The 265,909-nt window shown below is 30.6% G+C and overlaps 2 protein-coding genes across 3 annotated transcripts; one reads left to right on the plus strand and one right to left on the minus strand.

Annotated features, from left to right (window-relative positions):
* The first annotated feature begins 10,572 nt into the window (after nt 1-10,572).
* psq (pipsqueak) lies at nt 10,573-215,729 on the plus strand. Its single transcript, XM_065514071.1, has 11 exons — nt 10,573-10,666; nt 19,115-19,480; nt 36,345-36,742; nt 36,901-37,065; nt 203,487-204,335; nt 204,469-204,607; nt 208,956-209,444; nt 212,843-213,400; nt 213,528-213,630; nt 213,710-213,890; nt 214,702-215,729. The coding sequence occupies exons 3-11, from the start codon at nt 36,596-36,598 to the stop codon at nt 215,026-215,028; spliced, it is 2,958 nt and encodes a 985-aa protein (XP_065370143.1). The 5' UTR covers nt 10,573-10,666; nt 19,115-19,480; nt 36,345-36,595; the 3' UTR covers nt 215,029-215,729.
* Nucleotides 215,730-222,107: 6,378 nt separating this feature from the next.
* On the minus strand, nt 222,108-257,153 carry Orai (orai). 2 transcript variants are annotated; one of them, XM_065510512.1, is made up of 3 exons: nt 256,397-257,153; nt 229,362-229,508; nt 222,108-223,038 (listed from the first exon to the last, which is right to left on the minus strand). In XM_065510512.1, exons 1-3 carry the CDS (start codon nt 256,880-256,882, stop codon nt 222,499-222,501), a joined length of 1,173 nt encoding a protein of 390 aa, XP_065366584.1. In that variant the 5' UTR covers nt 256,883-257,153; the 3' UTR covers nt 222,108-222,498. The 2 variants fall into 2 exon arrangements, with proteins under 2 accessions (XP_065366584.1, XP_065366583.1); XM_065510511.1 differs by lacking the exon at nt 256,397-257,153 and having other exon boundaries at nt 229,362-230,510.
* Nucleotides 257,154-265,909: the final 8,756 nt, after the last annotated feature.

Genomic DNA, 265,909 nt, shown 5'->3' on the forward strand with positions numbered 1-265,909 from the left:
GTATTCCATTGCTATTTCGACTTGTTTAAATGTTCTTACGTGCAGTATCATTTGCCCAGCGGCTAACAGTTCGATACCAAATTTCCAATTTTTTTCCACCTATCGGGTGAGCCAAGATCGCTTTGAAAATTAATTTAAAAAAAGACAAATCGGTCGATTATGGATGGCAACCGAACTTCAGTTGAGTTGTCAGTTGCCTAAATGGTATTACAGATGGCAACCGGCAGCTATCATTTATGTTGCCAAATTGCCAACCAGAAATTTGTGGTTGACTTCTGGCAACGCAAATGAAGTTCGGTTACCATCCATAATCGACACATAAATTACAAAAAAGATATTGTATAAAATTGTGTCATTATACCCTTCACCATGAGTGGCAAGGGTATATATAAGTTTGTTATTCCGTTTGTAATTTCCACATTTTTCATTTGCGACCCCATAAAGTATATATATTCTGGATCGTTATAGATAACGGAATCGATGTCCGTCTGTCCGTCTGTGTGTTGAAATCAACTTTCCGAAGCCCCCAAATAACTTACATACACGATTCATACATCAATATCTCCGAAATTCTTCCGGCTCGAGAAAATCGGTCCACAAATGGCTGAGATATAAGGAAAAAACTAGGACAACCTCGATTTTTGACCTATTTATACCCTTCACCATGAGTGGCAAGGGTATATATAAGTTTTATTACTAAGTCATTAATATAGACAATATGGATATCTAATGATAGATATTTCAAAGACCTTTGCAACGACGTATATATGACCATAGTAAGTTGGACATACAATGGGTCAAAATCGGAAAAAAATAATTTTTAACCCGAATTTTTTTTCATCAAAAATTTTTTTTTTGTTATAAATTATTTTTCCAAAAAAAATAATTAAAGAAATTTAAAAAAAAAATTTGAAAAAACTTTTTTTTTAAAAAAAATTAAAAAACAATTTGGAAAAAAAAAATTTTTTACAAAAATTTTAAAACATTAAAAAAAAAATTTTGATTTTGTTTAAATAAAAATATTTTTAAGTATAATTTGGTGAAGTGTATATAAGATTCGGCACAGCCGAATATAGCTCTCTTACTTGTTTTATTTAAAAAAGAAATAAAACACAAAAAATTAGTTAAAATATTTGAAGATCATTTGTTACTATAAAATTAAGTACATTTTTCTTCATAATTGGACTGATAGTAAGTTTTCTCAAATTGACTTTTAGTAGTAAATTTCCACTAAAGTTAATATTATTTTTATACCCTTCACCATGAGTGGCAAGGGTATATATAAGTTTGTAACTCCGTTTGTAATTTCTATATTTTTCATTTGCTACCCCACAAAGTATATATGTATATTCTGGATTGTTTTAGATAGCGAAGTCGATATAGCCATGTCCGTCTGTATTTTGAAATCAACTTTCCGTAACCCCTAAATAACTTAAATACATGATTCATACACCAATATATCGGGAATTCTTCCGGCTCGGTGGCTATTTAAAATCGACAAAATCGGCCCACAAATGGCTGAGATGTAAGGAAAAAACCGGGACAACATCGATTTTTGGCCTATTTTTGATCTATATTTGGATAACTAAGTCATTAATATAGACAATATGGATATCTAATGATACATATTTCAAAGTCCATTGCAACGATTATATAGTAAATTGGACCTACAATGGGTCAAAATCGGGAAAAATATTTAACCAGAATTTTTTTTCATCAAAAATTTTTTTTGTCATTAATAATTTTTCCAAAAAAAAATTCTGAAAAAACTTTTTTAAAAAAAAACAAGTAAGAGTGCTATATTCGGCTTTGCCGAATCTTATATACCCTTCACCAAATTATACTTCAAAATTTTAAATATTTTTAGGTAAACAAAATTTAATTTTTTTTCCAGTTGTTTTTTGAATTATTTGAAAAAAAAAATTTTTCGATTGTTATTTTAAATTTAATTTTTTTTTTTTTTAAATTTAAAATTTTTTTTTTTAAATTTAAAAATTTTTTTTTTTTTAAATTTAAAATTTTTTTTTTTTTAAAATTTTAAAAATTTTTTTTTTGTTTTTTCAATTTTTTTAAAAAAAAAAAAAAAATTCGGGTTCAAAATTTTTTCTCCCGATTTTGACCCATTGTAGGTCCAACTTACTATATTCTTATATACGTCGTTGCAAATGTCTTTGAAATATCTATCATTAGATATCCATATTGTATTATATTAATGTCTTAGTAATCCAGATATAGGTAAAAAATAGGTCAAAAATAGAGGTTGTCTTGGTTTTTTCCTCATATCTCAGCCATTTGTGGACCGATTTTGCTGATTTTAAATAGCAAAATTCTCGAAAGCATGTCTGACCGAATTATTGAAGATTTGGATCCCGAAGATATCTGGGGTCTTCAGAAAACTGATTTCAACAGACAGACAGACGGACAGACAGACAGACAGACAGACAGACAGACGGACATGGCTTAATCGACTCCGCTATCTATAAGGATCCAGAATATATATACTTTATAGGGTCGGAAATGAAAAATGTAGAAATTACAAACGGAATGACAAACTTATATATACCCTTCTCACGAAGCTGAAGGGTATAATTAAAAAACAATTTTGAAAAGAAAAAATTTAAAAAAAAATTTTTATAAAAAAATTTCGAAAAAAAAATTAAATTTTGTTTACCTAAAAATTATTTTTAAGTATAATTTGGAGAAGGGTATCTAAGATTCGGCACAGCCGATTATAGCTCTCTTACTTGTTTTCATTAAAAAATTTTTTGTCATAAATTCTTTTTACAAAAAAAAAAAAATTAAGAAACAATTTCGAAAAAAAATTAAATTTTGTTTACCTAAAAATATTTATTTTAAAGCATAATTTGGTGAAGGGTATATAAGATTCGGCACGAATATAGTTCTCTTACTTGTTCTGTATACATTTTGGTCGAGCTAGTCGTGGCTTATATCTCTATAACTTAAAATTATTTTCCAATAATATCTCTTAACTTAACCAAGAATGTTAAACATTTCAATTTTATGTTTAAAATACATCTCTGGTTGAGCCTAAACTAAGTTTATAAGTTTATCAGTTTAAAAAGCTATAATACATAAGCTATTAACAACTTATTTTCTTAATTCATTCCATATTCAGCGCATCACTCTCTAGTTTACCATAAATAGTTAATTAACTATTCCCTAACAATATTGTTAATTAGTTAAACTGGTCACCCTTTATTTTGAGCATGTACGAGTGTTTTTTAAATAAAAATTGTTTCTCTGTTTTGTTTTTCAATTTATGCATAATGCATAATTTAAATATAATAAATGCAAACGTACGCGAATAATAATTAAATATTGTTTAACAATTGTCGTATGTATACAATTTAATTTTGTTTTGTTTTCTATGAACCAACTACAAATAAATTACTATAATTAATACAGATATTCTCGATCACGCATAAGAAGTAAGTAAAACATACAATTATGTGGTATAGTTTTTGTTAAAACAAATTAATTATATTGATATAAGGATGTATTCGAAATAGTAACATTATAAAATTCAGTTTTACAACTTTAGGTATGTTCACATTGTTGAAATGTTGAACGAAAAAATCATAACCATAGATCGGAAACTCTTCTGTCAAAGACCTAACTCAGTTGTCAAAAACCTACCATTAAAAATATCGATATTTCTGTTTCCTTACTCTATATCAAATAAGAAAGAATTGAAAATAGTGGTTACGTTTTTTTCGCCAAATATTTGAACGTACATTTAGCTCGTTGTCTCGTGAGTCACTAGCAGAATTGAAATTGTATTAAATGCAAAATTTTTATTTTACAAAAACATTTAACACGCGCACTGATCATAAATAATACATTGTTATACATACGATTACAAAGTTTTATGTAGTATTTGTTGTTGCGGTTTAAATTTTGTAGTTGTTATGGTTAGTAGAAAAACTCAGATTAAGTCATAATTTAGAGGGTAATATATATTTAAATATTTAAAAAAACGTATGTGTATTGCATTGAGAACAGGCAAAGTAGTTTAACGTTTAAAAAATTTGGAATATACACAGTAGAAGGAAAAAAACTGCAGTGATTCTCAAATTTGTTTATTACATCATTTAGTTCCCGATTCAGCAACACGACGGGAAAGCAATTTTGACATATTTTGAAGGGTACATAGTACATATCTGTCATTTATTTATCCCTTAGTTATTGAACATTGTAGTGTAAATAACAAGGTTTTTTTGCTTCGAAAATGTCGAATTTTGTACCAACAAATCGTCATAAGCGGGAAGTTTTGCTTTACTTCTTTAATTTGAACAAGTAAGAGAGCTATATTCGGCTGCGTCGAATCTTATACACACTTCACCAAATTATATTTCAAAATAAAAATTTTAAATATTTTTAGGTAAATATTTTTAACGAAAAAAACTTTTGGTGAAAAAAAAAAATTCGGGTTAAAAATATTTTTCCGGTTTTTAGATAAACAAAATTTATTTTTTTTAATTTTTTGGAAAATTTTTTAAATTCAAAATTTTTTTTTTTTAATTTTTTTTTTTAAATTTAAATTTTTTTTTAGCAAAAAAAAAACTTTTGGTGAAAAAAAAAATTCTGGTTAAAAAATATTTTTTCCGATTTTGACCCATTGTAGGTACAACTTACTATGATCTTATATAGTACATCGTTGCAATGGACTTTGAAATATCTATCATTATATATCCATATTGTCTATATTAATGACTTAGTAATCCAGATAAAAAAATAGACAAAGATCGCCCAGGTCAGCCAAAAAAGTTTGAAGACCAAGAATTGGAGGCATTACTCCATGAAGATTGTTGTAAAACTCAACAAGGGCTGGCAGCAATTTCAAAACATTTGCGAGCAGCAGGATTCATCCAAAAGCAGGAAAATTGGATACCATACGAATTGAAGCCAAGAGACCTTGAAAGATGATTTTGCATGTACGAAATGATACTTGAATGCTATAAAAGAAAATTATTTTTGCGATGAAAAATGGAGCCATTACGATAAACCGAAGCTAAAGAGATCGTATGTGGTTGGCCATGCTACCAGACGAATTGACATCAAAGCCAAATATCCATGGCGCTAGGGTAATGCTCTGTATTTGGGTGGGAGCTAAAGGATCATATCTATTATGAGCTGCTGAAATCTGGCCAGACTATCACAGGAAACCTTTACCGAACCCAACTGATTCGTTTAAAGCTAGGATTGCCCGAAAAACTCCCAGAATATGTAGCCATGCATGAAACCGTAATATTCCATCATGACAGCACTCAACCACATGTTGCAATGCCTATTAAAAACTATATAGAATGAAGTTGTTGTGGAGCAATTTTTGGTTTTCTAGGTCTCCTCGTATTGTAATTGTTTTTTAAGGTCGGACGGAAATATTATATGAATTTTTTTTTTCATATAACACGCATTTTGAACACAAATCATTTCTGATCAACAAAGAATATTTTCTCGAAATCGTGATTTTAACCGATAGACGGACATCATCTTAGAACTTTGAAAGGACCCAGAATATAAAGAGTATTTTATTCTGCTCTTCCTATCTTTAAATTTAAATAAAAGAAAGTGTGTGTGAGATAAGTATCATCGAAAGGCCGACCGATGCCATTATGTTTGGAATATAACATCGAACAAATGTCCTACGCAACTTCAATGGATGACGCGATTCGGAAATGTTCAATTTTCCATTGCTCTGGCTTATAAATCCTGCTGAATTTGACCGATAGCATCGGTTTCGTTGGCTTTAAGCACCCCTGCGGTTTTTGGCTTATTCGCATAGAACTGCGACCCCAGAGGAAAAAATCTAACCATGTAAAATCGCACGATTTCGATGCCCAGTTCACATCAGCTCCAATTGAAATTACCTTGCCTTCAAATCGCTCGTGCAGAATATCCAATGTGACATAAGCTGCGTGGCACGTATCGCCGTCCTGTTGAAAGCATATCATCCAATTCAGGCCAAAAGAAGTTGGTAATCATAGACCTATAACGCTCGCCTTGGACTTTCTGGATCTCGTGTGGATTGTTATAAACCTACATTCCACAATTTTGTTTGTTGACGTACCCATTCATCCAGAAATGGGCCTCAACGTAAAATGGACGAAGCCCGCGCAACGTTGCCCGAACAGAAAGAACACCCATTTTTTTATCATTTGCACGTGTTGTTGAACGCTACATCCGTTTATGATGATTTGGCAAAACATAATGACTAAATGACAGCCAATTCAACAGAAGTAGCTTCAACAATAGGAGCGCTATCAACTGTCAAAGTTCGGAAGTTTCTATTGGTAGAACCTCCCAGAATATACAACATACATATTGTTACGTTTTAACCTTTTCAAAACGCTGGTTTATTTCCTTTAAATAAACGGGATACTTTTGATTGCAAATAAAAGCCGTTTAGTAGTTTAAAAATTGTAACAACTCTTTATTTATTCAAAATGTACAACAACCATAGAATTAAATAGCCACTCAATGTTTTTTATACACGTTTATAAATTCGCAGAAATACAGACACACTTTATAATGTAGCGTATCTGATAAACTCACTAACGACTGCAACCTCTGCCACTATTTATAACACTGCCATCTGCACTCTAGATTGCTCTTTAACTGTCAAAGTTCGAATATTCTAGATCTTACTAATACATACGCCATCTGTGGTGTACTTTCTACAATGTTCTTTAACTGAATATTCGAATTCGAATATACGGTCGCAGCAAACAGCGTTGCCAACTTACGATCAATGGTCAACTGAAAGCTTTTATTTCAATGTTAATAATGCCCACAGATATGTTACAGTTTGCTATTACAGCACTGTTATTTGAAAGCATTAGGCTACTTTTAAATCAGCCGTTAAAATCATTATATTTGAATTCAAGTACAATTTGGTAACAATATATAAGTTATATTGGTTCTATATTTTTAGAAACAATAACTTGTGTAATCATCTCCACTGTACCTCACTTAATAACCAATATTAATTTTAAATATTGTATGTATTATATTATACCTACATACATCTCTATCTCACTGACATCTTATATTTTGACAAACGATCAAAATTCAAATGCAAAATTTTAATAACCAAATAAAACACAAATACAATTATGCATCCAGCAATTTGTATTATGTAAGTAAATAAGATAATTTATTGAAAATATCAAATAACTGGTTTTTGAAATATTAGTACTTACGACTAGGTACTATTTATTTTAATAATGTACTTAATGAAGCTATAATTATACTAGTATTTAAATTTATACATACAAGTAAATACTAACATAAATACACATAGAATTTATAAGTAAATATGTTAGTAATTAAATTAGTCATTTTGAAAAAAAAAATATAACAACAATTTTTTTATTTTTTAGTGGTAAATTTAAGAATGATTGATGTTTTAATTTAATCATTATATTTAAATATTAAACAAATGAACAATTTTTTTCCAAGAGATCAGAGATGACAGAATATTTGTAAAAAGTTTTAATGGAAATTTCAGTTTTTGAGGATTTTAAGTTAATTTAATTAATTTGCAAAACATTAAATCGATTAAAAATCGATATCATTAATTATTACACTAAAATCTACAACTTTGCGAAACGCAACCCAAATATTTCAAATCAGCATTACTTTTTAACCATTTCAATTCGATGACCAACCTTGATTTTAGTAGTTGAAGCAAAAAGTCGATTTATCGACCGACTTTTGTTTCGACCTTTTTCTATTTTTAAAAAGTCAACGTTTCGACTTTTGCTAGAAAAGTCGACTTTTCAACCACTTTTATTGTAAAAAATATATGTATGCTTGCTAGATTTATTGATGACAGAAATTAATTTTATATAATTTTTACAACAAAAATTAGCTAGAAAGTCGTCTTTTTTGGTATAACGTAATCAACTTTTTTCAACCAAAAAGTGGATTTCGAACTTTTTCAGCTAAAAATCGATTGTTCGAACAATCAACCAGGAGTCGAATTACTGCATTCGTGATCGAATGAACTATTGTATCAAGAAATGATTTCGATATCGAAATTATAATAAAATGTTTTAAATTACTTGCTCGATATCGAATGCCATAATCTCAAATAAGAAAATTATAATTAGTTTTACTCGATATTGAATGCGGTAATTCGGACCCAGCATTTAGGAATGCTTTTAAATTCCTAAAGTCAATTATTGTATTATAAAATGTAAAAAAAAAATTTCAAAATCTCTTAATTTACTGTCCAATATTTTGTTTATTTAATTTGTAGTTATATTACTAAACATTAATTTCATTTTACCGATTTCAAAAATATAACTATTCCCGCAACCTGCCATGATGATTTCCCAACGTTTTACAACACTATTAGCAAATGCAATATAACTTATCGAATACAACCACCGGAAAACGCAGTGTTGATCTTTCGTAACACTAGGGCTCAAAAAAACGTAACACACACGAAAACAATATAACAAATAGGGTATTCAAAACTAATACAGCGTTCACAGTGAGCAAAACTGACAATTGATATTTAAAGTTGACGAAATGTTTAATACATATTTTAAATTTGTAGAAAATTAGTGAAGTAATATTGTGAAAAACTCATACGCATGTTAATATAATACAAAGTTATAATCAAGTGAGTTTAAAGTTATATGAAAAGTTTTCCTATTATAATTTTTTATGACTTAAAAATGCGGAATTTTTTTTAAATGTTTAGCTTTTATTTTGAAACATTTGTACAATACAAATTTATTCGAAGTATTGATTGACCATTCTTAGCTATGAACTTTTCCCATCTTTGTTGCCATATGGATTCAGTGCCAAAGGAACTCCTCAATTTTTAGGCCAAGAACGAATCAAGAGAATATCGGATACTATGTTCCAATGTTTAGACTTTTTCGGCCAGTGCTCGCTTCAAACGAATCAGTTGCGTTTTTGCTTTGTTGTAATGGATCCATTTTTCATCGCAAGTAATGATTCGGTGCAAAAATGAGTTTCTTTTATAGCGTTTAAGCATCATTTCGGACATGCAAAATCGTCTTTCAATGTCTCTCGGCTTCAATTCGTAAGATACCCAATTTCTCCGCTTTTGGATGAATCCTGCTGCTTGCAAACGAAATTGCGAAATTGAAATTGCTGATTAATTAGCTCCCAATGATTTTGCAAACTCTTATTTGAGTTTTACAACAATATTCTAGGAGTAATACCTCCTAGAATCAAACTCTTTGTCTTCCGTGTCAAAATCGCCAATTCTAAACCGAAGATTTAATATCTCGCTCGTGGAACAAATTCACCATAAGCTTTGGAAAGCAATCGGTGTGCTTCAGCGGTACTTTTTTCAAATTAAAGAGTAAAGCAAAACTTCCCGCATATGACGATTCGTTGATAGATTTTTTGGCATATTTCACATGCCCAAATTGTACTGATATCTGGGTTTTCCATCGCTTGTAGAGAACTGAAGACTTTATCAAAAAAATCAAGCAGTCAATGAACATACATACATATATTTTATAGACATTTTTTTCAAATGTGTAATTACTTGGGTGACTTTAGTTTGTATAATTCTAATTTCCTGGAGATTTTGCATTCCCGGGAAATATTAAAACAATCTGTTCATTCTGTGGAATTTTTTACTAAGTCCCCTTTTACAATGTAGAAATTGAAAGGCTGACAGACGAAGTTTGTGGGCAAGGGGTTCAAGGGATAGAGTGTGTATTACACAGGTTTAGGTTAGTTCAAAAGAGAATGAGAAAAATGTCTGCCTTTCAATTTCTGCATTGTAAAAGGGGACTAATAGATTAAGCAATAAATCAGTAAATCGGTAAAAATTCAATAATGTTTATACATTCATGAAACGATCTAACAAGTCCAACTAAATTGAATGTGGAAAAAGTGGGTAATTCTTTTCGAAAGAGAACTTTTTCAAATCAGAATGATTCAAAACCAATTTAAACTAATGGCATTATTGTCATTATTTTCCATAAATATGAATAATATCCATACAAGTTTTAATTTTAAGCATTTCAACAATTCCTTGAAGAACTTGAAATTTCTATTATGTTAAGTGGACATAATAGAAATTTGAATTTTCCTGTTTTAAATAAACATCTTTCTGATTTGTCACACAGACCTGTTTGCTAGTATCTAATAAAAATATGACTATTTATTCGATATGAATATGAATTATTCGATTGGCAATAAATCACAACAGAAAAGAAGCTATAACATTAAAAATCTTTTAAAGAAATTCCCCAAAAAAATTTCCCGGGATTTTCTAAAAAATATTCCCGAGAAATTTATTCGTTGCTATGCGAAGATAAGTCAATTGGTTATTTCATACATTCAAAGTAATCTGTTATATAATTTGTCACTTTAGTGTATCTACCACAACTACCGTTACAATTCAACACTAAACACAAACTTTTAGCATCTGGCAATGCCACTCAGTCAGTCCGTCTAATTGGAAATGTCAAAAAGCAACATGAAATAAAATCGAAATGAAACACAAAACGGAAATCATGATTACTGCATGAACACGATAAAGAATTGGAAATAATTCGTTTCAGTCGCAAAAGAAAATCCCAATAAAAATCAACCACACAGTGTAAAAGCGGAGAATTACTCGAAATAAAACGAGGAGTGTGAAATTGTAAGAATATCAAGAAATTAAAAAAAAAACACACACAAGAATAATACCGAAAAAAATGCAAATAAAAGAAGAACACCAATTAAGCAAAAAAGCGGCAAATTTTCAACAGAAATTTTAACAAAATTCAGATAATATTAATTATAATAATTTAAAGAAAAAATTTTAAGCCGCCATTTGCTTTTGTGCTTTAGATTTTTTTTTATATATTGTCTACGAAACACACACAAACCAAAAAGTGTTTTTTTATATAAAGAAAAAAAAATTGAATTGTATTGTTGCTTCGTTTCATGCTGGTGTTTCATCGTCGTTTGTCGTCGTTGCCCACCGTTTTTTATTGTGTTTTGTTGTGATGTGTATGTCTGTCGTGTGTTCTAAAAATTTATCAGCCGTTTCGTTTAGGTGCCTTCGTTTATTACCGTTTCTGGTTGCTTTTTTTAATTTAATACGTATTTTTCTTTTTTGGTTGTTTAATAGTGTTTTTTTTTTTATTAAGAAACTAAAATTCTAATTATTTGCTTTACATTTTTTGGGATTTTTCGGGTTTATATAAGAAAATTGGTATAAAAACAAAAGTTGCAAAGAATTTTTTTTGCAAAAAAAAAAGAAACGAAATGGAGAAGTGGCAACGTAGTTAAATTTGATTCTCTATCAACTTTAATTGTAGTTGCCAGATTAGTTAAATCGTTAAATTTTAAGTTTAAACTTCAAGTGAAATTTCAATTGGTAAATGTTTGGGTTTGTTATAGTATATAATAAATAAATATAAAAATACGTTAAATATTTGCACTTTCATTTTGCATAACACTGTTGCTATGAGTGTGTGTGGTGTGTAGCTGCAGTACATATAAAAATGCATACGTCTGTACGAGGGCAGGTGTTAAAAGTTTTTTAATTCATTAATGATAACATTGTTAAAGTTGGTATGAAAAAATTCAAAATCCTTTCATTTTCCTCAAAACCTCGTGTTTTTAGTCAAATTTCAGCATAAATCAAGATCATGCCAACACACAGTGATATAAAAAAAAATTGGGAAATAAATCTATAACTTCTAGACGCCCAATTTGAATGAAATTTGACATGCGTTGCAAGTTTTTTGGAGTTTAAGGTTTGATTTTGGACCTCATGAGCCCACCAGGTGTCTCCAAGTAGAACACCTCGGTTATGTTTAATTTTTAAAACGATCCTATTTCTTCGTTTTATTCAGATTTCAAATTATATCTTATAGCTTAGGAGAATTGTCATTTGAAACTTAAATTTTCAACATTTTTATCCACCCTACTCCAGTTTTTTTGATAATAGTGGGTCCAAATTTTCGCCGATTTTCTGGACTCAAAACATGTACAGTAGCCCAATAAATTCTACATACAGGAATTCAAATTAAATTTCTTTCGTTGAAAGCTGTATTTGTAAATTAAAAGTAGTGAAATATATTTGTTAAAAAAAATAAATTCACATTAAAAAAAATTAAAACAACATCACTTAAGTCGGGTTTAGCAACATTTCCTATCACTTCCAAAATTTCACCGTTATACAATTTTTTGATTCTGAGTCAAATAACGAAAATTTATTTTGGTTTTTTTGGCTTTAATGTTCAAAATATTATGAAACTTAATAGTCCCGCCCACCTAAAAGAAGGCGTGTACTATATGTCAAAGAAAATTGTTTAAAAATCAAGACAGTAAAAAGTTATATGCATTTGAATTTAAAAAAGGCGATTTTTCGTTAGTTTTTTGTAAAAAAAGTACTTTTTCTCTTTTTAAAGTACCTATCTAAAAAACTTTTAAGAAGATTTATAAGGAATTTATTGTTTTTAAAAAATTAAAACTACACAAAATGTTTTAAATTAAAATTTTTGATACCCAGAGGACCAGGTCCATTCAAAAATTGTTTTTTAATGTAAAATTCAACTGTATAGCAAAAATTGTCAAATCGCTTATCTAAATATATTAACCCATTTTAGATGGGCCTATATATTCTTAATTAGTTTGTTAAAAAAAATTTCATTAAAATATATTCATAAATAAAAATTTAATTTCAATTTGCATCTTCTCAAAAATTCAATAAACATTTTTTAATTATCAAAAGTTATGTTAATTTTTGAAAATAACAAATAACATACATGATTCATACATCAAAATATCCGCTATAGACCCGGCTAGGTTGCTATTTATCGAGAATCGGCCCACAAATGGCTGAGATATTAGGATAAACCAGGACAACCTCGATTTTTTACCAATTTTTGATCTATATATGGATTAATAAGTCATTAATATAGACAATATGGATATCTAATGACATAATTATATTTCAAAGACTTTGCAACGGTGTATATAAGGCCATAGGAATTCGGACCTAAAATGGGTCAAAATCGGAAAAAATATTTTTCAGCCCGAATTTTTTTTATCATAAAAAAAAATTAATTTTTAAAGTTTTGCCATTAATAAATTAGATAAAAAAGTTTTTTAAATTTTGTTCACCAAAAAATATTTAAAAATTTTATTTTGAAGTGTAATTTGGTGAAGAGTATGTAAGTTTCGATACAGCCTAATATAGCTCTCTTGTTTCCATTAATTTTGTTTAATTTTCGTTGAATTTTAATTTATTCATCTTTAACCAGCTATTTATTATTTCATGCATTAATTTGATTTGACGCTGTATTTCAGTTTCATTCATTAAAAATTTTCGAATAGTTCGCGTAGGGATATTATTTATGTCAATAATAATAAATAAAAGATGATCGATTCTTTTGGAACCCCATATTCATTATTTATTTCGTTCGATTTAATATTTGATTTCGTTATTTGTTTTCTATTAGTTACGATTCAAACTATTTCTGTTCTCCATTTTGTATTACGTATTTGTAAAGAGTTTTGTAATATAATGTTGCTATTAAATTTATCAAAGGTTTATAAAACAAATTTTGTATGGAAACTGTTAAATCTGACTATCCGTTTACAAAGTTAAACATTTATTTCCATTATTTCTTTAAATCCCCAATGGTGTGCCACCTTGTTAAGTTAATTTCCTAATGAATTGGTGCTAATTATATTTTGGAATTCAATAAATTATGAATATTAAAACAAACAATATAAATATTTCATAGACTTTTACGTTTGCCCTCGTATATGCCACATACCACACTCACTCTATATACGAAAATAACTTTGCATGCAATTAAGTGCCAAAGACCCCACTCACTCACACTATCTATGCATTCATTTATAATACTTGTGTAACCCACTTTACTTTTCGTAATTTTGCAATTTTTTCTCTATTTATTGTTAAATTAAAAAATAGTTTTTTTTTAGTTTTGCTTACATTTTACAAATTGTATTACGAAAAAAAAAAAATAAAAAAACATGCTCCTGCTATATTTATTGCACTCAATGTGCTTTGTAGACAATTATTTAAATAAATTCAATTTGATTTTGTTTGTACTCCCCTTTATTACCCCCTTTGCTTAAAAATTATTATTGTAGATATTTAATTTTGTTTTCACCAATTCACCCCTGTGCCAATTTATTTTTATTTTGCAAATAACATTTTCTTAATTTATTTTAAATTGCCAATTTATAGAAAACTATCTACTACTGTATTTGTTTATTTTTATTTTCTCTATTTTAAACACCCACCCACCAACACTGTTCATCAATACATACTTTTTTTTGTTGTCTTCTTGTCCGTCTATCTGTCTGTCGGTCTTTTATTCTTGATTATTATTTTTATTATTATGTTCTTTGCTTTACTTTGGCTACTAAAAGAGAAATTATGCAAAAAAAAAACTTGTCTTCATATGGGCCTATCACAATAAAACTAAAAAAGAAGCAGCAGAAAAAAACACCAACAACTTTAAGAAGCTACCATACAAAAGAAAAAACAATAGAATTTAGTGAGACGAAAAAGGAGTAGAAAAAAAGCACAGCTAAAGTCCAAAAATAGCAAAACGACCAGAAAATTCTCTTTTCGTAGTTCTTTTTCATTCAACAATTTGTTTTAGTGTGAGAAAGAAAGAAATATATGTATACTTAGCAACTGCAATGATGCCAGATTCTTTAAGTTATCTAAAACTATAACACTATGTGGTAACTTTCAAGTGTAGAAACATTTTACGTTTTGTGTGTTTTTAAAAAATGATTTTTTCTGAAGTTTAAAAATTTGTAAATTCAATTTTTTTAAGCCTGATAGAACACAGAAAAAATAAATTCATAATTGGAATGAATTTTGTAATAAATATTATTAATCGAACATGACTTTTTTCTCAAACTGTTTTCATTCAGAATAAGAACACGTTCATAAATATTATAAAATTGTACATGACAGAAATGTTTGCTTTTTTTACGTAAATTGTATCCTATTTTATAATAAATTGCAATTTAAATGTATTATCTAATGAATTATTTCAAAAAATTTTGCATAATAGCCATATATTGGCCAATATTTTAAGATTGAATTATAAATATCTAAAACTAAATATCATTAATCATAGTAAAACATCCATAAGCATTATTCTCTTCACAAAATTTTGTGAATTTCGCGCATAATTTCTCATTTTGTAGCTGAACATCATAAAAAATAAAAAATTTTCTAATTAAAATTTCAAACATTTTTGAACAACATAAAAATATAAATGAAATTGAAATAATATTTTTCAATCTTTCTAGATTTTTTTGAAAACATAAAATATGAAAAAATCATACTATTTAAGGAATTATTTATAACTGAAATCAAGTCATAACATATACATACAGTGTTGCCACTTCATGTGTAATTACACATATTGTGTGTAATTTCAACTTGGATGTGTAGCCCATGTGTAATTGAATGAATGTGTAATTCATGTGTAATTTTAAATTCCAATTATATCCAAAATAAGTATATTGTCAATGTATGCCTTCAATCATTTTTGGTATTGTTCAGATTTCAAAACCGACTGAAAATAAATATGTACGTTTATATGAAGGAAAGTAGCTATATCCTCTATTTTAGTTGATAAATAACAAATCTAGTATCGCTAAATGTATTCATATTTATTATATTTTACTATAATTTATATATATATCATTTAATTATATGTATGAAGATATGAATCAAGTTTGAACTAAATTAACATTAAGGTTTGCATAAAAATACGTTAAATAATTTGGAGATTATTGCTATGTTGTTCGCAATATTTTAAAAATATAAACGTTACAAAAATTATACATTTCTTTACCTACAAGATTTTACCGGTAAAGTGTTCATTTACTTTTTTCTATTTTTCTCTCTCGCTATAATTTATAACAAATAGTAAAAAATATTTAACTTTCACCCATGTTCTGGAAAACGCAGCGTTTTCAAATCGCTTTTCATTTCACCATGTTCTGAAAACCGTGCGATTTGTTATTGGTTTCAGTATACACTAGCAGTTTCAAAAATAATTTGAAAATTTTGTATATAAAACAAAAACAAATTTTTTAAATTTTGTTTTTGCTATCCATATAAATATCACTTAGGTGACGTGATTTACAAAATTAGGTGCTTAATATAAATTAGGAAAAAATTCAAATTCGAAGGCAAACAGTGTGCTATTTTTTTAAATATTGTTAAATTTTTAATAGAAATGTAACAATTTAAAATGGAACAATCTTCGAATGAACATTGGTTAATATCTATTTGTTAAAATCGTATTTGGGATTGACATATTTGACTGATCTCAAGAATTCATTAAATTAGAAAAGTTCACTAAAAAATAAGTAAGAGAGCTATATTCGGCTGTGCCGAATCTTATATCTTATCACCTAATTATAATTAAAAATATTTTTTTTTTAAATTAGTTTTTTAATTTTTTTAAAAAAAGTTTTTCCCATTTTTTTTCAAAAAAGAATTTGCGACAAAAAAAAATTAGTTTGATGAAAAAAAAATCGGATTAAAAAATATTTTTCCCGATTTTGACCCATTGTAGGTCCAACTTACTATAGCCTTATATACATCGTTGCAATGACTTTGAAATATCTATTATTAGATATCCATATTGTCTATATTAGTGACTCAGTTATCCAGATATAGATAAAAAATAGGCCAAAAATCGAGGTTTTCCCAGTTTTTTCCTAATATCTCAGCCATTCATGGCGAAGGGAGATTGCTGACTTTGCTTTAATAATTTCATATATCCAATTCCTGGATAAATTAAAATCTGCGCAAGTGAAAATTGTCCATAATTGACACTAAGTGATCGTATTTGGTCCAAACATCCCATAGTCCAAACCTTTTGCATTCATGTATCTTGTATTCACAATATGACCACCTTTAGACAATTTCTCCTATTGCAATCACGAAAATTACATGTGTAATTTTTTCTCGTATGTGTAATTTAGGAATGAGGCATGTGTAGTTTATAATTTTATTGGTGGCAACACTGTATACATATGTTGAAACTTTTTTCTGTGAACTTAAAATTTTATAAAATAACACAAAAAAGTAAATTTAAATCAAACAAAACAAAGTGATTGCAGTACGACATTTCATAAGTTCTACCGGGCTTAAAATAACACCCTTTACTATGAAATAATAGGAATTGACTGAAGCCAAAATTTAAATTCAATTCAAAATGTATTTTTTAAAATTCAAAACCATAGATATACATTGATTTATAACCATGATAAATACATATAGATCGGAAATTCTTCTGTCAAAGCCCTAACTCAGCTGTCAAAATCCCAGGTGCTGAGCATGTATTAATAAAAAAATCTACGTGGAAACAAAGACAACACTCGTATATGTGATGATTTTGAGTAATTTTATTGTTTGAGACATGTGGCAAAATTGTCATGATTGAATATTACGGTTTCATGTCTGGAAGCAGTTCAGATTTCAGCAACTCATAATAGATAGGACCCTTTTGGTCCCGCCAAATACAGAGCATTGCCTTAGCGCCATGGATATTTGGATTTAGTATCCATTCGGCTGGTTGGCCAGGCTTGACGAAAGATCTTTTACGCTTCGGGTTATTGTAATGGATCCAATTTTAATCGGAAGTAATGATTCGGTGCAAAAATGATTTTCTTTTAAAGTGTTCAAACAGCATTTCAGATATACAAATCGTCTTTCAAGGTCTCTCAGAGCGAAATATTGGGAATAAAAATATGTACTATTTTATAAATCTGACCTCAAGCTCAATTAATTATAATTACAATTTTATTAATGAAAAAGGTCGAAAAATCGAACTAAAAATTTAATTTTGAGAAATGATGGTTAGTTCCTTCGTTCAGCCAGAGAAAAGGCTTATGCTAAAGGTCAAACATTTTAGGAAATTTATTTCAGAAAAAATAAAAACACAAGAAAAATAACTTTTTATTTATTTATAAATGTGAATAAAATATTTTTTATTGCTATCAGATTTTTGATAATCATACAAATTTCAATTTAATTTTTTAACATAATTTCAAAGGAATTAGAGATTAATGTGAAAGTCCCTAATGTAGGACAAACCAATTTTACTTGGTCTAGTAAATATTATTATTTTGTCTACTACATATTTTACCCGAGTAAAATAATTAAAACATTTGCCAAAAACAAAATCACAAGTTTATATTATATTTCATTGATAAAATATCAATTAAACTCCCAACAAAAAACCAATCTGGCAATACCAATTGAAATCAATAATGTACAATAGAATGACAGAAAGAGATAACAGCACACAACATACGCACAAATGAAAAAGCAAACAGAAAGAGAAAAAACTGGCGCGAACTGAACGAAGAAAACGACAAAAAACACAACGAAAATGGCGATACCGACAAACAACGAAGAACTACGAATAGAATGACGAAGTGAAAAAAATCCATTTTCTAATAATTATTCGAAATTACGCTTTGCCAGTGAAATTCCTTCATGTCTGTGTCAAGTAAATTGAATAAAAAAAGGAAAAATAATTAAAAACCCAACAAAAAAGCCAAATTGAAAAGTAATTGTGGAAAAACAAATCAAATTGAAAAGCAACAATTTTCACAAAGCCCAATCTAAAATTGTGGTAAAGAAAAACTAGTGTGTTGTGCAAAGATTAATGGAAAAAAGCAAAAAAAAAAAAACATAATTAAAAAGTATATACAAGACCTTGAGTGGAAAAAAAATAAAAATTTAAGAAAAAAATCTCAATCAGAAAACTAAACTTAAAAGTGGAGTGGAATAAACAACAAAAATACAGAAAAAATCAAAGACAACGTAGTGAAAAATACAAAAAGTGATTGTCTTAAAATAAAACTATAAGAAAAACAACGAATAAAATAAAATTTTAAAATAAATTGTTTAACAAAAAACAGTGAAGTGATAATTACTTTCGCAAACAAAGTATAAAAAAAATAAACCACAAATTCGCAGTGCGAAAAATTCATTGAATTTTCTTGAATGAAAACTTAAAAAAAAAATTATAAAAAATATAACCGTAAATGAATTCTTATTATTTAATAGTATTTTATCTATTTTGTGACGTCAAATGAGCAGCAACAATTTGAATTGAATCAATCAAACTGATATAAGTTTTTTGCATCTTAATATTGTTCCCTCTCTTTTCGAATTGTTTTATTTTTTCTGAAAAGAAAAAAAGCCAAGACATAACACTCAAACAAACAAACATAAAAATACATATTTGATTTCAATGCTGGTTCCTTTTTGGCAAATTATGCAAAAATCATCAAATTCAATAACAAAAACAACAAGAAAAACTACGTCAGTGACAATTTTATGCAGCATTGCTGAATTATATTCAACTTAAATTTAAATTTTGTCATTTAAATTGTAGTTGTATCCCAAAAAAAATTTGTTTAAATAAACAAGGTAAGATTTATTAATATCTTATCAATATTTATTTGATTTTTCTTGTTTATAAAATTATAGATTTTTTGTTTATGCTGAAATTTATTTCATTTTAATTGACAAGTGAGGTTAACAATCTATTAATTGATCGAGAAATATGTATTTGATGATGGAAATATACCCAGCAGTTAAGCCAGTAGTCAATGTATCCGTTATGTACAGTAACTATCACTGACTGACTCCAATTTATATACTTGCGATAATTTTACACCTATGTGATCCTTGTAGTGCAGAGAGAAGTCATTTGGTTACTTTAATATCCCAGGTAATCTAGCGTGAAGTTAATTGTCGCTTAAGTTTCTCTAAATAATGTCGTAGAGTGTAGTCACTTAAAACTTTTGTTTTGCACTGCACTTTCGAAAGTAGCTATTTTACCCACCAGAAGTAACCTATTGGAGAGTTATAGGAGGAAAGTTTACAAGCAATCTGTTATTGGAATGTCTATGAGATGTCTTTTTAAATGTCTATAGCTGTTAAAGTAACCAGTTATTTAGCTAGTAAGGTAATTGACTCTATGTAACCGGTATGTGAATCCAATGCATTGACTACTTTGGACCAGTTATCAGACAGTCTCATTCTAATCCAAAATCCCTGCTTAGGACATACACGTATTGAAATAACTAGTCATGAGCTAATTGTGTAACTAGTTTTCACTCTAAATGAGAGGAAAAAGCGCTAGTTCAGGAAAGTATTCTAGAACTTCCGAGATAAAAGAACTGCTCATCTTTTAAGATCTAGAACGAATCAAGACAATTTCGGATACACTCTTCTGAAGAAGAAAAAGCGTACTGCATCGATCGAAACAAACAGTAGTAGGACGGGGCAAGGTCAGTATAATAAGCGGTTGAGGAAAAACTTCCCAACCAATTCTTTCTAAAAAGTTTTTAACAAGTATTGCTACATGTGGTTTCATGTCTCGTCGCTTATTCTCAGTTGCTTTCGGTACAGGTTCTATGTGATGGTCTGGCCATATTTCAGCACGTTGAAACCGATGGAACACACTCAACATAAGCTTTGATAAGCAATCGGTGTGCTTCAAATTAAAGAAGTAAATTAAAGAAGATTGTTGTCAAACTCAACTTGAGCTTGCAAAATCAATGGGAGCTACTCATTCAGCAGTTTCAAAACGTAAGCCAGCAGCAGGATTCATCAAAAAGTTGGGAAATGGGTAAAATACAAATTAAATACGAGAGACATTGAAAGATGACTTTGTGTGAAATGCTGCTTCAACGATATAAAAGAATCAATCGGCCACATGTTACAATACCTACCTCTTGAAAATTGTTCAGTGGTTCGGAAGTTTTGCCTCACCCGATTTATAGTCCAGACCTTGCCCGTACGACTACTATTAATCGATCTGAGATACGCTTTATTTTGGAAAAGTATATCCGAAATTAGTTTGATTAGTTCTTGGCAGTTCTTATGGCTCGGAATTCATATGTTCCCAGAAAGATGGGAAAAAATCATAGCTAACAATGGCCAATACATCGAATAAATTTATACGTATTGTAAAAATGTTACACAAACTTTATAAAAAGAAATTTCACGATAAAAATGATTTTCAACTTTTAAGACTGACAAACTGACGGACATAGCTAGATCGTGTGTATGCTTAATATTCGATATCTGGTTGAGGGTAAAAAAACTCAAAAACAATATTTTTTTTAAATAAATTATAGTCCACGTGCTAAATATGCACGATTCAGAAATAAATATTTTTTCTAAAAACTTGTAAACTAAGCAAAAGCTTACATTTCAAGCTTTCTGTATGAAAAATCTTGATATGGTACTATAAATATTATTCATATTCATATTAGTACTTAATATTTGTTATCATTTACTCAAGTTTTATTTATATTTTTCCCCTATTATTTTTGCAGGCAAATATAAATATGTGCACAATTTATAAAAAGTTTAATAACATCGCATTCTATTAAACACATACATTTCAAACCGACAGAAACTGTTTTTTTCAAACCGAAACTCAAACCTAATATTCGGCCAAAAAAATCATTATTCGGTCTAATCCAAAAACAAACCAAGACTTTTCAAATGTTCTATTAATTTGCACAAAAAAAATTATTTTAATTTAATTGCTCATTTTTTTTTCAACTCAAGTTTCGGTATTCAGACAAATTTTGACAGAATACCGAATACTGGTATAGCTACGTTTCCGCATACACCTTAATCGGCACCGAAAACGTAATTCCATACATTTGATACGAAAACAACTTCAAGTAGGTTGTTTTCAGTGCTGTAGTAACGAAATTATTTTAATTATTTTTTTATTTCAAATTAAAAGCAAATCAAAATGATTCTATTTAATTTCCAATTGACAACTTAAAAAATAATTTCGTTTCTGTTTTATGCCGCAATTGTGAATTGTTTTACTGAAACGAAAACAATTCAGAAACGAGAGGGTGGCGAACACCAACGATTTTCAGTTTTCGTTATCGGCGCCGATTACGGTGTATGCGGAAACCCAGCTTATTACACCGATTTTTGCCATAATCCAAAACCGAATATTAGGTCTGACTCCAATAATTTCTTTATGTTCACAATGTATGAAAATGTTGGCGCTAAAAAATCTCACAAATACACACACCTCACATTGTTAATGTAGCTTTGTTGTTGTTGCTGTTTGAGTTGAAAACATCTACAACAACAACAGCACAATATAGTTTTTGCTGGCTGGTTCTTTATTAGGGTAAACTTGATTGAGGTTATTGTTGCCACGTGAATTGCTTCTAAAATCGTCAAAATTACTTCTTATAATTGTCAAAAAACAGTTAAAATTAACCCTTTAATGCATATTGTTGCCAATTGTCTACATTCCAGTTCCACTAAATTTTAGACGAATATAAGCTTGATACTAATTCAGATTCTAATTCCGAAAAATCTAATAGAGTACGAAAAGATACAGCTAAAAAAAATCTAAATCAAACTAAAGCTAAAGGAAATATAATAAATAAAAATCAACTAAATATTTGATACTTTATAGAAAAATAAAAGTAAAAATCATGCATTTAAGGGTTAAGGTAGGCTGACGTTACCGATAAGCCACTAAAAAAAACCTTTCAGCTCAACTATCGTTAATTTTAAATAATAAAAATATAAATTTTTTGATTTAAATACTTGAGTTTATTGAAATCTACATGCCGAAATAATTCGAATTAGTGTTTCCGTTACCTTTATACAGTTTTGAATCGATTGTTGTTGTTGTAACAGCAGTTATTGCTGAGTTGACAGCCCTGAGCCGAGTTATCACGGGTCACATACCAGTGCCTAGATTCCATTTTAACCAAGGTAGCCAACCTTGGTTAAAATGGAATCTTAAACAATTCGCCAAAATTAAAGGAAAATGTATCAGGGATATGAAGGAGATATTCTTCGATTGCTGACCTAAGCTTATGGTTTAACGTGCGAGAGATGGTTTGTTCGGTTCAGAAGTGGTGATTTTGACATGGAAGATAAATATCGCCCAGACCAGCCAAAAAAGTTTGAAGACCAAGAATTGGAGGCATTACTCCATGAAGATTATTGGAAAACTTAACAAGATATTGCAAAATCATTGGGACCTACGCAAGCAGCAATTGGGTACCATACGAATAGAAGCCGAAAGACCTTGAAAGACGATTTTGCATGTCCGAAATGATGCTTAAAAGCTATAAAAGAAAATAATTTTTACACCGCATCATTATTTGCGATGAGAAATTGATTCATTACGATAACCCGAGAGATCATATGTGAAGCCCGGCATCGATACCAAAGACAAACATCCATGGCGCTAAGGTAATGCTCTGTATTTGGTGGGAGCTGCTCGGGTTGTCATAGAATCCAATCATTGTCGGAATCGGGTTTCAAAACGACACAAAAAGTGCATTGGTCTCGTGAAATCGAAATTTATCGGTTTTGCATTCGATCTAGAATTAAATTCTTTATCGATTAAACAAAATATTACATAGGATTTCATAAGTCAAGTATAAAATTTTAAAAAAAATCCCGCATTTTTAAGTCAAATAATGAAGGAGTATAACGAAACTTCGGAATTGTCTGATGTTTTTCAGAACTGCATCGGAATTGTCCACTTTATTATTTACAGCTCGCTTGTAACTTCTCAATCCAAACATGCAATGGTATTCCCCTTTGTCAAATTGTGAATAAAACATTTTAGGTTATAAAAATCTTACGTTACAAAATTATGATAAGTTTTCAAATCTGGCATCGACAGTTGATGCACTTAGCCATGTTTGTTCTTTCATTTGCTTTTCATTTTCGTTGGAGTTTTAATATATATGTTTTGTATTTTAATTTTTCTTTTTTTTTTGCTTTTAATACAAACAATTCTTTTATTCAAAGGAAGATGAAATGTGGAGACTGTAGTATGGTTTGCAAAGGGGAGGCATAGAGGTTGAAATAAAAATTTACTTACATTGCTAGCTGAAAAATAATTTTTTCAAAACTAAGTAATTCAAAAAATTGTTGTCCAAAGTATCGTTCGAAATAAGGGTATATCGTACGTGACATAAAACGAAAGTGATTTTGAGGTGAATGTAAAAAAAATTCGAAAATTTGTATATCATGAGAGTCGTTTTAATTAGTGAAAGAAATATCTAAGTTTTAATAAACTTATAATTAAATTTAGAGATGTTTTATTATTTCAAAAAACTATGAAAATTAAAATCGATTTCGTTGAAAATTTTGGGACAAAGGAAAAAGTACCTAAAAACAATATTCAGAAATTAGTACACAGTTGATGAATAACGCTCTAGTTTATATTACTAAAATCCGAAAATAAAAAGATATTTTGTTGTTAATTACGACCTTTAGTTGGTTTTTCATGGAGTTTACAAGATCTTCAGTTTTATATTTAGTTTTTGTTATTGTTGTTGCTGGGTTGACAGCCTTTGTCCGAGTGAACTGGTCATTCCGGTGCGTAGAACCGGCTGTCGTGGGAATGGTTTTATATTTAGTAATTCCCCCCGCCTCTTCCGTTAAAGAGAGTTCGTCCATAGATGAAATTCTTCGTTTTTCAATATTTAACTGCTTAGGCACTTTATACACTAGCCACTCCTTAACATTTCAGGCGGTTATGTTTTTTCGGCTTTGCAGAAAATTTATTAAAACAATAATTTTAATAATTTTTTTGAAAAATAAATGTTTTTTATTTTAAGGCAAAAAAAATTTTGAATTTTTTTTCCAAAAATTTTTTTTATAACTTTTTTTAAATTTAAATTTTTGAAAAACATTTTTTTTTTAATTTTTGAAAAAAAATGTTCGTGAAAAATTATTTTTCCCGATTTTCGACCCATTGTCGTTCCGAATTTCTATGACGTTATATACGTCGTTGGAAAGGTCTTTAAAATGTCTATCATTTGATTCCCATATTTGGGGGATTCAAACGGTCTCCTATTAGATCGTATTGTCATAAAATATTTTTTTAGTTTAAAGAAATTTTTGTTGGGTTTCAAACAAAAAATAAAACTTTTTGAACTATGTTTATTATTTTGTCATAAAATAACACTTTTTTTGTTTGCAGCACAACAAGAATTTGTTTAAACTAAAAAATATTTTACGACATTATGACAATACGACCTAATAGAAGACTGTTTCAATCCCCCAACTATTTATGTTAATGAAATAGTAATCGAGATAGGTATAGGCAGACAATCGAGGTAGACACACGGATATCGCTAATCCGCTATTTATAACGATCCTTGATATACCTATATATTTTATGTGGACGCAAATGAAAAATGTATAAATTACAAAGAAAAACAAACCCTAGCCACTCATGGTCAAGGGTATAAAAATTATAAAATTTAAAATCTACTTTAAATGAATTTAAAAATACTTTGGAATCTAATGTTTTTCAATCAACAATTACCCATTTCATAAATTATTTAACGATACTTTATACATATCGCTCATTTGCTGCAACAACGTCATAACTCAAAATCCGGGTGTTTTGAACAGAGTAATACAAAATATGCGCCGTTCTTTAGACTTTCATATAGTTTTATCAGTTTTAAAAAAAGTCAATTATTTTTTGTATGAGAGTGTTTTTTTTTGTTGTAAACGTCAAAATTAAAATTCATGTTTTCTCGTATATTTGACTAGTAAAAATTTGGTTTAAATACAGATTAGAAGGTTTTATTTCTGAAATCGCATGATTCGTTGAAAATTTATTTAAGAAATTGTAAAATGTCATAAAACATTCAAATCCGTTTTTCTCGAAACGACTTTTTTTGAATTATGACGTTGTTGCAGCAAATGAGCGATATAATTAAAATATTCTAATTTATTATTATTAACATCTATAGGTTGTTAAACATTTTGTATATTTATTCATTGTTAAATAAATTCTAAATACCTATAGATATTCTATTAAATTCTATTATTGGTTATTCGTGGAAATTATAAAAATTAATCGATCACTCAAATAATAAAAAAAATGTTTGAACTTTAATTCGATTGAAAAAATCTCAAATGATTGACAACCCCAATTATGTATCACTCACTATATTTATAACCGATATTTTTGCAATATCTAGAAACAATCCAAAACATTAATATATTGATTAAATTCTAAGAAATCAAATTCATAAATGATTAAAAATGATGCAAAATTACACTGTAATTTTTCCTAAAAGTCCAATTGCATTATATACTACCTATATAAAGGCATTACTGGCGAGTACGTTAATTTTTTTCCCTTTTAATTTGCTGTTTTTCTACATTTTGTGTTTTTGCAAGATTTTCTTCCATCTATTAAACACTGTTGCTTGTCATTATTTGTTGTCTTTTTCACATTAACACTAACAATAAAGTTCTTTGATTACATTTTTACTCTCTGTTTCCCTTTCCATAATCTTTTATTCCATTATATTGTTTTTGTTTTAATATTCTTTATGGCTGAAAAAAAAGCAAACAAAACAAAAAATGCAAAAAAAGAAAATGAGAAATAAAAAAAAAAAATAAAAACAATAATTTGCAATTCTTTTTTAAACTTAAATGACAAATAAGGTGCACTTAAGAAAATGAAAATACAAATGACGATGAATATAAAATGTTTAGAAAGTGATTGAAGAGAGAGACAGAGCAATAATAGCAAGAGAAGGGAAGCTATAAGACAATTAGATGTTTAACCTTTTATTTATTCTTTTTTTTTTTTGTATGTAATCAGAAAATAACATTTTAATGAACATGCCTTTTTAGAAGAAATGCAATACTAAAAGAAGCTAAAAAGAAAAATAATGGTCATCAGCCACATGTTATTGTTTAAGTTGGCTGTCAGTCAGTCTCCCTCTTCTTGCTTTTATTGTGTTTGTTGTTGTTGCTGTAATTCATACCAAAAAAAGTGTTGTTGTTGTTGTTATTATTAAAGACAAACAACAACAGTATCAAAATAATATCCCTTGTACGAGGAACGAACAACAACAACATAGAAATATCTATGGATAATAACAACAACAACAATAAACAGACGGACTGAGTGACAAACAAATAATCAAGAAGAAAAAGTTGTAAATGAAGAATAAAAACCAGCAGAAGAAAAATATGAAGAAGAAGAACATTGTTTTGTACAAATTTTTGTTTTGATTACAATTTTTCGTTCACTTTTGTCTTTTGTTGTTGGCTGGTTGGTTGGTTTGGTTTGTTTGTGTTTTTCTTTCCATTGAAACATGAGAAATGGGGGTAGTGTTTTTCTTGTGTTTTTTTTTCCAAACTTTTTTTTTAATTTTGTTTTTACCATTTTCAAATGTGTTGATTACAAAAAAAGGCTTTTATGTGTGAAGATGTTGGTTGGTAGTTGCTTTTTTTTGTTGTTTTCTTTATGTTGGAATTATTTCATTTGATGATTTTTTCTTTGGAGATTTTTTTGTTTAATATTATTGGATTTTAAACAAGCTACATGTTCGAAACGATTAATAAGTTTTTTGTAATGCTAATATGCATTATTTCGGTAATCTTTTTTTGGATACCGTAATTACCATATGTTTTAAGTTGTCAGTCAGAGACCGAAAATAAAGGGTCTACTTCATTTCAATGGTAAACTGGCAGCCTTTACCATTTAAAAATCTTAAAACGAGAAATAATCACAAAAAGTTTACCAATTCCCCAAAAATCTTAATTATTAAAAAAAATTAGGAATTTTACAAAAAATTATAAATTTTTCAAAAAATCAATAATTTTTAAAAATTTAAAAAAACAAGTTTTTTCAAAAAGTTAATTGCACAATTTAAATTGAAATAAAATTTCGCCATTATTAGCTATGATCTCTTCCCATCTTTCTGGCAACATATCGATTCCGCGCCAAAAGTACTGCTCGCAAATACTGATTCTTTTGTTCTGCTGCTTGCTAACGTGTTGAAATTGATTTTGCAAGCTCCTGTTGAGTTTGACAACAATCTTTTGAGGCCAAGAACGAATCCAGTCAATTTCGGTTATTCTTTTCTGAAGTGAAGCGTATCCAAGAGAGATAGTTCTGCATTGATTGATTTTCCTTAAAACTTTTAACCCAGGTTACCTTTGAAATGTACGTTTAACGTCAATTATGTTCATTTGTTTTTAATCTGATTAAAAAAGTGCGAATTAAAATTATTAAATATTTTTGGTCCTACAAAAAGTTAGACACACAATCAAAGGTCTTCCGTCCAACTGATTCCAGTACTATTAAACAGTTTCGGAAGAACTAGTCCGTTCAGGTAGAAGGAATGGTGCACATGACACAAAAGCCAATAAATATATTTTGCTTTTGTGTCGATTCGGCAGTAAAGGACCCATTTATCATAGCAAATACTGATTCAGTCGTCCTGCTGCTTGCTAACGTGTTGAAATTGATGTTTGAGTAGTTTCCAATGATTTTGCAAGCTTCTGTTGAGTTTGACAACAATTTTCATGGAGTAATGACTGCAATTCTCTCGCACGTTGAAACCAATAGCAATCCATTAGCATTAATGAATTTCAATTTCGGGCTTATTTTCTCATTTTGTGTCTGAAAATCATAAAATAATAAAATAATGTCTTTTCTACAACATGAAAACATACAGTGGTCGACATAAGTCTACGTACGACCACAATTTTTGCCACTTTATTAGAGAAAACCCGGTAAATAAAAAATAATGCAGTTTTGTTTGAAATATATTTTTATTGCTATGCACCAAAAAAAATGTTGCAATGTAAACTTGCAAAATTATTCATAAAAAACAATAAGAAAACATTGACATACAACCACAACATGTCCTGTTTTTTTTTGAATACTAACAGATAAGCATGCAATTTATTAAGTCTACAGTTCAAACAATATTCAGTAACTTTGAAAACACTGGTAGAGTTAAAAACAAGCTGCGAAGTGGTCGCCCAAGGAAACTACATCGTAGAGATGTAATCTTCATTTTAAAAGAAGTCAACAAAAACTCAAAAGTAAATACCACAAAATAGTCCAAAGAACTCGCAACAAGATCAGAAGTTATTGTTCATCCACGAACAATTCAAAAAACCTTAAATAATAATGGTAATTAAAGCAGAACTCCCCGTAAATTAGCGAACGGATCGCAAACTTCGTTTGGAATTCGCCCAAAAGCACTTTGAAAAGGACATGGAATTCTGGAAGCGAGTTTTGTTCACTGATGAGTTGAAGTATAACATATTTGGAAGTGATGGGAGAGATAAAGTATGGCGCAAAACAATTGTACACACCACCCCAAAACCCGGACTTAAATGTTATTGAGCACGTGTGGGAAATTCTACAACGGAAGATCCGAAAACATCTTATTACTTGTGTACCAATGTTACAGGAGAACCTTCCAGAAGAATGGCAAAATATAACGTCCGCAGAACTGGAAAATTTAGTTGCTTCGATGCCCAGACGCTTGTAGATGCCCGTGGTGGCCAAACGAAATATTGAATTTAATGAAAATTTGTATTCGCTGAAAAATGTTTATTTAGTGTACAGATCGTGTAGACTTTTGTCAACATATGTTTTTAATTTTTTGTGAATAATAGTTAAATTAATTATAAATTTAGCGATATTTTTTTGTTATATTACTAAAAATGCATTTGAAATAAAACTGCATCATTACTTTTACTTATTATAGTTTAGAAGTCCGCAAGTTTCGAAAATAATGGTCGTATGTAGACTTTTGTCGGTCACTGTATGTAAATGAAAATTAAAATAATTTTATTCAAGCCTTCTACACATAGGGTAACATAGAGACGAAACGTCAAAAACCCAAGTTTGTTGTCAAAAACCTAACTCTTGCAACAACAAAATACATGCTAGTCAATGTATTTGTTGTATAAGACATATGATTTTATATATTTTTGTTTGACAATTTGGAGTGTCTCGTCTCTATGTATAATTCTCTATACTTCTAGATTTAATTTTTTATTAAAAATATAACTATTTAAGAAATTATTTATAAAAAAATGTTATGTTAGCAAATCAATAAAATCAATCAAGTGATGAAACTTTTTCTGTTTATAAAGTTAGTATAGTACATAATACATAGTGTATTTTCTTTATAATTTAAAATACTTTTATGTACATGCAAAGTGTGCATGTACTTTAGAACCCCTGTAAACTACTTATAAAGAAAACAATATTTAAGATCAAGAATGTTTGTACAAATTATAGCAGCAGTAAGCATCAAACCAGTTTCCTTTTTACAACAGCCATCCAGCCAGACCTTGAAAAACACAAAGCATTCAAAAAAACCAAACAAAAACAGAAAAGTTAAGTTTTCTGTTTAAAAAGGATGCTGTGAGTGAGTGAGTGACTTCCTTCATTCATCCTCTGCAATTACGCAAAAGCTTTTTAGACAAAATCTTTAGTTTTATATTTTAGAACATCAGTTTGTTCCAATATTTGAAAAAAAAATAAAAGTGATCACTAAAAACTAAAATAATTGATCAATTCACAAGGGGGGTCATAATGTTAAAATATTTCACAATGATTTAAAAATGTTGTTATTGCATTTCAATCAAAAACTTTCCTAAAATTGTGTTGTTGTAACCAACCAGCAGAGATTTCCGCCGAACGCCTAAGTGTCGATTAAGCCGCCGAGTCGAGAAATATTAGGACATTATGACAATATGACATGATAAGAGACCTTATGAATTGACCAAATATTTTTATTTTATTGTCTTGTTTGACGTTGTTTATTCATACAGGTATATCTTTAAATAAACAGCTGCTGAAAATAGTAAGAATATTCTCACGACAATTATATCTAAGCTCCGAAAGGAACCGAGTCACATTCGTTTAAATATAGTCGAATCAGCAATAGCTGCATCAGCTTCAGAAATATAGCGTCTCTCTCAGAAAAAGATTGTAAATCCAGCAACAGTTGTATCAACCGTAAGTTTTTTCCCCAATGAGACACGATTGAATGAATTGAAGCAAATAGGTTTTGTAGCATTAGAAAAAGTGAATGATGAATGAAAAAAATGTGAAGTTTTGCATATTTTGTTTATGTAGATCAATTTTAGCTTAAATTGTAGGTCAATATATAGTCCAATCGTAGGACATTACATCTTCATCAATTATAGGTCTTTATATAGTTCAATATTAGCATCAATCGTAGGTCTTTTCATAGAAATATCTTAAGCCTAGTACTCTGTTCATATTTGCGAAAAATTATGGTTTTTTCATGCGAACAATTTTATATGCTGTTTGACAGCTAGCTGTTAGTTTTAATTTCGTGAGAAAGAAGTGCTGCATATGTTATTTTGTGTGGAAAAATAAGGTTGCCAGATGTATTTCACATGTTTTCCACAATAAAAACAGAGTACTGCTTTTGCGAAATTATTTCGCATATATTTCATTCCAAATATTTTATATGGAGTTTGACAGCATTTCGCACGAAATTTTGAACAGAGTACCTAGTTTTAGCTTTAATTGTAGGTCTTTATTTGGTACATTTTAATAATTAATCGTAGGTCTTTATATAGTCTAATATTAGCAACCTAGCTTTAATTGTAGACCTACAGTGGTTGACAAAACAATGGAAACTTTTCCAAATATTTCATTAGTGGACTAAAATCTGAAATAATTTTTAAAAATTTTTTAGCATTTTTGTAGTACATATTTTATTTGTCTACTTTTATTAACTTAATTTAACAAAAAACAAAGGACATAATTAATTAAATTCTAAAAATGAAAAAACAAAATTAGAATAAGATAAGATTTCTTTATTACGGCATTGACAAAACAATGGAAACTTAGATATTATTTTAACAAATATGGTCTAAACTTTGCAATAACTCAATATTTTGTTGGGTATCCCTTATTTTTTATAACTGCTACACATCGACGATGCATTGAACCAATTAAAGAGTCAATGGTCTCCTTTGAAATATTTTGCCATTCCCTTATAACCGCCTCCGATAAATCTTCCTTCCTGGTGTAATTTTGGGTCCTTATTTTACGATCTACAATTTCCCATAGATTTTCTATGGGATTGAGATTTGGCGATTGGGCAGGCCACTTCAAAACACGTACCTCGTTGGATTTTAACCATTCGGTTACAACCCTAGAGGTGTATTTCGGATCGTTGTCGTGTTGGAATCTCCAAACTAGGGGCTTATTTTCCTCAGCGTATGGATACATAACATCGTTTAGTATGGTGCTGTATCCTATACCTGTCATGGTATCTTTTATAATATGAATTGGGCCCATACCTTGCCCTGAAAAACATCCCCATACCATAATATTGCCATAGCCAAACTTTACAGTGTTATTTGTGTACTTTGGATCTAATCTTTTTCCCTTTGGTCGTCTTACAAATGTTCTCCCATTACTGCCTCTTAAATTGTATTTGGATTGTCAGAAAAGAGGACAGTATTCCATTTCTGTATCGACCAGTTTAAATGATCCCTGGCAAATTGTAGACGAGCAGAACGGTTCTTTTTAGAAATGAATGGTTTTTTCACAGGACGATAGCAACCAAGACCAGCCTCATTTGCCTGCGACTAACTGTTCGGGTACTTACTTCTAATTTTAGGCTATTAACAACCTCTCGAGGAGTTATTTTTGGGAATTTCTTGAACTCTCTATTAAATTATCTTGTCTAGGAGTAGTCTTACGAGGTCTTCCACCTAAATGTTGAGTTTTTACAGAACCGGTCTCACGAAATTTCTTTATAATTTTTGAAACTGCTGATTTATTTATTGAATATTTGTCACAGATACTTTTTTGTTTTAAACCAGCTTTAAAATCGTTAATTATTTTATTTTTTAAGTCTTCACAAATCTTAACTTTAGCCATTTTCGTTAACTTTGAAAAAAGCAATTATGCGAAAAACTTAGAAAAAGAAATTGTGAAAAATTACCAGAATTTAAAAATAAAATAAAAATAACTGTAAACAGGATGCTTTTTACATCGTTCTTTTAAATATTATTTTCGTTTTACACTTCTTTCTTGCAGAAGTTTAAAAGTTTCCATTGTTTTGAAATAGTGAATATTTTTAATTTTGTTCCTTTTTTTTTAGAAAATACATAATTAATTATGTTGTTTGTTTTTCAGTTAATTTATATAAATAAAATACAAGTAAAATACTAAAAAAAATTTTTTTTTTTAAAAAAATATTTTAAATTTTGGGCTACATATGGAATATTTGGAAAAGTTTCCATTGTTTTGTCAACCACTGTATATGTAGTCCTATCCTAGCTTTAATTGTAGCTCTTTCTATAGTCCAACATTAGCTTCAATTGCAGGACTTTTTGTAGTTTAGTTGTTGCTTCAATGATAAGTCTTTATGTAGTCCAAACGATTTCATCATTTTATAACTCTGTTTTATGTTTTGTAATTGTTATTTCACATTACAACAATGGTTTTGTGCATTTATGCTGCATGTACATACATTTTGGTTCACAGAAATAAAGAAACGAAAATTGATTTTAAATTTAATGTTTTTTTTTTTAGTTTCGTTTTTGTATTTTATTTACAAGCCCTTCTTTCTTGCTTCCTTCAATTGCAATGGAAATATTTTATGTACAATTTATAAATTGAGTGAATGAATGCATGACTGTGGTACCTATGATGTTGCCTCTGTTGATGGCTGTAATGCATTGTGTTTTGGAAAAAAGAAAAGTTTTTTTTTTATTTTAAAATTTTTAGTTGCCACACATACTTACGCTGGCAGTAGCTTTTCAGCATCAGTTTAACATTTCTTATATTTATTTTTTGGTTTTCAAAAAAAAAATTGTTTTAAAACTGGCAAATAAAAGAGAAACTTTTAAGCAACTTGTTGTCGTCGTCTATACATTTTATTTTATTTTTTGTATGCTGTTAGCTAGCTAGCTGGCTGACTGCTGCATTCATGCACAACATAATTTTTTTAAACAAAAAATCAAAAAAGAAAAAAAATATTTGTTTGTTAAAGGGTTTTTAAAGAGTTTTTTGTTGTTTTGTTTTTGTCTATAAATAAACAATGCGAAATTATATACACATAGGATTTACTATATATTTTTCAATTTTATTTTTATTTTTTCCTTATTTTAAATTTTAAAGCCTAGAACAAAAACTTCCTAAACCAGTTCCTTTTTAAACCCTAAAAGGAATGTTGGCATTCTGGGTAACTTTTAAACAGAAATGTTTATTTTGTGGCCATTCTAAAGTGATTGTAAATGTTCATTGCTCATTAATTTTCAGGTTTTTCACTTGTATTTCATTGTCGTAGGTTAGTTAAATTTCAAATAAATTTGATAATCTGTTTAATGTTCGACTAAGATTCTAGAGTTTTTAGAATATGAAATTCAAATCCATGATCCAACAGTTTGTTTAAAATCTTAACCAGAACATTAAATCTCATCAGGCTAAAATTGTAAAGACCTACGATTATAGCTTAAGACCTACAATTATAGTTTAAATTGCAATGTGTAAATTAAGGGTTAATTATATTTTTCTTTAGTTTCATCAAAATCGGAACAAAAATATATAACATTTCGCTATCTTTACACTAGAAATTCCAAATATTGAAACATTTGTAGTTTGAGCTTCCATGATTTATATATCAATATACAGTGGTTGATAAAACAATGGAAACTTTTCCAAATATACCATATGTATCCCAAAATTTTAAATATTTTTTTAAAATAATTTTTTTTTTTTAGTATTTTACTTGTACAGTTTTATTTATATAAATTAACTGAAAAACAAACAACATAATTAATTATATTCTGAAAAAGGGAACAAAATTAAAAATATTCACTATTTCGCTAATGGAAACTTTTAAACTTCTGCAAGAAAAAAGTGTAAAACCAAAATAATATTTAAAAAAACGATGTAAAAAGCATCCTGTTTACAGTTATTTTATTTTATTTTTAAATTCTGTTAATTTTTCACAATTTCTTTTTCAAAGTTTTTCGCATAATTGCTAAAGTTAAGATTTGTGAAGACTTAAAAAATAAAATAATTAACGATTTTAAAGCTGGTTTAAAACAAAAAAATATCTGTGACAAATATTCAATAAATAAATCAGCAGTTTCAAAAATTATAAAGAAATTTCTTGAGAACGGTTCTGTAAAAACTCAACATTTAGGTGGAAGACCTCGTAAGACTACTCCTAGACAAGATAATTTAATAGCGAGAGAGTTCAAGAAATTCCCAAAAATAACTCCTCAAGAGGTTGTTAATAGCCTAAAATTAAAAATAAGTACCCGAACAGTTAGTCGCATGGCAAATGAGGCTGGTCTTGGTTGCTATCGTCCTGTGAAAAAACCACTCATTTCTAAATAGAACCGTTCTGCTCGTCTACAATTTGCCAGGGATCATTTAAACTGGTCGATACAGACGAATCCAAAATCCGACGAATTCAAATACAATTTAAGAGGCAGTGATGGAAGAACATTTGTAAGACGACCAAAGGGAAAAAGATTAGTTCCAAAGTACACAAATAAGACTGTAAAGTTAGGCGGTGGCAATATTATGGTATGGGGATGTTTTTCAGGGCAAGGTATGGACCCAGTTCATGTTATAAAAGATACCATGACAGGTATAGGATACAGAACCATATTAAACGATGTTATGTATCCATAGGCTGAGGAAAATATGCCCCTAGTTTGGAGATTCTAACACGACAACTACCCGAAACACACCCCTAGGCTTGTAACCGTGTGGTTACAATCCAACAAGGTACGTGTTTTGAAGTAGCCTGCCCAATCGCCAGATCTCAATCCCATAGAAAATCTATGGGAAATTGTAGATCGTAAAATAAGGACCCAAAATTACACCAGGAAGGAAGATTTATCGGAGGCGGTTATAAGGGAATGGCAATATATTTCAAAGGAGACCATTGGCTCTTTAATTTGTTCAATGCATCGTCGATGTGTAACAGTTATAAAAAATAAGGGATACCCAACAAAATATTGAGTTATTGCAAAGTTTAGACCATATTTGTTAAAATAATACCTAAGTTTCCATTGTTTTGTCAATGCCGTAATAAAGAAATCTTCAAATTTTGTTTTCTCATTTTTAGAATTTAATTAATTATGTCCTTTGTTTTTTGTTAAATTAAGTTAATAAAAGTATACAAATAAAAAATTATTTCAGATTTTAGGCCACTAATGAAATATTTGGAAAAGTTTCCAATGTTTTGTGAACCACTGAAATAGTCCTACAAATTTCTGAGATATAAGCAAAAAATCACGACTACCTAGATTTTTTATCTATCAGCCCAATTATGAATATAAAATTCCGCGGGAGTTTGTAACCCGGGAGTTTTTTCCCATTGAATTTGAAAAATATTTTTTAACCCGATTTTTTTTACCAACATTTTTTTCACCATTCAATAATACAAATATTTAATTCTTTTTATTACAGATTATCTTAAAGGAATTTCCTGCCAAATTTTTCGCACCACCACCGCTTTTATGCCACCAAACAAAAAAGCTACAAAAATTAAATAACCAACAACAAAAATTAAGATACAAAATTTAAATTTGTATCATATTTGGTTAAAATAACTCACAATTTTTGCAGCAAAGTATAGATAGATAGAAGGAAGAGAAGACTTTGAAAATAAAAGTTAAAATTCAACTCAACAAAATAACCTACAAAATTACGGCTACAAAATGGCTCAACGAAGTCATCAATATTTTAGTTTGCGATGGAATAACTATCAAAACACCATGACTTCGGTGTTTCAGCAATTACGTGAAGATCTATCATTTGTTGATGTAACCCTATCATGTGAACATGGTTCTCTTAAAGCACACAAGGTAGGTTTAATTTAAATAAATACATACACATATATACAAAATGTTGTAATTTGTTTTTTATTATTAATAATAATTTTTGTTTTTATTTCATATTAAACGTCTTGCGTCTCTCTCGCTTATGTTGATGTCTGTTGTTGTTGTCTGTTTTTTACAACCAGGTGGTGCTTTCGGCATGTTCATCATATTTTCAAAAGTTATTATTGGAGAATCCCTGCAAACATCCAACCATAATATTGCCAGGCGATATTATATTTACAGATCTAAAAACCATCATCGATTTTGTATATCGTGGTGAAATTGATGTAACCGAATCAGAATTACAGGTGAGTTTAGAGATAATTTTTGATTCCATGATTCTGAAATAGGAACAGAAAATAATTTTGATTTTTTTTTTATGAAAATCACTAAAAAAATTAGTTAAAATCAGAGTGTTCGTGTTTTTAGAATCAGGTCATAATACATTTACTGCATTATTTTATAAAATTAAAGCTTAATATTGACACCAATTTGAAAGGAAACAGTCAGAGCTGTGAAATAATTAATTAAATTTTAGTTTAATTCACTAAAATCTTAATGCAGACTTATAAATGTGAGCAAAATCTGAAAAAAATATTTTTCTTGCTGTTAGCTACTTTAAATGACATTTGCTCGTTAGTATTTATTGTTTAAATGTTAATATCATGATTGTATAGAATTAAATAAGACGATAGGAAAACAATTTAAAAATTTTTGTATGAAAAACACTAAAAATTATATGAAAACTGAGTGATTTTCATATAAAAATTTAAAATTTGTTCTCCGATTGTGTTTCTGAATCATTCCTTAAGTCTTTCTATTATTTACAATTTAGTACAAACAAATTAGAAGAAGTCAAACAATGTTTAATTAACTGTAAATTTCGTTTATTTGATTTTGTTCGTATTCTAATGTCGCATTCTTGTATGTAAACGGTTTGTTTTCAACTATGCGGCTGAATGTTCTAATTCAAATGCCATTATCTATATAAAGTTACAATATACAATAATCTCACTATAAATTTTATTTGGATTTTCAAAGTGTGTCGCGTTCGCTATCTTAAGTTTATGTTTTTTTTTTTAACAAATAAGCAATACATATAATTTTTAAGTTTTCCAATTGGTTTAAAATACGTAATGATCGAAATAGAGGAAAAATAAAATAATTATTTAAACTGACTTTGTAGAGCTTGAAGAAATTGATAGATTTGTAATTGAAAAGTATGCCGAAACAATGAATTATAAAAGCATTTAGTAATTTATAAAATTTTGAGTAGAAATTACTTGAAAGTGACGAGAAAATATGTCGCAAGCTAAATCGTACTAATCGTTAATAAAATGGAAGTATTTAATTTATCATGAAAACTATCAGCAGAAAACCACATTTTTCTATTTTAGTTAAACAAAATTCTATGATTTTTTGCATTATCTAGATGCAGTCGAAAATGAGTTCTATTTTGTGTCGCGTTCTTCATCCCATGTTTAGTTTTTAAGATATTGAAAAAAACAAAACCTAACTTTTGAAATAAAATTACACAGACAATAATAAATATTACTGAACGAACATGACTTCTTCCAAAATTTCAAACATTCTGTGTAGTGTTACTAAAAATATCTATATTTTCTTTCTCTTTAAAAGCATACGCATGTAACGTTCTTGACCATGGAAATGCCCATACGAATATTATATCGACATTCATAGCCACTAGTGTCTGAACACAATCGACTGTTCAGATACACACAACACTAATGTTGGCAAACATTTTTTAAATTATAAAAAGAAACACAAATTGAAGATTGTGGATCATATACCCAATCAGAAAATTTAATTTCTGCAACATTATTACAATACATTTAGTAATGTGGGAAGTTCTGTTTTTGCCGACAACCGATTTGAAAAATACTAAACAAATTAAACAGTAGTTGATTGATAAGCAAAACTGTGTCTTTTTTCCAATTCGTCCCATTAGTTTCTTTTGCTAAATACTACTTAGTTCTGAGTGGATATTGCCATTTCTATCTTCTTAAAAATTTATTTTAATAACCTTGCAATTCATTATAATTGTCTTCATAAAATTTGAATAAATTTGCCAATAATGAAGAGCTTGAAAATATCATGCGATTCTGGTTTTAAATGAGATCTAAGAATATAAGTATTTTACTTCTGACAAAGAAATAGATAGATATGGCTTAAAATATCTTGGTTTTAGGTATAAATGCAGTCTATTCAACAAACTTGCCTTGGTTCGCTTCACTCAATCGTACGAAAAGCTCTATATTTAGATACTCGCATAAACACATGAAACACTTCACCATCAGTTGAACCACTGCTTATAGAAATTAAACTTTGTATCAAAACTTTTCTATCAAAAACATGGAAACATGTTTTATTTTCGTTATAACTCTGAATCAACGGTTGGGAAGAATTAATTCTTAATTTTGAGTTTTCAAACTCAAATTAAAGTTTATCTCTTAACCATTTCGTAACGAATTCATTACCAATTAATTCATTGGCTTAATTCCTTACAACTTTAAACGTATTGAAATCATTCATTTAACAAATTATTATTTATAGAATTAATTCCATATAGAATAAGTCAAGTTTTCTTTAATTCAAATCCATTACAAATTAGCTTTAAAAATGTATTGAATGATTGAATTAATTCCATTATAAATTGATTCAGCAATGAATGAATTGTATTCAAATTAAAGCCTATGAATAACACTATAGAATTAGTGCTGAGATTTTTAATACTGAATTAAGATTTTAGGGAATTAAGCTCAAATTGAATTAATCCCGAAGCTGTGATTTTAAATATACTTTTGGTTACTCTTGTGATACAACTTAATTGTATTTCACCAATGCACAACCAAGACTTATAAAATTAAACTTTTTTTATTATAATTAACATTCGTATCAAATATATTTTTACAAAATTCATAATCTTCGTTAAAGTCTGAATCAATTTTTAACAAAACTATATTCTATATACAAAATCTATACATTTTAATTAGTCAAACAGTTTGAGAATGAAAGAAATATTCTTCAAGACATGAAGTTTTTCGGAAATAATTTTTTAGTTATGTTAGACATCTGAAGTGGTTTTAGTACTAGTTATCCCTCCGTTAGTCGCAATCATTTTCAATTGAGATTAGTAGCAATGTATTAAATTGATATCAATTTAAGAAGGAGCCGCGTTTGAAAATAATATCTTCACTTTTTATAAAAACAATTATATAAAACAATATTAAATTCACAGTATTTAAAAGAGTAATCAAAATAAAATTTCAGTAAAAATATATTTTTATCAAAAAATAACTTTAAATTTAGGGCATTTAAAAAAATGTACAATAAAAAATGTTTGCTTGTATCAAGCAGATCAGTTGAGACTATGGGATGGTTATTTTAATGCGCATCGGAACTAGCTTATCCCCTTAAAATACATTACAATTTATTTTTTAGGGAATTTTAGCACATTTAACATATTTTTCTGGGTATTAACCATTTATTTATAACATGATAATAAAATTACAGTTTTTTTTATTTTTTTTCGAGAATATTCCAAGAACTATGATAATAAATTACCTGAAATTGTTTTAATACTAGAGATTTTACAACAAGTTTAAACAATTTTCTTGGCTATTAAATATAATAATTATGTATTTATAAAACAATAACAAAATTAAAGATTCTATATTTTGATTCGCGAATATTCCAAGAATTAGTTTTTTATTGTTGGAAATATACAGTGGTTGACAAAACAATAGAAACTTTTCCAAATATTTCATTAGTGGCCTAAAATCTGAAATAATTTTTTAAAAAATTTTAACATTCTTGTAGTATTTTATTTTTATACTTTTATTAACTCAATTTAAAAAAGGACATAATTAATTGAATTCTAAAAATGAGAAAACAAAATTTGAAGATTTCTTTATTACGGCATTGACAAAACAATGGAAACTTAGGTATTATTTTAACAAATATGGTCTAAACTTTGCAATAACTCAATATTTTGTTGGGTATCTCTTATTTTTTATAACTGCTACACATCGACGATGCATTGAACCAATTAAAGAGTCAATGGTCTCCTTTGAAATATTTTGCCATTCCCTTATAACCGCCTCCGATAAATCTTCCTTCCTGGTGTAATTTTGGGTCCTTATTTTACGATCTACAATTTCCCATAGATTTTCTATGGGATTGAGATCTGGCGATTGGGCAGGCCACTTCAAAACACGTACCTCGTTAGATTGTAACCACTCGGTTACAATCTAACGAGGTGTGTTTCGGGTCGTCGTCGTGTTGGAATCTCAAACTAGGGGAATATTTTCCTCAGAGTATGGATACATAACATCGTTTAATATGGTTCTGTATCCTATACCTGTCATGGTATCTTTTATAGTATGAATTGGGCCCATACCTTGTCCTGTAAAACATCCCCATACCATAATATTGCCACCGCCAAACTTTACAGTCTTATTTGTGTACTTTGGATCTAACCATTTTCCCTTTGGTCGTCTTGCAAATGTTCTCCCATCACTGCCTCTTAAATTGTATTTGGATTCGTCGGAAAAGAGGACAGTATTCCATTTCTGTATCGACCAGTTTAAATGATCCCTGGCAAATTGTAGACGAGAAGAACGGTTCTTTTTAGAAATGAGTGGTTTTTTCACAGGACGATAGGAAAAAAGACCAGCCTCATTTGCCCTGCGACTAACTGTTCGGGTACTTATTTCTAATTTTAGGCTATTAACAACCTCTCGAGGAGTTATTTTTGGAAATTTCTTGAACTCTCTCGCTATTAAATTATCTGGTCTAGTCTTACGAGGTCTTCCACCTAAATGTTGAGTTTTTACAGAACCGGTCTCACGAAATTTCTTTATAATTTTTGAAACTGCTGATTTATTTATTGAATATTTGTCACAGATACTTTTTTGTTTTAAACCAGCTTTAAAATCGTTAATTATTTTATTTTTAAGCCTTCACAAATCTTAACTTTAGCCATTTTCGTTAACTTTGAAAAAAGCAATTATGCGAAAAACGTAGAAAAAGAAATTGTGAAAAATTACCAGAATTTAAAAATAAAATAACTGTAAACAGGATGCTGTTTACATCGTTTTTTAAAATATTATTTTCGTTTTACACTTCTTTCTTGCAGAAGTTTAAAAGTTTCCATTGTTTTGGCAGTAGCGAAATAGTGAATATTTTTAATTTTGTTCCCTTTTTTCAGAATATAATTAATTATGTTGTTTGTTTTTCAGTTAATTTATATAAATAAAACTATACAAGGAAAAAAATTATTTTAAAAAAATATTTTAAATTTTGGGCTACATATGAAATATTTGGAAAAGTTTCCATTGTTTTGTCAACAAATCTTAAAGATATTTGCCCAATTTTTTCAAACAAATTTTTCGAAACAAAAACAAAACATTAATAAAAAAATTACGACATACAACGATACAAAGCTACGACACCAATTGTGAATTGGGCAATTAAAACAGCAAAATATAATGTTCATTTGTTGGAAATTACATTTCATTTAATACCAAATTAATTTACGATTTCAGTTCAAATTAATAATAAATATTTCCTAATTAAAATTTATAACTAAAACCAATTGCGCTGCTGAATGAAACGATTACAATAATCCGAATATATAGAATGACAATAAAAATATAATAAATTTAAACAACAAAGTGCAACAAAAATATTTTGCATACAATTAAAATTGACCGAATTCTATATTTGCATTTACAAGAATTTTATTATTTTCGCTATTACTCTGTCTCTCTCTCTGACCCACTCTGTGCCGCTGTCCCCAGTTTTGTTGTAATTACTTGTCATATTTGTTCATGTTTACAAAATTGATTGATTTTTTTTATTTTTTTTAAATTTTTGTTTGTGTATGCCTTTAATTTGTTGTATACAGATGGAGTTCACAATGTTTTTTGTTGTACAGACCCTCGTTGCCTAATACATACTCTTTACGGGGGGAGGGAACACATACAGAACTGGTCCCCTGTTTGGTAACTCGGGTATGGGATACGATTCTAGTTTTAACTTTTTGTATAAAAGTGATTTGTGAATTTAACATGTCTATGTCCTAGAAGAGGCGAATTTGCAGCTTTAAACGCACTGATCTCAAAATTTTTTCAATTTATTTCATTTGTTTAAATTTCATTGACAAAAAATTGTCAACATTTTGACACTATTTTGATTTTAATTCATTCAACGGAAGCTAGATTACTGTGCACAAACAAATGTGCATTAAAAGTTTTAATGATTTGGGAACTCTTGGTATATAGACTGACATAAAACCACAATTGCGTAAAATTCAAATTGAAATAAATATTAGCATTTAATTTGTTCTAGCTCGCAACGGATATTGTTATTAAATCATTCAATTTAATTCATAAGTTCATGTTGGGTTTCTATAAAGAATGATAGGTTTTATAGTAATTTTTGTTCATTATTGCAATGGAATCAATCGATTATTATTATTAATAGAGTATTAAACTGAAATAATTTAAATTAAACTGTACTACATATTTACATATTTACTTATTCTAAATGTAATTACCTAATAGTGACAGTGCTTTTGATTTGTGAGTTATTGAAATTTCAAAACAAAAATAAAATCATTTGTTTAAAAATATGATTGTGCTTTTCGAAAAGGTAAGAATTTTGTATAAAAAATATTGGAAAATTTTTGGAAATTTGAAACAAGTTTTCCAAACAATCGTCGTTTCGTAAATATGCAATTTAAATTTTTACAGCTAATTATTTTAAACATTGTCCGCCAGTTCAATAAATACTGCATTAATAAGCTACTTGTTGTTATTAAACAAAACACGACACGTGTGAAAAATGTATGTAAATTTCTATTTCGAAACATTAACCGCCAGTAAACTTCATACAAAAACAAGTAAGAGAGCCGAATCTTATATACCCTTCACCAGATTATACTTCAAAATAAAAATTTTAAAGACATTTTTAGTTAAACAAAATTCATTTTTTTTCCAAAGTTGCTTTTTCATTTTTTGGAAAAAAAAATTTCGAATTGTTTTTTCAATTTTTTTTTTATTTTAAAATTGTTTGTTTAATATTTAACGAAAAAAAAATCGGGTTAAAAAATATTTTTTCCGATTTTTTGACCCAGTAATCCAGATGTTGTCCTGGTTTTTTCCTTATATCTCAGCCATTTGTGGACCGATTTTCTTTTAAACAGCAACCGAGACGGAAGAATTCCGGAGATATTGAAGTATGAATTTATTTATTTAGTTATTTGGGGGCTTCGGAAAGTTGATTTCAATAGACAGACGGACGGACATGGTTTAATAGACTCCGCTATCTATAAGGATCTAGAATATATATACTTTATAGGGTCGGAAAATTATATTGTGGAAATTACAAACGGAATGATAAACTTTATATACCCTTCTCACGAAGGTGAATGTTGTAATAAAAGCTGAAATTTGTATGATGAATAGTGGGTTAAAAACGGGCCTTTTATATAAATCATAACACAAAAATTTCCCCAATATTCTTTATATAAATGTACTTTTAGGGTTTTATTTTATGGTGAATGGAAGAAACCTTAACCGTATTTTGAATTTTTATTACGTTACCATGTTGTGTTTAAAATACGGTTTTCGAATTAATATCCATAAATTAGTAGATTTCGAAACCATTATTTTCTAATATATGGCTACATTTCGAATTTATTTCCATATGGTTCTTGTCTTTGCTAACATCGCAACTAAGGTGTATATTTATTTTCACCACTAAAAACTCCATCTTTTGGCCGACAATTGATTTAAACCACTTTCGAAGTTACCGTTAATTTGATTTTAGAGGGAAATTTAAAATTTTTTATAATTTAAAATAAATAATTTTTTTTATTTGACAATGAGAAAAATATAAAAAAAAAATTTAAAGAAAATATGATTTTTTTTATAGGAAAAAATTTAAAATTTTTGTAACATAAAAATGAAAATTTTTTTTTATAGAAAAAAATTTTGACTTTTTATAGAAGACGAGGGAACAAAAGTTGTGAATAAAAAAAAAATATAAAAAAGGTTGTGACTATTTTTAAAAAAATAAGTTGTATCTTTTTCTCAGAATAAACATTTTTGACTTTAAACAAATTTCTGACTTTTTTTTATAAAAAAAAATTACTCTGTTCAAAATATAAAATATTTGGAATGAAATAGTATATGCGAAATAATTTCTCAAAAGCAGTAGTACTCTGTTCTTATTGTGGAAAACATGTGAAATAATTTGGCAACCTTATGGAAAAAATTCTGTGACATTTTTTTAAAGGAGTTTACAATTGTTAAAACTACATCTGTCATTTATTCAGGCAAATCACCAAGGATGGATATAGCGTTCAACAACACGTGCAAATGATAAAACAGATATGTATGTATCTTTCAAAATGATAAGTTGTTAAAAACAAAAACCGCGTTCAAAAGATACGCCATCTAATAAAAAACAAGTAAGAGAATAAGCAGGATAATTGTTGTAGCTATTCCAATCGCTAGTTTTTCTTCGAAGCATCTTTTTTGGGCAATTAGGAATGATATTACTTTTAGTTTTTTTTAGTTTTTATTTTCTTTACATCTAAAGTTCTGTTTTAGTTAAAATGCCTTTGTAACGAAGTCCTTGCCACTATAAAGATGACCACGACTCCTCCAAACGAGTTTTTAATTAATTTTGATGTGAAATTTATTCGTAACTAGTTGACCGCTCCGCCCGGTAGCATTTACTAATGTTAGTTCTTTAAGTTTCTCCAACCCACATAAACCTGTCTGTTCTTATTTATTCGCAAATAAAATATCTAAATTTATTGCATACTTTAAGGAGTTTTTTTTTATTACAGTTCATTGGACAAAAAAATCCGAGTTTTACACGGAATTTGTGAATTTTTTTCTTTACAAACCATCTCCCGAAAATTTCGAATCGAATAAAAAAAATCAGCTAAATCGCTCCAGTCGTTCTCACATGATGCCATTACATACATGGACCATTTCATTTTTATATACAGTGGTTTACAAAACAATGGAAACTTTTCCAAATATTCCATATGTAGCCCAAAATTTAAAATATTTTTTTTTTAATAATTTTTTTTTTTTAGTATTTTACTTGTATAGTTTTATTTATATAAATTAACTGAAAAACAAACAACATAATTAATTATATTCTGAAAAAAGGGAACAAAATTAAAAATATTCACTATTTCGCTACTGACAAAACAATGGAAACTTTTAAACTTCTGCAAGAAAGAAGTGTAAAACGAAAATTATATTTAAAAGAACGATGTAAAAAGCATCCTATTTACAGTTATTTTATTTTTAAATTCTGTTAATTTTTCACAATTTAATTTTCTAAGTTCTTCGCATAATTGCTTTTTTTCAAAGTTAACGAAAATGGCTAGAGTTAAGATTTGTGAAGACTTAAAAAATAAAATAATTAACGATTTTAAAGCTGGTTTAAAACAAAAAAGTATCTGTGAAAAATATTCAATAAATAAATCAGCAGTTTCAAAAATTATAAAGAAATTTCGTGAGACCGGTTCTGTAAAAACTCAACATTTAGGTGGAAGACCTCGTAAGACTACTCCTAGACAAGATAATTTAATAGCGAGAGAGTTCAAGAAATTCCCAAAAATAACTCCTCGAGAGGTTGTTAATAGCTTAAAATTAGAAATAAGTACCCGAACAGTTAGTCGCAGGGCAAATGAGGCTGGTCTTGGTTGAAATGAACCGTTCTGCTCGTCTACAATTTGCCAGGGATCATTTAAACTGGTCGATACAGAAATGGAATACTGTCCTCTTTTCCGACGAATCCAAATACAATTTAAGAGGCAGTGATGGGAGAAAATTTGTGAGACGACCAAAGGGAAAAAGATTAGTTCCAAAGTACACAAATAAGACTGTAAAGTTTGGCGGTGACAATATTATGGTATGGGCATGTTTTTCAGGGCAAGGTATGAGCCTAATTCATATTATAAAAGATACCATGACAGGTATAGGATACAGAACCATATTAAACGATGTTACGTATCCATATGCTGAGGAAAATATGCCCCTAGTTTGGAGATTCCAACACGACAACGACCCGAAACACACCTCTAGTGGTTACAATCCAACGAGGTACGTGTTTTGAAGTGACCTGCCCAATCGCCAGATCTCAATCCCATAGAAAATCTATGGGAAATTGTAGATCGTAAAATAAGGACCCAAAATTACACCAGGGAGGAAGATTTATCGGAGGCGGTTATAAGGGAATGGCAAATATTTCAAAGGAGACCATTGACTCTTTAATTGGTTGAATGCATCGTCGATGTGTAGCAGTTATAAAAAATAAGAGATACCCAACAAAATATTGAGTTATTGCAAGGTTTAGACCATATTTGTTAAAATAATACCTAAGTTTCCATTGTTTTGTCAATGCCGTAATAAAGAAATCTTTTAATTTTGTTTTCTCATTTTTAGAATTAAATTAATTATGTCCTTTGTTTTTTTTTGTTAAATTGAGTTAATAAAAGTATACAAATAAAATACTAAAAAAATTTTAAAATTTTTTAAAAAATTATTTCAGATTTTAGGCCACTAATGAAATCTTTGGAAAAGTTTCCATTGTTTTGTCAACCACTGTATATATATTTTAATGAAAATCATACTTTTTCCACAAAAAAATTTAGTTTTCCCACCTTTTAAAAAAAGTCTGAAGAGCTATACTTCAAAATAAAAATGTTAAATATTTTTAGGTAAACAAAATTTTTTTTTTCCGAAGTTGTTTTTTTTTTAAATTTTTGAAAAAAAAATTTTTAGAATTGATTTAAATTTGTTTTTAAATTTAAAAAAAAAAATTTCCAGATTTTTACCCATTGTAGGTCCCACTTACTATGGCCTTATATAGGCCGTTGCAAAGTCTTTGCAATATCTATCATTAGATATCCATATTGTCTATATTAATGACTTAGTAATCCAGATATAGATAAAAAATCGAGGCTGTCCTGGTTCTTTCCTTATATCTCAGCCATTTGTGGGCCGAACCAGGGACTATAGGGGATATATTGATGTATGAATAATGTATGTAAGTTATTTGTGGGCTACGGACATTTGATTTCAACATACATTTGTGGGGTCACAAATGAAAAATATAGAATGGAGTGACAAACTTGTCACTCATGGTGAAGGGTATAAAAATACTTTTTGCATCGTCTAATGCCACTGTTCTGGCTGCTTGCTTTAGTTTGTTTTTGTTTCCCCATTTATTTGAATATTGAGTAGTAGCCAAGCGAAAAAAACTTCCTTAAGTTGTATGTTTGTGTTCAGATTGTAGACATTTGTGTGGAGTGTGTACAATTGTATGTTGCACTTGTAATTGTTGTGTGTGTGTGTTGAATGTATGTTCTTACTCTATAAAGTCTGTGCATTTTTATGCCACGGCAACAACAACAACAATATAACAATGTCGTCGTAAATCGTAGAGTCATCCATCCTTACTGTATGTATTTGTTGTTGCACACAAAAGTTTTACCCCATTTTTTTATTCAGGATTTCTTGTTTTGTTTTTTTTTTGCATTCTCAAACACAAACTTACACAGATACAAATGCATACAAATGTCTGAGAAAAAAAAATAAAACTTTTGTTTTTCTCCCAGTTTCGCTCATATTTTTCTTCTTCTTTCCATTTCATTCATGACGCGCAGCTCAGTAGCAGCGCGCTCCATTTTTTAAAATTTTGCAGCGAAAATTTTTTTCATTTTTTTTTTTTCAATTATCCACCTCCTTGACCTCCACCGACAAATGTCTGGAGAAGAAAAATAAAAAATAGTACAAACTAAGAATTTGAGTATGAGAAATTTTAGATGGTGACTGTTGAGTTGTTGGGTGGCTAGTGGCGTAGTGATGACTGAGTGCGACTGCTATAAAGCAAAGACGACGACGATGTCCGTCCTAGGTCTGTGTTGTGGCAGGAGGGAGTGTGTTTGGTGGGTGAGGATGATGGTGGTATTGGTTTAAAAGTGGAGTAGAGATGATTTGCTAATAACGTTGGTGTATGTAGTTTGTGTGTTTTGTGTATGCGGCGGAATAGTTGGATGGATGGCTGAATGTTGGTGTATTGTGTCGTCGTCGGTGGTTTTGTTTGGGTTGCAAGTAGTGTAGTATGTCTGTAAAAATAGTTTCATTCTCAATTTACACCGTTTTTTGTTTTTGTTTTTTTAGGTTGTCGTTGTTGCTTTGTTTGTTACTTTTACAACTTCTACTAGTTCTGTTGACTGACTTACAAATGTCTGATTTGAATGTTCAAGTATGTGAGCGTTTTTTTCTTTCTGATGTTGCTAAATGACATGTTAAGTGTTTGGTATGTACTAAATTTGGTACTTTGGTACAATTATATAAAACAGCAATAATATAAGTATTAAAGAATTATCTGTTTAAAGCCTTTGTCCAATATTAGCTTTTTCTTTATAAAAGCTTTAGTTTCGATATTTCAAATTTTTACCGAATTCCGTTCGAACCCCAAATTTTGTCCTCTACAGAACTCTGTAAAAATTTACTAAAAGACAAAACTCCCAAAATGAAAACCTCGCTTCCCGCCATTATGCAACTTGTGTTATCCTCTTGTCTATCGTGTAATTAGGTACTTAGCTATACATATATCGGAGTTGGATAGCGTGTCCCAGAATTGATCAGTTCTGTTCAGGATCCAATCTCCTAAAACATTGCTATTGTCACTAATCTTTTCCTAGCTTCCAATACCTATTCCGAACATTACCTACCAAAATCTATTTCATTACCTTCCGTACTAAAATGTTGCAGTATCCAACACATCCTGCCCTTATAAATTTCCATTAGCTGAGATCGATATTCGTATTGTGGATCATTAGAGATCAATAGAACAATTTTTATGAAGAAGTCACATCTACTAGTTTCAGAACTTGTTACTAAAGTTTGAAGAGGTCACCATGCGGTGATAGTGGGGCGTCTTTTACGATAGTGTCAAAAGTGTTTTAACCTTTAACTTATGACGTGAAAATTTTTGACATAGTCACAGATGTGGTGTAAATTTTACACCTTATAATTTTTGCAAAAAAATTTACTTTAAAAAACATTTTTTCGTTAATATTTGCCTTTTAACAATAAGATGCAACAATTTTAATTTAAAAAAATTAAAAAAAGAAAGCAAAATGTTATTTGAAACAAAAATGCAGGCACTTTATTTCTCAAGCCTTTTTGATAAAACTTTAAAAAAATGAAGAGAGGGTGTAAAATTTACCACCACCTCATAAGTTAAAGGTTAAACTTCCAATTCCTATTCCGAACTTTGGCTACCATATTCGATCTCCACATTCAAATGTCACGAAATACAATATATCCTGACCCTATACAAGTGTTTCCAACTTTTAATCCCTATTCCGAACTTTGCTTCCCATATCCAGACCCTATAAAATTTCCTTAGGCTTCTTCAGTCGTACTATCTTGGATTTGACCTTGTGACACTTTAAACATTATAGCGCCGCCTAACTGTCAACATAATTAATCATCTATTCCCCATTGAGGGTTCTTCTCACACAATCCTGGATTAAAATCTTTCCACTGCCTGACTGTCAAGATAAACAATCACCTCCTGCCCAATTCCTTTTCCGAGCCGGCTACTAACGGTTCCCAGAAGTTTGAAATAGCCAGAAGCTCAGTCTGTTGGGAAGTTTATCCGTGCCTTTGATCCATTCGTGAATACTACACAAAGCATACAGTCTCCAAAATCAATGTCAGACATAACAATGGTCGATATTGAGGATGACTTGATCTACGACGATTTTCGTAATAATCGATATCCAAATCCCGGATCATTAAAGATGAAAGGAGACAATTTTTATGGAGGAGTAGCATTTCAATAAACAGTATGAGAGCATCTTGGTAACATCTACGATGTTCACAACCTGTTACTAAGGCGTCTTTGGCGATGGTGTCAAAAGTGTTTCAAACTTCCAGTTCCTATTCCGAACTTTGCATTCCATATTTGATCTCCACATTGAATTGTCACGCTATCCAACATATCATCCTGACCCTATAAAATTTCCTTCGGCACTTCTTCAGTTGTGCACTATCTTGGATTTGACCCTGCGACACTTCAACATTAATAATCAAATTCTCCCCATTCAGTCTTCCACTATTTTGGATTTGAAGCTGTGACACTTAAAAATTTAGCGATGACTGTCAAAATAAATAGTCACCTCCTCAACAATTTATGTTCCGAACATGTTACTAACGTTTACCAGTTCCGAGGACTTTAAAACCCCAGAAGCTCAGCCTGAAGGCGGTACAATCGTCAGAAAGTCGCTGCTATGTAGACATCAGCTCCCGTTCATTTGATCCCAAATCCAAGGTCGATACTGAGGGTGACTTATTCTATGAAGTTTTGCGTTCGTTTGATAACCGAATTGAGAATATTTTTTATGGAAGAGGAATATTTCAATAAAAATTATGATAAAGTATCGGTCACATCTACGAGGTGCACAGCCTATTACTAAAGTTTTATACGATGGTGTCAAAACTGTTATTTTGGAGAATGATTTGAAGCCCCTTAACTGAATACAGTCTCTCAGATGCAAGTTAGGGGCCGAGGTCATACAAATTATCAAATAGTAAACAATACTCACAATTATGTAAACACGTCCCGCACAAACTAATCTAACTTATTAAGTGCCTTTACCATAATGCTAGCTGGCGAATTAAACACGATAAAGTGCTAACTAGAACTGTAAATCTTGAAATCTGTGCTCGGCAAGGCTGTGAATTATCACCACTTCTGTTTGATATAGTTCTAGACACAAAACCCTTGCCAAAACGGCAAGGGAATTACATGGGGACTGCAAGGTCGTCTTAATGATCTTAACTACGCAGATGACATTTGCCTTTGGGTTCACAGCTTCTCAGACCTTACATAAAATCTGCGAAATATAACAAAAAGAACAGATGCGGCTACGAGTTAATGCGACATCCCAAGAGTTATTTGAAATTAGCAAAACTCAAATAGAAGATTCAGCCATTCAGCTACCTTGGGAGCATAATTTCAAGAAACGGAGGGTCGGGTGAAAACATTGACAGAAAGCGCGACAAACTTTCGGTCGTTTAAGACCTATTTGGAATTCGTCTTCCATTTCCCAGCGTACAAAGTTAACAATTTTTAACACGAATGTAAAATCCACTCGAGACTTGCAAAATATCCAGGTGTTTGTGAAATAGTGTCTTCGCAGGATCTTACGAATATTCTGGCCGATGATAATATCCAGTACTATAGCTTCAGAAATAAAAGGACGTAAATGTCGATGGATTTGGATACATTGAGAAGGCCATTGAATGACATCACAAGAAATGCAATTGAATGGAATCCACAAGGCAGTAGAAGAAGAAAGGGACGCCCTGCTCATACCTGGAGAAGGCAAATCGACGCAGAAATATGTTTAACCAATTTATTAAGGCCCTATGCTCCTTATAGGATCAACGAGAACATGTATACAATATATTGCTGATAAGATTACAACAGAGAAATAGAGTGTATTACATGTTATAATCCATATTATATGCTCTCTTTGTGCAGACATCTGGTCTATACTGAGCTAAATTATCTATGACGATTTCCGTGATAATTTTTTTTCTCCATTAACCCTCTTGGGAGCATTTGGATTCCACAAAGCATCTCCATCTTATACGATTTGTTTGCAGTTGTTTGTCGCATATTTCCCATGTAAGATTGCACTCCTTGTTATTGGAGTATCGTGTGTCTTCATGTACGATGTTGCCATTAGAACCAGACTGTTGTTATTTTTGTATCAGTTTCGTTAAAATGTTGTTGTTCCTGATAAGTAGGTGATTGGTTTGGGGTAGCGGGTCCAAGGATACATGTAGGATGTTGTTCCGTGATAATATTCGATCGATATGTATAGCTCAGATCGTTAAATATGATTAGGGAAAATTTCTATGGAGTAGTACCTTAACAAACATTATAAAAGAGCCTATAGTCGGACATATCTTCGATCTTCAGAACTTGTGCAAAACGATTCTATTTTTTTTCCAAAAAAGTACTAAACTGTGTTTTTTCCCCTTGAGATAAATTTGTACTTTTTGTGTCGTCTCTGATACATAATTGTATTTGTTTTTTCTTTCGTTCTATTCTGTTCCCTTAAGAGATAATATTACAACAATTGTGAGAAGTAAGAAAAGGAAAAAAAAAATCGGAAACCAATTGTTTGGAGTACATGTATTTATTGTAATTCTTCCGTTGATATCTATACTTTACAAAAACAAAAAACACATGCTCATATGTGAGCGTTGTGAAACGCGAATTGCCAACCATAATGACAGAACGGGAGATATCTGAATGTAAGTATGAGTTGCTATGTTGTTCTTGTGTTGAATATTTGTGATTTCCATGAAGAGTTCCATTTATTATTTTCATTAGAAGTCAGAGAGTCAAAGTAATGTTGGTTTCTTGTGAGGTTTCCTTGAATATGTTTTTGAATGGGAAGAGGAGCAGAGTTGGGGGGTGGTTGGTTTTGTTATGGTTGTATTTAAGTTTGTTTGTAGTGTGAGAAGGTCAATGGAGTAAAGAGTATTTATTTGTTGGAACACATTTGTGGGTATTTCAATAATGTTGTTTGTTGGTGTTTGTTTATTATGGGAAACTCTCTGGTAATGATTTTATTTTATTTTTTTTCTCCACACCATCCATCCATCCGCCAGCCAATATTATTGTGTTTTTGTTGCATTTTATTTGTAGACTAAATATGAAACAGTTGTTGTTTGTTTCTTGTTCGTATTTTTATCGCCAAATGTTTATTTTTGGTTGTTGTTTTCTTTTTTGCCAGAAAACTTTGCTCATTCTGTGTTTTTTATCAATGCAGCGGTTTGGTGAAGAAGTTTTTATGTGAATTTGCTGGGATTCCTCATTTGGCTTTTTGTGTGTATTTTTGCTTTTATACTTTGCAACAGCTGCATCTGTTGGAGTATTTTCTTTTGATTTTATTTGTATTTTGATTTTATTTGCTGCCTTGATTTTGTGCTGTTCTTAGCACTTTGTGTTTTATTTCATACAACAATAATAACTTTTATTGAGGTTCACAACAAAAGTCATGTGAATCAAAATCTGATGGTTTTATTTTGAGAAATTTGTTTTTTTTTCTAGCTGGACATAAGAAATTGTTGAGAATAAAAAGAAAAAGGTTTTTGAAATTATAAATGTCATATTTTTAACTTGAAACGTGTGAGTTTAGGTAACCCAGTAAATAGTTTCAGGTTTGATAGTAAGTCTGGAGTAACATCCGAGCAGTTTTATATTGACTAGTCAATCATTTTCTATTTTTGTCTAATTACTTGGCTGACTCCAAAATTATATATACCTATATTTTGGGGTCATTTGGCGTATGTGCTCTTTGTAATACAAAAATAACTCAATTGGTTACTTTATACAACCCAAGTAAACTAGCATGAAGTCAATTGTCACTGTAGTGTCTCTTAGTAATCACTTTAAATATTTTTTTTTGTATTTCAGTAGTAATCTATTGGAGAGTCAATTGGCACTAAGTGTTCTTTTATAATCTGGAGTTTAGTCTTCTGATAGTTCTAAGAGTCAATTGATTTCCGCCTATTTTGCAATCTTCCTGAGATTTCTTTATATCTACGCACGGCCATGTTGAAAATGCGGAAAGTTTTTCTTTACTTTAATTTGAACAAGTAAGAGAGCTATATTCGGCTGTGCCGAATCTTATATACCCTTCACCAAATTATACTTCAAAATACAAATTTTAAAAATTTTTAGGTAAACAAAATTTATTTTTTTTGGCGTTTTTTTAATTTTTTGGAAAAAAAATGTTGGAATTGTTTTTTTAAATTTTTTTTTTTAAATTAAAATTTTTTCTAAATTTAATTTTTATACCCTTCAGCTTCGTGAGAAGGGTATATATAAGTTTGTCATTCCGTTTGTAATTTCTACATTTTTCATTTCCGACCCTATAAAGTATATATATTCTGGATCCTTATAGATAGCGGAGTCGATTAAGCCATGTCCGTCCGTCTGTCTGTCTGTCTGTCTGTCTGTCTGTTGAAATCAATTTTCTGAAGGCCCCAGATATCTCCGGGATCCAAATCTTCAACAATTCTGTCAGACATACTTTCGAGAATTTTGCTATTTAAAATCAGCAAAATCCGTCCATAAATAACGGAGATATGAGCAAAAATCCGAGACAACCTCTGAAAATTTCATCAAAAAACACAATGTATTGCATGCTTTGACAAAAAAACAACAAAACGTATGCTTGGGTGTGCAAGCTTTGTGTATTTGGTTTTTTTTGTTTTTTGTTTCTTTTGGCGTTGTTGTTGTTTTTTATACAACTAAACGTTTGTTTGGATGTGTGTTGGTTTTTTTGACAAAAAATCAACAAATCGTATGTTTGAATGTGCATGCTTTGCGTATTTTGTTTCTTTTGGCGTTGTTGTTGTTTTTTATACAATTAAACGTACAGTGGTGGTCAAAACATATGCAACCAGCAACAGAATTTTACAAAAGTGGTTCAAACTACTTTAAGATGTAAACAAAAATATTCATTTGCTTATAATATTTTTTAATTAATGCTTTAAAAATAAGAATATGAAATTTAATTCAGAATTTTTTGCATTAAAAAGAAAAAAAATTTAAAAAACTACGTATGGGTTGATATTTCATTGGCCAAAACATATGCAACTAATTGCTTTTAAAACATTTCTGTCTATAAAACTTAATATTTCGTGGCAAATCCTATATTTTCAATGACGGCCTTACATCGGCAAGGCAGTGAAGCTATCAAATTGGTAATAAAATTTGCAGGAATAGCGTTCCAAGCATCTACCAATCCTTGAAACATAATATCTGAATTAGTGCAATTTTCGGGGTCGATTCTTTGATTAACGATTTCCCAAATATTCTCAATGGGATTTAAATCTAGTAATTGTGGTGGCCATTCCATTACCGAAACTCTTTCTTGTGCTAACCACGATTTAACAACATGTGAAGAGTGCTTGGGGTCGTTATCGTGCTGAATAACTCATCCAAGAGGCATATTATCCTCAGAATTTGGAAGCATTACTTTGTCCAAGATGACTCTATAGATAAATCCATCCATTATTTCATTAATTTAGAGCGATGGGACAACTCCAGCAGCAGAAAAACAACCCCCATACCATTACGTTGCATCCTGCATGCTTCACCGACGTTTTCCCTACGCGCAAAAACCGCTTATATCAAAACGTAATCAAAAGAAACGTTTGAAGTTTGCTATGGAGTATTTAAATTGGCCAGAAAACAAATGGACGACTGTCCTATTTAGCGACGAATCCGAATTTAATATCATCGGAAGTGATTTCATGTGTTACGTAAGACGACCACTTAACACGCGGCTTCAAGCACATACTGCAAAAAGACACTGAAACATGGAGGATGCAACGTAATGGTATGGGGGCAGTTTTTCTGCTGCTGGAGTTGGCCAATCGCTCTAAATTAATGAAATAATGGATGGATTTATCTATAGAGACATCTTGGAAAGAGTAATGCTTCCAAATTCTGAGGATAATAAGCCTCTTGGATGAGTTATTCAGCACTATAACGACCCCAAGCATTCTTCACATGTTGTTAAATCGTTGTTAGCACAAGAAAGAGTTTCGGTAATGGAATGGCCACCACAATTACCAGATCTAAATCCCATTGAGAACATTTGGGCAATCGTTAATCAAAGAATCGACACCGAAAATTGCACTAATTCAGATATTATGTTTCAAGGATTGGTAGATGCTTGGAACGCTATTCCTGCAAATTTTATTGCCAATTTGATAGCTTCACAGCCTTGCCGATGTAAGGCCGTCATTGAAAATATAGGATTTGCCACGAAATATTAAGTTTTATAGACAGAAATGTTTTAAAAGCAATTAGTTGCATATGTTTTGGCCAATGAAATATCAACCCATACGTAGTTTTTTAAATTTTTTTTCTTTTTAATGCAAAAAATTCTGAATTAAATTTCATATTCTTATTTTTAAAGCATTAATTAAAAAATATTATAAGCAAATGAATATTTTTGTTTACATCTTAAAGTAGTTTGAACCACTTTTGTAAAATTCTGTTGCTGGTTGCATATGTTTTGACCACCACTGTATGTTTGGATGTGTGTTGGTTTCATTGCCTTGCGTATTTTGTTTTTTCTTTTGGTGTTTTGTTTCGTTTGGCGTTGTTGTTGTTTTTTGTGTTCTTGATAAATTTAGGATGCTGTACGCTGAAAGTGGGCAATGTACATACATACATATGTATATACTAATTATAAAAAATAATAATGCATCCACAACAAAGGTGAAGGGTATATAAGATTCGGCATAGCCGAATATAGCACTCTTACTTGTTTTTTTTAATTTTAAAATTTTTTTATTTTTTAAATTTTTTTTAATAGCAAAAAAAAAGTTTTGTTGAAAAAAAAATCGGGTTACAAATTTTTTTTTCCGATTTTGACTTAGTAATCCATATATAGGTCAAAAATCGAGGTTGTCCTGGTTTTTTTCCTCATATCTCAGCCACTTGTGGACCGATTTTTCTGATTTTAAACTTCTCGAAAGCATGTCTGACAGAATTATTGAAGATTTGGATCCCGAAGATATCTGGGGTCTTCAGAAAATTGATTTCAACAGACAGACAGACGGACATGGCTTAATCGACTCCGCTATCAATAAGGATCCAGAATATATATACTTTATAGGGTCGGAAATTAAAAATGTAGAAATTACAAACGGAATGACAAACTTTCAGGGTAGGGTATAAAAAAGCTTATGGTGAATGTGTTACATCGGTTTCAACTTGCGAGAGATGATTTGTTCGGTTCAGAAATTGGTGATTTTGACACGGAAGACAAAGTTCGACCAGGTCAGCCAAAAAAGTCTGAAGACCAAGAAATGGTGGCATTACTCCATGAAGATTGTTGTCAAACTCAACAAGAGCTGGCTAAATCATTGGGAGCTACTCAAGGAGCTATTTCAAAAGGGTTGCGAACAGCTGGAATCATCCAAAAACAGGGAAATTGGGTACCATACGAATTGTGACAGAGCCGAGAGACCTTAAATGACGAATTTGCATGTCCGAAATGATGCTTGAACGCTGTGAAAGAAAATCATTCCTTGCGATGAAAAATGGATCCATTACGATAATCCGAAGCGTAAGAGATCGTATGTGAATCTCGGTCAACCAGCCGAATCGACACCAAATCCAAATATCCATGACGCTAATGGTGGGAGCAAAATGGTCCTATCTATTATGAGCTGCTGAAATCTGGCCAGACCATCACAGGTAAGCTGTACCGAACGCAAATGAATCGTTTGAAGCAATCATTTGCCGAAAAACGGCCAGACATTAAACCTTAATATTCCATCATGACAATGCTAGGCCAAATGTTGCAATACCTGTTTAAAACTATTTCGAATGAAGTGGTTGCGACGTTTTACCTCATTCGCCTTATATTCCACACCTTGCCCCGACCTAATACTATTTCTTTTGATCGATGCAGAATGCTCTCTCAGATTATCCGAAATTGCCTTGGTTCGTTATTGGCCTCAAAATATGACGCGAAATCCATATGTTTGCTAGAAAGATGGGAAAGGTCATAGCTAACAATGGCCAACACTTTGCATAAATTTATATTGTACAAATGTTTCAAAATAAAAGCTAAATATTTTAAAAAATACCTCATTTTTAAGATGTTATTATGAATAAAAAATCCTCGGAAGTTTGTTACTTTTTCCCATTTTCAACATTGAATTTAAATAAGGAAAATGGAAAAAACTCCGGCAGATTTTCAGAAATTTCCGAAAAAAAAAATTGGGAATACTGGGGAGTATTAAACAAGGTTGGCTATTTAATCTACAACGGTATTTAAAAAGATTTATAGAATATCGGTAATGCAGTGTAGAGTTAACAGTATTATCGATTATGACGGTAACAGTATTTTAACGGTAATTGGATTTGCAGTTATCTATCTATATTACAGTTATTATGAAATTTTGCATAGACCGACTTAGATAAAACTCTGTTATACTGTTCGCATTCAGCGAAACTTCAGCAAAATATGGATCGGATGACGAATGCGATCAAAAACTCTGTTTGAATTCTTAAAATATTTTCATTCGCATTCTTTAGACAGAGTTATTCCTGTGAGGAAGGCATAAGAAGTACTAAGGATGGTGAGGATTCGCACTCTATTTCTGAATCCCCAGGGAAATTCTTTCTCAAATTTCTCTACAATCCGGGGGGTTACTCTCTATTGCGATGCGAAAGAAAAATGGTACAATTGGTACCCTTTATTGCGTTTTCGCATCGCACAAAAAATTTGTTTAAAATGTTTTTATTTACAAGTTTTGACATTTCATTTTGTCATTCTTCGCTATTGTTTATTTTGTGGTGCCTGTGTTGCTTCATTATGCGAAAGAGTTTGCGTAGACGACGCAGAGTACCAAATTGTATTCTTATCGCATTTACCTTTCGTATCGAAATTGCTTTCGCATCGCAATAGAGAGTAACCCCCCTGTAAACTTAACAGACCAAAAACTTTAGCGAAATATGGTTTGTATGACGATTGTCTTCGAGAAATCATATTGAATTACTATAATATTTCAGAATTCCTTATATGTACATTTCAACTAAGCTCACATACTTATGGTAATAAAAAAATTGTTAGGTCAAGTTTAAATGTTATTTTTTAAGCATTAAACTCTTTGTACCAGTATTCGCTAATAGTTGGCATCACTCTTTATCGTTTATTTATATTGTTTCTCGTTTTCTTTCTCTCTCTCTCTGCTCGCCTTAAAGTAATGATGATGCCATCTGTTTTGATCGTTTAAAGAAATTAATCAATCAGCGCTGTATTTTTTACTTTATATGTTTTAAAATTTAACTTATTTTAGTTTTATTTATTATGAACTTTTAGCTATTTTATTTTATAATGAACATTTGTTCGTTTGTTAAAAATTAAAACACTGCTGTTATTTTTTGTTATTTTCAATGAACAACATTTTCCATTGAGAATGAGAGCGACGGCGACTTGAGCAACAACATTATACTAATGCCCTGACGAGACAATAAGGTTGTTGTAATTTGTTGTAGGGCTTACAACAGCAATATAGCCCTGTTGTAAGTATGAGTGTACGTTCGAGTTTGTTGTAATTTTATACAACCAACAATATATATAATTTTTTTAACAGTTTCTTTTCTACTTTGACTGACCAACATGGGGAAATTTTTCTTTCTACAAGCGCCTTCCTTTTTATTTATTTTTTATTTTAGCTTGCAACAACTTTTAACCGTTTTTAAATTGTTGTTGTAAGGTTTCTTTTACATGTTTTTTTTTTGTTAACTTACGTTAAAAAGGGAGGTTTGTACCATTTTATTTTTATTTTTTTTTTTGCAGTTTAGAAATGTTAAAAAAAATGTATTTTTCTACCAAACTAAACCATGCCAGTCTGCCCGTAAGCATTACGCTTGGGTTTAAATAACCAAATATAACCACATTTAATACCAAATGGCTGGCTCTTTGGCTGGCTGGCTGACTGAATGAATGACTGTGAATAAATGAGTAAATGAATGAGTGAGTGACTGAGGAGTGCATGACTGAGTAACTGAATGTTGTTTTGCTGTGCTGTTAAGGTTTTGGGTTGGCATGGTATTTAAACATTTCTACCTTTTGAACATAGTATTTTTTCCGTTAATTTTTTGCATTTAATTTTTCTATTGAGGGTATGATGTTGCAACTAACAGTCACGGCATGTGTTTTTTTCTTAAAGCTGCTATATAAAAATACAGTTGTTGAGGTCTAAATAGCACACTATAGTGATGCCAATGGTGTTTTTAGTCAAAAACGTCTTCTGCAGGAAATGTGTGGGGAAGAAAAATTTAGTAAAAAAATTGCTGAAAAACTGAAAATGAAGACTCCTAAGAAGCAAATGATTTCTAATGTAACCGAAATTGTTGATCAATAAAAAGGACCTGAAATGTTTATTTACATCAGAGCATAATGAAAAATCGTTTAGTAAATATGCTGAGTTGGAAAATAAGTATGAATTAGTCCAAATTCAGCAGTAGTCCAAAGTAACTACAGCCGAGGTATTTGTACACTTTTCCAGAAAATCTGATGCGTAGAGAAATTGCTATACGATTGTCTACAAGGTATTCTAAAAAAATATCTAAAATAGGAGACCTTTCTTAAAGTAAGAAATATCGGGGATTCTCCGTTCACTCTATGCCATCAAAAATTCTTAATTACTTAAGAACCATATAGAACCAGCCGGCTCTCAGAACCATTTGAGGCAGGGATGCATACTGTCTCCATTTCATTTTCTGCTCGAGGACTTAGCATCTGGTTTCTGTCTACTAAACATTAGGATATGCAACCAAAACATAAGTTGTCCACTTAGAAAATGTTGGTCTAGAAATTAATAACTGATAATTAAAGACTTGCCTACAAAACCAAGCAACCCAACTTCGATCCCTGGTAGAGGACCAAAAATGTTCATCATGGTTTTCGAGTTTTAAAAATTAAATGGCTTCAACCCCCTCCAAACAATCCATCCAAGAAGACTCCTGAACTCCCCACCCCCAGGAAAAGAGGATAACATCATGGCTAAAGTCAGGCTACCGCCACCGCCTAGAAAAAAAAGAGAGGAATCAAATATTAACAAGGTTCCCCCTACCAGTACACCAAATACACAGATGGCGTTGTTTCTAGACAACGACAGATTGCAGCGCTATTATCCTAGGACCTGCTACAGCATACCAATCATCTACTTAGCTCGAACGACAATAGACTGGATCTTATGGCAACATCGTACATTTAGACGCACGATACTCCAATCGGATATACTGCTAAGAAGAATACAGGTGAAATAATCCGACAAGCTCTAGATAAAGTGATCAGCCAAAGACCACTTGGAATAGACAGACAGTCAAAGATATTGAAAACAATGGAAGAAGCTGAAATGAAATAAAAGTACAAAAATGAATGACAGAATATCCTGGTGACAATTTTTACAGGCCCTACAAGGAACTAAACAAGAAAAAGAATTTGAAAAAAGGGGCTATATTCAGCCTATTCCAATCTTTATTAAGGGAAGGAAATGGAAATGAATCGAATATGATTCTAAGAAGACTCTAGCTGAAATAAGCCGTCAAGCCCTAGAAGAAGTCGGCCAAAGACCAGTTGGAATAGGAAACTTGGAATAGGAAGATAGTCAAAGAAATTGAAAACTGTGGAAGAAGAAGGAAAGAGATAAAAGTAGTATCCTGGAGAAAATGTCTAAACAAGAAAAAGAAGGTGAAGGAATGGGCTATATTCGGACTATTTCAATCTTTATTAAAAGAAGAAAATGGAAATGAATAGAATATGATTCTAAGAAGAATCTAGCTGAAATAAGCCCTCAAGCCCTAAAAGAAGTTATCGACCAAAGAGCACTTGGAATACAAAACAGTGGAAGATGCTGGAATGAGATACAAGTACTAGTGAATGACAGACTATCCTGGAGACAATTTGTACAGGACTTACAAGAAGCTAAACAAGAAAAGGAAAGTGATATATTCCGGCTATTCCAAATCATCCAGCTGAAATAAGCCGATAAGCCCTAGAAGAAGTGATTGGGCAAAGACCACTTGGAATAGAAAGATATTAAAAACAGTGGATGAACCTGAAATGAGATAAAAGTACTGGGAATAACAATATCCTGGATATAATTTGCCCTACAATGAGCTAAACATGAAAAGGAAGGTGCTATATTTGGCTCAGTGAAACGTCAGAAGCAATGTCACATGTCAATTTCAATCCAATCATTATTATGAGAAGAAAGTTTAAATGGATCGGATACTCTTAGATGGGATCCCGCTGAAATAAACCGTCAAGCATATAGTATATTCTTTTACGATTTAAATTCATTAGAACTAAAGTTGAGCTTTTAATAAAAGACTGAGTTTTTTTTTTTTTTAATTCTGTAACAAAAGTAAAGTAATAACTTGTTTTTGGAATAGATCAATCGATGAGGAGAACAACACTGTACAAACGTGAAAATGTTTATGAATTTATAAAAGAGAGCGATTCAAGAGTGGACTCTTTTACGTTTTATAATCATTGGATCGAAGAATATGCTAGTTAGCTTACCAACACTGCACCAACCTGAAATTATTTATGAGTTTGTGATTTTGTAAAAGAGAGCGATTCAGATGAAATAAGCAGTCAAGCCCTAGAGAGGATTCTTTTACGATTTATGATTATTGAATCTAAAGATTGGCTTTAAATGGAAGACTAGTTTTGTTGAAGTTTGAAGTTTTTTTAATTCTATAAAAAAGGAATATTTTTTTTCTGGAATAGATTGATCGATGAGAAGAATGTGCTAATTAGACCAACAACACTGTTCGAACGTGAAATTTTGTATGAGTTTGTAAATTTGTAAAAGAGAGCTATTCATCTAAAATAAGCCGTCAAGCCTAGAGTGGATTATTTGACGATTTATAATGATTGGATCTGAAGATGTGCTTTAAATGGAAGTTTTTTTTTTTAATTCAATAAAAAAGGAATATTTTTTTCTGGAATAGATTGATCGATGAGGAAGGAGAATGTGCTAATTAGCTTAACAACACTGTACGAACGTGAAATTTTGTATGAGTTTGTGAATTTGTAAAAGAGAGCGTGTGGTGACTGTAAAGCCGGTATATAATATTATTTTTTTTTACAACGAAAAAAACAAACATCATCATTATGATTGCCGTCGTCATCATCAACTGCAACAGAAAGAACAAGAACAAAAACAACAACAACATTACCTACCATGTTGGGTTCAGTGGATTGTTTTCGCTAAACCCAACATACACAGCAACGAACCTCAACACTAGCACACATATTCATTCATTCACCCACTCACCTCACCACCACCACCCTCCCTGTACAATACAACTACTTTGACTTTTTTTTTTTTTTTCTTTCTCTCAACCTTATAAAAATTGTATCTCTTACCCTTATTATTGTGTATTTGTGTGTACAAAAGCAGCAGCAGGAAAAAAAATAAAGGGTCTTCTTAAAGTTTTTTTTTTCTTTATTTGTTTGAGAATTTTTATTTTCTGTGCAGAAAAATAAAAATGTGGCAACAGCAAAAGGAAAAAAAAATGTTCTCCCCACAATTTTTTCCCATTTTTTTTACTCATTCGTATGTGTGTGTGTGATGTTTTTTTTTTTTATTCAGCTGCTGTCATGAGTCTTATTCTTTTACTCTTAAGGATTTTTACGTTTATGTTAGACCAAGAAAGCTTGAGTTATTGGTTTTATTAAAAATAAAAAAAAAAAATTGGAAATTTTTTTTCAAAATTTTTTCCAATCTTTTTTTTTTGCATGACCGACCAAAAGAAACTCAATTCTTTTTCGAATGTTTGTTTTTAATTTTTTTTTCTTGGTTCATTCTTTTTCTTTGCCTGCTGTATTAAAGTTAAAAGAAGTGGAACTGTTATGTAGTACTACAACAACAACAGCAGTAGCAGCAGCGACAGCAGCATAATGTAGTAAATTGTTGTTGTTATTGTTATGTATGACCATTCGCTTTTATAGAGCAATGTTGTCGCCGTAGTAGTAGCAGTAGTTTATGTTGTATGTTGCTCTTAAGCTTGATTATTGTTGTTGTTGCCAGTTTAACATTGTCGCTGTCGTTGTGTCGTTAGCCGCCGTGTATAAAATAAAATTGATCCAATTCTTTTTGTCGTGGTTGAATTCTTATACAACTACTGCTTTTTTACTTTTAACTACAACAACATGCCAACCAACATGTGTGTTGCTTGCTGTTGTTGTTTATATTGTTGTCCACTACACAATATCATCTCGCCTCATCTCCTCTCATCACTGCTCATACATATGGATATTTTTATTTCTTTCGTTGTTTTAGCTCTCATGCTGCTCCGTATATGTTTTTTTTGTTTTTGTGTAAGTTTGCTTACTTTACAATACAACACTGTTATTTCTTCTTCATCTTTAACTTCTTCTGGTTGTTGTTTTTGCTGTTGTTGTTTCATTGTATATTCATATCTTCTCCATACAAATTGATATACCTATGTATTTTTTATTATTATTGTTGTTGCTGTTGTTGTTCATGTATGGCATGCAAAAAGGGCGCAGTTTTTTTGTTGTTGCTGTTTAATCGCTAAAGTTTTTTTTTCTCGTGTATTTTTTTTATTCATTCGTACAGTGGGATTAATCAAAAAACGATGTAAAGTACTTAGTAGGTTCTTTCGTATACCAATTCTTGAACGCAATTAAATGACACTATTATCCAGAAAACTCTACAGCAAAAATCATTCATTACAATGTAATGGATTAAAATGCAGCATCTTCAATGTAGGCGTTGTTGTAGGCTTGTTTTTATTAATACACTGGATCTCGGCAGCCAATTCTGATTATCGAAACCAGAAGGTACACCACCAGTAAATGGCTCATGCAGTAATTAAATGGTACTTCCTAGCTTTAAATTAAAATAAAGCAGTCCTTAGGAGTTCATCGAAATTTTTATTTTTGAAAGACCTATCGATGCCTTTATGTATGGAATATGACATCGTTCATGATGGTATTTGGAGCCCCGATTCCATTCCCAGCCGCTGCCAATCAACAACTTCAGTTTCTGACAATTATTAAAGCTCTGCAAAAGTAAAATAAATAATGGCTCTAAAACTAGATTTAAATAACCAACAAAATAAAAAGCTTTTCTTCTCCTATAGGTATATCCGACTTCCAAAGAAAACCACCCAATTATTAGACATTAATGGCCTAGAGTTTTAAAATAAAATTGTGGCGATATCGAGTACCAGCAACAGATGACCCTAAATACACACCAAACAATAACATGACGGTTCTCAGAATATAATAAATTTTGACGATTAACAAAGTAATCATGGTGCAAGGTTGTTTTCTCATGTAATGTTCCATTTTTACTAATCCTAAACACAACCAGAATGTTCTCTTTATGCCGATAAGTCGCAATTTGGCTTTAATGTAGAATACTTCAATACAGTGTCACTAAGCTTCATTAAACCCAATATCGCATTACAAAATCACAAAACTTTTGGGTGTATGATTTAAAAATGCGGTATTTTTTAAATTTTTTGCTTTTATTTTGAAACACTTCTACAATACTTTTCCCGATATTCTGGCAACATGGATTCCGAGCCAAAAGAACCAATCAAGCCAATTTCGGATACTCTTTTCCAAAGTGAACCGCCTATCCCAGAGAGAGCGTTCTGCTTCGATCAAAACAAATTGTATTCGGACAGGGCAAGGCCTGGACTATAAGGCGAGTGAGTCAAAAATAATGTGGCCGATCGTTGTCGTGATGGAATATTACGGTTTCATGTCTGGCCGCATATTCTGATTATTTTTCGGTTCCCTGTGATGGTCTAACCATATTTCAGCAGCTCATAATATATAGGACCATTTTGCTCCCACCAAATACAGAGCATTACCTTAGCGACATGGATATTTGGCTTTGGTGTCGTTTCGGCTGGTTGGCCGGGCTTCAGTTGCGATCTCTTACGCTTCGGGTTATCGTAATGGACAGCATTCAAGCAGCATTACCCAATTTCCCTGCTTTTGGATGAATCATGCTGCTTGCAAACGTTTAAAAAATGGCTGATTGAGTATCTGGTTATAAAGGATTTCTCAATGATTTTGAAAGCTCTTGTTGAGTTTTACAACAGTGTTTATTGAGTAATGCCTCCAATTCTTGGTCTTTAAACTTTTTGGCTGGCCTGAGGGATCTTTGTCTTCCGTATCAAAATCATCACTTCTGTAACACACAAACCATAAGCTTTTGTTAACAATCTGTATACATCAGCGGCACTTTTTTTCAACGCTTTGTTTTAATTTTTTCACCAAATATTTTCTTTCAACAAATATTTTTATCAATCTTTATTTTAAAGTATAGTTTGATGAAGGGTATATTAGATTCTGCGCAGCCGGATAAAACCCTCTTGCTTTTTATAGTTTTATTAATCAAATAACTTGGAGATGAGGTAGTAAGACGGATGACTTACTAACACTGATTTTGAGTTCGAAATATTAGACATCGGTTAAAAAATCATTGGATTTTGGTATTGAAAAATCGGCTCATAAAAGACTGAGATATAAGCAAGACTACCTCGATTTTTAGACCTCTTTTTGCCTAGATTCTCCTCTGCAGAATATAGCTCCCTAACTTGTTGAACCTAGAGCGATTAAATTCAGTAACCCAGCAAAACACCAAGTCCATTATTATGGTACTTCATGATTATAAATTAAAATAAGCTGATGAGATTGGCAGCAAGGCCAACCACGACTTGGAAATTTCGGAATTTCGGAAAAAAGATTTAACCCGATTTTTTTTTTAAATATTTTCTTTAAACAAAAAAGTTTTATAACAAAGTTGAAGAAAATATAGATTCGGCAGAATAAAGTTTCCTAACTTGTTAAACCTAGACGATTAAATTCGGTAACCCAGCAAAACACAAAGTCCATTATTATGGTACTTCATGATTATACATTAAAATAAGCTGAAGAGATTTGCAGAAAGGCCGACACAACTTAGGAAATTGGGAATTTCGCCAAAAATATTTCTAACATTTTTTTTTCAACAAAAAAGTTTTATCACTAAGATGAAGAGAATATAGATTAGGCAGAATAAAGTTTCTTAACTTGTTTTAAAGATTTATAATTGCTAATTACTGGACCAAGTCTTGATTATGAATTATTTAAGATTTTTCTCAACTCTGGAATAAAACATTTTAATTATTTTTGTTTTTCTTTTCTTTTTAGGTAAAAATTTATTTTTGAAATAATTGTTTAAATATTAAATTGTAAGTAATTAAAACAAACGAAACGGTAAGTATCCTGGTAATTTGTTAATAAAACCAATTTTGTTTTATAAAAATTTGATGAAATATAAAATTCAAAAGGTAAAACTTTGATTTTGGGATTTCCAAACAAATAAAAAAAATATTGAAAAGAAACTTAAATACAGATTTGAGATATTTTCCCCAAAAACTTTACACTAACCCTGACCACTGTAGTTGTTAATTACATAAACATTAGGAGGGTATTGCTATGATTGCAAAAAAATAATAAAAAAAGAACGTTACAAACAAAAAACATCTATCTCACACCCAATATACACTCTTATGTAAATGATTTCCAATTGGAAAAAAGGAATATAGACTCATTGCACCAATGCACAAACACTCACTTCCAAATGGTCATTAATAAAAAGCGACCAAGTGAACATTTTCTTATTTTTTTTTTTTGTAATTTTTTTTCTGTTCTATTTGATTAAGTTCATCTTTACAACTACGCCAACCTTGTCGTACCTTTGACCAACACAAACTGTTATATAATGTACCGACCGACCTCCTTTACAACATGCATCAATACATCAATTCTTGAAAAAATATTTCCACGATGACCGAAGAAAATGATGGGCCTGAAACTGTGGAAACACTTGGCTGCAGTTTGTTAAGAACAAAAAAATAAAAATAGACGTTTTATCACTTCGTTTTGGGATGCAAGTTAAAGTTTTACTTTAGAACGCAAAGAACATAAGAGCGAATATTTCTTTCTTGATTTCTTTGCTTTTAAAAGCGCTGGAACTTAATTTTCTCAAATAAAGGCAATGGCGAAATACAAAAAAAAAAAACTTTCTTGAGTAACTTGTCATTCTGTTGTTGGATGTTGTTTTTTGTTTTTGTTGCTGGCCGGGAGTATGTAGTCACTTTATAGCACCTCGCCAACTGCTGGCTTACATGCTTCTTCTCTTATGTTTATGTACAATAATGCATGACGTACAGATACACTCATACACCTATAAACATATAGCAATGAATATGGACTGGACAATGGTCCTGTTCCTTCTGTTTCTTCTTTTCTTTCTTTAGCAGTAAAGTCCATGAAGAACCTGCGAGCGAGCGAGTGTAATGAATGATACAAATACAATGTGATATCGCCGACACCACCACCACACATACACCGTACCGTACCGTCGTCGTCGCAGCATTTACGTGTGGATTTCTGCTTTTTTTATTTTATTTTTGGTATTTTCTACCCAATTTCTGTATGAGTTTAGTCCATTTCCACATAGTTTTTTTTTTCTTCTAACCGAATGGTATTTATTATTGTTTTGTTGTATTTAAGGGATGTTCTCCTTAAACATTTGTTTTTGCTGTTGTATTCTCAGATTTTTATATACTTTGTTGTGAAATTTTTTTTTCGCTTAAGAAAAAAAATTGTAGCCGTTTTTTTCTTCTATATATATTTTTGCCACCCCCTCGTTTTCCTCCCTTGTCTTGGGCTTGAAGTTTCTTGAAATATCTTGCACTCTCTTAGTTTTGGCCCCTTTTCAGTGACAGATTTTAAAAGAGTATTATCATTGAAATCTTAGAACGAACAACAACTTTAGTTTAGAAAAAAATTGCGATCCATTACCAAAAACTTTGTGAATTCCGAAGAAACCATGAACAGAATTAGCCTCAACTAAAGGTTCGTGCAATATCCTAAATAGTACATAATTTTCCTGAAAGAGTATTCGAAAATTGAAAGCAAATTTCCGCATGAGAAAACTTCCAGAAGGTGCAGCCTTGGCTTACTTTTCATACAAAGATTAGAACTTATTCATTTCATCGCTTTTCCATCGACATTTTCCACATTGAACGAGCCAACTCCAAAGAAGCTAAGTTTCTGTACCCTACCCCTTCAAGAGTAACACGATCAAATGTTTTTAACATTATTCTTTGGAGCAATAGGAATGATTTAACTCGAAAAACCAGGATTGGACTACATGACTGAAAATTGAAAGCAAATTGAAGCACATGAGAAAACTTCCAGGAAAGTTCAGCGTTTGTTACATTTTCCATCGTCATTCTTTTCCATCACCATTGAAAGAACCAACTTAAAAAAAACTGGGTTTCTGAACCCATTATCTATTTGAAACGTTTTGAAAGAAGCATACACTCGTCTGAGTAACACGATCAAATGTTTTTTTTAACATTGATCTTTGGAGCAATCGAAATAATTGAATTCGGACCTGGATTGGACTGTAAATCCTGATGTACAGCTAACTTGAGTCCATTCAGTTTTTCCCTTTGTGCTGCATGAAAATAGATGAAATGGAGTAAGATAGGTAAAGAAGAAGGTAGAAGGGGAAAGTTTCAGAGGACAGATTTCAGACAGATTTAAGGGCACCCCGAGGAGATTCCTAGGTTCGGTTTAGGCAATCATTTACTGGGACTAATAAAGGCATCCATATATTCTAACTTCATGGCCGATAGTTCAGAAAGACTGTCAAAGGAACGATGTCCTAGAAACCTAATACGTAGATGTTCCAATGCTGGACAATTAGGAAAATCTCATCTTCATTCTACAGAAATCATTGTAGAGCAATCCAAGTCTCCACGCATGATACCCAATTTTGCAGTGACTGGTTTTAATACAAGAAGATATATTGATAAGATATGATCACAAGAATTAGGCCATATTATTCTTGTGATCATGCATGTGGGTTCACATACCCATATTGTCTGAGGTGGTGTCGTTTTCGAAAAATCGACATCAATTGTGGATGCATTGCCACCTACCACACAGGGATTTTGGACCTATCGCCTCTGATCTTAAACCAACCTTTTGACTATATTACTCCACATACAAACTTTGATATGGCTTGAACAATCGTGGTAATATTTCTATGTTTGTTGACAGTCAGGCGGCGCTTTTATCATTGAATTCATATACTACTACGTCGTTATTGGTCAAAGGCATGAGCTCTCAAGGCTAGGTCCGGACAGGCGAATTGGACGGAATGGGATCTGCTTTGAATATCTTCAACGCGGTTTCCGTTGGGGAGTTAAAAGTAGTCCCACCTTCAGACACTTTCTTCTAAATGCCCACTTTTGATGAAAAACACACTATACAAATCAAAAATCAAAGTAGAAGAGATATATCAAGGTTGCTGGCAGTACTAATATGTCGCTGGGTGCTGGGTAAGCATGCAAGTCTCCTCGGACTCCCCTTCGACGAATACTGTCTGTCGTAGTTGAAAGGACAGTGAAAAGCCCGGCTCTAGCAGTCATGAGACACAGATTCCTGGGAAACTACAGATCAACCAACCTTAACTAGTAGTGCCAGACTACCGAGATACCTCAAGGCTACAGGTTGGATCTGGATTCGCCATTAGCATACATTAGAATGTAAATTACACTACATTGGACGATTAGTATGGTCTTGCCAAAATGAGTTCCTTTCGACTCTACTTAAATGTTTGCGCGCAGTGAACTTTTGATGAAAACCACACTATACAAATTATAAACCAAAGTGGAAGGGATCACTGGGTGCTAGGTAAGCATGCAAGTCTACTCAGACTCCCCTTCTAGGACTACTGTTGTGTAGTTGCAAGGACAGTGAAAGAAGGAAACAAGTTTCCACCTTCACGAGACACAGATTCCTGGGCAATTACATACTAAACAACCTTGTCTAGTTCCAGACTAGTTCCGAGATACATTGCCTTGAAGTCAACAGGTTAGATCTGATACCCTCGCCATTGGACAATTGGCGTGGACTTTCCCAAAAGAGTTCCTTTCGACTCTACTTGACAGTTTTGCGCGCTAACCAACCAAGTCACCTGGAGAGCCTTGTGTGGGTTGGTCATTTATGCAAAAGTGCGCTTGCTGGCGAATGACGAACACTCAATCGTGCAATTTGTGATGGTGATTTGACATAAATACACAACAGATTTGAGGATCACCGCTAAAATCACATGTCTGGCCGTTATAGCACGGCAAAATCGACTCGCGCTAGTTTGAAAACCCAGATTCCACATCATTCCTGAAAGCAATTCACTCGAATGTTCTTTATATTTAAAATCATTTATAAATTGAACATATATGATTGCATTCCTTTGATTTTCTGGCCTTTGGTACCTTGTTTGAGTGATTTTTTTTTGTTCCCTTTTGCGATTTTTTCTTTAACAGTTTTTTTCAGTGCTTATTTCTTGCATGCTGCCGGCCCACTGTATGTCCCCGATGTGAATTTTTTTCTGCTTAACGACTTTTACTTTGATTTTTTTTCTTCCTTCTTTTGCTGCTTCTTCTTGTTTCACTACTACTGCTGCTGTTTCTCCTTTGTGGTTGTTGTAGTTGAACAGAATGAAAAAAATTCGTTTCCACTACAATTTTTTTTCCAACCCAAGTCGTCGTCGTTGTTGTTGTTGTATGTTCTCTTGAACATTTTTTTTCGCTTCGATTTTTTTCCACATTTGTTGTTGTATATATTTTTTTCGGATTTTTTCTTACGTTTCTTAACGCCGCTCCTCATTTTTTTTTCAACTTCCACACATACACGTACGTGGTGTGTGAGTGTTTGTGTGGAGAAGAGATATTGCTTTTGACTGCTCCTTGACTCTAACTGCTGGCTTTGCTTTGCCTTGGCTGGCTGGCTTGGCTTGTTGTATGGTTTGCTTGCTGGCTGCTTGCTTGGCTTGCTTACTGACTGATGTTGCTGCTGCTTTTTTTATTTTTTTCTTTATTTATATTTTTTTCTGTTATTTCTTCTTTTTTTTTTGCTAATCGTCGTCATTGTAGTCATTGCCTGGTCGCCTTTTTGCATCATCTTTTATTTGTAATTCTGTTCATCATCATCGTTCATCGTTAGTCGTTGTCGTTACGGCCGTGTCTCAATAATAAATATAGCTCCTCTCTCTCGCTAGAATTTTTTTAAATGAGAAAATCTACAACACACATATAATAACAAACACCATACATGCCAATATATAATAAAATAAATAAGAAATACATATTATAAATTATATGGAAATCAAAAAATAAAACATAAATAAAAAAATTCAATAAACGAACGATTCGCTAAAAGTGTAAAAGAAAATAATATTTGAACAACAAAATAAACAAAAAGATTCCTGCTTAAAGAAAAATTCCTTTTTATCTTAAAGAAAAAAACTTAAAAAAAAACCTCGTTGAAAACGTCCAAATTGTGTTTTTAAATCAAAAATCGTTAACGTCGTGTCCAGTTATCGGTCTCTAACTAAATTCGTTCGTGTGTCTAATTCCAAGTGTTATTTATTAAAAATTCTACTTAAATGTAATATCTTGTTTTTTTGTGGAGATATTTTCAATATTTTCCATCATTTTTTTTTAATAAAATATTTACAATATTTAAAGAAACGCAAAAAAGTGTTTTTGTTTAAAACAAAATTTATATATAAAAAAAATCTTGCTGCTTTTTCTTTAAGTCTCCTCTTGATGTTCTTATCAATTTTGTAAATGTAAAAAAAAAGTTTTCAAAACTTTTTTTTTGTATGTTGTTGCTGTTATTTGTACATGCATATGTATTTATTTTCAACAACCAACACTAAAAATTCGCCCTTTTTTCCATCTGTTATAACTTGCCATATGTTTAATGGAATTTCTTAAGAAAAGAAAACTTTAAAAGTTTCTTGAGTATTTCTTTTTTTTTTTTCTTACTACATTCTACATTTTAATAGTTTTTCTTGGTGATTATTCTTATTGGTATTCAAAGTTGAAAACATCCATAGGGAAATATTCTAAATTATCAGGGTCTTAATCTAAATTTTCTTTAGGTTACAGTCTAAGTAAAGTATTTAGTTTCATTACTTTCTTTAAAATCTATGGTATCAATATTTTCATTTAGTTCATCTTGATGATCTTTGATCTGAACTGTTAAAATAACCCTCGAACGGACAACATTCATATTTTTATTAAAAAAATTTCCATATTTGAAATTTATTTTGAAAATTTGTATCTGTATCGGTGTTCCAATTTACATCCCAAGATCAATGTATAATTATCCAAAATTGTAAAAAAGTTCAAATATTTCAATTTCAATATATTTTTTTGGCTCAGACGTCGAATTTTTCTTACTTTAACCCGTTCCATATTATTAATTTTCTATTCTTGAATAAAACTAATGATTCTTTTAAAATTATGAGATCAAAGTTCTCACACCAAGCCGCGTCATTCCTTTGTATTGGATGTATGACTTAAAAATGCGAGATTTACAATAGATGACATATCTTTTGAACGCGGTTTTTGTTTTAAATAACTTAGATGTCATTTTGAAGGGTACATATCTGTCATTTATTCTCACTTAGTTATTGAACATTATAGTGTAAACAACAAAGTTTTTTTTTGCTTCGAAAATGTCGAATTTTGTGCCAACAAAGCGAGAAGTTTAGCTTTACTTCTTTAATTTGAAAAAAAGTGCCGCTGAACCACACCGATTGCTCGCCAAAGCTTATGGTGAATGTGTTTCATCGGTTTCAACGTGCGAGAGATGGTTTGTGCGTTTCAGAAATGGTGATTTTGACACGGAAGACAAGATCAAGTGTGAAGACCAAGAATTGGAGGCATTACTCCATGTAGATTGTTGTAAAACCCCTCAAGAGTTTGCAAAATCATTGAGAGCGCCTCAATTAGCAATTTCAAAACGTTTGCGAGCAACATGACTCTCCCAAAAGCAGTAAAATTGGGTACCATACGAATTGAAGTCGAAAGACCTTGAAAGACGATTTTGCATATCCGAAATGATGCTTGAACGCTATAAAAGAAAATCATTATTGCAACGAATCATTTCTTGCGATGAAAAATGGTTCCATTACAATAACCCGAAGCTTAATAGATCATATGTGATGCCCGGTCAACCAGACGAATGACACCAAAGCTAAATAACAATGGCGCTAAGGTAATGCTCGGTATTTGGTGGGAGCAAAAGGGTCCTATCTATTATGAGCTGCTCAAATCTGGCCAGACCATCACAGGGAATCTGTACCGAACACAAATAATTCGTTTGAAGCAGAATATGCGTCTAGACATGAAACTGTAATATTCCATCATGAAAACACTCAGACACATGTTGCAATACCTGTTAAAAAGTATTTAGAATGAAGTGATTGGGAAGTTTTGCCTCACCCGCTTTATAGTCCAGATTGTGACCCGTCCGACTACTATTTGTTTCGATTGAAGCACAATGTTCTCTCTGGGATACGCTTCAGTTTGATACAGAGTATCCGATATTGGTTCTTTTTGGCTCGGAATCCATATTTTTTATATGGTAAAGTTGTATCTTACTATTTAGCCAAATATAAATGTAAAGTATTCGACGCGGCGTAAGATCTGATGGAAAGCTGACGTGTTTAATAGAATTTTTGTTCAAAAATTCAAATGACAGATATATAATTTTATGATTTAATAACATAAATATGTTGGGAGCAATCGAATCAGAAGAAAATTTAGTTTCCAATTACGATTTATTTCCCAATATCTCTGTTGAAACTAATATTACCCTACTTTTAACAGAGGAACTCATTTGAAAATGATTTTTAGCTCTGTCTAGAGCGTTTTAAGGAGCTTCGCTGCCATTATCTTAGATAATGTTATTCTATCTGCCGTTTGCGACAATTTAAACTATCATCTCATGGGCTGACAATTGAGGTCACAAATTGGAAACCTGTAAGGTCGAAAGATTACACGAAAGGCGCTCTTTGCAACTTATGTATGTTTCGTATTCCTAGAGACATTTTGTGGCTCATGGCAGTGTTAACGAAGGCCCTTTGAATAATCAGTAAAAATGGGAGTATTGTTGCAACTGCCGAGATAAGAAAGATAAGACATTCACCCCTATCAGGAATCATTATTTCACATGAAATATGTTCCCATTTCCCATTTTTCGTTCATAAACTTTGTTCACGTGAAAAATTTCCAAGGTTGTGAAATTTTTAGATGAAATTTTGTAAACAATAAACAGCTGCTACGAACAAAATCAACTATTGTGAATGAAAAGTTTAGGGGAATATCACGATAGCAAATTTTCCCTTCGAGGGAAATATATATTTCATGGGAATATAAATTTCACATGTTTTTCACGATAGGGGCGATTATTTGCTTATTTGCAAATTTATCCTAGACGACCTATTTAAGGTATCGAAAACTGGACTGGGTGACTTTATCAGATAACCAAACGCACCGATTGCATCTAGTAGTCTTCCACTAGTTCATGGACTTAGCGCCATTTTCTCAATCTCTGATTATCGTTTTTCAAATTAATATAGTTTTTGTATGAGAACGGGCTGTATATCGTCCCGATAAAAAAGACCCACAGATTGAGAAATTAGAGCTTAATCTGGCAATATAATCTCTGACAAAAGTAGTGTTGTATTTCAAAACGAAATTCTTCGAATATACACAATTGCTTTTGAAGGGAATACACGGAATATCGTTTATGGATGTCTTAATAATATAAAAACTACTGCTGTATTATATATAAATGATTTCTCAAACTACACAAACAAAAAATTAAAACTTAACTTAAAAACTGCAGTTTCTAGAAAAATTCACCCTTATCGTGGTTGGCGTAAACGTCTTACGCCTACGACTGTTTCGTACTAGATTAAAGATAAATTGCAAACTGTTTCTTTAATCTAGTACGAAACTGTCGTAGGCGTATGAAGTTAACGCCAACCACGATAAGGGTGATTACTTTGAATTTTAAATGAAAATTCTTTAAATAAATTTCTTCCAAATAGCTTTATTGGTTAAAGCAAAAGGTATTACAAACATTTATAAGTTTTTCAAGTGATTTTAAAATAGAATTTTACCAATAAAATTTTAGTAAAAAGATATGTGTTGTATGTCTATGAAAACAAATCACTCACTCCTAAAATAACTACAAAACTATCTGAAAGAGTTTGGCTCTGTTTGGTTATACTTAGTTCAAAAACAAAAGCAATATTTTTGTAGCCTAGAAGTTTATTATTCCACCTGACGAAATATGTGTTTAACATACAAAAATGCGGTAATTAACTTAAACTATACCAGCAACATTGCTGGAGATCGGTCCATAATTGGAAACATTTCGCATTAAAGATCTACTTCCGCAAATCTTGTAAAGCATCTTAAACCAATACAAGGACAATTTCACATGTCCAATACAATTCCTTGGGAAAATGTAAAAATAACCGTCGGCAATGTTTCAGATAACTATTTTGTACTGTTATAACGGAAAACAACAATAAGAACTAAAACCGGTCCACAATTTCAACTACCCGCTGATCAAAATAATGAATATATTAAAAATATTGAATTTAACCAAATATTTCCCAGTGTATCCCTATCCTAAACCTCTGTTTATATTAGACGAATAATTATCATAACAATTAATGATGTTTGTTGTCAGCAAAAACACTAACAATTTTTTCATAACCACCTTGACGTTGCAAACCATTTTAACGTTTATCATAGCAAAGATTTATCAGGTATTAATTTGTGAAAGAGTAGAAAAAATTCCCGTTTTTTGCAATACTATTTTCCTGTTCACTGCATTTCTGATATATAGTTGTGAGAGACCCGAATTGTGTTTCTTCGAAGGAAGTACTTTCTTCATAAGTTCATTTACGACTTGTGTGTTCTAAAGTACAACAGAAATTGTCATGAACAATGCATTAAATATGAATATGTTTCATATTTTTTGTCATTTACATTTGTTTATTTTATGGTGCCTATTACTAAAATCAACTGATTCATATCTGTATTTGTCTGTGAAAGTGCCATAAATATTAACAGTAAAAAAAATTCGAATATCTTCTTGAAAATATCTTTGATTAGTTCTGTTAGAATTATGGTCTATTTTTAAGCTCTTTCCTTGTGTAAATTTCCACATAAATAGTACCAGTTAACTACAGCAATATATTTCTCACAAAACATGTAAATGGTCTTACGAACTTTGACAGTTGATAGTGTCCATATTGTTGAAGCTACATCTGTCGAATTTTCTGTCATTTATTCAGTTTGTTTTGCCAAAACACCATGGGCGGATATAAAGTTCAACAATACGTGCAAATGATAAAATTGTTTAATCAAAATGGATGTTTTGGTCGGCAACGTTTCGTACGTTTCACCCATTTTGCGGTTAGGTCCATTTCCGCAGGAATCCTATACTTATACAGTATGGATTTATTTTTGAACAATAGGATAGAAAAATATTTGTTATAAAATTATTATCAAACTAAATTCTTTTCAATATAAATAAAAATATGCGAAAAATAATGAACCAAACTTATAATCGGTCAAATACATTTCATCGCAAAAGACATAAAAAAAATTCCACGAAAAATTGTTTGCAATTTTTTTAATAAGTATTTTGAAATGTTCTCAATTTAACGCTAGAAAATTTTAGGAAATAAAACTCAAAAACAGCTATAATCTTATGTGATGTCCGGCCAACCAGCCTAATCGACACCAAAGTTATCCAAAACACCAAAATTATCAATGGCGCTAAGGTAATTCTCTGTATTTGGTGGGAGCAAAAGGGTCCTATCTATTATAAGCTGCTGAAATCTGACTAGACCATCACAGGGAACATGTACCAAACGCAACTGATTCGTTTGAAGCGAGCATTGGCCGAAAAACGCCCAGAATATGCGGCAAGAAATGAAATAATATTCCATCACGACAACGCTAGTCCACATATTGCAATACCTGTAAAAAACTATTTAGAACGAAGTGGTTGGGAAGTTTTACCTCACCCACCTTATACTCTGCACTTTGGAACAGAGTATCCGAAATTGGCTTGATGAGCAGTTCTATTGGCTCGCAATCCATATGTTGCCAGAAGGATTGGAAAATGTCATAGCTAACAATGGCCAGTGCTTTGAATAAATTTATATTGTACAAATGTTCAAAATAAACTGGAGAAGAACTTTCCAGTTTCACAAACTTCAATTTGCGTACAAACATTTGCTAAAAGTTTTTCTTAATAACTATATTTACTAAAAACTTCAATGTTAGATTTAGATTTACTTTAAAACTACTCGATGATAAAAATATCGGATATTTTAAAAAAGTACCCAAATGCACTCTCTCAGTTTCAATCTATACAATGAAGATATTAAATTGTGAAAGAGTTCATGACACTTTTTTGCTCGACTAATTTCAGTCTTAACGAAATTACTGTTATCCATAAAATATCATTTCTAATTAACCTTAACATTATCTTTTAACCGTTTCGATTCGGTAGACAACATTGCAAAAAAGATTGTATCAAATAGTAGAAACAAGTGTGCAAGTACATCAATCAAAGAACAGTTCATATAAATTTCTAAGAAAGAAATGTTATTTTAATAGTAATAATTTCAAAGAAAACACAAAAAGTTAAAGGTTTGCTACAACTCTCCTCCTCAGCATTCATCTTTGTCGAATATTAGTGTCACAGTAAACCACCAGTTTTTGAGAAACAGAATAAAGGACTTTGTAACAAAGCTTCTTTAACTATTATAAGTCTCTTATCATCAAAACTATATGAAGACAGAAGAGTACTGATAGCGGATTGCAGCGAACACCTAAAATGTATTCTATTCTGCTGGGTGCCTTAATTAATAACTTTTTCTGTATTCTTTGATATAATTTTTAAACTGTATTTTAAATATTATTGATGACTCGCAAGGAACGCATTCTACTTCCGGAAACCCTTCCATTAAGGTTTTTATAGAGCTTTCTGTCACTTTGTTCGAACAGGTAGTCCATCTCCGTTTAAAAGTTATCACACTTTTGGACACTTTTTTTGTGATCTTCAATTCTTTTTTAACCAGAGCTCAATATCTCTCCAGTGGCCTTAGCTCTAGGCAGTTTGGAGGATTTGCCTCTCTTGTTGCAAATACCACATTATTGTTCTTGTACCACTCAAGACCTTGCTTACCATTGTGACAGGATGCCAATTCAGGCCAAAAATAAGTTTACACATTAAGAAGTCTTGTGAATGGATGCATATCCTCGTTTGTAAACATTCCTTGATGTAAATTTCGGTATTTATAGAGCTCTTCTTGCGAAATTTTTTTGGTTTTGGGTCCTAGAGCATCAGCAACATAAAAATATTGACCCGGAAGCTGCGAACAATTTTCCAGAATATACGTTTCGTCATCCATTATGCAGCAGGTATATTTTTTGTATAAAATTTGACTTCAATTTCCGTGCTCTGTCTTTGGCCTCTAAATTTTTAGCAGAGTTCTTGTCAGGAACTTTTAGTCCGAGTACTGACCTAACCGGACTGCTATACGGATGTGTTGGTAGCTATTTTGAAAATGCTTATTATTTATTGGCTTTAGAAACATCATGTGGACTATTCCTTCTATCTGGAGCAGGTTGTCTGTCAGCGATACTATTTAATAACATTGGAATCAGTTTGACGGCAGACCTTTGATTGTTTGGCCAACTTTTGGTAGGGCCAGGTTTGGTTTTGTTGAAAATATTAAATATTTTTCATGACGCATCAGGCTGAATTTGATCGATGACATGGGTTATATTGGCTTTCAGGACCGCTGTGTTTTCTGGCTTATTCGAATAGACCTGCGAATTAAGAAAACCCCATAAGAAAATGTCTAACGGGGTCAAATCACTCAAACTCGGTGGCCAGTTTCCATAACCTCATGTGAGATGACCATGCCCTCAAATTGCTTGTGCAGAATGTCCTATGTGGCATGAGCTGTTTGGCACGTAGCGCTGTCCTGGAGTCCAAATTATCCAATTCAGGCCAATTTAAGTTGATAATAATCGAATTAAAGCGATTGCCGTTGACGATGATGGCCTGGCCAACATCGTTCTCAAAACAATATGGACCAATGACGCCGCCAATCCAAAATCCACAGCAAGCAGAATGCATTGGTATTGTCCCAAATTCGACAATTTTGTTTGTTGACGTAGATATTCATTCAGAAACCTCATGCGATGAAGATGATTATTTGAGGAAAAAAGAACAGAACATACACTTTGATAAAACAATTTAATCATTTTCACATGTTAATGAACGCTTTATCCTTCCTTGGTGATTTGGCAAAACAAACTGAATAAATGACATTCGACAGATGAAGCTATAACAATATGGCCTCTAGCTATTGTCAAAGTTTGGAAGACACCGTAGTTTTGAGGTTTCTGTGAAATGCCTGAATATTCGAATTGTGGTGTTTATGAACGAAATCGTTCATTTGAGCGATTGAATCAAAGACAACGTTTTAAATAAAATTCAACAAATAAATAATACGAATACTTATGTAATAATCTTAAATTAATGGATATAAAATAGAATAGATTTCTGCGTTAGCAGGTGTTTTCCTTTTAAAACTTAAAATTCGATTTTGTAAATACCAAAACCGTGCAACTTCCTTCACTTTGACTTCTTTTGTGCGGTGGTGATTGTTTACAATAAAAAAGAAGAAGAAGAAGTCTGTCTCTTTTTAGACTTTGGTAGTTGCAATTTTTTTGTTGTTACTTTTCTAAACATAAACATGTGTAGAAAAATATTATTATATGGGGGAATTCTTTTATTTTTGTAGTTGTTTTTCTTATTTTTTTTTATTAAAAAAGGAATAACAACAAAATTCTAAATAAAAATTTCGCTTTCGTTGATTTTACTTCTTCGCTTTTTTTTCAGTCAAAAAAAGAACCGTATAAAGAAAAAGAAGAAGACGGTGACGACGTATGTATGTTTGTATGAATATGTACATGTGAGTGTGTTCCTTCAGCAGTAGTAGTAGAAGTAGTAATAATAAAAATAATAAAAAAAGTGGTTCCTCTTTTAGCCAGCTCTTCTCTTTTTCTTCCTCATTGTGTTCCTTTTATATTTTGTAATCTTTTTTTTATATTTTATTTTCGGTATTTTCTACCGGTTTTTCTATATATTTTTGCTTTATTTCAATTGAATTTTTTTTTTTTTTTTTTGACAACATCAAGTGTGTTTGTTTCTCTTCTTCATTTTACTCTCGAATATTTTCTTTTTTATATTTTATTTTTATGGCTTAAACACAGAAAAAACGTCGTCGTCATCAACATCAGAAATATTGACGGCGGCGATATTATGTTGTTTGCTTCTTATTCCTGGATTTCGTTCTCCCGTTAACAACATAACAACTCACTTCTCCCGCTCTAAATTCTTGTTTGTTGCTGTTGTTGTTGTTAAGGCTTTGTAATGAAAAAAATAGCGGCAGCAACAACCACAACATCATAATAATATTATTTCCTTCTTGGTCTGCATTTTGAAATCTATGTCTACTTTTATTTCTTTATTTTTTTTTTAGCTATTATTCCTTTTATTTTTATTGTTTTTCCCACTAGACAGCGGTTTTATTATTGTATGTTGTTTTGTTTTTTTTTTATTACGAACAACAATTCAAGTTCGCGTTTTATTTTGATCATTTTACTAAATAGTTCCTGTTTAAACTTGTTCTGGTATTTTTCTCCCTCTCTGTTTTAATGGCTCTTCTAAACACTTGTGTGTTGGATGATTGTTGGCTTCCAATTGGAATATTTGATGTTAAAGCTTGATGTGTTAGTGGTGTCAACTAGATAGAAAGGAGTTATATAGTTTTGAACCTGTAATAAATTAACGAGGAATACATTTCAGCATTATAACTTAAAGTATTGAGCAGTGTTCCATAACCGATTGCGCTTCGATAGTTCTTCAGATCAGTGCTGAAGTGAATTCGTTGTGTATCCTATTGGATTTGGAAATCCAATACTTGCCGCGCGACCTTGTACATCCAAATTCATTGTGCTGATATTCTTTAACACATTAAATTTGGTTTAATCTCGATCTTCTTATTATTGCTTATCCTAACAAGTATGAAGTAGATGCTTGAAACTTTCAGCCATTCGGATTACTGTAGCATTTCCGCTTCCTTTCCGTTATCTAAACTTTACATTGATCCACAGAATGCTACGAAACGTAAAATGTTTAAATAAGGAAGGTTTCTTGCAGGAACATAATGGAAGATACGAGTATTATGGTGCAGAAAATATGGTTTCATTCCTTCGAAAAAAACATCAAACGTGCAAATAACGGACATATCCTGATAAAAAGCATTCATCCAATACTGAAGCTGCTAACTATTTTCCAGAATTATTCGATTTTCGACCAACCACATTGTGAAATTAAAACTTTGAGCTTTTGCTATTACCTGATCTCAACATTCATTATCCTGCTGGACTGGTTAATATACTAGAACATATGAACGCTAACTCGTGCATTAGGAAATCTTTCCTACACAGTGTTGGAAAGAGGAACAAGCTGTTAAATTTCCTGTTTTACTGTCAAACTGTTTGATCGCCTATTTTAAAGGTTAGAGAAATAATCTTAATCAAATCAGCTATAGTCTGCTAGAAGTTTTTAAATAGTATACAGCAATCTTGTAATTTATGGAGTCTTTATGGATGTCGCTTAAAGCTATGGAGTGAAAATTGAGATTGAGATCATACGAATGGGTTTCTGACATAACTCGGGGGTACTTTAACTGTATAATGGTTTAGTTTGGTTGTCATCTCTAATGGCATCTCAGTAGAAACTGGAATAGCTTGATGACAAGTATAAATATCGATGAAATGTATTCAACAAATACCTCTGTATGTTCTCGTAGACGAAGTGATACCCAGGCATGTTTCAGCGGTCCTTCAACTATGTAACAATTTAGTTTTGATGTCTCCTTTGATGACATAGCTGGAGTAACTGGCATCCTCCAAAATTTGAAGTTTGGATGTCTCCTCAATGCAAGACACTCTTATGTCCCAGTAGGTTGGTGTATTGTGTAGTCAACTACTTTTTCCCGATGGATGGATCTATGGTCATTGTTGATTGCCTTGTACTAGTCATAGAAAATTTACCAGAAGGTTTAGTTTGATTGCCATCTCTAACGGCATCTCAGTAGAAACTGGAATAGCTCAATGTCAAGTAGAAAAATCGATTAAATGTATTCAACACATACTACCTCTGTATGTTCTCGTAGATACCAAATGATACCCTGACATGTCTCAGCGATCCTTCAACTATGTAACATTGTAGTTTTGATGTCTCCTCTGATGGCATACCAGGAGTATCTGGCATTCCTGCAAAATTTGAAGTATAAATATCGATGAAATGTATTCAACACATACCTATGTACGTTCTCGTATATACGAAGTGATACCCTGACATGTTTCAGCGGTCCTTCAACTATGTAACAATTTAGTTTTGGTGTCTCCTCTGATGACATAGCAGGAGTAACTGGCATCCTCCAAAATTTGAAGTTTGGATGTCTCCTCAATGCAAGACACTCTTTATGTCCCAGTAGGTTGGTGTATTGTGTTGTCAACTACCTTTTCCCGATGGATGGATCTATGGTCATTGTTGATTGCCTTGTACTAGTTAGATGCTGCTGTAAAGACCTGTTCACTAGATATACCTAGTTTTATCAGAAGTTCTGGTACACACCGTTTACCTTGCACCTCGACCGAAGTCTGAGAAGCCAACAGTCTATTGCAGTACGCACCAAATTCATAGAAAAGGGTAATCCCTGCTTTAAAGATTCCAAATTTAAGTGACGAGTACTGCATACCACATGGACTACCACCAGGAGGTTTAGATTGGTTGTTAGATATGACGGCATTTCAGTAGAAACTGGAAAAATTTGCTGGCAAGAATAAATATCAATGAAATGTATTCAACACATATCTCTTTACGTTCTCGTGGATACAAGGTGATACCCTGACATGTCTCAACGTGCTTCAATTATGCAACAATTTAGTTTTGATGTCTAATCTGATGACATACCAGGAGTTACTGGCATGCCTGCAACATTTGAAGTTTGGATGACTCCTCAATGTCAAGTATAAATATCGATGAAATGTATTCAACACATGCCTCTTTACGTTCTCGTAGATACAAAGTGATACCCTGACATGTCTCAGCAGTTTTTCAACTACGTAACAATTTAGTTTTGAAGTCTTATCTGATGTTATACCAGGAGTAACTGGCATTCCTGCAACATTTGAAGTTCGGATGTCTCCTCAATGTCAATGTACGTTTTGCTGGTGCAAACGAAGAAATTACGGATACGTTTTGTCTGTCTGATGTTGGAGTTTAAATGTCTCCCCTGATTGCATCCCAAAAGGAACAGAGATTCCTTTCAATGTTCTTCTCATACATAAAGGTTTCTTGACCGATCTCGCGGGTACTTTCTATGTGAAATTGGGTTTTGGAAGTATCAACTAACAAAGGGGTGGAAATCTTCAAGATCTTCAGACTAACGCCTTAATATTCATAAACATTGCATTAAGTTTGGATATCTTCTCCTCAATGTCAATGTACGTTCTCCTCGTACATACGAAGAGAATTTCTGACACGTTTGGCCAGCCTGATGTTGGAGTTTAAATGTCTACTCTGATTCCTCGTGGAACTGAGATACCTTTATATGTTCTTCTCCTACATAAAGGTTTTTTGACCTGCCTTGCGGATACTTTACGTGTGAAGTTGGATTTTGGAAGTATCACTTAACGAAGGGTTATTTTCCGTCTAACGCTTTAAGAATCATAAACATTATATTAATGAGTGGTCTAGATATTAAGGTATTTCTTGCTCTTGATGTCCAGAGAAAGAGAATTCATTGGAAAATCATGGTAATACTGGTTGTGTTACTATTACATCGATATCATATCACGAAGAATAAATTGCATTCTAATGGGATTAGGGAACTTGTCCCCGATAACTTAGGTTCATCCTTTTATTACTTATTGTCCAGTGGAATGTATTTTAGTCGTAAATTGATCAAAGGATTTGTACGTTGCAGAGAAAATTGTATTTACCGTCGGTATGTGGAATAAATTTTCAGTAGAAAGCAATACAGTATCACATCATGGAAGTTCTATGAAGATGAGAAAGTATTGACCAATCACTGCAAAAAGCAATTATTCAATACTTTCAAAGTTGTATTTGAAAGGAAAGAAATGAACTGCGAAGAATTACAATACAACTAAGATTAGGAAATATGTTGATATAATTATTCTTTAGGAAATTACTAGTTTTAAAGAAATTTTCTTTAGATTTTAATTACTTTGACAATATGTAGAAATAATTATTATTATCGATCCCCATTCGCAGCCTATTTTTAATGGGTCTCCTAAAAAAACGCTATATTGTGGTAACAGTTCCTAAAATTCTTTGACATTTGCCTTTAGTGCTATTTTTATTTTTTTGTAATTTTTCTACTCTTGCATACCGTTGTCGTTTTTTTATTTGCTATGTTTAACATGTCTAGCAGTTGGCTGGCTGCCTCTTTGTCAGCCTTTGATGACGACAGTAGATGTTAGAGAGCTTGTTTTTTTCTTGCATACTTTTACCGAGCGCGTTAAGTGCGTGGCTGACATACAACCTTTTTTTTTAATTTTTTTTTTCATTTTCTGTAAGTTGTCTGTCAATTATACTTTGTACCTACCACATCAACACTGTTTGCTGGCTGCTCTTCATCGTCCCATCATCATTGTTTTATTGCATACTAAAAACATACTAAATACAAATATACATTCAAACACTTGGATATTTATGCCTGTAACCAGGGGCTGCCAGATAATTTTGAAGTAAAATGGGAATAATCGTCACTTTCGAGAATATGAAAAATGCTGTGATATGAAACCACAAATTCTAATTTGACACGATATTTTTCCAAGTTTATTACCTCTAATATTGACGGCTCGTATATCCAAAAAAGGTGTTCTAAAATTTACGAAATATTTAAATTTGTTTTATGAATTCCTAAAGATTAAATACCACATCGGACAATGTCTTCCGTGTTTTCTAGTATGACAATTTTGCATAAATGTTACAGAATTTCGTTGAAATAGCACTGAATTTCCTCCGACAATGCTCGGGTAGTTGTGGGCATTTTGTCAGACATTTTTCTTCAAATATGACCATAAATATAAAATCTAACACCTAACACGATATAGGAGACAAAGTACTTGATGAAACCACATGTTGTCCACATCAATATCAACCAATTTTAACCAAATATCACTGTTATCATGTGAAGATATCGAGCAACAGTCACTGCTTGAACAGCCTCATTTCCGAAGAAGTATGTTCCAATGATGTCTCCAGTCCAAAATTCGATTCAAACAGTTGAACTTTGGAAAACATGTTGGTTCTCTGAACCCTAAGTGCTAAAATGTTGACGAATAACAAAGCCAGCTTGTTGTCCACATCAATATCATCCAATTTTGGTCAAATAACACTGTTATCATGTCAAGATATCGAGAACTGGTTGAACATTCCAATTTCCAAAGATGATGGACAATGTTCCAATGATGTCTCCAGTCCAAACAGTTACACTTTGGAAAACATTGGTTGGTTCTCTGAACCTTAAATGCTGACATTTTAACGATTAACAAAGACATTAAGGTGAATATATGCTTCATCGCCTACAATGATTTTGCTTGAACTGTGGACGTCAAGCTTTCGTTACATTTGTCATATTGTTCAACAATAAAAAGGAGTTATTCTCTCGTGTATTGCTCCATTTTTTATTAACCCTAAACTGTCAGCTTTCAAACTGTTTTATTTTGGTAACAACACTTTACACCACAAATGGAGTCAATAACTGGAAATGGCATTAATTGACACTCTTTATGTCTTAATAGGTAGTTGTATTGTGTAGTCAACTACTTTTTCCCGATGGATGGACCTATGGTCATTGTTGATTGTCTTGTACTAGTTAGATGCTGCTGAAAAGATCCGCATATGACTTAAAAATGCGGGATTTATGTAGAAACGAATCCTCATATGCGGGAAGTTTTGCTTTACTTCTTTAATTTGAAACTTTTTTGTGCGTTTTTGACGGTGATTTTGATACGGAAGACAAAGATCACCCAGGCCATCCAATAAAGTTTAAAGACCAATCTTTGGAAGCTAATCAAGCCGCAATTCCAAAGCGTTTGCAAGCAGCAGGATTCATTCAAAATCAGAGAAATTGGTTACCATACGAATTGAATTCGAAATACCTTGAAAGCCGATATTGCATGTCCGAAATGATGCTTGAACGTTATAAAATAAAAGCATTTCTGCATCGAATCATTATTTGCAATGAAAAATGTATCCATTACAATAACCCGAAGCGTAAGAGATCGTATGTGAAGCCCGGTCAGCCAACCGAATCGACACGAAAGCCAACGTAATTATCTTTATTTGGTGGGAGCAAAAGGGTCCTGAAATCTGACCAGACCATCACATGGAACTTGTACCGAAAGCAACCGTATATTGTTTGTTGAACTACTCCTCCCTCCACTGTGAAAATTTGCTAATTTTCAACTGAACTCTCCTTTGGGAGTTAATTTTCAACTGAATTCTCCTTTGGGAGTTAATCGCGTACTGATGAAGTAGTTCTTTCGATTTTTTCATGCGTCCCAAATCATATTTAATATAATACCTTTGTCTTCGAATTTGGTACTCCACAGCTACTTAGGACGGTCAACCACTTCATCAGTATCTTCAATTTAACAGCAAATAAAAATAGTTTTAGCAGTTTGGCAGCAATCGTACAAAAATCTGCAAATTTCATATCAAAATTCTGAGATGCAAAATCAGAAGAGGTCACAAGGTCACCCCTAACATTGCAGTGGGTAACTTTCTATCAGCAATGGATTAAAATTCGAAAACTCCTAAAACATTTTTGGAGGTTTTTTGGTCGCAAAATAATTTTCATCGTGCTAAACATTGATTGTTGTTGAAATGAGCTGATGTTCACATTCGAAAGTCTTGACATGATAGTACCAATCGATTCTGCGTGAAATTACCAAAGTTTTCCAGGTTTTCGGTATGAAATTTTGAGGAGAATGTTCAGTTTCCAGCAATTCCATATAGGTATAACAGAGGAAAATCTGGCTATTTTTTTGACCATTTTCAATTTATTTACAACTTAACAATCACCCCTATCGCGAATCAATATTTCACATGAAATATGTTCCCTTTTACCATTTTTCGTTGATCAACTTTCTTCACGTGCAAAAATTCCACATGTTGTGAAATTTTTCGATGGAATTTTGTAAACAATAAACAGCTGTTACGAACAAAATCAACTATTGTGAATGAGAAGTTCATGGGAATATAACGATAGCAATTTTCCTTTCGAGGGAAATAAATATTTCATGGGAACATAAATTTCACATGTTTTTCACGATAGGCGTGAATATTTCACATGAAATATGTTCCCTTTTCCCATTTTTCATTCATCAACTTTGTTCACGTGAAAAAATTCGCCATGTGAAATTTTTCGATGGAATTTTGTAAACAATAAACAGCTGTTACGAACAAAATCAACTATTGTGAATGAAAAGTTTATGGGAATATCACGATAGCAATTTTCCCTTCGAGGGACACATGTTTTTCAAGATAGGCGTGAATATTTCACATGAAATATGTTCCCTTTTCCCATTTTTCATTCATCAACTTTGTTCACGTGAAAAAATTTCCTATGTTGTGAAATTTTTCGATGGAATTTTGTAAACAATAAACAGCTGTTACGAACAACATCAACTATTGCGAATGAAAAGTTCATGGGAATATTACGATAGCAATTTTCCCTTCGAAGGAAATGGATATTTCGTGAGACCATAAATCAAAAATCGGCTTTTGTCCAATTTTTGAGCTAAACTATCTGCAAAATGCCGATAAATCGTGAAATCTGGCAGCTATGGCTGGTAACTCACTTACTCACCCACCCATATGTTTATGTGTTAAAAAAAGAGCCTTTTCTGCTCATTCACATCTCTTCATGGGAGCATATAATGGGGGCTTCCTCCACTTTCTCTTTACCCCGTGAGTGTATTTTTTTCTCCTACATATTCACACATATTCAACATACTTTTATTACATGTCTTAAATTTATTTTGCTCATTTTTTTTTTCTTAGCTGAAGGATTTTTTTTTTATATTTTTTTAAATGTTACTCTCACATGCAATTTTTTCGCTGAGTTTGCTGAGAGTATAAAGGGAATTTTTTTTCTCAGCTTGGAGATTTTTTTCGCCAACTTTCTGTATTTTTTATTTATTTTTTTTGCAGTTTGTCTGTATGTTCTGTGGTTTTTTCTCAATTTGTTTTATTTATAATATTTCACCGTTGTTGTTGTTGTAGTTGTTGTATTCCTTATGGTGAATGTAAGGTTGTTTTTGCTGTAATGTATGTAAGTTTTATTATTATTTTTTTTTGTGTTTTTTGAGAGTATGTAGTCGTTGTCGTCGTCGTCTTCTTATAATCATCAACCCAACATCATCATTATTATTATTATTATTGTAACGTTTCTCATCAAACGTCACACATGTGTTGTTGTTGTTGGTGAGCATTTTTACAGAAAAAAATAAACCTGTTTTGAATTCTTAAAAAAAGTATTTTTAAGTTCTTTTAAATTTTGCGTGTTTTTAAACAAAATTTTCAGCATAAAATAAAAAAAGTCTTAAGATTTTTATGCGGGTTGTTTAAAATTCGTTAAAAAGCTTTTTATAATATTTAAATTCTTTTAAAATTTAGTGCAAAAAAATCACAAAAAAATAAAAATTAATAAAAATATCTATTTAGTGTTAAAAAATTAATAATAAAAAAAAACTATTAGAATACTACTACACCACAATCGTAAGTTACTACTACAATTTGTGTTTAGCTGAATGAATCACTTCACTTCAGTCCACTCCTTGCAACATTAGTGTCTAAAACTTCTAGTCTCTGCTACATCACTAACCCGGTTGGTGTCTCCGTCCTCGCTTTATTATTGACTGACTGACTGCCCTGCTAAACAAGGATAATTGTTTTTAAGGTATGTCCTTCTTAAGTTATTTTACTTTCAGTATTTTTTTTTTAAGTTTAACAGCCCACAACATTTAATGCTCTAATTTCTTAATATTTGTGTATTTGGTTTTATGATTATTATTGCCACATTATATTTCAAGACACACCCATTATTTTATCCATATCTAAATAAATAAATAAAAATTCAAACAAATAAAACCGAAAAATATTGAATTTACTATTACAGCCAAGCAAACACTACTAAAGATTCTATAGGTACAAATTCGTTTTTGTGTGTGTTTTTTTTTAACTAAGTATGTGTGTACCTTGAATTCCTATAAATATTTCTTGGCAAAAAAGTATTTTGCAGCTAAAAAAAAAAAAATAAGAAAAATTACAAAAAATACACATCGAGAATGAAAACCAATCAATATTAATACTTGTACAAACAAATAGTTTGTTGCTGTGCTGATGGTGTGAGTTCTTGCGAAAGTATTTTGGTATCTTAACGCAACCAAACAAATTGAATAAAATATTAGCAAAATCTAGTGAAAGATTGCAAGTTTCAATCTTACACTGTTTGGGAAACCATGACAAAATGACATCAATAAAAGAAAGTCTTATGTATGTGCTAGCGTGGATCCAGGGGGTTTTAATTGATTACCCCTACCCCAAATGGTTGACCTGGATCCTCTCCTGTGTATGTGCAACAAATATAAGAGAACAGGGTTTGATCCGATATTGAGCATCTCTTGAGAAAAATCGACTATCATCTAAATATTCAAAACAAATACAGGATTGAAATTCATAAAGTTCCATAGCGAAATAATTTATGTTAAATTTGCTTAAAAACAAGTTAGTTTACGTGGTCCTATCTCAGCAATTTATGGAGCTAATTTCCCGATTTTCAACATCAACCTAATGTGGATCATTTCCGATATATTGATTAATCATTTGTGTTCTTAAGTTATGTAGGGACTCCGGAAAGTTGATTTCAACAGACATTTGTCCGATGTTCTATTCCTGTATATTTTGTGATTTAATAAAACACAATGTAAATTTAAAAACTGTGTATCATGTTTAATTCAAATCTTGCATAAACTTTGAGATACACTTTACAAAACGGGTATAAAAACCAAGCGAAGTAGGAAAATTGGATGATATGGACACCAATGAGATGTGGTTTCAACAGGACGTCGTTACGTATCACACACCGGACAATCTGCACAAACGATTGATGGTATGGTCATCTCACTGGCCGCCGAGATCGTGTGATTTCACCATGTACGTGGATGACTTAAAATGGCGTATGTTTTGAAAGCGGATTTTGTTTTTAATAACTTACATGTCATTTGAATTGTACATATTAGTTATTTATTCTCACATCGCCAGGCCAGCCAGTTTGAAGACCAATAATTGAAGGCATTACTCCATGAAGATTATTGTTAAACCCAACAAGAGCAGAATCATTAGGAGCTACTCAAGCTGCAATTTCAAAACGTTTGTAAGCAGCAGCAGGACTCATCCAAAAGCAGGGATCTTTCGAGAGATCTTGAAAGACGATTTTGTATATTTCAACGCTATAAAAGAAAATTTTTCCACCGAATCATTACTAGCGATGAAAAATGGATTCATTACGATAAACCGAAGCATAAGAGATCGTATGTGAAGCCCGACCAACCAGCCGAATCAACACCAAATCCAAATATCCATGGCGCTAAGGTAATTCTCTGTATTTAGAGGCAGCAAAAATTTCTTATCTATTTTGAGCTACTGAAATCTGAGCAAACCATCACAGGAACCTGTACCGAACGCAACTGATTCGTTTGAAGCGAGTATTGGCATAAAACGCCCGGAATATGCGGCCAGACATGAAACCGTAATATTCCATCATGACAACGATCGACCAAATGTTGCAATACCTGTTAAAAACTATTTAGAAAGAAGTGGTTGGAAAGTTGCGCCTCACCCGCCTTTATCTGGTCTGGACTTTGCCCAGTCCGGCTACTATTTTATTCGATCGATGTAGAACTATCTCGCTCTGAGATACGCTTCACTTCAGTACATAGTATCCGAAATAGGCTTGATTGGTTCTTGGCCTCAAAAGGTGAGCAGTTCTTTTGGCTCGGAATCCATATGTTGCCAGAAAGATGGGAAAAGGTCATAGCTAAAAATGGCCAATATTTTGAATCAATTTATATTTTACAAATGTTTCAAAATAAAAGCTAAAAATTTGAAAAAATCCCGCATTTTTAAGTCATACAACCAATTAATGATTTTAATGCGGGATTAAAGTGAAAAACTATCTATAATACTCGTAAATATTCAATTAATAAATCATCAGTTTCAAAAATTATACAAAAATTTCATGAGAAAGGTACGGTAAAAGCTCAACATATGACTGGATAATTTAAAAGCAAAAGAGTTTAAGAACTCCATAAAAATTAATCCCCGAGGGTTTATCAATAATCTAAAGTTGGAAATTAGTTCTCAAACTGTTAGCCGCAGTGCAAATGAGGCTGGTATTGGTTGCTATCTCCACGCGAAACAATCATATTTCATAACTGATCGACAGTGAAATGGAATACTGTTCTCTTTTCGAATGAAAGAAAAACGGGAAGTCAAGTACACAAATAAGACAGTCAAGTTTGGTGGTGTCATATTATGTTGTGGTCTGTTTTTAAGGGAAAGGACTACTGGAATCGAATACAGATCCATTTTAAACGATGTTATGTGTCCATACGCTAAGGAAAATATGCACCTAGTTTGGAGATTCCACTGACCCTGAACACATCTCTAACGTTGTAACCGCCGAGGGTTACCATCGAATGAGGTATGTGTTTTAAAGTGGGCTTCCAAATTGCCAGATCTCAATCCCATAGAAAACCTTACTATGGACAATCAAACATAAGAGTCATTGAAAGGGCTACACAATTTTGGTAAAATTGAAACCTATGTTTCCATTGTTTTGATTTTTAGAATTTATTTTAATTGAATTTGTTTTGAAAAAAGTCTTAAACATTTGAGAAAAGTTTCCATTGTATTGTCAGCCACTGTATAACATTTAAAAAGTTCAAAATGAACTACAAGATATAAGTCAACGTTAAGTTCAGAAAGTTCCTCGAAGAAAAAAATCACTGCTTGGTTCCTTTAGTATTCTTACAGAAATTTGTCTAAAATGTTTATAGAAATATTTAACTTGATTTTGTTACAAGTTCAACTAAATATAAATTTGATTTTAAAACGTTGTTTAAATTTAAAAATTATTTAAATACACAGAAAAAACTATTTCTTAAACCGTTTTAATTCAAATATTTGTCACATATTGAACTGGTATCAATTATTTCATAATTAAATCAAGTATTCATTTGCTCAAAAACAAAATTTCTTGATATTTTCTATTGAATTTTGAGTTTTGAATTTGATTATTTTGACAATTGAATATACAATTTTCGTTATTGGATGAACTTTAAATAAAAAAATAATTGAATAGATAGGCCGACTTCATAAACGCAGTAATGCAAAACAATTACTAGGCAAAGCAATACTTTGTGACATTCATGAACGCATAAATGTTTTGTAAAGAATCATAAATAAAAACAGTTCCCAAATTTGGCAGATGCTGCGCATGGACAAGCATTGCCATACAATAATGAACTTGCGACATTGCCAAAACAAAATCTATTGCGTTTATGAACACTATGCATTGCAGTGTTGCTTTGCAAAATGCGTTTATGAAGTCAGCCATAATTTTCGTAATTGAAAACACATTTTTTTGGTATTTTTTGTGTTTCAATTACGAAAATTATCTATTCATTAATTTTTGTATTTGAAATTCAACCGATAACGAAAATTGTATATTCAATTGTCAAAATAATCAAATTCAAAACTCAAAATTCAATAGTAAATATCAAGAAATTTTGTTTTTGAGCAAATAAATACATGATTTAATTATGAAATAATTGAAACCAGTTCAATATGGGATAAATGTTTGAATTGAAATATAATTTTTTCTGTGTAGTTAGTAATAATTTATATATTTGGGGTATTCACACGGTCTGCTATTAGTCATATTGTCATAATGTCCTAATATATTATAATGGTTGTTGTTATGTTTTAAACTAAAAAATGTATTATTTTATTACAAAACAATAAACATAGTTCAAAATAGTCTTATTAGTTTAGAACTTTTTTGTTTGAAACTAAACTGGTTTTAAATTGGTTTAAGCTATATAATATATTAGGACATTATGACAATATGACCAAATAGTAGATCATGTGAATACCCTAATTAGCTTAATTTATTTATTCTAAAGATCATAATAAATGTTAATATTGTAATTTCTTTTCTTCTATTTTTAGGTAAGAATTCCCACTTTTGTAACAAAGTTTATGCTAATATGTAAGTTTTTAAAATTAATTGTAATTAAAAATCATTATTATAGCTAAATTTTTATTTATTTAATCATATGAATAAATTCTAAGCCTAATACATAAGGAGTGAGATCGAAAAATTCTTAACACACGTTTTTCATTACATTTTTTAACCCAAGTATTATTTGAATTTTTTTTTGATCAAGTTACCTTTGAAAAACATGTCAGTTATTATGTGTAATGTCAATTATATTAATTTTTTTGTTAATCTGATTAAAATGAGTGACCAGAAAAAAGTGCGTACTGAAATTATTAAATATTTTCAACAAAACCCAACTTGGTCTTACAAAAAGTTGGCCAAGCATACAAAGGTCTGCCGTCAAACTGTTTCCAATGTTATTAAACAGTACCGGGAGAACTTGTCAGTTGATAGAAAACCTGGTTCAGGTAGAAGGAATGGTCCACATGATGTTTCTAAAGCCAAAAAAATAGAACGCATTTTCAAAAGAGCTCCCAACACATCCGGTAGGAAAGCAGCCCGGTTAGCTCAGTGCTCGGACTATTTGGTACGAAAAGTTAAAGCTAATGCAGGTTTAAAAACATACAAGGCTCAAAAAGTTCCTGACAGGAACGCTACTAAAAATTTAGAGGCCAAAAACAGAGCACGGAAATTGAAGTCAAGTTTTATAAAAAAATATTCTTGCTGCATAATGGATGACGAAACGTATGTTCTGGCAGATTTTTCGCAACTTCCAGGTCAAAAATTTTATGTTGCTGATGCTCGAGGGAATGTTGAAGAAAAGTTTAGGACCCAAAAGCAGACAAAATTTCCCAGAAAGTTCTTGGTATGGCAAGCAATATGCAGTTGCGGCAAAAGAAGCCACTCATTTGTTACAACGGGCTCTATAAATACCGAAATTTACATCAAGGAATGTTTACAAAAAAGGCTGCTTCCATTCATAAGACTTCATAATGTGTCCACTTATTTTTGGCCTGACTTGGCATCCTGTCACTATGGCAAACAAGCCCTTGAGTGGTACAAGAACAATAATGTGGTATTTGTACCAAGAGAGGCAAATCCTCCAAACTGCCCGGAGCTAAGGCCAGTGGAGAGATATTGGGCTCTTGTTAAAAGAGAATTGAAGAGTACAAAAAAGGTGTCCAAAAGTGTGGTAGATTTTAAACGGAGATGGACTACATGTTCGAGCAAAGTGACAGAAAGCACTATAAAAACGTTAATGGAAGGGTTTCCGAAAAAGGTTCAAAATTTCATCACTAGTGATTAAAACTATAAAAATAATTTTTTTTGTAAATTGTAATAATAATTTCAATCAAATAAAAAAAAAATTAAAGCTGTAAGTTTAGTGGTTTCTTTTTTATAAACATATATGTATGTTAAGAATTTTTCGATCTCACTCCTTATTATAATAAACTAACAAATTGACTATCTGGGTCATATTTGAAATGACCTCGTAAAAATATAATAATGTATGACCAATTGTGTTTACAGTTGGTTACGTTATTCTCTTATAATTGGTTTGATTTTTATTGTACAAGTTTAATATTGACAGAAATTACATCAACTAAATTGTAATTGTATAATGACTGAAAACAAAAAAAATTTTCTTCAAGAAATTATTTGACTTTTATGGTTTTTAGTTATTGTTTTAACACAAAACACATATTAAAGCGGTTTAAACACATTTGCCTGAAAGTATACTGTAAGTATTTTGTATAACATATCATTGAAGGCAGGCAATGGTATTGAATTGAGGTTGAACTAATTAAATTTATTCATAGCTAAAGTTAAAGATTTTGAAAAAAAATGTTATATAAGTTAGAAAATGCTTATAAAAATATTATTTTCACACTAAAAGTTCCCTTCAAAAGTAATTGATGTCAGTCCTAAGACACTGCATCAGAAGTTTTCTAGCCAAATTCGGAATCATTAGCAAGTCATTAAATAGAGGAATGAAATTTGCTGAAAAACATTGCACAAAATCATATAGACGTTATGAGTGTGTGTTTGCCGGTTCTTAACTAAAAGGGCAACACCGTTCCTGTCAAAAGGCATCTGTCAGTTGACTCCAGTCAAAAGTTGCGTGATTTAGTTTGTTGCTGTAGCAGCATGAAGAATTTTACAATAATCATTCTGAATGTTCTGGGGGTTCTGCATGTTGTTCAAGTCCCAAGAAATTGTGCTACTTCAACAGGTTGAGTCCACCATCCATAGGACTGAGTGAAGTAGTGTTGGCTGAACAATTAAATATGTGGAGGGTTTCATGATGACCCTGACCACATGCTGGGCATTAGTTAAGGACGGCACGGTCTATGCGGGACCAAAAGGCATTAAGCATCCTTCTACCGCGGAGAGGATGACGTCTCTGTGAATATCGTTCAAAGCTGTCATATACGAGCGGCGATCAAATGAATCCTGCACATACCTCCGTATGCTCTCCTCGTATTTCCGTAGGTCCTGTCTGATATGTCTCGGGGGAGACTCCAACTGTGTGAGTTGAAGTTTGGATGACTCCTCCGTTCACATCCCAGAAGGAACTGCTGCGTCAACATGACGTTGTGTTCCTTGACCGGTAGAACCTTGGTTTCCTCGTGAAGGAAACCAAGGCAGCCTGTGACGATCCTTAAGGCTGCGTTTTGACAGCTTTAAATATTTCTCCACTGGGTATCACTCAACGAAGGCGACCACACTGGAGCAGCATAGTTGACCACTGACCGACCACTTGTCTTGTAGGTAGCTAGCAAGGCTTCTCTGTCCGTACCCCAAGTACTGCCGGCTAGTGCTTTAGTTTGTGTTTGACAGCTATTGATAGCAGACTACCTTGTGACTTGTGGAGAAATAGATAAAAAACATAACTCAAACTAAGTCTAAGCTTGATAAATATTCAATTTCAATGGTAAAAAAGGGGTTTACTGAATTTGTTTGTGGCCGTACAAGCACGGAAGATGCCGAACGTTCTGCACGCCCAGTTAAGGTCTCTACACCTGACACAATAGAACAAATTCACGATATAGTGTTGGCCGATCGGAAATTGAGAGTGCGAGAGATTGTGGAAGCCATGGTATCGCAGTGGTTTCAATTTTGAGTGATCACTTGGGTATGAGAAAGCTTTCCGCAAGATGTTGCCGCGTTTGCTCACAATCGATCACAAACGCAGTTGGCTGACCGCAATATGGACAAATTTTTGCACCGTGTACGAAACGTGGATCAACCACAACACACCAGAGATCAAAAAGCAGTCAAAGCAGTGAGTTGCTAGGGGTGAATCGGCGACAAAGAAAGCCAAGGTGGGTTTTTCAGCCAATAAAGTCATGGCCAACGTTTTTTTTTGGGATGCACGCGGTACATTCCACATTGACTACCTTCAAAATGGTTAAATAATCAATGGCGAATATTATACCAACTTATTGGGTGGATTTTTTTCACCAGGACAATGCAATGGTGCACACATGTGCAAAAATTCATGAATTAAGCTACGAAATGCTCCCTCGTCCGCCCTATTCACCAAATTTAGCTCCGATTGAATATTTCTTGTTTCCAATCCTGAAGAAATGGCTCGGCGGAAAGAGATTTGACTCCAACAATGAAATCATCTCACAAACAAATACCTATTTTGATGAACTCGTCAAATATTATCTTTTGGTCAACAATATTATCTTTGGAGAAACGTTAGACAAAGTGTATAGAGCTCAAAGGACACAAGTTGAAAAAAAAATATTTTTTTATCCAAAGAGTCACTGACTTATTGACCCGCCCTTGTATATATATTTTATGGGGTCACAAATGAAACTAGTGGACATTAGAAACTTATATATAATCCAATAAGCATTAATCACCTAAAAATTCAAGCACTTGAAGAATTTGTTCGAATTTGACTTGAATACAAATATAATTATGTTTTAAAATGGAAAATTATTTGAAATAATTAAATATTTTTTAAACAAAAAACATATGGCTTGAATTTATATTTGGTTTTTGCTGGAGAATGCTATTGATATAAAGTGTTATTTAACTATAATTCAAGGCTTGAATTACACTTGCTTTCAGCTTGAATTGCAGTAAAAATGCTTATTGGGCTTATTAGGAACTGTTCCCTCAAAAAAATGTTTCTGTTCAAGATGAGAAAACAAGATTAATAGAGTACACAATGTAAAATAACGATTTTTTGGGTAAATTAATAGTACATTTGAAAATAGATTAAAATTACTTCAAGCTAAGTTAGAAAATATTTTTGAGATTTAAAGAAATCGTCATACCAAATCTTAAGAATTTTACAAACGTGTTTTAGTTTTCATCGAAATTAGGTAATTATTCTGATCTTTATTATAATTATTCCAACAGAACATGGCGATTAGATGAAAAAAATTTCCTCCTAAAAGTATGCTTTAAGTTTTGACTAAAAACTAAGTTAAACTTGTATATACATATTTAATATGAATACTTTATTCAAGAAAAGGTAAAATGTAAATTCAATAGCCGTTTTTTTATGTTGTTAAAGTTTTTGCTTTTTAATCTGCGGTATAAAGATCCTCTCACATATTCCTTTAGACACAAAGCCTAAATGTATGTGTATATAAATTTGTTTTGCTTTACACAAAAAAAATAAAATAATAATTTTAAGCATTTCTTTGGCTTTTTTTCGCTTTTTATGGTTGTTTTACATTTTATTACAGCAACATAGACTCACGCACATAAACACCTAGATGCAAGGGTTAAATATGGCAGATATCTACCTACTACATACTATCCCAGATCTACCTTTTCTGTATTTATACCACACTATATATAATATAGTATAATGTGACATTTTATATTCCTTATTATTATTATTTTTATTATTTGCATGCCTTTGTAGTGGTCGGTCGTTGTCGGCTCCTTTGGTGTTGGTGTGTGATGTTGCTGCCTTTTTTTGTGTGTGTTGCTCTTCTCCTTTTCGTTTTTTGCTCCTTTTGTATTCTATATATGTTGTTTTTTGTGTAGCATACAGACAGGCTAGATAGATGCTCATATGCATAGCATACTTTAAGGCTAAAGTAGATGCGTTTTTATGTGAGCGTGTGTAGGAGCTTGTATGCGTGCGAATGCACATTAAAATTTTTCATACACGCGTAATGATTCTGCATACTTTTTGTATGAGGTTGCATTAATTACTTTCTTTTTTCCTTTATTTTTTTTGCAACTTTTTCTTTTATGTTTTTTGTTCTTTCGGTTTCTTTTGCGTCAGTCAGTCTTATGCATAGACATTTATATTCACTCGTTTGTGTGTGTGTTGTATGCGTACACAATTCGTTGGCCGTTTGTTGCCTATTTAAGATGAAATTATAAATGCAATCGCTTGCTTTATATGGATGTGTATGTAAATGTTGTGTAAGTTGCAAGTTGAATATTGCATATTTATATGCCACACAAACACATTTTCATACATCTCACGTGTTAAATAAGGAAGAACAGTATTTGCTTCACTTATTTCTCTTGTGTTTTTTTAATATTCAATAGCTGTAAGAAGAAAGAAGCTGGCATTAAAAGAACATTTTTCTCTACAGTTTTTGCTTGTCAATGGAGAACAACATAAGGCCCTTAAAATATCGTATCATACTAAAGCTTGGGTGCCCAGAAGATGGTTATGGAAGAGCAAACACCAATACATACATTTAAAGCAAAACTTATTTTTATTCAATATTTTTTGTAGTTAAAACCAAAAGAAACTCACTTTCAAAACACACATTTTTAAAATATCATACGATAAACAACAAGTAAGAGAGCTAGCTATATTCGGCTGTGCCGAATTTGTATACCCTTCACCAAATTATACTTAAAAATATTATTTTTTAAATATTTTTATTTAAACAAAATTAAATTTTTTTCCAAATTGTTTTTAAAAAAGTTTTTTTCAAATTTTTTTTTAAATTTTTTCAAAATTTTATTTTAATTTTTTTTTTAATTTAAAAAAAAAAAAATTTTGGGAAAAAGAATTTATAAAAAAAAATTTTTTTTCATGAAAAAAAAAAATTCGGGTTAAAAAATATTTTTCCTGATTTTGATTCATTGTAGCCTTATATACATCGTTGCGATGGACTTTGAAATATCTATCATTAGATATCCATATTGTCTATATTAATGACTTAGTAATCCAGATATAGATCAAAAATAGGGTAAAAATCGAGATTGTCCCTGTTTTTTCCTTATATCTCAGCCATTTGTGGCCCGATTTTGTCGTTTTTAAATAGCAACCGAGCCGGAAGAATTCCCGACATATTGATGTATGAATCATGTATGTAAATTATTTGGGGACTACGGAAAGTTGATTTCAACATACACGGAACGGAATTATTATAAACTAGTTGCCCGGTAGCTATTTATTAATGTTAGTTCTTCAAATTTCTCCAACCCACATACAACTGCCTGTTCTTATTTATTTGCAAATAAAATATCTAAATTTGTACTGCATACTTTAGGGGGTTCTTTTATTACAGTTGACTGGACTCCAAAAAAAAAAAAATTCCGAGTACAAACCTTTTCCTGAAAATTTCGAATCGAATAAAAAAAAAAAATCGCTCCAGCCGTTCTCACGTGATGCTATTACATACATGGACCATTTCATTTTTATATATGTATATAGATACCCTGCTGTTTACCCCTTGGCTATCACAATACGATTAGTTTTTAATGGACCCAAGTGAGCTGCTTCACGAGTGGCTTGGTGATTGGTTTGGCAATTATTCCTATATGTTTAGTCTCTCTGTAATAAAATGTATTTTGCTTTCTTTATTATAAATCTTTACATGAAGTTAGAAGAATGAACAAAATCTTCTAAAAAATTTAATCTTTTATAGCATTTTATACCCTTCACCTTCGTGAGATTTTCCACAATATAATTTTCCGACACTATGAAGTATATGGGGGATTTTACGTCAAGTGAACCAACTTTTAAAATCGATGTCTTCCGATCGGGATGAAATTTACACCAAGGTTAGACCTATTGGATAGTAATTCAGATAGCTTATGTCTATTCCTTTAAGAGCTTTTTGGTCTCGTAGTGGGATGCGAGTGGGATAGTATCAAAATAAATTTTCTAACACAAAAATTGTATGTCTTGACTTACAAAATATTTATTTTGATAGATATTCCACTCGCAATTTAAAAAAAGGGCCCCTTTTGAAAAAAAGTTCGATTTAGCCAAAAAAAAAAATCAAAAATTGTGGAAAAAAAAATAAAAGGGCCCATTTTGAAAAGATTTCGGAAAAAATATTAAAATTTTTTTATTTTTTTTCCGAAAGATTGAAGAAATAGCTATCTAAACTATTTGGAACACATTTTGCTAAGAACAGTAATAAGTTACATGGATGAGAAAAATCACATGTTTGGCCAAAATGTCAAATTTTGACCCCCTCTAAGTCAAAGAATTCTGGACCGATCTTGTTGAAAAATTTTGTCTAAATTACTATCCAATAAATTTCATCCCGATCGGAAGACATCGATTTTAAAAGTTGGTTCACTTGACGTGAAATCCCCCATATACAGTGGTGGCCACCAATTTAAGACAAATACTTGAATTTTTTTCATCAACTGAATTTTAAGTGCGATGGAGCCAAAATAAATGGACCTCTAAGGGTATGAAATTTATTACTAATGTTTCTAGTTTCTGAAAAATGTTTGGAAAAATCGGTAAAACATATATGGACAAAGATATGTGGAAATACGTTGACCCACCTCAGCGAACATCCGCTGTTAATAAAATGATATGACCGAAACTAATGGAACTAAAAATACGAAATTTGTCCGAATATTTTATAATAATAAAAATATAATGATATAAATATGAGAAAATATGTTTATTTAAAAATAATTTTTTTGGTCAAGTGTAGAAAAATTTTATGTGTTCGTGGTGAATATGTATGAATTGACACAGTCGAATAAAACACACTTGTGTGTTAAAACAGTCCTCATGCATACATATTTGTGAAAATATTTGAAAAAATAATTGACAATCACGTGGAATTTAGCAAACAATTTTTGTCTTAAATTCCTGGCCACCACTGTATATTCTAGATTCTTATAGATAGCGGAGTCGATTAAGCCATGCCCGTCTGTCTGTCAACTTTCCGAAGCCCCCAAATGACTTACATACACGATTCCATTCATCAATATCTCCGGAATTCTTCCGGCTCGGTTGCTATTTAAAATCGAGAAAATCGGCCCACAAATGGCTGAGATATAAAAAACCATGATAACATCGATATTTGACCTATTTTTGACCTATATCTGGATTACTAAGTCCTTAATATAGACAATATGGATATCTAATTATAGATATTTCAAAGACCTTTGTAACGAATAATAGTAATAGTAAAAATATTTTAACCCGAATTTTTTTCACCAGATGTTTTTTTCGCTAAATATGTATTAAAAAAAATTTAAAAAATAAAAATTTAATCTAAAAACAAATTTTAAATATAAAAAAAAATTTTAAATTTAAAAGAACAATTCGATTTTTTTTTCCAAAAAAAATGAAAAAAACAACTTTGGAAAAAAAATAAATTTTGTTTAACTAAAAAATATTTAAAATTTTCATTTTGAAGTATAATTTGGTGAAGAGTATATAAGATTCGGCACATCAGAATATAGCTCTCTTACTTGTTTATTATATAAATCTACGCGAAAGGTCTCCTTACAGACAATATGCAAGGTCTTGGCTCCCAATGACAAGTTGTGTAAAACTTAAACGATTTTGCAATGCGGCTGGGTGTCATTTTGTCTGCAAATAAGGCCTTTAGGAAGGCCTCTTTACTGCCTATTTATTTTTCCCGCTGGGCTGCATGAGATATTTCCTGGCCGTGTATTCATTTTGGTGATCAGAATTAGCTCCAAAGATTGTTTGATATAACAGCAATGGATTTCTTTTTATGGGATTATTTAAAGTCAAAGGTCTATGCCATCAAGCTCACAGCCAGTGTTCTTTATGCCTGAATAAGATGAATTCAATTACAGCATGATATATTTACTGATCTTGTACTCTCTCGTTTCAGTGATCAGAATTGGCTTCCTAGATCGTGTGATTTAACACTATTCAAATAAACAATACAAATCACAATTAATAACTGGACAGAGAATGGAGAAATAACTGAACAGAGAATGGACACGAAAGTGTATTCTGCCCAAATGGTAATACATATTTCATGGTCTCTTTATACCGACCGCTGTTTTAAACACTTGTTACCTTGTATAAGTTTAAGATACTAAATCAACTCCTAAGCAATTAGTTATGGGTTAATTGTTAAGTATTTATTTACTTGTTTTGAGGTTGGCCCACTCCTGCCTGCCTGCATTTTAAAATATAAACACAGATAAATAATAATAGTTGTTGTTGATGAAAATACACGCGCAAAAAGAAAAACACATGTATGGGAGGGTAATATAAGAAGGAAGTCCACTTCCGTTTGTGTCAGTGTGTGAGTGAGTGCATGTGTATTTGCACTTTCGAAAGCAGCGTGTGTCTGTGTATAATAATTTGTCTACAATTCAGGCACAAGCTTTTAAACATATACCAACAAACCTGCAATATAATGGGCGGGGTTTTTTTTAGGTTAAGAAGTATTTTCTTTTCTTTTTTTATGTTAAACAATGAAATACAAATTGAATATGCCTACAAAATGAATACATAGTATGTGTGCATGTATTGTGGTTCAGAAAATTTCGTAGACAATTGAAGTGCTAAGACAAATATAAAAATATTTAAAATGTATGGCATTCTTTAAGGCGTTGGATTATTTAATGTAATGTTAGTATAGTTTTGGGGTTATAAATAAATAAAATATATTCATGTGGCAAGTATACGAAAGAGGCAAAAATTAATAGTGAATATTTGTTGCATACTTTTGGGGTATGTTAATAAAGAATTTTGATTATAAAAAATGTATGTATAAGCTTAAATATATTTTATGTTTTCTGCAGACTCAATGAAATCACAAATGAAATAAATGATGCTGCAAATCCAGCGAAATATTTCAAGTGCTATATCTTGAAATTTATATAAAGAGAACTGAATTCTTAAGTGCCATTTTAAGAAAAAGTAAAGAGCACTGCGAGGAGTTTTTATTATGTAATTACATATTTTAAGTATTAATGGAGGTATTAAAACGCTTTTGAAATAATAAGCGAGCTTATTTTCATAAAATAGTAAATAAAATTATCAAAACAACTGCAATTTGAATAAATTTTTTTATTAAAATTTATCTGTAGCATATTTTAAGGATATTTGTGAAACTAATTTAATGTTTATTTACAGTTTTATTAAAAGAAAATATAAATATTAAATTAAATGCTGCATACTTTTAGATAATTTTCATAACTCAAAAATATTCTTAAACAATTTTGAATTATATTATGAAAATTTTTGTTGGTAAATTGTGTTAAAAATATATTTAATCATTCAGCATAATTCTATTCTTTTTTTTCGACTTTTTCGAACATAAATCGTTTCAGTTCGGTGTTTTCTTTTCTTTTTTTTTTTCTTGTCCTCTTCTGCATTTCCTTTGACCATCACGAATATACATATGTAAATGTTTTTACATACTTGTATTCTTCCTATTTTTTTATATATATTTTATCTGCATTTTTCGCCAAATTTGCATTTTACTTTTGGTTGGTTTTTTTTCTTCTCGCAAAGTTCCGTTTTTAATGGTTGAACATTTTTTTTTTGCGGTTGAGAAAATTTGTTCTTTGTTGTTAATTTTTTCTCCATTATTTTTATATATACAATTTTTTTAGATTTCTTTTCTGTTTCGGAATGAAAATAATTTTTTAATTACAGTTTTTTTTTTCTTTTTGCATTTTTTGGCATTAACTTTGAGATATTTTATTATCAAGTTTTTTGTACGGTTTTCGGTAGCACAAACTGAATGTAATTAATGCATACTATATGCCACAACTAACCTCGAAGTATGCTTTAAATTTTGTTGTTTTCTAATTAAATTTTATTAATTGGTATTGGATTGCTTGGAAAACTAAGCAAAGAAAACGGCAGGATGTTTTCAATGAACCATCATAGATTGCAAATTTTTAAGACAATACAACTACTATTGGGCCAAGGATAACCGACCGCTATTGAAATTGGTTGCAATCAGTTCAATTATGTCCTCAAGTACAGAGCCTCACAAAATTCCGATAATATTTAAAATTTGCGGCTATTTGTGTAGTAAAGTATTGCTAACAACAAAATCTGACAGTTTATGTTTAGTAAAAACGGAGCATTGCACGATAGAACAGCGCGTTTGCTGAATAATATTTGAAAAATATTATTTTCACAACACATTTTTACCTCTACCACTTGGTTAATCGTCTAAATTTCCGAATTTGCATGAGAAAAATCCTGGTCGTGTACACACGCTGATCAGAATTGACCCTCTAGATCGCACGGTGGGGAATTTCGAAAAAAGTGGAAATAAATCTGAAATATGTAACATATTATATATCAAAGTGAAGGAAATTGTTTCTTCTTTTCAAAAATATATAAAATTTTTAATAACTAAAAAATTCTCAGCAGATTTTTTTTTTTTTTTTTGCAAAAATAGGGAAAATTTCTTTTTTTTTGGCTGATTTTTTTTTGAAAAGTAAAATGTTTATAATGCAATGAAATTTTTGTTTTGAATTTTTTTTAGAAAAAAAATTCTCAAAAAACTTTTCAAAAATCAGACAAATGACTTTTTTTAGATTCGTTCAAATTGGAACAAAATTTGGCTTAATTTTTATTAAAATCGGAATTTTCGTTAAAAAGTTACAGTTTTTCAGTTTCACTTTTCCCACTGTTGACTACACAATTTATACAAAGTGTTAATTATAAAGCATACTTTATTTAATAAAATAAACTTAGGGCCGTTTTCTCATTAGGTGATTATCTTTTTTCCCAACGAAAAACTGCTGATTAAAGAAATTTGGTTTTCTCAATGTCTCATTTGCTTCTATTCTGTCGCAAAGCTAACCCGACCTCATCTGCCAATTATTTATTTATCATACAGATAAATTCAATCAGCTGACTGCTGTTCATAATTTGTATGTGTTTGTGTTTTTGTAAACAATATTAAAAAGATTTTATAAAAAAAAGTTTAATAGAGGAATTAACATTAATTTGATGGAGGATGAACACGAAGAACATGAGTTCCAAGTGAATGCTGAAAAATTGTATCATGCCAGGCCTAACTACCTGGCAGACATGGAGGATAATGAAAATTTCAAAAGATTCCGGCTGTCGATGGACACGTTAAACAGCTGATTTATGTAAACATGTTGTCAATTGAAGGTAGGGTTCCCAACTTTTACATATATTTTGAGAGGTATTGCCAACTGAAAATAATCTTTTTTGTCGGTATATTGAGAAAAACAAAATTGTTAACGGACAGTTTATCGGCCTAATAAATTTATGTCGACATTTAGTAACAGGCAGTTTGTCGATACATTGAGAAAACGGGCCTTAGTGTTTATTATGGAGTAACACCCATTAAAGTTAGCACTAAGTCTAGGCCTTAATATTGAACATTTTTACTGAAATATAAGCATATTCATGTTATAGTACGTGACATTTATACGCCTATAGAGTGGAATAGACTTGGAAAAAATTAGAGTAACTAAAAAACAAGTAAGAGAGCTATATTCGGCCGAATCTTACATACCCTTCACCAAATTATACTTCAAAATACAAATTTTAAATATTTTTAGGTAAACAAAATTTATTTTTTTCCAAAGTTTTTTTTTTTTCATTTTTTGTTAAAAATTTTTTTTGGAATTGTTATTTTAAATTTTTTAAATTCTAATTTTTTTTTTTTTAAATTTAAATTTTTTTTTTTAAATTTTAAAAATTTTATTTTTTTTGGTGAAAAAAAAAATTCGGGTTAAAAAATATTTGTTCCGATTTTGACCCATTGTAGGTCCAACTTACTATGGTCTTATATACGTGGTTGCAAAGGTCTTTGAAATATCTATCATTGGATATCCCATTTTGACCTATATAATCCAGATATAGGTCAAAAATAGATCAAAAATCGAGTTTGTTCTGGTTTTTTGCTCATATCTCAGCCGTTTGTGGACCGATTTGGCTGATTTTTAATAGCAAACTTCACGAAAGCATGTCTGACAGAATTACTGAAGATTTGGATCCCGAAGATATTGGGGATCTTTTCCAATTCATTGTTCTTTTCCAATTCAGTGTTTGGCCTTCTCCAATCTGTTACTCTGCCGTCCGATTGAAAAATACTTACAAACAATCTTACAAAAATAAATCTGAAGATTTCTGGAACAGAATACAATTCATAGATAATATTTTTAGAGTAGTTTGGAGAATGCCAAACACTGAATTGGAAAAGAACAATGTAGTAAACACTGTCAAACATGGTGGAGGAGGTGTCATGTTGTGGGGTTGTATGGCTGCATCTGGTGTATGAAACTTAGTTTTCATCGACGGTTCAATGGACAAAACAGTGTACCTTAATATTTTAAAAGAAAACCTACTACAATGCGCTCTAAAGTTAAAGCTTGGGAACATTTCTACTTTCAACAGTACAATGACCCCAAACACACAGCCCATGAGGTCCGAATATGGATAGTGCGTCATGTTGCCCACATTCTCCCGACTCCTCCGCAATCACCTGACATGAATACCATAAAACATTTGTGGGATAAATTGGGCGGGCGTCTAGGAAAGAACCGTATTATTATTAAGACTCAACTTAAAGAAGTCCTGTCACAAGAACGGCAAAGTATTGGAGCTGACGTCACCAAAAATTGGTCGATTCAATGCCAAGATGATTAAAAGAAGTCATAAAAAAGATAGGCTACTCCACAAAATATTAAACTATTAAAAAAACTATTTTCTTCCCAGCAAAAACTTTACTTACCTAGTAAGCCAGCAAGTATAATTGGAGCAAAGCGATAACTACTTATTATTTGACTGAAACACTACTTATCGTTGTTCGAGATTTTTAAAAAATTCAGGGGTCAAGCTTACAAATGTACAGTTGCGAACAAGATAATAGCAGTACCACGAAATTTTTAAATATTTTAACTTTGTTCACAGTGTACTGTGTTTGACATACAGAAGAGGATGGACGTCGAATATATTGACTACAGCCTGAGCTTCCAAATAAAACCAGTTTAGACCCGCCAGTTCACAAAATATTGCGATATTTGCTTGCAAACCAGTCGGCATTCAGCGTACTCCAAACGAGTACCACTATGTATTTTTGTTAATAGTGACTTTTTCCTTGGACTTCGTTCTGTGAAGTTTGCATCTAGAAATCATCTCCTTACTGTCATACCAATAACTTCTAAATTTCATTCGGTTTTTATTTGCTTGACAGATTAAATGGATTGCATTTGATGATTCTGACGATATTTCGATCGTCCTGAGGTGTAGTTTTCCGTTTGCAGTCCCTTTTTTTATTTTTTTCTTTCTATTTAATAGCGTTTGATATAAAGTTGAATATGTGGAAAAGATTTTCCTTATTTTTTTAACTTTAAAATTAATTTTCCCTAAGCAATAGTGCAATATATTGCGCGAGCCACTAAAACAGGAATTATATAAAAAAGAACTGTTTTTAATCTTAAATATACAATAAATTCAGCATATTTAACTAAATTGTAATTTAATCTTAAAAAATATTTGACTTCTTTAAAAAGAAATTCAAAAAAATGAATTCAATAATCCGGCACTGCTATTTCAATTTTAATAAAAAAATACATATTGTCATATATAAGAGCCATTATTTCCAAAGTTATCATTATTTTTACAAAAAGATTACATCACAAAAAATTTACAGGATTGACCGATTATGGGTATAAACAAAATTTTAAGTTTAACATTTTTAAAGACGTTGTACGCCGTTTCAAAAAAATTGCCTAGTGGTACTGCTATTTTCTTGTTCGTAACTGTACTTAAAATCAGTTGAGAAATAAGTAGTAAATTCACAACAAGAATAATAAAAAACAATAAAAAAAAAACAAAAAATATTGCCTTGTGTGGGAATCGAACAGTCACGTTATTTGCTTGTGTTTGATAGTCAAGCTGCTAACTCACTGCTCCATGTACGAGTTATTTTATTGGAAGTTAACAATAGTTTTAACATCAACATATAAATGAATATGATATGAACAAAAAAATTAATGGCTTTGACAGGTGGCGAACCACTAACCTCCCGTTTTCCAGTCAAACACACTAGATAGCTGTGCTAAATGCAAAAGTTCATTACCAGCCTGCATAAAAATAAGTACTTATTCTAGTAAATAAAATAATGTGCTGGGTAACCACCACTCCTTACAAAAGAATGCATAAAATAACTAGTGGTCATTACAAAAATTCACAAAATTTTTCCTGGGTTATTAAAAATAAGAAACTGTGTGAATATTTTTGTCCTCTTAAAATCGAACTTCGAAACATTAGTAAATTTTTTTTTCTGAAATGTGCCAACTTATATTTAGTTTTTCCATATACATATTTCAATAAGTTATATGTAAATAAATATTTTTTTGAAACCCGTTTGAAAGTTGTGGCCTCCGTTTAAAAAATATGGAAGATTAAAGATAAATCTGTATGCTGTGTAAATATTTAAGTCTGGCACTGTATAAGTTATTACAAACAAAAATCGCGTTCAAAAGATACGCCATCTATTGTAAATCCTGCAGTTTTAAGTAATACCAGCAATACTAAAAGCAAAAACAACAAAAACAAAATATTTCTACATTATTATTGTTTTCATGTTTTAAAATTGTTTTTTTTTATAAAGTATTTTTAGATGTGTGTGAAGATAAATTCGTATTTAACTAGCACAGACAAAAACCACATTTTTTAACATTGCTCATTTTACAGTCAACAGAGCACTGTTAATCACTTAACAGTCTTGATAATTGAATTATAATACAAAAATACGTCTGAAATAGGTATCAGAAATAATTTCAGAAACAATTTCAGAAATATAAAAAATTAAAAAAAATATTTCAGATGTTTTTTTTATAATAATATTAAAAAAAAAACATTTTGAAAAAAGTCACTTTTATGATGAAGTTCAGGCGACGAATTTGGAAAAATATGGAGTTGCACACGTAACCCACTATATACGAATGGTAGTCCAATGGGTCCTAAATGCGACTGCATAAGTCGAATTTCTGAAATAATTTTGGAATTTGAGAAAAACAGTTTTTAAAAAAAGTCTATTTTGAAAAAAGTCACTTTTATGATGAAGTTCAGGCGACGAATTTGGAAAAATATGGAGTTGCACACGTAACCCACTATATACGAATGGTAGTCCAATGGGCCCTAAATGCGACTGCATAAGTCGAATTTCTGAAATAATTTTGGAATTTGAGAAAAACAGTTTTTAAAAAAAGTCTATTTTGAAAAAAGTCACTTTTATGATGAAGTTCAGGCGACGAATTTGGAAAAATATGGAGTTGCACACGTAACCCACTATATACGAATGGTAGTCCAATGGGTCCTAAATGCGACTGCATAAGTCGATTTTCTGAAATAATTTTGGAATTTGAGAAAAACAGTTTTTAAAAAAAGTCTATTTTGAAAAAAGTCACTTTTATGATGAAGTTCAGGCGACGAATTTGGAAAAATATGGAGTTGCACACGTAACCCACTATATACGAATGGTAGTCCAATGGGTCCTAAATGCGACTGCATAAGTCGAATTTCTGAAATAATTTTGGAATTTGAGAAAAACAGTTTTTAAAAAAAGTCTATTTTGAAATGCAGTCGCATTTAGGACCCATTGGACTACCATTCGTATATAGTGGGTTACGTGTGCAACTCCATATTTTTCCAAATTCGTCGCCTGAACTTCATCATAAAAGTGACTTTTTTCAAAATAGACTTTTTTTAAAAACTGTTTTTCTCAAATTCCAAAATTATTTCAGAAATTCGACTTATGCAGTCGCATTTAGGACCCATTGGACTACCATTCGTATATAGTGGGTTACGTGTGCAACTCCATATTTTTCCAAATTCGTCGCCTGAACTTCATCATAAAAGTGACTTTTTTCAAAATAGACTTTTTTTAAAAACTGTTTTTCTCAAATTCCAAAATTATTTCAGAAATTCGACTTATGCAGTCGCATTTAGGACCCATTGGACTACCATTCGTATATAGTGGGTTACGTGTGCAACTCCATATTTTTCCAAATTCGTCGCCTGAACTTCATCATAAAAGTGACTTTTTTCAAAATAGACTTTTTTTAAAAACTGTTTTTCTCAAATTCCAAAATTATTTCAGAAATTCGACTTATGCAGTCGCATTTAGGACCCATTGGACTACCATTCGTATATAGTGGGTTACGTGTGCAACTCCATATTTTTCCAAATTCGTCGCCTGAACTTCATCATAAAAGTGACTTTTTTCAAAATAGACTTTTTTTAAAAACTGTTTTTCTCAAATTCCAAAATTATTTCAGAAATTCGACTTATGCAGTCGCATTTAGGACCCATTGGACTACCATTCGTATATAGTGGGTTACGTGTGCAACTCCATATTTTTCCAAATTCGTCGCCTGAACTTCATCATAAAAGTGACTTTTTTCAAAATAGACTTTTTTTAAAAACTGTTTTTCTCAAATTCCAAAATTATTTCAGAAATTCGACTTATGCAGTCGCATTTAGGACCCATTGGACTACCATTCGTATATAGTGGGTTACGTGTGCAACTCCATATTTTTCCAAATTCGTCGCCTGAACTTCATCATAAAAGTGACTTTTTTCAAAATAGACTTTTTTTAAAAACTGTTTTTCTCAAATTCCAAAATTATTTCAGAAATTCGACTTATGCAGTCGCATTTAGGACCCATTGGACTACCATTCGTATATAGTGGGTTACGTGTGCAACTCCATATTTTTCCAAATTCGTCGCCTGAACTTCATCATAAAAGTGACTTTTTTCAAAATAGACTTTTTTTAAAAACTGTTTTTCTCAAATTCCAAAATTATTTCAGAAATTCGACTTATGCAGTCGCATTTAGGACCCATTGGACTACCATTCGTATATAGTGGGTTACGTGTGCAACTCCATATTTTTCCAAATTCGTCGCCTGAACTTCATCATAAAAGTGACTTTTTTCAAAATGTTTTTTTTTTAATATTATTATAAAAAAAACATCTGAAATATTTTTTTTAATTTTTTATATTTCTGAAATTGTTTCTGAAATTATTTCTGATACCTATTTCAGACGTATTTTTGTATTATAATTCAATTATCAAGACTGTTAAGTGATTAACAGTGCTCTGTTGACTGTAAAATGAGCAATGTTAAAAAATGTGGTTTTTGTCTGTGCTAGTTAAATACGAATTTATCTTCACACACATTATTTTTAGGCGCATAATTGCTATTAATAAATTCATGCAAATCCTAGACCTAGTTATAACGAAAGTCTATTTCGCCAAAATAAAAAACCATTACTTAGAGGAAATTCTTAAATAAGATACAAACCCCAACAAAAGTGAAAATAAAAATAAATAATCAACTTATAAAGTCATTAACCTTTAAAAGATAAAAAAACACATGTGATCTGGAAACATAATAATTGTAAAGTCAAGTGGTTGGTGGTGGTGAAAGAAAAACAATAACAACAAAAAAAACTTGCCAAAACAAGAATAAAAACAACAAAATATACGTATAAAAAAAGTAATAATGTCAGAATCTAACAAGGACTTTAACGAGAAAATAAAGGAGGAGGGGGAAAAAGTCTAAAAAATATAAAAAAGCATAATAAACATATGAAAATAAACACACACACAAACACATAAATACACATGTGTTTAAATTTGACGATGAGTAGAGCGAAAGAACAGTAAATAGTAAAAAAAATAGAGAGGATTCCCCAAGAAAAACAGCAACAACAACAACACCACCAACAAAAAATTAAAGAATGAAAGGAAAAGTCTTTTATTTTATTATATCATGTTTATCATGTTGTTGTTGTTGCTGTTTCTTTTTATAGAAAAACAAAAAAAAAAACAACAAAAAGACTTAAAGAAAGCGTTATTTTGCAATAAAAATACGACGGTGAACAGGAATAAACCAACAAAAACAAGCACAGAAAATCATATGGGGAGACGGTTTTGAAAAGCAGCAACACAAAAAAAAAGAAAAAAGAACAACAACAAAAAACATAAACGTAAATAAATAATACAAAAAAGCGGCCAAAACAAACTTGAAAATACGTACGTACGTACGTACTATATTCATATGTTGTAGTATGTTGGTATAATAAAAATAATATTAAAAAAAACCAACATCAACAATAAATAAAATGATGCAGGGGCCACAAAAAAATAAAATAGAGTAACAAGAACAACAAAATCAACCGGCAAAATTTATTTTATTATTTTTTGCGTTAGAGACGTATTAAAAAAAAAACCTAAAGGAGGACTCATCAAACTACTACTAGAGTAGTAGAGTAGTAGATTTGCAGTTGTTGCAACTGCTGCTGTTACTTGCATGAGTTTTATGTTTGGTGGTGGTCGGTCGGTTGGTTACTGGGCTGCTTGGGTTTTTCCACCACACACAAACAAAAAAAAAAAGTTGTTTCCTCCTGTTGCTGCTGCTGTTGTTGCTTGCACCCAATGCATACACTGCACTGTTTTACTGCCACCTTGTTTTTTCTGGTGTTATTGAACATTTCTGTTGAATGACTGCGTTTTTCATTCAAGCCTTATTGTAGGTTTTTTTCTGCCCATATTTGTTTAGCTCCAGAAATGCATTTTTTTGCTGGTGCTTGTCTGTTTGCATTTTCATCACAGTAATTCGGTCATATGTTGTACTATGCGTTACTTTGGTTTTTATAGATACAATTTACTTTCCATTATTTTTTTTGTGCTCGTACAATTGCATTTTTTCGCTGTTGAAGGGTTTACATGTTCATTTGAACCGTTTAAATGTCATGTGTAAAAACAATTTTGAAAATTGATCTTTATTTGATTTTTTTTGAAGTGTGAGAAATCCCCAAATTTTTGTTTACCGTGTTGTTCTCGTTTTTTACTATTGGTATTGGCAATTAATACGATACTTTAACAGCTATAACGATTTGTTAAATCTGACATCTGTATTGTTATGTTAAACATTTTTTTGTTGGTTGGAACACGTGGTACGAAATGTTTATTTGGTAAATAAATTTGATCAAATAGTGAACACTTTTTAACATTAAATAAATTTTTTTTAAAATTATTGTAGATAAACTTCTCAACTTGTAGTTTATAAAAACCAAAGGTTCGCATGAAGTAATTCTTAATTCTGTTTTTAAAATCAAATAAAATTTTGTATCTTAACCATCATTTCCTTAAATAATTAATGCATAGGCTTAATTCCTTAGTTCTTCAAAAGTATTGAATGAATTCCTTTCTTTGAGAATTCATTAGTTAAGGAATTAGTCATATTGAATCATTAAATTTAGTTTTTAATTCAAATCTATTTATCACTTAAAAATGCGGGATTATTTCACATTTTAGCTTTTATTTTGAAGCATGATTTGGCATCTCTTCACCTTCGTGAGAAGGGTATATATAAGTTTGTCATTCCGTTTTTAATTTCCACAATATAATTTTCCGACCCTATAAAGTATATATATTCTGGATCCTTATAGATAGCGGAGTCGATTTAGCCATGTCCGTCTGTCTGTTGAAATCAACATTCCAAAGCCCCCAAATAACTTACATACACGATTCATACATCAATATCTCCGGAATTTTTCCGGCTCGAGAAAATCGGTCCACAAATGGCTGAGATATAAGGAAAAAACCAGGACAACCTTGATTTTTGACCTTTATCTGGATTACTAAGTCATTAATATAGACAATTTCGATAACTAATGATAGATATTTGAAAGACCTTTGCAACGGCGCATATAAGACCATAGTATGTTGGACCTACAATCGGTCAAAATCGGAAAAAAAATTTTTTAACCCGAATTTTTTTTCGCTAAATAATAAAAAAAAAAATTAAAAAAGAAAAAAAAATTTTAAATTTAAAAAAATTAAAAAAAAAACAATTCGAAAATTTTTTTTTTCAAAAAAATTAAAAAAAAACAACTTTGGAAATTTAGTTTACCTAAAAATATTTAAAATTTTTATTTTGAAGTATAATTTGGTGTAGGGTATATAAGATTCGGCACAACCGAATGTAGCACTCTTATTTGTTTTCAGCTTTAATTTATCTGTTTCCTTTGTAAATTAATAAAATATAATTTTTACTTTTATTGCAGGTAAGATTTCTGAAAAATGGTTCATTGAATTGAACGTAAGTATGAGCTATACATATGGGTTTTTAAACTTAGAGATAAAAAATCAGTGCAAAATCATCGCCACTTTTACTTTAAAGAGAATTTAATAACGTCCTATAGCCTGCAAAAAGCCCTATGTGTAATTTATAGAATTTTTTATTCGATCATCATCAGCTATTCAGTAAAAAACATGCAAAAGATTGCGATGTTTTCACAAAGAATCCATAAATTACAGATATAAGCAAAAATCCACGACATTTTTCAATTTGGAGGCAAAATTTATACTTAGAAATAAGTTTTGGAAAGCTCAGAGAGCAACATATAGTCCTAAAAACACTCAAATCTGTCAGTAATACTTTCTGAATTGACTGTTTTGAAAAAAAATCATCGAAATCATTCTACTGAAATTTATGTAGCATTTAAAATGTTACCTTTTATAACGTCTATAGCTTTATGAACAGACAATAAAAAAAATCTATCGCCGACTTCTACTTTTGAGTGGGCGTGGCTTTAAATCAGAGTATTTTTTCATAAAGTGACATTGAATCCTGTGTTGTTAAAAGCTAGCGAAATATTTGTTGAGGATTTTGTTAGCATTGTTGTTGAGTTTGGATAAAAATCCGATTAATGTTCGTGACCCGGAGCTGTGTTTAGTTTTAATTGCTTTAAATCAGTGGTTGGCACTCATAGCCATCAGGGGTCAGGCGCGAACGTTTATTCAGATGTACGAATCTCGAAAGTCAGCGAAACTCGTTGAAATTATTAAAATTAAAACAAATTGGAGATTGGATGAATGTGACGATACCAAGCCACAAGAGCATCCAATGCATCCAGAAAAAGTAAAAAAAATTGGGTTGGCGGCGTCATCGGTTTACATTACTTTGAGAACGATATTGGACGGGCCATCATCGTCAATGGCGAGCGCTATAGGTCGATGATTACCAATTTATTTTGTCCTGAATTGGATGATATGGACACCAACGATATGTGGTTTCAACAGGACGGCGCTATGTGCTACACAGCTCATGCCACATTGGACATTCTTCACGCGTGATTTGGGGGCATGGTCGTCCCACATGGAGGTGATGTGATCTGGTCACCGATATCGTGTGATTTGATCCCGTTATACTGTTTCTTGTGGAGTTTTCTTAAGTCGCAGGTCTATGCGATTAAGCGGCCCTCAAAGCCAACATAACCCATGTCATGGAAAATTGGATATTTCGGATGCTCGTCAGCGAAGACGCGGCGGATAATATTTCATACATAATGGCATTGATAGACTTTTCAAATAAATAAAAAATGTCGATGATCACACACACTTTGTTTTACTTAAATTTAAAGATAGAAAAGGCTTAAAGAAAGACCCTTTATACAATTTTTAAATGAGAGGCATTTCAAATTCCTTTCGAACAACTTTTACATTTGAATTAACAATGGAAAAAGAGGAAAATCTGACAAGTCTTGAAAAATTTTGTAGATTAGATTAACAAACACAGCGTTGAGAAGTGCATTGATTTATTAGCTCTAAGACATTTAAGAAATTTTTTATATTTTTAGGATGTAAAAGTATTTTTCTTTAATTTTAGTTGTAAATAACTTGTTAATTGTAATACAAATTACATTTCCAAATAATTATAATAAAATTAACCCTTCAAAATGAACTAAAACTCCAAAAAAAAATAATTAAACTTTTCCAATAACCTTAAATATTGAGATTGAAATATTTTCCTTTTAATTAAATAGGGCCCAGTGTCCTAGAATAGAGAGGGAGAGAGTTTTGCAATAACTGTTAGGTATTTGTTAGTTCCTTTATGTTATTATTTATAGCACAAAGTCTTTCCTAAAACTATACATTTTTTTTTTTGCTTTAAAGACCATCATAAAAAATCGCAAACTTAATGCAAAATAAAAGAAAAACTCTATCAAAGAACTAGAAAAAAAAAACAAACGAAAAAATAACTTCTTGTTACAAAGCCAGAAAATGCTGGAAAAAAAATTAGTATTTTTTTTAGTTGCAGCCAACTAGAAAGTCATTAGGAAAAAAAATATTGATTTCTAAGACAACTACAAGTTGAAGCATGAACAAAGGAAAGAAAAACATTTATTTTCTTCTCTGGTCATGTACGGAGAAAGAATCTTTTGCACTCACACACACACTCGGAAATATATATTCGCATAACGAACATTGGTCAAGATTTAATTACAATTCTAGCTGATTTTTTCTTTCCCTAGAATTCGAATTCTGTTTCTTATTTCTTGTTACTCAATACCGTAAATGAAGGATGCAAAAGAAAGAGTAAAGAAAATCTAGGAAAATGTATGGTAAAAAAATCATTAGAATTGTAAGCAACTGAAACAAACAAAAAAAACTGTACCTTAAATGAGTGCACAGTACTAAATACCTTACGATAAACTAAGGCTTTGCCTAGAAAAGGAAAATAAAAAAATCCCTACTGCCATAACATTTTCATTATCCTGGGAGCCATTGCAGTTGCTTTCATAAATACCAAGTCCAGTGTGCATGGCAACACCCACATCTCAGTGAGAAGCAGCAAAACACGACTGACTGATTGTCTAATTGGAAATTGTTGTTAAATGCGGATGTTAAGATGCTGGCTAAGTAAGAACTGCAACTACCAATAGAGTTCCAGTGACATATCATACATATGTCCAGCGTAAAGGAGAATTAAGTTCGAATGCTGAGGCAGAGAAAAAAATAGGGTTATGAAATGATTTGGTCATAAACAAATGTTTATATTTCAAATTTAAACATTTAAAAAAATCATTAAATAGTTATGAAACTTATTTCATGAATTCCACCAAAAAAAAAAACACAAGTTTTTGATCTTGGGTCTTTCGATTTTTACTTTATTTGAAATACTTTTTAACAGGTATTTCGTTGCCGAGCGTTATCATGATGGAATATTACGGTTTCATGTCTGGCCGATTTTCGGTCAATGCTAGCTTCAAACGAATCAGTTGTGTTTGGTACAGGTTCCCTGTGATGGTATGCTCATATTTCAGCAGCTCTTTATAGATAGGACCCTTTTTGTCCCACCAAATACAGAGCATTACCTTAGCGTCATGGATATTTTGCTTTAGTGTCGATTCGGCTGGTTGGTCGGGCTTCACATACGATCTGTTATGCTTCGGGTTATCGTAATGGATCCATTTTTCATCGCAAGTAATGATTCGGTGCAAAAATTATTTTCTTTTGTATCATTCATGCATCATTTCGGACATACAAGTCTTTCAAGATCTCTCGGCTTCAATTCGAATAGTACCCAATTTTCTAGCTATAGAATGAATCCTGCTGCTCGCAAACGTTTTGAAATTGCTGCTCGAGTAGCTCTCAATGATTTTGCAAGCTTCGTGTTGAGTTTGACAACAGTCTTAATGGAGAAATGCCTTCAATTCTTGGTCTTTAAACTTTTTTGGCTGGCATGGGCTTGTCAAAATCAAAATCACCATCTCTCGTACGTTGAAACCGATGGGACACATTCATCATAAGTTGAATATCTTAACATCTATTTACGTAGACAAATTTGATAACAAATTTCTTGTTCTTAAGGGCGGGGACCTGTCGCCACTCCTATTTAACTACATCTCTAAATTCCACATGGATAGGAAGTGATCTTTTATGCGGACATCTGTAGTTATCTCCGCGAGATCTCCTTCGCTGCGCATAACATGCAACTATCACCAGCGAAATCAGCGGCAACATTCTTCATCACCTGAACGAAGAAGGAGAATGTTAATTCAGGATTAATAGTCGATAGGGTCCATATTAAGACTTTGTATCATCCGAAATTGTTGGTTTCGCTTTTAACATAGCGATATATACAATGCGTGACATGCAACTATCAACAGTGAACTCGTCGCTAACACTCTTAACCATCTGGAAGAAGAAGGTTGTATTCGATAGGATCCACGTTCCATTTGAGTAATTTGGGGGCCACATTTAACACCCTCATTATATACTGATCACACTGCAATCACGCACAAATTGCGATGTTGAAGCGAGGTTTTCAAAGAGCTTGTCAGTGTTTGGAGTATCTAAAAAATCTTGTGGGCTATCCACAAAACAATTGGTCGGACAAGTGGTCAATTACGCTGCTCCAGTGTGCTCACTTTTGTTGAGTGATAATCCAGTGAAAAAGGACTGTCAGGGGAGGTTCTCCCTGTTATGAAACATATTGGCATGTTAATTTTTTTTCTTGGACCAGCTCTCAGGGGATGACCCCTACTCATGCAAAGCATTGTATTGGAACTAGGAAAATAGGTTATGGGAGGGAGGATAGAGGGAGTAGTGTTTGCGGACATTCGATTTGAACTTTCCCACATTGGAAATGACTGGAAACACATCAGCGGGAAGTTAGTTCCACATACGTACAGTACAGCTAAAGAACGAATTTTCTCTGGCCAATCGGAAGTGTTCTTGATGAAAAACGTGTATTACGTAAAAATCTGTGGGTATCAGGAACAAGTTCCCTAATATCATCAGAACACATTCCATTGTAGTAGCGATAGAACCGCGAAACACAGTTCACATTGCGATGGTGATGTAGCGAATTAATAGAGTTGGACACCGTCACCAATAATCACCTTCGCCATCTCCTATAGGCGGTCGAGCAGCTCCAAAATAGACTTTGAAACACCGGCCCATACATGGGAGTTCTATTCATTTTCGGTCGGATATAGGTGGTGTAAATAGTGAGGGGATCAGATGGAGTGAAGTAACTCTTACACCGTTTCAAAAAACCGAGACACTTGAATGCTTCTTTCGTCACTTGAAAAATATATTTTCATGTCCAGAACATTAAGAGCGTTTGATTCCACAATATTTTTTTTTCTTGAACCAGCACTCAGGGGATGACCCCTACTCATGCAAAGCATTGTATTGGAACTAGAAAAATAGGTTGTGGGAGGGAGGATAGAGGGAGTAGTGTTTGTGGACATTAGATTTGAATTTTTCTATGTTGAAAGTGACAGGAAAGACTTTAGGAGGAAGATTATTCCACACACGGACAGTACAGCTAAGGAACGAATTTTCTCAGTAATGTCTTGTGCGATCACTGTCCAGTCGACAACGAATTGGTGAGCCCTTGCCGAAGAACGTGTGTTGCGTAAAAAACTACGGGTTTCGGGAAAAAGTTCCCTAATTTCTGCAGAGCACATACCACTGTAGTATCGGTAGAACAGTGAAACACAACCCACATTGCGACGATGTTCCAGTGAGTCAATAGAGCTGGATACCCTACTGTCATCGATAAGCACCTTCGCCCTCTCCTGTACGCGGTCGAGTAACTCCAAAATAGACTTCGAAGCACCGGTCCACACATGATAGTTGTATTCCAGTTTAGGTCGGATATAAGTGGTGTAAATAGTAAAATAGAGATCAGATGGAGTGAAGTAATTCTTACAACGTTTAAGGAAACCAAGGCACTTGAATGCTTCTTTCGACACTCGAAAAATGTGTTTTGTCCAGCGGACATCGCACTGAATACTCATGCCTAGAACATGAAGAGCTTCTGATTCCTTAATATTTACACCACCCATGGAAAAAGATGGATCAACATGATCTGTTGTGCGTTTGTGTGTTAACATACAACATTGAGTCTTGCGTGCGTTGAAATCGACTCTATTCGCACAACCCCATTCAGAGATTGTCACAAGATCTTGGTTAAGCGTATCATTCATGTTTTGCCTCATTGCCCCAATCTCCGACAGGCGTGGTCTATAATTGAATGCATATGAATGGCAAATGTTGCTGTCATCTGCAAAAGAGTAGATAGGGTTGGAAGTTTGACGTAGAAGGTCGTTTATAAAGATAAGAAAAAGAGTAGTAGAAAGAACGGAGCCTTGCGGTACCCCTGAATTGATCTTGAACTAGTTTGATGAGATTCCATCTATAACAACTCGTATAGTGCGATCTCTGAGAAAACTCGATATAAATCGAGAGAAGCTATTACCGACACCAAATGTAGAGCAATTCCTTGGCATTGATGCATAACCCCCTGATTAGAACTTTTTCAATAACTCACAAGCCTTCGGGTTTTTGTTCAATAACTTACAAAACATCGGTTTTAGATAAATCCCTTAAAGCAGAATTGGATGTCGAAATTATTATGACCCGAAAGAACAGTCTGTTACCTTTTAAAGATAATTTCATTCAGATGTTGCACTCTATTCGGAAGGTCCAATTTTTAATCACTTTTTCCAGCTTCCGGTATCTTGCGAATTAAACAACTCCAAATAAGAAAGTCCAGAGGTGTAATATAACACGATGTAGGAGTGGAATTGTTGCTCGATGTGTACACAACAAATTTCTCACAGAAAGATGATTTTCGTAATACAGCTGAATAAGTCTTTCCAAGAAGAATTGTCAAACCATACTGAATTAAAAATATAAAGAAAATCAATATTTCACATGAAATATGTTCCCTTTCACATTTCTTGTTCATCAACTTTGTTCACGTGAAAAAATTCGCCGTGTTGTGAAATTTTTAGACGGAATTTTGTAAACAATAAACAGCTGTTACGAACAAAATCAACTATTGTGAATGAAAAGTTCATGGGAATATCACGATAGCAATTTTCGCTTCGAACAAAATTTCACATGTTATTGTCATTAGGGGTGATAGGTGTAAAAAGAACTATAAATGAATATCTCTATATTATGATTTCCTAAACATGTTTCTACACCATAATTTAAAATCTATGATTTTTTTCTTTTTAATAGTTTCGATATCGAATTCTGGCTGAAACGAAATTTTTAACCTAATCCGAAACCAAATACATTTAGGGAATTGTTATCAACAAATTGAAAATTTCATAAATTAAAAGCAACATAAAAAAACATTTCGATTATTATAAATGTAACTATTTAAAAGAAAAAAGATTAAGAAATGTAATGAAAATATTTCAAAAGATATTCAAAAAAGTTATATAGAGCATACATGTAGGATTAATTGACGGAAGAGAAACCTATACACATTCACAATTATTTCTCTCTCTCTTGCACACACACACACCGGAAACTAGAGGTTTTAAAAACAACAACCACTGATGGTGCAGTAAAAAATACACAACAAATTCTAGAAAGAAACGTTTCCAACAAAATTTAGTCGTAGTATATTAAAATTATAGCAGAAAATATGTATAAATAAAAAATTTACAAATGTTTACACACAAACCCACATTTTCAGAGATCGCTCTGAAATTCATAGTGTCTGTATTTGAGACATGAGGTAAAAAAGAATAATAATAATTATGTATTTGCCAACTAATACTACTTCAGACAAAAGAGAAATGATGAGTATGAACGAAACAAAAAAAACTGTAACTATGTTTAAGAATAAAAAAAAAAAAATATTTCCACTTTAAATGACACCCATACAGTTACCAAAATTATTGTATACAACGTTGATTCCTAAACTACTCGCTGTATTGTGCAGTTGGAAAACAGAAACAACAACAGCAGCATCGACTAAATACGAGAAGCTCGTTATGATGGTATAGAGTAGCAAAGTATTTAACACGGCTTCCTGTCAGTGGTTTACTTCCGTTTTTTTCCCTATTTTTTTTTTTCCAATTTTCTTGCTTGCTAATATTTTTATTTTCCTTACTTAGTTGACTGGTTCGAACTAAAAACTCCTACTGCTTCTGTCACATTGCTAGGAGTTTTGTGTACAATGACTCATCATCAACATCTTCTCATTTCATCTTCTCTTTACCACGTAGGACCACATTTTTCTATAGTGTTGCTTCTTTGACGTCTCATTTCCGTTTCTGAAAAATGTAACTTGTGATACTGAGTATTTGATTTTTGTTATATGGTTTTCTAAAAGAGCTGAACTTGTTTTTTTTGTTGTTGTTTAGTTATATACTATTTTGCAAAAGCATCAAATTAATTGTATGATTAAGGTATTAAGGATAAATATTTAAAAATTCTTAAGCTGACTCTAAAGTTTTTGAGCTGATGCCTGTGTGAGTTCATCAGCAGATTCAGAAACCTCAGATGCACGTGAATCTGAATCAGTTGACTTCAAACTGAAAACACATACAGCCCAATTATGAATAAAAACTCCCCGGGAGTTTATTCCCTTTTCTCATTTTTCCTATTGAAATTCAATGGGAAAAACTCCCAGGGAACAATCTCCCGGCGAATTTTTTATTCATAATTGGGCTGTATTGTCTGATCGAATTTTTATAGATTTTTTAAGTAAAGTTTCAATATTGAATTGAGAAAAATCTAAGGAAATAGTTTAGTTCGAAGTTTGGTTAACATTAACAGAGTTTCTGAAGAATAAACCCGGAAACCAGATGCAAATCTATGCTTCGAAATTTGGAGAAAGAACCCGACTGAGTTTCAACTATTGATGCCAAGAGTATGGTAAAGGTTTTCGTTGAAGACCATTTAGAATACAGAATTACAACCTAATGATTGTATCGGAATTTGAATATGATTGGCAAATGTTACTGTCATTTCCAAAAGAATAGATAGGGTTGGAAGTTTGACTTAGGTCATTTATAATAATACGGAATAGAGTAGGAGAGAGCACGGAGCCTTGCGATACCCCTGAATTAATCTTGAACTCGTTTGATGAGATCCCATCGCAGTGCGATCTGTGAGAAAGCATGATATAAATCAAGAGAAATCGTTACCGACAACAAAAGCAATAAGTTTCGATAAGAGCGCACCATGCCACACCCTTTCGAACACCTTGGAAATATCTAGAGCCTCCATTTTACTTTTGCCAAAACGGTAAATGGAACGACACCATTTTTCCGATAGGAAGGCAAGCAAGTCCCCCATAGAGCGTCCTCTAAGAAAACCGTACTGCCGGTCGCTAAGTAAATTGTTGGACTCTAAATATGTACTTCACAAGATGGTGGTTAACCATACTCTCCATAACTTTGGAAAGTGCAGAACAAATTGCTCTCCCTTTTTTAGAATTGGCGTAACATTAGCAACCTTCGAAGAACACTGCTTCAAGACCAGTATACGATTCGGTCCAGGAGACTTGTTTATATTGAGATCCGCTAAAACCTTTTCAAATACGCGAGCTCGAGCGCGAAAGAATATATTCGGCATAGTTACTGATACTCTTTCGAGCTCGGGTAGTGTTTGATTGCTTTCCGGTAAGTTCGAATTATTTGCAAATAATTCAACCAAATGGTTAGCTTTATCAACCGGATCAGTAAATGATTGGCCGGGCTTCACATACGATCTCTCACGCTTCGGATTATCGTAATGGATCCATTTTTCATAGCAAGTAATGATTCGGTGCAAAAATGATTTTCTTCATTTCGTACTTCTATTCGTATGGTACCCTGCTTTTGGATGTATCCTGCTGCTCCCAAACGTTTCGAAATTGTAGCTTGAGGAGCTTCCAATGATTTTGCAAACTCTTGTTGAGCTTGACAACAATCTTCATGGAGTAATGCCTCCAGTTCATGGCCTTCAAACTTTTTTGGCTGGCCTGTGCGATCTTTGTATTCCATGCCAAAATCTCCACTTCTGAAACGCACAAACCAGCTCTCGCACGTTGAAACCGATGATACACATTCACTCTAAGCTTTGGTGAGCCATCGGTGTGTTTCAACGACACATTTTTTCAAATTAAAGCAAATCTTCCCGCATATGACTCATAGTTGGTGTTGAGTTTTACAACAATCTTCATGGATTAATGTCTCCAGTTCTTGGTTTTCATACTTTTTTGGGTGGACTGCGCGATCTTTACCTTCCGTATCAAAATCACCACTTCGGAGCCGCACAAAAAATTCACCATAAGCTTTGGTGAGCAATCGTTGTTCTTCAGCGGTACTTTATTTTCAAATTAAAGCAAAACTTCCCGCATATGACGCTTTGTTGGTACAAAATTCGACATTTTCGAAAAAAAAAACTATTGTTTGGAATATAATGTTCAATAACTAAGTGTGAATATATGACAGATATGTATGTACCTTTCAAAATGTTATTAAAAACCAAAACCGAGTTCAAAAGATTTCTTGCTCGTTATCGAATGCCATAATCTCAAATAGGAAAATTACGATCAGTTTTACTTGATGCTAAATGATGTTTTTGTTTCATAAACTATCAATTGTGCTGCTGCTATCACCTTGTTGAATTTGTCAGTGCATTTGTCCTATATATTGTTGAAGACATTTAGCTGAGACACATTAAGTTATTAAGCGAAGACACTATGTACTGACCCATAGATATTTTTCGACGGGATTTGAGCAAATTAAATGTTTTCGTGTAAGTAGAAACGTTCTATTAGGAGGCGGAATATATTATGAAAATGTTGAAGTTACTTTTTCTTATAATTAAACTCAATACAATTTAAATGAAATATTTAATTGTCATTGGAATTGCAAAAAAGTTCTAGTTCTACTGCAATTAGTAATGTTTTGTTTTATATTTTTTTTTTTTTACCATTTTTCTATTCATGTATGTACTATGTCCTTTTTTTAAGTTAAACAATTGTTCATTTAATCTTTATTGTAGTTATCGTTGTTATTTTTATTGTTTTGAGATTTATATGTACTATATTACATATGATATAGTTACGTTCCTACATACTATACATTGATATGATTATGAATGTGGGTGGGTGTAGGGTGGTTGGTTGGTTATAGTGTAATTTTTTTTTACATAACTATATTTATGTATCTATAACTATTGTTTTTTGTGTGTTTTATTTTATTTTTTCATCCATTGGACAATGCCATCATCCGCAACAACAACAACAAACAGTTACATTTCGATTGTTTGTCGTTGTTGTAGTCATGTCATATGTATATATAGTTATGTATGTATATATGTAGATATATAGCAGATACTATATATATTCTTCAATAAGTCTCTCTACTTGAGTCGCCTCGTCTCGCAGCCAGTTAGTTGTGGAGGTGAGGATATCGCTTTTAGAGGTTGCTGGTTGGTTTTTGTTTTAATGTATTGGTTGGTGTGGATGCATATCTGTGTTATATACTCTAGAAGTTTCATTAACAACTACAATGATACTCGTTGTATCTAAGCATAAATTCAGATTTTTTTTAGAATAGTTTTCCTGCCATTTTTTTCTTCTGAATTTTTTTTAACTTTTAAATTTTTTTCCAACTATACTTTCTTTTTGCAAACTAATGAAGCCTTTCTGTGTATTTTTTTTGTTGTTTTTTTTTTGCTTAACCAAAGTATACTTTACATTATTGTAGATATTTTTTTTCTAGAATTTATTTCCATTTTTTTCATGTTTATTTTGTTATAAAACTGCTGGCTGGCTGGTGTTGTCCGTTAGTTTTTTCTTCGACAATTTTTTATTTTTTTTTTTGTTTTGCTTATTCAGATTTTTATTCGTATGCTAATCCCGCCCTATGTTTTGGGTGCATTAAATACTGATTTTTTCCGTTGTCCTTTCACCCAACACTAACTACAACTTACATTTCCTGCCACTTGATACAATACCTACTAACACCACACCACCAGCCATCCATCCATTCTCCTGACTCATAACACTTTCTTGCTCAAACCCTTGCTTACAATAGCCAGTCGGTCTGCCCTTTACTGTTTCCTTGTCCCCCTAGTTTTTTTTTTTCTTTTTTCTATTTATTTTTGCATTTAGTCTTAGATGGGCCGGGTGCCTTCGTTTTAATCTCTAACACCCTTAGCCCATCTTTCAGCTCCTTTCGTTTTTGTACTTTCGCTACATTTCGTTTCTCTTATCTCGACTTTTAGCCAGCGTTTTTTTTTCTTCCGATTTTTATTTTCTCTCCTGATGTTGAATAAATTTTTTTCTTCCTTCATAGTTTTTTAGCTGCGACTTCATTTCTCTTGTTCATATTCATTTTTTCCACTGGCTTGGTGTGGTATTAGTTTACTTACGTGATTTTGAATTCTACGGAAATCTTTTAGTTTGTTGCTTGTTTTTGTTTTCTCGTACTGTTTGTTCCTAAGAGATACATTGCATGTTGTTATTTGCTTGTTTTAAATGGATTTTTTTTCTTCATATTTTTGTTATTTTTTAACAGATCTTAAGGGGAATGAATTCTATTTGCTGATCTCTTAAGTTTGGGAAGAATACTTTCCATGAGTAGTATGCGTTGAAGTAGGTTTCCACAGTAATCTGCTTGAGTTGTCGAAAAACTTTAAGCATGCAATTTGTTTTTGATGTCTCATTCATAGACTATTCTATAGTTTCGTACATAGACTCTTCTATAGTCTTCTCGATATTCTCCTCATCCGTAGTATCTTCCATAGTCTCGTTAAAAGTAGGTTTCCTCTGCAATCTGCTTGAGTCGTCGAAAAACGTGGAGACTAAACGTCCATAGACTATTCTATAGTCTCCGCCATAGACAATTCTCTAGTTCCCTTCATGTTTTCCTCAATGGTCTCGTCTAGTATCATCATCCGTAGTCTCTTCCATAGTCTCGATAAAGTAGGTTTCCTCTGCAATCAGCTTGAGTCGTCGAAAAACGTTAAGCACGCAATTTGTTTTTGATGTCTCGTCCATAGGCTCTTCTATACTCTCGTCTTTAGACTCTTCTATAGTCTCGTCCATAGACTCTTCTATAGTCTCCTCCCTATTCTTCCCATCCGTAGTCTCCTACATATTCTCCTCATCCGTAGTCACTTCCATAGTCTTGCCATTACTCTGCAATCTGCTTGAGTCGTCGAAAAACGTTAAGCACGCAATTTGTTTCTGATGTCTCGTCCATAGACTCTTCTATAGTCTCGTCCATAGACACTTCTATAGTCTCGTCCATAGACTCTTCTATAGTCTCGTCCATAGACTCTTCTATAGTCTCCTCCCTATTCTCCTCATCTGTAGTCTCCTCCATATTCTCCTCATCCGTAGTCTCTTCCATAGTCTCTTCCATAGTCTTGCCATTACTCTGCAATCTGCTTGAGTCGTCGAAAAACGTTAAGCACGCAATTTGTTTCTGATGTCTCGTCCATAGACTCTTCTATAATCTCGTCCATAGACTGTTCTATAATCTTGTTCATAGACTCTTCTATAGTCTCCTCCCTATTCTCCTCATCCGTAGTCTCCTCCATATTCTCCTCATCCGTAGTCTCTTCCATAGTCTCGCAATAGTCTTGCCACTACTGTGCAATCTGCTTGAGTCGTCGAAAAACGTTAAGCACGCAATTTGTTTCTGATGTCTCGTCCATAGACTCTTCTATAGTCTCCTCCCTACTCTTCTCATCCGTAGTCTCCTCCATATTCTCCTCATCCGTAGTCTCTTCCATACTCTTGCAATAGTCTTGCCATTACTCTGCAATCTGCTTGAGTTGTCGAAAAACGTTAAGCACGCAATTTGTTTCTGATGTCTCGTCCATAGACTTCTATAATCTCGTCCATAATCTCTTCTATAGTCCCCTCCATATTCTCCTCATCCGTAGTCTCTTCCAAAGTCTCGTTAAAGTAGGTTTCCTCTGCAATCTGCTTGTGTCGAAGAACGTTACCCATGCAATTTGATTTAGATGTCTCATCCATAGACTCTTCTATAGTCTCGTCCATAGGATATTATATAGACTGCTCCATATTCTCCTCCTCTCCTTCCCAACCATTTCATTCTAAATAGTTTTTAACAGGTATTGCAACATTTGGCCGAGCGTTGTCATGATGGAGTATTACGGTTTCATGTCTGACCGTTTGTTCTGGTCGTTTTTCGGCGAATGTTCGCTTCAAACGAATCAGTTGCGTTCGATATAGGTTTCCAGTGATGGTCTGATCATCAGCAGCTCATAATTTTGCCTTTTGCTTCCACCAAATACAGAGAATTTCCTTAGCGCCATTGATATTTGGCTTTGGTATCGATTCGGCTGGATGACCGGGCTTCACATACGATCTCTTACGCTTCGGGTTATCGTAATGGATCCATTTTTCATCGCAAGTAATGATACGGTGCGAAAATGATTTTCTTTTATAGCGTTCAAGCATCATTTCGGACATTCAAAATCGTCTTTCAAGGACTCTCGGCTTCAATTCGTATGTTACTGCTTTTGGATGAATCCTGCTGCTTGCAAACGTTTTGAAATTGCTTTTGAATGGATAGACGCGAATAACTTTTTTGTAAAAAAAAAAGATTCTATTCCTTTAAATCTCCATTTGCATTCATCAGCAGTTAATGTTTTCCTTTGTTTTCGTATTATTTTTTTTTACTTCCAAGTGTATGTGTCTTATGGATTTACGTTATTTTTTCGCTCCGTAGTACAATTCCTTGGGGAAAAAAATATATTTTTTTTCCGTTGAGCCACCATGATGATGAATATATGAGTTTTTTTTAGTTGCTTTTAGTTGCAATGTTTCTCAGATTTAATTACAATTCGGTAGATAATCGAATTTTCTACTTTTTTTTTTAATTTTTCCAACTGTATTTCGATTTCCTTGTAGCAGAAGAATTGTCATCATCAGCAGTAGTAGCAGGCAGCAGCATTATCATCGACATTCTCTCCGGCGCAACATCTTTGTAATCACACTCCTACTTCTTCTTGCCTTGGCCAGGGCCATTCGTGCAACTAGCTGCTGCATATCATATGAATTGTGAATGTTAGCGGGAGTATAATTTCCATACTTGCTTACGAGTTTGGTTTGGGTTTTTTTTTTTCCTTTTTCCATTTCTTTTAGCATTTTTCTTATTTTTCACTTTGATGATATATTGTGTTTGTTTCTTCTCATAATCATATAGTTTCAGACTATTTTTTCTCTTGCCTTTCTCCATCTTTAAAGCATCTTTTACCTACCACCCATCAATCGCCTACTGCTCCTTGCTCCACCTTCTTTCTGGCTGGCATCTTTGACTGCTGGTACTCCATCCATATCAGTAGTGTGTTAACAATTCAAATGTCGTTTTGGGTTCTTTTTTTTCCAAGTCGTCCAATATATAGCAAACAAATAATAAAAAAAAAACGAGTAGAGGATTGTTGTGAACTGAACAGAAAAAATGTTGGAATGTGAGCTGAGATTTTTTTTCATTTCATTTCGTTTCCTTCCTTCCTGTGCAATTAAGTTTTGAATTTCAATCATTTACATACATGCAAGTCTATATATACAATTTTTTTTCCATTTCCACATAGTAACTGCCTGCTTTTAGCACATCTCTGAATGTCTCCCACTATCTTCCCATTCCTTGAGAAAATTCTATAGTTTTTTCTTGTGTTTTTTTTATTTGTGAATTCTTCTGCAAGGTTTTAAAATTTTTTATTTAAGTTTTTTTCTAACCAAGACTTTTTGATTGGTTTTTGGTCAGGCCTGCAAACTTGGAGATGTGAGTATAGAGACCAATGAGGTTGTAGACTAATGTTGAGAGGCTGTTCCCTAGTAGATGAAGAATGTAATGCCGTTATGATCTGAATTTTTTCCTAACTTTAGATACTTGTAAATGCCTCAAAAAGCTTCTTTCTGGACACACGACAATGAAATCCACAATTTCTGATTGCAGTTTGGACTGATTCTGGATCAATGTCATTTCATTATCAGCGTTTTGTAATTTCTATTGCTGTGTTTCTTGTATTTTGATTAATTTTCTCATGATTCGGGCGTTTTGTACGTGGAGTTACTTGAGGTAAACAGCCACTTCTTGACTGACTTTCAAAACATTTTGTTTGATTGTAGTTTCTAATAGTGGCATGTTCAGTTTCTGTGGACTTCCAATCATTTCACCAATTTCTCGAATCGATTTTCCATCCTCGTGATACTCAACAATGAAACAAGCTGCCTTTTTTGAGGATTTTTCATTCACTTGTTATCTGATTTGACAGAATTTCTCAAACCATTTGTTTTAACCCAAATCTTATTTTATTCATCATGCTTCTTTGTATAATTTCGATGGCGTAAAGTTGAAAGTTCAATATTGTAAATTTATATTTACGGTATTGTAGCAACATTGCAAACAATAATGTGACTACATCGAACATTTTAAAGACAATATTTTGTAATTTTACTAATTTTTTTTTTAGCTTTATAATTATAAACCTTAAAAATATTAATATAGTTCCTCCATTTGATTTTATTTGGTTTTTCATCTAAATTTTGAAATTTGATTTATTTTATAAAAAACTTTTTCTTTTTTGTTTATTTTCAGGTAAGGATCTCTTTTGCAAATGTTATCCAATAGTATTTATGTAAGTAAAACATATGATTCTTCAATATTATTTCTCAATAGGAGTGAATGCATTATAAAAAGGGCATACAAGGGCATGAGATGAAAATCGATCGAACTAAATTATATACGGGGTTGTCATAGAATTCAATCATTGTCGGAATCGGTTTTGAAAACGACAAAAAAGCTACATTTGTCTTATGAAATTCAATTTAATTTTTTGTTTAATCGATAAAGAATTTAATTCTAGATCGAATATGAAACCGATAACTTTCGATTTCAAAAGACCAATGTACTTTTTCTGTCGTTTTCTGTGATTAGATTCTATGACAACCCCGATAAAGTTGTTATTGCCACCACAAAATCTAGCTATGTTCAAGGTTTCCATTCAAAGCAAATGATCGATTAAAAAAGATGTGACGAATTTCGCTAAATTTTTCATAATTCTTGATCGATTTGAATGGTTTTTACAATATAAATTTATTCAAAGTATTGACCATTGTTAGCTATGACCTTTTTCCCATCTTTCCGACAACAGAAGGATTCCGAGTCAAAGGAACTGATAATTTTTTGAGTCCAAGAACGAATCAAGCCAATATCGGATACTCTGATCTAAGGTGAAGCGTATCCCAGAGAGAGCACTCTGCATCGATCGAAACAAATAGTAATCGGAAAGGGCCAGGTCTGGACTATAACGCTTCCCAACCACTTCATTCAAAATAGTTTTTAACAGGTATTGCTACATGTAGCCGAGCGTTTTCATGATGGAATATTACGGTTTTATGTCTGGCCGCATATTCTGGACGTTTTTCGGCCAATGCTCGCTTCAAACGAATCAGTTGCGTTGGGTACAGGTTTCCTGTGATGGTCTGGCCAGATTTCAGCAGCTCATAATAGACAGGTACCTTTTGGTCCCACCAAATACAGAGCATTACCTTAGCGCCATGGATATTTGGCTTTAGTCTCTTACGCTTCGGGTTACCGTAATGGATCCATTTTAATTATTCGGTGCAAAAATGTTCTTTTATAGCGTTCAAGCATCATTTCGGATATGCAAACTGGTCTTTCAAGGTCTCTCGGCTTCATTTCATATGGTACCCAATTTCTCTGCTTTTGGATTAATCCTGCTGCTCGCAAACGTTTTGAAATTGCTGATTGAGTACCTCCCAATGATCTTGTTGAGTTTCATGGTCTTCAAAATTTTTTCATTGGCCTGGGAGGTCTTTGTCTTCCGTGTCAAAATCATCACTTCTAAACCGCGCAAACCATCTCTCGCACATTGAAACCGTTGGAATACATTCACCATAAGCTTTGTCCGTCTCGCGGCTTCAATTCATATGGATTAGTCCTGCTGCTCGCAAACATTTTGAAATTGGAGCTTGAGTGGTTCCCTATGATTTTGCAAGCTCTCTGTTGAGTTTGACAACAATCTTCATGGAGTAATAACTCCAATTCTTGTTTCAAACTTTTTTGGCTGGCCTGGGCATTCTATGTCTTCCGTGTCAAAACCACCACTTCTGAACCGCACAAATCATCTCTCGCACGTTGAAACCAATCGAACACATTCACCATAAGCTTTGTTGAGTAATCGGGTAGCTTCAGCGACACTTTTTTCAAATTAAAGAAGTAAAGCTAAACTTCTCGCATATGACATTGGTATGTTGGCACAGAATTCGACATTTTCGAAGCAAAAAAACGTTGTTGTTTACACTGTAATGTTCGATAACTAAGCGAGAATAAATGAAAGATATTTACCCATCAAAATGACATATAAGTTATTAAAAACAAAAACTCATCTACTGTAAACCTCGCATTTTTAAGTTGACAATAGAAAACTGAATGTCATTTCATTCCGAGTTAACCTAAAGTAACTCTACCTTTATTTGACACTCTTTGAATTCTGATCTTAGTCGAATGTTGAATAATTATTTTGAAGACGTCTGAGTAGGAATGTCAAACGGGACTGGGTTTTACAAATCCTGGGATTCGGGATTTTAGAAATGTAAATCCGGGGTTGAAAAAATCTGTCTGCGTTTGGATTTAAAGCTAGATTAGTATTATAAAAAAATATGCTGAAATTTAGCTTTCTAAGTATGTTGGGTGCTTCAAAAATCTTCCTAAAATATCAAAAATCTCATAATAAAAAAAAAACCGGGATTCTTTTTCACAAATCCCGGGATTTTTCGGGATCGGGTTTTCGGGATTGGCATCCCTACATCTGAGTTTCCGAAAACTATTTAATTTATAATAAATATTTTTATTTATTAATTTTTATTACGATTAAAATTATAATTAAAAACTCTAGCAGCTAAGGCTTTCAATTCATATGAGAATTTAGATACTGTAAATGTAGTTCTTCAGCATATTCTACGTGTTGATTAAAACATGTATATTAGGGTTCTATAGTTGAAACAAAAAGTTGACTTTTCGATTTTATTTGATTTTTAAACAGTCGACTTTACGACTTTTATAAATTTTCTTAGACTTTTTATTATTTTAATACAAAAATACGTGGTTGCCAGATATATTGTTAAGCAAATAGTATTTTTTTAAATGCTTGCAATGAAAATATAAATAAATATCGACTTTACGACTTTTTAACTTTTTTTTGTGACGGATTTGTAGACTTTCTTCAGCAAAAAGTTATTTTCGAAAGTTATTTTATAGAAACCCGAACCACTGTGCAGTCATGCTATGAATTAAGATCCTTATTTCCATTACTCATTAAACCATCTGACAACAACAAAGAAAACTGCCCGAAGAAAAAGAAACCGGTGACCAACTTAAAAAGTTAATCAAATCAAAATCATATTCAATCAAAATAAATAACACTCAATTATTAGTGTAAATAACTCAATTTTATCAATTCAAAACTCTCTTTCAAATCCTCTCTCTCTTCACTCTTTTAATAAACTATTTCCGATATACATATATTGAGTATTTTATTAACGTATCAAACAATTATTCTGCAAGTGAAAAAGTTATGAGACACAGTCAATTTATCAAGTCAGTCTGTGACTTTTTGAGCCTAATATTTTATTGTTATGATTTTGTTGCTCTTTTTTTTTCTTCTATTTTTTACCTGTGTTTATTGGTTTAAAATGTAATGTACGAAAGTATTACACGACTAAAAGATACATTTTATTTACACTTGAAGGAATTAAAACAAAAACAATACGTGTAGTTTGTATTATTGTAACTGCAACAAATACACATAATCGTATCTTTAATATTACATACATAAAAACACCGACAACACTCGCATTCAAATTACAAGTGTCGTGTTGTTTCGTTTTCAAACGACGACTACAGCCAGCCATCGTCTCGACATCGTGATTACCATCATCGTTATAGCAGTCGGCTTTTGTGTGTGTGTCTTCTTCGGTAGTTTAACTATTCATGTTAATGATGGTTTTAATAATTTTTGTCTGTCAGGATTGGAAAGTTGTGCTGTTGATGTGTGACAGTGAATGTAAACGTAAAGAGAATTGTATTTTTAGCTCGAAATTAATTATACATACTTAACAATGACAATTGCTTAAACTACCTAAAATAAGAAGTCAATAAATACATTAAAATAAATTAGTGGGCCCATAACTATGGGAAAATTAAGAAAATTTTCAATTAATTTTCAAATCCATGGCGGTAAGGCAATTCTGTGTATTTGGTGGGAGCAAAAGGGTCATATCTATTAGGAGCTGCTGGAAGTTGACCAGACCACCACAGAAAATCTTTAACGAATGCAACTGATTCGTTTGAATCGGGCATTTGGCCAAAAAACGCACAGAATATGCGGCCAGTCATTAACCCTTTGTCAACCGACGGTACTTATAAGTACCATTACAATAATAAGCTTACAAACTGAAAACAAAATACATATATTTTGACCCTTTTTGCCCAAAAGTACTTTGAAGTACACTTTGAAGTCATCTTTGGAATAATATATTTTTTTTTGCCTATTGGCAAACTTGCTTAGCCAGATTAACAGTGAATTATTTCATATTCTCATTATGGTGTTTATTTCTGTTGCAATGATAAAAAATACTGTTTCGTAAAATACCTTACAATAGACTTATAATAGAAAATATTATAAAAGTTACATAACTAATCAATATATTAATAAAATTTAAACTAAAATCTATGGGTTTTTATATTTTGGGGCTGATGCTGACCCAACGTTACCAGGTCCCTTTCGAATCCTTGAAGGTCCCTTTCGGTTCCTTGCAGGTCCTCCACAAAGGTAAAATTTTGTAATTAACTTCCTGAAGTCCTTATTTTCAATATTTCATAAAAAAAATAAAACTTATTCAACGATTTAAAGCCTTGGTTCACAAAGGGTTAAACCGTAATATTCCATCATGGCAACGTTCGGCCACATGTTGCAATACCTGCTTAAATGCATTTAGAATGAAGTGATTGGGAAATTTGGTCCGCTTTATAGTCTACTACTTGTTTCGATCGATGCAAAACGCTGTCGCATCACTTTGGAACAGAGAGAAACATTGGCTTGATTCGTTATTGGCCTCAAAAGATGAGCAGTTCTTTTGGCTCGGAATCCATATGTTGCCAGAAAGTTGGGAAAAGGGCATAGTTAACAAATGTTGTACAACTGTTTCAAAATAAAAGCTAAAAAATTTAAAAATCCCGCATTTTTAAGCCATATACCCAAGATCGGAATCGGAAAATATTTGAAAAATTCCGCATTTTTAAGTCATAAACCCAATATTATAATACATTTGAAGTTTTTTGTGGTTTATGCAATTTTTAGTTGACTAATCAGAATTACAAACATGACGGAAAATTATGTCACGTAACGAATGTCGCGTGACAAATACAAAAGGTTGTAAAACAAAAACCAATGCGAATATTTAAACAGGACAACTCTCAATTGATAGCTACTTTATTCCATTTTAATTAATAAAGTATTTTTTTCCACTTTTAAGCCGTACTAATGTCGCGTTCGGGATCGCTGAAATGCCCACATGGAAGCCATTTTAAACTAAAATTCTTTTTATTTAGTTTTATAAAAACTTAAATACATTTTATTCAAGATCTTGATATGTAATGTTAACATAACAGTTATTTAATTCTAAAAATCCAGGTTTTCTGTATTTTAGCTGGTATTTTTGTAAATATATACAAAATAATTTCGTACATGTTAAAATCCACAATAGCACTAACTTATCCATCTCTGGTGTAAGTAGACAACACTGTGTTGATACACAGAAACACACAGATACAATACTACTTATTTACCTGTGTATTTTGGCTTCTTCTCACTCTCTTTGTGTTGTCGTCGTTGTTGTTGTTGATTTTGCTAAATGTTATTAAAATACAACAAAAATAAACAATTTATGCTCGACTTTAACACACAACAAATTTGTAAAGAAATACATACCAAACAACAATAAGAAACCAACCAAATTATCAAACACTTTGAAAATGTTTGTTTGTTTGTTTGTTTGTCCATTAAATAAATAACGATGGTGTTTATTGAAAGTGGTCATTTCCATACTCTGAGCGAATTCATTTTTAAAATACAGGGTTTTGCATATGTATTGTAATGTTGAACAAAAATTGAGCATCTATAGCAGTTTTTTGAGTGTGTCTGTGGTTATTTTATTGGCTTTAACTAATACTTTGGTAATAAAAGCAATAACCAAAATGTGTGTAAAATACTTTTTAAAATAATTACGTGAGAATTTAGGGTTACCCTATTTAACTAATATTCCAATACTACTAATATTTCAATTTGTTTAAATTCATATCTAGAGCTAAAAAGTCTATATCGATGGCTTAATATAAAAAAGGCGTAACTCGATTTTTTGTTACATTACAGGACAAGGACAAAACTTAATAAAATCCATACAATTTTAGATACAAAAAAGTTTTAATGCAATTTTTAATAAGAAGAAACATCACATTTTTTCTCATTTAAAATATTATTTTTTTATTTTAATTAAGTTATTTATATAAGCCTTTTTTCATTGATAGTTTTGAAAAAAAAAAATAGTTACGCCTTTTTTATATTAAGCCATCGATATGTATGTCTATTTATGCTGCTGATAGCCCTTATTGAATATAAGCCATTGATTTGTAGAAATTTAAATTACCAAAATATAAATATTTAAATAAGTACATACACATCTGCTCAAAATAATAGATACACCAAAATTTATTTTTTAAAAACGAAAAAAATAATGGTATATTGTAAAATTATAAAAAAAATTCAGTCGATTTTTATTTATAGTTAAAAGGAGAGTAAAAAACAAAAACAAAATATTTCATAATTAATAATAAATATTATAAAGTAAATTAAATTTCTTAAATTTCGAAAAATTTGGTGCTCATAATAATAGATACATTTTTAAAAATTCTTATTAAACAAAAGCTAATAAATTTTATCTTAAAAAAATTAGTTTATTATTAAAGTAAAGCTAGTATCCAGTATATCCACCTTTGTTTTGTAAAACTTTCTCCACTCTTCTGGGCATACTGGATATCAAGTTCTGACACTTCTCCAATGGAATCTCGTACCATATTTTTTGCGTTTTCTCCCATAAATCGTCTTTATTTTTGAAAACTTCCTTCGAAAGCCTTATCTTTAATTCACTCCACAAGTTTTCTATTGGGTTTAAATCAGGGGATTGGCTGGGCCAGCTTAAAACAGGTACGTTATTCTCCAAGAACCAGTTTTTAACTAATCTTGAACTATGTTTTGGGTCGTTGTCCTGCTGGAATGTCCATATTAATGGCATATTTTCCGATGCATATGGAAGCATTACGTTTTCCAATATGTCTCTATACCCACTAGCATTCATGGTATCTTCTATTCGGAATATCGGACCAACACCATTCCATGAAAAGCAACCCCAAACCATTATGTTTCCCCCGCCATGTTTTACCGTCTTTTTTGTAAATTTAACGTGGAATTCTTTTCCTTTTGGTCGGCGTACATTTCTTTGGCAGTCGTTTCCAAACAAATTTATTTTTCTTTCGTCGCTCCATAAAATATTTCTCCATTTTTTTTCGCCTTCACACCCGGACCATTGTAAGTGCTCTTTAGCAAATTCTAATCTTGTCTTGATATTTTTTTGGCGCATTAGTGGCACTTTTCTGGCAATTCTTCCCGGCAATTTAGCTTGTAAAAGACGACGACGAACTGTTTGTGGACTGATTTCGTTACATAGCTCCGCAGAAATAGCTTTCGATGATATGAAAGGGTCTTTTTTAACCATAAGGACGATCCGCCTATCTGTTTCTGGACTGGTTTTCTTTGGTCTACCGCGAGTTTCTCTTTTTTTGTTTTTTAGATAAAGCATTTTGGACAAAATGTAAAGATCTTCCTATGCTCTTTGCTATTTCCCGTAATGATTTTCCTTGATTTCTCATCGTTTGAACAATTTTTTTCTCATCTTCGGTACAATGATGATTTCGTCCCATTTTCTTTAAAAGAGTCCTATTTTTTATAAAATTGTTGCTAAAATTTAAATTATACTTACTGTTTCACGTAAATAGGAACAAAAAATTGCACAAAAAAAAAATTGTATATAAACAAATTACAAATTACTGATGTGTATCTATTTTTATGAGCAAATAATTTTTTGTAATTCAAATAAATTCGTTTTTAAAAATCAACATGAAAGCAAATAGTTGCCAGATTTTTGACTGACATGACATTGCCAGATAGAAATTTTAATAATATGATGTATTCTTAACGCTTGGGAGGAAATTTTCAATGTTACCGCCATTTAAATTTTTTCCAATTAGGTGTATCTATTATTTTGAGCAGATGTGTACATATCTTTTCAAAAGTTTGTATTAGATAAATAAATGTATAACTCGTCCGATCAATATTTGTGCGAGATTTTTATTTAATGTTTTTGCAACCTAATTCCACTTGCTAAGGTATTCTATTGATTGTACAAATAAAATTCTCTTTAATTTATTTAAACGATATTGCACTACTGATCTTAAAATTGCCCTTTGCTCTCTAGCTTCCAAAACGCTTACCTCCTTGCTTACAGAAGTCGTGATTTTTGTATGGTGAATTCTCATTTGGAAGCAGGATTATGTGTTTTTTGTTCTTTTTTTAAATCATTGTCATTGTTCAAAGATAAAATATAGTTTTACATGTTTACTGTAACCATTTCAAAATGTTTACATGTTTTTTAACAATACTATGGTTATTGTAATTATTTATATGATTGCTGTAACCATAATATGTTAAAATTACAATGTACATGATTGCAGCAATCATATATATGATTGTAGTGTGTTTCTGAATCAGAATTTTAATCTAATAGAGAACTTCTGGAAGACATTAACTGCCTGTTCCACGATGTCGAAAGAAAAATGAGTCGAAAAAATTTCTCAATCTCAGTTTTTATAATTCATTCTAATAGTTTTCATACAAATTTGTTCGAATCATTTTTCTTTCGACATCGTGAAACAGGCCTTAAGTGAATTGTGTGAACTATTATAGTGCTCAGTACTCAATACCTTCCTCTATATGTCAAGCCATGATGGAAAGCAAAATGTTGCCTAACAAAAGATCAAGAAGGTTGGCTACCGATTCGAAACGGTGAAAAGGTAAAGGTAGGGTCACTCATGGCAAATATTTGCTCAAAAAAGCGTAACCTCATTTTATACCCTTCACCATGAGTGGCAAGGGTATATATAAGTTTGTCATTCCGTTTGTAATTTCCACATTTTTCATTTGCGACCCCATAAAGTATATATATTCTGGATCGTTATAGATAGCGGAATCGCTATAGCGGAATCGCTATAGCCATGTCCGTCTGTGTGTTGAAATCAACTTTCCGAAGCCCCCAAATAACTTACATACACGATTCAAACATCAATAGCTCCGAAATTCATCCGGCTCGATCGCTATTTAAAATCGAGAAAATCGGTCCGCAAATGGCTGAGATATAAGGAAAATACTAGGACAACCTCGATTTTTTACCTATATCTGGATTACTAAGTCATTAATATAGACAATATGGATATCTAATGATAGATATTTCAAAGACCTTTGCAACGACGTATATAAGACCATAGTAAGTTGTACATATAATGGGTCAAAATCGGAAAAAAATATTTTTTAAACCGAATTTTTTTTTCATAAAAAATTTTTTTTTTGTCATAAATTCTTTTTCCAAAAAGATTAATTAAAGAAATTTAAAAAAAAATTTTGAAAAAACTTTTTCTAAAAAAAATTAAACAATTTGGAAAAAAAAAATTTAAAACATTAAAAAAAAGATTGATTTTGTTTAAATAAAAATATTTTTAAGTATAATTTGGTGATGGGTATATAAAATTCGGCACAGCCGAATATAGCTCTCTTACTTGTTTAGCACAAATTTGTTTGACGTGTTTACTCCTGCAAATAAAATAAAACTACTTTTTTTTGTTTTGAATCATCCTAAGTAAAATAAGTTTTTTAAATAAATATAAGAATTCAAATGTATTTTTTTTAGTGGTTACATCTTTTTCGTCAAATATTTGTCATGTGTGACCCTCCCTACCTTAACTTCGGTGTTATAATTTAGTGGTATTTATACATTTTAAATTCTGCAGATTTTAAAAAACTGAATTACTGAAATCAAACATTTGTATTTTCATAGTTTAAAATTATTTACAGAATACGATTACATCATTAACGGTAATTGCAGTTATTTAGAGAACGGTAGCCAACATTTTTTTTTTCAAAATAATTTTTTTAAATTTTTTTTTGTCAAAATTATTTTTGTATTTTTTTTTTCTTTAAATTTGGGTTATGTCTGTATGTTGGTTAAACTTTCCGCAGGCCCCAGATATATTATGGACACAGGACCCGAATCACTGTATCAGATACATACAGGTATATTTGTCAAATCGGTTCATACATTATTGAGATATGGACAAAAAAATAAGACTTCCTTTCAAAAAATAAGATTCCCTTTTTTTAAATATTTCTCGAATACCATGAAAAATAAACTATTTGTTTCAACCAAATTTTTATTATTTACCCTTCACCATGAGTGACAAGGGTATATTTTAGGGTTCTATAAGTCGATTGTTCGATTGCTGAAAAAAGTCGAAAAGTCGAAATCGACTTTTTGGTCGGAAAAAGTCGAACAATCGATTACGTTATCTCAAAAGTCGAATAGTCGAAAAAAGTCGATAAAAGTCGACTTTTTAGATTGTTAATTGCAACATTATACTAAAACTATTGCAATTTGGTACACTTGCATTTTCTGTAGTGTATGCTAATAGAAATAATAAATAAATGTTAATAAAATAAAGCTTTTTTCTACACAAAATTCTTTCAACATTCTTCTAACTATTATCGCCTTGATAAATTTAATTTGTATTGCAAAACATTACAAAATGCGCATCAATAAATTTGAAATGAAACTAAACAAGAAATGTTAAAAAGTTGAAAATAGTCTAAAAAAGTCGAAAAGTAGACTTTTTTAAAAAACGGAAAAAGTCTAAAAGTCGACTTTTTGTTTCAGCTAGTATATTTGTCATTTCGTTTGTAATTTCTACATTTTTCATATGCGACCCTACAAAGTATATATATTCTGGATCGCTATAGATAGCGGAGTCTGTATGTTGAAATCAACTTTCTGTAGGCCCCAAATAACTTACAAACAATATATTGGGAATTCTCCCGGCTTTTTAAAATCGAGAAAATCGGCCCAAAAATGGCTGAGATATAAGAAAAAAAAACCGGGACAACTTCGATATTTGGTCTATTTACTAAGTCATTAATATAGACAATATGGATATCTAATGATAGATATTTCAAAGTCCATTGCAACGATGTATGTAAGTTGGACCTGCAATGGGTCAAAATCGGGAAAAATATTTTTTAATCCGATTTTTTTTTACCGAAAAAAATTGTCATAAATTTTTGATCATTAATAAATGAAATAAAAAAATTTTAAAGTTATTTTTAAAAAATCTTTTAAATTTTGTTTACTTTAAAATATTTAAAATTTGTATTTTAAAGTATTGATAGATATTTCAAAGTCCATTGCAACGATTTATGTAAGTTGGACCTGATGGTCAAAATCGGGAAAAATATTTTTTAATCCAAATTTTTTTTTACCGAATAAAATGTTTGTCATAAATTTTTAATCACTAATAAATTACAAAAAAAAATAAAAAACAATTTCGAAAAAAAAAATGTTTAAAGTTTTTTTTAAAAAAAAATTTTTTTTTGAAAAAACTAATTTTTAAATTTTGTTTACCTAAAACTATTTAAAATTTGTATTTTAAAGTATTAGTATTTGGAGATGAATCTAGCTCTCTTACTTGTTTTTTTAATGATCTTTAGGAATTGTTTGTATCTGATTTAAACTATTACTGTTTTTACCCAAACATTTCTGTTTTCCCCTTCCCCATATTTGAGTTTATTATAAGAGAGATGGCTACCCTTGGTTACACTGTTGAGTTGGCTTATTAGCTGAGGAAACCTTAAACCGTGTCTTAACAATTAAAGTCTTACTTGAACAACAACAACAACAACAAATACATTAACAAAAAGGTATAGTCATCATATGATGATTGTAAATATTCTCTCACTCATACACAAGAATGAATATTATTAGTATTGTGAGTATTAGAGTAGAGTGTGAATATCTGTGTGAGTTTGAGCGCATAATTATTTGGACATGTATGTATCTGAATGCCGCTTAAACTATCCATGTATTGGTGGTTAACAGTTGAGGAATGAATTTATACGAAGAATAAGAAAGACATACAACAACAATATACATATATAAGAAAAAAAAAACAACTAAAAACTAACCGAACCAATATACAATTTAGATTTTGGAATATTATATATTTTTTTTCTTTGCTGCTGCTTTTCTTTGGCTTCAGTATAATTTTTTACATACAACACGTTTCTTTCACATAAAAAAGGTACGGGAGACACGGTGGTTTCCTCTAAAAAAAAATTAAAATAAAATAAAAAAATAAAAATTTTTAAAGAAAATTTATGTAAAAATTATAACAACAAAAGGTGTTTGAAAAATTAAAATTTTAAATCCAAATCAAATGCAATTAAATTTCACATAAGAAATAATAAACAAAACCTGTGCAATAATAAAAAAGTGTTCCTTCCATTATAAAATTAAAATTCTAATATTTTAAAAAGAAAAGGCAAAATAAAAAAAACAAGTGCATTTTATAGCTATTTTGTGTATTCTTCTTTTTCGGAATTTCCTTCATTCAGGCGAATTAAACTGAGAAAAAATAAACAATCTTACTTATTCTGGTTTGAATTTTTTTAAGCTGCTTTTTATTTGTGTTTGACTTTAATTTCTTGTGTGTTTTATCATTATTTTTATTTACCTGAGGTATTTTTCATTCTTAGATTAATTTCATTTGTGAAGTAAAAATTCAAATATTTTTCTTTTTGTTTTGAGTTTGAAATTCTAAACAAAACTGTTTTCAAAATTTATACTTTTCTGAAAAAGAATTTTTAAATATTTAACCAACAACTTAAATTTCCTGCTTTGAGCTTCATTGGATTAAATCTTTTCGTATTAAAACCAAAGGTAAGATTTCGTTTTTTTTTTCTTATAAATTTTCCTATTGATTTATTTTGAAACCGGATGCCGTGTGTTTTTTTTTATTATTTTGTATCCAAATCGCCTCCATGTTGCTTTTTTCGTCTGTATAATGGTTGTTGTAGGTTCCAGAAAAAAAACATTCAATTTTAAAACCATCATTTGCCTTTCAGTATGGATGGTTTCATTATTTCGTTTGAGTTGTTCGTTTGTACGATTTGTTGGTTCGATAGTTGTGCCTTCTTTTGTCTTGAATACACGATCAGTTTTTGTCTGGTTTTTGTTGTAGTTGTTGTTGTTTTAATTAATATTGATTAATTATTGCTGACGCGTTTTTTTAAATGTTTTATGTATTGATTTATTTTGAATTTTATTTTTGGTTTGTTTTATATTTTTGTAGGCCTCCTCTGTTGGTTAGTTTTTTTTTTGTATGTATGCATATGTAGTATAAGAATGAAGGAAGGATACCTAAATAAAAGTGGGGGTTTTGAAGGGAAATTTGTCTTTATTAATAATCTTCTAATTTCTAGCTATGTTTGATTCCTTTCAAGGGTTTCTAAAGCTCCCCGAAGACCTGGAAGATTTAAATTCGTTATATTTATAATACAGTAATATTTATAATACAGATATAATTACAAATGAAATGACAAAGTTATGGTGAAGTTTGTCATTTCATTTGTAATTTTTAAAATTTACTTTTGCGGCCCATAAAGTCAGTATCTGTTTGTATGTTTAAATCAACTTTCCGCAGCCCTCAAATAATTTACATACATGATTGATACATCTCTATATCCGCTATAGTGTAACTTGGGTTGCTATTTAAATTCGGGGAAATCGGCCCACAAATGGCTGAGGTACAGCAACTACCTTGATTTTTTAGATAAAACTGGATTACTAAATCATTGACAAAAATAACAATGATATTTAATAATAGGCATTTTAAAAAATTTAATAACGCCTTCGAATTTCGGACCCAGAATGGGTCAAAAGCTGAAAATATTTTTTTTTTCCAAAAAAAATTTTTTCACTTATATTTTTTTCAACAAAAACTCCATTGAAATTCGGATCGACAATGGGTCAAAATCCGAAAAAAATTTTACTCGATTTTTTTCAACTAAAAATTTTTTATCACTCAAATTTTTTTTCAACAAAAATAGTTTTCAATCTTTATCTTAAAGTAAACTTTGGTGAAGGGTATATCTTGGGTGCCAAATGAACTGCTTATCTTTTGAGGCCAAGAACGAATCAAGCCAATTTCGGATACTCTGTTCTAAAGTGAAGCGTATCCCAGAGAGAGCGTTCTGCAACGATCGAAACAAATAGTGGGCGAGTGAGGAAAATCATCCCAACCTCTTCTTTCTTGTGGCTAAGTGTTGTTATGATGTAATATTACGGTTTCATGTTTGGCCGCATATTCTAGGCGTTTTAAACGAATCGGTTGCGTTCGGTTCCCTGTGCTGGTCTGGTCAGATTTCAGCAGCTCATAATATATTTGCTTCCACCAAATACAGAAAATTACCATAACGCCATGGATATTTGGCTTTGGTTTCGACTCGGCTGCTTGGCCGGTCTTCACGTACGATCTGTTAGGCTTCGGGTTATCGTAATGGATCCATTTTTCATCGCAAGTAATGATTCGGTGCGTTCAACCAGCGTTTCAGACATAAAAAATGTTTTCAAGGACCCTCAGCTCCAATTTGTATAGTATCACTGTTTTTGGATGAATCCTGCTGCTTGAAAACGTTTTGAAATTGCTGATTGAGTAGCTTCCAATGATTTTGCAAGATCTTGTTGAGTTTGGCAACAATCTTTATGGAGAAATGCTTCCGTAGTCTTCAATTTTGTTTTGCTGGCCTGGGTGATCTTTGTCTTCCGTATTAAAATCACCGATGGAACACATTCACCATAAGCTTTGGAGAGCAATTGGTGTGCTTCAACGACACTTTTCAAATTAAGGAAATAAAGCAAAACTTCCCGCATATGACGCTTTGTTGGTACAACATTCGTCATTTTCGTAGAAAAATTCGGTGTTTAAAGAACAAGGAGGGGCGGAGTCTCAACGCCCTAAAGTTAGGTACCTCAAATGTCATTAGGCAATTGCATTAGAACGCTAATAAATATATTAAACTAGTTGATCGCCCCGGCTTCGCGCGGTAGCATTTACTAATCTTAGTTCTTCAAGTTTCTCCAACCCATGTACACCAGCCTGTTCTTATTTATTTGCAAATAAAATATCTAAATTTGTACTGCATACTTTAGGGAGCTTTTTTATTACAGTAGACTGGACTCACAAAAAAAAAAAATTTCAAATCGCTCCAGCCTTTCAAGCCTAAACCGAGCCTAATATTCGGCCTAATTTAAAAGTAAACAATTAAAAATTATATCAAACACCCTTCCTCTCGTGTTTATCAAGGATAGATCAAGGATAGATCTAACCCACATCAACTCCTTCATTAGAGAATCTGGTTTGTTCATCTTGGAAACAATGGATGAAGTATAAATATCCTGCTTCTTGGGTATCGCAATGGGATCAGTTTTGAATGGATCCAAGTGAGCTGCTGCTAACATTGGTGTAAGAATCATTTTATGGATTTTAAGTATCGGTTGCGCTCCTAAATGGAAAGTAACTGAACCTGTTTAATGATCACTAATTTTCGAAATAATTTAAGGCTCATAATTTTACAGCTTGATTCAATTCCATTTTGTGTGACTTTTTCAACTCCAACAGAAGAATAACATTTTTACAACTCCTATATATTTGTCCAATTCACAATCGGTGTCGTAGCGTTGTATCTTTGTATGTCGTATTAGTACTAGATTAAAGAAACAGTTTGAATTTTATCTTTAATCTAGTATGAAACTGTCGTAGGTGTAAGACGTTTACGCCAACCACGATAAGGGTGAATGTGATGTTTTTGTTTCGAAAAATTTAGTTTGAAAAATATGTAAGACATACAACTTACAACGCTTTGTGAATTGGACAATTGTGTATTAATATTCCTAAATGTTAACTTCCAACATTTTGCTCAATATTTCGTTCACATTTATTTATTTCCTTAATTTATGACTAAATTAAAATCTAATTAGCGCCACCATTTCGTTGGCATTTCTCAAATTTCTTGCAAAATCAATTTTAAACTCATGGTTTGAAACATCATTAATTTCAAAAATCCATTAAAAAGCAGCCAGCAAATATATTGGCATTATTTCATATATTTTTTTTCCCTCAAAATTTTGCAAATTTTTAATTTTATAATTTTGCCTTGACACTTCATTTGCGTTAATTTGTGATGTGATCTCTCTTCATTTTAATTAATTTTTTTTGTTAAATATTTATGTAACTAACTCTAATGTTTAAGAGTTGGTAGTGGTCAAGGTCGGTCAAATTTGAAACCTTTTCTTTTTTTACATTTAATTCAAAAATAAAATTTAATTCCTTTCAGCTAAAATTTTTATTTAAAATGTTTGAATTTTAAGCAAATATTCATTAATATTAATTTAGAAATTTGTCTTAATTATTGTAAATGTTTGGTGCCAAGAAAGAGGCTAGCTCTTTCTTAAATATTCTATTTTACTCTCGGCTTAAGATGCAGATATTAAATGTTTAAAAAACTGCAAGATGAAAAAAAAATTTAAACTAAACAGTAGCGTAACCGTTCCACATGATGGAGGGACATGGAAATATAATAAACAAACCTAGAAACTAAATGGACGGACCAACGTATGCTTCTACACTACTCATTTAGACTTGCAGACAGACAGACAATCGGCCGGCCGGCCAATTCAACAAATTGCCGACACTTGTAATGCCCACTGTCTGTCTGTAAATTCTGTGTGTGTGTGTTTGTAGTATCTATGTATGTATCTATACGTCTGCCTGTCTATTTATTTTTTAATACAGTTGTTAATATGGCTTTTCTGGCTGATATTTTTGCTGTTGATTGAAGCCACATTTATGCCAATTGCAACTGAAACTTGGCAAACAAAATAAAACGTAACTGCTGCTGTTGCTATAGATGGATGGTCGTTTGGTTGTCTTTGGCTGGATATTTCGCTGCCCAGCTAGCTCTATAAGTTGGGTGCAAAATCATTCATTCACTCGCTCACTCCAACTTATTTAGTTTGTAGAAATGGTTTTCATGTTTGATTAAGTGTTAAGTAGAATATGGCAGTTGAAAATATGTATGCACATGGACATACATACTCTCTATAGATAATAATACACTTGGAATATTTTGGTTAATAGCTCACAATAGCCCATAAAATAATGACTAATTTCTTTGGTTTTGGAACAAAAATCAATGTTCTGCAATTTTTATAGATATGTTTCCCTTTTTATACCCTTCAGCATGAGTGAAACGTTTGTCATTCCGTTTGTAATTTACACCCCATAAAGTATGTATATCCTGTAAAGTTGTAGATATCGGAGCCATGTCCCTCTGTCTGTTGAAATCAACTTTACGAAGACCCCAAATAACTTTCAAACATGCATCAATATATCGGGTATAGTCATGGTTTGGTTGGTATTTAAAATCGAGAAAATCGAACCACGTTCTTTTTTTACCTATATCTCATAGATAATATGGATATCAAATATATAACATTAATGGTCGGCATCGAGAGAACATGCAATAAGTATGGATTAGAATATTAAGTTATGCGCTTTCTTTCTCTTGTGATTTTTGTTTCTCTTTTTATAATTTATATGAACTTTGTTGACATGTTTAATATTTACAGCTGAATAAATAATAATAATAATAATCGGCCTCTGGTGGCCATGAGTGCCGATCACTGGGGGGTTATTGTGTAATTCGATTAGAAAGAAAACATTTTCTGTGTAGACAAGCGTACAAATTCGAATTACACAATAACCCCCCTGATTTATATAATCGAATCATTAAACTAAATTGTTCAATGCTATTTGCAGTGATTTAAAAACGTCCCATTGTAGAAAAATAGAACTAATGGGTCTATTATGGATGGCAACCGAACTTCAGTTGCGCTGTCAAAGGGCATTCACTAATTTCTGGTTTCCAATTTGGCAACAGAAAATTGTAGCTGCCAGTTGCCATCTGCTATAACATTTTGGAAACTGACAACGCAATTTTATTTCGGTTGTCATCCATAATAGAGTCATATATCTAGACATTTGTTTGTCAGTAATCCTACAAATCGTCGTATTGGGTGCATGACTTAAAAATGCAGGATTTTTTAAAATGTTTAGTTTTTATTTGGAAACATTTGTACAATATAAATTTATTCAATCTTTTCCCATCTTTCTGGCAACATATGGATTTCCAGCCAAAAGAACTGCTCATCTTTTGAGGCCTAGAACGAATTAAGCCAATATCGGTTACTCTGTTCCAAAGTGAAGCGTATCCTAGAAAGAGCGTTATGCATCGATCGAAACGGGAGAGGCAAAGCCTCCCAACCACTTCATTCTAAATCATTGGTAGGCGTAAAAATACAATAGAGCGTAAAAATACAAATATTTCATTCTTTGCTTGATGTTGTTGCGGATTTTATTATTTTTCTAAATACTGCAACATATTGCCGAGCGTTCTCATGATGAAATATTACGGTTTCATGTCTGCCCACATATTCTGGACGTTTTTCGGCCAATGATAGCTTCAAGCGAATCAGTTTCTTTCGGTACAGGTTCCCTGTCATGTTCTGGTCAGATTTCAGCAGCTCATAATAGATAGGACTCTTTTTCTCTCACCAAATACAGAGAATTACCTTAGCGTCATGGATATTAGGCTTTCGTGTCGATTCGGCTGGTTGGCCGACCTTCACATACGATCTCTTACGCTTCGGATTATCATAATAGATCCATTTTTCATCTCATGCATTGATTCGGTGCAAAAACGATTTTCTTTTATAGCGTTAAAGCAGCATTTCGGACATTCAAATTCGACGTTCAAGGTCTCTCGGCTTTAATTCGTACGGTACCCAATTCCTCTGCTTTTGGATGAATCCTGCTGCTTGCAAACGTTTTGAAATTGCTGCTTGAGTAGCTCCCAATGATTTTGCAAGCTCTTGTTGAGTTTGACAACAGTCTTCATGGAGTAATGCCTCCAATTGTTGGTCTTTAAACTTTTATAGGTGGCCTGGGCGATCTTCCGTATCAAAATCTCATTCACCATAGTGCTTCAGCTGCACTTTTTTGTTTCAAATTTAAGAAGTAAAGCAAAACTTCCCGCTTATGAGATTTGTTGGCACCAAATTCGACATTTTCGAAGCAAAAGAAAACTTTGTTTACACTATAATGTTCAAAAACTAAGTGGGAATAAATGACACATATGTACCCTTCAAAATGACATGATGAGTTATTAAAAACAAAAACCGCGTTCAAAAGTCATGCACCAAATATATTCTGGGTCCTCATAAGATTCTAAGACGTTCTAGCTATGTCCGTCTGTCTGTCGGTTGAAAACACGATAGAGCGCAAACGAAAGGAGCTAGCTGACTGAAATACCCTCTGTTGATAAGGTGTGCAAAATATTGCAAATAGGCAATATCTGCCCATGATTTCACCTAGCCCCCATACAAATTTCCCCCCGGAATATTGTTTGAGCAGCCATAAATATCTTGATTATACGGCAATCCTGATTAAATGTTGCACAAATTAGTTCTAAGTTCTCTGAAATTATACTGTAAAGTATGGCGAAAAATCTGGCAACATTTGTCCCTAGTCCCCATACAAGGTCCCCCTTAGAAAATGAATTGAACATTCATAATTGTCTTATAATAATAAATATCGTAATGAATTTGGGCATAAGCAAGTTTTATATGAATCTAAATCTTTCTACCAATTTTTGTTTGGATCGGTCCTTAATTGACCCTACCCCCCATATAACCTCTTTATCAGAAAAATATTTTTTCACATATTGATGCTGGATATACAAGATTCATTCATACTTGTTTCGTGTTGTGTTCGTGTAAGCAGCTGGTACATGTTCGAGATCCGGAACTGTGTTTGGTTCTCATTGGTTTAAACCGGTGTTCGGCTCTTTGTGATCTGATTGATTGGGTTTTTCCTATTTTTTTATTTGAAGTTGATGAATTTACTTTCAAATTTGGTAATTCTTAATTTTGTTTATTCCAATAGGAATATGACACCTTTTTACTGATAAAATTCTTTACATTTGTGTATCTTTTAAATATTCAAGAATTTTTAAATCTTTTCATGCAAATGTCTCTCCATTTTATAAAATTCCAAACCTTTTTCCTTGAGTGTATGGCAAAAAAAAACTAAAGTAACACCCGGGTTAGTGTATTGCAGCAGTTGCATGATGCAAAAATTGCTGTTGTTTTTGTTGCAGCTACAAAAAAAAATTAAAAAAAAGAGAAAGACTTAATAAAAATAAAATGCAAAAAGAAAAAAAAAACAAGGCTTACGGTTACTTGGCTTCTTTTGGTTAAATTATGCCGGTTGGTCGATTGTTCGTTCCGTCAAAACCATCAGTACTTTTAGTACAAAGTATCTGCTGTTTTTTTCTGCATTTTTTTTGTTGAACAAGTAGTATCTGTGTAAAATATGCATGTGAATAAATGTGTATCTATGTAATGGGAGTGTGTGTATGTATGTATGTATATAAAGTTATGAATCAGTCAATAGTAAAATTCAAGAAGATACAAGTAGCAAACTGTTTTTTTAGTTCTACTGCAATTCATCGGTATTATGAATGTTTGGAGTAGCCATAAACTACCATCCTCATCATCACTATCATCTTGAACGATTATCAGAATTTATTTATATAGATAGATAGAGAGGAGGTATAGATAGATGTTTCTTGGGAAGTTGTGACCATGATCATGTTTGTAATTGAAACATTTTCAGCTGCTGCTACTGTTACGGCTGTTTTCTGTTGCTTGCTGTACAGTTTGAATTTTTTTTTTTATATTATTTTTTGCCTTTGTTGGCCAATAATTATTTTGTTTTACTAACGTTTACAACGACCTCATCGTTTTATATTGTATGTATGTTGAACATCTTTGTGTGTCCAGTGAAATTCAAACCCCTTGAATTTGTATCGGTTTTTTACGATTTGTTATTGTGACTTTCTGGGCATGAGTTTCCATTAGCTGTTTCGCTTTAACCAATATTGGCAATTAACACTTTGTTGGTTACGTGCACATGTTATAGTTCAAATAATCTTCATATCTACTCTTATTTATTTAGTTTGTTTCGAAAAACTATAGTTTTTTTTCATTTTAATTTTGCATATAATACATTTTTGAAAAATGAATTATTTTTCTGTGTAAATCAGCATTTTGCTTAAAACTCAATTATGACTTATTTTTCACAATGCCATGACGAACGAAAAAAAAAAATGTTTTTGCAATTTTCTTGACCATTATTTGATTGTTAACAACAACAGTAGCCAGAGTAAGAAAAAGAAAACGGGGCAAGCTCAGGTATGGTTGGGTAGTGTGTTGTTAGTGGCAGGTAGTTGTTTTCTATACGGTTGCGCTTTTTTTCAATTATTGGCCATTTATTATATTAAAGCAAATTGATTTTTTTCTTTAGCTTCTTCTTTAATTAAATTAATCGAAAAAAAACTAGTGTCTTCTGCTCATACGAGTACAAATTAGTGCTGGTCAAGTATAGAGTATCGAGTATTTGTAAAATTGGGTAATCGATAATCTTATTGGTTTTTTTAAGCACCTTGAATATTCAAAGTTTAAATTCAAAATTTCGAATATATCTTAAAAAAATTTCGAACACAAGTTCGAATTTTTCAATTTAATTTCGAATTTTCAAACATAATGTTGCATTGTCAGGTGTTATCACGATATAGCGATTGTTTCAATAAATTTATTGAAAATACTTGTAAATTCTTTAAAAAAATTTCAAAATTTTTAAGTTCGAATTTGAAAAATTGTCCTCAAATAAATCTAAAATATTTTTTTAAGAATGCTCGTAATTTAGAGATTATTTATTTATTTTATTCATTCAAGTAATACAAAGCCTTCAAGGCCAATTATTGTGATGGCTTTAAAATATTTTCGAACATAAGTTCGAATTTTTCAATTTAATTTCGAACATAATCTAGCATTGTCATCAGGTTTTTTCATGATATAACGATTATTTTAATAAATACATTGAAAATACTTTAAAATTCATTAAAAAAGTTTTTATTTTTTTTCAAAAAAATTTAAATTCGAAATTGAATAATGTAAGAAATTGTCGTCGTATAAATCTAAAATATGATTTTTAAAAATCCTTATGATCTAAAAAATGTTCGAACTTAAGTTCGAATTTTTCAATTTAATTTCGAATTTTCGAACATAATATTGCATTGTCGTCAGGTGTTTTCATGAACTATCAATTATTTTAATAGCTTTAAACACGTTTTGAAAGTTCGAATTTTCGAACATAACATATTGTCATCAGGAGTATGCATTAATTCCCAATTTCAAAATATTCGGGCAACCATAACTAATTCGAAATGCAGTTTTACAATTTGAATATTCAAAATTTATATTCGAATTTTCGGACATATCTTCAAAAACTTATATTCTGAAACTACATAAATTTTCATTAAATTTTTTTTCTTTTTTTTTCTTTAAAATTTTTAAGTTCGAAATTTAAAAATACAAGAAATTGAGCTCAACTAAATCTAAAAAAAATTTTTAAGAATCGTCATTATTTGGAGATTTTTTTAACATCTTTAAAAAATTTTGGAACATAAGTTCCTTTAAAATTAATTAAAAAAATTTAAAAATTTTTAAGTTCGAAATTGAAAATTATAAGAAATTGATCTCAACTAAATCTAAAATTTTTTTTTTTTTAAGAATCCTCACGATTTAGAGATTATTTTAATAGCTTTAAAAACTTTTCGAACATAAGTTAAAATTTTTCAATTTAATTTCGAATTTTCGAACATATGTCATCAAGTATTGTACGATCTAGCGATTATTTTTATAAATTCATTGAAAATATTTTAAAAATTCATTAAAATTTTTTTATTTTTTTTGTTTCATAATTTTTAAGTTTGAAATTAAAAAGTTTAAGAAATTGTCGTCAAATAAATCTAAAATAAGTTTTTTTTATGAATCCTTATGATTTGGAGATTATTTTAACAGCTATAAAAAAATTTCGAACAAACATATGTTCGAATTTTTCAATTTAATTTCGAATATTCATAATAATATTGCATTGTTTTCATGATTTAGCGATTATTTTAAGAGCTTTAGAAATGTTTCGAACATAAGTTCGAATTTCAACATATTCGGGTCACCAGAACTAGTTCAAAATGTAGTTACTAATTTTGACCGAAACAAATATATAAACTAACAGCTTTATTTAAATTTTTTTTTTTTTTCAAATATAAAAATGAAAGTATCGAATAATCGAATACTTAAATTTGTCATCACTAGTACTTACATATATGATACGGTAGGCAGCAGGCAGGTGATGAGGCCAGTCACTGAGTCTAGATAAGTGTGGTAATTTGAAAATAATTGTTGTTGCTACCGTTTCTGACTTGATTTGGTATTGAACTCAATTTATGGTATAGTTTCTTTTGAATTTAATATTTAAAGGTCTCGTTTTTATTTTTCTATTTTAAATACCAATTAAAATATTAAAATATAAAATGACATATATTGTTATGAATTTGGAAAAACATTTTAAGAGTAGTTAAAAAAATATTTACGATATTTCGCCTCGCAGTTTTTGGATTCCAAAGGTAATCAGTAGTTTAAATACATTTTATTTAGCAAAGAAGTCGGACATTGGAGATATCTTAATGAAATTTTACACAGTCAGAGCTGAGATGTTTTTGAGTTGTGTTTCAAATGCTGGATTTCGTACAATCATGATGGATACATCAATATATCAAAAAATCAGGACAATCGGCCCACAAATATATCTCGATTACTAAGTTATTTCATAGACAATGTGGATAGCATTTCGAAGACAATTTCAACGTATCTAACGCCATAGAGATTCGGACCGATAATGGGTCAAAATCGGAAAAAAAATTTTTATTCTGATTTTTTTTTCAAAAACAAATTTTTTAACCTAAATGTCTGTCAATCTTTAATTTATATAAAAAATTTTGGGATTTTTTTTTTTATTTCAAATTTTTAGCTTTCATTTTGAAGCATTCGTACAATATAAATTTACTTACAGTATTGGCCATTGTTAGCTATGACATTTTTCATCTTTCTGGTAACATGGATTCCGAGCCAAAAGAACTGCTCATCTTTTTAGGCCGAAGAACGAATCCAGCGAATTTCCGGAAACTCTGTTCTGAAGCGTATCCCAGAGAAAGCGTTCTGCATGGATCGAAACAAATAGTATTCGGTCGGGGCAAGGTCTGGACTATAAATCGGGTGAAGCAAAACATCCAGCCACTTCATTCTAAATACTTTTTAAAAGGTATTGCAACATGTGGCCTAGTGTTGTCAAGATGGAATATTCACCCCTATCGCGAATCAATATTTCTCATGAAATATGTTCGCTTTTCCCATTTTTCGTTCATTAACTTTGTTCACGTGAAAAAATGTTGTGAAATTTTTAGATGACATTTTGTAAACAATGAACAGCTGTTACTAACAAAATCAACTATTGTCAATGAAAAGTTCATGGGAATATCACTATAATAATTTCACATATTATTGACGATAGGGGTGATAATCACCTTCATGCTTCATGTCCTACCGCATATTTTGGGTGATTTTCGGTCAATGCTTGCTTCAAACGAATCAGTTGCGTTCGGTAGGATAATCGGCCCACAAATTCCTGTGATGGTCTGGCCAGATTTTAGCAGCTCAAAATAGATAGGAACATTTTGCTCCCACCATTACACTAGCGCTATGGATAGGCTTTGGTGTCGATTCGGCTGGTTTGTTGGGATCCATTTTTCATTATAAGTAATGATTAGGTGCAAAAATAAATTTCTTTTGTAGCGTTAAAACATCATTTGGACAAGCAAATTCGTCTTTCAAGGTCTCTCGGTTTCAATTCGTATGGTATTCAATTTCTCTGATTTTAGATGAGTCCTGATGCTCACAAACGTTTTGAAATTGCTGATTCAGTAGCTCCCAATGATTTTCCAAGATCTTGTTGAGTTTTGTAACAATCTTCATGGAGTTATGCCTCCAATTCTAGGTCTTCAAATTTCTTTTCATCTCTCTCACGTTGAAACCGATGGAACATATTCACCATTAGCTTTGGTGAGGAGCAATCGATCTCATCGATTTTTTTTTAAATTACAGAAGTGAACCAACACTTCCCGGATATGACGCTTCGACATTTTTGACGAAAAAGAAAACTTTGTTGTTTACACTATAATGTACAATAACTAAGTGAGAAAAAATTACAGATAAAAACAAGTAAGAAAGTATGGTCGGTCAAGCCCGACCATATAATACCCTACACTAAGTAAAAGAGCAACATTTTTCTTTTAAAATTTCAATAATTTATATTTTGAGTGATTTTCGGAAGTGGGCATTATATGGGGGCTTGACCAATTATGGACCGATCACCATGAAATTAGGTCGTGTAATTTATGTCTATATGAAAGTTTACTATGTTGATTTTTGTGAGTATACCAACATTTTTAAGCGATTTATGCACGTTAAAGTGATTTTCGGAAGCGGGTCTATATGGGAGCGATCGTAACAAAATTTAGTGACATGAATTTTGTATATATAAAACTTATTTGGAGTGAATTTTATGTAGATACACCACTATGGTGGTGTAGGGTATAAAAAAAACTGCGTTCAAGAGATACGCCATCTATTGTAAATCCTGAATTTTGAACACATACACCCATTATATCATGGTTCTTTATATATTGTGGAGTCAAGATGTACATTGAGCTGTACGTTGAAATCAATTTTCCGAAGCCTCTTACCAACATGAATGATGAAAACATATTTCAAGACGGTTTAAAGTATACTTAATAGAAAGGTCATTTCTTATGTAAATTATTTATTTATTTATGTTTACAATTAAATGATTTCATATCTTTAATGTTGTGATATTTTAACTTTATTTTATTAAAAAAAAATTTAAGCTTATTAACTAATTAATTGCTGAGATGATTTTCCAAAAAAAAAAATAATAATAAAAATATGTACAATAAACCTAACAACATTTTTGAAAGTTACCAATGCGTACATAAAGCAAAGAAATAACATGGACAAAAATCCAAGAAACAGTGTCCAAACCAACCAACCAACATGGTGTGATGGCTGGTGGTGGTGATGATGATGGTTATTTTCATGTTTTGTGTTGGCTGTTGTAGATATTTCTTAATCGTCGTCGTCTTCGTCTTTGTCGTCTCTAGTGTTGGTAATGTTGCTTGGTTGGAAATAAAAGCGTGTAATTAACACTAATTAATCATAATTCCATAGAAATCATTATATTTGGTGATTTAGCTGGTTGTGGCCGTTTACTTACTCTATAGCAACATTTATTCCTAAAAAATTACGCACACTCACATTTTGGAATTATAATTGTTCACATTAACTAAACAACCAACCAACCAACCATCCATTCAAGCAACCAATATATAGCCACTTCGAGACAAAAACAGCAACAACAACGCCAATGAAAAAGTAAAAAAAATACAAAAAAAAACTTTTTCTACAATGAACCAAAAAAGGCCTTGAACTTGTCTTCTTCAGGTTGGCTTGTACAGTACGACGACAATGACGACGACCAGCCAGTATGGAGAATATGAAGTTAGTCAGTTTTTTTAAATGAAATGAAATCATAATGATGATGTTTCATACCTACATACATTCATACGTTTATTACTTGTGTATTTGTGAATGTTTTACATAAAGTGCGTATGGCCAAGATGTTCAAGAACAGTGGAACAAATTATGAAAAATCTGCTAAAGCAGCAGAAAATTTAAAATTACAATAAGATAAATTGGATACTTTAAGTTATGTTCAGCGTTTCGCAATTAAACAAATGTGTAGAAATATAAAATCGGTGCTAAAAATCGTTTGGCATAGATTTTTAACTAATTTACAAAATCCCATTTCATTAACTGGTCCCACTGTTTAATGGCGTATGCTTAGAAACAAAAATAAATTTAAGTTTTTTTTTTTTAAATTTTTCGTATTTAATGAATTCAGGTAATGTTTAATAATCAATGTACTCGCAATCTACTACACTCTGATCTCTACCAGTATAAAACGATCAATTTTTCATTGTTTTTTTAGAAGGGGATACAAAACTTTTTGCTCAAATGTCGCTTTGAAACTTGTACCTGTGTTTTAATTCATTTGTATATACATCCATACTAATACATATAAAATTATACATGTTTTTTTTTCTTAATAAATTTTATATTAAATGGGGGCTCTTAATGATCATTATGATGAAATACATTTTTTTTTAAGATTTTGAATATAACAAAATTTAAGTACAAAATTAAGCCTTAGTAAATAGTAACCTTCATTATCTTATATAAATATTATACAAAGTAAATTATTTAGAAAAATATTTATTAAATTATGAAATCTTTCAAAATTCCAGAGATCGGTTTCTGGATCAATTTTAAATAATACTTGATACTGATATTTAAAGAAATCTTTAAAAACTTAAATTTTAATATTCTATTCTAGATTTAATTTAAAATTCATTTTCTTTTTTACTTACAGGTAAGAATCTGAATCAAAATTTGAAATGTGTTTATTAGCAGTAAGTATATAATTTTTTTTAGAATAAGGTTTAGAGTAAAATTCAAAACTGTTGATACATTTTAAATCAAAATTTCATTATCGAAAATAATTAAAAAATTTTTTGTTAAAAAAAATTAAGAGAGCTATATTTGGTTGTGGCGAATCTTATTTTAAATATTTTTAGGTAAAACTTATGTTTTTTTTTCAAAATTTCAATTTTTTTTTTAAATTTCAATTTTTTTTTTCCAAATTGTTTTTTATGTTTTAATTTTTTTTTTTAAATTTAGTAGTAAAAAAAATATATGAAAAAAAATTTTTGGTGACAAAAAATTCGGGTTAAAAATTTATTTTTTCCGATTTTGACCCATTGTAGGTCCAACTTACTATAGCCATATATACATCGTTGCAATAAACTTATCAATGAAAATATCTATCATTAGATATCCATATTGTCTATATTAATGACTTAGTAATCCAGATATACAAAGATAAAAAATATACCAAAAATCGAGGTTGTCCCGGTTTTTTCCTTATACCTCAGCCATTTGTGGCCCGATTTTCTCGATTTTAAATAGCAACCGAGCCGGGAGAATTCCCGATGTATTGATGTATCAATCATGTTAATTGGGGGAAAGTTGATTTCAACATGCAGACGGACATATATGTATATATATACTCTGTGAAGCCGCAAATGAAAATTGTATAAATTACAAACGGAATGTCAAACTTATATATACACTTGCACTCATGGTGAAGGATTTTTAGCTTTTATTTTGAAACGTTTGTACAATATAAATTTATTCAAAGTATTGGCCATTCTTAGCTATGAACTTTTCCCCATCTTTCTGTCAACATATGGATTCCTAGCCAAGAGAACTGCTCATCTTTTGAGGCCAAGTACGATTCAAGCCAATATCGGATACTCTGTACCAAAGTGAAACGTATACCAGGTATTGCAACATGTGGCCGATCATACACGGTTTCATGTATTGAATATTACGGTCATTCTGGGCGTTTTTCAGCTAATGTACGCTGAAAGGAATTAGTTGCGTTCGGTATAGGTTCCCTGTGATGGTCTGGTCAGATTTGAGCAGCTCAGGACCCTTTTACCTTATCGTCATGGATATTTGGCTTTGGTGTCGATTCGGCTAGTTGGCCGGGTTTCACATACAATATTTTACGCTTCGGATTATCGTAATGGATTAATTTTTCATCGCAAGTAATATTTCGGTGCAAACATGATTTTTTTTCTATAGCGTTCAAGCATAATTTCGGACATGCTAAATCGTCTTTCAAGGTCTCTCAGCTTCAATTCGTATGTTACCCAATTTCCCTGAGTTTGGATGAATCCTTTGATTCAGTAGCTCCTACTGATTTTGCAAACTCTTGTTGAGTTTCACAACAATCTGCATGGAGTAATGGCTCCAATTCTTGGTCTTCAAGCTTCTTTGGCTCTCTTGGGTGATCTTTGTCTTCCTTGTCAAAATCACCACTTCTGAACCGCACAAACAATCACTCGCGCGTTGAAAACGTATGGAACACATTCACCATAGGCTTTGGTGAGCAATTGGAGTGTTTCAGCGTCACTTCTTTTTTTTATGGAAATTTCAACTTTAAGGCAAAATTTCCTTAATCTCAGCTGCTTTCAAAAAAAGAGAACCTGTTAATATTTTCTGATTTATTTTGCAAAGGGATTCTTTAATCCCGGCCTTGGTACCTTAAATATAGCCAAAAATCTCTATTTTGGGATATTTTGAAAAGATTTTTTCTTAATTGTGGGATTTTAAATAGTAAAACTTAAATTATTTTTCCACTTTTGCATTTTAATAAAACATTTGTATATACTAACTGTAAATTTAAAAAAAAAATCAGATACAATTTTTTTTCCTGATTTTTGCTTCAATGAATTTTTTTAATTATTCAATATTTCATACATTTTTGAAAAGAAGACATAATTTCCTACACTTTGATATATAATTTGTATATCTTATCATTCCCCCTAGTCTAAGTTATTGATTCAAAATCAATAACATACAGGGAATATTTTGGAATCTTGTAGTAGTTTTTGTCACTGCATTGCCGACTACTGCATTACCAAAGATGCGAGAAAACTACAAGTTGAAGCTTATTACTGGGAGTTTGGTATTTTGAAGCCATTAATTAGACTACTGGAATTGATAACATACATATACAAATTATATATTAAAGTGTAGGAAATCATGTCTCCTTTTCAAAAATGTCTAAAGTAAAAAAAATCATATAAGCTTTTTTGCAGAAATAAGGAAAAAAGATATAAAGATAAATACATACTTAAAAATTCCTCCACTGTGTACTGGTTCGTATTCAAAAAAGAGTATATTTTCATGGGCTTAAAAAGTAAATTATGCAACATCAGATAGATTCCTATTTGTTGTTACAAATCATCTGATTCGGAAAAGTAATTGGTCAAAATTGATTCCATGTTACTGAATACAAATATGCATTTGCTTGAAAATAGCAGTCCTGATTATAATATTCTGTATCCTCTCAGATACCTGAACTATGCCTTAATGCATAGTTTTAAAACAACCAAAATTTTATCAAAGAAATTGGCCACTAATCAAGATTAATTATCATGAAAACGTCTAAGATCTTTAGATAATTTAAATGTTAAATTACAACCAATGACTTTTAACTTTTCAGGTTTCAAGAAAAAGGTAAAAAAGATCCTTTTGTATTGCACACAATTAATGATCTTGAAATTTTTATTTTGAAATAACTCCCTAAAAACTACAGAAATAGAACTAAAGATCATTAGGGGGAGATTAAGGCAAGAAAGAAAATAAAATTGAGTGTGTTACTACCTGTTAGAATAAATACATAATAAAAATAAAAATTACACCTGTTTATAATTTAGGGTTGTTGTTATTTTGTGATAATTCTTTAACAAAAAATACTTTCTTTTCTGTTTATCACATTTTTTATTTCTACACAATCATTCACATGTTTCCCAAAAAGAAAAAAACGAAAATTGTGTGTTAACTTTTACTTTTTTGTTGTTGTTGTCATTCTAGTTGTTTTTATTGTTAAATATTTCTTTTTGGAAGAATCTTATTGCATCATCATTGGCGTCGTCATCAACAGTTTACAGGTATAATAAAAGAAACGTAAAATTGAGTGTTGTCGTAGGAAAAGGAAAAGTACCAAGAAAGAAAACTGAAGACACTCTAAAAAAAATGCCCCGACCCCCATTGTGTCTGAAAGAGGAGTAAAATATCCAGCCAGCCAGACTTTTACACACATCATTCCAATTCATTCATCCAATCTATCCATCCATACACGTGTAGATCTTCTTTTCCTTGCCTTCATTTTTTTTTATTTTATTATTTTTTATTACTTTTAGTATTTTTATATTTCAGTTTTATTTTTCGTCTATGCCTTTCTGTGTCGTCTGTCCGTGCATGCGGTGTTTTTGGCCTAAATCGTTTATATTTTTTTGTTTTTGTTACTTGTACGAAAAGACACTAACAACAAATACAACACAAAACATGTTTCAGTTTTTAAAGGTCGTCTTATTTTCCTTGTTGTTTTACAAGTATTTTTCTTAACTTTACTTATTTTTTTTATACATTTTCCGGTAATTTTTTTATTATTAATTTTATTGCTGCTACTTTTTCTCCTGGTTCTTCTCTTATATTTGTTGTTTTTTTACATTTATGTTAGAGATTGTATGTGTGTTTTACACATGTGTAATATTGTTGTGTTAATGTTATTGTTGCTATTTACTTTTATTGTTTTTTGCTCTCTTTTTTTATTATTTCGCGTAATATTTTGTTTATATATAAAAAAAATGTCATTTTATTTTGTTATTATTTTCCTGCAACAACAAAAACATACTTAAAATACAAGAAAACTTGATTTTCTTGTCTAGTCATAGTCATAATGTTGTTGTTTTTATTTAATTTTATTGTGTTGTTCTCCATTTTATTTCGGGGGGACTCTCTCTTTAGGATTTACACTGTGTCTGCTAGTAAATGATACATTTGTATGAGTCATCATCATACATATTTGGTTTATAAAATTTTACATCGTAATTTTCTATAGAAACTCATCAAAAACGGTATTCAAAATAGGAAGATGTCCTTAAAAATGCGAGATTTTTTCAGCTTTATTTTGAAACATTTGTACAATATAAATTTATTCAAAGTATTGGCCATTGTTAGCTATGACCTTTTCTAATCTTTCTGGCAATATATGGATTCCGGGCCAAAAGAACTATTAATTTTTTCAGGCCAAGAACAAATTTTTAGCTTTAATTTGTTAAACATTTGTACAATATAGATTTATTCAATGTATTGGCCATTGTTAGCTACAACATTTTCCCATCTTTCTGGCAACATATAGATTCCGAGTTTATCTTTTAAGGACAAGAACTCTGTTTGATCGAAACAAGTAGTAGTCGGACGGGCCAAGGTCTGGACTTTAAAGCGGGTGAGGCAAAACTTCCCAACCACTTCTTTCTCAATAGTTTGGTCTGGCAACAAATACAGAGCACAACCTTAGCACTCAATTCGGCTGGTTGGCCGAGTTCACGTATGATCTCTTAGGCTTCGGGTTATTGTTGGATCCATTTTTCATCGCTAGAAATGATTCGACATTTCAGACCTACAAAATCGTATTTCAAGATCTCTCGGCTTCAAATTCCATGGTACCCAATTTTTCTACTTTTGGATGAATCCTGCTGCATACAAACGTTTGGAAATTGGTAATTTAGTAGTTCAGAATGATTTTGCATGATCTTGTTGCGTTTGACAACAAACAATCTTCATGGAGTAAATTTCTGGTCACATTCAGCAGCACAATATATATATATAGGACCCTTTTGCTCCCACCAAATGCAGAGTATTGCCTTAACGTCATGAATATTTGGCTTTGTTGTCGATTCGGCTGGTTGGCCGGGCTGCACTTACGCTACGGGTTATCATAATGGATCCGTTTTTCATCGCAAGTAATGATTGGGTGCAAAATGATTTTCTTTTAAAGCGTTCAAGCATTATTTCCGACATGCAAAAGGTCTCTTTCAAGGTCTCTCGCCTTCAATTCGTATGGACCCAATTTTCCTGCTAATGGATGAATCCTGCTGCTCGCAAACATTTTGAAATTGCAGTTTGAGTAGATCCCAATGATTTTGCTAGATCTTGATGGGTTTGACAATTCTTGGTCTTCAAACTTTTTTTACTGTCCTGGGCGATCTTTCTCTTCTCTTCGATCTTTCTCATCACACGCACTTTGAAACCGATGGTACACATTCACCATAAGCTTTGGTAAGGAGCAATCGCTGAGCTTCAGCTGCACTTGTTAAAGAAGAAAAGCAAAACTTCCTGCAATGACGCTTTGTGGGTACAAAATTCGAAATTTTTGAAGCAAAGATAACTTTGTTGTTTACACTATCAGTCCAATTATGAATAAAAAATTCCCTGGGAGTTTGTTTTCCGGGAGTTTTTTCCCATTGAATTTGAATAGGAAAAATGAGAAAAGGGAAAAAACTCCCGGGGAATTTTTATTCATAATTGGGCTGAATAATGTTCTATAACTAAGTGAGAATAAATGACAGCTATGTACCCTTCAAAATGACAAATAAAACAAAAACCACGTTCAAAAGATACCACATCTATTGTAAATCCCCAATAACAAAATTAATCGTAATAATGAAACTAACTGAATCGTTAATAAATCTATATAAAATTGGATTCCTAATTGGAATTCCTTCTTGTATATCTTAACATGTGTCACCCTGTTAAATGTTCTTATTTTGAAACTGGTTGGGACTAAAATACATCCTGTTTATTGAATTTTTATACCTTTTTATACACCTTGTTGACGCGTCAACATCTACATCATGAAATCTATTTTTTATTTTACTTCTTACATACGACGTTTTTATTTAGTGTTTGGTTTTTGTTTTGTCTAGGCTTCTTTGTAGTGTCTTGTCTGGTTGTTCCCCTACCTTGCTCCTTATAATACAATAAATATGAAAATCCATAAAGAAGACTGACTGGTGGGTACAGGAATCCAGTTTTATTTTTTACTGCGTCTCACATTTTGTCGCTAACGTTGCCGCTGTCGTGTGTATGTGTGTTACTAAGATGTGTGTTTTATTTTACAAATTCCTTGTTTTTATTTTGTTCATCTTAAAATGCTGGTGTACTTCTTTTGTGGCTGTTGTTGTTTTGGTTTCTTTTAGTTGTTGCTGTTGCTTATACGTCCTTGAAAGATTTATTTTATTATCAGTCTGGAGTAAAATATAATATAAAAAAAAGAAATAAAAATATAAAAGTAAGAAGCAACAGAATAGAATGTAAAAGAAATCCACTTATTTTTTGGTTTGTTTTTTTTTATTTTTTATGCACCACAAAGTAAAATGTTCCTTTTACATGTTCGTTCTCTGTTTTTTTTATAGATTTTATTTGATTTTGTTGTCTTTCCTCTTTTTTTTAGATATTTCAGCAAAGAACTCTGCGAGTCTTTTAGCCGGTTGGGAAGTTTTGTTTATGTTTTTTTGTTGTTTTAGTAGTTTCTTTTAAGTGTAATGAAAAATGAGGTCAAATTTAAGTGTTTCCAGGCACAGGTATTTAAAACTCAATTTTATTTAAGCCTTTAAAGTTGATAGGTCGTGAATAAAATAAAGAAATTTAATTGAAAATGCCAAAATTCAATCAAACATTTTCTCAAAATTCAAATGTTTGAAAATTAATCTATAGACATTTGAGAATTTTTTTTAAAAAATTAAAAAAATATTTTGAGAACAATTTGTAATTTCTACATTTTCTGGATTGTTATAGATATTGGAGCTGATATAGCCACGTCCGTCTGTATGTTGAAATCAAATTTCCGTAACTCCCAAATAACTTATAGACCTGATTCATACATAAATATATCCGCTATAGACACGGTTCGGTTTCTATTTAAAATCGAAAATATCGGCGCTCAATTGGCTGAGATATATGGATACCAGGACAACCTTGTTTTTTGGCCTATTTTTGAACAATATCTGGATTACTAAGTCATTAATATAGACAGTATTGTTATCTAATGATAGATACTCCAACAAAGACGCATATGTTGGACCTACAATGGGTCAAAATCAGAAAAATTATTTTTTAACCGAAATTTTTAGCTAAAAAACTTTTTTTTTTCATAAATTTATTTAACTAATATATTTCCAAAAAAAATTTTAAAAATTTTAAAAATAATTTCGAAAAAAAATTTTTTTTTTTAAATTTAAAATTTTTTTTTTTAATTTTATTTACCTAAAAAAATTTAAAAATTTTATTTTAATGTATAATTTGGTGAGGGGTATATAAGATTTGGCACAGCCGAATATAGCACTTTTGTTATAATGGCCTGTATTCTCAAATGTATTTCAATTCTTTTTTCTAACTTTCAATATTTGAGAAAGAATTTGACTTTATTATAATAGTAATATTTTTTTAATAAACATTTAAAATTATCAGTGAAAAATATTTTCTTGTTTTGGGTGAAAAAAACATTCGGGTTAAAATATAAAATATATGCCAATTTTGATCCTTTGTTGGTCCGAATTTAGATGGTGTTATATTTGATGGAAAGGTATTTGAAATGCCTTTCATTTAATATCCATATTGTCTTTGAACATGACTTAGTAATCTAGATATACTAAGTCAAAAAATAGATAAAATAAAAATCGATATAATCATGGTTTTTTGCTTATATCTCAGCAATTTCTGGGGCCATTTTCTTGATTTCAAATAGCAACCTAAGTTGGACTATAGCCGATATATTTATGTATCTCTCATTTTTGTAATTTATTTGGGGGCTTCGGAAAGTTGATTTCAACAGACAGACAGACGGACGTAGCTTTATCGACTACTCTATTTATAACGATCCAGAATATATGTCATGAATTCCACCAAATAACACAGAAAAAACTCTTTTGAACCAATTTACCATATTTGGTAAACACATACCCTTGGGAGTACTTTGGGCATTTCAATTTTTATTTTTTTAAATTTCAAAAAATATTTGTTTTTAAATTGAGAAAATAAAATTTTCCAAAAATTTTGAAAAAAAATCTACTTAAAATTTTATTTTTATTTATGTTTAGGTTTGAATTGAAATTATATTTGTGAGAAAATTCAATTTTTCAAAATTTAAAAAAAAAATCAACTTAAAATTTAATTTTGTTTATTCCTATGTTTAGGATTGAGAAACCTTTGAGAATTATGTTTAACTTTGTGTTTCTGAAAACTCAATTTTTAAAAAAATCAACTTAAAATTTAATTTTATTTCTATCTAGCTATGTTTACGTTTGATAAACCTTTGAGAATTATGTCTGATGACAAACTTTGTGTTTCTGAGGTAGAACTTAATGAGTAAACTCAACTATTCAATTTTTTTAAAAGAAAACATCAACTTAAAATTTAATTTTATTTCTATTTAATTATGTTTACGTTTGATAAACCTTTGAGAATTATGTCTGATGTCACACTTTCTGCTTTTGAGGTAGAAAATAATGAAATAATGAAAACTCAATATTAAAATTAAAAAAAAAAAAACAAAATTTTATTTTATTTCTACCTACCTATGTTTACGTTTGAGAAGCCTTTGAGAATTATGTCTGATGTCAAACTTTGTTTCTGAGGTAGAACATAATCAGAAAGCTCAATTTTTATTTTTTAAATCCACATAAAATTTCGTTTTATTTATACCTATGTTTAAATTTGAGAAACCTTTGAGAATTATGTTTGATGTCAAAAACATACATAACTTGGTGTTTCTAAGAAAACTCAATTTTTCAAATTAAAAAAAAAACATAAAATTTAATTTTATTTATAACTATGTTTGGGTTTGAGAAACCTTTGAGAATTATGTCTGATGTCAAACTTTGTGTTTCTGAGGTACAACATAATGAGAAAACAAAATTTTTCAAACGATACGAGTATTTTATTAAATAAAATTAAATTTTATGTTTGATAATGATTTGAAAACCAATCTTGTCCCATTAGTTTTTAATGTAAAATCCCCATTTTGTTTCGCTTTTAATAATTTTAACGAGTTTCGTTAATGCTAAATTTCTTAAAACATTTTTTACCATTTAATGATTTTCAATTTATTGATTAATTCCATTCGATGTTTTATTAACTATTTCTTTCATTTCCTTCTTAAATTGATAATTAATTTTTATACAATTTTTTATTTTCATTTTTGGATATGGTAACATTTGAAATTAGTTTTGTTTTCATATTTGTTTGTGGCTGTGTAATAAAGTACATACACTTTGTATTGAAGAGAGCAAAACAAAAAAAAATGATTTTCTTTTTTAATTATTTCAACATGAGTGATCAAGTAAATCGTGTTTTAATTTCCTAGAATTATAGAAATGTATGGATGGTTGCTTGAATGGTTGGTTGGATAGATGGATAGTGGTAACAGAAACTAACTACAATTCACAAGAAAATTTCTTCATTATTTTTTTTTTAAAAAAAACAACAATGATGGCAATGGTTACCAAAAAATATATGTATTCAAGAAGAGAAGGGAAGTATAGCAGGGAGGAACAAATGCCGGCAATTAAACAAACTCAACCATTAAGTTGACAATAAGATTTCTAAGCACTTGTTAGTGTGTTTGAGTAGAATATAAATACCGGCTTATTTTTTTTAAATATAACAAAGAAATAACCAACAAATTTTAAATATAAAAAGTATTAGTTTAACTAAATTTGTTTTGTGAGATAATATTGTTATTAAAATCTTTTATTATGTATTATTTCCCTTTTTCAACAAACAACAATCAAAAATTATATACAGACACAGACAGACAGACATTCATTTATAATAGCAACTTTTGGCCATAACCATGACTTGAATTTTGGGGTCAACAAACAGCTGGGAAAGAAATATTATCATCATTTTAATCACATACTCACTCACTGGCACATGCAGACTTAGTTCTCACACACTTGTAAATATTTAACACACACACATATACACACCTTTACAAATTATCACAACTCACTAACACTTGAGCAAGAAATACATAATAGCTCTCTTCTCCTACTCTTTTTGTAACTCATTAAGTTTTATATTTTCTTTCTTCATAATTATTTTTAGCTTTCTGTTTCCCACTGTGTCATGTGTGCAGTTTTATGTTGATTTGTCGTGGTATTGTTTGAGTCGTTTTTTTCTTCGCTAAACTCAATTTATTAATTAGAAATACTCAATTTTTTCATTGTTGTTGTAGGAAACCACACAAATTCAGAAGCTCACGTAACATATTGAGCATTTCTAGGTTTTATGTCCCAATTAACCCCTTGTGGTAAGCAGGTTTTTTAAATAATATAAACCGAACATATTAATCGGAAAATAATGGGATCAAGCAATAGTCCAGACAGTTTCTTGAACTAAGACGTGTTACAGTATTTATTTGCGTAATAATCTATTTCAATTTTGTACAATGCGTTATGACTAATTAAACCATTAAAGGTTTACCCCCCCCCATATTCATAATCAATTTTTAAATTTATGAAAGGTTTATAAAACAAAATTTTCATACAACATTAAATGTCTAAAAATTAAAATCTAATGATTTTAATATAATTTAGAGAGTTATTAATGATCTTTTTACAAATAAAATCGAATGTTTATTGTTTAAATTTTAGTTTGTCATGTTCATTTCATCATAAGTTTAGGCTTATTTATTTGAAAAGATTTCATCAATCACACTATCATTTTATGAGAAAAAAAAACACGAACAAAATTAAACATTAAAAACTTGATATATGTGAAGAGATTAGAGATCAGTAATACTTCCGTTTCCCGTCTAAAAGACAATAACTGGCATTTGGTTGTAAATGATTATTGTAATAATAGATAAATTAACGCAAATCTTAATATAAATATCAAACTCTTAATGATTACCAGGGAAACCGAAAATATGCTCTAAAAAAAGCGTTTTAAGCGCTTTAAATATGCAGTAAAAACTTTAAAATATGCTCTTAAAATTTAAAAATATGCTCTTAAAAAAACAAACTTTTACATAATTTATAACCAAAAAATATACTTTAATTTAAAAAACAATACAATTTATTTCTAAAAAGGTAAAGTAACATAAAATAAACAAAAATAACAAGAACTGAACAAGTATAACAAAAAATAAATACAACATAAAAACAATAGCAACTTAAGTTATGCAAATGCCTCGAGGGGTATTTTTTGATGATATTTTATATAAATATAAAGTCACTTCTTCAATTAGGGTTATTATTGCAATAAATTACAAAATGTTGACTTAAATTTTCAAATAGAAATCGTCTATTGGATCTGAAAACATTTTTATACATAGAAAATGTTCTTTCGACATCAATTGATGTTATAGGAGCAAATTTAAAAGATAATATTTCTTTAACAATTAAAACGGTTAAGTTTGAATTAGAACTAAAATTTGATATTTAAATGGCGCTATTATTAAAATAGTGCTTATTTTATATTAAAAAAAATCATATATTTTTCAATTTTGAATTTTAAACAAAGGAAGTAAAAACCTGTACACAACTGCGAAAAATAAGTAAGACAAAATATGTTTAAACAAAGGAAGTAAAAACCTGTAACACAACTGCGAAAAATAAGTAAGACAAAATATGTTTTTGATAAAATCAAAATATGCTATTAAACAGTAAAATATGCTCTAAAACGCAAAAATATGACCTAAAACAAATATATGTAAAAATATGCATTTAAGGGTAAAATATGCAAAAATATACACTAACAAATCGATGCCAAAATTCTTAAAACGTGTAAATATCTTATCAATGTGCCCATTAGACTCACCAGAAAAAACATGCATTTGCATATTTTGGTTTCCCTGATGATTACTATATTATTTAAAAACTAAATATATTAGTTGTGACAATTTTCATTATCTGATCTGAGGCCATAAATGGCCTCAATTGATCTGATCTCTCTCTCTTCATCTCTGTAATATTCTTTATAGAAACAGTTTTCTATAGGAAAACTGTTATACAGTTTTTCTATAGGAAAACTGTTATACAAACAGTTTTTCTATAGGAAATCTGTTATACAAACAGTTTTTCTATAGGAAAACTGTTATACAAACAGTTTTTCTATAGGAAATCTGTTATACAAACAGTTTTTCTATAGGAAAACTGTTATACAAACAGTTTTTCTATAGGAAAACTGTTATACAAATAGTTTTTCTATATGAAAACTGTTATACAAATAGTTTTTCTATAGGAAAACTGTTATACAAACAGTTTTTCTATAGGAAAACTGTTATACAAACAGTTTTTCTATAGGAAAACTGTTATACAAACAGTTTTTCTATAGGAAAACTGTTATACAAACAGTTTTTCTATAGGAAAACTGTTATACAAACAGTTTTTCTATAGGAAATCTGTTATACAAACAGTTTTTCTATAGGAAAACTGTTATACAAACAGTTTTTCTATAGGAAAACTGTTATACAAATAGTTTTTCTATAGGAAAACTGTTATACAAACAGTTTTTCTATAGGAAAACTGTTATACAAACAGTTTTTCTATAGGAAAACTGTTATACAAACAGTTTTTCTATAGGAAAACTGTTATACAAACAGTTTTTCTATAGGAAAACTGTTATACAAACAGTTTTTCTATAGGAAAACTGTTATACAAACAGTTTTTCTATAGGAAAACTGTTATACAAACAGTTTTTCTATAGGAAAACTGTTATACAAACAGTTTTTCTATAGGAAAACTGTTATACAAACAGTTTTTCTATAGGAAAACTGTTATACAAGCATTTTTTCTATAGGAAAACTGTTATACAAACAGTTTTTCTATAGGAAAACTGTTATACAAACAGTTTTTCTATAGGAAAACTGTCATACAAACAGTTTTTCTATAGGAAAACTGTTATACAAACAGTTTTTTCAATTTAAAAATTAAAGAAAAACCAATTTTGAATTTTTAAAATTAAAATTTTAAAAATTAATTTAAGTATAATTTGGTAAAGGTTATATAAGATTCGGCATAGCCGAATATAGCTCTCTTACTTGTTTTTAAAGAAATTTGTTGAGAGTATTATGTTAGTCTCTGTAGTACTAGATATTTTTGAATACGATAGATATACTCTACAAAAATGTACGATCGTATCAACTTTTCATTGACTGATATGTAGTTTAAAAAGACGCTAAAATTTAGCAGGGGCAGCAGTTTCATTGACACATCCAAAAATCTTGCCAATCGAATACGCCTGGGCTGTTTCAATAAACATTTTTGCAGAGGCAAGACACAGTGAATAAATATTTGTTGCCTCAATTAGCATTTTGTAAAAACAAAGAAATTGCTTTGAATACAGATTAATTCGCAACTATTTCCCTGTATTTTAAAAGAGTTTGAGAAGAGTTTTGCAGTATTTTGACAATATTGCATATCTCTTGGTTTTAATTAAAATGTTTACAATTAAGTCATCCTCTCAGCGGCTGACTGACTGAGAACATAAATTATTTTTGTTTACACCAACCACTACTATGTGGCTGACTGGTTGGTTGAATGGTGTCTTCCTATAATTCGGCAGTCGTGTGTAAAAAATATCATTTATTCTCTAAGAAATACATACAATAAAATAACATGGTAGAATTTGTTTAACATCTGTAGTTCGTTGTTTTTTACACTTTTTTTTACACTAACAAATTAATGGAAAACAACAAGGCCAACTAAAAAAAAAAAATAAAAAAAACTCCTTAACAAATTGTTGCAAAGCAAAAGACATCTTGTTGTTTTGGTATAGCCCCTTCATTGGCGTTCATTATAATCATGATGACGAAGACGTTGTGGACTAAATCGTGAATCTTTTTATGCATGGTTGAGTTAAATGTACAAAAAAAGGGGAAATAACTTTATTTGCTGGATTGTATAAACAGAGGGGTAAAGGAATTGAGTGTTTTAATTGAAAGTGGAATGTTTTCGATTTCTTCTTTTGTGATATTCTTTATTGGAAAGTTTCCAAATATGGGTTAAAAGGTCCTCTTATACAAGGCAAGGATCCTTAATAAATTATTGTAATACAAGCTTACAAACAATTCTATCCAATTAAATTGTCACATCACATCACATCGACGTGAGATGGCCATGCCCACAAATTACGGAGCTTTGGAATGTACAATGCGACATGAGCTGTGTGGAACGTAGCTGAGTCCTATTGAAACCACAAGTCACAGACCAAAAGAAGTTGGTAATCATTGACCTATAGCGCTCGCCATTGATGTCGATGGTCTGGCCAATGCCAACCCAAACTCCACACCTAACAGTGACTTATTTGGAATACATTGGACGCTCTTGGATCTCATGTGGATTGGTATCGTTCCAAATTCGACAATTTTGTCTGTTGACATACCTATTCATCCATAAATGGGCCTTACCGTAAAATGGCAGAAGCCGCCGGCAGGTTTCCCGAACAAAACACCCATTTTGATAAATCTTTTTTATCATTTGGACGTGTTATTGAACACTAAATCCCTCCGTGGTTATTTGGCAAAAGAAAGTGAATAATTGACAGTGAATTCGACAGATGTAGCCTCTGACAAAGTTCAAAAGTCCCTATTGGAAGACCCTTTTTTTAATCGAACAATCCCTAAATCACTTTGAGACGAAATTTTTAAGAATTAATTCTTTTAAAATTTTGTGTTTTTCCTGAGTTTTTGTCATTTATGAAATAAATCATAATCTTATGGTATGAAAAAGGCAGTGTGATGGGGTAACGATAATTTCCCACAAATACTACATAATATTAACGAACAACCAGCTACTAGCGATTACCAGATAGTTTCCAAAGTATTCCCTTAAGGGAAGTCAAAACTAAAATAATGCGTAGAGGAGGGGGCAGGAAGAAAAGAGGAAGCCAGTGGAAAACTATAGCCCACAATTGACCACAGTGTGTTGCCAGCCAGAGCGCCAACAAAGGGCTTATTTTGTAATGGAAAAAAGAAGGGGGTTTTTAACATAAGTTCTCTTATAATCTTCATTGATTGTTTTTGCTGTTTGTGTTGTGTATGGAATTACGGACAGGGTTTTTTTTTGTTGTTTTGCATTACAAGTATTTTCATTTGGTTTTGGTTAATTTAGCATTTTTATGGTTTCATGCCTTTAGTTTGCTTGGTTTGGTGTCTTTATTTAAGTCAGTCAGTCGTCCGTCTGACTATCACAATGCCTGGCAGTCTGTCTGTCCGTCCGTCTTGCTTATATTCAATGACCCCTTTACTTATAACCAATAACAACCAGGCTTTGCAAGCTGAGCTGTCTTTTTTTTATTCTTAGTTACCAATCTATACTAAAAATATTTTAGTTTTTGTATATAAACTGAAATTTAATTCAAATACTTGTATATATTTCTGTTTATTCATTTCCTAAAAACTTTTTTTTTTTTTCAAAAATTACTTTATATGATTTTTAAAATCTTTCTGCTACCTTTAGTTCCTTATTGAATATTCCCTAGCAAAATTTGTTTCTTAACAAACTGGAAATAAAGAAAGCAAAAAATATCGTATTTCCTTAAAAACGAATATTATGCATAAAATTTACATAATTCGTTGGCATTGCTCAAATCCCATAAGGATTTATTGATTTCTTTCCTTTTTTTTTTTTTTTTTTGCAAAATAAAGGGTTTCAATTATGCCAAATGGGACTTGTGTTCTTTACCATTTTTTTTTCTTGTTGTAGTTGCTTTTGCCACGATAACAAGCATGTACTAAGAAATGTAAGGAAGAAAAAAAATAAACTAATATATTTAAAATACTTTTGCATTTTAATATAAAAATTTCAAAAAAACTTTTTAATAAAATTTTGTTTTGGGCAAAAAAAAAAACAAAAGTTTTGTGTAGCTTGTATGTTTTAATTCAAAGATTGTTTAAGATTTTGCTTACAAGAAAAAAAATATGAATAAACACAAAAATTACGCCTTCTATAAAATTTTGCTAAAATTTAAAGCAAAATATTGGAAAGTTTTCTTAAATAGTTTGAATATAGTTATTATTTAATTGATTTATATGTACATACTAGTTGACCGCCCCGGCTTCGCCCGGTAGCCAACCCTGCCTGTTCTTATTTATTTGCAAATAAAATATCTAAATTTGTACTGCATACTTTAGGGGCTTTTTTATTACAGTTGACTGGACTCAAAAAAAGCCGGTTTTAGCCGTAATTTTTTAATTCTTTAGAAACCATCTCCTAAAAATTTCGAATTGAATAAAAACAAATCAGCCAAATCGCTCCAGCCGTTCTCACGTGTTGACATTACATACATGGACCATTTCATTTTTATATATATAGATAGATATATATAGATATGTATATGGTTTTCATAGATTTAAATGAAATTGTAAGTTCGTTTGCATTTAAAGCTGTGATCGGTACAAACTAAACATGCCTTATTGGAAAATATATTGTAATGTTGCATAAAACCCATATTGCGATTCTGTTTTTAAGGCACAATATCAAATTTGTTTTCCTTTTCATAATTTTCAACGAGTTTCGCAAACATTCGTTTGTATGCTATGAGTGCCGAGCCGTTCACTGCTTTAAAGGTTAAACATCGAAGAAGTTCATAATTGAAATGACTCCTGCGAATAACAGTATTTTCAATGGAAAATTTTCGTATACAAAATTTTGTGTATAACAGTATTTTCTGTAGGAAAAATTGGTGTATAACAGTATTTATGGTATCAAATTTTTTTTATAACATTTTTTTCTGTAGAAAATTGTGTGTATAACAGTTTTTTTCTATAGAGATTTTTGTGTATAACAGTATTTTCTGTAGAAACATTTTTGAATAACAGTTTTTTCTGTATTTTCTATATAAAATCGTGTGTATAGCAGTTTTTCTATATAAAATTGTTAGTATAACAGTTATTTCTATAGAAACATTTATACAAATTTTTTTCTATTGAACATTTTTTCTATAACAGTTCTAACTATGAAAATTTTGTGTATAATAGTTTTTTCTGTAGAAAGTTTTACGTACAACTGTATTTTCTATATAAAATTGTGTGTATAACAGTTTTTTCTATACAAAAAATTTTGTATAACAGGTTTTTCTATAGAAAATTTTGTGTTTAACAGTTCCAACTATAAAATTTGTGTGTATAACAGTTTTGTTCTATAAAACATTTTTGCGTATAACAGTTTATCATATAGATAATTTTTGTATAACAGTTTTTTCCATAGAAACATTTTGTATACCTGTTTTTTCTATAGAAAATTTTGTGTATAACAGTTCTAATTATAAAAAATATTGAGTATAACAGTTTTTCTGTAGAAAATTTGTTTGTATAACAGTTTCTTCTTCAGAAAATTTTGTGTATAACAGTATTAGCTGTAGAAAGTTTGGTGTATAACAGGTTTTTCTATAGAAAATTTTGTGTTTGTATTAGCTGTAGAAAGTTTGGTGTATAACAGGTTTTTCTATAGAAAATTTTGTGTTTAACATTTCCAACTATACAATTTGTGTGTATAACAGTTTTTTCTATAAAACATTTTTGCGTATAAGAGTTTTTCTTATAGATAATTTTTTGTATAACAGTTTTTTCCATAGAAACATTTTCTATACCAGTTTTTTCTATAGAAAATTTTGTGTATAACAGTTCTAATTATAAAAATATTGAGTATAAAAGTTTTTTCTGTAGAAAATTTGTTTGTATAACAGTTTTATCTTTAGAAAATTTTGTGTATAACAGTATTAGCTGTAGAAAATTGTGTGTAAAACCATTTTTTCTATAGAACATTTTTTGTATAACAGTTTTTTTATAGAAAATTTCGTGTATAACAGTTGTAGCTATAAACATTTTGTGTATAACATTTTTTACACAGTTTTTTTCTATATAAAATTTTTATACACAGTTTTTTTCTATATAAAATTTTTGGTATAACAGTATTTTCTATAGAAAGTTTGTCTAGTTTTAGTTTTTCTAAAGAATATTTTCTGTTTAACAATATTTGTAATAGAAAACTGTCTGTATAACCATATTTATTATAGAAAATTTTATATTTAACAGTATTTTCTATTGAAAGTTTGTGTAGGTACCTATAACAGTATTTTGAATTGGAAATTGCCAGTCCAACAGTATTTTGTATAGAAAATTGTCAGTAAAAAAGTATTTTTGAAATATTTTCTATAGAACTATTGTTGTACAACAGCATTTTCTTTCTATAGAAACAGAGTTAAAATTATTCAAAAGTATTCCAAATCTTACTGTAAACATGCAGTTTTATCACTCACTCTAAATTATGTTTTCTTCTTGTAGGTATCAAAAGAAACTGAACAGATATTTTTAAATTTCACTACGCTTTTGTGAAACCAAAAAACCATTTACACAGCAAAAATAAAATTGCAATAGGTATAAAAAAGTCGGAAAAATTTGCCATAAATAGAGAGACATCAAAGTGTGTCAATGTTAAATTTTATTTAATATTTATTTTTAGCACAAAACCAAAACAGATCTAAAGAAAAACAAAAAAATAAATACCAACATAAAAATGGCCAACAACAAGAATTTTATGAACAAAATAACAAAACTGAAGTTAAATATGAAGAACAAAACAAACAGAAAATATGAGAAAAAGACGATCAAAACAAAAAATAAATATCAACAACAAACAAAAAAAAAATTACTAAAATAAAAACAGGAAAATTTTTATATAAATAAAAATGAAAAAAAATAAACCGCGTGGATTCTCTACAACACACATTCATAATAACAAAAAGAAAAAAAATCGTAAAAAACGGCAGTAAAATACACACAAATATTAAGCTACAATGAAAATAAAAAGTAAAAGTAACATTTTCCAAAGAAACAACAAACAAACCAAAAAAACAAAAAAAAAAACGAAACTGAATTTCAGACAAATAAAAATGTGAACAAAAATAAACATCAAAGTACCATGCGAGAAATGTGGGTGAATCACAATAAAAAAATAAACAAAATATAATAAACTACAACAACACAAAAGAAAGATGCTTTTAAGCAACAACAACAATTTGAAGACATAAGGAAAACAATAGCAACAAAAACATAATCAAAACATACGCGCTGCTTGCAACGCTTTTTCTTGTTGATCATCTTCTTTCTAAAAAAGAAGTAGCAAAAGCAGCACAAAATAAAAATAACATGGTTGGTTCCCATACATGTTACCAAGAAAACTCTCATGCTCCACAGACAGACAGACAAGACAGTCAGAGAGAAACCTTTAGACGGAAGAATAGCCAACCCTGCCTGTTCTTATTTATTTGCAAATAAAATATCTAAATTTGTACTGCATACTTTAGGGGCTTTTTTATTACAGTTGACTGGACTCAAAAAAGCCGGTTTTAGCCGTAATTTTTTAATTCTTTAGAAACCATCTCCTAAAAATTTCGAATTGAATAAAAACAAATCAGCCAAATCGCTCCAGCCGTTCTCACGTGTTGACATTACATACATGGACCATTTCATTTTTATATATATAGATAGATATATATAGATATGTATATGGTTTTCATAGATTTAAATGAAATTGTAAGTTCGTTTGCATTTAAAGCTGTGATCGGTACAAACTAAACATGCCTTATTGGAAAATATATTGTAATGTTGCATAAAACCCATATTGCGATTCTGTTTTTAAGGCACAATATCAAATTTGTTTTCCTTTTCATAATTTTCAACGAGTTTCGCAAACATTCGTTTGTATGCTATGAGTGCCGAGCCGTTCACTGCTTTAAAGGTTAAACATCGAAGAAGTTCATAATTGAAATGACTCCTGCGAATAACAGTATTTTCAATGGAAAATTTTCGTATACAAAATTTTGTGTATAACAGTATTTTCTGTAGGAAAAATTGGTGTATAACAGTATTTATGGTATCAAATTTTTTTTATAACATTTTTTTCTGTAGAAAATTGTGTGTATAACAGTTTTTTTCTATAGAGAATTTTGTGTATAACAGTATTTTCTGTAGAAACATTTTTGAATAACAGTTTTTTCTGTATTTTCTATATAAAATCGTGTGTATAGCAGTTTTTCTATATAAAATTGTTAGTATAACAGTTATTTCTATAGAAACATTTATACAAATTTTTTTCTATTGAACATTTTTTCTATAACAGTTCTAACTATGAAAATTTTGTGTATAATAGTTTTTTCTGTAGAAAGTTTTACGTACAACTGTATTTTCTATATAAAATTGTGTGTATAACAGTTTTTTCTATACAAAAAATTTTGTATAACAGGTTTTTCTATAGAAAATTTTGTGTTTAACAGTTCCAACTATAAAATTTGTGTGTATAACAGTTTTGTTCTATAAAACATTTTTGCGTATAACAGTTTATCATATAGATAATTTTTGTATAACAGTTTTTTCCATAGAAACATTTTGTATACCTGTTTTTTCTATAGAAAATTTTGTGTATAACAGTTCTAATTATAAAAAATATTGAGTATAACAGTTTTTCTGTAGAAAATTTGTTTGTATAACAGTTTCTTCTTCAGAAAATTTTGTGTATAACAGTATTAGCTGTAGAAAGTTTGGTGTATAACAGGTTTTTCTATAGAAAATTTTGTGTTTGTATTAGCTGTAGAAAGTTTGGTGTATAACAGGTTTTTCTATAGAAAATTTTGTGTTTAACATTTCCAACTATACAATTTGTGTGTATAACAGTTTTTTCTATAAAACATTTTTGCGTATAAGAGTTTTTCTTATAGATAATTTTTTGTATAACAGTTTTTTCCATAGAAACATTTTCTATACCAGTTTTTTCTATAGAAAATTTTGTGTATAACAGTTCTAATTATAAAAATATTGAGTATAAAAGTTTTTTCTGTAGAAAATTTGTTTGTATAACAGTTTTATCTTTAGAAAATTTTGTGTATAACAGTATTAGCTGTAGAAAATTGTGTGTAAAACCATTTTTTCTATAGAACATTTTTTGTATAACAGTTTTTTTATAGAAAATTTCGTGTATAACAGTTGTAGCTATAAACATTTTGTGTATAACATTTTTTACACAGTTTTTTTCTATATAAAATTTTTATACACAGTTTTTTTCTATATAAAATTTTTGGTATAACAGTATTTTCTATAGAAAGTTTGTCTAGTTTTAGTTTTTCTAAAGAATATTTTCTGTTTAACAATATTTGTAATAGAAAACTGTCTGTATAACCATATTTATTATAGAAAATTTTATATTTAACAGTATTTTCTATTGAAAGTTTGTGTAGGTACCTATAACAGTATTTTGAATTGGAAATTGCCAGTCCAACAGTATTTTGTATAGAAAATTGTCAGTAAAAAAGTATTTTTGAAATATTTTCTATAGAACTATTGTTGTACAACAGCATTTTCTTTCTATAGAAACAGAGTTAAAATTATTCAAAAGTATTCCAAATCTTACTGTAAACATGCAGTTTTATCACTCACTCTAAATTATGTTTTCTTCTTGTAGGTATCAAAAGAAACTGAACAGATATTTTTAAATTTCACTACGCTTTTGTGAAACCAAAAAACCATTTACACAGCAAAAATAAAATTGCAATAGGTATAAAAAAGTCGGAAAAATTTGCCATAAATAGAGAGACATCAAAGTGTGTCAATGTTAAATTTTATTTAATATTTATTTTTAGCACAAAACCAAAACAGATCTAAAGAAAAACAAAAAAATAAATACCAACATAAAAATGGCCAACAACAAGAATTTTATGAACAAAATAACAAAACTGAAGTTAAATATGAAGAACAAAACAAACAGAAAATATGAGAAAAAGACGATCAAAACAAAAAATAAATATCAACAACAAACAAAAAAAAAATTACTAAAATAAAAACAGGAAAATTTTTATATAAATAAAAATGAAAAAAAATAAACCGCGTGGATTCTCTACAACACACATTCATAATAACAAAAAGAAAAAAAATCGTAAAAAACGGCAGTAAAATACACACAAATATTAAGCTACAATGAAAATAAAAAGTAAAAGTAACATTTTCCAAAGAAACAACAAACAAACCAAAAAAACAAAAAAAAAAACGAAACTGAATTTCAGACAAATAAAAATGTGAACAAAAATAAACATCAAAGTACCATGCGAGAAATGTGGGTGAATCACAATAAAAAAATAAACAAAATATAATAAACTACAACAACACAAAAGAAAGATGCTTTTAAGCAACAACAACAATTTGAAGACATAAGGAAAACAATAGCAACAAAAACATAATCAAAACATACGCGCTGCTTGCAACGCTTTTTCTTGTTGATCATCTTCTTTCTAAAAAAGAAGTAGCAAAAGCAGCACAAAATAAAAATAACATGGTTGGTTCCCATACATGTTACCAAGAAAACTCTCATGCTCCACAGACAGACAGACAAGACAGTCAGAGAGAAACCTTTAGACGGAAGAATTTTCTTTTTAGTGGTTTTTTATTGTTATTGCTTATACCTTTATGTATTATATACATACTACATATGTATATATTGTTGTTGTCATCTTGTTTTATGGAGCTTTTTGTGTTTTTTTCTGCACCTCAGTTGTGTTTTCTTGAACTTTAAGTTACAATAACATTAACAACAAAAGAAAGAAAGAACTAACTAACAACAATGTTCTAAGAAAACCTTTAGTTGGAGTTTCTTGTTCACATGGTTGGTGGTGTTATTTTTTACACAGCCACACATGAATGTTTGTCCGGGTTTAGTCTGTTCTTAGTTAGTATTCAGGTGTCTTTAAAAGACCTTCAACTCAAGTATATTTGTACATACTACAACATATTGTACATAATAAGTAAAAAAATCACCGGAAAAGGAAGCAGGTTTTTATTTTTTTTATTCACATACTCACTCACTCTCTTTTTGTTTCAATTTATTTTCTCACAATATTTGTTTTTTTCTTTTTCATGGAAAAGGAGTAAAATACATTTAACATACAGTGTTAAGGTCTTATTCATAAATAAGGAGTGAGATTGAAGAAACCTTAACATATATAAATGTTAATAAAAAGGAAACCACTAAACCTACAGTTTTGATTTTTTTTATTTGATTGAAATTATTATTAAAACTTAAAAAAATAATATAATTTTTATTGTTCTAATCAATAGTGATGAATTTATGAACCTTTTCCGGAAACCCTTCCATTAAGGTTTTTATAGAGATTTCAGCCACTTGGTTCGAATAGGTAGTCCATCTTCATTTAAAATCTACCACACTTTTGGACACCTTTTTTGTGCTCTTCAATTCTCTTTTAACAAGAGCCCAATATCTCCCCACTGGCCTTAGCTCCAGGCAGTTTGGAGGATTTGCCTTTCTTGGTACAAATACCACATTATTGTTCTTGTTCCACTCAAGATCTTGCTTGCATAGTGACAGGATGCCAAAGCAGACCAAACATAAGTGGACACATTAAAAAGTCTTATGAATGGAAGAATCCTCATTTGTAAACATTCCTTGATGTAAATTTCGGTATTTATAGAGCCCTTTGTAACAAATGTTTGGCTTCTTTTGCCGCAACTGCATATTGCTTGCCATCATACCAAGAACTTTTTGGGATAATTTTCTGCTTTTGCGTCCTAAACTTTTCTACAACATTCCCTCGAGCATCAACAACATAAAAATATTAAACCGGAAGCTGCGAAAAATGCAGCAGGTATATTTTTTTTATAAAATTTGCATTTCAATTTCCGTGCTCTGTCTTTGGCTTCTAAATTTTGAGCAGAGCTCCTGTCAGGAACTTTTTGAGCCTTGTATGTTTTTAAACCAGCATTGGCTTTAAGTTTTCGTACCAAATAGTCTGAGTATTGAGCTAATCTTACTGCTTTCCGGATGTTTTGGCAGCTCTTTTGAAAATCCTTTCAATTTATTTGCTTTGGAAACATCATGTGGACTATTCCTTCTACATGACCCAGGTTTTCTATTAACGGATAAGTTCTCCGCAAACTGTTTAATACATTGGAAACAGTTTGACGGCAGAGCATTGATTGATTGGCCTACTTTTTGTACGTTTTGTGTAAAATATTTAATAATTTTAGAACGCACTTTTTTCTCGTCACTCATTTTAATCATAAGATTAACAACAAATGAACATAATTGACTTTTAACATAAAAACAGACATACTCTTCAAAGGTAACTTGATAAAAAAATCAAATACATAATACTTGTTTTAAAAGTTTTAAGGAAAAACGGTTTTTTCGATCTCACTCCTTAGTTCGGAGTTCACATTTTTTCAAATGTGAAAAAAACGTCAAAAAATTTATGTCTGGAGTTACAAAAGAATTATTTTGATAGATATCCAACTCGCATCCCACTAAGAGAAAAAAAGTCAAAAAAGTTTTTGATTTTGAAAAAAATTAAAAAAAAATTCTTTTCGAAAAATTGCTTTCTAATCTATTTGGGACACATTTTGCTCAGAACAATAGTAACAAGTTAGAAGAATGAGAACAAACACTTGTTTGGTAAAATTTTGACTAACTCAGAAATTTATTGACCGATCTTGTTGAAAAATTGTGTCTGAATTACTATCCAATAGCACTAACCTTCCATGCCGATCGGAATACGTCGGTTTCAAAAGTTTGTTCACTTGAAATGAAATCCCCCATATATGAAATTAAAAGTTCGTTAGCATTTCAAGGTGCGATCTGCACAAACTGAACATGCCGCATTCTGCTCCTGGTGGTTATGAGTGCCGCCGAACCGTTCACTGATTTAAAGCTTAAACATCGAAGAACTTCATAACTGAAACGATTGCAGCTTATAACAGTTTTTTTAAAGAAAATTTTGACATAGACAAATTTTGATATAACAGTATTATCTGTAGCAAATTTTGTGTATAACAGTATTTCCTGTAGAAAATTTGGTGTGTAACAGTATTTACTATAGAAAATGGTTTTGTATAACAGTTTTTCTATAGAAAATTTGGTGTATAACAGTTCTAACTATAAAAAAGTATTTTCTATATAAAATTGTGTGTATAGCTGTTTTTTTCTATAGAAAATTTTTTGTATAACAGTTTTTTCTATACAAAAATTTGCGTATAACAGTTTTTTTCTGTACAAAATTTTGCGTGTAACAAAATTCTCTATAGAAAATTTCTTTGTATAACAGTTTTTTTTTATAGAAACATTTTTGTATAACAGTTTTTTTCAGTAGAAAATTTTGTGTACAACAGTTTTTCGTGGCAATCTACCCGATTTTATAAATTCAAAATTGTATTAAATCTGTCTTATTTCCCAAATATAACATATACAGCTTACTGTCTAAATAACGTGCGAATTTACAGAGTTTTAAAATTAGTTATTAAATTTTAAAAATTAATCATTAATTAAGCTTATAATTTACATTTTTTGTTTTACTAAAACGTAGTTTTTTTTTTGCAACTTTCATTTAAATCTTTAATTAGTTGAAAATTAATGCTGATTTAATGCTATATTCCGACCAACCAACCTATCGATCGGTAGATAGAAAAAAATAGATATATTTTTTTTGTCGAACACTTAATTTTTGCTAAGTTTTTTTTTCTATTTTTTTTTTATTTATGGACTTTTTTTTGGTTTGCTAATTTATTACGCAAATACCAAAAAATGTTTAAGCGTCCGTCTGTAAGTCTATGGTGTTTTTTTTTTCTCTCATACATACATGCATATAAAATAACATATTAATACATATTTAAGTAGCATGTATTTAGTACCAGGTAGTTTTAAAGGCTCCTTAAATATTAAATTAAATTTAAAATTAAACTTAAACTTAAAAATAAAAGTAAATTCTATGATTTTTTCTGAAATTTGGGCGCCTCTAAAATGATTTTTTTGATATGTCGTAGTGGAAATTTGTTTCCTCATACCAAAAGCTATCGAAAAATCTATAGCATAATATCGCAAATTTTTATCGATACAAATCGGCCCACCCTAGTAAATATGTCTTCACGAGAAACTAATCATTGAAAATTGATAAATGAAACAAATTAAGCAATGCTTTCAATTTAAAAATTCTTTACATGTTTTGGGTTATATTGAGCAAAAGTAGTAGAATTTGACAGATCTAATCCTCAAGGCGTAATTAATTCCAATTAGTAGAGATGAGCGATCCCGTGATTTTTGAAGAACGTCGTTCTCAGTGAACGTGATTTATAAATCACTGTTCTTTTAAACAGTGACCGTGATCACGTTTTGTCTATTTTAAGCAAAATAACAATTATGTTAAGAATAATATATTATGTATTATTTGCATTCTTAAATCTGCTCGTATGTTAACCAAAAATTAATATTTGCTGATTTAAAAACTTTTTTTTTAAAAAATAGGAAAATAACAGAATTAAACAAATGCAACACAATTTTAAGAGAATTTACTGATATGGTACTTAACATTTTATTTTATACACTGTGTTGGAGATAAATAAAATTATGCGCCTAAAAATAGGCTGTTGTTACCAGTGAATGTTGAAATATATAAAGGAACGACATTTAACAGTGTGTTGAAATACGTAAAAGAACGACATTAAACGTACCTGTTACTTTCTTGTTTTGTTACCAGCGATTTTTTAAAAACGTTGAAAGATATAAAATAACGACATTTAACAGTATGTTGAAAAATGTGAAAGAACGATATTAAAAGTACCTGTTACTACAGTTGTTCCAGTGATTTTTCTAACACGTTACCAGTGAATGTTGAAAAATATAAAAGAACAACATTTAACAGTATGTTGAAAAATATAAAAGAACGACTTAAATGTACCTGTTACTTGCAATATTCAGTAACTGTTGTTACCAGTGATTTTTAAATCACAGTGATTAAATCACAGGTATGAAAATATCGATCATCTCTACCAATTAGTAGGTTCATTTCCCAGCAGTTAGGCAAGTAGTCAATGTATCCCTCATAGACAGTAATTGTCACTAATATCTGATCACTTGCCTGTCTCCAATTTATATATTTTGGGTCACTTGACACGTATGTGCTCTTTGTAGTGCAGAGAGAAGTCAATTGTTTACTTTATACATCCCATGTAACCTATCATGAAGACAATTACCACTTAAGAGTCTCTATGTAATCTAGAGTGTAGTCACTTTAAACATTTATTTTGTACTGCTCTTTTTTGTGATTCGTACAATCTGGTTTTATACAAATTATGTTGATATAATTCTCAAACAGTTTATTTTCTGTTTGATTAAGTATTCTGATATCCATTGTAAGCTAGTGTGAAGTTAATTGTCACTTTAGTGTCTCCAAGTAATCTAGAGTGCAGTCAGTTTAAACGTTTATATTATTCTGCGCTTTAAAAAGTACATACATAGTTATTTTATCCACCAGAAGTAATCTATTGCAGAGTTGTCGGAGGAAGGTTTGTTTACAAGCAATCGTTCTACGATATGCCTTTTCAACTGACCATTTCAGGACAATTAGCACATGTTAAAATAACTAGTTATGTAGCTGAACTGTAACAGGTGCTAGTAAAGTAACTAACTCTATGTAACCGGTATGTGAATCCAATGCGTTGACTACTTTGCATTTTAATCCATAAGGGTTAATTGATCCCCTACTTAGGACATACACGTTTAACTAATGATAGATAAAATCACTACATCGGGACAGTCTCCTAGAACTGCTGGGATGTTTATATGTAGGTGTGAGTACATATATTTGTATTGTATCTATGAGTGTGTTTAGATGTCTGAATAAAAATTCATTAGTATTCACTAGCTGAAGTATTATTTTTGTGGTTGTTGCTGCTGCTGTTTTTTTTGCTAATATTTTATGCTGTAAATAACAAAATTATAATGAACTCTCAAAAAAATTCACAAAAATAAAAGTTCAATAAACTTTTTCTGAGAGTTTTTGTTTTTTATTCATTTCTTTTTTTTTTGTAACATTTCATTATAGTATATTTGGTTTTATTGTTTTTGTTTTTGCTTTTGTTATTGTAATTTGCTGTATGTATTGGTTTGTGTATATGTTTAAATAATTCCAAAATATAGTGTGATTTTAATGAATTATTTGAAATTGAATTAGTTTCTGTATTTTTTGCATTACGCCATTTGTTTGCTGAATGTCTTTTGTAACCATTATTGAACTTTTCAACATAATTGTTGTTAAATTTGTATGTCTCTTCTTAGGTTGGGGTTGACGAGTGCCAAGGGGAGATTTCTAAACCATGACTAAGACCTGGGGAGAATTCGTTAATTGTATTATGATATTTTTTAACAAAAATAACTTTTTTTTAATTTAAAACATTGTTAATCTTAATTAACAAAAAGATTTTAGAAAATATTAAAGATATTTAGAGATCAACCAATAGCAAGTCATTTAGCAAATAATAATTAGGTTCTCCTTGAACCAGTGAGTGGTCCAATTGAAAGCAAAATTTATATGGAAGTCTAAGAGTACGGTCACCAGCATTTTTACTGGAATTCAAGTTGAAAGCAAGTGTAATTCAAGCCTTGAATTATAGTCAAGCAATTGAATTACAGTTTTATGTATTACACTTTATTTCAATAGCATTCTCCAGTACAAAGAAAACATAAATTCAAACCAGATGTTTTTTGTTTGAAAAATATTTAATTATTCCAATATTTTTCAAGTTTAAAACATAATTACATTTGCATTCAAGTCAAATTCTAACAAAATGTTTTTTGCTTATTGGTTTTTGATTTGAATTAACAAAAATATTATGAATTAATTCTGCCATTTCGTAAAGATGTAGTTATATTTCAAATTATATGTTAGACATTACCAAACTACTTCTGAGTAATAGAAAATTATGTTGTTTAGTAATTGCAAGTTATTACCAAGTTTTTGCTGGCCATAGGCTTGAACTTTAACAAAATGTTTTCTCTTCCCTTGAATGTCTAGAAAATAATATTGAATTCTTATACTTTCAACAACAACCTGCTAAAATTATTAACTGCATTAAGTTGACAGTTGTCTCTCAACTATTTCATAATTTGTTTTTTCCTTTAACAATCCGTCTGTCTGACTGTCGCACACACTGCTGTATAAATTTAGAACGGAAGCAGCCACTGCTACAAACTATTTTGCATTTATGATTAGTACGAGGAGAGTGGCTGAGAAAACATTCTAAGAAATTTCCATGATTTATGCAATTTTATTTAAAAATGTCTTGAAAAAAATATACAAATATTTGCAGGGTATTTGATTACATTTGCTTAAATTAGTTCAATATAAAAAAATAGGTAAAATGAAAAACTAATTTGAAAAACAAAATTCCAATATTTCTAATTGGAAAGAGTAATTTCTTTACACAGAGAAAACAGATGATTCGTAGTAGCAACCGAATTTGTTGCAAATCCAATGATTCGGTTGCACACACAGAATTTTTCGGTTCCACCAACAGAAAGTCAGTTGATAAAGAAAATTTTCGGTTGAAGCAACCAAACTTTTGTTACCCCTTCTAAAAAGTTGTACCACATTCGATTGGCTACAAATTCGGTTATTACCACGAATCTGAGTTCATTGTGTAGTTTTCAAAATAAGCTTTTAATACTTTTTGGCCATTTTGATTACACTTTACTGTATTTGAGAAAACACCTCATGGTTTTGAATGAAAATTAATGAATGAATGAATTTCGTTTGCCATTTTTTAATGCGAAAAATATAAAAATTCTTTAGCTAAAAACATATTTTTAGCTGTCTAGTTTTATGTGTATCTTCTGCTGTGTATAATTTTACATGAGAAATTTATTTTTATTTTTTGGGGTTTGTTTCCATGACATGCTATGAATTTCAATTGTATAATTTTTTGTTTTTATTAAGTTTTAGTAAAGTTTTTTTTATAATCGGGATTTTGACTTTTGGCGGAAAATAAATTAAGTCAGCAAAGAATTTTCCTTAAAACATAGGAGTTTGGCAACTTTGTTGTTACTTACAAAAGATTTTTTTTCTTTTTAATTAACATAATTTAATATTTATATACAATTACTTTTTGTGAAAGATTGTAGATGTAATTTTGTATGTATAAAGAAAAGTATTTAGATTGAAAACAGTAATCTGCTTTATTAAGTAATAAAAGATAAATTGTGAAATAATTATTAAAAATTATTAGAGTTCCACAAAAATGTTAGTTTTGGGATTAGGGTTCCTAATATTAAATGTTACGCCAAAATGTTGAAAGAATATGATTTCAGTGTTCAAGCTGGAAAAATCTATTTATTGCCATATCTACATTTTCACGGTTCAGAACGCGACATTCGTTCGCCTATGAAGTGAAAAAATAAAGAAATCTGATTATTTGTATTTACGTTTTTCGATTTGTTGCACTATGTTTAGTGCAAAAGATAAGTTTTGACGATTTGTTGTTTCCAATACAACGACATAACTACTCAAATCCCGAAATGTCCCTAACGCGACATTTGTACGTCTTTACATTTTTCGATAGCATATATTTATTGCTAAATATAGGTTTTGTCAATTTCTTGTTTCCAATATATTACCAATAAACACGGTATCCCGAACAAGACAAAGAATAGAAATTGTTTTCGACTGCCTCTAGAATAATGTACTAATTGGCGAATTGGAACATAAATTATTAAATATTTTTTTTGTTAAATTAAAACGCAATAATGTAGCTATCAAGTTTTTGTTTTACAACCTTTATTATGATTTGTCACGCGACATTTGTAACCCGACTTATTTTTCGTCATGGTTTTTATGCCGATTAATTTATTTCATAAATTACAAACAAACGTTAAATTAAAAAAAATACTAATATGATCCCGAACGTGACTCAATTTGAAAAACAAAATAAAATGTTTATTGGGATTATTAGATGCATTAACTTTGTTTTTAGTTAAAATCACTTAATTTTGTTTTAAATTCAAATTTCCAGCCACTTTATTACAACGATCTTGGAGTACTGACAACAATCAATGATTTAGGTACCGGAACGTGACATTGAAACATGAAAAACTTACTGTTAATCGAGCTTTGTTCGGACTCTTTTATTTTTTTGTAATTAGAAAGATTAGATAAGATGATTGTAAACATGTGAGCAATAAATACTAAAGAGAAAATAACATTCAAAGTAGCTAAGAACAAGAAACAAATATATTTTCAGTACAATTTTCTCATGTTGGACATGACTTGGACTCTAAATACATATAAAAGGTCTTCCAATAAAGACTTCCCAAATTTGAAACTTGATGGTTGAGTTTATTTTGCCAATTCACCATTCAACAACACGTGCAAATAATAAAATTGTCTTATCAAAATGGGTTTTCTGGATGGGCCCAATTCTGGATGACTGTACGTCAACAAACAAAATTGTCGAATTTGGGAACGATACTAATCCACATGAGATCCAAGTGCGATCAATACATCCCGAAAAAGTAACTGTTTGGTATGGATTTCGGGCTGGCGGCGTCATCGGTTCATATTTCTTTGAGAACGTTAACGGCAACCGCTATAGGTCGATGATTACCAACTTCTATTGGCCTGAATTGGATAATATGGACACCTACGACATGTGGTTTTAATAGGACGGCGCTACGTGCCAACAGCTCATGCCACATTGGACATTCTGCGTTTTGAGGGCATGGTCATCTCACTTGGAGCTGATCTGAACTGGATACCGAAATCGTGCGATTTGCCCCGTTTTGACTTTTTCTTGTGGGGCTTTCTTAAGTCGAAGGTCTGTCTGTAGGAATAAGCCAGGTTATGTGGCCCTCAAAGCCACATAACCCATTCCATCAGTCAAATTTAGCCTGATTATTTTGCGCCAGAGTCATGAAAAATTGGACATTTGCACGATGTTATATTCCATACATAATCAGCCCAATTATGAATAAAAATTCCCCGGGAGTTTTTCCCCTTTTTCCTATTCAAATTCAATGGGAAAAAAACTACCGGGGAATATTTTATTCATAATTGGGCTGAATGGCAAACGAATAACAAATTTGGATGGTGAGATATCCAGACTTTGTTTTATTTAAATTTAAAAGTAGAAAGCTCTTAGTGAAAGACCCTTTAAAATCAAATGATTTACAAAACTTTACAAATATTTTTCTTTTAAAAACAGCTGAATTTAGATTTTTTTCTTGCGCCAGCTTAAACTATTAATATAAATCACCACTCCTGTAAATGACAGTTGCGAAGAGAGCGTGTTTAAAAGAGAACTAGATAACCTACAAACCAAATAACTTATCTTAGGGGTAATTTTAGCCAATCACATTCTAAAAATAAATGCGTATTTATGTGACTATTGTATCAGCTACTGTCGTTAATGTTTCCCAAATTTTATGGCTTTAAGCTGTTTAATTTTTTTTTCTTACAAAATTAAAAAAAAAATTGCTTAAATGTCACTTTTTTTGCTGCTCAAGTCATTTGGTTTCTTTTTCTAATTTTTTTTTCTTTGCATTTCAAAGTTAATGAAATCTTAGTAATTGGTTCAAAGCCTCTGGCAAAACCATGATCTCATTTTAAGGTATTTCTTTTATTTTTTAAAAATTTGCAAAAAAATAAAAAAAAATATAGAAAATTATAAAATGTTTTTAGTTGTCTTAATAATATGTTATTAATTTATAATATATTTAAATTAGTTTTTTTTATAAAATATATAAAATATTTATGAATTTACTAATTTGCAAATTTTCTCTTTCAATTTATTTGCAGGTAAATTTTTGATGATGAAATGAAAATAAATCTATCACTTGATAAAACAAAACCCAACACTAATGAATAACCAACAACAAAACTAATCATTAACAACAACTTTAAAATTATAATATTTTGTTTAACTAATATATAGTTCGTTAAACTATTGTTTAAATAAAATTTATTATTTTTTTTCGCTGTTTTTGTGATTAGTTTTTTTTTGTTTATAAAAAAGTGTTGCCATTATCTTTTGTCGACATCGTTAAAGTACGTAAGTTGTGATTATTTTTCTCTATTAATTATTGCAAAAGTTTCCTATGCAATCACAAAAAAATTAGAAAGTTTTTGTTTTAAAAAAATATCTTAACTTTCGTCTAACACAGAATATTTAAATTGCTAAATTAATGTTTGCATTAATAAAAAAACTAAATACTATGTGGTCAATATTTGGTGGCTGTCAAATATAATTTGACTTAATTTATCTATCATAAAAAAACATATTCATTATAGTTTTATGTATTTTCAATATTAGACCACACATACTACATTTATATCATATCATCCAATTCAGGCCAAAATAAGTTTGTAATCATCGACCTATAGCTCTCGCCGTTGACGGTGATGGCCTGGCCAACGTCGTTCTCAAAGAATTATGGACCGATGACTGCTTCAGGCCAAAATACACACAAAACATTGACTTCTTCGGGATACATTGGACTATCTTGGATCTCATGTGAATTGGTATCGTGCTAAATTCGACAGCTTTTAGCTTTGTCTGACCTCTATTTTAAAAATTTAATTGGTTTTTGGCCTAATTTTATATTTCTAGAGAGTTCCCGGGAGTAGAATTATTTCCAGGGAGGAGAAATCATTTGATTAATAATATACTCGGAAAATAAATGACTTACAAATGCGGGATTTTTTAAAAATATTTGGTTTTATATTGAAACATTTGTACAATATAAATTTATTCAAAATATTAGTCATTGTTAGCTATGACCGTTTCCCAGCTTTCTGGCAATATATGGATTCCGAACCAATAGAACTGTACATCTTTTGAGGACAAGAACGAATCAAGCCAATATTGGATACTCTGTTCCACAAAGAGAGCTTTCTGCAACGATCAAACAAATAGTAGTCAGAAGGGGTACGGTCTGGTCTATAAAGCGGGTGAAGCAAATCATCCCAACCACTTCATTCTAAACACTTCAATGATCGCTTCCAACGAATCAGTTGCGTTCGCTACAGGTTCCCTGTGATGGTCTGGTCAGATTTCAGCAGTTCATAATAGATAGGACCTTTTTGCTCCCACCAATTACAGAGCAATACCATAGCGTCATGGATATTTGGTTTTGGTGTCGATTCAGAAGGTTTGTCGGGCTTCACGTACGATCTCTAAGACTTCGGGTTATCGTAATGGATTTTTTTTCCCAGCTTTTTAATGAATCCTGTTGCTCGCAAACGTTTTGAAATTGCTGTTTGAGTAGCTCTCAAAATAGTAGCTATGACAATTCCCATCTTTCTGGCAACATATGGATTCCGAGCCAAAAGAACTGCTCATCTTTTGAGGCCAAGAACGTATCAAACCAATATCGGATACTCTGTTCCAAAGTGAAGCGTATCCCGAATTAGTAATCGGACGGGCAAGGTCTCGAATATAAAACGGATTAGGCAAAACTTCCCAACCACTTCATTCTTTATCATGATGGAATATTACGGTTTCAGGCCGCATATTCTGGGCGTTTATCGGTTAATGCTCAGTTCTAACGAATCAGTTGCGTTCGTCACAGGTTCCCTGTGATGGTTTGGCCTTCAGCATTTAGTCCTAACAAATGCAGAGCATTATCTTAGCGACCTGGATATTTGTGCTTTGGTGTCCACTCGGCTGGTTGTCGGGGCTTCACATACGATCTATTACGCTTCGGGTTATCGCAATGAATTAATTTTTCATCACATGTAATGATTCGGTGTAAAAATGATTGTCTTTTATAGCGTTCAAACAGCATTTCAGACATACAAAATCGTCTTTAAAGGTCTCTCAGCTTCGATTCGTATGGTACCCAATTTCCCAGCATTTTGATAAATCCTGCTGCTTACGTAGCTCCTAATGATTTTGCAAGCTCTTGTTAAGTTTGACAACAATCTTCATGGAGTAGTAGTGCCTTCAATTCTTGGTCTTGTACCCTTTTGGGTTGTCAAAATCACCACTTCTGTGTCAACATCACCACTTCCTAACCAAACAAACCATCTCTCGTTCGTTGAAACTGATGGAACACATTCATCAGAAGCTTCGGCGAGCAATCGATCTGCTTCAGCTGCACTTTATTTTCAAATTAAAGAAGTAAAGCCAAACTTCTCGCATATGAAGCTTTGTTCGCATAAGATTTTTACATTTTGACATATAATTTGTTTAAATTAATTGTAATTAATTAAAATTTGTTTAAATTAATTATAATTGTTAAATTCAACGAAATGTTTTTTACCGTTTGTTGAATTTCAATCTAGTTCGAATTTAATTTAAAACCTACTAGCTTGACCCGGTGCGCTTCGCTACCCCTGTCGTAGTAAAATATAAAATATATAGCCTATTGACGCTTCCCAGTAAGGATCTATCTACGTTCCAAATTTCAATAAAATCGGTTCAGCCGTTTAGGCGTGATGCTCAAACAAACAAACTTACAAAGACATTTATATATTTATATAGATTTTCTACCCGATTTGATTTTGACTTTGTGAGAAATATGAAAAAAAAACTTATAAGTGGAGCCTTTTATCCATTGATCCAGTCCAGTACATGTTTGAAAAGGTTCGGTTTATGACTGAAGTTGAAACATTTTGTGTTTATTTGAAATCAAAACTGAAAATTCCGTGGAATTTGAATAACATACCATTATTTTCGCAATTGAAGATTATAATTCGAAATAAACTTAATCAATTAAAATATATGTAAAATTAATTTAGCATATACACTAATCGCGAAATGCTACTTTTTAGAATGGGTGTGGTCCTCTAAAAAATATTTCTATAATTATTATTTTCAGCTGAAAAAAAAGGTATACAAATTAATGCTGAATTTACATTTATTCTCATTAAATAAACTTTGTAACCAATTTTTTTTTTTGCTTTTTTGGTTTTTGGACAAAGAATGTATGTGCTAAATATAACGAACGAATGGTCACAGTAGTAATGAATGGTAATGGTTAGAATTTCGTTTTAATTTTAACTCTTTTTTTTCATTCTTGTTTTCGCAGATTATTTTTTCTTCGCATACATATGAAGCTCGAATCAGAGAAAAAATTTAATTAATGATTTTTTTCTTGTAATTATTGGTAGATTGGTTTTCTATATACTTTGGCAACATTTTTTTCTACAATATATAGATGTACTTCCTTTTGTCTGCTTATGTACTTCAATTTTATTTATTTTTTTTTAACAAAAACAAAAAGAAAAAATAAAAATGATTATTTTTTTTCTTCTGCAGTATATGTATGTATGTTGTGTGTATATTGTATTTATAAATATATATTTTTTTTTTCTAAAATTAATGATATAATGTTGCAATCAAGCTTACATTTCCGTTTGCTCCAACAAATCTATACACACAACTTACCCCTACTCCGTCCGTTTCATTTGCTGTACACACACCCTCCCCAGCCTCAAAATCCTACCCATTCACCCACCCACTGCTCTACCCCAACAACAACAACAATTTATAATATTGGCAGGGCAGTTGGATAAAAAAAATCAAGCGACCATTTAAACCACCCAACGTTCCCATTTTTTTCCTTCATTCTGGTCTGTTCATCTTTAACACTTACACTTGCCTTCACACTCATACTGAGACACACACACACATACATACATTCAAACGTAACGGTTTTTATTTACGTGGGTGTGTGTGTGTTTGTGTGTATAAGTTTATTAATCAGGGTTGGGGGGAGTTTGATAAACGGTTGTGCTAAGTAAATGAGTGTTTGGCTGGCCGGACCCCGGCCATTCCTAGCCAATGTGGGAGTTTTTCGGGTGTTAAGACCCTGTTTGTTTAAAGTTGTCTTCATTTCCATTGTCGTCGTGCATTTTTATAAGGTATTGTACATTTTTTAAATTTTATATAGATTTTTTTTTTGTATATTTTCTCCGTAATTTTTTCAACTTGGTCATAGTGTGTAATTAATTTAAAAAAATATGTAAAAAAAACGAAACGAAATATGTATTGTGCTCACCAGACAACCAACCACTTCTCCTAGTATTTTCCTTTTTTTTTTAAAAATTTTTTTTATTTTAAGTAAGACGGCAGAGGAAATACGGAAATTGTTGGGAAAAAAATTTAACTCATTTACATAATTTTTTTTCTTCTCATTTTAACGTAAATTTTTTCTTGTTTTGTTGTTGGTAATTGTTGGCTATTTTTTTTTTCGCTGTCTTTCTTGGTATGTATTTTTTTCTTCTGCTCATTTGGGTAGGAGGGGGTAGTTGTTGGAAAATAATCTCTATATAATTTTAACACCCTTTATTGTCATTTAAATATACCAACCAACCTTATATACTGATTTTTTTCTTCTTTTTGATGTTTTTAGCTGTTTATAACCCCGAAAAAAAGAGTAATTTCAAATAATTTTAGTTGTTTTAACCAAAAAAAATAAAATGCTGTATTATTTAATCCACCCAGCACCCTCTTGGCAAATGGTCGTATTTATAACCTACACCATCATAGTGGGGAGGGTATTATGTGTTTGTGCTGATGTTTGCAACGGGCAAAAATATTGGTATACAGATTGAATAAGAATCACTTTTTTGATTCACCTAGCCTCCAGACAAATTTCCTCCCGAAATAGAACTTAATCACCCCTATCGGCAATAACATGTGAAATTTTGTTCCCATGAAATATCCATTTCCCTCGAAGGGAAAATTGCTATCGTGGAATTCCCCATGAACTTTTCATTCACAATAGTTGATTTTGTTCACAACAGCTGTTTATTGTTTACAAAATTAAATCTAAAAATTCCACAACATGGGGAATTTTTTCACGTGAACAAAGTTGATGAACGAAAAAAGGAAAAGGGAAAATATTTCATGTGAAATATTGATTCGCGATAGGGGTGAATCTGTTATTCTGTTTAATTTATATATGTAGGCATCTATACAAATTTCGTTCCAAATAAGTTTTATAAATATGGAAGTCTTGTCACTGAATTTTATGATGATCGGCCTACTTCCGAGAATCACTAACGAGCATAAATCTCTTAAACATTTTGGTATCCAAATAAAATTTAATAAAAATAAGTTCTAGAAGAAATAAATCACACGACCTAATTTCATAACGATTGATCCATAATTGCTCATATTCCTACTTCCGAATATCATTAACGAAAATAAATTATTTAAATTTTATTAAGTGTATGACTTTAATAAGCGGGACTTACAATAAATGGCGTATCTTTTGAACCTGGTTTTTGTTTTTAATAACTTATATGTCATTTTGAAGGGTACATATCTGTAATTTATTATCATTTAGTTATTGAACATTATAGTGTAAAGAACAAAGTTTATTTTGCTTCGAAAATTTAAATTTTGTGCCAACAAAGCGTCATATTCGGGAAGTGTTGCTTTACTTTTTAATTTGAAAAAAAGTGACGCTGAAGCACACTGAATGGTGAATGTGTTCCAAAGGTTTCAACGTACGAGAGATGGTATGTGCTGTTCGGAAGTGGACACGGAAGACTAAGACCGATCATTGCAAATGTTTGAAGACTAAGAAATGGAGGCATACTTCAGGAAGATTGTTTTAAAACTCAACAAGAGCTTGCAAAATCATTGGAAGCTACTCAATCAGCAATTTCACAACGTTTACGTGCAGCAGGGGTCATTAATGATCAGGGAAATTTGATAACATACAATTTGAAGACGAGAGACCTTGAATGACGAATGCTGCTTGAATGCTATAAAAGAAAATAATTTTTGCACCGAATCATTACTAGCGATGAAAATTTAGCCCGGCCAACCTGCCGAATCGACACCAAAATCAAATATCCAAGACATGAAACTGTAATATTATATCGAGCCCTTAGCGCCAAATTGTCATAAGCGACAAAACACAAATTATACAGGAGAAGGTTTTTTTTTTGATTATTTTGAAATTTATACATAGAATTAAAAATGTTATGATGCAATATAATATAATTTCGTTCAAGCTATTTGTCTTTTTTTCAAAAAAATTTATAACTAAATTTAAAAATATGACAAAAAATGTTTTTTATTGGATTTTTGCATAGATAAACATTTTTCGAATTGAAATTAAATTTTTATTTATAAATAGTTTTTAATGAAATTTCACAGTTATGTAGATTTTTCTATTGAAAATAGAAAAATAAAAACGAATTTTGAAATTTATTATCACCAATCCCGCAATTCCCAAAAAAGTTTAAAAATTCCAAAAATGCTAATTTTTAGATTTTTGGATATAATATCCATACCAGGGTCGGGGTTATCGGGACCCTTTACTATATTTTGATATCGGATACGCGATTTGAGAATTTTTGGCCTAAAATTGTCCATATAAAAATTTAAAAAAATCCCGCATTTTTAAGTCATTCACCCAATAAATTTCTTTACGAAAAACTTGAATTTTGTTTTAATATACAGAGGACAAATTATCGCATTCGTGATTGAATACTAATATGTACTGGGGTCGAATTATCGCATTCGTGATCGAATTAGCTATCGTATCGAAAAATAATTTCTATATCGAAAATAAAATGTACTAAATTTCTTGCTCGATATCGAATTCCATAATCTCAAATAAGAAAATTACGATCAGTTTTATTCGATATCGAATGATCGATATCGAATGTCATAATCTCAAATAAGAAAATTACGATCAGTTTTACTCAATATCGAATGCGGTAATTCGGCCCCCAAACTTTGTAAAATTAAACTTGGAAAATCCAAATTATTAAATCTCTTGGAAATTAACAAAATCAAACGGAATCTGAAGAAGCTGAAACAAAATCGATCGGAATAAATACTAAGGAATTGAAACCATTCCGAATAAAATGTTTGACATTCGTGATAATTTTAAAAGAAAGATTTTGGACATTTGTGGAATAGTTTAGTATCTAATCATTTCTTTAAATTTTAAATTTTACTTACTTTTGCTTACCATTTGTCGGAAAATACAAACAAGTTTTACAAACTGTGTTTTCCATAGAGTGTTTCCATAGTAGCATCATAAGCATCATTCATCATCTTTCGAAAAATCTAAGGTTACATAAAATAATTCAATTGTTTTAACCGATTTAGTTTCAGATCTATGTATATTATATTTTTCAATTGTTTTTCATTTTATATATTCATACATACATATAGAAAAATATTATTATACATAGAATATATTGTTTCTTGTAATAACAGTATTTTTTTTTTCCTGTAAATTTGTTTTGTGAATTGAGAACGAATTGCAGTGGAACAAAAAAATATAGAAACCCTTGTTTTACTTCATTGATTTCAAACTCATGTAATTCTATCTATCTGTCTGTGTTGATGATGGCAGTAGCTGCCAATACCACGATATTTATTTATTTATATTCATATTTGGCCCACCAACGCCAAACCCAATCCAACAGTTTTCCACATAACAAGATTTTTTCTATATTTTTTTTTTATTTGTATCATTAGTAAAGTTGCACATTTTTATATTTTTATATAGTAGAGATTAAACACGATTCTTTCCGTGCTGATTTTTTTTTATTTCAGTTTTGCAATGTTGTAATAATATTATTATTATAATAAAAAAAGTTTTATTTTTCATAAAATATGTACCTATATTTCAGAGAAAAAAAAGTTACAACTTTCTTTAGTAGAATTTTTGCCGTCATAATATAGTTTGAGTTGTAGTTTCTATCATTTGTTTGTTTTGATTTCAGACTAATGTTCAGTTAGTTAACATCATTTATAAGTTGCAGTTGCCAACATTTATTTATATACAAAATACATATATATTTTTATAGCAATTGGTCTTCATATTTCTCTTCAGTAATTGTAGACGGTTTGTAGTAAAAATCTTAAATTTAGAAAAATCTTCACCATTAACCATTTCTCCGGCATCTCCTTTTGACTTTAATTTATTTAGCTCACTCCTTTAAAGCCAGTTCTGTTCTTTAGTACACTTCCTTTCCTTTACTGTTTTACTTTAATGTAGCTTTTTTTAAAATTTGTAAGTTTTCCTTTTTTGGGGAAATTAAATCCTTTTTTTGTACAAATTATTTCCTTTTTATTTTCTTAGTCATTGGGCAAATAATCAACCAAACAAGCAAACGATCAACCAACCCTTTTAAAATATTATTTTTCAACTTGTTCGTTTTTTTTCCGGAACATTTTTCGAACTCTTTTTTATATATAATTACATATTGATGGGGAAAATAAAATTTAATTACAATTTTGTGCAAATTACTGTGTATTTTCTTAAGAATAAATCAAAGTTTGTTGTAGAAATTAAATTTTGAACCGAAACTAATATGTATTCACAGAAACTATTAATCAATACTTGGCCTTAATACTAAAAAATGCGGGATTTTTTAGCTTTTATTTTGAAATATTTGCACAATATAAATCTATTCAAAATATTGGCCATTATTAGCTATGACCTTTTCCCATCTTTCTGGCAACATATGGATTCCGAGCCAAAAGAACTGCTCTTCTTTTGAGGCCAAGAGCAAATAAAGCCAATTTCGGCTACTCTGTTCCAAAGTGAAGCGTATGCCAGAGAGAGCGTCCTGCATCGATCGGAACAAATAGTAGTCGGACGGGGCAAGGTCTGGACTATTAGCGGAAGGCAAAAAGTCTCAACCACTTCATTCGAAATAGTTTTTAACAGGTATTGCATAGCCAATGCTTGCTTCAAATTAATAATTTGTATTCGGTACAGGTTCCCTGTGATGGTCTGGTCAGATTTCAGCACTTTTGGTCCCACCAAATACAGAACAATACCAAAGCGCCATAGATATCTAGCTTTGATGTCGATTCGGCTGGTTTCGGCTTATCGTAATGGATCCATTTTTCATCGCAACTAATGATTCGGTGCAAAAATTATTTTCTTTTACAGCGATCAGACATCATTTCGGACATGCAAAATTGTCTTTGATGGTCTCTCGGCTTCAATTTGTATGTTACCCAATTTCCCAGCTTTTTGATGAATCCTTCTGCTCGCAAACGTTTTGAAATTGCTGCTTGAGTAGCTACCAAAGATTTTGCAAGCTCTTGTAGAGTTTGACCTTTAATGCCTTTAATTCTTTTTTGGCTGGCCTGGGCGATCTTTGTCTTCCATGTCAAAATCACCAATTGTGAACCGCACAAGCCATCTCTCGCACGTTAAAACCGATGGAACACATTCACCATAAGCTTTGGTGAGCAATCGGTGTGCTTCAGTAGCACTTTTTGTTTCAAATAAAGGAAGTACAGACAAAATTTCCCGCATATGACGCTTTGTTGATACAAAATTTTGAAGAATAAAAATCTTTGTTGTTTACAATAACAGAGTAAGAATAAATGACAGACATGTATCCTTCAAAATGACATATAAGTTATTAAAAACAAAAATCACGTTCAAAAGATACGCCATCTATTGTAAATCCCGCATTTTTAAGTCATACACCCAATACAATACTACCAATATCCGAAATAATCACCTCTAGCAGCAATAACATGTGAAATTTATGTTTGCATGAAATATCCATTTCCCTCGAAGGGAAAATTGCTATCGTGATATTCTCATGAACTTTTCATTCACAATAGTTGATTTTGTTCGTAACAGCTGTTATTGTTTACAAAATTCCATCTAAAAATTTCACAACCTTGAAAATTTTTTCATGTGATCAAAGTTGATGGACGAAAGATTGGAAAAGGAAACATATATCATGGGAATTTAATGCTCTCGAAAATGTTTCAGCTCACAGTTTGAGCCTAAACCCAATGTTAGATATGAAATATTCGATTGAACTCTATTGATAGGGAGGAAACAAAAATGTTCGATTCCTGCTCCAAATTTGTTAAAACTTGGTACATATAAATTAAATTGTAGAAACTATGCATTGATGCAATAAATTTCGGAAATAATTTAAGGCTCTTGAATTTAGAGGACGTTTAAGTTCAAAGTTTGGGCATGAATCCAGAATTTTATTTCAAATATTCGTTTGAACTCTATTGGTTTTTAATTTTAATTGGATTCAAATTCAAAATGCGGGCTTTACTAAATCCTGCTATATTGAAAACCAAAGTAATTGATACCTTTAAAATTAACCAACATTGTACGAAATGGTGTAGTAGTAAATTTATGGACTCTGCAAGGCAAACAAAAAAATTGATAAGAAAAATTGTTAAGTATACAAAAAGTTGAAACCCCTGTTCGTAGTTTCACATCATTTACTTATTTTTAATTAGAGAACAAAAAAAAAATATAAAATAATGAAAGAAATGTATTTTCTCCCTTTTTACCCTCATCCCCCATAATAAACACTTTGTATGTAAATTTTTTTTCTAATGAGTTTAAATTTATATATTTTTAAGGATTTTTTTGCCTCAAAAGAGGACCATTTTTTATGTAAATGGTTTATATACTTGTTCTTAAAAAAAATTAAGAAAACATCAACTTTTTCTGAGAATTCTCATTAATTTCTTATATACTAAAAGGCAAAAGAGAGTATAAGAAAAAATTACAATCCTTTCAAAGTATGTAGTACATAAAGAAAACAACATATAAAAAAAAATAATATAAATTAAAATAAAAAAAACAAACTCTTTCTGACAGCTTAAAAAAAAATAAAGAAAAAGTGGAAATCTTAAAAGTGTTTTTTTCTTTATGTTCTACATAATGAAGAATCCGTTTGCTTCTTATTATGACAATGAGGACAACGGCGAGTATATGCCAGAGATAAGACGAGTAGAAGGTTGATGCTGATGACCACACCACAGCACGCACCAACCCCGTGAAAAACCCACGACTCACACTTATTAAACAATTTCGTTTCGTTTCCTTTTCTTTTTCATCTTTCCAACTTTAACTGATTGTTGTGGATGTACAATCAAATGTAGTCCTTCATGTATTTACCAATAGTTATCATCATCATTTGATATTGTAATATTCATCCACACCTTTATTCATCCCTTTCGAGGAATAAAAAAAAAATAAAAAAAAAAACTGGAAAATAAAGAAATAAAAACCAAAATCACGCTGAAAAACAAACTTCTCATTTTCATTATCTGCAAAATATACATACACGTCCACCGTTCAATAAGTCAGTTTAAATTTAAGAAGTTTTAAAAATAATATAGAATAATATTTAAATATGTATTAAAGAAACTTTTAAAGTTTTTCATTTTAATTAAAAACCAATTAATTTTGTAAAATTCTTTTTGTCTACTTTTAGGGTCTTTTACGCACCGCTGAACAGTTAAAAATCAAAGGTCTTTGTGAGACAGCAGAAAATGCCGATGATCTGAATGATACGGCCACAGCAACAATAACAGTATCAGAGAATATACAGCAAGCGGTCGTTGGTAATATTGTCAATGCCACAGTAGTGCCGGGTCAGCAGTCTCCTCCTATACCCCACCAACAACATCAGCCACAACAACAGCAGCAGCAACAACAACAGCAGCAGCATCAACACCAACAGCAGCAGCAGCAACAACAACAATTAACAACTACCGCCGTATTAAGTCCGGGAAGTGCTCAACAGTTAGCAGCTACAGGACAATTGGTAACATCAACACCTGCCACAACACCCCAGCAACAGCAGCAACAACAACGAAAATCCAGAGTCCGCAAACGTTCAAAATCCCCTGACTTACAGCTGCAACAACAGCAGCATCAGCACCAACAGCAACAGAATCAACAGCAACATCCACAGGCAATATTAATACAAAATCAAAATCAAGCTGCTATTGTCAGTCTACAACAGACGTCGGCCGGTAATTACATACCCGTATCAGGAGTTCAAACGGTAACCACCAGTGTAGCGGGTGGCCAACAGCAGCAACAACAACACACCACCATCGTAACAGCGGACGATTCGGATTCGGATAAGCCGTCCCTGCAAAAGATTTGCAAAACTGAAGCGTCCTCAGCTTCACCGGCGTCCACTTCATCGGCATCAGCATCAAATAATGCTGGTGGTGTAACTGCGGTCACAGCATCGGGAACAGCGATCGTAACACAAATTGTAGTAGCAAGAGACGGAAAAGATAAAAATATGACTAGTTTAGGCATGGGAATGGTAAGTGATTCCACTTCGTTGGAGTCTTTCGGTTGAAATTGTTAAACGTTTTTCTTTCACTTTTTTTTTTTGTTCCGTTAGTGAGCCACTTAAGAAATCTGTTATAAATTTGAATTTTATTTTTTTGTTGTAGAATGGTGGCATTCTAGGAGTCCCAATGGGCTTTTTAGATTTTGCCCCCGAACCACCGGCACCCTCAGCAACACCTGTCACGGTTACAGAACACGTAGATTTATCCTGTAACCCCAGCACGGATACCAGAGATTTATCAAGTGAGTTTTTGGTACTTTATTTTCTTTGTTTTTATACTCTATGTACTTATTTTATTATTAAATCAGTGAAACATAATACGAAAGTTTTAAATAAACGATTTCTATTGGCTGAAAATTTAAAGTTTATTTAACAATTTTCCATTAATACAATAACATTTCAAACAAAGTTTGGCCAATTCATTACTCATGCATTATATTATTTATTAAAGTCTTAATTCGCGAGATTATACTTCAAAAATTCCAAGTCTAAAAATTATGAGAGAAAATCACGCGATCAAAAACGGTTTAATTTGCGAAATGTTATATAAAAAAATAATGTTACTTCTATAATATGTTTTAAATAACATTATGTACTAAAATATATTTACATATTGGACGAAATGAAAAAAGTCGATTACTCTTCTGAATACAGAATTTAAAGTTCGAAATTCGCTTTAGTTTGGTTTCTATAAAGGCTCAAAGTTCATTTTTTAATAGATGAGAGCAAAATACCTAAAGTGAAACTGTTAAAAACTTTAGAACTGTTAGTCACATTTTATAATTCTTGATCTCACATAAAATCTAAAGAATCGTAGATTTTAAATATTTTTCTAGATATCCGTTTCTCATTAAAACACAACATACATATTTAAAAATCGCCCTTGAAAAAATGATATCCCAAAAAAAGGTATCTTCCATTTTCCAATGATTGTTCTTAAATATGAACCATTACATGATAAAAAACATATATGTATACAATTCGGAATGGTACCATTTGGAAGTTCTCGAGGTAATTGAAATTTAGGGATATATTTGAAGTATTTACGTTTTTGTTTCAAGTTAGCTAATTTTTATATAAACTTAGTCTTATATTAATCCTTGAATGATTTATATTCTAATGTATTACTCAAAAATAAACATGTTTATCAGAAAGAGGATAATTAGTATGATCTAGGGCCCTTTGAAGAAGGATTTCTCATAATTCATGTTAATTTTTGTGTTTTGTTTTCTACTATTGGAAAAAACGTGGAAATGAGATTCTAAGGATGTCATAAGATAGATGTTACTTTCCAAACTTCATTTTTAATCATTTTTTAATAAGGAAGGATATTTTTATATAAAATATTTTACAATCGTTTGATCTATTGTAGTATAATACAGATACATACAATTGGGGGATTCAAACGGTATCCTATTAGGTCGTATTATCATAAAGTCCTAAAATATTTTTTTAGTTTAAACAAATTTTTGTTGGGTTTTAAACAAAAAATTTATAAACTAATAAGATTTTTTGAACTATGTTTATTGGTTTGTCATAAAATAACACTTTTTTTGTTTGCAGCACAAGAAGAATTTGTTTAAACTAAAACAATATTTTACGACATTATGACAATACGACCTAATAGCACACCGTTTGAATCCCTCAAATATAATTTTTCATATTTTAACATTATCTGTATCATTCATTGAGGGTATTCATTTCAAAAAAAAATGGAAAAGTACACTCTGATTAAAAAACAAACACACAAAAAAATCAAAAAAAAGTTGTATGTTTTGTTGTGTAAAAGTGTAAAAAAATCAGAGTGTAATTTTTCCATTTTTTTTAATAACCTTATTATAATTTTATATCATTAAATATATTAATTTAAAAAAATTCGTATATGCATTGGCAACTTTCCGCAGCAACTTTTTTGTTTGTTGACTAGCAGTGTAGTGAAGCAAACGGGGTAGGAATAGTTGCACGATGTCGCTTAGCAATTGTAGGGGATTTTTCATGTTTGCTTTTGAATTGTTGTTAGTTGGTAAATATTATTGGGTGTATCACTTAAAAATGCGGGATTTACAATAGTGTAAAATACTATTTTTTTTTAATTCGAAAATGTCGAATTTTTAACTTGTCGCTGAAGCACTCCGATTGCTCACCAAAGCTTATGGTGAATGTGTTCCATATATTTCAACTTGCGAGAGATCATTTGTTTGGTTCAGAAGTGGTGATTTTGACACGGAAGACAAAAATCGCCCAGGCCAGCCAAAAAAAGTTTGAAGATCAAGAATTAAAGGCATTACTCCATGAAGATTGTTGTCAAACTCAACAATAACTTGCAAAATCAATGGGAGCTACTCAAGCTCCCAATGCTATTCAAGCTACTCAATCAATTAAATCTGAGCAGATCATCACCCGACCATGCCCCTTCTGACTACTATTTGCTTTAGGGATACACATAGTATACGAAATTGGCTTGATTCGTTTTGCCCTGAAAAGACGGACAGTTCTTTTGGTTCGGAATCCATATGTTGCCAGAAAAATGGGAACTATTTGCTTTAGGGATACACTTCACTTCAGAGCAGAGTATCCGAAATGGGCTTGATACGTTCATGCCCTGAAAAGTTTGGCTCAGAATCCATATGTTGCCAGAAAAATGGGAAAAGGTCATAGCTAAGAATGACCAATACTTTGAATAAATTTGTATTTTACAAATGTTTCAAAATAAAAGCTAAAAAATTGAAAAAAATCCCGCATTTATAAGTCATACACCCAATAATATTAAAACAAATTTCTCAATCTCTGATTATTTTGTTATAGTGGCGATATTCTGACAGTTCTAATATAAACAAGTAAGAGAGCTATATTCGGCCGTGCCGAATCTTATATACCCTTCACCAAATTATACTTTAAAATAAATTTTTTTAAATATTTTTGGGTAAACAAAATTTAATTTTTTTTTAATTGTTTTTCAAAATTTTTTTTTTTGAAATTGTTTTTAAAATTTTTTTTTTTTTGGAAAATAAATGTATGACGAAAAAAATTTTTGGATGAAAAAAAAATTCGGATTAAAAAATATTTTTCCCGATTTTGACCCATTGTAGGTCCAACTTACTATAGCCTTATCTACATCGTTGCAATGGACTTTGAAATATCTATCATTAGATATCCATATTGTCTATATTAATGACTTAGTAATCCAGATATAGATCAAAAATAGGTAAAAAATCGAGGTTGTCCCGGTTTTTTGCTCATATCTCCGTTATTTATGGACCGATTTTGCTGATTTTAAAGATATCTGGGGTCTTCAGAAAATTGATTTCAACAGACAGACGGACAGACAGACAGCCAGACGGACATGGCTTAATCGACTCCGCTATCTATAAGGATCCAGAATATATATACTTTATAGGGTCGGAAATGAAAAATGTAGAAATTACAAACGGAATGACAAACTTATATATGTATACCCTTCTCACGAAGGTGAAGGGTATAAAAATTATATTAATTCGAAGTATGTCCTTACGAAAAACTTGTGTGTAAACATGAAAAGGTTTTCCTTGGTAATATAATCTAGTATATACAAATCGGATAACTAATTACAAAGATATGCCTAAAATATATTTAAAGTTTTTTGATTATTCTTCGAAATATTAGAAAATGTTTACTAAATTTTTATTATCTCGATATCCCCTTATCGTCCAACTCTGAATTTGAGGAAAATCTTAATTATTTGATGTAAATTAATCAGGCTTGAGTTCAGTTTTAATAATTGTATAAGAATACATTGAAAAGTAAATTTTTGAAGGCATATTGCTGTGTGTATTGTATTTTCTGGACAGCTACTTCCTTCTTCAGCACCCTTTAGTAGTACATGTATTTTGTTATTGCTCATGCCCGAATTTTCAACAAATTATATCTACGCTGTGGAATACCAAGTAGATAACTTAACCTAAAAGGTATCTTGATATTAATTTCAAATCAATACCTACGGGTAAAATTACCAAATGTTGAAAATTTTTAGAAAAAGGGAGACCTGAATGTTTTGGTTCAAAATAGAAGTATTTTTACGAAAATATATTGAAACTAGGCTACATAAGCACTACAATACCAATAGTGTAATAATTGGATAAGCGGTTAAAAAGTTATAAACAAATGAAATTGAGTGATTTTACACCATTCTTATATAAAATTTGAACATTGAAGAAACTCGATAAAAGAAAAACCAAAGCAAATTTATAATTGTTGAGCAACTTCAAATTTTGTAATACCAAACCGAACCTGTGTACCGAGTTTTAACAAATTTAGAACGGGTAAGGTCCAATGCCTTGTCGAACAATTTTGTTTCCTCCCATGTATTTCTCACCAAAGGGTGTTAGTTAATTAGAATCACTTCATTATACATATGTTTTTTTTTTGTAATAAATTTGTCTACAATCATTAATTGTTCTTATTGGTCGAATTGTTCATAAATTAAAAAATAAAATGTTAAATATCCATTTAAAAATATACATAGCCTAGAATAATCGTTACAAATGTTTACAATATTAATTTGTATTAACGTTTTGTGGAGATTAAATGTTATTTTTGAATTTCTCTCGCCAGATCCCTCAGAACCGCTCGATATCGACAATCATTTGGCTCAGCACATGATACAACGGCTCGATCAATCTCCCATGCACACCATACATCATCAGACCGGTGACGAATCAAATTCGAATCTAGTTCAGCATATAAAAAGCGAAGTAATCGATGCCAAACAACAGCAGGTCCAGCAGCAGCAACAACAAGCCGCCGCTGTAGCCGCTCACCATCAAGCTCAGCAGCAACAGTTGCATGCACAACAATTAGCAGCAGCGCAAGGACAAACACATCAGCAACAACAACAGCAGGCAGCCCATCAGCAACAGCAGCAGCAACAACAACAGCAGCAGGCACATCAACAACATCACCAGCAACAGGCCCACCAGCAGCAGCATCATCAGGAAATAACCGGTGCCACCGTTATGGAGATTGATCCGAGCCAAATAAAACATGAGCCGGGCATGATAATAACACCGGAAATTGTAAATATGATGACGACAGGACATATGGGTGAGTTGCGATGCATATTAATTTCACTATAAATGTTTTCTGGGCATTATTTTTAAGTACAGACGACCATAAAAACGATTAGTAGAACAGAATATTTATTAATTTATTTTTTAATTACTACAAAATTAAACCATGTTTTGTTCGCGAGTGCATTGATTTCTTTTTACACCAATTCGTAAAATAAAACTTTCATACGATTTCTGAACATCAGAATTTAATGTAATTTTTTTGTTAATAAAAATAGCAAACATTCACAATTATGAACAATAAAAGTTACGACGTAAATATCGATTTTTTCAATATAACCTATCATTCGAGATGGTTTCAATTCAGTAGTTTTAGCTTCTTCGGGTTTCCTTTTGACTTTGTTAATTCGCAAAATATTTAATACGTTTTGTTTTCGATTTTAATTTGTCAACGTTTTGTTCGGAAAGGTTTCAATTCCGTGGTTTTTTGCTACTTCAGATTCCCTTTTGATTTTCTTTATTCCAAAAAGATTTAGGGCATACTTTTCTAAATCCCGGAGTCATGTGATAGTTTATATGGAAAACAAAATATCGAAATTGTCCATAATTTTTAATCGATTTTGTTGTTTTCAATATAAAATACGAAAGAAAATGTTCGTACGCATTTAGAGAAACAGGCAGTTAATCAAAAAATTTAAAAAAAAAATTGAGAAAAATAATAATTGCATTTAAAAACTGAAAGTGGTTACGAAAAATAGTTGGTTTTATTTTTCTTAAATAATCAAAATGTTAATCAATGCACATCTGTCAATAAATTATTTGAAAATCAACTCTGAAAAGTGTGATGCATTTAAAAAAATCCACTCTGATGTATTTGTTTATATTTCAGATTTTAGTAGTTTTTACCCTTTTAGGGATCGAACTTCAAGAAATCCATTCTTAGTGGATGTGCTCATGGAAAGAGATACCGGTGCACCGAATTTCAATTATGTAGCTTAAGCTGTTATGGGCGTTGATTTTAGAAATATAGATTTACATTGACACAAATCAGCTGTTATTTAAAGACTTAGGAAGTCTTTGGTTGTTCGTTAACATGCGTTTAGCAGAGTGGATAAGAAATACATTATAAATAACTCGTATGTTAAATCTCTCCTATTTTATTGACATAATGTTTTATATTTTAAAACAAAAATCATTTTTTGCAGAGAAACAAATTTCTATTTCACTTAGAACCAAAATTTCATTTTAATTTTCTTAAGAAGCGGAATTCTGTGACAGGGGGATATAACTATCACTTTACGCTTTGAAAGTGAACCAAATATTAAAAAAAATCGTTATTTTTACTTATGTAGGAATTAAGCAAAAAAAAATTTAATGAAAATTCTTTAAAAATAATTCGAAATTTGATTAATTTTAAGTTTTATTGAAATCTATGGCTGTACAAAACATAAATCATGTGAATGTATTGGTAAATAAAAGAAATGAGGAAAATTTTCAGCCAATAATCGTATTTAAATAGTTATTCAAACAACTTTCTTTTTTTTAAATATAATTGAATAACGTATGCGGAAAAAATGCAACAAAATAGAAAATGCTATATTTTTCTCCAACATTTAAACACATCATACCTTTATCAAACAGTATATTGTATTAATTTTATGTAAGCGAAAACTGGATCACATTATTGCACTTTTGTGACAGTTTTGAAGGTTTTTATCTACTGGTGTTTTAAAATTCAGATGTTTCCACTTTTTTGAACTCTTATTTGAGTTTGAACTCTTATTTGAGTTGAAATAATCTAAAAACTCTTTTATATATAAAAAAGTCAAAAAATCCAAATTTACATTGGGATATTTTTATACCCTTCACACCTTCGTGAGAAGTTTGTCATTCCGATTGTATATTCAGGATCCTTAATCAGGTCGATTAAACCATACATGATTACATACACGATTCATACATCAATATCTCCGGAATTCTTCCGGCTCGGTTGCTATTTAAAATCGGTCCACAAATGGCTGAGAAAAAAACCAGGACAACCTCGATTTTTGACCTATATCTGGATTACTATTTAGATCAATATAGACAATATGGATATCTAATGATAGATATTTCAAAGACCTTTGCAACGACGTATATAAGACCATAGTAGTTGGACATACAATGGGTCAAAATCGGAAAAAATATCTTTTAACCCGAATTTTTTTTCACCAAAACTTTTTTTCGCTAAATATTAAAAAAAATTAAAATTAAAAAAAAACAATTCGAAAAATTTTTTTTTTCAAAAAAATTAAAAAACAACTGAAAAAAAAATAAATTTTCAATTTTCATAGTAAGAATTGTGCTAAATTTCCCAATTATTGATAAATTCACTGACATTTATTGTTGGGGGATAAGCTAGTTCCTATGCGCATTTCACTGGTTGCTTAGGCCAGATCATCAGGAAACCTTTTCCCAAAAGGCTTTAGAAAAACTTAGCTTATCCTTATCCCCCAACAATAAATGTCAGTGAATTTATCAATAATTGGGAAATTTAGCACAATTCTTAAAATAAATTTTGTTTACCTAAAAATATTTAAAATTTTTATTTTGAAGTATAATTTGGTGAAGGGTATATAAGATTCGGCACAGCCGAATATAGTTCTCTTACTTGTTTCTCTTTAGAAATGCATGGATTTTGAAGCCAGGCGGCACCAAAACCGTCGGGCTCGACAGATGGATGCTCTCACAGATAGTTCTTTTCATGAAATAATTCACTTTATGTATACATTTCATAATACGAGTATATTAATTAGAATTTACGTTCAAACTAAATTCCAATAAAGTACAAATTTGATTTAATTTCTTTTAGAAAAAGCCACTTCTCTGACTCATTGCCACCTGAAGAAAATTTTACAAATTTCTCCCCATTAGAAATAGGAAAAATTCCGAAAACATTACAAAAATTTTCAAGATACTTCTTTTGTTAACATTTTGACATAATTAATTTTCAAAAAGTTTTTGAAAGCATTCGGGATTGTCATAGAATCCAATCTAATTTTTTGTTTAATCGATAAAGAATTTAATTCTAGATCGAATTTCTGTCGTTTTCAAAACCGATTCCGACAACGATTGGATTCAAAGACAACCCCGATTATGACAAAACATAACGTAATATAAAATGAGTCTTGAAACACCCATAGCCTATAATAGCTGAAGTATTTTTTAAAATTTTTGTTGCAATTTTTTTCCGTATACGTTAGTTCCTAAAAACAATTAAATAGTTTGAAAAATTATATTACAAACTCCCAAAATTAAACTATTTCGCAATAAAAAATCTACATTATTTTCAACGTAAAACTATTATGTGTGTTTGTTAAATCATTTTCAATTTGAATACATAGCTGATATTTATTATTCCCGTTTGTCTTTTTCAAAAAACTGTTCTTTCAGACATGTACAATTCCGATACGAGCGATGATTCAATGATGATTGCCAACGGTTCACCACATGATCAAAATGAACCCCATTACACGAATTTAGATCAACAGCATGGCGATATGAAAGGTCAGTTTAATGGTCCCAAAACTTGGACACAAGATGATATGAATTCAGCTTTAGATGCATTGAAGAATCAAAACATGAGCCTGACGAAAGCATCCGTTACCTATGGCATCCCCTCAACCACCCTATGGCAAAGGGCCCACCGCATGGGCATCGAAACACCGAAGAAGGAAGGAGGTACCAAATCGTGGAACGAAGACTCGCTCAACAATGCACTGGAGGCTTTGCGCTCGGGACAAATATCGGCCAACAAAGCATCGAAAGCCTTTGGTATACCTTCGTCGACGTTGTATAAAATAGCACGACGTGAAGGTATACGATTGGCAGCGCCGTTTAATGCCGCCCCAACCACCTGGACGCCGGAAGATTTAGAACGGGCCTTGGAAGCAATACGTGCGGGCCATACATCGGTACAGAAGGCAAGTGCAGAATTTGGTATACCCACAGGTAAGTCAAAGATATGGGGGATTATGAAAGGGTCCTTAAACAACATTTTCTAAGTCCTGCAGTATTTGGAGATATATATGTATATTTTTGGGTTTATATTTATTTTGTTTTTCCAACCATCAATAAGGCACATTATATGGTCGTTGTAAACGTGAGGGCATCGAATTATCCCGTTCAAATCCTACACCCTGGTCTGAAGATGCTATGAATGAAGCTTTAAATTCTGTGCGGTAAGTGTGTTTGTTTTAAATTTATTTTTTTATTGAACTTTTATTAAATGTGTTTTTTTTTATTTTTTCATTTGTGTAGCATTGGCCAAATGTCTATAAATCAAGCTGCTATCCATTATAATTTACCGTATAGTTCTTTATATGGTCGCTTTAAGCGCGGCAAATATGATGTGGCCAATACGAGCGGTACTTCCATTAATAATACATCGGGCAATACCTCCGGTAGTATTGAAATTATTGAACATAGTCAAGAGAATTCGGTAAGAATTTAAATTCAACTTTATTTAAATATGATTTGTTTTGTTTCTTATTTTAATTCAATTCGTTTCAATTCATATCATTTCTAATATTTATTTATTTTTTGTTATATTGTTGAATAAAAATTAAGAGTTTCAAAATTTATTTTTCAATTGCAACATGATCGGTACTTAATTGAAACTAGCCCCCTATATAGCCTCCTTCAGAAAATCAGACATACATCTCCATATTGTTATAATAGTCAAAAACATTATCATTTTCATTATATGTTTCATCATCTGTGTCAGGAAGACAATTGTTAAAACCGGATGCCGCAAATTTTCGCAAACTATTTTTTCTTGTTCCTGAAAATAGGGTTGTTCAAATTTTAGTACAGTATATAACCGTTTTTGTACTTTCACCATTTTTTTATTTTTGAACGATTTGTTCCTACCATAAATAAATTTCGTTAAAAAATCACATTTTCTAAAAATTTCAATTTCACATAAAAAACTTTAATTTCATCTGTTTAAGAGTGGTTTTATTATTGACCCCTAAAATATTTAATCCAAATTAAATTATTTGAATGAAACTCTTAATTTTTTTTCTCAACAACGTTTTTATTATTTTGAATTTTATTTTGTTTTATTTAAATTAATATATGTTTTTTTTTATTTATTTTTTGTTTAATGTTAACCAACAAAATCGTTCTCATTTTAATTTCATTCATTTTTCTTAACCAACCAACCAAAACTCCCCACACAATCAAAAACAATCAATCAAACAAACCAAACCAAACAAACAACAATTGCGTCAACAAATAAATTTATTAAGTTGCCTATGTTTCAGCAACAATTCCAATATAGTCCATCGCCGCATCAGCAACAGCACGGTGGCAGTAGTACACCGCAGCAAAGTCAAACGCCACAGCATCTACAGCAGCATGTTGTGCATATACAGCAACAGCATCATCAGCAACAGCCCCAACATGCGCAACATATCCAACAGCAAGATGTTGTAACCTCGTCAAGTCAACAACAAGTCCAACAGCAACAACATGCCAGCAATACGGCAGCCTCCCAACAACAACAACAACAGCAGCAGCAACAACAACAAATTCAACAGATTTATCATCATCACAGTACACCCGAGAGAAGTTGAGAATCACTGCAAATCGTATCAGCCGCCTCTACTGTTGCTGTCGCAGCAGTGGCCGCAGCAGCAAACCTAAGTGGCGGTATAAGTCACAATACTACAACAACACATCATCAACATCATCATAGCGTAACAACAATTGCTGCCAGCAATAGCAGCAACAAACGTAAGAAGACCTCTAAAACAAAACGTTGAATAAACTACACGATAGACAACCAAACAAACAGTCCAAACAAGAGAACGAGCGAGAGAGTTAAGGAAAAAAAGTTTTTGTTGTCCAAAAAGAAGGCACACACTAAATAATTGTTGATGAGATTAACACTCTATCAACAATAACAACAATAGCAGCAAATGTTCTAAAAATGAATATTAGAATAATGACAACAACTGCAGCAGCTACTAACTAACACAATGATTTTCAGGAAAGAGTGTCAAGAATTTTAGTTTATTTTAAGTGTAAAAAAACCGATAAAAGTGTTGATTGATCGATTACTGAAAGAATGGTTGGGGATGGATGAATGTACTGTACTACAAAAGGATGGATGGATGGCTGTTTTGTTATTGTTCTGTTGGCTGGTTGAATTTATTATTTTTTTTTTTAATTTTTTTCTTAAGGTGTAAGTTTATCCTCCTTATTTTTAATTTCTTAAATTTATTATTATTATTACAACTATTAATTATTATTATTAACTATAGTTATTATTATTATTATTATTTTAATTTAAAAATATGGATTATCTATAACAACAACAACAACCCTTAACATCAATAGAGTACCAAGAATGAATGTTAGTTTAAACAAATTTAATTAAACTTAAATTTGGTTTTTAAATCTTGTTAATATTAATAGGTATTTAATAACAAAACAAGAAATATTGTATAGACCTCAATTCAGCGGACTTATAAGTAATACATTAGATTGTTTTCTTTAAATTCTTGTTAAGCTTTACCTTTCATTTACATACATATTCATACAGATACTCACACTACACAACATACATAATCTTAAGGATCCTTTTATGTAAAATATTTAAAACATGGATTTGAAATAGGAATTACACATACACACTATTGTATTGACTTCTAAATGAAATGTGATTTTTATTTATTTTACTAAAAGACAACTTTAAACTGCTATAAAATGTTTTTCGTTTTTATTACTTTAAATTTTATAGTTAGATTTGTCTTTTATTATATCTCGGCTGTTTTGTTGCCTTTCTATATTTCTTTCATTAGACTCTGGCTATTTGGAAAATAGTTAAAAGGTTTCTATTAAACAGTAGGTTGACTTTTTAATGTGTTTATTATTTCTTTACTCCCATTTTTGTTTATTACTACAAATTTTGAAATAAAAATATATATTTTTTGTTCTTAGTTTCTCTATATTTTTAATATAAAACACTACCAAATGTTGATAAAACTGTTATTCTCAAATCAATCTCAAATGTAAAACGTTTGCGAAATGCTTTGATTACAAGTTTTATTAATTTGTATATTAATTCTTAATTCAATTATTAAACATCAAATCAAAAAGTATTGAATTTATTCTTTTTAGAATTGATTCCTTATTGACTCATTCAAGTTTTCTTTAATTCAAATTTATTACAAAATAGCTTGATAAAATTTAGTAAATGATTAAATTTTCTTCAGTTCAAATCTATTACAATAGGCTTAAGTAAATTTTTAATTTTTTTTAATTAATTTTGTTATTCATTAAAAACAGAATGATGAAAAAATATTTTCATTCATATTGTATTAGATTTGAGGTAACAACAATTTAATCATTCAATGGTTGAATGAATTCTGCTATGAATTAATTCAAAGGTTGAATGAATTCTATTTAAATAAAAGCTTTTAAATAAAGCTAAAGAATTAGTTTTCTGGGAATGGATTTATATTAATTCGAAGCCCTGATTTAAATATATCAATTTCTACTGAATATATTTAAAAATCTACTTTTGTCAATTCCTGCCTTAAGGCAAGGTTTAAATCTGCTTATGGCTTACGACATTTAATAGTTTTGTTTAAAAAACAAGATAAAGTGTATAATGTATAAAAAAGTGCTTTAATTTAGGTGTAAAGTAAAGAACCAAGATTTATCGTTAAAGTAATTGTTCGAGTCTCAATCAGCCATAGATTTCCAATTAAGCTGTCACGACAAGCTATATTTAAGTTCTTAGATGAAACTATAAAATTGGAAGTTGCGAAAATGGACGTCTTAATATTCTAATTGTATTTCAGAAATATTAAATTATATTTGAAAATTTTCTAATTCCATTTCAAATTTTTCTAACCTACACTTTTTGGTCATAATCGGTTATCAATTTCAACTGAAAATGTGTTTCATAAACTTTAATTTTCAAAGCCCTTCAATATATGGTTCGGTTGCTATTAATGGCTTAGATATAAGCAAAAAACCACGACCACCCCGATTTTTTTTACCTATTTTTCACCAAAATTGGAAACAAAATTTGTTTTTCACAATTTTTTCATCATAATTTTTTTTTTTTACCAAAATTTTTTTCAATATTTATTTATGATTTAGCACTCTTGTTTTTTCCATTTAATGTCGGCAAATGCTACAAAAACCTTACTTTTTAAAAAATTGTTCTAAAATACAAGTAAGAGTGCTATATTCGGCTGAGCCGAATCTTATATACCTTCACAAAAGTATCCTTGAAAATAAATATAGAAAATTTTTTGTTGAAAAAAAAAGGAAAAAAAATTTTTCTGAAAAAATAAATTGAGAAAAAAATGTTTCAAACAAAAATTTAATTAAAAAAAATTATTTGTGAAAAGAAAAAAAATTGAGGGAAACCTAAAATTTTGGTGAACAAAAAAAAAATGGTGAAAATAATTTTTTTTTTTTTAAAAATTTGATAAAAATAAAATGAATAAATCAAGGTAATCACGGTTTTTTTTCTTAAATGACAACCTAAGTTTGACATCAACTCTTGATGAAGTGTTTAAATAGAAAAACACAAAAGGCGACAAAACACCCGAGATGATAAGTTAAACCCATCCTTTTTACGTTTCATTTGATTAATTTAAATAAATGTTCTTCTTTTTCATTTTAGAATTTTAGTGATTTCAAACTAGAAAACAAAAAAACTCAACCATATACATAAATAAAATTCAAATAAACATAATTGTAGAATAAACCTTAAATAAAAATATAAATTAATATAAAAACACAACAATAATTGTTAAAAGTTTAATCATATTAATATGAAAAAATAAAAAAAACTTGTAGTATAAAATCAAATCAAACTCAACTAAATCATGTAAAAACAATGAATTAAATTCTTTTCAAAACACAAAATGGAATTTTGTTTAATATTTTTGAAATTAGCAACAAAAATAAAAATAAAAGTATTTTTGATAAAAAAAGAAAAATAAATAAAAATTTAAATACAAAACAACAACCTCTTTTTAACATTAACAAATTAAAAAAAAACTCAAACCCACTTGAACAAGTAATTACAAAAACAATAACAATAAAAATATATACATACAACAAATAAATAAAAAAAGATTTTTAACATTTAAATTTACACTTTACTGAATAAATAAAAATAACAAAATCCTTAATGAATTTAAAATTTTCTTGTTTTTTTTTAAATTGTAAATTAAATATATGTATTTATGCTAATAATTAAACAAAGATATCAAAACAAAATGAAATTTACTATAAATAAATTAAAATTTAAATTAAATTGAATTAATTTATAATTTAAACCAATTTACATACTTATAAATAAAAATAATTTAAACAATATAAATAAAACAAAAGAAACTTGTAAAATTTGTACACGCCCCCCTTCCCTTCTACACACAACTTCTTCTAAACTTTAAATAATTTTAAGTTTTAGCTTTAAAATACATCTAACAAAACAAAAAATAACACGAAGAAAACTTGTAAGAAATATAAATATAAACAAACACCGATGTTTTTTTATATATAAATAAACAAAAAATTCAAACAAAATTTGAATTATTTAATTTTTGTATAAAAAACCATGTACACACACATACACATGTCTTTAAGAAATCTAATTATTAATTAATAAACCATAGATTTTAGAATGAATTTAATTATAATGCAAATACCTACCCTTAATTATTAATTAAAGGAAAAAACAAAAAAACAAAACAAAAATATTATTAAAAATTAGCTCTCCTTATTATCGGTATATAAAGTAAAAATATAAATAATACACAACATACAACAACATACATAAAATAATAATACCAATCAATTTTCAATCAATGTTTTCTTTTTTTTTAAATACAAAACAAAATACCAACCAACTTCTCTATACCAACTTATTTTTTTAAAAAATTTCAAATTTTTTAAAGGAATCTTTCAAAACACCTCAAAAAATAAAATTAAACATAATGAAACATAATTATAATTATTGTATCTACCTACATTTATAGTAATTATATTTATATAGTAAACAAAAAACAACAACAACAACAAAAACATAAAAAACCTATTAAAAATTAATTATAAATATAAATAAAACAAAAAGAAAAAAACCAACATCAACTCTACTTGTACGTATGTTAAACATGTTTAGTGTTAGTCGACAATTATGATTATTATTATTATTATATTAATTATAATTAATTAATTATTGAGTTTTTTTAAAAAAAGAAAAACAAAGGCTGCATATAAAAATAATATAATAAAAATTATAAGATAAAGAACAATTGTAAGGTAAAACAAAAAAAAAAATAAAAGAAAATCAAATCGTTTTCATGCAGCGGTTATCATTTTTTAATTTTAATTTTAAAAAGTAAAATAAAAACTACAATTTTAATTGAACATAAAATAAAATTATATCACTTTCGTTTTTCTCAATAAGAGTTATCTGAAAATGCACCTGTTTCAAGTAATTCTTCAATATCAGGAACTTGGCAACCCTGGCAAATAAAATTATTTAAATCTCTTATACTTCATACACCCTTGGAACCAGAATTCTTCAAAATGGATACAGTATCTCAGAAGTTATTACAACTTTTTTGCCCTATACCAACATTTGGTAACCCTGTGAAACATTTTTAAAAACTTTACTATGTCCTCCACTGATGGTCATGAGTTTCATTAATATCGGTCCATTTATTATCGAGTTATGACCAATTACAGCTTTTCGCCTATTTCAAGTTATATTTTAATATAAGGAAATGGCAACCCTGGAAAATATATTTTGTTAAATCTTCCTGTACTATTGGCCTTAGTATTCATCAACATCGCGTCAAGATTGCAACTTTTTGTTATATCCTTCCAAATTTCAAGGTTTAATTAGTACGGCAAATTTGGCAAAACTGGCAAACAAAATTTTTAAAATCCTTACTATGTCAACAATCCGTTGCTTTGAGTTTAATTAAAATCAGTTTATAATCGAGTTACAGCCAAAAACATCTTTATATACATATATTTCAAGCTATATTTTAAGATCGATAACTCGGCAACCCTGACAAATAAAATTTTTCAAATAGCCCAATCTTTACTTAAACCGTAACATAATTTCTGTTAAAATTGATCAAGTATCTTCAGAGTTATTACAAATTTTCGATAGCTTTCGATAAATGTGAAAATTTTTCCAATATCCGCAACTTGGCAACCCTGGCAAAATAAATTTTTAAAAACCTTGCTATGTTCACAATCCATTGCTTTCAGTTTAATAAAAATCTGTTCATTTATTATCAAGTTACAGCAACAAACATCTTTATATCTATTTCAAGATATATTTTAATATCACTAACCTGGCAACCCTGGCAAATACAATTTTTCAAATAACCCAATCTTTGGTTACACCGTGACCCAATTTTTGTTACAATTCTTCGGAGTTATTAAGAATTTTCGATAGCTTTCGATAATAATTTTTTCAATATCCGCAACTTGGCAACCCTGGCAAAATAAATTTTTAAAACCCTTGCTATGTCCTCAATCCATTGCTTTGAGTTTAATTAAAATTTGTTCATTATCAAGTTACAGCCAAAAACGTCTTTATATCTATTTTAATCTATGTTTTAATATCGCTAACTTGGCAACCCTGGCAAATAAAATTTTTCAAATAACACAATCTTTGGTTACACCTTGACCAAATTTCTGTTACAATTGATCAAGTATCTTCAGAGTTATTAAATTTTTCGATAGCTTTCGATAAATGTGAACATTTTTTCAATATACGCAACTTGGCAACCCTGGCAAAATAAGTTTTTAAAAACCTTGCTATGTTCACAATCCATTGCTTTCAGTTTAATTAAAATCTGTTCATTTATTATCAAGTTACACCTAAAAACATCTATATATCTATTTCAAGCTATATTTTAATATCACTAACTTGGCAACCCTGGCAAATTAAATTTTTCTAGTAACACAATCTTTACGTACACTTTGACTCGATTTCTGTTAAAATTGATCAAGTATTTTCAGAGTTATTATAAATTTTCGATGGCTTTCGGTAAATGTAAATATTTTTCCTATACCCGCAACTTGGCAACCCTGGAAAATAAAATTTTTGGAAAGTTTACTATGTCCCCTATCCAATGCCTATTATATCTTCTAAATCGGCCCACTAGTTCCCGAGATATAGCCATTTAAAAGAATCCCATATTTTTGCCGATTTACGCACTATGGCAACCCTGGAGCGACATATAAACAGCGCCATCTATTGACCGGCATGATTTTTTATGTACACCGCAAATTTTGGCCGTCCAATAGATGGCGCTGTTATTAGGCCACAAAACAGCATTGCCATCATCAAAAAAATGCAAATTTGTTTAACGGCATTGCCAGATCAAAATATGTAAAATAAGAGAATTGTAACGACTTTTTGCAATTCAAATTGGAAATTAAGATATTTAGCAACTAAATGAAATTTGTTTATGGTTTTTTAATGAAAATGTTTAAAGATAATAAAATTTATCTTATTTTGGCTACTGGATGTTAATTTAAGTACTTTTTCTTTATTTGTTCCAGTGTTTTATTAATTTTAGCCAAGGATTTCGTTTTAGCTGTTTAGCTCACCAATTGCTTTAAGTGTTTAAATAAGAAATCTTAATAAATTACATAGTTATTCGTTTTATAGATTTTATTTATTTCGAAATTTTATTTTTTTTAGTATAAAATATATTTGACAATATCACAATTGTACAGTAATTAATAATTGTTTTTTTTTCTTTCTACAATATATTTATGTATTTAAAAATGGTGTTGCTAATTTAATTTACAATCACTTAATTATTTATGTCTTTCTTTCTTATAAAAGTTACTTTGTTTTTAACAAGTATTATTGTGTTGATTTAGCATAGAAAATAATCTTAAATAAATTATAAAAATAATTTAACCTAAAATAAAATGTATTATAATATTAATTATTTATATATTTAGTACACAAACTAAATACATAATAAAAATACAAGTTTTCCTCTAATTGGAACAGAGAACAAACACGAAAAGCTATTTCAAACAATATCACCACTGGCACCATAATTCAAGCCATTACGGTGACCCTGTTGATGATGATCTATATGATGATCCTGTTCCATTTGTTCTTTTAAGATTTCCAATTCTCGTATGCCAGACACAGTCACCTCATATTTGTGGGTCATCAGTGAGCGGTAGAAGTGTATGGCGAAAGCTAGGAATATAATTAAGACGGGTATAAGTACAATACATGCTGACCATGCCGCAGGCTGACTCAAATCATAGAATTTCACCCAACACAGTATGGCTATTTCGAGCAGGAAGAGTATGAGACCCAGCAGTGTTGAGAAGGCCCAAGCAGTTTCTATGTACCAATGCAGACGCTCATGCGGTGATTCATGTACCAACGAGATGCTGTGCAAATTGCAGACAGTCTCAATATTCGGCAGTATGCAGGTACTGATCATCAGAGCCAACATATGAACGGCCACCAAGAGTGTGGTACAGATGGCAAAGGCAACTAACATACCGGGTGGTACTTTTGTATCATTGTTTAATTGGACTTCTACCATGGCCACCTGAAAGTGATAATGCAATTGTAGAAAAAAGAAAGAAAAAAAAATAATAACATTACTTAGATGAATGAAAAGTATCAAGTTATTTTTAAATGATCTCTGAAATATATTATATTTGACATTTTTATTTATTTATTTGTGTATTCTTTTTAATTTTGTGTGCAATGGTGTTTTTTTTTTGGCAATGGTTGAGGATATTTCTTTAAGAAATTATTTAGCATGGTATTTTAGTACATCTGAACTTATTTTTTTTAATAATATACAGTGAGTGTCTATACAATGGAAACTTTTTTTAAAACTATTAATTTCAGTTTTCAAAAACATGAACATTTACCAAATATTTCTAAGATAAAGTCGCGTAAAAGTCTTTAAACGAGTATTTTCTGTCGACACAATATTTTACAACGACTCATACAAAAATTATAAATAGTTACGATTAAAGAAATTAAAAAAGTGAACATCAACAATGGGAAGAAGCAATTTGAAAGAGTAATGACAGAACTTAGAGATGCAATTGCAAATAATTTTAAACATGTTCAGCCCAATTATGAAAAAAAATTCCTCGGGAGTTTTTTCCCTTTTCGTTTTTTTAACATAGAATTTGAATAGGAAAAATGAGAAAAGGGAAAAAAAAACTCCCGGGGAATTATTTTCATAATTGGGCTGGTTATAGTGACACTTTTTCAATCAATTCAAAAATGTTGCCATTAGAGGAGTTATCTATTGTAAACAAAATAAAATAAATATTGTTTCACACGCCTATTTTCGAGTAATCAGTTCACAACCATATCTGAGGAGACACAGAACAAAAGGTACTTTTTCGAATTTTTTTACAAATTGATATTTTGGTATTTTTATATTTGGGTTGAAATCTTATAGAAAAAATACATTTCCCAAAATTTTTAAATTTTAAAAAAGTACCTTTTGTTTTGCGGCTCCTCAGATTTATCTATATATTAATAATATGACCTATAAGTATGGACTGACTATGTTTCAATTCCTGGAAAAATTTATACAAATAATCACCCCTATCGCGAATCAACATTTCACATGAAATATGTTCCCTTTTCCTTTTTTCGTTCATCAACTTTGTTCATGTGAAAAAAATTCCCCTTGTTGTGAAATTTTTAGATGGAATTTTGTAAACAATAAACAGCTGTTACGAACAAAATCAACTATTGTGAATGTAAAGTACATCATGATATTCCCGATAGCAATTTTCCCTTCGAGGGAAATGAATATTTCATGGGAACAAAATTTCACATGTTATTGCCGATAGGGGTGAATAATCTAGATTACTGTATTGGCTGTATAATTTAAAAATGCGGGATTCACAACAGATGGGGTATCTTTTGAATGCTACTTTTGTCTTTAATAAAATTTGAATTTTGTCCTCCAAAACGTCACATGCGGGAGTTTTGTTTTATTTCTTTAACTTGCAAAAGGTGTGTAAACAATAAAATTTTTTTTGCTTCGAAAATGTCGAATTTTGTGCCAACAAAGCGTCATATTCGGGAAGTTTTGCTTTACTTATTTAATTTGGAAAAAAGTGCAGCAATGTGTTCCATTGGTTTCAAATTGCGAAGTGGCGATTTAGACACGGAAGACAAAGATCGTCCAGGCGAGCCAAAAAAGTTTGAAGACAAAGAATTGGAGGCATTACTCCATGGAGATTGTTGTCAAACTCAACAAGATTTTGCAAAATCATTCAAGCAGCAATTTCAAATCGTTTGTGAGCAGCAGAATTTATCCAAAAGCAGGGAAATTGGGTACCATACAAATTGAAGCCGATAGTCTTTGCAAGACAAATCAACACCAAAACCAAATATTCATGGTGCTCAGGTAATGCTCTGTAATTGGTAAGATCAAAAGGTCATATCTATTATTTGCTGCTGAAATCTGGCCAGACCATCGCAGGGACCTGCACCGAACGCAACTGATTCGTTTGAAGCGATTATTGACCGATATATGAAACCGTAATATTTCATCATGGCAACGCTCGGCCACATTTTTCAATACCTGTTAAAAACTATTCAGAAAGAAGTGGTTGGAAAGTTTTGCCTCACCCGCCTTATAATAATCCAGATCTTGCCCCGTCCGACTACTATTTGTTTCGATCGATCAGAACGCTCTCTCTAGGATACGCTTCAATTCAGAATAGAGTATCCGAAATTGGCTTGATTCGTTCTTGGCAACAACCCAGAATATATAAAAGGAATTAAGCCTATGAATTAATTCATTAACGCAATGGTCAATAGAAACAATTTAATTTCGAAGCTTTGACAATACAGCACTCCAGTTTTGAAATACATTTTATTTCCATGGTTTTAAAGTTGGACGATAATTTTTGATTTGCTATGTTAACATCATTATAATTTATAATATCCTTGTATTTACTTCTCTATTACGGATTCAATTTACAAAGCTGAAATTAACAAAAAGTGTTCGGCCTATAATTAGTCATAGCTGCCATATAAGAATCACACCCGAACATCACTTTAAGGAGCATAAATCTCTTAAAAATGTTGGTATCCAAATAAAATTCTATACAAATAAGTTTTAGCTATCGTTCCATAATTAGTCATAGCTCCCATTTTAAAAGAAAACTGTAAATAATGTACTCGGTTTAGGGTATCATATGATTGGGCGTGACCGACTATATTTTCTTACTTGTTTATTATGGGTTATTAATATTTATCATCTCAGGAGAAAGAATCAGTTGAGTTTTTGATTGTTTTTGCTTTTCAATCTATAAAAGATGTAGATATCCCAGATTTGATTCAATTGAGTCAAACTTCTTTCGCCTTCAAGAGCAACCACTGCAACCACTAGTACGTGTATTTAACATAATTAAACAAATTAGAAATATCCACTTTCAATTAGCATTACACATTATTGAAATGTTTTTTTTTTTGTTTAAAATGTTTAAAATTTCAAAAGAATTTTCTTGTTGCATTAACATTTTTGGCAAATTTCATTTCTATAAATACGAAAAAAATCAATTTTTCTTAAATTACATTATTGATGTGAATGTAAATAGTCATTCGATGGTTTTTTCTCTCTCACTAACCTTGAACTATTATGTACCAGAAATGTACTTTAGTACCTTATTCATCATTATTAATATGTATTGTATTCGTATAGATAGTCATTAAATTTATTCATTCATCTATTTATTACATGTTTTACATGAATCCACTTAAATCCACTTGTATTGACATATATATTTGTTTGTCTTTAGCCGATATTTATAGCACAGCACACATTTTTATTTTTCATACATTTTTACATACATACATATAGATATGTATGAAATTTATCATTTTATATTCGAATTATAATGTTGGGATTTTAATTGTATTTGCTTTTGCATTATTTCGTTAACATGCTTTTGTTTTGTCAAAAATTTACATTTAGTACACAATTCGTTAATTTCCTCGTGATTAAAATCGTTTTTTTTTTGTGTTCTTCTGTATTTCGATTTCCTGTGTCGTTTTTCTTAAACATTTGATGATATTGTTTTTATTCGATTTTTACTTGGTGTTCAAATTTGTATTTTATGTGATTTTGTATGAAATATACCCAGCAAAACATTTTTTTGCAACAGGTTGTATTTGTGGGAAATACAGGCCGTTACGGGTTAAATATATAGTTTCGGGTTTTTATCAGACTAGCCACACATTTATTTCGGAATGGTTTCAATTCCGTAGTTATTATTACGATCAGTTTTGTCTTATTAGGTGTATGAATCCATGAATATTGTTGTCAAATTCAACAAGAGCTTGAACAATCATTGAGAGCTACTAAAGCAATTTCCAAAAAAAACCATACGAATGCTGCTTGAACGCTATAAAAGAAAATCATTTTTGCACCGAATCATTACATGCATTTATTTATTTTAAAATCCAAAAGATAAATATGATTTTTCTTAAATTTCTTCTGACATTGGTCATAAGGAGTGAGATCGAAAACACCTTAACACACATTTTTCCTTAAAACTTTTAACCCAAGTATTATTTGATTTATCGTTTTTTATCAAGTTAGCTTTGAAAAGTATGTCAGTTATTTTGTTTAATGTCAATTATGTTAATCTGAGTGACGAGAAAAAAGTGCGTACTAAAATTATTGAATATTTTCAACAAAACCCAACTTGGTCCTACAAAAAGTTGGCCAAACAATCAAAGGTCTGCCGTCAAATTGGAAGGAATGAAGGTAGAAGGAATGATCCAATAAATAGAAAGCATTTTCAAAAGAGCTTCCAAATTTAAATTTCAAATTTAAAAAAACAAGTAAGAGAGCTATATTCGGCTGTGCCGAATCTTATATACCCTTCACCAAATTATACTTCAAACTAAAATTTTTAAATATTTTTAGGTAAAAAAAATTAATTTTTTTTCCAGTTGTTTTTTTTAATTTTTTGGAAAAAACATTTTTTTTCATAGGTTGTTTTTTTAAGTTTTTGGAAAAAATAATTTTTTTGTTTTTTTAAATTTTTTTTATTATTTAGCAAAAAAAAAAATTCGGGTTAAAAAGTATGTTTTCCGATTTTGACCTATATACGCCGTTGCAAAGATCTTTGAAATATCTATCATTAGATATCAATATTGTCTATATTAATGACTTAGTAATCAAGATATACATGGTGGCCACCAATTTAAGTCAAATACTTGAATTTTTTTCATCAACTGAATTTTAAGTGCGATAGAGCCAAAATAAAAGGACCTCTAAGGGTATGAAATTTATTATTAATCTTTATAGTTTCTGAAAAATGTTTGGAAAAATCGGTAAAACATATATGGACAAATATATGTGGAAATACGTTGACCCACCTCAGCGAACATCCGCTGTTAATAACATGATATGAGCGAAACTAATGGATCTAAAAATACGAAATTTGGTCCGAATATTTTATAATAATAAAAATATAATGATATAAATGTGAGAAAATATGTTTATTTAAAAAAAAATGTTTGGTCAAGTTGTAGAAAAATTTTATGTGTTCGTGGTGAATATGTATGAACTGACAAAGTCGAATAAAACACTCTTGTGTGTTAAAACAGTCCTCATGCATACATATTTGTGGAAATATTTGAAAAAATAATTGACAATCACGTGGAATTTAGCAAACAATTTTTGTCTTAAATTCCTGGCCACCACTTAAGGTCAGAAATCGAGGTTGTCCTGGTTTTTTCCTTATATCTCAGCCATTTGTGGACCGATTTTGTCGATTTTAAATAGCAACCGAGCCGGAAGAATTCCGGAAAAATTTGATTTCAACAGACAGACAGACGGATATGGATTAATCGACTCCGTTATCTATACGGATCCAGAATATATATACTTTATAGGGTCGGAAAATTATATTGTGGAAATTACAAACTTATATATACCCTTCTCACGAAGGTGAAGGGTATAAAAATATACCTGCTGCATAATGGGTGAGAAAACGTACGTATGGACAATTTTTCGCAGCTTCCGGGTCAATATTTTTATATTGCTAATGCTCGAGGGAATGTTGTAGAATAGTTTAGGACCCAAAAGCAGAAAATTTTCCCAAAATGTTCTTGGTATGACAAGCAATATACAGTTGCGGCAAAAGAAGCCAAACATTTGTTGCAAAGGGCTCTATAAATTCATCACTATTGATTAGAACTATAAAAGTAATATTTTTTGTAAGTTCTAATCAAATAAAAAAAATCAAAACTTCACATTGATCTATTCTTTCAATTATTTCTTATTTGAGATTAGATGAGTTGAATAAGAGCAAATAACGTACAATTACTCTATTTTTCATTTAACAAGTTTGCTGGTTTATAAAATTGTTTAAAACGTCATTTTGATATGAAATTTGACAATAACTTGTTAATCATTGGATGAAATGTATGTCTAAAAATACAATACAATTTTAAAAACATACAGAAACACTAAAAATACATTAATTTTGTAATCGTTAAAAAGATCTTTATTATAATTTACTCATCCATTTAAAATTTCGGTGATCGGTTTAATTGAGTTTACGCTTTAACAACAGACTAACCAAATATTTAACTATGAGTTTAAAAGCAAACATAAATAAACTAAATTAACAATAATGTAGCAATGTTAATTGTTTATTATTTATTGCCAATATTGTATATATTAGACATATTTTACTGACGAAAGAGGCTGAACAAATCTAATTAATGAGCACTGTTCCTCCGGTTCAAAATTAAAATTCGTTTAATTCTTACCGAACCTATTTCAATATTTAAATTTTTCACCTTACTTCACAAGCGTAAACATGTATTTTCACTTAAATTACAGTATAATATAAATAAAGTACTCACCATTGCAAAACCAGACAATAGGGCTGATGTCTTGCTAGATGCTTTCAGTTTGGCACGACTTAACTGTAGTTTACGCCACGACAAGTAGCTGGGCGAATGTAGATCCTCACCAGATTGCGACATACTGCTGCTGTTCTGACGACGAGGCTGGAAACGAGAAAATTGTGTAAATGAACGTAAAGTATTAAAGGGATTTGGATGCGGTATATGCGGAAGCTGTGTGTTTAGCAAAGAAGCAGGCGGCGGGGTGCCTACCAAACTCGATAAAGGTGCTGTAATCGAGGATAATGTTGGTGCAGCCGTATAACGTTTCGAATTCAGATAACGTGAACTGCCAAAATTCTTTTGCGACAATAAACCAGAACCCTGTTGAGGGTTATTGAAACGCAAGGGTCGACACGAATCGCAAAGTTTAAATTCATGCGAATGAATCGAAGAGTTGGAGGGAGGCGGCTGCTGTTGATGTTGCAAATGATTCAGATGATGTTGGTGGTGATGCTGTTGATTATTGTCCAGGAAATTTAATAGAGATGTTTGTGAAAGCGGAGGCGTCGATAGAGAACGGGAATAGTGTTGCTGTTGATTATTTTGTACTGGATTTACTGTTCGAGAAGGTGATAGTGATTGTCTCGATGAGGCAGGCAAAATTGCGGCTGTTAGTGTTGATGTAGACCCTGTTCTGGCTGTTAAGGGCACTGTTGCGTCGTCACTAATTATAGGTTCTTCTTCGTTTGTGTGTTCATCTTCCGTAGATGGTGCTGCAAGACAATCGAGTACATTCTGATTTAAAAGTAGACTATTTTCGCTGAGATTTAGTTGTGATGATGAATACCTCAGATTTGCAAACATTTTGCCACCAACATTAATATCTCGATTTAATGGTAATGAAACCGATGCTGACGATGGTGTGGACGACGACGAGAGCGCTGATGCTTTTACAAAATCGTCTGCTTGATAGTACAGTGCTTGCTCTCGTTGTTGTTTTTGTTGGTTTTGATTAATGTTATGATGATTATGATTCTTTTCTCGCCGTGGTCTACGTGGTTCCCTCAGAGGCGGTGGCAAGGGTGTTGGTACTGTTGCTTTCTGTTGCAGTTGGCTTTGGTGAATTTGTTGTAGATTTATAGGCAACATTGCGTTTTTATTAAAAAGTTTTTGTGAAAATATTTCTAATTTCTTTTATGTTTTTTTTTTGTGTTAAAACTACACACACTCTCACTGTGATCTATTAATGAGAATGTTGAAATTTCATAAGATGTTTTTTCGTTATTTCTTTCAACAAACAAAAATTTAAAGGTTCGTAGTTTTTTTTTTGTATTTATTTGTGGTTGTTTATAAAATAGTGTTGCATGAGGGAAAACATTATTAGGTACAGCTGTGATCACAAAAATAGTGGGGTTTTTTTAGAGAGGAATTCAGAGGAATTTAGATATTTTGAAAAAGTTCTGAATAATTTTATTTTAAATTTTTATGAAATTTAAGCACAGTAATCGATTATGTTTATTATGAAACAGTTTTTTTAAAAAACATACGAGCCAGATTTATACCCTATATATTGATGTATCAATCATGTTTGTAAGTTGATTGGGGGCTTCGGAAAGTTGATTTCAACAGACAGACATGGCTATATCGACTTCGCTATCTATAACAATCCAGATGTAATGTTAATGTTACCACTAATGGTGAAGGGTATAAAAAAGAAGAAAAATTATCAATGCTTTAACTATATAATGAAGCTATCATTATGACCACAACTGTATGCATAAATACAGAAACGGACGACAATGTACGAGTACATATCTACATATTTGTAAGTATATATGTATATTACTTTTTGTTTTTAATAAATTAATTTGATTTCATTATATTTCTTTGTAGAACTTATGTTTTTCTTGAGGTTTTTGCTTAATGTTTTATATTATTTTTATACCAACCATCAAATAAAATGGGGGTATATTGATTTTGTCATCCCGTTTGTAACACAACAATATATATATTTGTCGCAGACCATATTAGTATATATAGTCTGGGTGCTCATAAGATTCTAACACGATCTAGTAATGTCCGTCTGTCTGTTGAAAACATGATAGGCTGAAATACTCTCTGTTGATATGGTTTGTTTGGTATTGAAAATTGGCAATATCGGTCCATGATTTCACCTAGCCCCCATGCAAATGTCTCCCGGCAATACTACTAAATATGTTGATTATGCGGCAATTTTGAGCAAATTTAGCACTCTGAAATTATGCTGTAAAGTATGGCGAAAATCGGGCAGCATTTGTCCCTAGACCCCATACTAGGCCCCCCTAGTATGGAACATCATAATAATTAATATTGTGATGAAATTGAATCTAAATCCTTATACCAACTTGTGTGAGGATCGGTCCATAATTGACTCTGACCCCCATATAACTCCTACATATATCAGAAAAATAATAAAATTATCAATAAATAATTTAAATATAATGATATAAACATAAAGTCATTTAAAGTCATCTATCAAATTCTGTACATTTCGCACCATAACTGATTTCAGTCTCTATAGAAGGCCAGAACTAAAGTATATATATTCTGGATTGTTATAGATAGCGGAATCGATATAATCATGTCCGTCTGTATGTGAAAATCAACTCTCCGTAGCCCCCAAATAACTTACAAACATGATTGATACATCAATATATCGGGAATTCTCCCGGCTCTATTGCTAGCCAGAAAATCGGCACATAGATGGCTCAGATATAAGGAAAAAAGCGGGACAATCTCGATTTTTGATCTATATCTGGATAACTAAGTCATTAATATAGACAACATAGATATCTAATGATAGATATTTCAAAGTCCAATCCAATGATCTAAATAAGGCTATTATAGTAAGTTCGACCTACAATGGGTAAAAATCGGGAAAAATATTTTTTAACCCGAATATTTTTCACCAAAAAAATTTGTTTGTCATAAATTGTTCTTCACTAAAACATTAACAAAAAAACTAAAAAATAAAAAAATTTTGAATTTTTTTTTTTAAATTAAAAAAAAAAATTTAATTTTGTTTACCTAATTTTTAATTTAAAGTATAATTTGGTGAAGGGTATATAAGATTCGGCACAGCCGAATACAGCTCTATAGCTGTCATAAATTGTTCTTCACTAAAAAATTAACAAAAAAACTAAAAATTAAAAAAAAAAATTGGAATTTTTTTTTAAAAAATTAAAAAAAAAAATTAATTTTGTTTACCTAATTTTTATTTTAAAGTATAATTTGGTGAAGTGTATATAAGATTCGGCATAGCTCTCTTACTTGTTTTTCAAAATATTTTTTTTGTGGTTCTAGTCTGCACAGAGAAGAAGAGGTTGTTGGAGGTATTAGTTTTTTTTCTTTGCAAATGGGAGGAATGTTTTTCTATTTGCTTTATTTTTTATTTGTATAAAATAAAAAATAAATAAAAATCATTTATTTTATGCACATATTTTATTTTTTACAATTTTATTTTCTTTTATTATTGTTGTTGGTTTGAATTTGGCTAAACACATGTTAGGGTTGGCTCTTTGCTTTTCTATTTGATATTTTGTTGGTTTTTGGGGTTTTTATGATTTTTATTAAATTAATCATGAATATAAAAAAAACACATCATTGTGGTATGTTTTTTTTTCATTTTATTTTATTTAAGTCTTCAATCATTTAAAATGAGGACGGTTTTGTTTCTGTTACGGCATTTTATTATTCTTGATATACATTATTGCTATTACAAAATTTTAAGAATCACATATTTAATTCATTAATTTGTTTGGTATAAACCTTGAATTTTAAAATCGAAATCTTGAGATCATAAATTAGACTGGGTAGCACATCATGGCTTTCGGGACTTTTTTTTAAACTAATAATAAATAATTTGTGTGGGCTATTTAAAGTGAAGGAATGTTAGTTAAACAAAAAAGAGCCTTAAGTTATGCTTCATATTTTGATATATAAGTATTAATTTACTTCTATTTAACCTTCGCTTTACCAATACCCACCCGGGTGACCACATCGATTTTATTGGTTTAATATTTTTTTTAATTTTGTTTCGATTTAAATGAAATTTGTACTTACTGAACAAATTCTAGAGTTCTATAGAATTTAATAGAACCATTTTAAACTTTTTATAAGGTTTTTCCAATTTTTTAAAATTTCGTTCGTCGCATATATTTATAGAAGTGTAGTGTCACCCGGGTGGGTATTGGTAAACCATGTACATAAAAAACCTTTGGTAAAGCGAAGGTTAATAAAACAAATAATAATTTCTGCTTAAGAAAGTGTTAACACAATTGGTCTGTTTAACAATATATTAATTTCCCAGGAAAATCTTTAGATCTTTTTCTACAATAACCATTTCAAATTCTATAATGGATGCCTTGGAACTATTCTGTGGAACAATATTGTGATTCTAAATTATTTTATAGCGTGAAAATTTCAAAACAAAAATCAAGGTATATTTGCTCTCTAAAACTTCTGTAGAAGTAGACCGAGGGTGACAATTTCGAACAAAAATCGTTGATTACAGAACTGGTTTCAGAACCATCCAAATAATGTGTGATAGCTCCATAAAGCTTTTCTATGTGACAAATTTCAAACAAAACTTATTGGTCTCAACGCAACGAAACTAATACATATTTTCATTTACTAATATTCAATAATATTATATTTTTTCTGTTATAAGTGGGATTTGATCCTGGAACACTCTTGGTACAATGCTACGGCATCAACGTTTGACCTTTGACAAATATTCTTTAGTTAATACCGAATTTCAAAATCGCTCAAAAAAGGGTTGTGACGATTGCCATTTTTTTTCCAAAGACATGTCTACAAGATCAAGAGATCCAATAAAAGATGGATTTTTAAATATTTTCATTAAACTAATCAGTAGTTGAATGTCTGCCGATTTCAATATAAATCTAATAAAAGCGTGCTTATCCAAAGGTTTAAAAGAATTATTTCTCAATTCCTAATTCAAAAGAATTATTTCTTAATTCTTTTTTAAATTAAATATAATATTTTAGCAATCGAGTAAAGCAGTGGTCGGCATGAAGAATCATTAATTTTCATTTAATGATGCAATTGTTCTTCAACTCAAATCTATTACAAATACATTTTGTAAGTGATTAAAAACTAAACAAATTCAATGAAGAACAAATACTTTCAATCAATTTGGAATAGATTTCAATTAACATAAATGTTATTGCCTGTTATTATTTATTTGCAAATAAAATATCTAAATTTGTACTGCATATTTTAGGGAGCTTTTTATTACAGTTGACTGGACACAAAAAAAAAATCGAGTTTTACCCGGATTTTTTGAATTTTTTTTCTTTACAAACCATTTCATTTTTATATATATAGATTAATTAAAGATGCCTGAATTTAATTAATTCAGGAATGAATAGCTAATATTTTTTAATTCTGAATTAAGATCAATTTTTAAAATTTACTGTAGTTCCCTGGCAGCTGGCAGTGTATGATAAATTGTATGAGAAACTTAAGATTTGGTAAAATCTCCCCTTTCCAATCATTAACATAAATATTTATCAAGAGTTCCTTTTGGCTTTTGTAGGTCATTCGGTGCAAATGTTGTGCGACAAAAATGTTTACTTCTTAGTAAACATTTTCTATGTTAAACGGTTCAAACTTTGTATTTTAAACTAAATTACTCTAAACCAGAAAGTAATTCCGCTATTAGATGATTAATAAAAGAAGAACAAGTATGTGATGAAAATCGATAATTTTCAAAACGATCATTTTGGAAAGGTGTGATAAATTTAGATAGAATTTTCAATCCAAATCTAGACAAATAGTAAATAATTTAACAGAGTTTAGCAAGAAATGTGTTACAAATTAATTCAAAAGTATGAAACGATCGATTTGGAAAATTATGATGAATTTGCGCATGAGACAAATAGTAGGTATTTAGCAAGAAATGTGTTACAAATTAATTCACAAGTATCAAAATTAATGTTTGAACAATGCACAAAAAGAAAATAATAAATACAGTGGTAGCCAATCGTTTGTACACAACATGGTTTCTATTATTTTTAAAGAAATTATGAGGATTGTTGTAGATTTTTTATTAGCGCGATTTAACTACATCATAATTCATGAATTTTGAAATTAAATTTTAAGCTATTTCACTGTATCATTAATTTATGGAGAAAAACTTAAATTTTGGAGAGACTTTCGTTTGTACGTACTTTATTTTTAGGCTGCGGAGATTCATCGTCTACCTCTCATCAAGTTTTGTAACTAAAACCTCTTAAAATTATTAGAGGTATTTCAGAACAATTTTTTATTCAAATAAAACAAATCCGAAGCTTTAAATCTTATAAGAAACATGACCTTACGTGGATCAATAACGGTAGGTTGGTTTGAATCGTGTTAATAATAATTTTAATAGTCAGGATTATCAATGTTAAATTGTTTTTATTCATAAATATTTCTTTTTATATCCACCACCAAAACGATGGGGATATATTGATACAAAATTTGGTATTGAAAACATGCAAAACCTTATAAAAACAAGTAAGAAAGTATGGTCTGTCAAGCCCGACCATATAATACCCTAAGTAAAAGAGCAAAAACATTTTTCTTTTAAAATTTCAATAATTTATATTTTTGAGTGATTTTCGGAAGTGGGCCTTATATGGGAGCTATGACCAATTATGGACCGATCACCATGCAATTAGGTCGTGTGATTTATGTCTATATTAAAGGTAACTATGTTGAATTTTGTGTGTATACCAAAATTTTTAAGCGATTTATACACGTTAAAGTGATTTTCGGAAGCGGGTCTATATGGGAGCTATGACTAATTATGGACCGATCGTAACAAAATTTGGTGACATTAATTTTGTATATACATATAAAACTTATTTGGAGCGGAATTTGTGGAGATACATCTATAAATTAAACATTTATGACCGATAAAGTCCAATTTCGGAAGGACATTTGTATGGGGGCTAGGTGAAATAATGAACCGATTTCAGCCAGTTTCAATAGGCTTCGTGCTTGGGCCCAAAAAAATAATATGTACCAAATTTGATCGAAATATCTTCAAAATTGCGACCTGTACTCTGCGCACAAGGTTTATATGGACCGCCAGCCGAACAGCCAGCCAGCCAGACGGACGGACGGACATCGTGTAATCGACAGAAAGTGATTCTAAGTCGATCGGTATACTTTAAGGTGGGTGTTAAACTAATATTTTTGGGCGTTACAAACATATGCACAAACGCATTGGTGGTGTAGGGTATAATAAAAGTTTTTCTACAAAATGTACAAAAATCATTGTCAATCTTATAATATAACACTCTTACTTGTTATCACTAATTTCATTAATGATATCTGACCTTATTCAGAGTTGAGACATGATATCTTAGGAACCTGAGAAGATCTACGAACTTTAAAAAAAATGTATATGAAATTGCTTGTTTTCATTACTGTGTTCATACTTGGGTTTTTATCCCGAGAATTTAACAATCCTGAGACTTAGAGCCAGTTTTTGACTTCGTATTTAAATATGAATTATATTTAAGTTCTATTTAAATGCGAAAATGAGTTTCTCAGTGCTTTTTTAAATGATACTTAAATGGCCGACGTTGGTCATTTAAATTCTATTTAAGTTTCATAAACTACCATATGTTTTTGACAGCTGACTTTTGTTGATTGGTTTTTTTTCACTCTATTGTAGTAAAAAAAAAACAAACAACAGCGTCTTGCTTAAAAAAGCGTCTTGCAAAAACTACAATTCCGATGCGGGGCAATTGGAGCTTCTTTTGTGCATTTTCCTACCAATAATTTTATTATTTAATAAACTTTTATTTCTTATTGGGCAAAATGTATCAATTTTTGTTTTGGTTGAACAGCTGTTTTAAGCAAAACTATCGATAAATTTTTGATATTTAGTAGTGCTACCATACTTTTATCTTATTTAAATAAGACAAATTATGTAGCACTGAAAAACTCAAACTGTATTTAAATACAACTTAATTTTAAGTTAAAATTAACTAAATACGTATTTAAATAACAAGTCAAAAACTGGGCATTAGAGCCAGTTTTTGACTTCGTATTTAAATATGAATTATATTTAAGTTCTATTTAAATACGAAAATGAGTTTCTCAGTGCTTTTTTAAATGATACTTAAATGGCCAACGTTGGCCATTTAAATTCTATTTAAGTTTCATAAACTACCATATGTTTTTGACAGCTGACTTTTGTTGTTTGGTTTTTTTTTCACTCTATTGTAGTAAAAAAAAAAACAAACAACAGCGTCTTGCTAAAAAAAGCGTCTTGCAAAAACTACAATTCCGATGCGGGGCAATTGGAGCTTCTTTTGTGCATTTTCCTACCAATAATTTTATTGTTTAATAAACTTTTATTTCTTATTGGGCAAAATGTATCAATTTTTGTTTTGGTTGAACAGCTGTTTTAAGCAAAACTATCGATAAATTTTTGATATTTAGTAGTGCTACCATACTTTTATCTTATTTAAATAAGACAAATTATGTAGCACTGAAAAACTCAAACTGTATTTAAATACAACTTAATTTTAAGTTAAAATTAACTAAATACGTATTTAAATAACAAGTCAAAAACTGGGCATTACAGTTTTTTATTAGTTATTTGCGGGATTTAGAATAGATGGCGTAACTTTTGTGGTTTTTGATTTATTTTAAAAAAGTGCCAATGAAGTACTTCGATTGCTCACCGATGCTTATGGTGAATGTGTTCCATCGGTTTCAACATGCGAGAGATGGATTGTTCGGTTCAGAAGTGGTGATTTTGTCACGGAAGACAAGACAGGCCAGCCAAAAAAGTTTGAAGACCGAGAATTGGATGCACTACGCCATGAAAATTGTTGTAAAACTCAACAAGAAATCATTGGGAGCTACTCAACTCAAACAGCAATTTCATCCAAAAGCAGGAAAATTGGGTTGAGAGACCTAGAAAGATGATTCTGCATGTCTATAATGCTGCTTGAACGCTATAAAAGAAAATGATTTTTGAACCGAATCATTACTTGCGATGAACAATGAATTCATTACGATAACCCGAAGCGTAAGTGATCGTATGTGAAGCCCGGCCAACCAGACGAATCGAAACCAAAGCCAAATATCCATGGCGCTAAGGTAATTCTCCGTATTTGGTGGGACCAAAAGATTTATATCTATTATGAGCTGCTGAAATCTGATCATCACAGGAAAACTGTACCGAACGCAACTGATTCGTTTAAAGCGAGCATTGGCCAAAAAACACCCAGAATATTCGGCCAGACATTAAACGTAATATTCCATCATGACAGCTAAATATTTGAAAAAATGCCGCATTATTAAGTCATACAGCCAATATTTTTGTTATTTTAAGTCTACATAATTATGTAAATACGACTACAAAAACAAATAATATTTTACGTGCGTACAAAGGAGTGTCTACCACTGTACATCACATGTTTTTTTTTTTTTTTTTTCAAATCGTATCTTTTTCAAAATAAATTTCCATCACATACCCAAACTAACATAAAATTTAGTGTTTTATATTTGGGAACTTAAAACTGGAAAAGTATGATAAACTGAACTTTGTTGTCGTCTATTTAACTTTTTTTTTTGGATAGAAACCACAAAACACTCATTTAGTACATAAATCAATCAGACAATGACAAAATTAGACCAATAGTTTACTATCAAACTATTACTATACTTTTGTTCTAACTTTATGATCATCACTGTACAAAACTACTAACCAATTATAATTATTATTCATTTTTGTAAAAACCACTTAGCAAAATTAAACCACTTTTTATTTCGTTATTTATGTAAATTAAATTACATATATTTTAAATCCATAAGCATTTGTCACCGAAAGTTTGTCTCTTAATTAAATTATTGTAATTTTTTTATTGTGATAATAATATTATTTTTGTAAATTAAACATAAATCTTTTACACTTTTCAAAACTATTACTCATGAAATCAAAAAAATGCATTTCTTATTTCTTTTGTTTATTTTAATTTAAACACACAAATTATTAGAATTTTATTTTTGTTTATACATATTTTTATTATTTTATTAAAATTGTTGTTCTTAGCACTCTTTTGTTTTGTTTGATAGGAAAATATTCGAATTGCAAACGTTGATGCAAATAGTTTAAGAAGACGGAACGTTGTGGCGACTAGAGGTAGTAATAGTGTTGTGAAGGTGGTCGGTCAATTGACTGACTGACTTGGCTGGGCTCTTGTTGTGGTGATGTAAATGAAGGTGATGGCCATTGTTGATGATGATATTAAAGATATTATAATTACAATTTAATTAGCATTTTTCTGTTTTCAGAAATAGACAAAAAAAAATCATTCACGACAGCAATAATTATCAAATAAAATTAATTACAATTTGTTACAAATTTGTTTATTCTATTCTTTTTTATATTTTCATTTGTTCATTTTATTGCTCTTCTTTGTACGAAATTTGAATGGCAATTGAAAATCAATCAAAAAACCAATAACCGTTTAAAAATTTAAGGAAGTAATCACAATAAAAACAAAATTTTAAAACCGAATTCCCGTAACAAGTATCAATCAAATATTGATAAATTTCGTAGTCGTTTCACTACAACCGTTTCTGTTTGGGGGATGTTGTAGACTGTTGGGTCATGCGGTAGCAACTGATTTTGAGACGCGTTTTTAATACCGATACTTCGTTTTCGTAGTAGTACGTTAAAAAAAATAATAATACTTATATTGTTGTTTGGGTTGATTTGACAGCCGATGTCGTCATTATATCGTTAGGCAACATTAAAAGAGAGCATAAGTGTGTGAAAATAGAGAGCAAGCATGCGAAAAAAAGCGAGTAAAAACAAAACAAATTTAATTAGAATAGAAAAAAGACGCAAGGAGAACTATTACTACACACTAGCTAACTGTGAAAACAAAACACTATATTAACAACCAACTACTCTAAATAGAAAACAAAAATTTATTCAAAATTATATACAATATATAATTTTAATATAGAGCAGCAAACAAACTAAAAATAAAAGATTGTACACGAAAAAGTTTTCATTTGTTTGAAAATAAAGTTGAAATATCGGCTAAATGTATTAACAAATTAAAAGTATTAGATTTAGGAAAACTGATATACAGCTGGATATCTGAAAGTCTTTTTCAGCTCTTTGAAAATGCTTGTGACTTATTCGCATAGACCTGTGATTTAAGAAAACCCCACAAGAAGAAGAAGTCAAACGAGTTCACATCACACGATCTCGTTGTAGATCATGACCATGCCCTCAAATCGCTAGTAGATTATGTCCAATGTGGCATAAGCTGTGTGGCACGTTGTGCCGTCTTTTTAAAACCACTTGTCGTTGTTGTCCATATCATACAATTCAGTCGAATATTTGTTAGCATGCTGACGAATCCCATGTGGATTGGTATCGTCTCTAATTCGACAATTTTGTTTGTTGATGTTACCCATTCATCCAGTAATGGGCCTCACCGTAAAATGGGCTAAGCGCGGGGAACTTTGCCCGAACAGTACATCCATTTTGATAAAACAAATTTTATCATTTGGTCGTGTTGTCGAACGCTATATTCGTCCATGGTGATTTGGCAAAACAAACTGAATAAGTGACAGCCAATTCGCCGATGTTGCTTCAGCAATATTGCCGCTATCGACTGTCAAAGTTCGGAATATTTCTTTACCATTCTATGAATTGCTCAAGTAACACATAATTATTTCACTTTAACAATAGTTTTTCACTAGGCTGTCAAATTTTGGAAGATAACAAATTCTCAATATCGTACATTTTGAGTAAGTTTTATTGGTTTAAAACGTTTTTTGTGTAAAATACATGTTTGACATTTTTGGCAATTATTTCTTTTCAAATATGTTCATGTCGTGTGAACGGACCTTAAGCAAAACATTCCGAAACTCTAATTTTAAATGCATTTCAAGTTGAGTTGATCTCAATAGAAGTGGTTCACGGATCACATTCACCAAATACTGAATTGTTATTTATAAGATCGAGACAGGTGCAAACCTCTCTATACCTTCACTAATGAAAAACTTCGAAGCTAAGTTTGTACTAAGTATGTAAAATAAATTGCGTGTTTTGGGACACCTAAAAAACATTCGTTAGATGTGGAAAAAGTGGTTCAAAAATTGTATGAAACGCATGCAGAAAAAGTGCTGTTAATGAAGAGTGCAGACAATTTTATTAAAAATTTTAATCGAAAATAACCTCAATGAACCTTTAGCAGATTAAGAAAGATAATATTTCTACGATTTTTTGGAAATTTTAAGAATTTTATTGATTAATGTATTTTTTTTAAATATTCAGAGCATTTAAAAGAATAAGTTGTATTTTGGAGTAAGTGGAAATTAAAAGTAAAGCAAAAAATATTGAATCTGAAATAGGTAATCGATCGATCCGTCCAGAAGTAATATACGTAACAAGGATGTTTAGGGAATTTCATATAGTACTTTTGATTGATACTGTTCTAGAAGACTTCCTGGACGATCCGTCATATAAAGTCGCCCAAATTTGAAAACAACATTAAAAGTTTTCTAAAAAAGTTTATTTGAAAAACCCGTCTTCAACATTCTATGTATGTATCTAGTATTTATATTTGGCAACCTGTTTTTATAAAGTTGGCGAATTTCTAAACAAACGATTCGTGAACAAACCAATACAATGTTTAAAGAAAATTTAATTTTTGTAAATCACAGAGATTTGTTTATTTTTGCATATATTTTTTATGTCAAAATTTCAAATGTTCAAAGAATTTGGTTTGAAAATTGTAAAATTCTTTTATTGCCAGTTTCTTTATTTCATGCATAAAGAAATACACATAGAGCGGAAACTAGAAAAAAAAACTCAAAAGAAATGAATTATTCCAAAAAATACTACCTACGAGTGTTGTTTTAGTTTTCACATAGCTTTTTTTACTAATATATTCTTACCACTTAGGATTTTGACAACTGAGTTAGGTCTTTGGCAGGCGACTTTCCGATCTATACGTATTTATCTACGATTCCATGCGAGTATTTTGAGTGAATATTTAAAGAGTATTTTGTTTTTGTTATAATAAAAAACACATGTAAAATTTTCACTTAAAGTACTCGCATGGAATAGCTTATTCAATTCGTCGTTACGGCAATGAATTAAATGAGTTAAAAGTTTTATAAAAACAAATGGAGATAGTTCTCAAAACTATCTCCACATACATATTTGATTTGAGTTCATTCCTTAGCCCATTTCTACCTTTTCCATTCAATTATTCACACCTTATAAAATTTTCTGAGCTCTTTGGAAATCTATACTAAAATTTGTATGCATATACATAAAGTGGTTGACAAAACAATGGAAACTTTTCCAAATATTTCATTAGTAGCCTAAAATCTGAAATAATTTTTTAAAAAATTTTAACATTTTTGTAGGATTTTACTTGTATACTTTTATTAACTTAATTTAACAAAAAACAAAGGACATAATTAATTAAATTCTAAAAATAAGAAAACAAAATTAAAAGATTTCTTTATTACGGCATTGACAAAACAATGGAAACTTAGGTATTATTTTAACAAATATGGTCTAAACTTTTCAATAACTCAATATTTTGTATATCCCTTATTTTTAATAACTGCTACACATCGACGATGCATTTAACCAATTAAAGAGTCAATGGTCTCCTTTGAAATATTTTGCCATTCCCTTATAACCTCCTCCGATAATCTTCCTTCCTGGTGTAATTTTGGGTCCTTATTTTACGATTTACAATTTACGATTTACAATTTTCGATGGGATTGAGATCTGGCGATTGGGCAGGCCACTTCAAAACACGTACCTCGTTGCATTGTAACCACTCGGTTACAACCCTAGAGGTGTGTTTCGGGTCGTTGTCGTGTTGGAATCTCCAAACTAGGGGCATATTTTTCTCAGCGTATGGATACATAACATCGTTTAATATGGTTCTGTATCCTATACCTGTCATGGTATCTTTTATAATATGAATTGGGCCCATACCTTGCCCTGAAAAACATCCCCATACCATAATATTGCCACCGCCAAACTTTACAGTCTTATTTGTGTACTTTGGATCTAATCTTTTTCCCTTTGGTCGTCTTACAAATGTTCTCCCATCACTGCCTCTTAAATTGTATTTGGATTGGCAAATTGTAGACGAGCAGAACGGTTCTTTTTAGAAATGAGTGTTTTTTCACAGGACGATATCAACCAAAACCAGCCTCATTTGCCCTGCGACTAATTGTTTGGGTACTTATTTCTAATTTTAGGCTATTAACAACTTCTCGAGGAGTTATTTTTGGGAATTTCTTGAACTCTCTCGCTATTAAATTATCTTGTCTAGGAGTAGTCTTACGAGGTCTTCCACCTAAATGTTGAGTTTTTACAGAACCGGTCTCAGGAAATTTCTTTATCATTTTTGAAACTGCTGATTTATTTATTGAATATTTGTCACAGATACTTTTTTGTTTTAAACCAGCTTTAAAATCGTTAATTATTTTATTTTTTAAGTCTTCACAAATCTTAACTTTAGCCATTTTCGTTAACTTTGAATGCGAAAAACTTAGAAAAAGAAATTGTGAAAAATTACCAGAATTTAAAAATAAAATAACTGTAAACAGGATGCTTTTTACATTGTTCTTTTTAAATATTATTTTCGTTTTACACTTCTTTCTTGCAGAAGTTTAAAAGTTTCCATTGTTTTGTCAGTAGCGAAATAGTGAATATTTTTAATTTTGTTCCCTTTTTTCAGAATATAATTAATTATGTTGTTTGTTTTTCAGTTAATTTATATAAATAAAACTATACAAGTAAAATACTAAAAAAAAAATTTATTTTAAAAAAATATTTTAAATTTTGGGCTACATGTAGAATATTTGGAAAAGTTTCCATTGTTTTGACAAGCACTGTATGTATCTAATACTTTCATAAATTCTGGTACATTGTTTTTTCGCGATTAAATCCAACTTTTTAAAAGATTTTAGCTCGTTAATGTGGTTTCGGAAGCGGACCTTATATGGGAGCTATGATTAATTATGGACCGATCATCATAGAGTTAGGTGATACCACTTCCGTATATATGAAACTTATTTGGAGCGAAATTTGTGTAGATATAAATATAAATTATACATTTATGGCCGTAAAGTCCTATTTCGGGAGGAATAATGGACCGATTTCATACAATTTCTTGTCATTTTTCGGTTCAAGTGCCAAAATTTGATTAAAATATCTTTAAAATTGCGACCTGTACTTTGCGCACAAGGTTTTCATTGAAGCAAGACGGGCATCGTTTATTCGACTCATAAAGTGATTCTCAGTCGATCTGTATATTTTAAGATGGGTATTTGACTAATATTATACTAACAAACATCAGCACAAACGCATACTAATTATATGAGAGATTGCCATAGAATTAAAATTATCTATATATAAAAATGAAATGGTCCATGTATGTAATGCCATCACGTGAGAACGGCTGGAACGATTTGGCTGATTTTTTTTTATTCGATTCGAAATTTTCAGGAGATGGTTTGTAAAGAAAAAAATTAAAAAATTCCGGGTAAAACTCGGAAATTATTTTTTTTTGTGAGTCCAGTCAACTGTAATAAAAAAGCTCCCTAAAGTATGCAATACAAATTTAGATATTTTATTTGCAAATGAATAAGAACAGGCTGGTGTGAGTGGGTTGGAGAAACTTGAAGAACTAACATTAGTAAATGCTACCGAGCGAAATTTTCAAGGTTGGCAACCGATATCTATTAAATTCTGTTTAAAATGAGCAACCGATACCAAAATATATTTCTTAACGGGATGATTCCCTAAGGTAAAATATTTTTTTTTATCAAAATTTATTTGCAATCTATTTAACAAAAATAAGTTTTCGTGCACAGTCTATCATAATAACCGAAATCGAACAGACATATGGCTTGGAAAGACAGACAAAAGTTCAATCAATCATTTGACGGTTAATTGAACAAATGAACTCCATGAAAAATAAAAAAAAATGTAAACCAATCATCGACATTATGAACATGTCCAAATAAGTCACACGACACTAAAAAGTGATAAAAATGAATTATTTAAAATATACGCCAAGTGACGAAATAATAGACAAGAAAAAACGGCTAAATTAAACAGATGATTCGTATAAAGAAGAGGTATTTAACGCAAAGTGTTTAATTGAAAATGTATTCGCTTGTAATAAATGTTGACTTTTTTTAAAAAAAAAACTTTGAATAGTAAATTTATTAATTAATTTAATTGACTTTTACATTGTCACCAAGTGTATAGAGAGAGAATCATTAATAAAGGGCACCAAGACCTTTAAGTGTTGGGATCAACATGTTTAGCAACATCATGGTCATAAATATAAAACAGTAAATTCAATTGAATTTGCAGAAAAACAATAACAACTTTTTAAAAATGTTTCTTTCCCACTCACAAATTCAATAATTTCAATAATAAGATTAAGATAAATTACACAGTGTAAATGTTTTAAAATGACAAATAGATTTAATACTTTTGTACGAGTACAGTGAACAAAAAAATAATTTTGAAAATTTAATCTTGCTGGCAAATTTTAAAAATTCATTTATATATAAGGTGCGTGTCAAAATGATAAGGTCACAAATAGTTTTGATTGGTACTATTAGCTACCATACTTGCTGCTCAAACGTTGTTCAGATTAGAATCCTTTTCTCTCGTTTGATTACTGTCATTTATTCCCACTTAATTATTGGACATTATAGTGTAAACAAACAATTTTTTTTCCTTCCAAAATGTCGAATTTTGTACCAACAAAGCGTCTTATGCGGGAAGTTTTGCTTTACTTCTTTAGTTTGAAAAAAACTGCCGCTGAAGCCCACCGATTGCTCGCCAAAGCTTATGGTGAATTTGTTTTAAAGGTTTCAACGTACAAGAGATGGTTTGTTCGGTTCAGAAGTGGTGATTTTGACACGGATTACATATATCGCTCAGGCCTGCCAAAAAAGGTTGAAGACCACGAATTGGAGGCATTACTCCATGAAGATTGTTGTCAAACTCAACTCAAAGAGCTTGAACAATCAAATGACGCTACTCAAGCAGCAATTTCAAAACGTTTGCGAGCAGCAGGATTCATGCAACAGCAGCAAAATTAAGTACCATACGAATCGAAGCAGATAGACCTTGAAATACGGTTTTTTATATGTCCGAAATGCTGCTTAAACGCTATAAAATAAAATCCGTTTTGCACCATTTGGATCATTACTTGCGTTAAAAATTGGATCCATTACAATAATCCGAATCGGAAGAGATCGTTTGTGAAGCCTGGCCAACCAGCCGAATCTATACCAAATATCAATGGCGTTAAGATAATGGTGGGAGCAAAAGGTTCCTATCTATTATTAGTTGCTGAAATCTGAACAGACCATCTCAGAGAACCTTTACCGAACGCAACTGATGCGTTTGAAGCGAGCGTTGGCCGAAATACGCCCAGAATATGCGGCCAGACTTGATACAGTAATATTCCATCATGACAATGCTCGGCCACATCTTGTAATACCTGCGTAAAAGTATTTATAGTCCAGACCGTGCCCCGTCCGACTACTATTTGATTCGATCGATAGAGAACGCTCTCTCTGGGATACGCTTCACTTTGGAACAGAGTATCCGATATTGGCTTGATTCGTTCTTGGCCTTAAAATTATCTAATATGTTCGAAGTTATAAGGATTTAGTCAAGCTCTATTAAGACCAATCGCAGTCTTAAGAAAATTTTTTGTAAAATAATATTTTTCATATTTGTATGATGAGTTTTTTCAGTGTTACATTACAATTGTTTACATACATACATTGTATGTACATCCGGAAACCCAAGTGATATATACAACAGCAGTTAAAATAATGCTTAAAATAACAAAATTTCTCATGCATTTGAAAGGTAATAACACAAAATTTAAATTGAAAAAAAAATATCAAATTTACTATAGGTATGTATTTGATATTTTCCAAATTCATTCATTTAGAACTTCACATTTTGTTTATGTAAAAATCTATAACTAATAGAAAAATATTCTCAATCTCCAATGCATTCACACAATTAAATTTCAATTGCGTTCCAATTAAAAATATATTCTGTATTTATTATTATTTTATAAAGAAAATACAAAATGAATTGACACGTGTAGTGTCCGTACCAGTTACTTAATGGTTAGGAAAAGTAAACTTTGCTGCCGCAAAATGCAAATTGTATAACCAACTTCAAAAGGCCTGAGATCTGGATGATGACACATGACACCCGACTTTTACATTTGAATTTCTCAACATTCTACTGTAAAAACTCAATCAATCGCTCCCTCTCTACTCAACACAAATTGAATTAATTGATTTTGAAGTGTTATATTATTTTAACATTTGTTGAAGCAGAAAGTTAAAGTGCTTGTTAACACATCTCATTGAGAAAATTTTATTGATATTACTTGAGTAGCAAAGAAAACAACTGTCTCTAGATAGTTGCGTCTCTAGATAGTGGACTAATTACGATTGGGTTGAATTGATTCGGTAGTATTGTTTACATTGGAGCTTGAATATAAGTAATTTTGCTAATACAAATAATGAATTAGTTGCATATTTAAATAGATATTTCATCATATTTTCTTTAAACGAGTTTAAAGTATTTTTCACACTTTATATACAAATACCCAGCAAAAAATGCGAAGTTTAATACAAATTTGAGAAATGCCTTTAATTGAAATTTTTCAACTTTAATTATCTTACAATACAATAGTACATTCAAATACAGGTTTGAGAACAATTTGAAAATAACGTTTTAATTAAAATGTGAAATTCTATTTAGTCGTTTTTTAATTTTCCTATGGAGTAAAAAGTATTTATGAAAAACTTATGTATGTGACATAATTACATGTAATTTTAAGTCAGTGACTTTTGTATTTACGATTTGTAATTGATAATCTCCAATTACTCTGTTCACCAAACTTAAAGAGCACTTTTTATCATCAAATCATCTTCTGGCTTAACGGGTATGTAAACAAGCAGAATTGTCGTTTTTGGAGAAAGCTCAATCCTTATGAGACTACTACATTATATCCCGAAAAAATCAATGTTTGGTGCGTCATCGGCCCATTTGATATTTAATCCGAAAGCGGTGCCAACATTACCGTGAATGGTGAACGCTACAGGCAAATGATTCGAGATTTGTTTATTTCTCATGTCATTGCAAATAATTTGGACGGCGCAACATGCAATATAGCGAGTGAAGCCATCACTTTGTTTGGTGACCGAATTATCTCAAACAAGTAATAGAGCTATATTCGGCTGTGCCGAATCTTATATACCCTTCACCAAATTATACTTCAAAATAAAAATTTTAAATATTTTTAGGAAAACAAAATTAATTTAATCCAAAGTTGTTTTTTAAATTTTTTGGAAAATTTTTTTTTTTTTAATTTTTTTTTTAATATTTAGTGAAAAAAAAATTGGGTTGAAAAAAATTCGGGTTAAAATTTTTTTCCGATTTTGACACATTGTAGGTCCAACTTACTATGGTTTTAGATACGTCGTTGCAAAGTTCTTTGAAATATCTATCATTAGATATCCATATTGTCTATATTAATGAATTAGTAATCCAGATATACAAAAATTGAGTTTGTCCTGGTTTTTTCCTTATATCTCAGCCATTTGTGGACCGATTTTCTCGATTTTAAATAGCAACCGAGCCAGAGATATTGATGTATGAATCGTGTATGTAAGTTATTTGGGGGCATCGGAAAGTTGATTTCAACAGACATCTATAAGGATCCAGAATATTTATACTTTATATGGTCGGAAAATTATATTGTGGATATTACAAACGGAATGACAAACTTATATCTCACGAAGGTGAAGGGTACAAAAATGGGCCTGTGAATTGGCAACCTCGTTCGTGCTATTTGACAACTTTGGGCTACTTTTTGTTTCACCAAGAATTGATTTTAATATTTTTCTTAAAATATACTTCGGTGAATGGTATATAAGATTCGGCACAGCCGAATATAGCACTCTTACTTGTTTTACAATAAAGTTTATTTATATATATGTACGTTTAACATGTATAAATGTATCCAACCAACAACAATTTTATCGTATTTTAATTAAATACAAATATCTTTATCTATGCTCGATTTCATTAATTCTTGTATAAACAATAAAAGGTTATCAAGAAATCTAATATTGAAGGAGATTAAAAAATTTTTTTTTTTATTATTTATAGGTCTAAAATACTCAAAAATAATATTGTACGCACTATAAAGTTATTAAGAGAAATATAATATGCAATTATGAGGGTGGGCCACACTGCTCCTGTCAACAGACATCAGTCAGTTGATCAAGCTTCGTTGTTTAGTTTCTATTTGACTAGTCTGCAGTCTCGTGAGAAATTGGAAAAATTTCGTCTGCTCATTAAACATTATTTTTTGTGGAAAAAAAACCATAACTCAAATAAAGGCTAAGCTTGACAAATACTATGGAAAATCTGCACCATCAATTTCAAAGGTAAAACAAGTGTTTTACTGAATTTCGATGTGACCGTACAATCACGGCAGATGCCGAATGTTCTAGATACCCAGTTGAGGTCTCTAAACCTGAAACAATTGAAATAAATCACGATGTGCAAGATATTGTGAAAGCCATAAGCATCTCAAATGGCTCAGTGGTTTCAATTTTGAATGATCACTTGGGTTTGAGAAAGCTTTCCGCAAGATGGCTGCCGCTTTTGCTCAAAATGGTACACACAAATTGGATCCATTTAGTTGTAAATCATCATATGATTCGAAAAAGTAATTGGTCAAAATTGATTTTGGATTACTTGGACTACAAACATAAATTTGCATGAAAATCACATTTCAGTTAATAAATAATTCAAAATAAACAATAAACCATAGAATAAACACATATAACGGAAGGAGAGAGTAATATATATGGAAAAATTGCTTTCTTTTCACACATACGGGTGATACAATAACAAAATACATGCAATACATTCTCATGAATTAGGTTTTTGACAACAGACTTAGGTTTTTGGCTCTCAGTTACCTATCTAGTTGTTGTCTATGCAATAAACTTTATAAAATTTAGAGGTCTCCTATATTCGACTTAACTTAAACAAAAATGTGTATACTTTATTGTAATTATGTTATCAATGCTAATTAATTAACTGTTTTATAATTATAAATTCAAGTCACATAAAAATACATAGAGTACTGTCTGAAATGGGTTAATTGTTGTTAGAGCAATTAATAAATTTGTTTACTTGTTGCTCTACCTCTCTCTCTACATACTTTCTTATGAAACTCAAATAAATGGTTCTCCGTAAAAAAACAAATGGCTATAACATTCTTAAAATAAAGCTTTTAAAGCAATACAAAATTAAACTTTCACTATTGAAAAAAGTACGTGTTTAAGTTTGGCACATTGAAAAAATTATAAGCTTCGATTTTTAAGATACAAACAAAAAAAAAACAGTTAAGTATTTTTTAAAGAGAGTAACAAACTTATACCAAAATGTAAATATGTAATACAATTTTAAATATTTAAAAACAATTACAAGTACATAAGGGAAAAAGGTTGAAGAAAACTAAAGAATTTTGTGTGGAATTGAAAATTTTGTTTAACCAGTCAATGAAATCACTTCACTTACTGCCTGTTCCACGATGTCGAAAGAAAAATTAGTCGAAAAAATATGTATGAAAAATAAAAATTTTTTTCCTTTCGACATCGTGAAACAGGCCTTTAATATAAATATTCCTATTCTATTCTCACTTTTTGAAATGAAATGTCTTCAAACGAACTTTGTATGATAAATACTGGAATTTCTTTTTGAATATAAACATTATTATGTAATTTAATAATGTAACATTTTTCATTTAGCTGTAGAAAATGAAATTATAATCCAGTAACCAACTAATAGTAGCAGTTTCAAAATAATTTCATATACATATTTACAATAATACATAACACAAAATTAATTTTATCTGTAAAATTATTTTTTTTTATTAATTTCAGTCGTTTTTTTGTGTAATTCATTTAATACACAATAGTTGCTCAACTTGAAGTCAAGGAAATTATTTTGGAGTGATTTTTTAGCACATTTAAGTTATATGAAGTGAGAGAAAAGTTCTAATAGAATAACATTATTTTAATGCAGTCAACAAATCACTTCGTAATACCCTAATCATAAATTAATAGATTGATTTTAAAACATTAAACGAATTTTTTTAATTATATTAATATCTACGAGTACTTTTGCATATTATTATGCTAATTTTTAACAAAGAAAAATGTTTGCAATAAATGCTACTAACATACACATCCATAATTATTAGGAATTCCCAAAAAATGTTGGCGATGGTGCCAACTGAAATTGACTCTAAAAATAACATACCTAAACATGTTTGTTTTAAATTAGATTATTTAAATATTATTTGATTTTTCTCATATTTAATATTTTACTATAATTATAGGCACCGGATTAATTAAAGTTCCCACGAAGTGCTAGCCTACCTAAATACTAAAAGGGAAATTTGGAATATTGCATTATTGTTTAGATTGATGTGTTTTTATAATTTTTATTGTATCGCCAAAGTCTTCACAAGTTTTTTTTTTCCATTTTAAAGTTACTTGAACTAATATCACAAACTAACAGATGGATAGAAAGAGAACTGTTAAATTTAATCGATTATTGGGTTTGTTGCTTTTTCAGGGTATTCGCGTTTTTTTTTTCAAAATAAGCCAAATCCAATAGAAATTGTCAGCTATGCACTTCAAAGGGTCAATTGACCACCTGCCTAAATGATAAGGAGATAATTAATATATCATAGGGGACTGTCCCTAGAACTGCTGGGAAATTTTCTGATATTCATGGAAAATATTTTGAAAAACAATACACTTTTGATGCTGTACATTAAGAAAATTCCTATACTCAAATGTTTTTCAACGATTTGTTTTAATTCATTATTTGCTAAAATATGAATGGAATACGAATGGAAAAAAGCAAGTTAATGATATATTTATTTCATCAAACACGCAATTGCGATTCAATACGAAGCACTTTTCATAATGAATTGACCAACAAAAGTCTCAGCATTTTGTTGGCCTTCTATTGCAAAAAAATAGTATTCTTAAAAATATCTATATTATCAAAGGTCGAGAAATTTTGTTCTTCTTAAAATTTTTATTTTATTTATTTTTATATATTAATTTTTTGCAATGACTGATATCAATTTGTCTAAGAACCAATATTCCGTATTTATTAAATTGTAACAGTGAAACTGCAGTTTTATGTCTTCATTCGATGATGAAACGTATACATTGCTAGTGGAACAAAATCTTTTAATGCGTGTTAAAAACTTTATTATAATTAATAATACAAATTCTGATGATCGCACAGGCATATTTTATTTAAAAAAATAAACAGTAAACTTAAAGCTAGAAGTGTTTATGCTATTCTAAACCATAATTACCCAATTCACAACCTGTGTTGTAGTTGTTGTAAAATATAATGTGTAAGTAGACCTCCAAAAACTTTTATTAATATCGCAGCAATTTCAGGGAACATTCTGGTTTGATATCAAATCTTTTCTGAAATTTCAAACATTTCAAACGGTTTTATAAACATTTAAGTATGTATAATAACAAGGGAAACCGGAATCATATTAAACATTTGGAAATGATTTTATAAACATTTTTAAGTATAATAACCTGGAAATCCGGAAGCATGTTTTTTAATGTGTGTGAAGATAAATTCGTATTTAACTAGCACAGACAAAAACCACATTTTTTAACATTGCTCATTTTACAGTCAACAGAGCACTGTTAATCACTTAACAGTCTTGATAATTGAATTATAATACAAAAATACGTCTGAAATAGGTATCAGAAATAATTTCAGAAACAATTTCAGAAATATAAAAAATTAAAAAAAATATTTCAGATGATTTTTTTTATAATAATATTAAAAAAAAAACATTTTGAAAAAAGTCACTTTTATGATGAAGTTCAGGCGACGAATTTGGAAAAATATGGAGTTGCACACGTAACCCACTATATACGAATGGTAGTCCAATGGGTCCTAAATGCGACTGCATAAGTCGAATTTCAAAATAGACTTTTTTTAAAAACTGTTTTTCTCAAATTCCAAAATTATTTCAGAAATTCGACTTATGCAGTCGCATTTAGGACCCATTGGACTACCATTCGTATATAGTGGGTTACGTGTGCAACTCCATATTTTTCCAAATTCGTCGCCTGAAGTTCATCATAAAAGTGACTTTTTTCAAAATAGACTTTTTTTAAAAACTGTTTTTCTCAAATTCCAAAATTACTTCAGAAATTCGACTTATGCAGTCGCATTTAGGACCCATTGGACTACCATTCGTATATAGTGTGCAACTCCATATTTTTCCAAATTCGTCGCCTGAACTTCATCATAAAAGTGACTTTTTTCAAAATAGACTTTTTTTAAAAACTGTTTTTCTCAAATTCCAAAATTATTTCAGAAATTCGACTTATGCAGTCGCATTTAGGACCCATTGGACTACCATTCGTATATAGTGGGTTACGTGTGCAACTCCATATTTTTCCAAATTCGTCGCCTGAACTTCATCATAAAAGTGACTTTTTTCAAAATGTTTTTTTTTTAATATTATTATAAAAAAAATCATCTGAAATATTTTTTTTAATTTTTTATATTTCTGAAATTGTTTCTGAAATTATTTCTGATACCTATTTCAGACGTATTTTTGTATTATAATTCAATTATCAAGACTGTTAAGTGATTAACAGTGCTCTGTTGACTGTAAAATGAGCAATGTTAAAAAATGTGGTTTTTGTCTGTGCTAGTTAAATACGAATTTATCTTCACACACATTGTTTTTTATTTGTCATATTTTGATTTTTTTTAGAGCATATTTAGGTGTTGATATTGGATGGCAACCGAACTTCAGTTGCGTTGTCATTGATATTACCTAATTGATATTACAGATGGCAACTGACAGCTATCATTTCTGTTGCCAAATTTGGCAACCAGAAATTTGTGGTTGTCCTCTGGCAACGTAACTTAAGTTTGGTTGCCATGCATAATCAACCCATTAGTTTATTTAGGGCATATTTTGACCTTTTGTAAGATTTTTTTTGCATTTTTATCAGTTTTACATATTTCAATTTTTGTTTTTCATCAAAAAATTTTTCACCACAAATTTTTTAATCAAAATTTTGTTTCAGCTTAACAATCATAGACAATAACTAGATAGGTAACTGAGAGCCAAAAACCTAAGTCTGTTGTCAAAAACCTAATTCATGAGAATGTATTGCATGTATTTTGTTATTGTATCACCCGTATGTGTGAAAAGAGAGTAATTTTTCAATATATATTACTCTCTCCTTCCGTTCTATGTGTTTATTCTATGTTAACAATTATTTTCAATGCTTATCTTAAAATTTGTGAGTTGGTTATATGTATAAGTCTTCTAATGCAAATTCTATAAATTAATCATTGAAACAATACAAATTCCTCATCTGCTTCTTGAAAATATATATTTTCTAATGTGATAATTTCAAGACAAAAATCACAGTTCCTACGAATATGTGTTTGCTTCGTAAAGCTTCTTTAAAACCAGTTCTGGAGGTGAGAATTTCAAACAAAAATCATTGATCCCAATTAGGGTTTCTATGCGGGAAAATTTTTCCGGGAATATTCTTTATAAGATTTCTTCTTAAAGTTTCAATATTTAGATTCATGGTAAAAGCTAAATTTGTAGCTAATGACTCCATAACTTTTTTGGTTCTAGTAACAGATAGTTAGTTAGCAAAGAAGCATTACGGTTAAAATAACAGATTTTTTTCGCTCAACTACAATTTTTTAGCCACAGCAGAAAAATAAGGGGATTAAGAATGAATCAAATTGTAATTTTACGTTCTTAAAGGAATTATAAAGTTGTCTAACATTACAACTTCTAATGATATTCATATTTAGAGAAAATAATTACAATAATAGTGGTTTAAATTTGTTTATATACAATCTGATTTGAAAAATTTTGCTTTCGAAATGCTCTACGCATGTTTTCCAGATCTTACATAGTCGGAATTTTTAAGTCCTTTAATAAAAAAAAAAACTAGAATCTATTGACTTTATACCGGCGAAAAATTACGAGGGTAAACCTACAACAACTTCTAACGATATTCATATTTAGAGAAAATAATAACAATAATAGTGGTTTAAATTTGTTTATATACAATCTGATTTGAAAAATTTCGCTTTCGAAACCAACTACAACAACAACGAGTGTTACAATACAGTACATTCGAACAAAATTTATTGGTTTTTGGTTTAATTTAGTATTAAAAAATTACCGGGAATGAAACGATTTTTTATTATCCTCCCGCGAAGGGAAATAATCCGGGAAATTAGGAACTCTAATCCGAACGCCAAACAAGAATGAGCACGATTATGTTCTCGAACTAGTTGTGGAACTAATACCTTTTTCTTAGGGAATTAGATTTCAAAGCATATTTTTTTAAATTTGAATTTAAGGTATCAATTTAGAGCATATCAATTTTTATTAAAAAATCTATAAATCTTTTTTAAACAAAATATTCATAGGAATATCTCCATAGGTATAATTTTATATATACATATATAGATAAAAAAAAGTTTTTAATGACTTAGATTGAACCAATTGTTTAGGGTTTGGCATTAATTTAAATATCTGTAAGTTCAAAGAAGAACCTGCAAATTTAACCAAACACATTATACAAAATACAACAAATTATTCTTTTAACAATTTTTTAAAAGCAAATAGAAATTAAAATACATAGAGGGGTACGTAGAATAAAAATTAGCAACTCAAGATAAACACACAGCTTCCAAGAATCTAAATTGAAAACAAAACACCGAATAAGTTTTGGTTAAATTTAAAAATAAAAAAGCTTTAGCGGTCTATGGAAAAAAACAATGAAACACTTACCTTATTGGGATTTGGTGGTGAATAGCTTAAAATCTGAGATTGTGAAAGACTATGGCGTTGTTGGGGATAAGTATAATTGCCGCTGCCGTTGCTATTATTGCTGCTGTTATTATGGTTATTGTTGTTATTATTGTGACTGCTAGCCGAACTGTGATGTATAATTGAAGATGCTAAAGTGGATGTAGCGCCCACGGCCACACCAATATGTATTGCGTTATTGGAATGTGCTGTAATGGCACCACTAGGCGAATGATTAATAAGATGACTGCTGTTGCCTAGAATATTTGTTAAACTGCCGGGAGAACTTTGAGTTTTGTGGTTGGGATTTTGTTGTTGATTGTTTATTGAAGTACTGGAAGATTTGCGATGGTCTGTTTTATTTTGTTGTTGTTGATGCTGCTGCTGATGATGCTGTTGTTGTTGGCTTAATGTTCCCAGAGGTGTATCTAGAACTGGCGAACTGGTGGCAGTTGTCCAAATTGACATTTTAAACCGTTTGAGGCACAAAGATTAGTGCAACTAATAAACTTAAGCGACGACATTGTAACACAAAATTTAAACAAAATTATAGGAAAAGAAAAAGTTAATTAGGAAAAAAATAACAAATGTTGATAATTAACAGCACGAATAAGCGCACACATGAACACACAGCCCACAATTGGATTTGCTCAGCAATATTGAATGCACGACGATTCTTTTTACAGATAAATTTGCATTTTTACTTGTAGTTTTTATTTTAATTTAATTAACAAATAAACATATCTATAGCTTGGTTTGTAATATTTTTAACACATTTTTTTTTATATTTTTCTTTAACCAAAAACAACCACACACAATTTATTAAATATTTGTCAAGATTTTTTTTTATTTAAGTACAAAAGGTTTAGAGAGCGAACTTTTAGCCACAGAGAGCAAACGATTTCGACTAAAATTGTTTAAATTATTTTGCGTTGGCTTTTTGATTTTTAGTGTTTTTTTGTTCCAAAACAAAATGATTATAATAAAGCTAATAAGAGGACAGATAAAATAGAAATAAACATGAAAATAAAAAACTTGACAACTCAACTTTTTTGTTGTTGTTGCCAACAACAGCTGTTACACAGGGTTGTTTAAAGAATGTATTCAAAAATAAAGGAAAACAACCGCTGTATTGGTTTGTGACCACGCTAAAGCGGAAATGAAATAGTGATTTAATGCAAAACAAGGGATGCCATATCGAACATTGAGTTAAAACCGGATGTGGTCTGATTTTTTCATGATTAAAAGCCAAATCAAAGTTTTGATTTAAATTAATGAAACATACAACATTTAAAAATAATAAAAACCATCTTTGTCAACTAATTTTTAACTTTGTAACTTTATGACAGCAAATAGCTTTATCGCTAAGCTAACGTTACCCCTAAAATACCGGTAAATTATATTAGCTTTATCGTTATCTTTTAACCATTTCGAATCGGTAGTCAAACTTGAATAAAATAGTTAAATATTATCTGCTAAAACTAGTACAAAACATGTTTCATTAAACTATGCAAATAAACAATAACTTACACATAAGATGGCGGCAATTTTTAGAAATTTTAAAAATTGACATAACAAAATCGGAGATTTTTATAAGTTTAGTTGTAAATAAATGTTAATAGAAAGAAGTGAATTCTAGATTAAACATTTTAATTTAAAAAATTAAAAATTTAACCTGTTAACTGTTAAAATCTTTAAAAACTAGTTCCATCCGGATGTCAGTTTTGTTGATCACACGTCTCTAATAATCAGCATAAACATGCCTACGTCAACTTTATAAACATTTTGCTTACATTGCAATAGTTTCATTATCAATCACGTAATTTGTTTACAAGAACAATCAGTAACATTAAATTGTAAACAAATATAACCTATACAATGTTAAACATATAATCTGACATCTCTTATTATTCTCAACAAAAATCAAAATCTAGAGGCGCTGCATCGTGATTACTTTATTTTCTCGCAGAAAATGTGAATTTTAAAGAAACTATCGATAATAGGTTGAATAAAAGCAGGCCACCTGATCTTGCATTTGTCCATCCTAATATCGAAACTTTGATAAAAATGCAGCACTCTAGAATTCCAAAATCAGTTTTCGAAACTGTACCGTTATGAACGCGCTCGAGAGGTAAAAGGAAGTCGTTATGGCCGGATTTAACAAACAAAATAAATACTTGAAAGTTCGCGAGCAATACGTGCTTCGATTATCCCACCTGTCACGCCATTTGCTATGGGCGACAACACTCTGCGACAATGGACTCTCTGAAGCATGAAACAAAGATTGTCCGATAAGATCGTTCCTTATTTTGGACTATTTTTCATGACAGCAGTCAATGTCATCAAAGAGAATATCCTACAACAGTGCGACAATTTTCCTTATCGGGCAAATTTTCCGAGGAATATTTTTTTTAGAAATTTCCGGGACATTGCGGATATTATTTAAAAGTTTTATTTCTGAACAGATAAAATAGATTTGCTGTGATTTGTTACCAATTGAAGGATTGAATTTTATCAATAAATTTTTTCGATGTTAGCAACAGGAAAAGTCACTGTTAAAAAGGCCACAAAATGTGTCAAATGGCGGGCGGCGTCGATTTGACTAATAACATCTTTAAAAATTAGTGGAAAACACTTAAGGTCAAAATAAACATTTTAAAATAATTATAAAATTTTTTCGTTTCATTTTAATGATATGCATAACAAAACAATATTGGTTGTTCACTTTGTACAAGTTCAAAATCTAAGAAATGTTGGTTCGAATTTAATTTTTTTCTTTAAGTGTTAAACTGTGATTCATGCTTAAGTTTTTTACTTGTTTTTAAAGTATGTATGTATGTATGTTAAAAATTTTATTATAAATTTAAATATTTTAACAATAAAATTATTGTTGTTCGAATAGTTTGTACGCTACGCTGATCGTAATATTTTTAGTTACCCCAATTTTGTAAACCAATTCGACCAATTTTGAAAAATGTTTCATTATAATTTCAATTATTTTTATTTAAAGTAAGTATGTATGTATATTAGGGTATTCATTCGACTAATGATCGTTCGATTAATCGAATAATTTCTTACGAATAATTATTCGAACAATTTAAACATGGCCATTTTCGAATAACGAATAATTCGAACAATTTTATGTAGAATAATCGAATAAAATGAATAAATGTTCATATATATTTAAATTTATTAAATTGCTTAAAATTTTTCTTAATTTCAAATTTAAATAAGTAATAATGACTCACAAAAATTGTATTGTTTCTGAAATTCGACAAATAACTAAAGACAAAGGGACTTTCGATCACTGTAGATGAGTGTTCCGATATCTCCATCTATAAATATATAAATATTACTGCAAGAAGTTACAATTCTAAAAACAAATCTTTCAAAATTTTTAACTTAGGATTTGAACCAATGAAAATAAAAGGTACAGAATAAAATATTTGTTATTTAGCTGGCGAAATATTAGAACAATCGCAATTAATAATCAAAATATTAACTTGATTAAAGTGGAGTTGAATGTGATGGAGAATGTGATTTTAATACGGTCATCGAAAGTGATATTGAGAATGACATTTATAATGATTACATTGATATAGATGAATATAAGTGATGTGTATATAAGTGATGTTATTAACCGCGTACGAAAGTGTTGCAAAATATTTCATAAATCGAATGATAAACACAAATATTGCAAACTAACGTTTTGTTGCAAGAAAAGCATGGAGTTCCTCTTATTCATGATTTTGAACATCGTTGAACATCTTTGTCTAACATGGTAATAAACTTTTTGTAAATGCGTCAATCACGCACTGCCTGACTTCAAATTACCCACGTTCACTGACAATGATATCAAACCTCGGACAGATTCCCTTTATTGTGTAATTCACCAAGACCCCTTTATTAAGCAATGATTCGGCAACGTTGATAGAGCTTGATGTATAATACAATTTGTTATAAATAATTTAGAAATAGTGAATAATTAATTTACTAAAGAATTAGTCAATTTAAAACCCGAATTAATGAATGACATATAAAAGTTCTTAATACGTTTATATTGTATTTGAATTCAGGATCATGTCCAACTAGCTCAAATTTATTAAAGCATAGTTCCAAAACGGCAACTAAAGGGTTTGCTAGTCAATTGTGTTGTAGATTGTTCGGGAGTTAATCTGATCAGAATATTTCTGATGAAAATTTAATGATGGACTTTGTTTTCGAATGTTTCTTAACATTATCAATACTTGAATTGTTAACTTTAACGTTATTTTTTGTTTTTCTTTAACAATAAAATATTAAAAAACCGACATCAAAACTTCATTCTTTACTTTTTTTAAAAAAATGTAAATTATTCGAATAATTCGATTAATTTTAAACGTATGATCGAATTATTCGAACAAGTTAGAATCTCTTATTCGAATTATTCGTTTTATTCGAACAAGAGAAAAATCGAATAATTCGAATACCCTAATGTATATTCAAATTGTTTAGGATATTTGAATATTGTTTTGATTACGTCTTTAGGGATATAATTTATTTTAAATACAGTGAATTACAGTACAATGGAAACTTTTTAGAAAACTATATTCCGTATTTATTTCGTGAGACCAGGTACTGTAAAAGCTCAACATTTTGAAGGAAGACTTCGCAAATCTACTCCAAGACAAGATAATTTAATAGCAAGATAGTTTAAAAAATTCCCAATCTATTCTATGGATAGATTTTTTTTAAATTTTTTTTTCTAAAATTGTGAATTTTTTTAAATGTTTCTCTTTAATTTTTTTTTTTATTTTTTTTTTTTAAATTTTTATTTTAAAGTATAATTTGGATTTTTTTCAACATAAGATATTTTCCATCTTATTCCTTAAGTATTTTTTGGTGATAAGATTCGTTACAGCCGAATATAGCTCTCTTACTTGTTTTAAGGATAAAATGTTTGACGAAAATGATATTTAACTTTATTTTTATTTTTGAGTTTTTTTTATTATAAATTGGCATTGTCAAAAGTCAAGCAATCTCAAATAAAATGCTGTTGATTCTTTAAAATCTTCACAATTAGAACGTTAAAAACTTAACTGAAGTCCATTGTAAATCATAAAAAAAAAAAATTTGAAATTTTATTTAACTCAAAGTGAGTGACAAATTTAATATAACAAACATTTAGTTAGTAGCTGCTATTGTGCATATTTTTTTTAGTTCAACACCAAAATAATTTATTTCTTAAACCCAACACGTGACTACTTTATAAATAAATATCAAAAAAAGAAAAAAAATAATAAAAATTGTATGTATCATTTTAATAAAAATACGATATGTGTTTTTAATTTGAAATTAAATCGCATAGAATAATTATTGTTTGTTTTTGTTTTGTTTTCTTCGTTGTGGTAAAAACAGCGATCAATCGTTTAGGCGATGGCAACAAAAAATGTAAATCAGAAATAACAACAACTAAAATAAAATAAAATATATAAATTTTATCAAACAAAAAACCTTACGAAGGTGACATTAATAATAAGACTTGTTTGTGTACGTTTGAAATATTAAGGTAAAAATAAACAAAATCGTTATAGTTAGGACGCGCTGAATGATAAACGGGGGTGTTGAAAGACCCACCACAAATAGATTTGTCAATGCATAAAATTGTAGTAGAAGGTTCTTTTTGTTAAATGCACAATAAAAATTAGGAAATTGATCGCACCTTTAAGAATTAAATGAATTTTTATCAAGGTTGGCTAGCGTTAACTCTAAAATAACCTTTCTGACCTTAACTGGCATACCGTTACCAAAATAACTGCAATTAACGTTAGCAAATTAACTGCAAATTATCGTTACTGATATAATAGTAAATAACGTTACCGCATATTCTGTAAATAATTTTGAATTTTGAAAATAAATTTTTTTGATTTTATTCAATAATTTTAATGAATTATTGACTGTAACAACCTTTAAATTTTTGTGAACTTTATTAATAACAAGTTGACCGCCCGGCTTCGCCCGGTAGCTATTTACTAATGTTAGTTCTTCAAGATTCTCCAACCCACATACACCTGCCTGTTCTTACTTATTTGCAAATAAAATATATAAATTTGTATTGCATACTTTAGGGGGCTTTTTTTTATTACAGTTGACTGGACTTAAAATAAAACTTTTGAGTTTTACCCGGAATTTTTGAATTTTTTTCCTTACAAACCATCTCCAGATCGAAATTACCGTTACCGCTAGCTACCGTTATCGAAGCAACAGTAAATACCGTTACCTAAATAATCCAAATTAGCGTTAACGTTTCGAACCGGTTGCCACTAGAGATATCAAATATACGAAGTATACAAAAAACAGTTTTCTATTGCATTTAATAAATTAATTTCAATTCATTCATTAAAAACCGTTACTAAAAAACGTATAGAATATTTCAATACACCAACCTTATCTGATGTAGGGTATACGAAATTGTTACTGTTTTCAAATCAAATACAGGTGTATTTTATTCTTTAAAATTAAAAGTATATTTATTTTTGTTTTACAAAAAAAATAAAAAAAAAAACAAGTAAAACAAAAGTTGAAGACAAAAAGAAACGGAATTAAATTTATATGCTACAGTTTGTGAGATGTGTTTATTTTTTTTTTGTCAAATAAAATGAATACGAATACAAGTACTTGCAAAGTACTTATAAATAAAAGAAATAAAAATAAAAATCATTAAAAATTTTAATTTATTTTTTCTCGTTTTTTTTTGTGATTTGTTCATGCATGGGACATACAAAAAATCTCATTTCCTTTACAAAATATAAATAAAAACTTAAAAAAAATTCTATTGTTCGAATTCAAACGAATTCGTATAAAGATCATACTATTTTCTAAAAATGAATGAATTTTTTTTTGTTGCTAACTTTAGATATAACATATTTGAACTTAATCCCGTTTTGGGTTTTTTTTAAGTTTATTTTTGTAACTTAGTTTGGTGTGATTTTTGGATGACTTTTAACATACAGTGGTTGACAAGACGATGGCAAATTTTCCAAATATTGGATTAATAGGTTACAATCCGAATAAATTCTTAAGAAATTTTTATGTTTTAAGTATTTCATTAATATATTTTTGATTTACTTATATTAACAATAAACAAGTACGAGAGCTATATTCAGCTGTGCCGAATCTTATATACCCTTCACCAAATTATACTTCAAAATACAAATTTTAAATATTTTCAGGTAAACAAAATTTATTTTTTTTCCAAAGTAGTTTTTTAATTTTTTTGGAAAATTTGTTTTTTCGAATTGTTATTTAAAATTTTTTTTTTTAATTTTAAAAAAATTTTATGGTTTTTTAATAGTTTTTGGTGAAAAAAAATTCGGGTTAAAAAATATTTTTTCCGATTTTGACCCATTGCAATGGTATGGTCTTATATATATACGTCGTTGCAAAGGTATAGGTATGAAATATCTATCATTAGATATCCATGTGGTCTATATTAATAACTTATTAATCCAGATATAGGTCAAAAATAGGTACAAAAAAATCGAGGTTGTCCTGTTTTTTCCTCGAAAGCATGTCTGACAGAATTATTGAAGATTTGGATCCCTAAGATATCTGGGGTCTTCAGAAAATTGATTTCAACAGACAGACGGACATGGCTTAATCAACTCCGCTATATATAAGGATCCAGAATATATATACTTTATAGGGTCGGAAAATTATATTGTGGAAATTACAAACGGAATGAAAACATACATATACCCTTATCACGAAGGTGAAGGGTATAAAAATAAGAACATAAGGGTATAAGAACATGAAGGGTATAAAAATAAGACTTAGGTTTCATTTTTACTAAATTTGTCTGGCCTTGTTAGTGACTTAGTATTTTGTTGGATATTCCTTGGTTTTTTATATCCTAAACCACCATAGTGGGGAGGGTTTTATGAGTTATACTAACACCCACCTTAAAGTATACCTATCAAATCACTTTCAGAATTGATTAAACGATGTCCGTCCATCCGCGCATGTATTATTTTCGACATTGAAACTGGTAAAAATCGGTCCCATAGAAATGTCCTCTCGAAATAGGACTTTATCGGTTAGTTTTTCCACAAAAAATCACACCTAACAATTTTTTGCAGATTGATTCATATTGCCCTTACAAGGTCTACTTCCGAAAATCACTTTAACTTAATCACTTAATTATATGATCGGTATTTTCGGCTAGACTTTTCTTAATTGTTATTACTGCTTCACAGTACCAATGCATTAAACCAATTTAATAATCAATTTTTTCCTTTGAAATCGTCTGCCATTTGGATAAACTTTAAGCTATAATTTCGAGACCGTATCTACAATTTCCCATAGGAATTCTATGGGGTTGAGAACTGGCTACAACCCTAGAGGTGTATTTGGGATCATTATTATTTCGGGCATATTTCTCTCAGCGTATAGATAGCTAACATCGATTAAAATGGATCTTTATCCGATTCAAGTCATAGAATTGGACCCATAACCTTTTTAACATTGAAACCGCCAAACATAAATGTCTTATTTGTCCACTTGGGGTCCACCCAAGTCTTTCCCTTCGACCGTCATAAATTGTATTTGGATTCATCAGAAAATATAACAATATCCATTTCTAGATTTCGGATGCGACCTGGCCTGAATGATATAAATGCGGCAAGAACAAGAGCATCGACACCCTTGCAGATCCTAATTCGTCTATGGACCACATGGTTAAACGCAGTGGTCGACGGGATAAGCGATCTTGGGAGGAACAATTAACTAGGAATCTACATAGATTGGCAAAGGAGATCTCTAATAACCAATACACTGCTTATACCCTGAAGGACCGGATGAGTGTTACTACTTCATCTGTGGACAGGTAATTGGGAATTTCACCGACATACTGTCAATACCAGAAATTACCACAACGCTGCAATGTCAATGTGTAAATCCACATACTGCAGTTAACATAAATTCGGCCTTCCCAGAAGAGGCAAAAATAGTTAATGCTATAAAATCACTCAAGAGTGGTAAAGAACCAGGAGTGGACAACACCAACCCAGAATTGCTTAAATCCGATCCCCATCTTGGTGCTAGGATAATACGACCTATTATGGAAGACTTTTGGACTTCACATGTACTTCCCCCTGAGCACAATTTTGGGGTAAAAGGTACCAAAAAAGGGTGATCTGACGGATGGTCGAATTTGGAGGGGGATAACCAATGATTAAGAAAGTAATAGCGCATATCCTTGATGACAGATAAACCTCATCACTATCTTCCCAACTTCGACTTGAGCAGGCTGGTTTTAGGGTACATCTAGGGTTTGGGGTTTCCCGGGAAATAAAATTATCCGGGAAACTCCAAACCCTAGATGTACCCCAAAACCAGCCTGCGGGAATGAAAAATTTCACGGGATTTCCCGGGAATTCCCGGACCCCAAACTCTAGGTACATCCCTCATGCACGGATGACGTGAACAGCCTTCGTATTATTGCATATTTATAGACTT

This window comes from Calliphora vicina, chromosome 5, assembly GCF_958450345.1.
Source record: "Calliphora vicina chromosome 5, idCalVici1.1, whole genome shotgun sequence".
Taxonomy (NCBI): Eukaryota; Metazoa; Arthropoda; class Insecta; order Diptera; family Calliphoridae; genus Calliphora; species Calliphora vicina.

Bases quoted from the DNA above. Each gene is read 5' to 3' on its own strand.
- Orai (XM_065510511.1), bottom strand. From the start codon at position 230,495: ATGTTGCCTATAAATCTACAACAAATTCACCAAAGCCAACTGCAACAG. The intron at 223,039-229,361 runs GTGAGTACTTTA...TATCACTTTCAG, and splicing joins TATTGTCTGGTTTTGCAATG to GTGGCCATGGTAGAAGTCCA.
- psq (XM_065514071.1), top strand. From the start codon at position 36,596: ATGGCTCAACGAAGTCATCAATATTTTAGTTTGCGATGGAATAACTAT. The intron at 209,445-212,842 runs GTGAGTTGCGAT...CTGTTCTTTCAG, and splicing joins GATGACGACAGGACATATGG to ACATGTACAATTCCGATACG. The intron at 213,891-214,701 runs GTAAGAATTTAA...AAATTTATTAAG, and splicing joins AACATAGTCAAGAGAATTCG to TTGCCTATGTTTCAGCAACA.